General features: G+C 41.8%; 6 protein-coding genes across 6 annotated transcripts in view; 5 read left to right on the top strand and 1 right to left on the bottom strand.

Moving 5' to 3' along the window:
• Positions 1-45422: 45422 nt before the first annotated feature.
• Positions 45423-136808, top strand: fat2 (FAT atypical cadherin 2). Its single transcript, XM_069669604.1, has 28 exons — positions 45423-48672; positions 49787-50098; positions 61170-61228; positions 62141-62452; positions 64069-64276; positions 73385-73524; positions 73705-73767; positions 74395-74607; positions 74815-75025; positions 76086-79753; positions 79898-80294; positions 82097-82296; positions 83643-83796; positions 85511-85744; positions 89773-90162; positions 99775-99986; positions 102825-102962; positions 103099-103242; positions 107626-107823; positions 108728-109328; positions 109852-110052; positions 111624-111781; positions 117603-118044; positions 122096-122249; positions 125115-125214; positions 125358-125506; positions 126409-126689; positions 132534-136808. The coding sequence occupies exons 1-28, from the start codon at positions 45423-45425 to the stop codon at positions 133031-133033; spliced, it is 13089 nt and encodes a 4362-aa protein (XP_069525705.1). The 3' UTR covers positions 133034-136808.
• Positions 136809-155754: 18946 nt separating this feature from the next.
• mtnr1al (melatonin receptor type 1A like) lies at positions 155755-180851 on the top strand. The gene is made up of 2 exons (XM_069669635.1): positions 155755-156049; positions 179794-180851. The coding sequence occupies exons 1-2, from the start codon at positions 155755-155757 to the stop codon at positions 180561-180563; spliced, it is 1065 nt and encodes a 354-aa protein (XP_069525736.1). The 3' UTR covers positions 180564-180851.
• Positions 180852-198268: 17417 nt separating this feature from the next.
• slc36a1 (solute carrier family 36 member 1) lies at positions 198269-244405 on the bottom strand. Its single transcript, XM_069670392.1, has 12 exons — positions 244236-244405; positions 241521-241658; positions 240294-240408; positions 240079-240169; positions 238653-238741; positions 235493-235582; positions 234783-234867; positions 231765-231992; positions 227278-227376; positions 225559-225725; positions 222734-222903; positions 198269-200011 (listed from the first exon to the last, which is right to left on the bottom strand). The coding sequence occupies exons 2-12, from the start codon at positions 241555-241557 to the stop codon at positions 199734-199736; spliced, it is 1449 nt and encodes a 482-aa protein (XP_069526493.1). The 5' UTR covers positions 241558-241658; positions 244236-244405; the 3' UTR covers positions 198269-199733.
• A 1849-nt stretch (positions 244406-246254) lies between these two features.
• atox1 (antioxidant 1 copper chaperone) lies at positions 246255-249740 on the top strand. Its single transcript, XM_069669898.1, has 4 exons — positions 246255-246398; positions 246875-246950; positions 247600-247747; positions 248932-249740. The coding sequence occupies exons 1-3, from the start codon at positions 246393-246395 to the stop codon at positions 247722-247724; spliced, it is 207 nt and encodes a 68-aa protein (XP_069525999.1). The 5' UTR covers positions 246255-246392; the 3' UTR covers positions 247725-247747; positions 248932-249740.
• A 15130-nt stretch (positions 249741-264870) lies between these two features.
• Positions 264871-284690, top strand: sparc (secreted protein, acidic, cysteine-rich (osteonectin)). The gene is made up of 10 exons (XM_069669815.1): positions 264871-264967; positions 274750-274815; positions 275373-275465; positions 277276-277363; positions 278962-279083; positions 279333-279453; positions 281493-281626; positions 282459-282607; positions 283219-283367; positions 284261-284690. Exons 2-10 carry the CDS (start codon positions 274759-274761, stop codon positions 284287-284289), a joined length of 942 nt encoding a protein of 313 aa, XP_069525916.1. The 5' UTR covers positions 264871-264967; positions 274750-274758; the 3' UTR covers positions 284290-284690.
• A 3403-nt stretch (positions 284691-288093) lies between these two features.
• g3bp1 (GTPase activating protein (SH3 domain) binding protein 1) overlaps positions 288094-288358 on the top strand; it is a 9787-nt gene continuing 9522 nt past the window's right edge. Inside the window, exon 1 of the mRNA XM_069670465.1 lies at positions 288094-288184. The gene's annotated coding sequence lies outside the window, so the exon portion shown is untranslated. The remainder of the gene's footprint in view (positions 288185-288358) is intronic.

The following is a 288358-nucleotide window of genomic DNA, read 5'->3' as shown; positions in this document are numbered from 1 at the left end:
GGACTTGTAGACATGCCTGCTATCAGAAGGAAACTCTCCTGAGTCCTATTAGAGGGTAGGAACAGACCATCTTTGTGCTCATATGGGTCAGAGGACTTGTTGGAAAGTGATCCACAAACTTTGCGTGCTTTAATTAAATTAATTGGTTGTATATTTATTTCAAAAACTATACAAAAGAATTTACTGCAAAGAAAGAAAGTAAGAAAGTGTTTCTGAGGTACTTTGGGTATCTAGTTTAACTCCTGGACACCAGAGCCAACAAATGAGGCTGTAGGTGTAAAGGGTGGATTCTTGTGGGGAAACTAATCACCAGGCTTCAGGTTTTTTTTTTAAAGGGTAACACAACAAAATACATCATTTTCTTTTCAAACTGATAATGTAGTTTTAATGGTGTGATGAATGTGAGAGTCCACCCCTGCTGCTCCGAGTGATAAACAACGAGCTGAAGCTTAATGAGTCGGCCCTGGTTCTGCATTTAGTCAGTGTGACAGGAGCCGTCTAGGAGTGAAGGTTGGGTCGTGATCTGCATTTAAACTGTCACCGCAAAGGATTAACTTTTTTATTACTACTCGGCTCGCACTAATGGGAACCAGCTGAGGAGGCCGCATGGATGGATACCTGTGTGTTCAAGTTTAACTGGAAGACGCAGACGATGCTGAAAACCTGGAGTTAGTTTGATTAAATTAATCGTGTGAAAACGCAAAGTTTTTAAAGTTTCGGACCTCCTTTAATATTTACTTTGAATGAAATCAAACCGTGTTTTGCTTTAAGTAAATGTATTCAGGTAAGTGTGCAGATAGTTTTTTTTTATTCTACACAGAATGTTTTCCACTTTCCTTAAACCTGCCTCATCATGTCTTTAACCAAGTCCCATCTTAATGAAAAATATCTCAGGTTTTTTTTAATCCCACAAGGCCTTAATCAGTGTTTGCTTTGTTGCAGATCTGATAAAATACAACATGTTTTCACGGCTGCTTTTAGTAGTACAAACAACCTGATCTGATCAGTCAAACATGAAGTCACGAATCTGCAAATGTGCTGACTATCTGTATGAGTGTACTTCCACTGGCTGGGCTTCATTTAGCCCTTTTAGCTTGCTTCATGTCTTGTCACCACAGGTTTAAGAGTAAAACACGCCAGCAGGTTGTGTGGCTAAATCTGTCAGAACTTGCCAGGTTGCTAATTACGTTAAGCAACATGTACATGAACACTAAACACCGTAAAGCACACGTTAATCCACTGGTTTACATGCCGTTCATATCTCATGCCCAGCTTTAAATTGATCTTTTAGAGCGCTCTCGCGTGTTGGCAGATATAAAGATGAACATTTCCATCTTGACTCAGCAAAACCAAACCATTCGTCTTTTCAGATCCTGATCATGAGGGTAAACATTTTCAATTGACAAAGCAACCCTTACTCAAGGTCTTATCTACTCTACTACTTCTTTAGTTTATTCTAGCACAGTTTCTCAGCTGTAAAACACATTGATTTAAGTGCAGACAAGAGGCAACTTACATTTTCTTAGCCCAATTTAAAGTGTGGAAACTCCATCCATCTCACACCGGCACTGGACAATCAGCTTTAAGAACAGAAAGAAAATGGTTGTACCTCCGCCAAGGTGTTTGTGTCTTTGGTGCCGTTTATTTATCGGCAAGATTACAGACAAACACCTGGCTTTTTGGTATAAAACACAAGATTTGATTTGATTCAATTCAGTGGCTTTGGTGAAAGGTTGTAGTATGGGCCAAGGAAAAATCCATTCAGACACGGAAACGGTAATCAAGAGCGGTAGCTACATCCAGGCATATGAAGTTGTTTGCCGATTTGCATGGCCTATCATAAGAGTCTAGACTTTTGGCCTTGTCCGAGGTCTGGCCGTCTGAGTGCCCTTTTAGTCTCTCAGTGTCACAGACACACAAGTAACAAAGTTCAACAGGTAACACCTTGATGTCTGTTATCTTTGGAACATTTTGACTCTGTTTTCCCAGCAGTGAGTTGAGTTGTAAGAATTCATCCTGCTGGGCGTGATCAAGTTTTAATTTCTTGTTGAGAGATCAGTGGCATCTGTTTCACTGCTACATCTTTCACAATGAAGACAAATACTGAGCACTGAGTTGTTCTGCATTTTGCTCTGCTTTTTTAAAGGCATGAAGACGATTTCAACTATCCATGAAGTTCACCTGATTCGTTTTGTTTGGTCTTGTAAGTTTTCACTTTGGATCATTTTATATCAGTGACTCACGCGAAAAGCGTGTTTTTCTGTGGGTAACATTAATAATCATGTGTGAGTCGAAACATGTCGGGGCCTGTCAGGACGATCAAAGCGTCAATCTTCTCCAAAAAGTTTAATTTAACCCGCTGAGAGATTGTTGATGACTTGGCAACAAGTATGACATATATGTATATATATATTTTTTCATGATTCTGTGATGTGACTGAAGTGTGTTTACTGTTCTGTGAAAGCCTGCAGGTAAAAAAGTGTCAGATAAAATCCTTACACCACACAAGTTGGCGTGAGTTTCCTTTTATCCTTAAATTAAACTGTCTGAGGGAATTGTACTTTTTCCACTGCCACCATTTCCAAGGGCCTATAGATAAACACCTGTCTACAGGACTGGTTAAACTGTGCAGCTCCCAGAGTGAATGTGTTTGGGTAAGTCTTATTATACAGGGAAGAACCTCCCAGGCTAAATAACACAATGCTGATGAAGATTAAAGAGTGTTTGAGAAGAAGATTAAGGATGATTATGATGGAAGGAGCTAGACATGTTCATTCTTTATTCCTGTTCAGAGGCCTTACTCTTCTTTTATTGAAGGTTTGTGTTTTTAACTTTGAGCTAAGCTGCCTCTAATGTGAGTTCAGCTTGTTTTTAGGGTTAGGATTCCTTCAGTGGGGCAGCACAGTGGTACAGTGGTTAGTGCTGTTACCTCACAACTAGACTGTTCCTGGTTCAGACACTCTCCCCGTGCATGCGTGGGTTCTCTCCGGGTACTCTGGCTTCCTCCCACAGTCCAAAGACATGCTCATTAGCTTCACTGGTGACTCTACAATTGCCCGTAGGTGTGAATGTGAGCGTGAAAGGTTGTCTGTCTCTATATGTCAGTCCTGTGATTAACTGGCGACCTGTCCACTTGTAACCCTCTCGTACAATGACAGCCGAGATAGGATACAGCCCCCGTGACCCTGAACAGGATCCGGATAATGGATGGATGGATGGATTCCTTCAGTGGTCATTTATCACTAGGATTTAACCACCCGACGCCAAAGATTCTAAGTGGTCTCCTCCTTTCCAAAACAAATGGAACCAGAGATCAAATTTGTTAAAAACACCAATTTGATATGAGTCCAATTTGACAAGTTTGACATTACATTTGTGTTTATCTAACGGTCTCTAAAGGGGCTTTTGCTTTAGCTTTAGAATACACAGCATAAATATCGAGGAAGACGAATAGGCCTGCCACAAAGTTTTAAAAAGTAGAAGCATCTTTTGAAATTGTCATCTTGTTGATTTTGGCCAATCAGTGTGACTTCTCAAGCGCAGAAACATGTTGAGAGGAAGAATCATCCTGCGAGGGTCGGTCTGATTTCACCCCGCAGAGACAAAGCGCTTTGGTGCAGGGAAAGTGAGAGGTGTGGCAGTAAAAGAGGGGCTGCTGAAGGATTTAGTGTTAACATAATCCTCCAACTACACCCCAAAGTGAGAGTGTGTGGGAGGGAAAATGTTTGTTCACACAGGTGCAGAAGAAAGCGTAGATTGGAAGGTGACAGACAGATGAAGCGGCTGAATGTTGAGTGAAGAGTCATTAAAAAGTTAAAGCTGGTATTGTCCGTATAGTCTGCTGCAGTTGAAGCTGAATAACATAGCAATCATGAATTTGTACAAACATGACATTTACACATTTTCACAATAGTTTTTAAAGAGAAACCATTAAAAAAATCTGCATTTTAACCTTGTGACCTTTTATGCAGATTTTCTCCTCTTCCTCCTGTTTGACGGCCGAAGCCTGAAAAGATTGCTCACCTGAGACATTTCTCAAGTCTGTCTTCTCTGAAAGCTTCTGTCTGAAGTGAAAGAAAAAAATGATCGTGCACACATTTTCATGTCATATCTCTTAAGTGCTCCTCCAAAGGATAAAACATGATTGTTGTTCCCATTTTGTAAAATGGAGAAAGACGGGAGGGAAAAAAAGAGCCATTTTCCATTTTCGCCAAACAAAACCCGTCTGAAAACACGGGCGAGGGGGAAAATTGGTTTTCTGTGAAGAGAAAAAAATTCATTTTCAGACTACAGAGCGGGGGCCACGTGTGTTGGGAGCACACAAGGAGCTGACGGACACTGCTGGAGACATCACTCGACCTGCAGAGCGTCTGACGTCAGAAATAATGACGTTTTTAAAGTGTGAAACACGGACAACAACATGCTGTGTTTGTTAAGTACACCACAAGTTCCCTACATTTTTAGCATCGCTGTCCGTTTGTATATTCAGTCCTTTTCTCTTCCTTTCTAGAAAAAGAGACTGTAATTAAAACCTGAATAAAGCACTAAATAGCAGTGTCACCTTGAAACAGTGTCTCTGCATCGCTCTTCATCAGGGCTTCAGGGGCTGCAAACCGGGCTTAATTACTCAGCTTGTTTGTTAGATCAAGATGATGACTAAAATCCTTCATCTGTTTTAATGACAAGTTTTCGACGGGCTGTATTACCTGCAGAGGTCTGATTATCCAACGCTTTTTTTTTTTTGCTTAACACAGAACATCAATCGGGGCTGTGACCTGAGCTGCTGCTAGCTTGTTGTTGGTTGTCTTCTGGTTAGGATACTTTCAGCTTTGGTGTTCTCAAAGTTTTTACTAGAGGCTGAATTATCTAGAGGTCTCCTCCTTTCTAAAACAAAGAGACTCCATAATTAAACCTGTGAAGAACACTAAGTTAAGCAGTTTCACCTTAAAAATAGTGTCTCTGCATGGCTCTGTAGCAGGGCTTTGGGGGCTGCAAAACGAGCTGCCAGTCACTTAAGCGTGGCTTGTTTCTTTGATCAAGACGTTGATGACTAAAATCTTTTATCTGGTTTAATGACATAATTAAAAACGTAAAAAAACACTAGGAAATTATTGAGAGGGAGATGCCGGAAATGTTTTCATGTCCAGGCTACAGCCAGCGACAAACTGTGTGCGACAATCACGAGACTGGAAAGCTGATAAAGAACTTTGTTAGGCGTGGATCACAACATTTAACAAATATTCTTTTTCCCAAATGTTTCGGCTCTAAAATTATTTCAAGACATTATGAAATAATTCCAGAGTGTTTAGCTACAGTCATATATCTCCAAAGGTTTGCTAAGAGACTGAACAGAGAAAATGACTGAATGAAGAACTTGCAGCTGCATAAACATGGACGTATAAAACACATTATCAGCTTTCACAAGAAGTTACAAGCATTAACCTGATGTCAGTCACAATAATTAATGTTCTGACACTGTAACAACAGCAAACACTTTTTACGATCCAAAATCTGTCTCAACCTAGTTTCACTGGTAATCAAGCTGTGCAAGTTTATTCTCGTCTTTCGTGTTGAGAACTGGATTTCCATCAATTATTTAATTGTAATTTAATTCAGTTACATTCTGAAGTTGTATTAAGAGAGGGACTTTCCAGATCTCTGCACCATATTTCTTTGTAGTAAGTAGTTCTAATAAAACCTGCTGACTGATGTTAAATAGATTGTCAGTGTCTGGAAACTGATGTGTTTATAATGAAACAATCCCATTAATTCAACTGTTTTCAGGTTGAAGCATAAATAATTCTAGATATATAGATGTTACTCAAAACCTGTACTTACAATTACCTCTATAGTATCCAGCCGCACACGTGGTTTAAGCTTTGTCCACGTTTTTGTAATCTGGGCCTTTTACTGAATGTGTAAAGGGGATCTGATAGAGAACAAAGGGACTATTCTGAATGAGTGCTGGGAAAGATTAGAAAGAGCCCTCGGAAAACAGAAAAATGGGACATTTGTGTGGATACGGACACATGGAAACATGAGGAAGTAGATGGGGAGAAGATCAAGGGAACACGTGCAGAATCTCCTCCTTTCATCATGTCAAACAGACAGCTCCCTCACCGTACAGGTTTGTACAAACCCGTCGCGGCCTGCAGAAGCTGCGCTGCCAAAATACTTACTGTCGATATTGTCTCCGAGCTCTGGGGATCGGAACCAACTCGTCGACATGTAATCTTTTCTCCGCGGAACATCAACAAAGAACAATGGGGCTCATTTCACTGAGAAACGCTGATTATTCATGTTTGAGAAAAGGCTGTAATTAGGGACTGCTTGTTGCAATTCTGAATTATTGTTTTCTAATGTGAAAAATTCCACCCAAAATAAAAATTTAAATCGTTCTGACAAGCAGCAATGTCACGTTTAAAGCTCGATATTTGTGTGTTAAAGATTGAGAAACTAGAAACTTTTTTTCCTTCTTTGCATTTTTGTTTCATACCAGTCATGCAATTGAAGGAAATTTAAAATCCAATGTTTAATATTTGCTGGCATTACAGAGTTAAGTTCTCAGTGCATGCACCACCATGTTGTCTTTATATATTTTGCACCTTTGGCTGCTGTACAACTATTGGCTAGATTATTACAGGGATAACGAGCACTGAAAATGACTATAGACAGGATGAAGATATGAGAGCATGTTTGTACTTGAAGAAGAGGATGAAGAGAATAGTATCTCTGTTAGATCCACTAGATTTGTGCTCGCAATGTTTGGTTTTCACAACTACTTTTAATGAAAAATGTTAGAAAATGACTGTGACTACGTGTCTCTCGTCAGGATGTGGAAATGAAAACTCACCACTTTGCAACCTCTCCTCCTGCTGACTGTGCTATGGTTGAGGGCCTGCAAATGTAACATCAAGGAGTAAGTGAAGAGTGTAAACTTCTGCTACGATCCCTTAAAGAGAAGCAAAACCATCTCTGCTTCCATCCCTTCATCCAGCTCTGAAAAGAAAAGCACGGAGGTAAACGTGGAATGAAACCGCAGCTTCATCTCTGGCCATTTGGATCATCTTTGCCAAACATCTTTGTATGCTAATACGCTAGCTTACAGGTTTTGGAGGATGGAAGGGATGGCCTCCGTGCTCGCATTGCTTTCCAGCTGCTTGTCGTAATCTTTGAAATCTGGACCTTTACTTGGCTTGGCTGCATCCTGGGGTACAGCTGTCCGGCCCCTTTCAACCAAGTGTTTGATTTGCTGTATACCAATCTGATCAAACGGAGGAGGAGAACTCTGGATGGCCCTGCAAAGACTTGAGTTGCCTAAACCATTATCTTGATCTGTGGTTTGATGTTGGAGCAGAAACTGAAGGAACTGCAGGGCGACTTTTCAGTGTTATACATGTGCCTGATAAAGTGATCGAGTTAAATCCACACAGAGATAGCATATCTGCAAAGTAAGCAAAGTTTTTACTGAATCAAAAGAACAATTTAAGAATGGATGACGATTAGGGATGGGTGTCGAGAAACAGTATTTTTTGGTACCGGAAGGTCTACGTGATTGGTCAGTACCAAAAGTAGTGATAAGCTCATTGACAATCGGTGCTCCTGTTGGTGTTTAACGTTAATATTCCTTCTCATTTAATGTTGTTTTTATTAAATTGGATCACTATAACGTAGCTGGCATCCGTCCCTTACCCCTCGATCCCACAGGATCCGTCTCCGGCGCGTTCCGTCTGCGCCACGTTTCTGGTCCGTCAAACGGCGCGAGCCCTCGCCCACAGGAAGCGTGTCTGGTCCGCAGCGCAGCGCAGAGGAGCGCTGGCCCAAGCAGCTGGATTCACAAGAATTGAGAAATCACGCGATAACATCAACGTTAAACAGAGCAACACACAAACTACAGTTCAGTTTGCACATCCGAGGTTGATTATCTGCTCATTTGAAAATCATTCCGTGATTTTTGTGCTTCTACCATGGCTAAGTACACTACTTAATTAAAAGTGTTCTTTTTTCAAGATTTCAGTGTGTTGATCTTAAAATAAACAGAAAAAAACTGGAGGCTGTACCGGTCTGAACATGGTGTTTTATTTTGAAATTACCGGATGCTGTATGCTGTTTTCGTGTGTCACTTCCTGTTTGGAACGATCTGCTCTGTTGAGCTTGATGCGTGTTGGAAGGTCACGGCGAATCAAGGGGTTAGTGATGACGGAGCCGCCGGCGTGAGGCAGGCAGTGACGTTGCATTCTTTTGGTCTCATGCTTGAGATGGTCTGGTAGGTATATATAGCAGACAGGGCAAAGGGTTCGATTGCTTGGGCTCACTTTGCACACGCGTGCATCTTTGTGAAATGTATGTAAAAAGGTAGTTGCGTCTAAAGGGAGTAACACCAGCAACCTCATGAAACACATACAAGTTCAACATTCTATAAATCTGAAGCAGTGCAGCGTGTTTGACTGATCGAGTAATGCGGCTAATGCTGATGCTGTTGCTAGCGATACTAGTACATCCTCAGTGCAGCCTCAAAATCCTGGTGGCTCCGATGGCAGTGCTGCAGATGACGCAAGCCAAACTGAAAATGCAGTTAAATGGCATGCTTCTTAAGCCTGTAGTTATTCAACCACTGTTGTTAGCTAGCCTCGGTTATTAGCTCCTCTTAGTTATGTTCCAACTGAATCCATAGACAGCGGCAGTTGAGCAGCAGCCCAGGCTTCATCTGCAGTGGGCAACATTAGCTGAAGTCAGACACCAAGTCCTCTGTCGCTAAACGAGGATAAATGACACGGGAACAATCCGCAGAATGTCACAGAGCTGTCGCCAAGTTTATTGTAAAAGATTTACTTCACTGCTGTGGAGTCCAGTTGGTTTAGATACGCTAGTAAGTGTTAGCTCACCTAAGTGTGAATTTTGAGTTGCCATGACAGCCAGAAAACTATTTTGTTCACGTTTCTTTTACTACATTTACTGTTAATGTTCAGTGATGTTACTGTAGGACCCCAGTCACAACCCCCTTTCCAGAGGCACATTAACAGACACCCTAATAAAGACATGTCTTTATTTTTTGCACCAAATAATGGAGAGTAGTATTGATAGGAGTATTGATAAATATCTGTATTGATAAGCAGTATTGGTATTGATACCGGTCTCCATCCTTAATGACGATGACGTGGCCTGAAATGTTACCAGAGTTGAATCATCATTCACTCGGGGTGCAGGAAAGTGTCCCAAAACATGACCTGAAAAACTCGCAGTACATAAGAATCCAGTTCAAGTCATTATGGTAAATACTTAATCCCACCTTTTAAAGGCGGAATAATTTTTTCTCCTATTCATGACCCCCTTACAGGAGCAGGCTGGAGAAAAGAAAAATGTGGGCCAGGTAGACGTTATTCATAAGAGGTGAAATATTTCCTCTAAGAAATAAGCGTTGTGTTTCCATCAGAAGTTTTTTTGCATTGTGAAAAGGACATAAGAAAAAATAGGCTTTTAAAAATGTATTTCACAAAAAACATATAGTGCACTAACTTTGTGAAAGATGTTTAAACCTCATACATTCTGTACTTTACTGATCCTACGCGAGGAGGTATTATCTTTTCAAACAGGGAAAACATCATACAATATGTATGTCGTAAGGGAGGAAACTCTGTTTAGACTTCAACAGAAATCAATGATCTGTGTAGCGGCACAGGCGGAACAATAGGACTGCTTTGTGTACGTAGGGACACATGCTTTTCGGTTCTTTCTTGGTATTTACTCTTTCATGCACCATGTTGAGTAAATTATTCACATTTTCATGAATCTTCTTTTTTTCCACCGTGTATTTTTGAGCCCACAAAGAACACAACAGTCATTCGGTCTGACAGGTTGGTGAATAAGCCAACAGTTCAGCCAGAATGAAAGTGAAACTGAGCAATTCTGTCTGAAGAAATGACTCATTGCAGAAGAGAGCGGGAGAGATGACTGCAATAACTACAGTAGGTCAAAGTTGATAAAGGGAGTCGGCCTGTGAACTGTGATTGATGCTTAAAGCTAGTGATGCACATATCTTACTTCTCCAGTCTTGATGCTGAAAGTTAGCCTTTGGGTATCACTTGGTATCAAGTGCCGGTCCGTGTTTAATTTCCTGTGTACCTCACTATATGGGGGTTAATCCTTTTATGTTCATCAAGCTAGCAAAGCAAACTTTTTTTTAAACAAATGGCAGATATTGCAAGGCGGCGAGGAACTTCAAGGAGGAGAGCTCCAAACAGCTGAAATGTGTTGCTGGATGTGCAGCATGAAGTAGTATGCACACATAGGTATAAACATCTAATGAACAGATTGGCCAAAGCCGCCCCATTGGCACAACACCCAATTCAGCTACTGAGTCATTATCAGATGGATACTCGTTGTTAGTTTTGGTTTATCCCCATTTATAGCTGGAGCCACATCCACGTATCTGCCTGCCGATACAGAGCAGACAGGCCTCTGAAATATAGTGATTCTACCAAATGTTACAATGCTACAATTTCATTTAGCAGACGCTTTTGTCCAAAGCGACGTACATCTGAGAGTTAATACAACACAAGCAACGATCAACAATGTCCTCATCATCAATAGCATCAATAAAAAATACAATCTAACAATGCTTAGGGTGATTTAGAGATGGTGTCACCACGTAGTTTGTCCAGCAGAGGGAGCTTGGACTCCATTATTTGCAACAGTCTCAGCACTGTCTGCAGCACATGTAGAATCACGTAATTAAAATAGTCTTTAATAAAATAATTTGTTTGTACCTCTGAAAAGTCTTATTGTTAAAGAATTGTAATCAAATCCAGGCTATTTTCATTGGCTGAAGTATTGGGGCACGGTGGTACAGTGGTTAGCTCTGTCTCCTCACAGCTAGGAGGTTCCTGGTTTGAATCCCAGTTTGGAGGTAGTGGGTCTTCCTGTCTTCCTCCCACAGTCCAAGAACATGCTCGTTAGGTTGGTTCTAAATTGCTGGTAGCTGTGAATGTGAGTGTGAAAGGTTGTCTGTCTCTATCAATGACTGTATATTTAGATGGACAACACGTCTCCATCTGCTCCCATTGTACGAAATTGATGCCAAAATAGCCCCTGTGATAGGCGCTGCCATCTTGCGATGGCGACGTCATATGGAGCCAGAGTCTGCGCAGTAGAGATTGGCGAGTGAAGCGGCCGTAGCCACTTCCGCTAACCCAAACACACATTTAACTTACCGAAAAAACAGCAAGGATCCCGCACGCCGGCGTGTTTAACAGCAGAACAGCTTCTTGTGTTGGTCTGAGGTTAACGTTCACAGGTATGGAAACTTCAATGACTGTAGTGATTGTTTTAGTTACGTTTCCACTCGCGGATCGTCCTCCGCTCTGCTCACCCGGAACTGATTGGCTGCAGGAGCCGAATTTGTCAACAGAGCTGTCAATCATCATTTTGACAGCATCAAATAACTAATTACTTGTCAGAAAATGAAAACTTGGACATAAATCAGCATGATAAGAACTAGCTATAATGACAGAAACCATGTTTGAGAAAAATGTATTTGACATGTATTTAGATTTTATAGTTTGACCCATGTCCCATCTGTTAACATGGAGGAGGCGGGCTTTATGAGCTATACTGCAGCCAGTCAGCAGGCGGCGCCCCAAATGCTTTGGCTTCACTTTTAGGGAGCTGTCATGTCGTCCATCTTTTTATACAGTCTATGGTCTCTATGTGTCCGCCCTGTGATTGACTGGCGATCAGTCCAGGGTGTACCCCGCCTCTTGCTCATTGACAGTTGGGATAGGCTCCGCCCCCCGTGGCCCTGAGCAGGATAAGCGGTATAGATAATGGATATTTGTGTAGTTACACATTCTTTGGTATCGGTATCCGTCCCTCTACTTAAACAGACATTAGCTAATAATACCATTTATCTTTTGTTTTCTCTTACGCAGGATTAACCACCATGTTTTTTTTTTTTGTTACAATCAGTGCAAGCTGCAAACATCCCATCACACCAAATCAGTGTTGAACGAAGACAGACAGGTTCAAATTTAGATGCTGTGAAACTGTCAAAACACGTCAGTTACAAATTTAAACTCTTTACATAATAGCAGCCTCCTGTTTTGTAGAAGGATATTTTTAAACTTTAAATGAATACAATTAATTCCTGAATGTAATAATGTCAATTGTTGACATGGTGAGTGTGACAAGCTGCCAATCAGTGTCGACAGATGTCAGAGAGCTGGGAGGGCCTGCAAAAGATTGAGCCTCGCTGCAAAGTGATATATACGACATTTTATATGTCAAAAAGGGACACGCTTCAAAGACGTATCATCCCCGAGGGGAAACGGAGCCGTTCCAGAAGTTTGATCTTCTTTAGAAAAACAAATGACAAAAAAGCCTGTTATAGTAGGCACGTTTGATGTGGTCCTCCTGGATATCCTGTATGAGCCCCCCTAAAATCACATGTCAATCACCTCAGTGATATTGTAACATGTCCTCAAGAGAAACAACGTCTGTTTATGGCCTCCAGCAGCGAAGAGCTTTAAAGAACCAGCCAAATCCTGTGAGTGAGAGGGAGTTTAAGGTGTTTTTATGATTCTCAATCCTCTTTGTTTCTAATATACTGCGATATAAACTTGAGGTTAGGTCTTTAAATTGTAGTAGAAGATTTATATAGTTCAATAATGCAAAGATATTGAGTTTATAACGTTGCAAAGCAGAGATGCAGACTCAAAATCCTCCAAAAAATAACCCTTGTGGAATTATAGATCAAAATTATGGTCCGTTATTTCCTTCGTTTACATAAAAAAACACAAAGAACTGTACATTTGTATCTTTTTCTAGTGTTGAGAAGAAAAAGTTCAGGAGTTCAGAAGTCTCATAAAAAGCTCATTTGCATGGAGGAACCTGTTTCTGCTCTGGCAGGTATTTAAGCTTCAACGTGACGGGACCAAAAAAAACGGAACCAATATCCTCATTGCAAAGACAAAGCTCCCAATAAAACTGTCAGAAGCTGTTTTTGTGTCAGGTGTGTGTGCGTTTCAGCCAGGTGTGAGTGTGTAGATGGAAGTGTTGGGATGTGTGTGTGTTGTACATGAGGTGCATGTGTGTGTGGTCAGGAGGGACAGTCACGCTTCACCGACATTGCGTCACCGCTAAATCCCCTGATCATCCTCGGACCAGCTGATGCATGGTCAGCGCTCAGTGGCATGCTGTGTGTGTGTGTGTGTGTGTGTGTGTGTGTGTGTGTGTGTGTGTGTGTGTGTGTGTGTGTGTGTGTGTGTGTGTGTGTGTGTGTGTGTGTGTGTGTGTGTGTGTGTGTGTGTGTGTGTGTGTGTGTGTGTGTGTGTGTGTGTGTGTGTGAGAAGAGAGAGAGAGAGACGGGTATATAAAAACAAGAGAAAGGAATGGTTGTAACATGATATAATAATGATAAGGAGAGAAAAAATTATTTCCCATCTGACTGCCAGTTTAATCCGCATCAGATTTTTCAGATGTTGCCAGAAACAGAAGAATGATGCGGGCAGCTCTTCAGCCGAGTAGTAAAGAGACGCGTCTCTGGGCACTGTTTCAATCAGACATGGTGGCATCAGATATAACACTGTTTAGAGTTTGGCCGAACAGCTCAGTGGTGTCGGGGTTTGACTTTTCATGCTTGTACTTTTGTGTCTTCAGAATGTGGCAATAACTCACCTGAATGTCTCCTGGTTGCAAACACTGATGCATGTCACAATACAGCAGGTTGACGAATTGTGCCTTTAATACTTATTTAGCAGAGAGAAATTGTTGCATACAAGTCTTCAGTTCTTTCAGGTTGTGGTTAAACTCACAGGGAATCTACACACGTAACGTATTTCTGACACGCGTGTGTCGTGACAGAACCGCTCCAGTGTTGTTCAATGCTGCTATCTCCATCAGCCGCCTATGCTGCGCGGGAGGCGGGCGTAATACATGACTAATTTTCTGCTGCTCAGTTCGTTTTACGCGTCATGCCTATTTTGCCCCATCAGTGAAGCGCAGAAAGCCGTTGACTGCTGTGTAAATACATGCCGACAAACAAGGAGTCCATGTTAAACGATGTGATCTCTTCATGTTGGCCAACTTCGATTTCAGTTCCCTGTTGAAGTTCACAATTCTTGTGAAGTTTACTACCCTAATTCGGTGTTCATGAGTCAAATTTACTCATGATTCATCAGTGAAGTTTACTCTGGCTGGACCTAGTTTTTGAGTAATATGTACTTTTACAAAAGCTAGCTAACAAGTTCCAGTAAACTACTTAGACAGTCAAACTTTTAACTAGGTCCAGCCAGTGAAAAGCTTGGAAAATACCAAATATTGAATGCAATCATTAAGTAAATGCAGTGGGATTTACTTACAAAGAATGAGTCAAATCTACTGATGAAAATCAAATTTTGCTTGTAAACTTCACAGAATTTCTTGGTTAAACTAAATGCTTATTATATTTAGACTTTACTGAGAATATCCTCTGTTAAATTCACTAGGAATTTCTGTGTGGAAATTATCACCTAGGTTTTTCTCAGTAAATCGCACTGCCAATTTTCTTCAGTGCATTAGAATTAAACCAAGAGCTCTTTTTAGGGCTTATACATTTTGTTATCCAATCGGTGCATCAACAGTCGTACTTACAGATACACCATACTGCATTTTAGGCTGTATCAGCTCAGTCTTTTCTTTCTTAATTGGTCTGTTAGGATGGTGTTATTTGTTTATTTGCACCAGACACAAAGTACAGCTGCAGTTGATGGGGATGTGGGGTAAAGCAATCCATCCAATAGATGTTGAGATGATAAAAGTGTTAAACTCATGGCGATACTGGAAAGAAGGGCGGCGATTAATGAACGTCTGCAGAGAATTTGGATCAAGGAAAAACAAGCAATACACCAAACCATCAAACAGACCCAGAATCATCACTAAGACCCTTTTTAAACAGTGTGTCTGTGCTGTAGGAACGATTTATGAGCCGCATTTAAGGTTTAAGAATAGAAATAGGGTCCTCTTAAAGTAAAGACTAAGGGGATTATCATGGTTAATGATGGTCTACACAGGAACATGAGTAAAAGTGTGTGTATGTGTGAGAGAGAGAGGGGAGGGGGTGTTGGTATGCTCATATATCAGGGAGGCAGATGGTGCTGAAGCAGGAGGTACAAGGCCGCCCAAAACTCCTGTATGTATGTCCATATGCACGTGCGAGTGTATGCTTTATGTTTGTACTGTGTGTGTGCGTGTGTGTGTGTGTGTGTGTGTGCGTGTGTGTGTGTGTGTGTGTGTAAACCCAGCAGGTCCCAGGAAACAGGATCATATTCCCAGCTGATCTGCTGGTTCAGAAACAGTTCTGCTCCACTAATATGTAACACACTGTCTCTGTCAGCCTGTCCATCTGTCTCTCTGTCCTCCACGTCGCTGAATTCAAGGGAACATATTAACACAAGCAGAAGAGACAGAAAAACAATGTCGGATATCTTTGTGCCTCACCGTCTGATGCACTTTATCTTAAGAAGCCCATCCATCCATCCATTATCTATCTTGCTTATCCTGTTGCAGAGGGCTGGAGCCAATCGCAGCTGTACACCCTGGTCTGATCAGCAGTCAATCACAGGGCTGACACATAGAGGCAGACAACCTTTCACGCTCACAGTCACACCAACGGGCCATTTAGAGTCACCAATGAACCTAACGAGCATGTCTTTGGACTGTGGGAGGAAGCCGGAGTACCCGGAGGGAACCCACGCATGCACGGGGAGAACATGCAAACGCCACACAGAAAGGCCCACTACGTCTGAACTGGGTTTCAAACCAGGAACCCTTTAGCTGTTTTTTTGAAGTATTTTTGAGATTCAAGAAACACTACAACAAAAAGAAATGTATGCCGAATGCTTGAAGCAGGTTCAGGAGAGTCTGTCTTACTTGGACACCAGAAAAGGACCTGCTATGAAGCATCAGAGTTTATTATTTACTCTCATGGCTAAAAAAATGTCAGTTTTTGTTTGTTTGACGGTTTAGTCTTTATTAAATATTAGCTCCAAGTTGTTGAGCTCCTGCATCTTTCGTTCTCTGAGTTTGACTTCTTGTTGGACTAATAAAACCACACATGGCTGGAGGGTAAAAACTTTCCTGTTCTCTGTTTTGGTTTTAAAGCCAACATATAGATGTACTGTTCCTGAGAAACCACAATGGTGCTGAAAGAATCTGAAACTTGCAGATTTATGCGTATACATACACAAAGGGGAATGAGAAGCTTAACTAAAGGAAGAATAATGGTGATGTTTGAACTATTTAAACTGCGTGCACGGCTCATGTTATCAGTCTGCACTGTGACAGTAAAGCCAAAGCAGGGAGCAGAAGATCAAAAAACATGCACTTTGTTTTATTTTGCTGCGCTGAGTTCTTATCGTGAGGGGAAATGTGGAGCGCTCTGCTATCTCGGGCCTCAGTGGATGTGTTGTTCTGGAGCAACAATGCTTTTGTTGCTATCACAGACTGTCAGAGTTCGGCCTGGAAGCTTTGAAGCTGTTCTGCAGAGTTTCACTCCAGCAGTCCTCACTGTCAGCAGCATAAATGTAGGAGCTTAAATCAGATGTTAACACCTGCAGAGCAAAAACCATCAGTGTGACAGCACCACACACTGAGAGTATGTGTTACCTGCAATATTAAAATAAGTTTATTTACCATAAAAGCTGCGTGATGCCCGACATTAAGGCTCGAACTCCTGCAGGGACCAACCTCTTCTTTAATACATTATGATTGAAGTTGTTTATGAGCAGCGATCCAAATGATGTATATTCATACATGCTGGTTAGACTTTGATGAAACTTGTTTCAGGGCCTTTTTCCACCCTGGAAATGTTTGAAAACACAGTCAGGCGTCCACGGTATGTGAGCATTAAGTTACATTAGAAGATAAACTGGGTATCAGTTAGACTTGGGCAGCTATTTCCTCATAGCGTCACACCTTCTTAGCAATCCACTGGGGTATATGACACGCAGTGGTATTTGAGTGATAAAATAAACTTCATCAAGAGAAAATAAGTGCTGTTCTGCCTTTATTAAGGGCCTAATGAAACTTTTTGCTGCAATGATGAGCACACGTTGGTGGCAGACTGGAAGTTAAATAAAGCTGCTAATAAACTGCTTTCATAGTAGGAAGAAGTCGTTCAAGATAAGGTTATTTGTGTTGATTCCCAGAGGAGTAGTGTTGTTTGTTTTATGCAAATGAAGGCACTTTCACACATCCGTTCTGAGGAAGTTTCATGACATGTGGAGATTGTTTTGTTGTCTTTTCACCTTTACTAGTTATAGCCAGGGTAGGCAACTTTTTGTTTCCGTTAGCTCTAAAGATGTCAAAGCTAAAGCATGCTTTGACTTTGGGTGTAGGATGAGTCCATGAGGTAGCTTTCTAGCTTTCTAGCTTTCTCTACTATACTTGTACATCCATCCTCACTAGTTTTAATCTGTGAAAGACAGACATCTGACGAGCATATAGCCTCTGGGAGTGGCTTCCGGTGTCCCTGGTAATTAGCCACAAAGGACTTCCGGCCAAGACTTTCTTCTCCGTGTGGTTCATTGTCTACAGTCTGAATAGCAACTTGAGAAGTGAGGATGGAGTTAGAGTTGAGATATGATGTCTAAGAGCAGATAGTAAGCTGCACTTGAATACAGATATCTGTTTATAGAGATAATAAAAAGATAAATCCTCATCAGATGGTCGCCGATGGAAACCAGGATGGCATTGTGTTTTTTCCTGCATGCAACCAGAGCAGGGATGCACCAATACCACTTTTTTTCAGACCAAGTACAAGCACTTACATTTGGGTACTTGCCGATACTGAGTACAAATATGAGTACTTAATAATATCATTACAGTTCTCATAATGACTTTAAAAGCATGTTTCATTTTCATCAGACGTTCCTCACTTTCTGACTGTAACAAAGTAAATTGACAGAATGATGCAGCTGACATTTCAACACTCAACATTGTTTTACTTAACAAACAAGACACTGCCACACATTTTACTTTTGTGTAACCTACAACACATCCAGTGGATTTCAGTATAACACAACATACCACATATAGTCATGTGATGAACACTCACATTTTTGAGCGCACCTGAACGCAGCACTACACAGCGCATCAGCACGGCAGTGAGGGAGACATGCCCTGACTTGTTTACTGCACCTACTACGGAGACATCAGTGATCGCCGACGGACTCTTTTTATCGTGTCCGTCCATGATTATGTGAGTTAGTTTGCCTTAATGTTTCTGTTACACTCTGCGAGCTTCAGTTTGGCCGTGAGTGGACATGTTAGTGTTGTCTGTGAGGGCTAAGCCTTTATCTGAAAAGTGCTCCTTCTCCGTCTTCCTGCTTAGCTAACGGGAGGCTAACGTCAAGCCATAAAGTGGTCATCGGCCACGGTACTCGCAGTAGTTTTACGAGTACTGAGCACGAGTACTTGAGCTCCGATAGCGCCCGATACCCGATACTGGTATCGGTATCGTTGCATCCCTAAACCAGAGCCTGCTGATACCTGATTGGTCAACTCTAGCCAGACTACAAATGGAAATCAGAACACTTCTGATTACAAAGTCCTACAGATTCAGATCAATATAAAACGGAGTGTTGTTTTTTGGAGAGCAAATCATTCCGTTGGCATTCCTAATTACCCTGGTATATGGTGATTCCTTGATCACTCCCAAGTCTTGTAGCAGTCATTTTACTTCAGAAATGTTATCAGCGTTCTAACCTTACCCTTTAAGAGCGTGAAGCAAAAGTTGCAGACTTTGCACACCAATGTATCAACCAAAGAACTGATGAATCTTCTCTGTGGAATTCCCGCCTGAAACGTTAACAGTGTATGTCCAGGTGGCTGAAGTGTGGGTTGGTGATAATAAGTAGAAAAGGAAAACACACATCTCTTGTCTTGTGCCGGAGCACAAGGCCGCAACGAGGACATGATAAGAACTGAAAGAGCGTCTTTGTCTGAAACTGCAGCAGACAGCAGGGAGGAAAAAGATGAACCTGCAGAAGACTTCTGTCTGCTGAAGGCAACCATGGCCTTGAGCTGTGAGGAACGAACAGTGTGTTTAAAACGTCCTGAGTCCAGGAATTATATGCACACATGGTTCTTACTTGATGTAGGCATTTCAACCTGACTGACAAAGTTTAGCTCGTTTAAAGAACCTTTAAGTCACCATTATCAACTTTTCTTTATTAAATAACCCTGAAAAACCATCATGTCTTATTTCCCTGAGCATACACTCACAGATCCCACAGATGGGGACGTATAAATGCACATGTAGACCACATCATAAATATTTATATCTATGATTGTGTACCTTGCTGGAAGTTATCATCAGACAACACCCATCCAGTTTGTACAGTTTGATTACAGCTTTATTTCACGCTGACATGAGGCACTGCTGCTTTCCTGCGTGATACAAAAGAGGGTTGAACATATGAGGGCTCACCTGCATTTACATACAAATATAGTACAAATCAACACTTCATGAAAGAAACATGGAGAAAATATGTATGCAGATGTTAGCCGTAAGAAAGTCCTCCTGAATGTTCTTGTACTTTATATGTACATGTAAACGTCTTTGCGCAGGTGAATGAATGAATGATTGTTCCCTCTGTTCCCGCTCTGTAACCTTTCCCCTACTGTAGCCAGAACAGTGACTGTGTTTCTGTTTGGAGCACCAGCACACGGATCTGTCCCAGCATGCCTCTTTCTGTCTGTCCTCCATTCACCTCCTTTTTCCCTGACTCACTCCCTCTGTCTCTCAGCATACAGTACTTTAAGTTTCAGGTGGATAAAAGACTGGATGACAGGTGGACATTCAGGACGTTCTGTGGAAGAAGAGCTCACACTTGATGTTGAAACGCTCCGAGTCGGCACACACACAGACGCTTTTAGCCAATAACTGCTTTGAATTAATCAGAAACATAAAAAATCTTTGCATCACAATCCAGTGTCTTCTAACTGAATCTGTCTTATCAGGTAGAAGCTGAATGCAGGGAACCAGCAGCCTCAGAGAAACAAACACATACATCTGTGTACAGGTACTGTGTCTGAGATTAACCTGAGGTGTTAGGTCATAAACCGACATGCTTTAAGCCTCCTCTGTCTAAAGCTCTATGAGTGCATGGAGCATGGTGGGCCTCGTGCTGATAGACAGTAGTCTTTGGCACTGCAGGTGTCGGGGGGGCACCTACAGTTCTGTCCATCTTACTTAAACCGTTTTTTCATTGTGCTATGCTTTGTCAGGACTCGCCCTTTTACACATGTACCACTCAGAGGAGATTGAGTGTCAGAGATGTCCTCAGCTACCACAAATATGTTGTTTGTTTTAGGTGAAGGGGGGGGCTCCTGGGTAGAGCCTACAAAAAAGTTGAGTGTGAAAATCAACAGATTAAGTAAAAATGATGTCTTCTGATATTCAGAGTGATTGACTTACTTCTGTTATTTTTATATTATTCAGGCTGAAAGCGCCTTTTCATGTTTTTAATGTTGGAAAGTTGAGGTAGGGCTGCACGGTGGTGCAGTGGTGAGCGCTGTTGCCTCACAGCTAGAAGGACACTGGTTCAAACCCCCGGTTTGGAAGTCTTCTGCTTCCTCCCACATTCCAAAGACATGCTTGTAAGGTTAACTGGTGACTCTAAATTGCCCATAGGTGTGGGTGTGAGTGCGACAGGTTGTCTGTCTCTGTGTGTCCGCCCTGTGATTGACTGGCGATCGGTCCAGGGTGTACCCCGCCTTCTGCCCAATGACAGCTGAGATAGGCTCCAGCCCCCCCACGACCCTGAACAGGATAAGCGGTATAGATAATGGATGGATGGAAAATTGAGGTATTGGGATGATCTTATTAATATCAATCAATCATTTTTTATTAGTACAGCGCCAAATCATAACCAATGTTATCTGAAGACATTTTACAAAAAGGGCACGTCTAGTCCGTACTCTTTTTTTTTAATATTATTTAGAGAGAGACCCGATGAATGAATGAATTCATAACACGAACACTTGGCAAGAAAAACTTTTAACAGGCAGAACCAGACACATGGTGAACAGCCATCTGTCGTGACTATATAGTCCTCGCGCTGTGTCAGCCAGCAGAAGTCGGCTTCAGTTTAAGAGAAATGGAGTTCAGAATATCTCTATCCAAAGACAGTGTACAGGTTAAATACCTGTTGGCATACAATTAGATGCCCACATAGGAATAAATACACACAAAGCACAAAGAATTAGGCGAATATAAATATATATATTTTTTACCTTTTCTGGCTTTACAAAAGCACATTTAGTTCACCAAAGGAATGAAAACTGGATGCAGAGTTTTCCTCTTGCTCTGGTGAATGGCATACACCTTGGTTTGAGTCAACATGATTAATTTATCTCTTGCAAGCTAGTTTGCAAAGTTAGCCAACTTTTTAGCCACTGTTTGAAGCCCTTTCCAACCCTGAGTTAGCTAATTATTTTGATGTCTTTATTTTTCTCACAATCAGAAGGAATTTAACTTACAAGTAGGTCAAATGTCATAGGATGGAGGATTTAAGAAAAGTTAGCTAGTATATCTAGCTAGCAAAGAAAAGAACAAATTAATTCAAACTTATACATCAGCGTCAAATTAAAAAAGTTCTCCAACATGAAGAGGAAGCTGAGAGACACCAAACATTCATGGAACAAGAAGTTTCCAGCCTGCTGCTGCCTGTTTGATGGTTATCAGCCAGCCGGGGCAGGCGCTAAGTGAGGTGGGGGCAAACACTGTAAATCAAAGCTTCCCCAAACCTGCAGGGAGAGGGGGAGGTTACAGAAGTATTCAGAGGCAAACCCTGCAGAAAGAATTCATTCGCTGCATTAAGTGTTGCTTTTACGAAACTGTGTGGCAGCTTTTTGTTGCTTTATTTATTTGTTTTTTATGTATGGTGAGGCGTCTTTGGAGAGTTTTAAATTTACTTCACGTAGAAAAACCTGCAGTTTTTTTTATCGCTGCATTTTATCTTAGTTTATTTTCACAGCCAAATAATGTTCTAAAGACAAAGCTCACCTACTATGACGACCATGATATGCTTTTGTTTGCAGGAATTCAGGTCTGATTGTATCAGTCTGTATCTCATGGGAGTTTAGGAGCTAGAATATACCGTGCAGGAATCTGTGCATCGTTTGCCAACAAGCTATCAACATCCAGTTAAGACTTTTTGCCAACACTTTTTACCATAAAGAATACATTTCACAGTTCTGATTGTTGACTGATTTTCTCCCCTGACCCATGTCCTCCTCCCGACCCCAAATTCCTCGTCACCTCTGTCAGGAGAGTCACAGCGAAGAAGTGAAGATGTTGACAGAAACATCGACACGTTTTGAAAAAGGTCAGCCGAGGACCGTTTAAGACCCTGCAGCCGCGGCCCATTACTGCACCTGCAAACTGCTCTTGTCGACATGTGGCGACAGTCTTCCTTTCACTATCCGTCGATCTGCAGGCGACAGGGTGGAACATGAACAGGACGTAGATGAACCGATGAACTCAGAGCTGACCCCGATGATGGGTCGCTCCACTCTCATTGCTTTTGGCTCCACTTGCAGTTTTTAAAAGGGTCTGTCATTCCAGTCTTTGTGAAGAAGAGCATTTTGCTGCTCTTAGGTCGTCATCTTTCATCATTACTATGGTTAGTTATCAAGTACCAATAACTTTGCCTTAGGTGAAACAATAAATCACAGAAAGTTAGCCTCCACTACACGACAAGAATTTGAAAGAGAATTTAAAAGTCTGACACCATTTCCTAATACGTTTGTAAGATTTAGCAAAGACTGGCAATCTTCAGGATTTACAGATTTACGATCATGCACCTGGTGGAAATTTACAAGGAGAAGGACGAACAATGGAGCGGAAGCAGCAGCAGGTTATGGCCACAGCTGCTCTTTTAGCCGAGTTAGCATTAAGAGCTAGCAGGCTGCTAGCGAGGCACATCCTTCCTCCCTACTTCGATCTTTCAGCGGTGCTCTGGAGCTAGCCGCCACTGTGCTAACATTAAGTTTATTTACCTGTATTAAAGTTCATGATCAGAGATATGGGACTAATGAGCTAAGCCTTGTCTGATCAGTCTGTTTTAAGATCAGTGCTAACGTACCATCTTTACACCAAACACACCTTAACAGATTTAAAGTTTAACATGCATTTTAACGGGGTCACTGTGGCAAAAGTAGAGGGTAGTATTTCCTCTGATGGCAGCTGTTTTAAATTAAATATTATAGTGTGATTCTTAAAGATTCAGGGTATAAGCTTAAACTACACTGTACTGAAAAACCTTCGTTAATTAAAGTAAATTCAACATCTTTTTTAAAAACACCCAAACCAATCAAACTACATTTATAGATGTAATTAGTAACTTTTCTCCTTTGCATATCTTCTCTCGTGAGACAATTTCTCACGTTTTTTTTCTGACTTTGGGAACTACATTTTGTAAATGCATATATTTAGATAAAGATGTGACTGTTTCCTTTAATATACCTGCAGTGGTTTCAATCCTTCAACGGACTCTAAATGAGTAGATTTAATCTGTAAGAAGGCTTTGAATCAGCCCACCTTGTGGTACGTGTTCTAAGAGAATGATTCATAGGACAAAATTAAAACAAATTAATTTCCAAATCTTCAGACACAAAGCTCTATATTTTTAACAAAGTGAATGATAGATTTAAGGTAAGGGTTACTTTCATTAAAGTAGAGCCGAGACAATCAGAAAATTTACTGACATGCAAATCCAACAGTCAAGCCTGGACCAGAATGTGATTTAGTCTCATTTTGTTTAACCCCATTGTGGTTTGGATGCCTCCCATATTTGGGAGTGAGAACATAAACACAAACTTCCACCTCACAACTGTTCACTTGGACGGTATCAGTGCAATTTTTTTACAAACTGAACTTTCTAAGGCAAGGTTGGTTTTTGCAAGTTGGTTTGCAAACCCTACATGGATCCACCGAAAGACTTACAGAATGGTACATGTTAATATTTGACACGGGTCGTGAATTTCGAATATTCAAATAGTCATTAATTTATAAAAAAGCTTTTATCTCATCTTAACAATATATGTTTTCCATTGTTTTTACTGGTGCTTGGTGGTAATGTGGTGCTCAAGCCAGACGGTGGTTGTAGCTAGGGATGCACGATATTGGATTTTTTGGCGATATCCGATATGCCGATATTATCCAACCCTTTTTGCGGATTGATTTCCATACCGATACATTAGGCACATGTTTTTTAGGAGGAGGAGGAACTGATAACTGGAACTGGGCGAAGAAAACTACTTAAACTTAGTTGGTTAGTTATGTACAAAATGCCATATTTATTTGTATGTTACAAAGTTACATTTCATTTAGCAGACACTTTTGTCCAAAGCGACGTACATCTGAGAGTTAATGATCTATGCATTCATACCCGATGGCTATGCCACTGGGAGCAAATTGGGGTTCAGGGTCTCACCCAAGGACACTTCGACATGTGACTGTAGCAGTCAGGGATCGAACCACAACCTTCTGATGGAGAGACGACGACTCTACCACTGAGCCACAGCCGCCCACATTTTCTTTTCCTTTTTAGGGAATCATCGAGCATTTAGGCAGAATTAAAGCGTTTTATCGGCGGAAAATATCGGCAGAAAAATGACATATCTGCCGATGCCGATACTTCATTTTCAAGCCAATATCTTCAGATACCGATAACATGCTGATTATATCATGCATCCCTCGTTGTAGCACATCTGAAGCTGTTTGCTAACCGCCATAAAATAACAAAAAAAGAAGGTGACGGTAAAACGGGTGAGGCGCTGTGAAATTCAGAATCGGAAAAAAAAAGAAAATAAATCTACAACAACTAAACACGCTGGAGGATTTTCGAATAATAGTCGAACAGTTCACAGTGAATATTGAGTAGTATTTATGCCTGAAATGCCCATCCCTAGTTTCCTTAACCCCAAATTTCCCCCCGTGATAAGTATAGTGTTTCTGATTTAGGTAACACAATTTGTCCCATCAGGTCAGAGTTCACTTGTTATTTACTGCACTTACTCCATGGTACAGTTAAAATCATGGAGACGAAGGAAACGGCTGTCTGATGACAAGATAAAGCGGTGAGAATATTTCAAGATACTTCACACACTTAAAAAGTCCATGTAAGAAACAATTCAGTTTGAGCATGTACTTGTTTCTCCTGACCCTGTGTGCAGCGCTACATAGCTTAGCCTCCGTGTCGGTGCTCCGTCTGGTTTCTCCAAACAGGAGCCGTGCTCACCGTCATCTACTGTATGTATACACTCACTAAGTACCTCATACCTCTTCATAAAACCTCAACTATCCCTTGAAAGCTTTTCTGAACAGGTAAAGGCGGCTCTGACAGTAAGATTATGCTTGGACTAAATGCAGCTATGAAACCTTTGGGCCCGTAAGGACCAATTTCCTCTGGCGCGCTCAATAAGTCGTCTTTATTTCCTTTTCCTGCGTTTGTATACAAACGTGTTTTGTTTCCTCTTCGCTGGTTTGACCTTGTGTGACTGTTCAACATTAAAAAACACAACTAATCGTAACCGTGTGATTCTGAAGGACGAACACTCATTACCTGACACTTACATGTTGATGTTGTGGAGACATTGTGTTCCTCTGTGAGTCGGTCGGAGCAGAAACATGTGCACGATGACCCCCGGTGTAGATGTAAATGTTGAGCAGTATGGATCAAACAGCATGAGACGGCAGCAGCGGGTTACATAAGGTGGATTTGAGCTTTCATTTCCTCCAGGCTCTCCTGCTCTTTGCTCAGGTTCACCTGCTGCTGGTGGCTCCATGCCCACCTTCTGTTGGTGTTTATTTCTAGAACCAGACCTCCTCCCTCCTTTTCTCCTCTCTCTGTTCATCTGTTAAGCCCCCTCCACCTCTCTGTCCATCATTTTCTATCTTACCAAGCCATGTTCTGATTAATAACTTCTTGCTTTCCTCTCTCTTTCTCTTTCTCTCTTGTCACCCACCCTTTCCTCTACAGTCCTCCACCTCCTATCCTTTATCTTTTCCTCCATTGATCTCTTTCCTCCATTCACCCCATCATGCCTATTTATTCCCTCTATCCTCCTCCACCCACCCCTCCTCTCTCTCTCTCTCTCCACAGGTCCATGTGTTCTCTCTCTCTCCTCTGCATCATCAGGTCTCTCTCTACCTTGGCCTGGAAACGCTGGACATGGAGCCTCAGGGAAGCTTCTGCTGTCCTTCTGTTCCAGATTTAAAGGGACAGTACACCGTTCAACACAGACATTGTTAAGGTACATTTGTGTTTATTTCCCAGAGACATGTCCATGCATCCTTAGACACAGGTAAACTGTTACAGAAGCTACAGAAGCTGATGATGTTCAGCACCAACTAATCCATTTTATATCTATCCAGGTCAGTGCAGACGGCAAGAAGTGGTTGTAGTAGCTTTAGGCACCAGTGTTCATTTCGTTAACGAAAATGATGACTATAAATGTTCATCAATGATCTTTTTTCCATGACGAAGACGAGACGTTGACGAGCTCAGAATAGATCGATGAAAATAAAAACTGTGACGACAGGTATGTTTTGTTTTCGTCAACGAGACGAGACAGGACTAAACTGTTAGTGGTGGCTGTTGGACATTTAAAATCCATCATATTTTCCTCCACTCGTTCCTGTAACTCTTAAAATGGTTAAGGGGCATGTGCAGATCCCTTAAATCTGACCCATGCATACAGGTGAGGATGTCCCAAAGCGGCAGCTTGACAACAACGCATGCAGGGGCGCTGGTTTAGCTCAGTTAGTAGAGCAGGCGGCCCGTCCTCGACGCACTGATCGCAGGTTCAACTCCCGGTCTGCCGATCATTTGGCGCATGTCTTCCCCCACTCTCTCCTCCCCACATTTCCTGTCTCACCTCAGCTGTCCTGACAAAAAAGCCAAAAAACAATGCATGCAAAACTCAAAGGTATCACGAAGGTGGTTATGAACTCTGTCTGTTCACTCAGGCTTTCGGCTTCAGACTCTGTGCACGCTCACAACACAAGGGGCACTTTACGAGTCATTTGACGCTTCTTCGGCACAGAAAGGAGCGATCATCGGCTGTCTGCTTCAGTCACACTGTTTAAAAGAGAAGCGAGTTAACCAGCTTAGTGATCTCGAGATAACAAGATAAATAAGTGGAGATCTCGAGCAAGCGATACTCGTTCTTTAGGGGCAACAGAGTAAATAATATGTATGGATGCATGTCTGCTAAGGGCTTCCTTACTTTACAGCAGATTGAACTAGGCTAATTTAATTATATACAAAGAGAGAAAATGTTTAGAAGTACTGACTTTTTATTGACTGAAACTATAACATGTAAAAATGACTAAAATGTGTAACACTGTTTAACACTTGTATGATGTCGGGTGTTTTCAGGATGGGCACAGATCACCTGTTTCTCCACCTTTTAGCCTGTAAAAATGTGCTGGGTTGTGATCATTTGAGCTGCTATTTGTATCAGTTCGGCTGTTTCCTTCAGTGAACACTGAGTTATATTCAAAATAAATTGGCCACCTGTTATCTACCAAATCTCATTTCAATTTATGACAGCTAAGTTGAATCTTTTTCCCTTTTCTAATCACATTTTCTTACAGCTCGGTGCTGAAAAAAAACTGTTAAAATGTTCATAATTAGAAAACTTGTTTACTATTCTATTTATGACTTCTGTTATAATTTTTATTTATATAACAATGACTTTGAGTTTCCATAATTAAACCTCTGTCATGCTGTCATTAAAATGCTGTATATATTAAACTTAAAGTTCACTTAAAGTTGCTGTCCAAACTTTTTGCATTGAACATACATTATAGGAAACCCAGCCCGAGCCGAACAGTCTGTGAGGTCTCTCTAGAATGACGTAATCTCCTCTTCTGTTTGAGGACATCTGGCATTAACATAAAAGTGGTATTAAACAAGCTTTTTCTTTCCCCGCTGCACAAATGAGTCTAACACTCAGCATCTGCAGCAGGTTTATTCGACTGTTGATCAGACTCGCACAACAAAACCCCCTTTGTGCTTTCTCTTTGCTCGATGACGCCACCGAACAGAAACTGGTTTAATTCTCAGGCACAAAACGAACATGACAAATCCTTTATTCCATTTCTACCTCTTTATTTCTTTGCACTTAAATCTCACGTCTTTGTTACCAACAGACGTGCTGATTTATGTTGCTTACAGGCTTCTGTAGGCCTTGCCTCGGGTGTGTCGGTGGTTTTGCAGCTCTTTGCTCTTTAATCTTGATAAGACAGAAATGTCTTAATGCCTCTTAATTCACTCACAGTATAGATTACGTACAGCCAACACCCACTTTATCCCCACTCCTGCTCCTCGCAGCATTCATGGCCCCGGGCCAGGAGTTAGAGAGCCATGAGCACGCATTTTATCTGTTGTGTTTACACAACAAAGTGTGTGTGTGAGTGAGTTACTGCTGCGGCTGCAACACAGCTAATGACCCCTCTCTATTAAGCTGAGATGGTTTGAAGTATCCTACTATTAAATACTGATGAGGCCCATGGGTACACCCAGTCTGGTCAGCACAACAACAAGCAAGAGGTAAAGGATCATTATCACCCTATCCTGAAGATAATTAACTCATTAAGAGCCACAACATAATTGGTTGATTAGCTTGTAATAAAGTAAAATCAAACAGAGCTTGCAATGTTTCTTAAGTTGGAAGAATTAGCTGCTTTTCTTCCTTTATGTGACTGAAGATGTGATAGCTTAAAGTTTACACTAGGCTGTTGGACCAAGCAAGCGATTTAAAGATGTCATTTTGGGGTCTGCAACAAGTTATGGCCGTTTTTTACACTACATATACACTACAAAATCTATGATTAGAGTCACGATCCAGAACCCAAAGACTAAATACCATAATACCACTAAATACTAATTACCATCAAAACAACGTGTGAAAGACAGATAACAGAAAAGCTGCAAATCCTTGATTTCATCAGGCTGACACTATAAAGTGTTTGTCAGTTATGCTTAAAAAGTCTGAAGTAAATTTAACTAATGGAAGTTAACTTTCTTGCGTTTGACTAATTGTTTAATCGACCAATCTTTGCAGCTCTTGCTGACTGAGAACCTGTGGATTATCTGGAGTAACTGGGACATTACCTCGGGCGGTGGAAGAGCATCAATCAGAGCCTTTAATGTTACAGAAGTAGCCCTTATATCTTATATACCTTTTTTCAGGGGTTCAACTTCAATAGGAAATATAAATCTTATGAAAAGAGTGACGATGGTTGTTTTTCACTCAGATTGGTCTTGCAAAAAGCTCAAGAGAAAATTAAAGGTTCCCCCAACAGGAAATGAAGATTTTCACAATAAAACTCCACTTCATGTGTTTCATGTTCAGCACATTCGAGGAGTTACATTTTGTGTTTAAAAATGTTACCCTTTTTGATGCCTCATCCACTTGTTTTACTACATGTCCCAGCATGCTTTTCAGGAAAAGCACAGAATGAAGAAGCTTTAAAAATAAAATCTGGTTTCTTCGGTAGATTTAAGTCCGTCTGGTGAACAAAACATGGTGAAACGGTCGCAGTTTGCTTTTGTTTAGGCATCTAAACTACTTGGTTAGGATCAGGAAAAGATCGTGGTTTGTGTTTGAAAAAGTCCTAAAGGTTTAAAAGTTCCAAACAAAAAAGGAGTAACATAAAAGCATACACAAGACCTAAAAGGAAGTCAGAACCTCGTCCCATTCATCAGCCGGGACCGCCACCCCTTTCAATCTTCTCAAACTATGAACCTAACCGACGGCATGTAAACATCAAGCTAGAGAACAGTCCCCAGAAATAACAGAGTGCTAACAGTGTCAAATTCTGAAGCATTGGGCCGCCATTGTTTCTTCCATCAAACAGCTCCGTGAGGGATGAATAAACAGCGGTGAGATACCACGAGGTTAAAGTGGGACTTTTCTGCCTGTAATTTGGTTGAAGTGACTCTTAAAGTGTGTCTGTTGCAGCTGTTCTCAGCGTGCGGTTGTCCTCAGAGGTCACAGATGGCCTTTAAAGTTTGTTTTTGTGTCTGAAGATATGGATGTGGCTTTTATGGCTGTAGTGCCAAGAGGGTTTCCTACATTATGAGATTTTATCTTTATTTATTATGTGTTTGAATGTGAAGCCTGGTTTAAAGTTGCTGCTTTGAGACCTTTGCGACACATTTAAGAGATTTTTTATTCACAAATGTGCTGTTAGAAACAAAAGCCATTACATTTTACTTTTCCTACTCTACATATATTATTATAATCCATTATTACTTTAATCTACTGATGTGCTTTAAGGAATAAGCTCAGAATAAATCAGACTAAATGTAAAGTTCCCATGAAGCGTTTCACAGAGCGCTATTTTATTCCATATATTTATGTGTTGCAACAATCGAACACTGGGGAGGACTTGCTGCTTATTAATGGGTGTTTACAGTAGCCAACAAGGCTGAAGGCGACTGCATGCTTGTTTAATTGTGCACAATTGCACCGGTCAACAAGCGAGTCTGCCCTTCTGCTCTAAACAAACAGAGCTGATCCTCATCTCTGTCTCTGTCTGCGTGTCGTATGTCTCTGCGTCTCTGCTCCACTCTGTTGCTCCCTCTGAAGACATAACTGACTAAATAAGTTATAAATGTATTTTTTTCATTTATAAACAAGTTGATAATATGTCTAATTAATGCAATGAAAGGATATATTTTGACATTTTTATCATCTGGGAGGAAAATCGGGAGAACAGCGAGGAGATGTGCAGGAAGTCAGAAAGGGAGGTGCATGGGATGCTAACATGCTAGCTAGCTAAAAGGGCCCGCACGCTTGACTGTAACTGGCAGTTTATATTTTACAGTTTAATTTATAGTCATGGGAAGGGATGCAAAAATTCAAGAAAGCATTTATTCTTACACAAAATCTATAAATGCAGGACGAGTCGTCAACATTTTTTAAGGTTTTCCAGGAAATGACAAACTCTAAAATATCACTTGCATATCTATTTTGATTCATGGGAACTTTGACTTTACATATTGCAGAGAGATGTACTGTATCAACGGACACTAAAAACACACACATATACAAACACACACACACATACCGTATGCAACACGCCCTACAAGCACAGTCCTGGCCGAGGCCCGAGCCCACAGGCAAGAGAGGGGGGAGCTCAGCCCACAATCTGGGCAAATGGAAGGTGTGTGTGTGTGTGTGTGTGTGTGTGTCAGAGAGAGGAGGGACAGTGTGAGAAGTGGGTGGAGATGGGACTCCTGAGGGAGTGTTGAGGTGTCTCAGCAGCACTTTGGTTCAGAGCCTTTGAAGGCGCTGAAGTTGAAGTTAGCTGCAGTTGAAACTCACTCAGAGAACTCTGCATGTTTGCCTTTAACTGCTTCTTTTCTCTTCTTCTTCTTGGACTTTACACCAAACCGCGATGGGAGTACTCTGGTTGTTGCCGTCCTGTCAAAGGATTTTAAAAGTTCCTGAAGCGTAGAGGAGGAGAAAAAAAGAGACAGATATTCCTGGAAGAGTGGCCTAACTGGACCTGAGGTAAGTTTTCCCTGTCGTTCACCATGCATGTGGCTTCACTCCACTTCACACTGCTGTTTATTGTGGAGAATAACACCACTATTTAGTATTACAATATTACTAAACACTGCCAAGGAGAACATATAAACAGAGTGGACGTGTCCTGGAAGATTTAAACTCTTCATGCAGCACATAACCAAAATAAATTCAGGTATCAAAACTACATTTTTGTTATCTCGTGTTCTACTTATAATCATGCTGTTTTAATGTACATAGTTTTTATGGTGGTTTAAATCAGGTCTTTTGAGCACCAACTGTTGCCAAAGAGATTTTAATTCGAGAGAATTCATCAATCAAGCATATTCCTATATTTTTTAGAGAAAACAAAAAGTGTATGTGCAAGTTTTATGAAGGGTTTTGTGAGCTTTCATTTGTGACAGTTTGAGCTTTAAGCGTTAGCATGGTAGGTGAGGAGTAAGGAGCAGCAGGAGGCACATGTCAACACATGCAGCTGTGCTCCTGACGTTTGTAGGTACGGCCGAAGCGTCCCTCCCTGATTTCCTCTGTGTGTGAAATTGCTCAATCATACCTTTGCAGCGATGATGATGCATGTACCAGAGATGTTTTGCAAGGCAATGACAGGAAAAGAAATGACTCCCAGGTCAGGAGCAGGTTTTACCTTCCTCCTGTCACTTCCCAATGAGGACTCTGAAATGGAGGATGACATTGTGATGGACGAGGCGCAAAGTTAACCTTAGAGCACTGACCAATTCATTTCTTTAGACTTGCCAAAATGGAAAGTGACATGCAGGTAGTTGTTTCAGAAATGGCTTGAAAAGACAACTACTCAGTCAATTTCCTGAACCTCGTTTGACCTTAAAGTTTCCTCAGGCTGTGTTGTGTTTGGATTTTAACTTTATGCTCTTCATTATAAGACACATAATTGGTTTTTATCACCCTGGAGAAACGCCACATCTCTGATAAGACAGTATAATGTGTTTAAGTTGCATTAAGTCCGTTTAATTTCCCCATCAAGTCAAGCTTCTGGAGACAATTTTCCCGTCGAGCACGTGCAGTCTGCACGGAGAGCTGTTCAAACGATCCGATGGGCAATTCAGTAGAAGCTTATTAATGACAACGCAGATAACACGGCTGTTTGGAGCAGCTGAGATAAAGTCTAGACTCCAGCAGGAAGGATGAATGGGACTGCCCGCCATAAAGAAGAGATGGATATTACCCTGATGCAATTAGGCTGCTGGCCTCTTCAACTGTTTTATTGTTTGAACTAAAGTCTGCGTGTGTTTAGCTTCAAGGGAAGACTGAAAATACTGTGTGTGAAATCCAACCTAAACCAAACAAACACACCTACACACCCTCCTAAACGACATGCACACTTATCCAGCCACTCCACTGACTTCTCATGCCACACAGTCTGCTTCCAACGAACCCTCAGACCGCCTGGGTGACTGACAGGCTGAGGTTGCTAACAGGGACGGCTGCTGAGGCATCTCTGACCCTCCCTGTAATTATGGGATTTACAGCGAGGCCTGAGTGACCCTGAAGGTGTGGGTGTCTGTGATTGTGAATGTGTGTGTGTGTGGAGGGACAGTTTAACTTGAAAGGACCCCCTGCCCCTCCTCAACCTTCCACCCTTCTCATGACACGACCTGACCCTACAGGGAGAGGAGGAGGCCCAGAACTCACTGTACTTTTCTGTAATACAGTATATTATGGAGAGGAATCCTGCTATAAATAACATAAGGTTTAGTTGTGTTATGTGGCTTAATATGTTATTGCACTCTACTTTTATAGCTCCAATTTGACAAACAAATAAAGCCCAAATGCACTTTTATCCTCCCGATGTTTCCCACACTGTCTTTATGAACATTTCCATGACTTCACACTTTAAAGTGAATTTTTATGACTGCCTGAAGTGGTGCACCACCACCACAACTTTAACAGCTGCTTTCTGTAGTAAAATGTTATGTTACACTTTAGGAAAAGAGCTTGAAGAATTATCAGGAGTCTTTGCTTAAAAGCAACCCTTAAAATCGTGGGTAACTTTACTCAAAATAAAAGCTTGCAGAGAAAATCGTAAGCTTGTTACCATCTGTTTTCATCTTTAGTCCCATATTGTCACTTTATTCTAACAAGTCACTAACGTATCTAAAATAATTATATTGATGCATAGCAACACCAACATACTGGGGTTTTAAGGGGCTGTTCTGGTGCTGTTTAAACCGTGGCCCTATTTTTACACATTTTCTCTGGGTGTTTTTTTTTCCACTGACAGGCTCAGATTGTTATTCTAAGTGTCTGACAACATGACAGAGAAGATCTCTTTAGAGAGAGAGCTTTTTATTAAAGCGTGACTTCCTGTTTTTTTAACCCAGAAACAGCCGATACGTCGCTCTTTTCAAAGCCACCAGACTCCATTGACAAAACCGCTAATTTTACGTTGCAGGACTTGTGTGTCGCTGGTTTACTTCTGGCATGATTGTTTGTCTCATTTTGTGACTTTTGTGCTTTAAATGGAAAGTTCGGCTCCAACACAGTACTTGTGTGACACAAAATGGTACCGTATAAATCTAATACAGTTTGAAGATTTACCCCCCAAATTTCCTGCAAAATCAGTTTGCAATTTCTTTGGTTATTGCTCCTATATTTATTACATAGTATTGTAAAGCAGAGTTCATCACATCAGAATTAAAAAGAACAAAGTGAAATCAGCCACGTGGAGCATCTAAAGGTTTCGCTGTTCACTGGTTTTTATTTGTGTTTGTTTGAGTCAAACTCTCTCACACTCTTCTCAGTTTCATCCGAGCGCTCTGCAGTCCCGACAGGGTTAAGTACCTCCGGAGCAGAGCAGCTCAGAGCTGTTAGCTCGACCCAATATAACCACTCAGCTCCAGTTAAAGGCTCCCTGTGCCGGCTTCATGCTGTGGGTGTGAGAGAGGTTAGGTTGGAGGCCGCGCCCTGCCCAACCCCTGAACTCTCCCAGAGAGGGGTTAACATCGTAAACTCACCCTCACAGAGTCCAGGAGGTCTGAGCTGAAAATACACGCCTGCTGAGAGTTTCTGCAGACGCATTCTGAAGATAAAAACTGTTTCGTTTTAAGTTAATTAGTGTGACTTTGAATTTAGTTGCCATAAAAGTCAAACCTATGATTCTGATTGTAATCTCGCCTGAAATGTTGGAATAACGTTCCATGAATAATGAAGTCAGACTCTAATGTATGAATCCAAAGAGGACAATGGATTTCACTGCTGGCTGCAGACTGTTGTGCTGGAGGTCAAGTGTCAGAGTCATTGAGCGCTGATAACAGTCATGCAGGAAGTGGTAATAAAGTGAGAGCAGGGCAAAGCGCTGGGAGGCAGTTTCAGTAAATGAGAACAAGTCAGAGCGAGGAGAGGAGAATGATGGAGGCCGGGCTCATCCTACCTACGACCCTCAACGACTGTGTGGCTGCAGAAGTGAATGTTTTCTGTTCCTGTGTGAGCGTTAGCACCACCAGCCCACAGTGTTCATGTCTCTCACGGTGGTCTGTCGAGGCTCAGTAGGCATCAGCTCTTACGAGTAGGCTGTATAAAGGATGATTGACAGTTGCCCCCTTAAATACATCAACACAGGGTTTCTCACCTGCAGGGTTTTATAGCGGAGGCACCCCGCCTCCTTAAACATAAAAAGCAACCCCAGGTAGCCTCACAAGAAATGGTTCTTCTGTTCTGTGAAATAAAATGAGTCTAAAGCTTCAGGAAAAAGAAGGCGAGAGAAGGCCTTACCACCTCTGCTACCCAGCTTACTGGAGGTAACCCACCCCTCCCTTGCTCAAACTGAGGCTGCATGAAAACTGCAGAATTAGTGAAAGAGGGGCACTACTTCCAGGCTCTTTCTTCACTTCAATTCAACATGAAACATGAGTGGTAGTTAGGCTAAAAGGTCGTTTTGAATATCATCAATTTGGAAGCATCTTGTGATTGTCTTCCCACATGATAACCACGAAATGAACGATTTATTCACGGACATACTTCACTGGTTAACTGGTGTTTAGTCAAAACAGAAGTTGTGTTTGCTCTGGTGTAAAGGGGAGTGCTTCACTCTGCTGTTATTAAAGTTGTGTAACCAGTAATGACAGGAGCCTCTCTATTGAACTGTTGCAAATGGAATGTAATGTGAACAAGGTTATTTTCTTTGTTAGCTGTTTTATACCAGAGAAAATGGTGAGTTGGATTCCCTCCTTCACTAACATTAGTGTCTTGGTGAGTAGATGGTAGAAAAACAAGATAATAGCCTGAAAGAAAAAAAACTTTTCACACATCGCCGTTTTTGTCTTGTCTTCTTTTCACAGGTTGTCTTTTAATTTGTTTCTTTGGCGATAAACGGTAACACCAGGAGCACACTTCCCAGATATCCAGACAGTGCTGCATGTGTGACATCCACGGTTGGCTCCGGTTGTAACTCCTGATTTTCCTGGCTGACGGTCGCTTTCCTTTTCAGACTGTTTGCTTCATCTGAGCGTTGAGTTTGTTTCTTCTTCTTTGGATTTTCACTTCTTTTTGAAGTTGTATCTGTAGTCATCCATCTTTTCGTTGTTTGTTCAGCCATAGTAGATTACAGATCGGAAGAGCAGCCGCTTAGCTCCGCCTACCCTCTCTGGCAGACCAACCACTGCTGGCTGATGGAAAACGCGTCACTAACTAAGCGCCGCTTGTGATTTTTTCTGAGAAAGTCGCACCAGACATCCAGCCTGTAATACTGCAAATGCAAAGGCTTTCATCAGTGGGCCGTCGGCTCAGTCACCATTGTGTTGCCTCATTCGCCGACAGATAGAGACTTAACAGACATTTATTTACATGCAAATCTTTGAGATTATCACAAAGCTATTTACATCACAAAGTATCTCTATTTACATAGAAACTCTAAGACCTAACCCCTACAACTTGTATCACTACATGCACAAGTGGCCATAGCTGTCTCCGTTAATGAAAAGAAACCGTAAGAACACAGATCATGACACATGCCAAGAGCCCTTCAGAAGGTATTACATATATAGAGTTGGCATTTAAAAAGTTAACAGTGCCTTTGCAACAAAAACAGTATCAATAGCTGTTCTTTTAGTTTCAGAGTCACTTTACTGTGCAAGAGTTTTTAAATGATCCAACACGAAACAAAAAGCTTTTGTGCATTCTCAGTGGATGTTTTATCTGACTTCATTCTCGTCACGTTTTGTGAATCAACAAAGTTAAAATTCATCCACATCCCCTAAAAGTAAAGGACATAAATGCCTGAGAGATAAAAGTTATCTGTTTAGTGGTATAATACAAAATGGACTTTAATCCCACAAGGGATTTGAATGGGACACCGAGATATGAGGACGTCACATTGTGCAGAGGATAACACAAAATACTCCACAGACTGCAGGCAACTCAAATAACTGCTGACTATTTACAGAAACCTGCAGCTACAGAGGGATTATCAGGGATTGTAATGTATCATTCTCAAGGATGGTGTGGAGGACAGAGCCCCTAAACTCACTTTTTACCCACCTTGATGGATTCACAGAGACCTTGTGGCTCGTTCATAAAAAGTTTGTCGTTTTAAACTTATTAAAGTTTAAAGTCACGACGTTCTTAAACTGACAAAAGCCTCAAAGCCCCCGAAAACTCCCCCCAGACAACTTTTATCAGGACTTTAAATGCTAAAGACCTGCTCGTCTCAGCGACTGTCTTTGGCAACAACCTTTCATCTGAATGGGACCAGCTGCTGTACCACCCTGTTGTAGCACTTAACCGGAAAATGTCAAGTTTGACGATAAGTTCACTTCGTAAATCTTAAAAGGAGAAGTGAAACGTCGACACAGCTTTGTAGGCAACTGTTTTTTCCACATAATACAAGAGTGAGCACTTAATAGAGTGACATGGAGTAAAGCCTCCCCATCCATCACTGCTCGATACTGCAGCACAGCCTCATTACCGTGTTAGATTGTACCCAGGTACAGACTATGATAGTGATGTTTTTTTATGGGGAGAAAATGAGCTGAGCAATTATGCAAATAAGAGTCTGAAAGAAAGTTTGGTTTCACGTGAAGGTAAAGGTGTTTGCAGCATCATGACAGAGGTTAAAGGTTAACTTTAAAACCCCAAATGAAGCATTTACCTGCTCTATATCTAAACTTTTTTTATTGTTTCTAACATGATATATTCGAGTTGTAAGCATATGTAAGGACATTTTAAATATTTTTATAAAAGTGATTGATGGACTGATAACACCGATAACATGGCTGTAATAGTATTTAATAATATCTAATTAACATGAACAGAACTTATAGAGATGTGATGAGCTTGAACTTTCATTCTTGACTCTGGAATTGGCAGTTTGAGGGAAAAATACTCATAAAAAAAGCAGGACCATCCATTATCTATACTGCTTATCCTGTTGAAGGCCTGGAGCCAATCTCTGCTGTCATTGGGTGAGAGGCGGGGCTACACTTGGACTGCAGTCAATCACAGGGCTGTCACATAAACCCCTTTCCCACCAAAATTAGCGCGTTGACGCAGGTTTTTCAGACCCTGGAAGACCCGATTACAGATGCTGATTGTCTCTTTTCCCATTGCCAGTGAAGTATCCTCCTGTCGGTCTCTTTTCAACTTCGTCACCATTCTGACGTCACAAACGTGTCGGAGACAGGGTTAGTAAAAAGTGAAGATGTTACGGTGGTTAGGTCTTTATTGTATCTATTACTCGTTCAGTCTGTGTATCAAACTCGGCGCAGACAAATTTGAAATGATGTTCGAGCGCTGCTCGAATGAGACGGGCGGAATTTGTAGCTGAGATGACGAGGAGTCGCAGAAGTTACCGACGGAGCATAGGATCGTGCTGGAAAGGGGGCGGAGGTTAGCGTGTTGACCCGGGTTTTATGTTCCCATCAATGCTGATTGAAGCCGAGGCGATAATTACCCGGGTCTACTGCAGAGTCATTTGATCCGGGTCTGAATGCTTATTGTAGCCTTTCGCACTAAGCAAAATAGCCGGGTGTTAGTTGGTTTTTTGACCAGTGGGAAAGCGGCTGTAGAGACAGACAACCTTTCCGATCACACTGTCACTTTAGAGTCACCAATGAGCCTAACGAGCATGTCTTTGGACTGTGGCAGGAAGCCGGAGCACCTGAAGGGAACCCACACATGCACAGAGAGAACATGCAAACTCCACACAGAAAGGCCCTGACCACTGCACCACCGTGCAGTCTAATTAATTTTATATTTAGTAAATATTAATAAAACTTGTGTAAACATTTCCCAAAGTTGCCCAAGCTTTTAAGAAATTCTTATCATTAAATTTTGATATAAACAAGAAGACATATTTAATATAGTTTCAACTGTGTTTTATTATCAATAATGAACTGCTAATGTTCCAGTTATTGATACGATACAGGTGGAGTTATAGATGTTATAGATAACCATTAACTTACATTTCAACATCCTTAAATCTACCTGCCACTCAATCAATTAATCAATGAATAAATCTTTTTTTATATTCACAACTAACAGTTATTTCATGACACTTTACGTAACAGGCCCAACATTACAGGGAATTTGTAACGGGCAGAAATCAGAGCAGAACCAGGTTCTAGGTTGGCGGCCATCTTCCTCGACCTGCTCGGTTTATACTGCACTAAACTATTTGTTACAGACTGCTGGGATAAATAAAGTTTTATCTGTTTGATACGCTGCAGGTATAGGGAGGCAAACAGGACACATCTAATGTCTTTGGCTTTCTGCAAAGACGTATGAAGTTGCAAAACGACCTGTAAATCAATCTGTATTTTAATTAACAGAAAGGTACATCTAGTTTTTATGGCTTCCTTTGAACCGCCTACACACAGAACAGCACCTTGATGTGATTATTAGGATATTACATTTCAGCTGATTCCCAGAAGCGTCCCCTTCTTTCCTTTCTGCAGAATAATGGGGGCGTAATCGCTGCACAAAAACCAGGAAACAGGTTGACGGGATGAATGCTGCCGGTGATGCAGCAGGGGGGGAGGAATAATACCGTACAGTTTTCAGAGGAAAAAGGGAAAGCCTGAAATCTTTTAATTCCTTTATAACACCACTTTCTTCCATTAGCATATCACCAGTGTTAACTGGTGAACACCTTTGTACAGACATATGGAGATAATTACCTGTATGCCAGCGGGCCTGATCGGGCCTGCTGTGTGCTGCTGGCTCTCTCAGATCAAACCACATTCCCTGCCCTCCCATTATAAAACGCTCCTGGGGTAACAAAGCCAGATTGGCAGCTATATGGATCCATGATTCAACTTGTCTGTGTTGCAAGAGTCATCACACAGGAAACAGGTGACGACCTTTGCATCAAGAAACGAGATTCATGTGGTTAAATAAGTAATAGGCCAAAAAGAGACGCAGCGAGACCTGAAGCTAACGGCTGTTTTCTTTATTTTCTTTACTGTCACGACACTTACTGTCTAACAGATGTTTTAGATTGGCTTTAGTTTGTTGTAAACCTCTGAGTGTTAATATTTCCGTTAGTAAAAGGGTCTTACAGTATCTTTTAAATTACAAATTACAGCTGCATCAGAGGTTAGGTTTATTCTTCTTTATTAAGAGTGAGTCACTGTCCATACAAACAATGTTTTTATTAGCAAGTAAAGTGATCTTTATTAAAAGACATTAATCACTTTAGCAGTTTTGTCTATGTCTTGAACACAGGTAGCAAACTTCCTCCTCACCCCACCCCCTCCCTCTAACACTGTGAATGAATGCAAACAGTACTGTCCCATTCCGTAATGAGACGAGGCAAAATAGGAGTAACCTGAATGTAACCCCGGGTCTCAAAGTCTGCGCATAGCCCGTGTTACACTAAATCTAAAAGTAAATGAGAGAATTTAAATGACTGTGGATGAATTACAATTTATAGCAGACGTGTTATCAATGGCTAAAATCTGAATCAAACATAGATACCCATGGCAGTACTCCCGTTAACCTCCCACCTCCATCACCGCCGCTAAATTAATCTTACCAGCAAAGATTGGATGAAGACTGAATCATTATAAAAAGTCATTTTAGACCTTTGTAAGACAGAAAATACCGACATATTCTGAAATAAACTGCAGGATAAAATTCCAGTATTTTTGACGACAGGGCTCAAATCATTTTGGAATTGCTCCAGCAGATCTCCTCTGCCTCAACTTTTTAGGTTCGAATTGGTGTTTGAATTTGGGGTTTTAAAGGGTTAATTTGGGACCAACAAAACACGAGCAAACTGACTGATCAAGGCAGCAATTAGACCAGCGACTCCCACGTTCTGCGAGGTAAAACTACAGTTTTTGTCAATGGAGTCTGGTGGCCTCGAAGACAGAGATATCACTGCTGTTTGTGGTTACAAAAAGGATCTAAAAGGTCGACACTTCGAACAACAATCTGGGCCTGGCAGTGGTAAAAACAAGCATACTTTGATCTGGAGCATTTGTCCACAGGGATTATGATGCAGACGTTACAGCCTGTTTTGCAGCTGCCGGCTGAAGCAATCTTCTGGAGCAATTCCAAAACTTTTTGTACCTATTAGTAATTTATACCCCCATATGTGTAAAAAACTAAATATTAACTCAGTGGTTAAAGCGTGTGTCCAATGCACAGAGGTTACAGTCCTTGACTCAACTCTGATCCTCCGTCCTTTGCTGCGCGGCATTCCCACTCTCTCTCCACTCATTTCCGACTCTATCCACTGTCCAATAAAATAAAGGAAACGATCAAAAAAATAATCTAAAACGCAGAAATTCCTTTAAGTTAATAATATTTGGCAGCTGATATATTTTCGTCAGCTAGAAAGACTCGAAAAGTGTTAAGCAACCGTGATCACCTGGTCTCAGCCTGCAGCTAACAGTTGATTTTAAAGCTGTGTGTTCCTGCAGTAGATTTCAACACTTCTGTTCGGTTCCAGCAGAAAGTGATTCCTCCGTCAGACTCCCACTGACAGACGGAGGTGCTGCAGATGAGCAATGAGTGAAAGCTGCAGATTCTGTTCTCCGTCTGTACTGGGAGCCATACGAGTGATGGCGAAATGTGATCCAGGAACCTGCAGCTGAACATGTGGCTACAGGTTGCTGTACCTGGAACACACACGGGGGAGGGATGTGTGAGAGTGTGTATTTGCATGTGTCAGCTGACCTCAGCAGCAGCAGTAATGGCCTGAAGTATCTGCCCTGCAGCGCTGAATGTTTGGATTAAAACATGAACGTTTCCTTTCAGGCTCAATTTCAGGTTCAGTTGAGTTTAGAGACTCCGGAGAAGCTGTGACTGACATGTCGGTTAGCAGCAGAATCATAGAAATGTTTCCCACAAGCGGCAACAATTCACAGCGCTGTTAGATTTAACACGTACATGTCGGCTGGAGCAGTGACTGACCTGGTAAAGAAAGTCGACTTTTCAGTTCAGTAAAGGAAAATCACTGGATTATCAGCTCCGTTTTCCATCTTAAAAGGTGCACATCCACTCTAACTACCTCTGCATGCTGTGTATGAGCCGAGTATGACTATTAACAAGAATGTGATAATGATGCACGTAATGCTGATTTGTGGGATTCATTAATGCCAGGCACAGCGTTCATTACATTCAAATGGGATTCATTATATTTCTGTGTTTTCAATCAGAGTGTAATCCATCCTCATCGCCCACTTAAATCACCCTCCTGTGGTCGCTCTCTGGCCTTATTTCAGCGACACTACACGAGCACACATTAGTTTAAGTATTTCACCGATGAGTTATGATGTTGGCAAAGTGTTCGATGTTTTATATCCTCACCCAGCGCACATTACAAAGAGAACTGGGTCATCTGTGATTTGTTTCAATAAGTAACCTCTCTTGGCGGGAAATTGGTGATTTGTTTTGGGTGTAGTTAATGTCTTGGACTGTGCTTGCTTTGGTTTATCAGAGTACATGGGAACATTAAACATGTGGATGAGGAATAATATCAACATCAAATCAGACGTCCCTCTCCCCAGCCATATTTTCCAACCTCTCCTGAGGAATTCTAAGGTGTTCCCAGATGGGATGTATAATCCCTCCAGCGAGCTCTGGGTCTGCTCCTGGGACTCCTCCCAGTTGGACGTGCCCAAAGGGAGGCATCCTAATGAGATACCTAAACCACCTCAGCTGGCTCCTTTCGATGCGAAGGAGTTGCGGCTCTACTCCGAGCCTCCTCCGAATGTCCAAGCTTACCCTCTCTCTAAGGCTGAGCCCAGCCATCCTGCGGGGGAACTCGTTTCGGCTGCTTGTATCTGCGACCTCATTCTTTCGGTCACTACCCAAAGCTCATTACCACAGGTGAGGGTTGGAACATAGATCGACTGGCAAATCGAAAAGCTTCCGTGTGGGCCCACCACCTGCAGGGACAGACATAGGGGTCGGGTGCCTTGCATCCCGGGTAGCAGGCAAAGGCAGAGGCCTTGGCGTGCTGATCTCTGACAGCGTAGACTGGTTCTAGAGGAAGACTGTGAATATCAAAGATCATTACACCCTGACTATGCAGAGATTGTGTTTGCATACTAGTGTGCAGTAAAAGTATATATACATTTTTCCAATTTGGGTGAACTATCACGAAAAGAACAACCTGGATTTTATATCTTAATCCCCGCTTGAGACGTTTGAATTCTAACCGATTTGTTCTGTCCACATGGTTATGCATATTGAAGTGTTTTTCAAAGACAAAATCCATCAAAGTCCTGTAATTATGACACTGAGGATTACTTTCCACCTCATTATGCCGAGCCTGTCGATCCATATCTGTGAGACGGCTCAATGTGAAATTTGATGTATATGCACGTATTCTAATCCAGCAATCAGACACACTGTGTGGCACAAAATAAACAGTCCTTTTCTGTATGCATGCATGCCGAGAGACCTGCAAAGAAAAAGCACCCTGTGTGAAGTGTCCCTGCCTTTAAATAGGAGCCAGCCTCTAGCCTAAATTATGCTAAGACCTATTTTTAATCCGGCCTCACAGATGCAGAAGATAGATAAAATGACACTGCAGCAAATCTGGCAAGATGACAAGATGCCTTAAATCTCCTGAAACCCAAATAGTGACCCTGAGTGTTGTAATCTGATTATCTGTCATCAAGTTCCCAGACTGGAGATAAAACCTCACATACCTGTCACCCTCCACTGAAACCTCCAGCGCCAGTCTACCTGGAGACCTGAACATTCAGTGCATTGAATAAGCCGAGAGGGCTGTTTTCATAAAGCCAAATAAATTGTGAGATAGTGTAAGACGCTGGTTTTCATAACCTTGTTGCTCAATATGTTTTTTTCATCTGTGCTCTAATGGGTTCAAATAGTTCAGGTATTCTTTCATCATGCTGTGTAAACAAGCTCACTTTGCAGAGGAGTGAAAGGGGAAAAGAGCATGACAAAGATCTTTTCATCTCTGATCTCGGGGACCGGCATCTCTGCCCTCGAGATTGTTCTGTGCGGATTGCTTTTAGCTGCGGATGAGCTGTCGGAGTGGCAGTGAAGGGCAAAGCGTTCTGCCCTCCAGTTCTCTCCGCTGTCAGTTCTGAGTGTTGTGAAATTCAAGCTGGCATGGTGCTGCTGTGCTTTAACCGGGCTCAAGTTAATTCATGTATTCAACATGTTTCCTGTCTCAATTTTGGCTTTTTGATTTCATTAAGAAGAATAGGAACTCCTTTCACCCCCTCTTTTCATTTTGGGCTTTGTGTACTTGCATCCACTTTTCCCACAGCACTTCCATTCTTGTTTTTTTTTTACTGTCAGCTTGAGGATCAATAAGCTTTACCTGCACATAGGTAAACAGCGTAGCCAGGGAATGCCAAATTATGAGTTAAACCGTAAGTATAGTAACCACAGTTACAACACTAGAATATGAATAACATGGATTAAGATATAGATTAAGTTAAAAGGCACATTCTAGATACATGAGACAATTTTGTTCATGTTAAATTCTCTCTGAAGGAAACTGTAGGTATTAAAATGCCACTTTGTTGTTATTGTAGTAGCCGGAAACATTCAAGTAGATTCATTTAATGAGTCTTGCATGCACAAGTTGTGTGCCCGAAACCCTAAACATCCAACTTATTCTCTGCACTCGTTGTATGCATCAAAACGGTCATCTAAATACGGCCACGTCTCCCTCTTAAAAGAGATACTGTAATTCAGACTGATTGCATCAGTGTGGGTTCCTGATCCCTTATTTATAATGACGGCAGCAATTTGGTGGCTCATGCCTCCAGGGACATTTAATGCATATACAGCAATCATGAGCTAAGACCTACAGTACACATGCAGCCGTTTGCACAGGGATCAGGACTGAACCACCCACTGTCATCTGCTTGTACCGAGTCATCAAACTACAAATCCCTCCTCATACCTCGTGATAACAAAGGCTTACAAGTAATAATTTCGGTGAGATGCATTTCGCTTGTATTAGGCCACCGAAGGAATAATTATGGGGAAGAGTTCGGGTTGCCACCTGCCTGAAAAGGCTTGGAGGCAACTTTCTGGCACTGAAACAATGTGTTGTTTTACGTTGCCTCCTTTCTTTGGTCAAGGCAAGTTGGAACAGGAGTCGGATACCTCGCCAAAGGCCTCACCTCTGCTTTTGTGTTTGTGTGTATTCTGTGTCCATGTCTATGACATTTATAAAACTTGGGGTAAAAGATTGATTGATTTACAAAAAAGCTTGAGATACACATTTCTGTACTTGTATGTGTTACTTGATTTTCTGCAGGCCAATACAGACATGATTCATTCTCAGGGAAACTTTTTTTTTTTACATAAAGGCTTCTTCTACAAAGATTTATTGTCTATCTTTTCCTTTCGCAGGTGTGAGGATCTTTATGGAGGCACCAAAGATGGCGACTCTTGGAGCTACCCTCCTTACTTTAGCAGCAGTCCTCCTGCACACGGTGAGATGTCAGGGGAGTATGGTAAAAGGAAAAGACAGCTCACCGCTAAAGTTCACACACCATCTCTACAACGCCACCATCAATGAGAACTCTGCCCCACGGACATACATTGAGACGCCAGTAAAGATGGGCATTGAGGTGTCAGATGTGTTCTGGGAAATCAACTATAATGTCGTCTCAGGTGATGATGACGGCATTTTCCAAGCAGAGGCAGTCAAAGTTGGGGATTTCTGCTTCCTCAGGATCAAAACTCGCAGCAGTAACTCAGCACTTCTCAACAGAGAAGTTAGAGACTCTTACACTCTCACTGTTGAGGCATCTGAAAACACTTTTGACCTCCAGGCGAAGACAAAGGTGTTCATCCAGGTGCTTGATACAAACGACCTAAAGCCTCTTTTCTATCCTGCCTCGTACAACGTGGCCATCAGGGAGGACACTCCTCTGAAGTCGAGTGTGGTCAGGGTCAGTGCTACAGACGCCGACATTGGGAGCAATGCTGAGTTTTATTACTCCTTCACCAGCAGAGCTCATCCATTTGTTGTCGACCCTTTCACAGGCACCGTCAGTCTTGTCAAAAGGCTCAATCACACCCGCAATGAGAGGTACGATCTTACGGTTTTGGCTGAGGACAGGACAAAGAAGATATCTGGGGTTCAGAAATTTGGTAATGTTGCAAGGGTAACAGTAAATGTACAAAAGTCTTCAATGCCCTTCCCAGATATCACACCGCCCCCAAAGCCCACTTTCTCTACAGACGGCAAAATAACTATCAATGTCCATGTGGAGGCAGGAGTTAAGCCTGTGGAATCCCTTAATATTGTTGGAGGGGATCCCCACAAGTGTTTTGAGATAATCCCCTTAGGTGTTCAGGGAAGTGACTTCCAAGTGATCTCCACAAAGAGGATTATCTGGTCTCAAACTCCTTTTGGACTGAATCTGTCCCTTCAAGCTAAAGACAGGAGTATACCAAGTTTACTCTCTCCAATTACACAAATCCATATTCCGGCATATCATTACAGCCCCTTGGCATTTCTTGAAGACACCTACATTGTCACACTGAGTGAGTTTTCACCCCCTAAAACTCATGTAGTTAAGGTTTCAGTCAACCCAGTACCTCAAAATGTTTCCTTTAGTATCAAAAATAATCCAGACAGCACCAAATTCAAGATAAATCCCAAAACAGGAATTATCATAACCACAGATAAATTTGACTACGAGAGAAAGAATCGTTATGAGTTTGATGTTGTGGCCAATCACGGTGAAGCTGAGACCCACATAGTGGTTGAGGTAACAGATGAAAATGACAATAGCCCAGACTTCACACAAACCTCCTATCAGGCCACATTGGATGAAAACAGCCCTGTTGGCAGCAGTGTTTTAAAAGTATCAGCCACAGACAAAGATAAAGGCAAAAACGGCTTTGTGACTTACTCTATCGCCAACTCAGGACCCTTACCTTTCACAATAGACCCATTCACAGGGTTAATTTCAACCTCTGAACACTTAGACTACGAGTTAATGAAACGCAGGTACCACCTTAGAGTTTGGGCCTCAGACAGTGGCAGCCCCTTCAGTCAGGTCAGCGAATGCCCTGTGACAATCACCCTGAACAACGTCAATGACAACATCCCTCTGTTTGAGAGGGTGGGCTGTAATGCCACCGTGCCTCTAGATTTACCTGTGGGTCAAACAATTGCCGAGCTGTCAGCCATTGATTTAGATGAGCTGCAGCAGCTGAGGTATGTCATCGAGTCTGGAAATGAGCACCAAGTATTTGGTATTGACTCGGTGTCAGGCGCCATCACCCTCAAGCAACCGATTCCCCTAGGAGCTGGTTCGTTTACTTTTAGAGTTGTAGCCACAGATGGCAAGCATCGTTCTGAAGTTTCAGTTGTCAGGATAACTGTGACTAACAGAGGTGACGAGGCCACGCTTCACTGCCGGGAAACGGGCATTTTCAAACAGCTGACCGATAAGCTCATCGAGTCCATCAAACCCATTTTAACCACTCAAGACGAAGATGCATTCTCCGATCTTCACATCACCAACCGACATTCTCCAAAGTTTGACTTGAGCATCCCGGGTTCAATTGACCTTGTTGAAGACCATCCACTGAATTCCACCATTGTTCAGTTCAAGGCAACAGACTCTGACACTGGGTTTAATAGTAAACTTGTGTACGCCATCTCAAGTGGGAATGAGGATGGCTGTTTCTCCATTGACACTTTCTCCGGTGACCTTCAGTTAGTTTGTCCTTTAGACAGAGAGAGTAAAGAGTTCTACATTTTGAACATCACTGTTTATGATCTGGGAACACCACAGACTTCTGCATGGAAGTTCGTCGCTGTGAATGTCATGGACATCAACGACAATCCTCCTGTTTTTGATCAGCCCAGATATGTGATACGTGTGCCAGAGAACGCAGAGGCAGACTCTATTGTTTTTACGGCTCGGGCAATAGACCCGGATGAAGATACGAGCGGTAGTGTCCAATACTCTCTCCTGACCTCTACTGACATGTTCAGAATAGATGAAGTGAGTGGTGAGGTGACGGTGACAGGTCGTCTGGATCGAGAAACCTCACCTAGGCATGACCTCTGGATTAAAGCCGAAGACCAAGCAAATCTTGGGCCTCAGTTGTTCTCCATGATCGACCTCGTAGTAGTTTTGCAAGACATAAATGACAACTCACCCAAGTTTTCCCCCAAAATTTACAAAGTAAAGGTTCCAGAGGATGTACCTGTGGGAACCGTCCTTGTCTGGGTTGAGAGTGTCGACTTGGATCTGGGCACCGGAGGCCTCGTCACCTACAACCTAAAGAACACAGAAAGCGGGATCTTTCATCTCGACTCCACAGGTGCCTTGACCCTCGAGAGGGAACTTGACTTTGAGAGGAGGCCACTTTACAACCTCACAGTCCGGGCCGTCGATCACGGCCTCCCTCGCTCCCTCTCATCCTCCTGCTTTGTGGAGATTCAGGTTCTGGACGTGAATGAAAACCTCCACAGGCCTGTGTTCTCAGAGTTTGTGTATGAAGCAGGAGTGATGGAGGACGCAGCAGTGGGGACGTCAGTGGTCACACTTACAGCTACGGACAAGGATCTGGGCAATGATGGAGTCGTCAGGTACCACATCAATGAGGGCACAGGTCTGGGAGTGTTCACCATTGATGAGGAAACAGGTAATAAACACTTTTATGTTATATTGGTGGTTGTATTTTTTGGTTATGAAGGGAAAATGGGAGAATTATTATTTTTTCCTTTGCGCACACCAAGGATGTAAAAAATAAATAAAGCTTAAGCACATTAATGATCAGAACTCATTCAAATTATCCTGCTTCAAAATGACATTATATAATAGACTCAGATTGACTCGTTGTGGTGCCCATGTTAGCCTGACACTGGTGACTAATCGGGCTGATGGAATTAGATATTGCAACAGCAAATTACAAAATGAAAACATGACCGCACGCACACACCTCTAGGTCAAATTCATATATAGTCTGCATTAACGGCTTGATTTCAAATATACTGCAAATGTTGCCTAGTAAAGCTTTTGCACGCCTGCACACAGACATGCCCACATCTCATTGTCTTTAAAGATATTTACAGCAATACATTTCCTCATGCAGTTTCTCTTAAACTATGATAAGATTGGACACGGCCATGGTTGTAAAACAATATTTCCTCTGGGGTCTGTTAAGGTGGTTTGACTATTTCCCATCAGCATATATTCCTCTGCAGAGGATACCCTGCGACCTCTCAATACACCGTAGTGCATTCCATTAGCCTTCTGCTGCACTTAAGACTCAGATAAAATCAGGGCAAATAGAGTTCGCTGTCATAATGGAACCATGCCGAAATACATCTCTTATTTTGTGTTGCTGGTTTTTAGCTCCCCCTCCGGGTGTCCAAATTTACACTGCTTTTCAAAGCTACTGTTTCCATAAAAGTTTCTAACCCCCCTGCATGCCAAAACTAACCTGTGGGATCCAGTATCTTGTGTACCAAAAGAATTTGAGTAGGTTTTGGCAACACAGACATGTCATCCTTGTTGCTGAGCCTGTGGGCACCAATCCAGACTTGTGAAAATGCAAACAGGCACCTTAAGCAAGATGAAAGCCAGTGATTGATATTCCCTCCAGGGCGGTTACGGGTTTAAGTATAAAATTGATTATACTGATAAGTGATTAATTCTTTCGGTGCAGCAGCAGGTTTGAAACAAGTTAATACCAGCGTGCTGATCACGAGTGAAAACAGTTTCAACCTAATTCCCCACCCTTTCATGTGCCTCAGGTGTGATTCGTACAACAGAGACGTTGGACCGCGAGATGAGGCCGCACTACTGGCTCTCTGTCTACGCCACAGACCTGGGGACAGAGCCTCTTATCTCCTGGACTCACGTCTTCCTGGAGGTCCTGGATGTTAACGATAATGCACCAGAACTGTCCCAGCCAGTTTATTTTGCATCCGTCCAGGAGAACGTGGACAATGTGAAGTCGGTTGTCCAGGTGTCGGCCACAGACGTGGACACCTCCTCTGAGGGGAAACTTTCCTTCCAGATGCTGGAATCTCATCGGACGTACTTCAACGTGGATCCCAAAACAGGTAAATAGGAGTTAAGTAGCAGAAACGCTGTCAACTTAAAAACACATTTAAAAGAGTTGATAGCATAGTAGAAACAAATACAACTCTCATTTCATTAATATATTTTTATTTAACTGAAAAACAGAATTTAATATGTTGGTATTGTAGCTTAATGTTTTTATTTTAACAAGAGTTACTGCTCATTTGAAAATATGATATCAGTCCTACAGAGGCCCCAATGACTCTTTGTAAAAATAACACTTTCTGCTATGATCGAAATAGCACACACATACAGGGACATAAAGGTAATGGGCATCTCATTGCCTTGGCGCTGTGGGTTTTTATAGCTAAAGTAGGGAAAATAGTCCCTGTTGGAATGGAAGCAGCAACATCCTGTGAAATGTTTCTTCACCCTGCGGTAGCTTAACAAAGCCGTGCACATTGTTGACATTTCACTTTTGGTGACTAAAAGAATGCCTGCTGCAGGAAAATGTCTTCCCCGCTGTGTTTCTGATTTTGTTGAATCTTGCCCAGAGGGTGTTCTGTTTTCCGAAGAGGCCTGTAAAATCAGTCGAGCTCCATTTGGATGTTGAAGCAGCAGCAACCCGAGCCAGTAACAACATAATTATAGAATCATTATCATCATTCAAAATCAATTTATGACTTTTTATGACTATAGCTACGCATCAAATGGAAATTCTACATAATTTTCACATTATATTTTATGCTACATTGCCTGGTATGCTGTGGAAAATGAACAGGTTGATATTACCTCAGATACTTTTCTGCAGAATAATAATTCTTTCATTCTTTTCTGTTTTTTTCATCCTCAAGAGGTTCCAGGAAATGCACATTCCCTGCACCAACTTTATAATTTAGTTCCCAGTCTCACCTTCCAGCTTCCAGCGACCGTAGATATAGACATTTGAAAGTTCAGCGTGGCCCCGGACATGTAATTGATGCATTTAGGGACTTAACATACGGGCAGGCAGATATACAGGAACTCTGGGACATGGGATGTAATTGGATCAGCCTGCACATCGCCATCCTCCCATTTCACAAGCAGTTTGGACAGAAATATAGGCTGCTCGCTCCTTTGTGATTGATTTACATTTTGATACAGACCCCACTGTGAACATAAGACATCTGGTAGACCTCTGTGCTTTCCCAGTCGCAAATTGTTCCGACACATCCGTCACCGTGTCCCTGTGGCAGATTTACATTTGGATTCAGGGGTATTACTGCAGCTATAAAACCTAACCGTGAGTTATTGCCCACAAGTGGAGAGGGGGGTTGAAAAATGGTTGATATCTCCTAATGGACTGTTGCGAGTCTGAGCAGGGCGAGCCATGCAGGACCCGGGCGTGTCGCAGAGAGTGCAGAGCTGAAAATGAAACTTCATAATGTGAAACCGCGTCAAAGGTCACTCACACACTCATCCATCCGTGTCTAAAAGGATGTGCAGTTGTGTAGAAAACTAAAATATCAGAGGGGGGGAAAGCGGCCTGTTACCCTCTCAGGTATGTCAGTGTTCATGTTTGACAGTTGCACATGAGTCACCTGGTGCAAACTTTGATGTTCAGGCAAATTAGCGCTGCATTTAGCCCTGGCTCTACAAGCCGCTACAAGCCCTGTCCTCCTCATATAATCTCCAGTTAGCTGCAGTGTTTGTCCACACCCTAAGGCCAGTATACCAGAGGATTACAGACAGGGAGGGCGAGTTGTGTTAATAGAGAGACGTCACACAAAGGCAGGGAGGACAGGAGGTGGTGAAACAGCCGGAGAGTGTCGCATTAAAGCAAGTTTTTTTTCTGCAAGGTGTCTTCAGGTGTATTTGATATTCATTACTCATGCATCCACGCACAAGATGAGATGTGTTTGGATGAAAAGGATTATTGTATCTGTGTGTGCCCTCGACACTCTGAGGACTGGCTTTAGACTGAGGTGTTTTGAATGTAGATGACCTAAATTCATGTAGGAAAGCTACTGAACTTTATCCTTTGTTCTAATATTTGATCTCTGGGAGCTTCCCAAAGCATTTCATAGGGCCACATAAGATCATAAAAGAAAGAATAAACATCAATTTTAAATAATAAAGAAGCAGGAAGGAATGACATAACTTACCACGAATAAATGTAGATGAACTTGTAGAAATTCTATAAAATGTTAAGCTGTAAAAGAAGCTCCAGAAGTGTTTGGACCACCCTGTAAACATTATAGAGGTTTGGCTCTGTTGACTAATGAGAAGGAGCCGCATAGGGGGACTATAGTGGACAAAATAGTTCTTTAAACTTTGTAGCAATACTTCGAGCACATAAAGATGTAGGCATAGAGACTGAGGTACAAAAAACACCGTCAAATACATGGATATAGCACGTTGTGTTTTTCCATCGCTAAAGCCGCCATCATCCGCAACCAGAGGGTTAAAAGAGAAACGAACGATCAGCAGAATCGTAATGAGAATTTAAGAGTTTGGTGACTTTTTAGTGTTGGCCTTTGGTCGTCTAAATGTCCCTCTGGAGGGTCGAAACACTGTGAAAGACATAGAAGTTGCTCTTTTATGGTCGACATTAGAAGGATGAGGCAGTTTAACACCACTGACCTCACTGGCGCCATTAACTTTGTGTTGAAACTTATTATTGTTACCTATTACCTTATTACCTTACCGTTATTGTGACCTAATTTATGTCCCTTTCCTGTTGCAACACGACATTTCCCACTTGCACAAATCCAGCACGATTTAAAGACGTCTTTCCCAATTTGGTGTGGATTAAATGGACTGGTTCTGCACAAAGCCGTAACCTCAACCTCATCCAACACCTTTGTAATGACCTGGAACGAGCAGGACCTTATCACTCAAACATCAGTGCTTGACTTCACTAATGCTCCTGTGGCTGAGTGGGAGCAAATCCCAGCAGCCAGTCGTCTAGTTTGAAACCAGCAGAGTGGAGGGAACTAAAGCGGCTCATGGTTTTGGAACAACGACATAATTGCAATGTTGAGTGTCCACTTGCTTTAGGCCATGTATTTCAAATCAAAGCACGTGAGGTAGAAAAAGCATTAAGAGGATTTATTCACACAGATTACTTGAGCTTTCGTTAGAAGGCAGCGACACTCCAACTAGATAACAAGAAAAATGTGATATCAGACTTAACTGATGACATAAATCCGAGTAAATGAGGGAGATTATGTTACCCTGAACAGCGTTAACACGCTGCTGAAACCTGACCTTTAAAACATGATCCTCTTTATCTTATTTTCACACATTCACCCCCTATTACTAACCGGCTGGTGTAGAAACCGCTCATGCCTGGACAGGATGAAAATGACTCACGGCTGTGCGCAGGTTTCTGACTAAGCTTTTACGCTCCTTGTAAGCTTTATGCTGCAGAACTGTCTGTCTGATTCAGCCTTAAAGAATGAGTTCAGAAAGTTTCAGCTGGAAAGGAAGAAAACATAAGTTAAATCCGGTCCAATCTGTTCCTGTTGAGCTCTCATTTGCTTTGAAGACGTTTTTGTTTGACTTCCACAACATGTTGGAGCAGGGAACGAGGTGTGCCAAATTGCCAAATTGACTGAAAATTGGCGTCTCTCTGTTGTGTAAGTTCAACGTAGGTTCCATTTTGAGTTTCACAGAAAAATTGTTTGTTTGTCAAGGCCAGGCAAGTCAGGAATGTTACCAATTCATTTGCATTTTTCACCAGCAAATTCCTTGAAGATCCTCAAACTGATATATTGTGGAGCAATCTGTTGTCTTGCTTTGTTTTAGACTTCATGTTGAAAGGCTGCAAACTGATGACTGATACAGTAAAAGCATATAGTGCAGATATTCTATCCAATTGATCTACTAACATTAATTATTTGGCCATTACAGCTCCGGTGTTTTCCAACAACAATGAAAAACACAATTTTGAGTTGACCCACTCAATAGAGCTGGAAAGAGTCCCTAACAAATGCGTGTCCTCCTGTTGAGACAGCTGCTAAAACAACAGTCAGCTGGTGAAAGAACTTACTGGGCCTTTTTAAAAGAAATGAATTCATATTTTCATGCAGTTTTTAAACATTGACATTTTCAGTACAAACCAATTGGCTTGGAGTTGGAGATAAAGACAGGGGTAGGAAGTCAGAAAGTTTTGACACATGGATGTATACACATTATTACCTTTCATGGGATAGTTGAAAATATGAAAACATAGAAAAATGGCAGCTTTATTCTGATCCTTTCCTCACTTTTTTCCCTCTTTGGAAACATGTTTAACTAACACACCGCTGCCCTCGCATTACTTTGTGCCACACAAAGCTCATCTGTTGGTTCCACCCATTTTCCAAAACATCTGCAGAGCCTTTATCTTTCACATTTTCTTTATCTGAGCTCACCTTGAGAAAGTTTGTCTACACATAATGGTTGTAGTGATCAGATATCAGTGATAGTAATTCACACAAACGAGGCTGGGACTTTTCCATCGCAGATCGGATCAGATAGCGATCTGATAACGAGGGGCACTCTCAGACCCAGAGGTGCCAGCCAGCTCGGTGGATTTTCTCCTGCAATTAGTGATGAATTGTTTGCTTCTCCTTTCAGAGGCTTGTTTACGCATGCAACTTAATTTGCATTCATTTGTAATTGAAGAGGTCATTTTGTATTCTTAGTTGAAGAAACAAATTCCCCCTCTAAGGCAACCCGAGTGATTTTGGAGCCCTGCCTTGCAATCTTGACATGTTTCACCGACTTTCTTACTTCATTCCCTTTCCTCATTGATATTGCCGAAATGTTGCTCTGAAATCCAACATAATTTAAGACGTTCCCATTGAAAACGTTTTTGACAAGGATCACTGGGTAAAATACTAAATTAAAAATCAGAGTAGGCAGCATTGAAGAGCAGTGCAGTGGCGATGAGTCCAGAGAGAACGGCAAGGAAACAAACAAACCGGGCCCTGACATGCCAGACAACACTGTTTGTCTTCACCAGGTTTTGACAGCCGTCCAACACGGCTGAGTGAAAACAGGCGACGAGGGAGAGACGAGGCTTTACCCCTGATTCCCATGTCTGCGCTAATGACAAAAGCACACTTTCTAATGTGCCCCACCTGTCCTAATGATGCCCTCCCAGCAGGGCTTGTTTGCACTCGTCGTAAAAAGGACTGAACGACCCCCAGCTCTGTCCACAGAGAAGCTCCCACACCTCCTCTGGTCTGCCTCCTTCACCCGGTCCCATCAATGAACTCATGAACCTAAATTCCTCAAAACTTGTGACCCCATTGGAAAACGTAGATCTTATGTAAGCAGCCTTTTTTGATTTATTCAGACTTCTTCAGTTCCATCAGCAGTAGAAACATTTTTCTTTGAGGCTTTGATTGATGATGGTTTTCTTACTGATGTAACTACATGGACCACATGAGCTTTTATCTGCCCACATAACCATTAGGGTCCATGTTACATGAATATTGCCATCTGCCAATAGAGTCCGTACTAACTACACATGTATGAACGTGTCGAATGCCATTCATACGTGAGTAAAATGTCCCTGAATCTGAAGGTTCTTGCCCTGCTTTAGGCGAGCATAAGAACAAACACTAACCTTCCTAAATGTGGATATCTTCTGGTTTCTTTTCTCCTCTTTGACGGTAAACTGAATAATCCTTTAGTTGTGGACAAAACAAAACATTTGAAGATGCCATCTTGGCCTTTAGGAAACACTGATTGACAGTCTTCCCAAAGTTAGACAGATCTTCTAACTTTGTACCAAACTGCTTTTTAATTTATTGAGAAAATAACCAACAATGACAACAATCATGAGCTGCAGCCGTGGATCAGATAGTTTATCAGTCAATCTGTGAGCAGACAAGGACATACTCAGGGGTCCAGGTTCCCTTATGAGAAGTCACCAAACATCATTTAAGATTTCACATTACATGAAGTTGAGTTAAGTCCAGTTCAGATCAGTGATTCACAACGCAACAAAGCAGTTATAGAATGTTGCAGCGGTGTGAGCCGGTTAGGATCCGGATCCTCTCTTCCCCACCTCTGTCTTCAGCGTATATGAATCAGTCTTACAGCTAACATTGTGAGCATGTCATTGTCACTGTCATCCACTTCTTTTTATAATGACAACAGAAATCCAGCTGGTTCATTCACGTAACCTGGGCCTAATACTAATGGTATAGTAATAACTAACGTTATAGTATTACCGCAGAAGTAGTGGGGTATGTCAGTGCGCCGTTGCTATGGAGACGGTCAGCTGCGTCTGTGTGCGTTGCGTTCCGTTGCTTTGATGTGAACGGCCCAGTTTTAGAATGTTTACGATCACAAGTCAGGGGATTCTTTTGGCAGTTGCATCCGGTCTCGATGGGAATCATTGATCTGAACTGGCCTTTACATGTTACATGTTTCTGTACACTGCCAGGTGACTCTAATGGAATACACAAACTTCCTTTTATTAGTTATTTTAGAGGCTTTTGTTTGTTTAAACAGTTGAATTCAAAGATAACTAATCATGAGAATCAGCATTAAAATAAAGCCAACACGTGCAATATGTTTGCACAACAGATGTAGATCCATGCTTCCACGTTTTAACACTGAATTTATGATTTAGAAACAAAATCTTAATCTGCAAAGTAACTGTAACTATGAATGTAGTGAGTACAAAGTGAACTATATCTTTCTTAAATAGACGAGCAGACGTATGAAGTTGCATCAACTTGAAATACTTAACTAACCTATACGTACCTCAAAGATCTACTTAAGTACAAACAGTGCTAGAGTGAATGAACAAAGTTACTTCCCATTGTTGTCAGGCCGTAAGCCTAGAACATACATATGCAAAAACAAGGAGAATTAATTGTACTGTGTCCAAAAAAAAATCAAGAAAGAGATGAGAGCTAGGGGGCGAGTATAGTCCAGTAAGTGCTCTACACATAAAACATAAGCTGATGAGTCATTGAGGATCAGTGCTCACCTCTTGCTGCTTTCTCCTTCATTCTTATCAAAGCCTCTTTGATCAACCTCTCTGTGTTGTACATAGTTTGTTAGACCTGCTGTCTTTTATGGGAGGGGTCATGAGTAGTTGGCTGTTATTACGAAGGAAGCAGTTACTAAATTACAAACTATTTATTTGGCACAAGAGACAAAGAGAATATCTTAACGGGCGATAAACAGGAAGAACACATTTCCTGCAGCGCTGAATATCATCAGGAACAGTTAAACAAACATGCAGCTGCTGTTTATCCAGATTTTTGTAGTTCTGTTTTTTGTGTGTTTGAGAGCTCTTTACCTCCTTCCCTGCTGACACAGAGGAGATCTGTGTAGTTTAGCGTTTAGAATAAACAGTGACGGGAAGAATCGTCATTGTACTTGGAGTTCTGCCCATTTCCTCACCTGTGCAGGTCTGGCCTTCAGCCCAACAAAACTCTACCTGCTGAAACAGTGACACATGTATCACTGTTAAGGTTGTCCTCAACTTCTTTCACTTTAAATCAATCAATCTAATTTTCACGTCTCTACCGATTGATCAGTCGAAGCTTCTAGAGTCCTGCAGCCCTTCAGCCTAAAGGTTTTGAATATCTTTGCTGTCTCTTTCCAGCTGATGATTTATGGATGGGAGTACCTGCATATTTGTAGACGATCTCTCCCGTAAGACATTCACATTATTGCTCTGGGTCGTTCACATAAAAAGTGACAGAAATTGCTGTGTGAAAATTCACACAACAAGTTTAAATACAGAGTTCTCTCTCAATTCTGAGCTGTCCGACAACTGTTGAAGTGCAAAGTCTTAAATCCTGCTCCCACGGCACCATTCCACTGTTGGGATTGGGGAGGGATGCATCCTGCAATATTTGTAACCGTCCACAACCGTCAATTTGAAAGCCACGCCCACTTTACACAGCGATTAGCCAGGTGTTCAGAGGTAAAACATGGTATAATTATTTGTTTGATTTTCAACGTAACCACCTTCTGTCACTTTTCATGTGATCAATCAACTACAAAACCCTGAATGATTTGTTGAGTAACTTGTGTGCTGTTGTTTTTGTCTGTTTGTCTTTAGGCGTGGTGTGACGACGCTTTGTACTTTTATTTACCTTAAATATCTCAACCTTAAACCCATCCTACCCAGATATCATATACTGTCATTCCTAAATAACCTGAAATCCAAATCTGGAGCCTTTTTTTTAACACCAACAAACTTAATGTATCAGTACAGTTTGTTTTCATTAAGCCTCAGGCAATCAATGAAACATCAAAAAGCCAATTTAGGAGGCAAGGTTTAAGATTACATAGGAAGATAAATTCATTTTATGTCGATGATGTTACCATATACATTTTTAAAAGATCTTCTTTGAATCGATGACCTTTATGATTGATTAAACAGGAGTTTCTGTTGTCTGAGGGACCCAGTTATGGTGCAGATATCTGCTATAAGTGACCCCGTTGTTTCAATGGAAGCAGATGTTCTTCCTTTCAAAGCCGAGGAGTTTCAGATTCTCTTGTCAGGACCAGGATCAATAATCATTTCACACCACCAATTAGCGTGGGGTTTTCCTCGGCCCTTTGCTTTGGTGTGAAAGGGGATAAACACACACACACTCTCCTCTCTCTGTAATCCACACACTCCTCCACCTGACCCCTGTTATTACGCAGCCAGCAGCATTAGCAGCCCTCTCCTGTGTGTCTCTGGTGTCCCTATTAGAGTTAATAACTGCCCCAAAACACTTCACTTCATTTATTTAGATTAGATGAGACGAGGTCAAAAGCTTGATTGGGAAATTGACTCGCAGCTGCAAAAAAAAAAGAGAGATAGTGGAGAACAAAATTAAACTAAATACATCAAAGCTTTGGGATTAAAATAAAAAGCGTCTTAATTTCAAAATGCGATAAGTGAAATATTATGAAACATTAAAGTAACAGAAGTATGGCACAGATGTCCTGATGAAAAGATGCATTTCACTAACGGATTAGTTTAATTAATTAGAAAACGTGTCAAGTTGTTTCTGCAGGAGATTTGAAGATTATCTGTCTGCCGTTTAAAGATCAAGACATGTTTGTGAAATCTATTCTGACGCCAGAGATGTGATAACTTTCTGCTAAATGACTTTTACCTCATTAAAGGACCAACTGAAACATCTATCTGGGTGTTAATCCCCCTAACAAACAAGAGCCTAATGACAGAATTGTAAACTACAAGGATTTTTACCAGGGGAATCTGCGCTCTCTTCAGAGGCACCAGACTCCATTGAGAAAAACACACATTTTACTTTGCAGAACATGTGAGTTGTTGCTCTGTCGCTGCCTCGACCAGATAGTGTGATTGTGTTGTTGTGTGACTTTGGTGTTTTTAATGAGTACTTTGGATCCAACACAATATTTATGTCACACACAATAACACCAAAATGTAGTCCAGAGACTCCCCTGTTCTGCTTGGTAAAACTACCCTTTTGTTTATGGAGTCTGGTGGCTTTGGAGGGAGCGATGTTACAGCTGTTTCTGGTGGAATAAAGGATGTCACTCTAAAACAAACAGGTCTAACTCTGTCGGGATCGTTTTTTATAAAGTCTTAACACACTTAGAATAACAATCTGAGCCTGTATTTTTGTGGCTGCCAGCTGAAGTAATTATTTCAATCTTTAAATCTTTCAGTACCTTTTATTCTACAAGACCCCAAAATTTTGCAAAAACAAATGCCCAGGTGTAAAAATATGAGCTTATGATTGATGTTTCCCACCAGATGTACAAACAGCTGGAAGCAGCCGTATGTGTGTCACTAACCTGTTGAGCCACATAGTTTATAGGTCGTACCAGAAACAGACACACTGTTACAGATTCAGACAGACGCACTGATTCACCAAACCGCCTGTAAGCTGTCTGGTCTGTTTGGTTTTCTTTATCCCAGTGTGTCTGGCAGCCCTGGCTCAACCTGTGTCCAGTTCAGCTGATTTAGCTTGTTCACTTGATGACAGAGAGAGCTTTCTTATTGGCTGTTCAGCCTGGTGAATCTGGAGATTATTCTGAATAATTAATACATATTTTTACCCCTAGACTTGTCTTGTCTGCCTAAACTCACCACGCACGACAGGGTGAAGACGAACGGCAAACTTGAGTTTGTTTTGTCTATATATTGTTTATAGATAGCTAACGTTAGCTAGCTGAGAAGCTAATTATCTTATCTGGGCGAGTCTGCATCATCTACAAGTCCATGCGCAACTCTCAGCAGAGATAGTAAGGATGCGAGATGGCTCACCCCTCAACAAACTCGGCCCCAGAAAACAACGTCATGTTTACACACAGCATGAAAAACACGCAATGATATTTCGCTGGCTACTGATTTTGTCATCAGTTTTTGTTGACATTGTCGACTAATCGTTGCACTCCTACAGCACAAAACAAAATCTTGAATCAAAGTGTTTACTAACCATTTTCTTGAACTTTCAACCATTCTTAATTTTAATGACAACAGAGTGAACTCCGTCTGCTGATGGAGACTGTGACATGGTTTCTAAAGCTCCGGTTAAAGCCAATAAATGAACTTTTAATTCGTCTGTGTTGGCCGTTTTGCAGAACAAACATGCTTTTATAATAATCATTATTGTACATTAAAAGTTGTTTATCTTTCTTTGTCATTTTCTGTATTTCAACAACGTCTGGGTTTTGCGAATTTAAACAAAAATTGTTGACGAGAAATTCAGAACGAAATATCCTGTGAAAAGTTTTTGTAATTTGCAGCAGAAAGTTGTTTTACTCCTGTAAACAAACTCTGAAAACACTGATACATACACACTGTACACACACAACAGGATCTACTTTATACACAAACACACAAACATACACTACAACAACAACAGCAGAAACAACATCCATAAACCAGCACGTGTTTGCTTCGGTGCGATCACCTCTGCGAGACACACACACCTAAAACAACAGGAGCAGTAACACTCCGAGCTGCGTGTGTTTGTTTAGGTGTAATTAGCCCTCTCACTTCCCGGGACTGAGACTCTCAGCATTGACTCTTCTCTCTGTGTGTGTGTGTGTGTGTGTGTGTGTGTGTGTGTGTGTGTGTGTGTGTGTGTGTGTGTGTGTGTGTGTGTGTGTGTGTGTGTACAGGTGTTATCAGCACTCACTCAGCCCTGGATCGGGAGGATAAACCGGAACACAGTGTCGAGGTGAGACCCTTCAAAACAACACTTTCATTTCCCTTCAGAAAACAAATCCTGCTGTTTTTGTCGAGCATCAGAGCTTCAGAGTCTCAATAAATCCATAACAATGTGCTCTGCAGGCTGTTAAAGGCAAAGTCATGTCCGCTTGCACACTGCTCTTTATACGTCCTCTATTATAATAACATGGTGTGTGTTAAAAGTAGTCACTTACAGGCACTTAAACCCTGTTCACACCTGATATTAACATGCGTGCTGGGTGATCAGATCACACATGTACAGCCTGCTTTACAGGCAAATTAAAATGTGCATCATTTTTTATTATAAAACCCATATATTGATCACATAGGTGTGAAGAATGTTTCATTTCCTCAGAATATCTACAACCTAAGCTAAAAGGTTATTTAAGTCTATAAATCACAATTATTCATGATATTCCAGATTATACGCTTTTGGACTCTGTATGATTTGAAGTTTAGAAGACGCTTTTAAGGGAACTGGGTTTTAAATAGTTTCATCTGCATCAGTCAATCATTTGTATAGTTGCTGATTCCTCTCACTTCAGCTGTTTGCAGGTGCAGAAGAAGTTTTACTGTAGGATAACTCAAATGTGGATTGGATATGTATTTTTGTGTTACTTGTAGATCACAGGAACAGGAGGCTTCTTCCTCCACAGGTTAAGTTTGAAAAACAGAAAAATATCAGTTAATTGTTCGTGAGTGGAAATCAGGAAGAAGAGAACAGCCAGTTGTTATTTAAGATTTATTCATTTTAATGAAGAAACTTGAAACAAACAACATACAGATGTGACCAAAAACCCCCCAAAAAGAGAATTAAAAGACAACCACTATGAATCACTAGTTTTACAAATAATCTAATTATTAGGTTATGACATTAAGCTTTTATTTTCTTAATTTTCAGGTTATCGTTTCCGACAATGGAACTCCATCTTTACGCTCCACCGCCACCGTCGTGATCCGAGTCCTGGACGCCAACGACAACCGACCAAAGTTCACTGACAAACTTTTCCACGTCACGCTGCCGGAGCAGCGGCAGAAGGCGGGTAAACAGGAAGTCTGCAGGATGGTCGCCCGCGATGACGACGAGGGCTCCAATGCTGTGGTGACGTACAAACTCCAAGACAGCAAGGATGAGCGTTTTGAGATCGACTCTGTGACGGGGGCGGTGACAGCGCGTGGAGATTTCTGGCCTCGTAACTACAGTATTCTCACGGTGAGTGTCCCAAACAGAGCGGTCACTTCAAATGACTTGATTTTCCCACGTTGAACTGTGCAGCTCTGAAGCCAAAACACGCCTCCTGTCTTTCAGCAGGAGTGATTATGAGTTTGTAACAGAACAGACTCCAGGTAAATATTCTCTCTAAAGAGTCCTGCTTCATTTGCGCGTCTCTGTAAGAGGCGTGGACACTTTAAAGTCTCGGCTGAGCCCACCAGCTCTGCTAAAGAGGCTAAATTACCCGTGCTTAACAGCCTGAAAGGCACTTTGCTAACACCTGCTCTGAAACCTGTGCATGTTCTCAGTCCTTGTCATCACTCTGCATTGTGGGAGTCAGAGAGGTTAATCAGCAGCAGAAAGGCTCTGCAGGATTTCAGACACATCTAAAATGTTTTTCTTCCTCTGTTGACGTACAGAGCAGTTATTAAGAGCTTGTTTCTCTGCGTGTTAAGCACTTGTACTGGTACAGGTAACTTGTAACTTGCTTCTGGTGTGAGACACCCATGAATGGACGATATCAAATGATGTTCAGTTTAAATGTGGAGATGAAACACTGGTCATGTTAAAAATACAGCATCTTCTGAGAACTACGTTTAAAGTCAAACATATTTTTAACCTTGAAAACATAGAAATGACAAGTTTTCCAAACTTTTTCAAGACTTTTTATAAAGATAGATGTATAAATGGTGTGGGAACGTTTACTGGGCTAACTCATTATTTTTATTAGATTCTCAGTTTTGTTTTTCCTCCAGAGGTTTCTGGTCATTTCCTGTTTCTAAAACCAGGAGCACAAAACACCATTTTTGGAAATGTATCATAAAAAATGCAAAGAAAAACTATAAATCTATAAAATATGAATCTGTTGTTCTTGGTTTTATTTTCTGATGACATCAGACAAACATTACATTTTGTGTCGTGGGCAATAAGGTAATCACTGATTGATATAAAAAACCCCAAAGCTTGTGGTGGGACAAAATCTCGATACAGCAACATATCGTCGTCCTGACTTGTGCGGTACAATTATCGATAGGCTGGCGCCAAATATCGATATTTAAATGTACAAATATGCGGAGCTCTAATCAGATTTCCCTGAGACTTTGACACACCGCGTCACTACTACATGACTCCTCGCGGTGGTGCTTATGACATGAATGAGGGTAACGTGAACGTTAATGAATTGGCCAAAGACGAAGTTAATCAGATATGGTGATGTATCATTACATGATTGTCTTTCAGTCTATCAGTAATCGTAGATTCAGTGTATCGTGATATTATTGTGGGCCATATATCGCATATCGTGACTTATCCTGCGATTCAGTCAATCAACCTTTATATTTACTCAAGAGATCATTGAAGGGCATCTCTCATTTACAATGATATCGGAGTATTTGTTAATATTCTGACTCTAGGTTTGTTTGATTTTTACTGAAACGGACGTCTACTGAAAAAAGATTTGTGTTTCCTGTATGGCTGAAAGTATTTAGCACCTTTTAGTTTTCAGAGTTTCTTCCACCAGGGTTTTTAAATCTGACACTAAAATGTAAACATGTACAAAGTAAAAGATTGATTTGATTTATTTGATGACGACTTTATATTTTCATGTTCTTTCACAGATTAAAGCGACAGACCAGGGCAGCCCGTCCCGCTCGTCCACGTCGAGACTCGACATCGAGTGGATCGCCCGCCCGCCGCCCTCTGCCGAGCCAATCACGTTCGAAGAGCCTCACTTCACCTTTGCCGTCATGGAAACGGAGCCCGTCACTCACATGGTGGGAATCATCATGACAGAGACACATCAGCAGAAGTGGTTCGATATCACAGGTGAGTGGAAGCAAACACACTCGCGCACACACTCTGGTATTGAGCCGAGTATTGATCGGGAGCTGTTTGCTGTGCAGGTGAGGGGAAGAAAACAGAACAAACTTCAGGCTCTGATGAAAAACAAGCTTCACACAAATGAGGGCAATGATCTCTTAAAGAAGACAAAGGAAGGAGGAGAAAACTATTAATATTTATTTCCTCAAGCGTCAGAAAAAGCAGCTGAATCAGACGCAGTGATCACTGCGTAGCGACTCCTCATGGATCACAGGGAGTTTCTCCCTCTCCGCTTCAGATGCGAAAAGCACAACACATTAGGAAATGATATCTGACATTCACCATATTGCCACTTACTCCAAAGTGCTGACTTGTAGAGCGCCGGCTCGCAGCGGAAAATATGAGCAGGTTAGAGTCGTCATCCATCTGTGTGAGCCTCCACATACACAGGAGACAAGTTATTATCTAAAGGTCAGCAGAGAGTGATACCGGAGCAGAGCCGGGCCGGGACAAACAGTATGAGTGTACATTTACTTTCCAATATTTTTGCGATTACACAGCATCAATCTGTGATTTCCAGACGATTCCTGGGCTTATTTTGTGATGATGTGCTGGGATTTATTTCATTGATCAACTTCACATTTCCTCAATCGGCCTCTGAAACTTCAGTTGTTCCCCAGAATAGTTTTCACAGCCGGCCAAACCTCATGCAACTTTCACCTGTTTTTTGCCACAAAGCAAAGGTAGAAGCAAGAGTTTCCAGGTTAACAAAAGCGAGAACAGCATCCATGACTGCACACACAAAAAAGTAAAAAAGCCAGCAGAACAGCTTAAAGTGGCCACTCAGTGGTGGAAAGCTTAAGTAATCCAGAAATGTATGGAAGCACGAAGCCCTGATACTCTATAAGTAATTAAAATGATCTTAAAATCAATCCTAAAGTTAACTGGCAGACAGGAGCAATGATTCAAATAGGAGTGATGTAGGAGTTCGATGAAGGTAAGTGAGAAGGCCATTGGAGTAGTTAAGACGAGGAAGGATAGAAGTGTGAATAATATCTTAATCCTGCTTCACACTAAAAGATGTTCAAAATCTTATGTGAGAGAGCCCACACACGATGACAGATAAAGACAGATTGAACAGTTTTGTTCCCGTAGTGTGGAGACTTCAGAGTAAACAAACATGGCGGACGACGGGCAGGGTTAGGGTTAGTGTGACATCCCTCACACCAAAGGAACATCTGGAGAGATCATCTTTTGAACCATCATTAAATCAGGACTTTGCTCACTTTTTTTTGTAGGCGGGAATCGGTCCCAAAATCAGCTTGGTTATCTCATAGTGTGTACTGATGTTCTGATATTTGCTATGCTTATTATAGAAGCTGGTGTTTGTGTTTATTTGAGCGTAATTTTTCCCTTAAAGCTCCCGCTCTTTGATCCTGAAGGACTGAACAGACCCTGAAGTTAAGTGTTGTTTAAGATCGATTGAACATTTACCTCCTTACATATTCTACCTCCAGTAGTTCAGGGAATATCTGGGTATGAAAGACAGAACAGCAATGTACAAATCACCCAATTATTGTTTTATTATTCGGTCCAAAAAAGGAGTTGAGAATGAGCTACTCTTTTTTTTAAACAAAGCTTAGTTATTTGTGTGTTAGCTGAATTACAGCTTTATGTTAGAAGCAGCACGGCAGACTTTGGGTCCAAAGGAGGAAAAGGACGTCAGTGATCGCGTAGTTTAACCCCTTTTACTCACCAGGCAATTAAGCTTGTTGAAGCAACTCAGCTGCAGCTGAAGAACTCTGTGACCAGCGTCGAGAGAAAAGGATTGGTGTGGAGACGTACAGAGGGCTTTGAAGTGATGGCGAAGCTGCATGTTTACAGTTTGAAAGGTAACTGAGGTGATCGTTTAATCCATTGAAGTCCTGTCAGAGGTGGGACGCGTCTTTGACATGCCTTGGAGGGGGAATCTAAGGCTTAGCTGAAGTGGGGCGTGACTGTTGGCTCTGACTGACCTTGTTCACCTTGCAGTACACCCTCACTTTCAATATGTACATGAACACACACGAACACAAAGCTGAAATAATGGACCCTAAACAGTTAAGAAATCTTTTTTATGGGGGCCAAATATTTGATCATATTTGACAAAATAAAATTCTGAGTGATTTTCAAGAGATCAAACACATACGGTTAATACAAAGAAAAGAGAGACAGACAATCCAACCTTGCCACCACAGAAGCTTAAGTGTTCCAGCAGTGATGGATGAATAGAGAGAAAAGAGGGAGGATGAGAGGAAAAAAAGGTCTTGGTGTCAGCGGTATCAGCAGGACATTTTCTCTCTGTGAGGATAAATCAGCAGCGTTCCTCCTCTCATCATTCGCCAGATCACCACAGGAAGGCCGGTCGGCCATTCCTCCTCTTCCTCCTCTCCTCGTCTCGTCCTCCTTTCTCCTTTTCTCTCCACTCTGGCTCCTCTCAGCCCCGGACATTATGTGGAGGATGGTCAAAAAGAGGTTTATGAAATATAAAAGACAACATGTTTGGATGAAGTGGTAATCAGGAGGTTTTGGTGTCTCGTTCCCTTCGAGCCTCTTAGGAAAACACATCAGGGTTCTGCCAGGCCGTTTCCTGCCAGCCGGGGCAGCAGCGTGTGCAGAGAAACACCGAGGTTCCTCCTGTTCAGTTTGCCGTGCCAGGCCCGATCTGTGCCAGAACTCAGCAGAACACAACAGACACTCTCTGCACCCCTGAGGGGACTTTCAGTCGTCTCATAGCTGGTAAAGCCGGATGTTGCGTCTTCTGACATTTGAGCGGTATCAGGAAGAAGAGGAGTGCTAAAAATCCTGAGGAGTCTGGCTGCATGTTGTCTCATGGAACAACCTAGAGTCTAAGACCGTCTGACATCTAGAGACATTTGAGTCGGGGACTGTATGATTTTTTTGTAACTATTTACGAGACTACAACTAGATTCCTGTTGTGATTGTTTCCCATCATGCTCCTGGTGGAAATGATGAAGAAGAAGCACAAACAATGGCGCCGAAACAGAAGCGGCTTTTGGCCACAGCTGCTCTTGTGTGTGCAGTGGTTTGAGTTATCTGGGTGACAGAGGCAGATAAGCTGGGTTAGCATTAAGAGCTAGCAGGCCACTAGAAAGGCACATACTTCCTTCATAGTTCTTTACACCTACACTGGTTACCTGGAGCTAACCGCCTTAGCACGTTGTCCAAACTGCAAGGAGCAGTCCAATTGTCACATCTCATTCAGATTTGGCACGGTGAAAGCAGCTCTCCCAGGAGTCTCCTAAATGTTTAGGATACACTCGATGTGCTGCTTCCTGTTTGAACTGAACATATGATTTTAACAGAACATCCAAGCAAGAACAAGAGTGACTTTAGCATAACATTCAAGATGGCAGCAGCACGCCAAAGCTTCACCAAAACTCTCCTGATTTTATTTTGACACAGAAAATTGGTGAATGAGTAAAATCCCTTGAAAAGTCAGATGGAGTAAGGCCGGCATAAAGTGATACCACAATGGAATAATACTACACTGAGTCAAAAGTAGAAAGAAGCAGAAAGAAAAAGTTTGGCATGACAAAAACTTTCTTGAAAGTCGCCACAAGCTGCAGCTGTAATATAAATGACGTGGTGTAAGGTGTGTACAAGTTTCCCTTTGAAAAATAGCAGAGAAGTGTGCAGTAGTTTAGTAAACCCATTAGCTAACTTTCCCCCTCTGCAGTGTGATTCATTCTGTGTTTGCAGAAGCTTTGACAGCTGTGCGCTCAATCAAACAGAGCTGAAGTGTTTGTACTGGTGGATAATTGTGCAGCTTTTTTCTCCCTGTGTGGTCTACGAACTTAACTCAGTAATTATGACTGATGGCCTGTCAAGTGTCAGATCTACCAATCGTCTTTTCTCTTCTAATTATGTTTTAATTGTGAGGGACTGACACTTCACCCCGCAGTCTTATTTCAGTCTTGCTTTGAAGACTCCATGGCTGTATTTCTATTACATTTTATTCTCGTCTTTTCCACTCTGGTCTGCACCCCAGTCGTGTATCGCTGACCCTCATCTCGGCGCTGGCAGATGAGGGAATGTTGTTGTGTCACAGGACTCCTCTCCCATGCAGATATGATCGGATATTCATCGCCCGGCTCTACCTTCCTTCTCTCCAGCAGCAGAACCCAGATGCCTATCGAGGCTCTTGGGCCGTGAGATAACTCAGAGACAAATAAAGACTTCCCTCGCTGTCAAAATAACTCAAACTGCCTTCTGTGAATCCCCACAAAAACAACACGCTGCATTTAGAACCTAGTGGAAACAGAAAATCAGCAACAGGATATCAAAGAGCAAGCGAGGGGCTGCATCTCTGCAGCGTCCGTCTGGCTCCAGTGGCTAATGTGATCTGTGCGCTGGAGCGGGTCCCAGCTGGGGGCGATGTGGTCGGGATGAGGGTCAGCACCTGCAGGTTGGGGGCCATGGCTCTCTGCTGGAGGATGAGGGTTGTCCTCTGCAGGGGGCACTAAGCATCTGCTCTGAATGGACAAGTTTCACGCTTCTCCAGGTCTGAATCCAGCAGCGTTTCCTGATAGGAACACAATGAGGATGTAGAACTACTCGCGTGAAGAGAATTCTATGCCCCTCCAATGAAGGATTTGATCACACATTTAAGGAATAGTTTATTCTGTTAAGTACACATTTGTTTTACATGCCTCTGCACTGGACACAGCCATAGCAATAAGCGTTAGGTGTGCTGTCTGTCCATAGAAATATCCATCCGCCCTTGTCTTGGGAATGGGATATTTCAGGAACGCCTTTTGAGACTACCTTTAAATTTGGCACAAATGTTCACTTGGACTCAAGGATGGACTATGACCTCAAGTCTTCCTTTTCTCATGAACACAATATCTCTGCGACACCTGAAGGGTTTTATGGTGATGTGAGGAATTGCTGTGTAGTTGAAGTCTGGCCTTACTTCTGTAGTTGTTCAGAATTTGTTACCATTCTATAAAGTTTTACCATTTGTCACACTTGGGTGGAAGTTATTCTAACTGTCTTGCACAGCGGGGTAGAAGAGAGGAGGCATCAAAAAGAGAATCAATAGATCTTCATCTTTTGTCATAACCTCTGAGCAGTGACTCAAAAGATACAACAGCAGATCATATCAGAGGAAATGATGTTCTCTCTGCAGGACAGTTGACCTGATCCGCTGTGCACCGGCTGAGGACAGCATGCCACGGTTTGTCCTCCCCTGAGCGGAGCTGTTGAGGCAGGTTGGGTACCTGGAGGAGACCCTGAAGCAGACACAGGACAAGTTGAGAAATTAAACCCGTTTGTGTTACCCCCCGGGGCAATTGCTAGAGGAAGTTGCACATCTGTTTTGTGGTCATTTCACTGTACCCTCCTCATTGTGCCCTGGGGGAAATGTCTGCTGCCATCTTAGCTGCTTAAGTGCTGTGATAAACAACTCGTGTTTGACACTTTGATGATCAAGAGGGTGAGTCCACAGAAGTTAGAAGTTTATCTTGTCCAAAATGCATTGTATTCAATCCTTTGGATCAATTCTCATTCAAGTCTCACAAAGGTTGCTGCCCAGTCTGAGATCTCCAAGAAAACAAAGTTCTTCAAAAAAGCAACAAAGCAATACTTGTTGCCCCAAAGGCATTACGAAGGTGACAGATAAAACAAACGACGTGCCCTTTGTTTTTCCTGGAACGCAAAACCATTACACTTTTCCTGAGGGTAGCACCAGAGGATGGGCTTTCAGTATTCTAACCTAAAAAAAGAAAATATTAATATTTTTTATTATTTGGTGCCTTGTAGATTTTGGGATGTGGTCGGACCTTGGCTCCATGGTGGGCTTGAGGAAAGGTCACTTGAATCGTTAGGATCTATCATCTGAGGACCGTTGAAATCAAAGGTTGTCTGTCTCTATGTGTCAGCCCTGTGATTGACTGGCGACCAGTCCAAGAGGTAACCCCACCTCTCGCCCAATGACAGCTGGGATAGGCACTAGCCCCCCCACGACTCTGAACAGGATAAGCAGTATAGATAATGGATGGATAGATGGATGGATGGATGGATGGATAGACGGACGGATGGATGGTTGGACCGTTCAAATCCAAAGTAAAGAAAAGCTGGCAGTCTGGCCGAAGTTTTTTGAGATGCATGGCTCTGAAGACAAGTTTAAAGTAGCGTTCAGGAGACAAAACAAATTTGTGCCTTGCATCATTTAACCAAATATGACCACTGGAGCGTTTGTTCTGTCCCTGAGCCAAAGGGATCTACTAGACTCTGGTTCTAATCGCCCTCCCATCTTGGTCTACTCTCTTCTCTATGCAAGGTTCAAACCATTTGGGAATCATCCAACAGATTACTTCACAGGAGTTTGTTTTAAGGTCTACCTGACCAAGCTGTGACAATAAGGGCATTTGAATTATTTAACAGAGAGTGCCTTGGAGATTTTCTTGGTTTGTATCACTTCATATATTCCAACCTAAAGAGTAGCTCAAACTGGCTCTTTTTAAGTCCAGGGAGCGCTCCTATCTCTGTACTTTTGGGCAAAGATTTTTGTTCTAAGTGTCTGACAGCATTACTGAAAAGATTGCCACAGACATGGACCTTTTTTTATCAAAGCAAGAGCCAGAGCACCGCGCTGTTAAAAGCCACCAGACTCTGTTGAAAAAGGTAATTCTACCTTGCAGAACAAGAGAGTTGGTGTACTGCTAATGTGCTGTCGGAAACTCTGGAAAGACGTGCAATTTTTAGACCCAGCCTGATAAGTGTAAACTCAACATTCACTCTTCTTTTTAGCTCTGGTTTGGTCTCCACCAACTAATAAGAAGAATTAATATCTCTTTAGATTGTAAAAGATTTGCTTTTCTCCTGCTAGTCTCCAACCGTGTCTGTCTGATGTTGTCATGCACGAGCTTGTTTGCTCAAAACAGCTTCCTGCTGCTGCAAATGAAAATAAATGAGAAAAGAAACAGGCTCTCTCTACCTTGACCTCCCTTTCTGCAGCTCTGCATGTGATTTCCACTCATGTGACATATAAAGCTTCATACGAGCAAGTACTGAAGGAAGTCAAGAATGGCCTGTTAAATGACTGATGGGCTCCGCTGTGGCCCTGACCCAGATAAACATGCAGAAGATGGATGGAAGAACGGATGAATAGATAAAAATGTCACTGAAATTCCTGCATAAACGATCCTTTTTCCTGTGTAACATGACATTTTGGTGTGCGGTTTTTCTCCCAGTACTGTGAGCAAAAGATATTTTTTGCATGGCTGGCCCCACGGGGAATGAAATCTCCAACCTTGTCGGGGGATATTATATCTTCCTGGAGATGATCAGTAAAGTGAAAAATTGATTTTACAGTACATCTTCCTTCCTCTGTGCCGAGACGACAGCCGGCGATGGGCGATGCTGCGTCTGAATCAGCCGTTTTTCCACGAAAGGCTTCCTGGGTGCTGATGTGTGTCTTACAGGAAGTCAATCCAGAGATTTAGAAACTAAATCAGTTAAACAGACCTGTCAATGTGGCTGGTTAGCCCGCAGTGTTTCAGCTCGGTCATTGTGGCGTAACTGACAAAAGACCTTTGAATGACCCAATTATCTATCGATCAAGACCAAACAGCGAGAGTGTGCAGACTGTGTGTTTGTGTTGCACAGAGAGGGAAGAAAATGTGAAAATGAAAAGTGTTGGAAATTAAGATGAAGTGGCTAAAGAGTGCAGAAACCATACACAGTAAAAGAAACATATGTAGAACCGTGTGTGTGCGTGGGTGTGTGTGTGTGTGTTTAGCACTTTGCAAGGTGGATATCTTAATAATAAACACCATCTGGCTGTGCAGGCATGAGGTTTACCTCGCTCACGTACAAACACACAACCTGCTGAGAGAGAGAGAGAGAAAGATGCCATGAAGCAGGAAAAATCAAGGGAGCGCAGGACAAAGAGGGAGGAGAGGAGGAAAGGAGAAAAGGAATGATAGGAAAGGAAAGGAGGAGAGGATGAAGGGAAACAGATGGACAAGGTGAGTCAGTCTTACTGCAGATTTAAAAGGCAGTACGTTTCAAAATCTTCTGGATTTTGGTGAAGAAAAAAAGAAAAACAATAGTCAGTTAACAACCGGATAAAAGAGGATAAATAAAGCTTAGAAGATCAACAGGAAGAAGAAATGCACATTTTAAACACCTGATTATATTGGCAGAAACAAGAGTAGAGAAGCTATAACGTTTGCATTGTGAACTTTTGGATGAATGGTTTTTATCGTTAAAGTTAAATAAACATATTTCCTGCCAAATAGGGCACAATCACAATGACACTGAACCGTATGTTAACTTGACAAGGAGCTGGAGGTCTTTTCTCGCACTGTTGAGAACAGGAATCTTTTCTCCGGCCCCGGAAGTTGGAAGATGTAAACTTTCATAAACATACTTCTTTATTTACCGTCTTCTCCTTACCCTGTCTGCTTCTAGCAAAGCAGGCGAGAGCAAGGCAGACAAAAACTAAGCTCGGCTGCGCTTTTAAAATCAGACAGACTGACTGGCAGGTAATAAGATAGACAGTCTTGTTGCATCACAATGTCCTGCTGTGATGGATGGATCCATATAAAGAAGAGAAACCCTGTGACGCAGTTTTTGTCTTGAAAAGTTGCTACACGACTGTACATGCTGGTCTGTGTCTACCATAACATAAGAAGTTACCTTTAGATCATATAGTTGTTTTAATAACTCAAAAAAGTCCCTCAAAGTTTCTTCTGAATAAGACTCGTGCTGAATGAGTTTGGGCCTTTCAAACTTAGAAGGTGGGGTCATTAATTACAGCGCCCCCCACAGGGAAATCACTGCAATTCTTCACATGTTGGAGGTCGACGCCAAGATGCATCATTCCCGCAAACCGTCAAAATCAGAGCTGCAGAGTCTGACGTATGATCTGAGATATCACATCTGACAGCGAGGCTCAGCCTGATTCATGACCCCATGTACTGTAGCAACAACACCTGATGGAATAAACCTCTATCTCCATCTGTCTGCCATTCCTTCACCTGTCTCTGTCTCTCTCTCTCTCTCTCTCTCTCTCTCTCTCTCTCTCTCTCTCCCTCTCTCTCTCAGGTGGGGATGAGGAAAAGGACTTTGACATTCAGAGAAACTCTGGAACCATCTCCATTGCACGCCGGCTCGATGCGGCTCGGCGCTCAAATTACAACATGACAGTGCGGGTCACTGACGGGCACCACAGCGCAACCACACAGGTGAGAAACATGAAAAGTTTGTCACAAAAAAAGCATCATATTTGGAAAAGTAAAAAAACAAGGCCTAAATTAAGAGAAGTGGTTTATGTGAGCAATGAGAACATTAAAGAATGGTGTGAAGAAGCCTTGAAGTCGTGTCTGCTCATCCTGAACCCTGTGCATTCTGTTTTCAAACTGCAGGCCTACATCCGCGTGCTGGACATGAATGAGCATCGGCCCGTCTTCCTGAAGCCGCTGTACGAGGTAAGACTCAAGTTAATCCAGGAGGTTTTCTTTATTTGACTGCAGGAATCAGAGTAATAAAGCTCACTGGTTTGCTCACCGGTGTGCTATGTAAGGGGTAATGTGCAGCGAGTGGTTGTTATCGAGGAAAGAAACCCTGATAGGGGGATGCAGCCTGCTTAAAGCGTCTATAATTCACTTTCCAGCTTGCTTGGCAAAGCTTTATACAGTACATTTCTATTTTTTGTTTCTGTGGTGACCAGGAAGCTAGTTAGAGATCTGTACAACAAACACTTTAAATTAGACTCATACATATGTTGGGAGATTATTATAAACCTCTGCAGGCATTTTAAACTGCTGTTATCAGGACACCCAGCAGGCAGTGCAAGCCTCACTGTTGTTTTCTTATTCACAGTAATCTCCACCCTCTCTGTTCCCGTCTTTGAAATTATTTCTCTCATAGAACAATTTCTTGTCCTTGAAGTGTTTCTCTCTGTAATCAAACCACCTTTATGAATAGAAATAGTGTTGGAATTGAAAAGAGTTTCCCATCCGTTTGTCAAACTCTGCTGCTTCCTGTTTGTTTTGATTTTTCATTACCTTTAAAAACCTGAACCATTTCCTCCTCTGTTCCTGGGTGTTTTTCAGGTGAGGGTTCCTGAGGATACCTCCCCCTGGAAAGACATCCTGCAGATCAGCGCCGAGGATGCCGACACCAACAGTAAACTGGTTTACTCCATCCACAGCAGCCTCCATCCTGACAGCACCAAGTTCTTCCACCTGGACCCAAAGAGTGGAGTCCTGGTGATGACAGAGGCGCTCGACTATGAGATGATCTCTGTTCACACGCTCATTGTTATGGTAATCACACAGATATTTAGTTCAGTACGGGAGAAGACAATGTTCTGTAGTTATGTGTTGTATATTGATGAGACAACATATTACAGAACAGTTAGAGACAGGATTTGATAGAATAGATTGAAATAACTACTAAACATTCTATAATATCAAAGTATGACAAAAAGGAGTTACCACCACAGAAACAAACACTTCAGTATGTGTCCTCAGGTGCGTGACCAGGAGATTCCAGTGAAGAGGAACTTTGTGAAGGTGGTGGTTCACGTGGAGGACTGCAACGACCACACGCCGGCTTTCCTCAGCCCCCGCTACGAGGCCAGCATCTCCAACCTGGCTCCCACAGGCTCCGAGGTGATCCGGGTCAAGGCCCTGGACAAGGACATGGGCAGCAATGCTGACATCAGCTACTCTCTGCACTCTGGTGAGCAGATTTTATCTTTTATTTAAACTTCCCCCTTTCAGCTTCACTGCTTTTCATTCATTCTGCTACTATTTTCTATTGTTGACCGCCGGGAACTGCCCGTGCAACCACAGCCTTCAAATGTCAACTACTTAGCTCAACTGAAGGGTTCAAGGGCAGGATGATGATACCTGCCAGATGAAAGTGTGTCTCGGTTACCTCACCAGCCATTTGAATTCAAACCGCCTGGTCTCAGTCCTTCTCATGTCATTATAATTTTATCACCTCAGTGTTTGCTCACACATTACGCTGAAAAGCCTTGGCCTTCTGGGAGATTTCTGCTTACAATTTCCATGCTCCCTTGCAATAGTAAAGGCGGTATTGCTGAACATGTATGATAAAAGCAGTGGGACACATTATGCCTGCTCAGTGTATTTTAAACAGCAAAGAGCATCCACCTTAACAACTTCTACTGCTCAGATTCAATTTAAAGACTTTTTCCCCTCCTGAATTTAGAGGAAAAAAATGGCCAATAGGGTAATATAAATATAACTGTTCCAAGGTTTTGCTTGCTTTCCCCCGCAGAAGAATCACAAATGTCAGTAGTTTTATAAAAAATGAGCCAACAGTTATTACTAAAACCCAGAGAAGTAATCTGACACTATTATCAGTGCAATATTTTTTGTAAGGGAAAAACGTTTTCTTTCTCTTTTTGAGAGCAAGATGAGGATATCAATACCACTCTGGTATATCAGTCACCTTTATACAGCCTGGCCCTTTCAAAAGGTTACAAATACTCCCCAAGATCATCTAAAGCTTACTAACTGTAAAGGTTAATTTGTCAAAAAGCAGCGACATTGTTCACTATATGTATTCTAATGAAACCTTGTTAAACGTGTGCAGGATGTGAAATAAAATGAAGGAGTGGACTCCAACATTCAGCACTTAAGAGTAGCATTAGCAGCAAGGTTTCAGTTATAGACTATGACACAGGGTTTATACCTAAAACAAGGAGGGTTAGGGTACATTTGTGAAAAACATTATACAAATTAATATCCCTAACCCTACTTTCTCCCTACAGGAAATATCGACAACATCTTCTCCATTGATCCAGAGCTCGGCTCCATCAGCGTGTCTAAACCTTTGGACATCCAGCCTCAGGACCAGTTCCACTTGACAGTTAAAGCCACAGACCAGGGCTTCCCTCAGCGCAGTGACCTCTGCTCCGTCCACGTCCACATTCGGATCTCCGACCACACACCACCTGCCTTCCCCTCTGATGAATATCTAACAGAGATCAGTGAATTAAGCACCCTTGGAACTCCAGTGGTCACCATCTTGGCCTCCAGCCCTGCTGCAGTGCATTATGGTATAGAAAGTGGCAACCCAAATGGGACATTTCTTATCAACCCCTACACTGGGTTGATTTCAATCCAAAAGCACCTTGATTTTGAGAACTTAGCCTCTTACAAGCTCAAAGTGACAGCTTCCACCAATGCTGGAGCCACGTCCAAGACTGTTGTTCATATCTATGTGATTGACGAGAACGACAATGCCCCTGCTTTTAACCAGATGGAGTACCTTGGGCAAATAAGCGAGTCTGCTCACGTCAACAGCATGGTCATGGGAGAAAGAAACACCCCTCTGGTCATCCAGGCTTTAGATTCAGACAAAGATTCAAATTCTCTACTGGTGTATGAGATCCTTGAACCGGAGGCCCTGAAAGTCTTCAAGATAGACTCAAGTATGGGCACCATCTCTTTAATTGCACCAGTTGACTTTGAAGCCAAAGCCGAGTATCGCTTTAGTGTTCAGGTTAAGGACTCAGGGGAGCCATCACTATATGCAGCAGAGCCTGCCAAGGTCATTGTTCGTGTCCTGGACCTGAATGACTGCCCACCACAATTCATCACCCCAGTGTACGAGCCATCCATCATCTTCCCAGCTGTCAGAGATACAGAGGTTGTGCGTGTTATGGCCCATGACTCCGACTCCGCAGTCTCATACAGCATCGCCGAGGGGAATCTTCACAATGCCTTTTCAATTCACCCCAATACTGGAGTCATCACCGTGAGCAATGTTTCTGAATTTAGGCCACTTTACCAACTGCTTGTCAAAGCCTCTGATGGCCTCTACAAAGACTCGGCTACCGTTACAGTAAACGTGACAAACCTTACAGCCAGCGATCTCGGATTTGAGCAGAATGTGTATTCAGCAAGTGTAACAGAAAACCTAAAGACAGTCAAGACTTTGGCAGCACTCAAAGCCACAGGCTGTTACTTAAATGAGCCACTTATATATTCTGTGCTAAATCCGATTGGGAAGTTTGCAGTTTCCCAAACATCGGGTGTCCTTGAAACAACAGGTATTCCCTTTGACCGAGAGGAACAAGATGTTTATGGCATAGTGGTAAAGGTACAAGACATGAGAACACCACCTAGGACAGCTACAACCCAGGTCAAGGTTTTCGTGGATGATGTCAATGACAACTCTCCACAGTTTCTAAACTTGCCTTTTTCAATGATGATTTCTGAAACCTCTGATCCAGGAGATGTTTTGTATCAAGCAACAGCCATCGACAGAGATCTGGGAGAGAATGGATCCATCATGTACTCATTGGAGGAGGACTATGACCTCTTCAGGATAGACCCTGACGTAGGGGATGTATCCCTTAAAAGACCTCTTGATTTTGAAGCTTTGAGTAAGTATGTGTTGACTGTCTTGGCTTTGGACGAGGGTGAGCCAAGTCACACTACAGCAGCAGAGCTCAGCATTCAAGTGAGGAATCAAACCAATCCAGTATTCCAGACTCTTCTTTATCCCTTGAAAGTCCCTGAAAATGTCCCCCCTTTCACTACCATCTTACACGTCCAGGCAAGAAATCCAGAGGGCTATCGGCTCATCTACAACCTCGAAGAGGAAAATGCTACAAAACACTTTCACATTGATTTCAAAACTGGTGTCTTGACTGTCACAAACCCCCTCGACTACGAGAGCCAAACCATGCATGTGTTGACAGTTAGAGCAACTGACTCTGTAACTGGAGCTTTCTCTGAGGCCTCCATTGAAATTGAGGTAGAGGATGTGAATGACAATGCACCAGTTTTCTCAAAACTAACATACTCTGTGGACATTGCTGAGGGACTCCCAATTGGCACCACTGTGATCCAAGTTACTGCCGCTGATAGGGACTCTGGCAGAAATAAGGATCTTACTTTCCAGGTGGTACGAACAGAGACAAATGAGACAGATTTCTTTGAGATAGATCCTCATAGTGGGTTGATTGTCACTAAACAGGTGCTTGATCATGAAACCACAAAACATTTTAATTTGAAAGTCAGAGTTACAGACAATGGCACTGTCCCTCTAAGCAGTGAAGCTTATGTCTTTATAAACATCACTGATGTCAATGACAACCCGCCAGACTTTGTTAGCTCCCAGTATGAAGCCACCCTGGATGAAACGGCAAAGTGTGGCCACATAGTCATCAAAATCCAAGCTTCAGATCCCGACACCGGAGACCTGAATAACCTCAAGTACAAAATCCTCTCAGGGAATGAAGGCAGGTACTTCAACATCAACGAATCCTCAGGAATCATCTCTTTTTCAAATGTGTGTAAGAGGAATCTGGATCCATACTATAACCTGACGGTGGCGGTATCTGACGGAGTGTTTCAGAAAACAGCACCAGTCAATATTGATATGATAAACAGCAACAGACATAGTCCCTACTTCAAGCAGAACATCTATGAAGCAGAGCTGGCTGAAAATGCTGAGGCAGGAACTCGTGTAATCCGATTGGCGGCCATCGACCCTGATGATGGTCCATACGGCAGTGTTGATTACACCATCATAAACAGACTTGCTGATGAGAAGTTTGCAATCGACAATGATGGGCAGATTATAACGACACAACCACTGGACAGAGAAAGCCCCGCGCAGAGAGTCATAGCTATCAAAGTGATGGCTAAAGATGGCGGTGGAAAAGTGGCCTTTTGCACGGTCAAGATTATTCTCACAGATGAGAACGACAATGTTCCTCAGTTCAAAGCGACAGAATACCAGGTTTCAATTCAGTCGACTGTAAATAAAGGCTCCCCTGTCATTCAAATCATGGCTTATGATGCAGATGATGGCAAAAATGCAGATGTCACCTACATGGTAGATGAAGCTGAAGAGGCAACCGAAGACATCATCGAGATCAACCCTTTCACCGGAGTTGTGAGTGTCAAAGAGAGTCTCGTTGGCATGGAGAACAAGATCTTCAACTTCAAGGTCAAAGCTCGTGATGGCAGCCTTCCTTTCTATAACTCCACAGTCCCGGTTCAGGTCAAAGTGGTTCCCCCTGAGGTTCCTCTCCCGAAGTTCTCAGAGCCTCTCTATACCTTCTCAGCTGCAGAGGATGTCCCCATAGGAACAGAGATAGGCTCTGTGAAGGCGGACTCCAACATGCCCGTTATTTACAGCCTGGTGAACGGGAACACTGTGGAGAGTAACAAAGACAAAGTGTTCAGTTTGGACAAAGAAAGCGGAACGTTGCTGTTGCAGAAGACCATCGACCACGAAAAGACTAAATGGTATCAGATTGATGTAATCGCTCAGGGGAACCACAATGGAACTGATGTTGCATCGCTGGTTTCTGTCAGCATCCAGGTCCAAGATGTGAACGATAACCAGCCGGTGTTTGATGCAAACCCATACAGGGCCTTCCTGGCTGAGAACATGCCTGCTGGAACCACTGTTATTCAGGTGAGATAAATAAATGTATTCAGAGTTGTTCTGATACAGGGTTGGCTGATTTGAAGTTCAGGTGTTGGGAAGGAAATAGCTGGTATCAGAACATCACTATTTAAAATGCTTCAATTTGTAATAAAAATCGAATGTGACCCACAGGTGACCGCTAACGACCCGGACACAGACACCAATGGTCTCGTGACCTACAGCTTGGAGTCTCTACCTGATGACACCACATTAGACATCCCTAAGGTATTCTCCATCGATGGAGAGAGCGGTTGGATCACCACTGAACAGGCGACAGACTGCGAGTCAACCAGAGTTTACAGGTTCAACGTGGTCGCCACAGACCATGGTGGCGACGTCAAGCTGTCGTCTAGCGTCATGGTGGAGGTGACGGTGACAGATGAGAATGACAACCCGCCAAAGTTCTCTGATGAAGTTTACCACGGCTCTGTGGAGGAGAACAGCAGTCCAGGGGAAGTCCTTGTCTCCATGACCACCAGAGATGCTGATGTGTCACTGGAGAACCGCCTGGTGACGTGTTATATCACAGGTGAGTATGTCTTAATGTGTATGTGTCTGTGTTCCCAGATTTTAGCCTCTCTAATGGCTATGTGTTGCTCCCCTTTTGGTGCACATGTCACTCATATACTCACTTGTGGTCATATTTTGTGTGAAAGTGAGTGTTTGTGTGTGTTTTTCGCCTGCATTACTGTGGCATTGACAATTTGCTCTACTGTAGGGTGAACATTAATGAGGTGAAATAAAATCTCTTTTAATCGCCCGCAACTGAGCTGCGATAAAATGTTATTCAGCCACAGATTAATCACAGAGAAGAGACGGGTGACAAGCCGGCAAGAAAGGAATACCAACCGCAATGCCCTGCAGCTACAAACAAAAACAAAGCCTCAAATTTATGCAAATCCTCAATTGTCCTCCAGATAGTTAAGGCTGCAGACCGTTCGAGGAGCTTGCTGTCACAACATTGTGTTTGGAAAGTGTAACAGAGGAAGATTTGCATTGGGATTATTTGTAAACGTTTGGGTTTGGCTGATGCTGACTCGGGCCTGTCAAAAAGAAAACAAACACTGGATATTAAAGTTACCCACCATCAGTATGACTGATGGGAGGATTTTACTTACTCAGGAGTGTCTGTTTACGTCAGAGCTTCCTCAAAAGGCAAAATGATTACTGTCATTTTCAATGGATTTCAACGGGGCTGCAGCTCGGATCTTAGAAATACTGAAGTCTGGACTCCCTTTCACTCGCCACCAAACTCCTCCTCAAGCTATGTAAACAAACAAACTTAAAAGACAGTTTTTAACTCTACGAAACAGGAAACTCTTTGGATTTGTTTTTCCCCTCTTGAATTTGTAATAAATGACCTTTTCCTGTCTTTGACATTTTGCCAAACAAATACCTCTGCAAGTCTGGTAATGTATAAGCTACTGCATAATCATGCAGATTGTAAAAAAACTCATTTTTGTTATTTTCATTTAGAAATACATCCGACATCCTCCTCCATCATTTAAGCTTTCAATAAAATTGGCTTCCATGCATTTAAGTTATGTCACCTTCCTCTCATAGTGCTGCAGGCTGTTTATGTACAGCGCAACTCAATTAGAGTCCCTGCCAAAGAAAACCAACATCTCACCTCAACACTTCAGTCACAAGACCTGTGGGGCAACTTCTGGCAGCTGTTTCTTTTCTCGAGGTTGAAGCGTTTGTTCAGTGAACAGGACAGCCTCCTCTAACGTCTCCATCAGGACGTGTCACCTGTCAGATCGGTGGTTCCCTGACTGTGATGCAATCTGCTGTAACACACAGACTGATGGTGATACTCAGCAGTCAGTGTCAGCTGTCTAGTCAGAGAACGGTTTTCATCTCAAAGATAAAAGTTTGTAAGAAAACATTAAAGTACAGGTACTTCATCCTTATGTTGGAAAATCTTCCCACAACACAAAAATAAGAGAAATTTGAGATGGCAAAAAGAAATTATTGAATTATTCATAAGGAATAACACAACATCAGAACTCAATATCAAAGATGGTGCTGCATTAAATTACAACACTGAAAACCTGAAATTACTGAGAAGGGAAAATAATTTCAGGGAGACCCGGTAATGATAGAAAGAAGCAAACAACAAACATTCAGCACAACCAATGAGAAACTCAGACTTTGTTTATGGTTATGTATTTCCAATACAGGTGTTACATCTGCCGCAAATTCATTTTCTTTTATGTGAACGATAAACAGTGCAGCACAGGAAAACCCATTGTTTACGTAAACTGTAAATGTTGCTGTAAAAGAAACTATGTATTGATTAACAAGTGAAATCCTTCATCACACATGCAGACGGAGACGCCCTGGGCCAGTTTGCCATCATCCAGGAGGACGAGGGTCAGTGGGGTTTGATCCTGAAGGAACCTCTGGACAGAGAGACCAAAGACAGATACACGCTCAGAGTCACGGCCACCGACGGGAAGTTTGAGGCTCCTGTGACTGTGGACGTCCACGTGCTGGACCTCAATGACAACAGTCCTCTATGTGAACAGGTGGGGAAGTTATCTCACCCATTAGATACAGATCATTTTCATCAATGTACTGATCCAACAAAAATGAACTGAACGTCCAACCGTGGAGATGATTTGCAAAGTATCCTTCTTGGCTGCTATGATTTAATTGTACTTGAATTGTTTCTCTGCCTTTATAAGTAATATTGCAACTTACCTGCTTCACAGGTAACTCCTAAACCCTTCACTAATAAAGACTTGCATTACACCGGGAGTGTTAAATAGAGACAAATGAAGGACACACTGGTTTTAGTGTGAAAAATTGAAACATTTAAAGACTGCCATCAAATCTTGCACAACCTCCACAAAACCTGTATTATAAAAACTTTACTATTTCAATTAAATATTTATGTTATTGGGTGTTAACAGAACCATAAACCTTCATGTTCTCACAGCTGCAGTAACAGAGCTGAATATGGAACCACCAAACCTTCCTTTTCCATTCATATCTTATTCTGCAGCCTCCACACCCAACCCAAACACGTCAGTCAGGACAGTCTTGACACTCCACGTAAGGAAAGTAGCACTGTTGTCATTATTTTTAGTGTGAACAGAGTTTGCTTTTTACCGAACCACTACAAACTTGGCTGCACACGCTGTGGTTAATAATTTAAGCCACAGATCGATTGCTGTATTGAAAATCACTTGAGTATCAATAATTGAATATGATTACATTCTGTCAGTAAGCATTAGTTTGTTGGATTTGTTTTACCTTTATAGACTGTCAAAGCTTTTTTTGACAGGCATGGGCCTTTCTCACACTTCACCATCACACATTCATTCATTCAAGATTCAGTGTCATGCAGACAGACGTGCGCCTTGTTCAGACTTCCAACCCAAATCTGTTTTCTAGCATATAGAGGTGTTCAGATTCCAACACCAGTATCTGTACAGGCCTCTGATCCTCTGATACTGCCTAAAATGTGGTATCAGGAAGTATTCCTGTCAATGCACCAATCCGATCCCATCCGACACCACAATTAGCCCCCAAAAAATTAGCTGGTTTCAGGTAAAATCAAGTGGGATAATAAAAAACAGCAGAGTTGATTTTCCTCCAATAATATGTATCTGTTTTAGCCACTCGAATTGATATCGGTCAATACTAAAATCAAGCTCTCTTAAAAACTTGAAAGTAACCCTAGATGTAAAGACAAAATACTTCCAATAATACATTCTGACAAGTGTTCAAAATGCTTAAATCACCGTTTTCTCCTCATTACTGGAGCCAAGTCGCTGTGTCATTTTATTTATCCAGCACTCAGCAGATTGACTGGGATGAGTGCTATGCAAATGGAGGCCTGATTATTATTATTATCCTCCTGTTGCAGCTGGTGTACACAGAGGCGGTGATGGAAAACTCGCCCTCCAGCATGTTTGTGCTGAAGGTGTCGGCTTCAGATCCAGACGTGGGAGCTAATGGCCAGATCTCCTACACCCTCCACGGTCCAGACTCAGACAAGTTCCATCTCGACCAGAGGACAGGTATGATGGTGTCTGTTTTGGGTCAAAACATGAGTGATCCTTTTAAGTGTGAGTGTTGGAGTTTGTGATACCATCAGGTGCTCAGAGGGCTCTCTGCTGCTAGAGACAAAAACATCTCTATTGTCAGTCCCTTTTTCCCATTTCCAGGGGCACCAATGGCATCCATCACACTTAATTTCTGTCATAACATCTTTCTCTTGTGTCTTCAGTGCCACCAGATTGCCCTTAAGATATCAGACAGAGAGGTTGTGAGAATTTTAATCACGTGGCAAGCCAGACACATTAGTGCAGATTGAAATTTCTTGACAAGTACTGGATCCCAAAGGACGAATCTCATAGAGTTACAATGTCTAACTTTTCATTAAGAGCCACCAAAAGGTTCCAACGGTGAAACACTTAAAAGCTGGGAACAAAGTAAACGATACATTTATAACCGCTTTAAGCGTAATTCAAGAATATTGACAAGCGTGGAATAGGCACTGCAAAGTTTACCTTCATGCCCTCCTTTTGGTTATGATTCACAAGGCTAGTTGGCACTGTGCCTCTGTAGCTGGTGAGGTAACTGCTCAGATGTTTCAGACAGAATCATGCTAGTGCTAGTCATAGTAATCCTGGTGCTTGGCCTCTAACCAGACTAGAAGTTAAAACAAAGTTTATTCAAGAGACATGTTACTACTCTAGCCTCTTAGCTGTCTACAAATAGTGCCCTTTTTTCCTTAAAGAGCAGTGTCATATTAAAAGGATATGGCAAAGATGGCTAATAGCCTAGCTTCTTCAGAGCTGTCAGGACAGTTTGCTGCTAGTCAATGGTTCACATTTATGTGCTTACTGTCAGGACATAAAGATGGAAATTGTTTTATTTAGACTATTTATGATACGGTAAGATGCTAGCATTATCATTATTAACATGCTAAACCTGCCATCTTAAATGTTGCATTGTAACATGCTAACAAACTACTACACTGCGTGGTTAGGATGAGATGCTAATGTTATCCCAGTTAAACTGCTTAAGCTAACATTCTTACTGTTTGCTTGTAGCATGCTTATAAGCTAATATACCATAGTAAAGATAAGATGCTAATCATATCATGATAAAAATGCTTAATCCAATCTTGGTATGTAGCATGCTTATAAGCTAATACTTGAGTAAAGATAAGATGCTAATGTTCTCATAATTAAGATGCTGAATCTGACATCTTAAATGTTGAAATGTGACATGCTAACAAACGTAATACTATAGCTTACATTGCATGGTTGGCATGAGATGCTAATGTTATCCCATTTAAACTGCTTAAGCTAGCATCCTTACCATTTGCCTCTAGCATGCTTATATGCTAATATAGGCTACTTAAGTAATGATAAGATGCTAAAGATATCATGATAAATGCTTAATCAAAAGTCCTTTATGTTGGCTCGTAGCATGCTAATAAGCTGATATACTAAAGTAAAGATAAGCTGCAAATGTTCTCATGGTTAGCATGCTGAACCTGACATCCTACATGTTGGCCTGTAACAAGCCATTATACTAGAATAAAGGTTAGCTTATGTTATCATGGTAGGGATGCAAAATGCTGTTCAAAACATATCATTAACATCCAGTGGTTAACATGATAACAAGCTAACACATGCATGCTAAGCTCATTAGAGGGATAAAATAAATCACAACCCAGGTGACAAACTTCTCCTAACTTGAGTATTGTCCATCTGTCCCCAGGTGAGCTGTTCACTCTGGCTGTGCTGGACCGAGAGAGGGAGGTCGAGTACAACCTGGTTGCGAAGGCGACGGATGGCGGGGGGCGGTCATGTCAGGCAGACATCCTGCTGATGGTCCAGGACATGAACGACAACCCGCCTCGCTTCTCCTCCAGCCACTATGAGGTCACCGTGTTTGACAATACGACCGTCAGGACACCCGTCGCTGTCGTTTACGCCAAGGACCCAGACACAGGTAAGATGATTTTTTATATATCATTACGTGTGCTGTGAAACATGCAAGGCAGAGTCACAAGACAATAAGACCAGAGAGGGGATTAAACCTTTTCTCTCAGGTCTGGACATGTTGTGACAGCCCTTTAGTCCCTGTATCAGCGATCCATAACACGATTAAACCTGGTGCACAGGCCAGCCTTTGTGTACAGTATGAGTGTGCTACAACTAATTCTAAACATAATAAAAGACTAAGCCATTCCCAGCTGAGATTTGCTCTCTGAAACGCCCACCTGATACCTCTCCACTGTGTCATTCCAGCTGTGTTGGTAATTATTTGCTGCACAGAGATTTTAACCCTTAACCCTGGCAGCATTAGCATCTTGCTCCACTCATTAGGTCACAGTAATAATACATTTTATAGCTTCTGTTGGCCGTGTGCATAATGACTGTCAGCTGCAGATTATAATGATGTTATCAGCTGTGTCTTTTGTTTTGTTTTTTATCCATGCTGAAGGAGTGACTTCAATCCTGCATCTCTGCAACTATGAATGAAATTTTGTTCGGTCTAAGGCTGCAACTAACAATTATTTTCATTATCAATTAATCTGCTGATTATTTTCACGATTATTCGGTTGTCATTTAGTGGGGAAATCTTAATTTGAATATCCAAGGGACCAAAGTGACTCTGCAAATAACTTATTTTGTCCATTCAACCGTCCAAAACTCAAGACTCTCTACTTACTATCTAGATAACAAAGAATCAAAGAACAAAACCAATCTTAGCAGGCTAACATGGTAAGCTAGCAAAGGGAAGCATTTATATAGACTGTTAGTATTGTTGTTATTTGTCAAACATTTATCAAGTGCTGCTGCAGCTGAGAACAGCCTCAGAGAGACGCTAGCACGGCTGCAAACCGTAAGTCCCTTTTTAACCTTACCGCTAACAGGACCAAAAATGTAACATTAGTTGTAATAGTGGCCTGAGAGAAAAGGCGATATAATAGAAAAATAAATCCATCCATTCATTACCTACACCGCTTGTTCTGCTCTGGGTAGCGGGGGGCTGATGCCAGCTGTCATTGGGCGAGAGGTGACGTATGCCCTGGACTGATCCCCAGTCAATCACACGGCTATTAAAAGTGTTGATGTGTTGACATCTCGACTTAAAGGTCACGTTTCTTGTCGTGTTTAAGCCACCAACTGTCGATTGGTGTAAATCCATTATAATGTAATTGTCAGGCTTATGTTTCATAGCCTCGAGTGCTGCCTCACCCCTCCACATGATATGACACGCCTCCTCTTTAGTGACATACATGTGCTACACGTTTGGATAACCATCCTCATCTGTCTGCAGGAATGTGAATCACATCAGCTATAGCGTCATTATTGCTGCAAAACCCTGCAGGGAACATATACGTGTTGTTTTCCATCATCTTGGAGCCTGAATAAGAAAACAAGCTTCTACCGTGATTTATTTGTTGAGTAAAAGTTTTTGTGTGATAATGGACCAAAGAAACACGTTGTTTTTGTCATGCGATACAATTAACTAAAAATCTATAATCTAATCTAATCTATAAAGTTAAGCATAAAATGTATGCTTCGTATTTATTGACCCGTACCAAATAAAGATATTATTGTGGTTTATTCATAAGTGACTACGGGCTCCTGTGACTTAATGTGTGTCATACGTTCCCAGACGTCACTTTGGAGAATTCTTTCTAGGATTCAGATACTTTGAAATCAGGTGCCAAAAAGCAGAATGAGGGATCAAACAACATCAGCACCACTGCGTACCCATGCGGGTACTTCAAGGACAGAAAACACCACCAGTTTAGGATTACAGAACATAATGTCCTCGGCCTGCATACAGTTTACTCAAGTGTAACATAAACATTAAGACTTACAGGCTTCAGATTCTCATCTGACATGACAACTGGAACAACTACACAAAAGCTCGTTAAGTTATGTAGCAGTGAAACTATTAACTAGCATCGCTCTTTACCTCTCCCTTTGATCTATACAAGCGTTGTGTTATTTAACCTCACTCTCACAGATTTGTCATCCTGTCTAAACACACACTTTAATCTCACTGTTTTTTGTTTTCGAATCACTTCAGTGTTTTACCACCGAACAAATCTACACCAGTCTGTTCTTGCTGAATTTTGCTGACACACTTTGCTTCAGATTTCACGGCCGTGTTTTTATGTTTTATTCATCAGTCGCATTTTGATGGTTGGTTGGGTCTTAAGGGTCGGAACAGTCAAGTCAGTTAACAGTGAAGTAAAACAGTTTACTCATCTGAAACCATCCGGAGAGCTCTGCTACTGAAGATGTGTGCGTCAAATTCAAAGTTGAATGCTCAGCTCACACAATTCAAAAATAATCAAAAATATGCACAAAGACACCAGAAATTACAAATAATCGGCCTGTATGAAGACTTCTACACACATATGCTTCAGTATGTACACACACAAACACACACACACACACACACACACACACACACACACACACACACACACAGACAGGTGGTTAGCAAACGGCAGCAGACAGAACAGGTCCGGCACTCCTTCAGATGTGCAGCAGCTTGTTCTCTTTCTCTACACAACAAACTTTCTCACACAACGATGACTAATGAACTTTGTTTTCTAAGATGTTTTTTTCCCCCCAAAATAATTTGATCCAAAACACGTGAAAAAAAAAAAGACACAAACTGCAGCTATCAGGGAAATCTGACCAGAGACATAGATCTGTTCTGAAGCCCTGAGGGACAAAAACAAAATCTGGTATCCCAGAAAAAGTGACTTTTTGCACGTCAACTTTTCAGGCTCATTTTTCTAAATGTTGATACTCTCTTTAACCACAAGAGGCTAAAGTGCACCAACAGTGTTAAAGAGCTGAAAGGATTGATAGTTTCTTCCAGGTGAGTTTTGAGTTCTCGATGCACTGAAATGCAGTTACATGGAAAAGAAGCACTAGCTAACCTTCTAACACACAACATTTAGCACGTTGCTACTTTGTGTTTAAACTTACATTGAACAAAACAGGCACTTGGTGTGCTCAATGGGAATAGAAAAGGCGGCACTCTCCCTATTACAATTCAGCATATCATTAAAATGATTCTGAAGCTCTTAGTTTAACGGTAAATAGTTGCATATTGTTGCTTAACAAGGCTCTAAGTAATCAATGACCCAGGCAGATGATCCTCACGCATTTTGGTTCCCCTTCCGACTTTTCCTCGACCATCACAACAGCCAACATTTTCACAATATCAAAATATGTGCAGATTGCAAAGAAAACGCATTCATGCTCCTAAAGAGATAAACAACTATGACTGAAGTGACCTCAATGTACTTTCTCATAGCACCACCCCGTATCAAACTTTATGACTTCCATGATAAGAAAAGACAACTGTGTCATTCACACGTTTGTTTTCGGTAATGTAGGAAAGAGTGCAGCCTTTCAGAGCCACTTTTTCAAAACTGAAAGCTTTTTTACTGTAAAACATCTGAATGATAAAAGTACAGCAGAGCACAGTGCCAAAAAAGATAATTCCTTCATGTTTATGTCAAAATAATATCAGTCATAAACCCTCCGGTAGTGCTCAAAGTGGACGAGTACAGGCAGAGTATAAATTAGCACTGCTTTGTATCTTTGGCACATGTATAAAAGTTTCTATATCTTCTGAATCCCAACAGTTTTCTGTCTCTTAAACCCACCGTTGAAAGTTTTCTGATGTTTTTTTTGTATTTCCCTCTCTGTGCTTTGACATGATGTCTTCACTGTTAATCACAGACACACCTTGTGGAACTCTAGATGTGGTTTTGATAACAGTAGCATTTTCTTAGCTAATTTGTTTTGCTTCTCAGAGAAAGGAATCCAGGTTTCATGTAGCAGCGTGTCTGTCGGGGCTGTTATGCAACTTTAACTTGCTTAATGCATGACTGAAAAACAAAGTAAATGACATATCAGACGTTTTATTGGTCAAACTGAATGTTTGTCTGTGTGTTTGTATAGTTTATATTCCTCTTTGTTTACCTCCTGCAGGTATAAACTCGGAGGTGAAGTACTCCCTCCTGGCGGGCGACAGCGGCTACTTCTCTCTGGATGAGTTTTCAGGGATCCTGCGGCTCGAGCAACCTCTGAACCCCGACACCCCGCCCACCTTCGAGCTGAAGGTGAAGGCCACAGATCGCGGCCTGCCTCGTCACCTCTACTCCGTCGCCACCGTGACGGTGGATGTGGTCTCCTTGGACGACTACCAACCCGTCTTCCTGAGCTCGGAGTACACCGCTCAGCTCCCAGAGTCCTTAGCGGTCGGGTCGGAGGTGCTGAGCGTCTCCGCCCTGACGAGAGACGGAGGAGGGCCGGATCCGGTCGTGTACCGCATCGTGTCGGGGAATGAGGACGGACGCTTCCTGCTGGACTCACGGACAGGTTAGAAACGCTTGCTTCCAATATTATAACACTTTGTTTAGACACTTAGTCCTGTTTTTTGCTGTTCAAATATTTAAAAAGGATAATTTTGTTTAACAACACAACCTTTTCTTGTGCCTGGCATTAATTAATTACCCTCAGAAAGTGGACATTTTTTAAGTCAAGTGAAACATTTTTGCCACATTTCAGATTTGCTGGATAATGTGAAAAGCTTTGTCTGCGTTTGATCTCCAACAGAAGCCCGTCTTTTTCTTTTGTGCCTTAAAATACATGAGTAACATTACAGCACAAAAATTGAGGCAATAATAATAATACTTTAATTTCCCTCCGAGGTGCCTGAAGGCAGCCAGTGTCCTCAGCACATGTCACGGGTTTACATGACTTAGTAATGACTTTCTATTAATTATAGTAGTAATATTCTGTGTATTAATATGCAAAATTCCAGATGAAGGCCATTTATAATTAGCCACATAATTTATGATGAGGACTAAAATACCAGATGTTCCCAAACTCATAAATCAGTATTATGACTTGTTTCTGTTAAATCTGCTGACACAGAAACTGATCCATCACCACCCCTCCTCTTTTTAATAAAAGTTGCATCATCGATGCGAGAAGTCGTTTAGAGAGTTTTGTCCTGAAGTTCAGTCGTGAGCTCCCAAAACTCAAAAGCAAGTTTTTAAATCCGACAGGGGACGGAGAGCAGTCTGCCCTTTGTGTGGGGCTGTCTCACGGCTTACTGCCAATAAATCATTAAAGGGCAGCTGGTCAGAAGAACCGCACTCATTGATCACTGTCCGCTGCATTAGGTTTCATTATTCAGAGAGTTTTTTAAAGTTTGAAAAGCACAGATGTGGCGATCAGAATCCAAAGTACAGTCAAGTTTCTATTTAGCCCAGAATCAAAGGGTTTTCACTTCAGTCTGTACAGCATGAAACATAGGCTTAGGCTTTCTTCGGATAAAGAAAACACCCTGAAAATATCCTTTTTAATGTGGGGAAAAATAAAGAAACCTCAGGAAGAGAAAGAGGAGGGATCCTTCTCCCAGAAGGCAGAGAAAAAATGATAAGAATTAGAAATTATGAGGCATAAATAAAAGATAAACATGCAGAAGAAGGTTGATACCACCTCCTCTCCAACATGAGACCAGGGAAGAAGACAGGCCTCACTAACACAGAAGAGAGGGAGAAAATGGAGAGACTGGATCTCTAAGGGGATGAACATCCAGATCAACGTCGGGATGAGACTCCAGCAGGCTGAAGAAAGACAGAGAGAGAGAGAGAGAGGTCCCAGAACAGCTGAGTGAAGCCCGAGCGAAAAGAGAGAACAGGAAAGAGAAACTTGGAAAAAGACAGAGGTGCGCACTGCAGGTGGTGTAGAGGACGTCAGTGGTTATAAGCTGTTTTACAGTTTAATCTTGTCGGCAGGACACGCGTGGATTAAATACTCTGGTTCAGAGATTTATCGAAACATAGACGACCTGCTGGAAGGATAATAGCAACAAGTGTGAGGTCTGAGTTATCACGAATGAGCATGAGTGCTGTCAGCACGTTGGTTATTCTGGAGGAAAGAGGCATAATAGGAGAAAGAACTGCAACTTCTTTTTAACTCGGACAGGAGCCCTGCGCGCTGAGAGCAAAGTGTACGAGATGTGGCGTCAGGTTTGAAGAGATCAGACAGATGTAAAGGAGCGAGCACATTTACTGTTGCGTAAGTCATTACATACACCTTAGAGTCTGATCAGACGTGAGTAGGGAACATGTGAAGGGATGCCAGCATTGGTGTAATACAAAGACATTTTTGCAGCATTCAGAACTATTTAAAGACTTTCAGTACGAGCAGACAAGACGACAAGATTGAACATAAATCAAGTCTGGATGAAACAGAGGAGTGAATTAGGGTTTCTGCATCAGTCGAGGACAGAAAGGACGTGTTTTTAGTGATATTGCAGTGCGTAGGAAGGCGATCTCGTGGTATTTCTTTAATGTGCTGATCGAAGGTTTTAAATCCTAGTTTAATTCTTGCAGCATAAGAAAAACTAAGTTGGATTAATAACAATATCTATCTAACAGCAAATTTATATGTCATCAATCAAGGAACAGAAACAAAAGTTATCTAGGTCTTCCGTGAATCAAGCCCAAACTAAAGGTTGTCCCAGCTGGCTCTTTGTAAGAGGGTTTAGTTCTGGTGTTGAGTCAGCGAGATGTGTAAAAAGTGAGACTTTATTTATTTGCTTTAGAAAGCTGCTCTGATCCCTTTGGTCTGAATCCTGTCTTCTGTGTCTGTAGAGTTGTACCGATCGATAAATCCCCTGTAATTACTCGTGTGCCGCCTGTAAAACCTCTTCTTATTTACACGTACAGTCTCAAGTGTCACGGCTAAAATAACCCAATTTACTTCACAGTCAACTTGCAATACTCTTTGTTGAGGTGCAGAGTCAGCATTTGTGTCAAGAGAGAGTAATGAAAATTCATAACCAGTATAACCAGCACACCCACTCTGCTGCCTGAGAGATTGATTCATGGCCCCGGCTGTAAAACTTGCTCCAGATCTGAACAGTCTCACTTCTGTCGTTTTTAATCCTCTGTTTTTACCTGAGAAGCTTCAGAAACATTTCAGAAACTTTACACAGATCCGTTCTTTAGAAATGCACCGTAAATATCTACGACCACGGTGGCCAAAATGATTCAAATGGAAGCAATATTCTGGAGAAATGTGATGCAGTTTTACCGTTTATTATACCTACATTTAGATTAATAAGCAAATAAAGCAAATACAGTTTTGTATTGGATGGTAAATCAGAAGTTTCAGCACTTTCCTGCAATACAAAAATATTTTTTATTACAGCGGCAAATCGCTTGCATCATGAACCTTTACATATATAGAGCATGTTTAGACCGTACCCTTTACACAAGCTTTGTGTAAGAAGCCCAACAAATTCCACCATGGCTAAGCTAGCTTAGCATCAAGAAAAAACTGCATTTTAACAGACAGAAACCTCGAACAGAACCAGACTCTAGTCAAAGACGTAGTTTAACTCTTTCAGGAAATAATTCCTATTCACTTTTTTCCTGATTACTAGATAAGAAGATTAGTACCACTCTCCTAATATAGGATAGGGCCCAGTTAGCTTAGCTTAGCATAAACACTGGAAACACTGGTAAAAAGCTTGCCTGGCTCTGTCCAAGTTAAAAAAAAGAAAAAGAAAAAAAGGGCCTTTATTTTGATAGAGCCAGGCTAGCCGTTTCCCCCGTCTTCTAGTTTGTATGCTAAGCTAAGCTAACAATGTCATGGCTCTAGTTTTATATTTCGCATACATGCATGATAATAGCATCAATCTTTTCCTCTCACTCTCGGTTAAACAGCAAATAAGCTAATTTACCAAAACTTCCAACAACCTTCACACATAAAAAAAAGTAACTTTTTAGATGTAGAAGCTGAATTTGACATTGGAGACGGTTTGCTGGGATTTAAATATGTTGAGCTTGTTGGCGTAAAATATGTAACATGGAGTTATTTATCTATGATCAGGGAAGCTGGTACGTTGAATTGAAACAGAACAGGAAGCTCTCAGAAACACTGTTGAGATGAGTTACATTTGTGTTACTGCTCCTGACTATCAATGAAGTGTAAAAGCCTGAAGGATCTCCATGAAGTAGAAGCTGCATGAAGCGCTGAATTAACTTCTAAACAGCGGTTTTCTCTCTCTCTTTAATCCATCCTGCATGACGTCAAGAGAATGACTCACTGCCTTGTTGAGACCACTGTTGAATTTATGAGTTTATTTTCTTTGATGTCCGCAGAATGATTAAAAATTAGTAACTAAATTATGGATGATCTGCGTCATCAGTTAGCCTCTCCGCGGATGCAGTGAAGGATCGTGCTGTACAAATCTCACACATTCAGACCCTTGTTTAACACTCGGCAGTAAATCATGTCTCAGTGCAGGTGCTAGATTGACGGGGGTTTACCCAACACGACAGCGTACAGTGTCTTGATTAAGTGTTTAACAGCTCGCATATCTCTGGTTGAAAGCCAAGTGTTGTCAACCAGCATACGTTACTTAAACATCAAACATCTGACACACAATAAATAAAAGCAGAGGAAGATCTTTTACCACTAATGAGTGTTAAAGGGTTATTCCACTATGTTTAAACTGTTGTCTAAAGGACTAATAGGTTCAAAAGATTTGGAATTGTACTAGTAGATTGCTTAAGCACGTAGCCATGAATGCAGCGCAACCTTTGGGGGCAAATGTGAAAAGTTGCATGTAAACATGATTATTATTTTAAGTGTGTGTCAACATTACAGAAAGGATCCCTGCAGAGAGAGACCTTTTTGTTACAGAGGACGATACACAAAACATCTCAATCAGTTTGCTCTTTTGTGTTATTGTGCGTTGCAGAAATATTGCTGTCAATCCAAACTAACCATTGAACACACCAAAGTCTGTCTGAGGCCTAAACCCAGATCACACTTTCTGCATTTACTAAACTGTAAATGGACTGAACTTAAATCGCGCTTTTCCAGTTCACTTACTTTACACACACTAATGGCAATTCCATTTCAACTCCATTTAGATCTATGCCCATTCATACGGGATGGCCACCAGGAGTAATGTGGTGTTCAGTGTCTTACCCAAGGAAATTTCGACATGTGGCTGTAGCAGTCAGGGATCGGACCGCCAACCTTCCGATTGAGGGACAGCCGACTCTACCGCTGAGCCACAGCCACATCCTGTCAGCAAAACTCTATGTGGAGACAGAATGTAGGAGGTATATCTGGGCTTTAAAGGGCAATTCAGGGTTTTTTTAACCAGGTGCCTATTCTAATATATTTCCGGGTCTAAATGGCTTTTAGATGCAATAACCTAATTAATCTAGGCAGCGGTTGAACTACAACTCCCATGCTCTGCAAGGTAAAATCCCCGTTTTTGCCAGTGGAGTGTGGTAGCTTTGAAAAGAGCAAACCTTACCTTAGGTTTGTTGTCAGATGTTGTCAGACACTTTAAATAACAATCTGAGCCTGTTAGGAGCATAAACAAGAACTTTCGGTGGATGCACTTCGATCATGCACATTAGCGATGAGAGATAATGTTGCAGACTCCAGATATTGCAGATCCAGACATTTTGGGCTGCTTTTGTCGTGTCTGCATGGTACTTTGTTGACAGAACTGATCTGTGCTAAATCCCAAAACAGTATCTTTTCCCAGTCGTTTATTTGTTATTGTATTGTAAACCCCCGTGCAGTGTTTTGTCCTCTAATAAGCCTTTAAACTTCTGCAGCTTTTACTTTAAACTTGACTCTCTGGATTTCACTTTATCGTCCCAGCAACATCTGAAAGGACACAGCTGTTTTCAGCCTCAGCACATCCTTATTAAAGTGTCTACTCCTGTGCTACTTTATGACGATTTATTAGGCGTTAAACCTCCAGAGCAAGCACAATTTTGTAAAGTAAGGTACATTAGTGTCAGTCATTATTTCTACAAAAGGTTTTTTGAATATCAGGATTGGTTTTAAGGTAAGGTGGGGCTCAGGTATGCTGTCCTGATGGTTAAATTGAGTCAAAATTATACGTTCCGTCAGCTGCTCATAACAGCAGAGACTCCGAACACCAAATGTAGTATATTGCAACAGTATGTGAGGCAGTTTTGAAGTAAATCAGGGACTTCAGGTGGAGGAGTTTGGGGGGAAATGTGTCAAAAGGTTCGTCATGAGTAGAAATGAAAAGAAAAGCCTCCTCTGTCTTTTAATTTTAACTTTATGTCAATCTCAATTACTCATAGCTTTTAAGACGTCTTTCTGAAGCCTCACTTTGATTGTTTTAGTGTGTGTGTGTGTGTGTGTGTGTGTGTGTGTGTGTGTGTGTGTCACACTGACACATGTGGGAAACAGATTCATTTATGCTGACAATGACAAATGGCCTTCACCCACTTTCTTCCTTCTGAGAAGTCGCATCACGCTGTGCAGAATGAGCTCAGACTGCTTTGAGAACAACACACACACACACGAGCCCGTATTGACAGAAACCTGGCAGCGGGGAGCCCGAGCGGCTGTGTAGCTGTACGTAAACCATATCTCCATTTATATTAAAGACACAATGTGCAGGATTTTAACAGCTATAAGTCACTGCCACGATAAATCTCTGAGTCATTAGCATAATTACCTGCTCAAACATGACTGTCTGCCTCTGGCGGTTTCTGCTCTGAGATTTCTTTGTGTGAATGTTGAGGGAAATCTGCCGGATTGTGAGAATTGTTTGTACTAATAACACAAAAAGGTTGACTTTTATAAGGAGCTAAAGCTTTTTAAGCTGTTTGAGCTAGTGGCAGAGGCAGGTGGTGGAAGTTAAAATCGGTGCCAAGACTTTTATTCAGTTAAAAGGAAGCGCGGAAGTTTCACGAGTTTGTTCAAAGATATTTCTACAGAAGAACCATTTAGTTCTGAGAGAAGTTGGCATTTTGCCCTTTAACAAGAAAGAGCTTTGTTTCAACTGCTAGAAGTATAAAGAAAACAAAAGGGATTACTTGGTGCAGACATTACAAAACCCCGACCACCAAGTCACTTCACAAATACAAAAAAGTACAAGTTCGCAACAAGATGTACTCCTTAATCATCCATCCCTGATCTATACCGCTTATCCTGTTCCGGGTTGCAGGGGGGCTGGAGCCTATCACAGTGGCATTGGGTAAGAGGCGGGGTTACACCCTGGACTGATCGCCAGTCAATCACAGGGCTAGAGGTTCTCGTTTCAGAGGTGGATGTAGCCACCATGATGCCCCCGTTAGTTTGTGGACTATTGTTTTCACGCCTCACGCTGTCGCCATCTTGTCTTTTCCGGAGCCACTTCCGAGTCGATTTCTTTTCTACAGGTTTTGTGTGTTACGATGTGGATAAGTAAAGCCAGCTGACGTTGCATCCCTACATCAGAAGAGCAGCTCCAGTGATCAAACTCACGTGATCTCACAGAGTGAGCACAGACAGGAGTAATCCTGTAAAACCAGGAGGAACTGCGAACAGAGACATGAAATGAGAAAATGTGAAAAACATCCATTAGTGCCATAAAGTGGTCCTCTTTGTTAATTTGCAAAACAGCCCACACTGGGCTAATACAGCCGGAGATGATAACAGGATCACAGCCTCGTACATGTGACTCAGATCTGATTGTAGAAACAGCCGTTTCTGTTCTCGTCAGCCTCCGTCCAGATTCCCCTGAGCATGGTGTAAATCGTATAAATGATGAAAAGTACAGACTGTGGACGGACAGGCGGAATAATGATGTACAGAAAAGTATGAATGAGACTACAGGCATTGAGAGAAAGAAGAAGCTTGAGCTCGGCCAACTTTCTCACAGTATAAATAAATAAATAAACATCTGTATAAATAAAGAAGCTTGGATCAGTCGGCCGCACAAACCTCCTTGATCTCAGAAAGATCAGTAAAGTGAGATCTGTGCTGCGCGTTTGATGCACCAATAACTCACTTGTTGAAACCTGGAGGTGTTTAGTTTGAGGGGAATGTGACTTGGTTGTTTTTGTTGGATCCCTTTTAGTTTTATCTTAATGAAGAGTGTTTCAGCAGACTGGCTGGCAGCCCACACACTCTGCTGGATGTGAAGCTGCACCAGCAGCGCTCCACAGATGCACTCCGCCTTTCTGTGGTTTAATGAGCTCACTAACAGAGGTGTCCTGTCTCCTCAGACTTGTTCAGAGCAATAAGTTAAAGCAATTTACAGTCTGTCTGCGTTCTCCAAACAATCATGTCTATAAAAGTTGCCTGTGGCTGGCTCACCAGAACACAAATTACATGTTTAGATTTGGTTTTGCTGGCAACTGAGGGAGATGTGATTTGGTTAATTTATGAGGGAGTCAGGCGTTTGCTGCAAAGGCCCAGGATGACTGGAAGAAGGCTGCTGATAATGCCATGATTTGTACATCCATTGCAATCGCTATCTGCCCCAAATCAGGCACAGACTTACAACAGGTATTGCACAACATAATTTTCCCCTCGTTATGAGACTAACAGCAATTATCTCCGTAACACAATATAACTGGCACAGAAGGGTAAACGATGGAAGGTCTTTCCATCTCGATTACAAAATTGCGTCCATATTTTCTTTGCCACTCCATCAGACGAAGGCATGTCTTTCATGTCCCTTAGAAACCTCACAGCAAACATTCAATATGGAGGCTCTGCTGAGGAGGAGGAGGAGCAGGAGGTGAAGAGGTCTATCAGTTTAGCAGGCTTACAGCAGGTCAGATAAACGAGCACCTCAACCCATCACAACCTAAAGGAGTGACTCAATAACAGACAAAAGAGTGGACATGACAGTATATCCTCTTAAAGACTCTGACGCCTCTTTTATCGCCGCCATAAATTGAGGTTAGAGTTGTCGTGTGGATGACAGATATCACATGAGGACAGCAGCCAGCTGCAGGGAGAGATTTATAGATCCTGAAAGGTTAAACTCACAGCTTCACCGAGCCGACAGGAGTGAGAGTTCACTACATGTGTCACATGATGCCACACACGTGAACAGTGTGTGCTTATGGGGGGCATTATCATCCAAAGCACCCTGCTTGTACCATAAGAACATCCATTTTAAGCTGTATATTATGTGTATCGCTCTCTGCAGCACACTGTCTGCATTTCAATATGATGTGTGTTCATGCAGAGCGGCATCCCGGTCGTTTACACGGAGAGCTGTGGTGGTGCTCAGGTTTATAATGTGTAAAAGACGGGCTGAATAAAAATACAGGTCCTTGTGAGTTACTGATCTGATATCTCCAAGTTAGTCTATTTTTTTTTGTTCATTTTCTGGTCATTGTATTCACCTTTATTTAATGACAGGACACCTGAAAAGACTGAATGCATTCCCATCAGTCTCAGCCTTACATGGGCCATAATGCCTACATTGTATTAGCACATAATTCTGTAACCCCAAGAGTCTCACCTGCATGCACTAAACTGCTATGCCATTAACTTAACATTTTTAGCATCAGCATGCTAAAAGGTAGCATTTTAAATACATTATGCACCTTAAAAGGCTGATAGTAGCGATGCACTCTGCTCACTGTCTTATGCTAAATGTTAGCATGTGTAGAACATGGTAACTACTGCTCTGTTAAAGGGAATACTTTGCAGTTAGCTTCAGTTTGAAAAGTGATTAGTTGTTGTCCCTCGGGTGAAGCTGCAACATCTGTAGATCTTGTTAGATCTTGTCAGTTCAAGTCCCGACCTACATGTTTTTAATGCATCATTTTATGCATATTTCCCCACACTAAGATCTTGACTTGGATCTAAAACAAAGTTCTTCAACTTTAAAGAGTGTCCAGCCATCCAATATGCATTTGTAACGACTGATCCACCAGTGACTCTGCCGGGGGTGAAAAGGTTGTAGAACTACGCAGAAAGAAACGTACACTCTGTTAACGTTTTATGAAGGTTTAAGGTGTTTTGCTCCGAAGCTCCGAAGGAAAAGATCCGACATTCAGTCCAGACTCTCGCTCTTGTTCTCGTTAGCCTGTTATGTACAAAGAAATCAGTTCTACACTGCATCTTCCCACATTTTAACAGTAGGAATAATTCAGTGTTTACCATGTTCTCTTGCAGGCCTGCTGACCCTCATCACTCCGCTGGACTTTGAAGTTTCCCGGGAGCACTACCTGTCTGTGGAGGGAAGTCGCGGCAAGTCGTCCCTCAGTGACATCACCACGGTTATCATCAACGTGACGGACGTGAACGACAACGCGCCGGTGTTCGGGCGAGGCGACTACAGCGCCGAGATCTCGGAGGATCTGACGCCTGGAGGCCTGGTCATGAAGGTTAGAATGTTTTCATACAGGAGGACGTTGAGAGATGCTTTAAGTGCGTCTTCAAGTTTGTTATAAATAGGTGTAAAAGCTCACCTTTTGGCCTCAGAAGTTTCATCACCCTGACTTCCACCAGAGAAACAAAGAATGTGGCTGACATTTTATGACTTTAGAGCACTCAAGCAGGCCAGGCTGAAAAGAAATATTGAAGGTTGCCATAAATAAATCACTTTAGGAGGAATTCTTCAACACACAGAACATGGGGCATGGGGCACATTCATGCATTATAGACACAAAACATCAGTAATCTTTAATTGAATCACTGAATTGACTTCAAATAAAATATATATTTCAAGGTTCATTTTAACCTAAGGACATTTCTCTGTTATCTGTTGCTTCAGAGCACACTTTTATGAGCCTCAACACACACACACACACACATGAATGACTCACCCATATCAAAGGTGTAACATATAAATATTTGTTGCTCATGCAAGCACATGCGCGCAGATTATCTCCTGTCACTGAAAACACACGTGTGAGTAATATGGCAGCATCTGACAGCTTGCTGATGATTCAAGTAATGAAAAAAAAAGATTACACGCTAACAAGTTTTAGACCAAAGACACAGAAATCAAATGAAATATATCGATGATTCCAAACGCACGATAACAACATGACGGTGTGAGATGATCTGTCCACCTTTCGATGATGTACATGTGTTTAAAAAACACTCTCACGTGTACACACACACACACACACACACACACACACACATTATCCGACATGCCAGCCGTCATCTGTCAGGCTAGCAGCAGAGATAACACAGCAATAACACAGCTCAGTGGCTCGCTGATGGTTGCAGCGCGGCTCCATGATGAGTCTGTAATCACATGGTTTCATATTTGACATTTTTCTTCACCCCCCTCCCCCACACACACACACACACACACATCTCTCCATTTACACCATTTAACTGCTCCATAAAATGTTTTGACTGTTCTCACATAATTGAGGGAGAGTGTCCTCTGTCACCGTTACATTGAGCTAAAACGGTGGCAATTAAGAGGAAAACAAGGACGTGATGAGCTCGGAGCATGGTTTTAGTGAAAGAGAGCTCCATCATAATGAGTCATCACGCTCTTCTATGAGCCCAGATGTCTTTAAAAAATGTGACAATCTGCCTTTGAAGATAATTATTTCCTCTTTCGATATGACTACTAAGGACTAGTAAGAAAATAATGTTTGATCAGAAATAGATATGGAAAGAAGATTAAGGGATTAAAACAAGCTGTTAAAAGTTATACTTAAAGTTGTAATCTCAGTTTCGTTCTCTTTGGCGGCACCTGTGGCGATAAACGGTAATTGCAGGAGCACACTTCCCAGACATCCAGACAGTGTTGCACGTGTGACGTCCACGGTCGGCTCCGGCTTTCCTTTTCCGACTGTTTGCTTCATCTGAGCGTCGAGTTTGTTTCTTCTTCTTTGGATTTTCACTTCTTGTTGAAGTTGTATCTGTAGTCATCCATCTTTTCTTTGTTTGTTCAGCCATAGTAGATTACTGTTTACTCGCAACACTTGCAGAGACAGGAAAAGCAGCCGCTTAGCTCCGCCTACCCTCTCTGGCAGACCAACCACTGCTGGCTGATGGAAAACGCGTCACTAACTGGGCGCTGCTTGTGATTTATTCCATGAAAGTTGCCACAGACACCCAGTCTGTAATACTGCAAATGCAAAGGCTTTCATCAGTGGGCCACAGGCTCAGTCATTGTGTTACCTCATTCGGCGACAGATAGAGACTTATCAGACATCTATTTACAGGAAAATTATTTACAAGAGATTATCACTTTAAAACTAAAAATAGCTAGTTTCAGTGACATTAAAAACACTACAACTATCATCAAGCTGAGGCTAAAAGAAGCTAATGTTGCTGTCTTCCTGAAACCACAATGGTAACTAGCTTGAATTCAAAGCTAAACTAAAGCTATAACACGCTAACATAATGTTAAAGCAAAGGTGGGTGTAGTTAGCTTATGAATAATGCCAAAGCAGTTGGCTTGTTCTAATGTTAAGTTAGGCTAATTAAGTTTAGCTTAAACATGCTATTTTGTTTAAAAATGAGAAACAAGGCTGAACCAGCTGCTGAGGTCAGGCTTATAGTATGCTTATGTTTAAGCTAAAGACGGAGCTCAAACAAGCTACTGTCTTCTTCGTTTTCAAGGTAAAGAAAATGCTCGAACAAGCTGGAACTGTAGCAGAAGAAACAAGAGTCTTTCTCCAGTTGTTCAGTAATAAATAAAAAAACACGACTCAACTGAAAACATATTAGTGTCCTTATTTACAACAAATCAAAGCTAATTAGCATGTAGCTCTCATCCCAACAAGCTAATCTTTTCATTTTTAGAGAAAGTAAATCAAGAACCATGAACTAAAAGCTGCAGAAAACCTGCTGTTGAGAGAAATCGGGTGACAGCAGTGCAGATAAACACCTCTTTCCCTTTGCTAACCTTTTCTCTTTTGTGGATGAAAATTTCGTCAGCCGAGAGAATGTCCTTCGACACAAGGATCACCATTCAAACCTTTGAACGAGCAAAGATCCACTCATTCAAACCTTTGAAAGGCAAAGATCCGCTCTGCTGACGTGTCTTTAACCAGCGTCAGAGGTGCTGTATTGTATCTTACCCTGACTTCTGACCTTACTTCATCACCACAAAGCTTTGTTGTTGCTTTTTTGGATTTAATTTCTTCAGTGCTTTCATTTAAGTGTGTACAAGCTCTCATCTGACTTCCTGACATTTCACAGGAAGAGTTTCTTTGCATGGAAGTAACTTTAACTTTCTTTACCTCCAGGTCACAGCCACCGATCAGGACGGGCCCATCAACAATCTGCTGCGTTACTCCATCGTGAGCGGAGACCCTCTGCAGCAGCTCTCCATCCACCCTCGCAGTGGGGAAATCACTGTCCGCACTTCACTGGACAGAGAGGAGGTCAGTGTGTTTCTGTGTGAGGAAAAAACTACATGAATATGTCACACACAGGAAATCAGTCATATGCAAAAGCTTTACAAAAAGGGTTTAATAAAAGAAAACTGCTGAACGAATTCCACCTGTTTCTGCTCTCCAGATCCCTCATTACTCTCTGACGGTGCAGGCGGCAGACGAAGGCAGTCCTCCTCTATCTTCTGCGGTTCACATCACCATCACTGTCACAGACGTCAACGACAACCCACCTGTCTTCTCCCAGGTCAACCACAGTCTGCTGCTGCAGGTACGACAAACAGAACATCTCAGCATTTTAAATTTATAGTTTACGTGCAAATATTTATAGCAGTGCTTAATTTCACCCCCAACAGCTAAATAACAGTGTTGTAATCCATCTTTTCTTTAACACAACAACGTAAACTGAGACAGGAAGAAGAAACACATGTTGCTAGCAGGAGCATAAAGAACACAGGCCTGAACACATGCAATATTTGTAGAGATTAGAGAAGGAGGATAGTGGGTAGTGTCAGAAACAGGGGGAAGAGAGAGTGGGGATGACACGCAGCAAAGGGCTGAGGGTGGGAGTCAAACCCGGTGCCGTCTCCGGACTGTAGCCTCTGTATAGGGGACACCAATTTAACCGCTGAGCTAGACCGGTGACCGTCACAGACTGTTTTGTTTGCTAAAGTACCCTGGCTACTGCTTCTTCCAGTATGATGTTTCCAGTGTGGTGCTACAAGACAGTCTGCACATCATAGCAAAGCACAAACAAAAAGCAACTGATATCCTGGATTTTAATTTAACATTTTATTTCATATGCCATGTGGGCCATCCTGTAATAAGGAGTTTGCTTCTTTACCTTGAACCCAATTCCATTCTTTAATTTGACCCCTGTGGGTAGCCATAGGCCAGTCTGAGAGTTTCTTTCCACTGTGTTCTAGTTGTGAGAAACCGCTCTGGTTTTGCGTCCAGTAAACAACCATGTCTGCAGCCATGAGCCGTTGACAACATGTTGAAAACACAACCCTGACTCAGACCGCTGCTTCAACAAACACTAATATGGAAACCAAAAAGTCCTCCTGAGCACTCCACAAAGAATCACCTGCTCATTAGCTCCCACAGACAGTCACTGGTGTCCCGAGGGGAGAAGCTGCAGTCGCAACTCAGTGGGAAAATATACATGAATACGAGCAGAACATGCAGCTCCTCATTAAAGCCAGTTTAGCTCATCTGTTCGTGATGCATTAGTCATCTGGAAAAGCTTGTCAGTTAGAAGGTATTCCCCCAAAAACAGACGTCAGAAGTGCCAAACATTCCTCGAGCAAACGTCTACCTGCTCTGCTCCTGCCTGCCTAATGAGGTGATAATGAAGACAGATGAACTAATGACTGAACGTAATTAAGTAGAAATCACTACAGATCACTCACTCTCTATCAATCCATCTGTTTCTGAATCATTATAACTCGCTCCCTCTACTCCTCCAACACACTCCAGTGAAATATGCTGACCTGTAAGTGCTGCTCCATCATAACTGCGGCGCCGAGAGCTCATTAAAACTGTGAGAGTTCAAGAGTGAAACTCTTCAGAGAGGCAGAACCAGAGCGAGGTTTCTGAATGTTGTTGGGATCAAAGAGGCAGGAGGATCAGCCGTCAGGATTTGTTGGACATTGGTGACATTCTTTCACCTAAAACCTGTGAATACAGGGCACAGTCTGAACGGTGGAAACTTTTAAAGTGCAGTTTATCTGCATTTTTCTGTCTGTTAAAGCTTGTATCGCTGTGAGCGTCAGTGCTGCATAGTTTCCACGTAACATAGACTGTAATAAAGGAAGTGGATGTTGCCTTTCTGAGGTTTGAAGCCTTGAGTTTGTCATTTCTGCTTTAAGCCAGAAAGGACCACACTGGGATGAGTGGGTGGCTAGCATTGCTACATCTTTATCCTGATTGACAGCCTGCTGGGGCAGCTCATTTTCTATCACAGGTAGCCATGCCCTAAAGCACGACCTGCTTTAAAATCTATTTTGCACTAAATAGGACCATGATTTCCAAATGAACATCGTGCTGTGTTGGGAAAAGACTTGAAACTTGCCATTGAGACCATAAACTCGTCGGGAAAATGTTTACTGAGGTCATAAATTAACTGAGAATTAGGCTCATTTGCCTCCAGTGATGTTGCCCCCTGCTGGTCATAATAAGTCCACTTCTGATATACAGTGTCATGGTATCTACGTGTGTTCATGCCTCTTTCTGGGCTGTCACTGCAATGATTCAGCCACCCTGGCTGTTCCTCGCTGACAATTAAAGCTTTCCCTGCCAGCTCTCCATCACTCCACCTGCTGCAGCTCTGCCAGCTCAGAAACTCCCATCCAGTCACAGAATAGCTGCTTCACGAGCCAAAACGTCTGCGCTGTGTGGTGATGAATCCAAACTCTGTGATATCGTCCCATCTGCTGATGATGCCACAGCCGGGCTCAGCCTGATGAAGAAAGCTTTGAGTGCGCTGAACAGATGGAAGCTGCTGAAACTGTTGAAAGGTGTTGTCATTAGTTTCAGACAGGTGTTGCAGCGACGGCGTCCTTTCTCTTGTAGCTATTGTTTGACTACTTGTCACTATTTGAAACACACTTTTTATGACTGGCACATCTGTTTCAGAGAAGTGTCAGCATCATGTTAGGGTGCAATAGAGTTTGAGTGTTCTCTTAAAGCAGCAGATGGACAGGTACTTCAGTCAGACAGTCCTCAGTGGAGGCAGGACTGCTACATATATCCTTTAGCTTCCTTTTGGATTTTCTGCTCGTCCTGGAAATGCTGACTGAAGTTTGTCTTCTCTCCAGCCTGCTTAACACATGAATAATCCATGTTTACAAGTTTCACTCTTAAATGAAGTCATCTGTTCGGCTCAAGTGTTTCTCTCGAGTACGGCGACTTACAACGAGATGATTTTTGATCATGTGTGTTTTGCAGATCGAAGGATTTCTAGGTTAAAAGGGAGCATAAACATAAAGGGTGCATTTAACCTTTGTTTTAACAGCATTTTAATTGTATTTCAACATATTCAGTGATTAATACCCCCTTCAGATTTAAGTCATGTAATTTAAACCCCCATTATGTAGAATACCAGTCCAGGGTTTCCCACACATAGACTTTACTTGGGTGGGCCGCCAAAGTACATTAACAGCTGCCAAAGTATATTTGGCCCATTTTAGCATTTTTTCTTCATCCAGCCGAGAGAACGACGCCATCTGCAATCGATTAACTAGTGGCACTGGGTAATCTCCCCTCGCTCTAGCCCCGCCCCTACCTGTTCGCTCTGATAGCACAGGGAGGTTTCACCTACTGAAAGGCGATCACGCTCTGCAAAGAAACAGAGAGAGAGAGAGAGATGTACATTCTTTTTGTTCATTCTTTTCTGCAAAATACATGGCTACTTACTTTAGGAAATGATTAGACCCAAAACAATCTTTAAAATGGTTGTTAAGTTTACGAGTCAATTAATAAATAAAAAAACACAGAAAGCCAAACTTCGAAACGACTGTGACCAGGACATCTAAGAAAAACCATGATGTCAACCATTATAGGTCTTCTTTTCCACAGAAGTGTTTACCCAGGTCTCTCAGTTTCTTGCTCGACTCCTTGTGTTTGTGTAAAGCGGATCGCCTCGGGGCAGGTTAACAAGCTGAAACAAAATGAGGAGCTGTACTGTACCGTACGAAACCACAGAGTAAAATGATGGTAATGCATTTCATTGGAATCTCAATGCACTGCACGTTGCCCAACTTGTATCGTTCGATTAGGTGCTCACAATTAACCCCTTACACCGACTGTATCAGAGGCTTTACAGCTGCAAAAGACGAGCTCACCCCTAACTGGGAGCTCTGGTATTGTGATGGGACGAAGGTGAAGGGAAGAAAGGCGATCTGTTGGTTCCTGCTTCAGACCCACTCTGGATCCACCTGGAAAATGTGTGCAGTGAAGGAGAACCAAACTCTTTACCCTGCCACAGTTTTCATGAATAACTTTGTGCGTTCGTCACTCTGATGAAGCCATTCTTTGCAAAAACAGGGTTGTGTTTTATGATGCGTGCTCTAATTGAAATTTGAAAGACCACACTGGAGGGGTTTTATGTTTTACCCCATTAACTCCAAATTGTTTGTATTTCACTGCTGCCCATCTCCCAAAGCATGCTGGAAGTTTTCAGATTGATAACCCAGCTTCGAGGGAACCAGAGAGTTTCTATTAACTTCAGTAGGCTGTAAATAATCAACGAGACAGAGCCTTTTAAGATGGCTTTGGATAGCTAATCCGTCATGGTGAACAATTTAAGGACTTTATTTCCTCGGTGGTACAGTACTTTTAATACAGCTGCCATAAAGTATTGATGAGCTACTTTGTTGAACTGTCAAATCCGAAAGATAAAACAATAACAAATGAGTATGTTGTGTGTAGTTCAGCTTCAGCAGACAACTCTGGAACGTATGAGCGTCCTTGAATGCACCACAAATGAGGGCTTTAAATACAGACACAATCACATTAACATAAACTAACAGCTATTGAAAAAAGTAAATTTGTATAGCAAATGTAAAGGAAGGATGTATTGCAGAACTGCTGCAATAAACTAGGAATAAAATGAAAAGATAAAAGGTGAATCAATGAACCTTGTGTCCTGCAGGAGGGCGAGGCAGTCGGCAGCAGCATCCTCCAGCTCGTGGTGACGGACAAAGACACGCCCAGGAACGGCCCGCCCTTCTCCTTCCACATCGTCAGCGGCAATGAGGACCGGCGCTTTCACGTTGACCAGGGCGGCCTGCTGTCGCTCTCTGCTCCTTTAAAAAGGAAGGTCAAACCCAGTCATCAGCTCAAGATACAGGTAAGAGAGTAAAGTATTTATACAGACATGAGTTTGACTGATAAACAAGCTCTCTGAATCCCTGCTTGCTCACCCGTTTTCACTCTTTCTTGACATTTTAAACTTTTCTTTGTCATTTTTCTTTCTCCATTGTTTTCACCCAGTGGGGAGGAAGAAAAATCTATCTGTCAAATTACACATTTTCCCTTTGAGAGTCACCGTTTTGCTGATGTATCACTCCAATAAGATGAAAATCTGACAAATTTCTACACTAAACAAAGAAACAACAAAGTGCTTATAGTCCTGGTTCAATGATAAAATGCTGATGCACTGAGTCCCTCGTGGCCTTGGTTGCCGTGTTGCTGACGGTGCTGTAAGGAGAGGTGGCAATCCCGCACTAGCAAACAGATGTAAAAGTGGGAACAGAGTCATTGTCACTGTCAGGAAAAGTTTAAAAGTTCCAGTTTTGACTAAAGATTGTGTATTTATTTATTTATGTATTTTCTATAGCCTTGGTCGAATGTGGGGTCACGCCTTCTCCATAATACAATCAAAGTTTAAATACATCTCACAGAACTCAGGAGTGGCAGGTCTGCAGCTGTCTGGATCCGTGACTTTATCTCTGAAATTAAGTAACTTTGGTGTCTTAAATATTCAAACATTATTTGTGTAACACAGCGCAGGGATTATGTTGTGTTCAGACCACAAAATATGTGAATCTAGGGACCTGGTTTGGAAATACCAGATTTCCAATCTTTACACTCAGAATATGATGCTGGAGCCAGCAGCCGGCTGGCTGACATCAAACTGGTTTTGATCTCTCAGCTACAAACCGCTGTTTTAGAGTTACAGATCTAACAGTGATTGTAAAAAGGAAATAGTGAAGTCTGATCTTTGTGTTGTGTTCTATCAATGAACCATCTAGGTTACAGACAGCGGCCACCCTCCCCTCTCCTCCATCTGTGTGGTCAACATCAATGTCACCGAGCAGAGCAAGTACCCTCCCTCTGTGGTGCCTTTGGAGGTCTTCATCACCACCTCCGGCGGGCTTTTTGCCAACCGGGTCATCGGCAGGCTCCACGCCTCAGACCAGGACCTGCAGGACGTCCTGACCTACAAGCTGGTGTCAGAACACCCAGACAAGGGCAGGTTCTCCGTCGACCTGTCTGATGGGAAAATCTGGGCTGATGAAAACCTGGAGGAGGGCTCCTACTCCCTCAACGTCAGTGTGAATGATGGGAAATTTAGCGTCTGGACCGGGGTCAAAGTTCACGTGTGGGCCGCCGACCAGAGGGCGCTGGACTCTGGGCTGACGCTGCAGCTGGTGGGACTGACTCCGGAGGAGTTTCTGGGTGACCACTGGAGAGGCCTCCAGCGCAGCTTGGGACAAGCTCTGGGGTTACCCAGACAGGAGCTTCACCTGGCCAGCCTGCAGCAGCTACCTGAGGCCCAGGTCCTGGAGGCCCTGCTGATCTGGAGGCCTCAGAGTGGACCCGTCCAGTCCCTGCCAACCAACAAACTCGCAGGTGAGATTGATAAAACACTGATTTTGATAATTATATATCTGCACTACTCGATCTGCATAATGATAGATTGATAGATATAGATTACTATTGGTTTTTAGGAAGCAAACATTTCATAAATGTCGTCTGCAGCTCAATCAGTCAGCCTTTAGGTCTGATGAGTGAAGCAAAGGCCGGAATTGTTTTGCTCTCATAGATTTCCAAAAGAGTTGTCATAGAGAGTTGGTGAGTTTTAATGTTGAAGGTCTGGAGGGAATTTAAATAAAGTTCCAGATGATGATGGAGTTTGACATCAATTCAAACCACGTCACTAATGAGCTTTTAATGTAAGAATAATTGCATTTTATTGGAAAGGTATGAACGAGTGGAAGCAATGACTAGCAGGTGCACGTCTTCAATAGAATAAGTCTGTTTGAAAAAGGAAAGTTGGCAGCCATTACATTGGACACAAAGTGAGTCAGGTAATCCCTGTGAGATGAAGAGTCTCTTTGAATGAGCCGTCTAAAAGTTGCACTCTTTGATGCAGGTATTATATCAGACATGGAGGACTCTCTGGGCCTCAGCATCCTCAGGGTGAGCCACAACGGGTGTCTGGGCACCGGCTGCCCGCCTCGAGGCTGCAGGAACGCTGTCCGACTGAAAGGAGAAAGACTGAGCCATTTCACCACCGCCCGAGCCGGTTACATCACCCCGCAACACACCTGGGAGAGCATCTGCCCCTGTAACGGTACGTCTCTATGTCTGTGTGTGTCTGCATGAAATCTGCTTTGGAGACGTATTAATGAGGGAGTGTGTGTGTGTGCGTATTGACTGTGTGTGTAAACCAGGGAGGAAGCGGAGGCCTTTTTTCAGCATGAAGACGATTTAGCGAGACACGCTAACACAGAGCTCATCAGCCTCCTCTGTTCTAAAGAGCAGGACGAGTCTGCAGCCGCACACGCAGCAGTGGCGTCTTCCTGCTGCTCTGACAATTGATCTTGTTCTGAACGGCAGCGTTGAATTAGCAAACGAGCCGTACATACGCTGCGGCAGAGTCAACTCGCTCAACTTGCTTTAGAACCGCACAGAGCAGAGAGTGCACGCTGTCCTCCACTGACATCTCATCCCACCGTGGGCGTAGATGTGCAACATGAAACCAATCACGGGTTTAACTGAGGTGAACGCAGGTTTACTTCCGCCTACATCTGCACCTTTCTTTCTTCTGTCATAATAAACACGCTCACATTTTCAGTTCTTTAAAATGTATTTTTGCATTTCTTCATATTAAAGGACAGGAGGTTTAAAAGAAAGTAAACAGAAAATAAAAAAGCAGTCAGGAGAGGTGGGTCACTTAAATGCTCGAAGCGAGATAAACTGATTATATTTATTATTGTACTGAAATGAAACAGAGGATCGGTACAGTAGAAATTATTATTTGAGACGCACAAAATCCGGATCTTTTTCTTTAAACCTGCCACCACTTCCTAACATACACCTAGAGCACAAACTATAATGGATATCCAGTATCTAATATATAATTTATATCATAATATACTACTGTTGCCATTGGTAGCTGCTATGATCGTACTCTCTGGTGAGTAAATTACAGTCTCTACCTGTTCGGGTCAATAGAAGAGAAACCTGAAAGGGTACATTAGCCTTGTCTGTGGTTTCCTCTCCTCATCCTCCATCACTTGGTTCAGATTATGTTCTCGCTTTTTTGGAGAGAACAGATCCTTTTGTTTCCCGGCAACTTGATGGAGATGTGTGTTGGTGCCAGAGATCAAAGACCCTGTTCCCTTTTCTTACCTGTGAATGAGGGGAGTCATACAACTCACTCAGAACACGTGTAGAGTGAATGTGGCCTCTCTGTGAGCTTCTATTACAGCCGACAGAGCATCTAAAGCATAGAGCAGCGGCGCCACCTCGTCGGATCGTCCTCGCTGATTTCTGTTGGCATTCCTGTGAGGATTAGTGGTGTGAGGACTGAAAAAGACAGCTAGCTAGGGGCTCTCTGGTATATAACCTCATTATCAGCTTGTTAAGATTCCTCTTCCCTCTGGAACGTCTTCTGAATGTCTTATCGCCACCATATTTTGACTATATCAGATACCTCTTTGGACTTAACAGACTCTGGGGTTCGGCGATAAGGAGATGCCGTGTGCAGACGGAGGACAGGCAAGAAAAACACTAGTATGAAGCACAGTGGTCCCGACTGTGATAGACACCAGTTTACCAGTTGACTTTATCTACAACTTCCCTATGATTCATCGTCACGCCGTTGCGTTTGCTCACCCTTGGTTGGTTTCTGTGTTTCAGAGTCGGCTGTGAGGTTCGATGGTAAGTCCTACCTGAAGTACCTTCACAGGATGGATGAGGACAACCAGGAATTCAAACTGTCGCTGAGGTTCAAGACGTCCAAGGAGCGAGGCCTCATCGTGTCCACCAACAGCACCAAGGACTGGGGCGCTCTACAGGTATTCATCTCCCTGAGGCTGCATTAAAGACTAACAGATAACAGGACGCTTCTTACAATCAATCCAACACTGACTTTTGTCGGCCATGTTTCTGCTAAATATGGCGTCTGAGTAAACCTACACAGAGCCGGGCTGCCACCCTGTCACACTTTAAAAAAGCTTTGCTGTAAACCAAACTCTCAAAAAGTCCATTAAATTGTTAAAACTTTCTCCATCTCAAGCAGCTAAAACATTAAAACGCTGCTTTTACTTCATTGCATCAGTAATAATAATCCAATCCACACACACAGACACTTTGCTGGAGGATAACAAGGTGGCAGTGAAGCATAAAAACCCCAAATCAGATTGAATTATACTTTTTGGCTCCTCTGTTTTCAGCTCATTAATTCGTGCTGTTACTGTCGGTTTATTTGCATCAGTGTGTCGGCTTTCAGCAACATTGCAGCATTCATTTAAAACTGGTTCAAGGACAAACCAGGAAAAGAAAAGCCGTGTTTGTCAGCGTTTGTTCTGATCACATGAGAGGAAGCTCTCTTCTTTGTCTGCTGGATGGAAATGTCACAACAGCTCGGGATGATAAAACACAAAGCAGCGACACAATAACAACTAAACGAACAAGAAAATAATTTCCATTCATTTGAAGGAAGTGTAAATATTTGTTCTTTTCTCCCCGGAGCCTGCAGGTAATTTATTCTGCTTCTCGAGCACCTCTGCAGCGGAGCGATTAAATCTCGACCTAATTTTTAGGTGCCGTTAAGGTAATGTTGTCGTTTGATACTAATTTAAAATCAGAATGCTAAAATCTGCGAGCGGCTGATTTAATCTACGGATGTTCTCACAGGGGAACGCCAACGAAGAGCGACGCTTTTCATTCCAAACAGTTTCCTGCTCTGAATCACAAACACTGCTGGGTGTTCGCTCCAGCCGTGCTGACTGATATCATCTCAAATGTCAATATTTTATTAGCTACTTGGTGCCAGCAGTCATGTTATCAGCACAGGTGTCACAGTTTTTGAAATATGTGATATCTGGTGAGCTGCTCGTCTTACATTTAGTGTCTAATCTGTTTCTGTGTTTACTGCAAACACTGATCCCATAATGTGAATCTGGGCCGACACTGTCAGAAACACACATCTCACAGTCTCATGATTTTCTTTTTCAAAGATTTTTTTGACTTTATTTGAAAGGACAGAGAGACAGGAAATGTGGGGAGTAGAGAGAATGGGATGACATGCACCAAAAGATCGTCAGACTGGGAGTCGAACCTGCGATCAGTGTGTCGATGACTCTAGCCTCCGTACACGGGACGCCTGCTCCACCAACCGAGCCAAACCAGCGCCCCATGATTTCTTCTGAAGCACTTGAAACTATGCAGCCCGTCTCTGAGAACACAAGCGTCTACTGTAATCAATGAAACTGGCTACACCAGGCATGAAGGCCGCGTTGCATGTACCACAGAGATCCACTCTTAAAATGTAACAATACGCCAGTCTCTGAATTTTAGAGGAAGATCGTCAGCTCTAATCATCTTGATTTAAATGTATAATTATTTTAACAACAGAAACATATACTCAACATGTCTATCTTTACCATGAAACACCGACAGTGTCGTGTCCTGAGCCTTTTCATAGTCTTTTTTCTGACATGAAACACCAGCATCGCAGCACTACAGCTTGTTGTCGAGTTACTGTTTGTTTTTTAAACCCGCTGTTTCTCTCTTGCCAAATCCTGCAGATGATCACATGTTAGAGCGCGTCATGCATGCCTGTCCTTTATCTCAGTGTGGCAGATTGTTTCATGTGTTTATGTGCTAAATGCCTGATTGAATATCAGACGCGGCGGTACATTCCCAACCCGCACACATTTAAAGTTCCACTTCGGATTATTTATCCAGGTCTGGTTTATTATTCCCTGCTTTTCCAGCGTAATCAGCTCATCAGTGCCCTTTTAACTCGAGTTATGACGACAGCTGGCTCTGAACGCAGCACGAGCCACACGTTGCCCTTTTCCCTCAAAAAGCACGCCAAGGGAGACTTCAGCAGGAGGCCTGATGTAAAACGTGCCGTCTTCAGGATGTATTGACATCCTTTTTTTTGGGACTGCCCAGGGAAAGTAAGAGTCATCCAGGTGCTACAATACAAGGCCAACTGTACCAGATTAAAGCAGGTTGAAAGAGAATAATTAATTGTTGTATTCTTTGAGAGACATTAATAATTCTCTAAACAGATAACAAAAAGGAACGGCTTGATATGGACTTGAAACACGTTGTGATACTTCCCCTTGTGGGCGCTTCTCATTTGTCTGACATTCGTGTGCACTCGTGAGGAATATTCAATCAATTTGATTCTCGGAAAACTTCAAAAGCAGCATTCAGTCTTTCCCAAGGTTCTACCTCCTGGGTTTCGGTTCTCATGCAAGAATGGTCCCTGCCTGATTCATTGTGAGCAGAAATGGTTTCAAAAGGAATTCCTGAACGTGGTCATCTGAGCAGTCCCTCGCCTGGGTTTTTGCGATGACTTCAGAGAAACTTCCTGGAGATAAAAGACACTATTTATGCGCTTCATTCCTCTCGGGACATGAGCTTCCGAGCATCCCAGCGGCTTCTTTTAAACCACCAAATCTCATCAGTATGCTCCGTCAAGAGTCTTTGAGGAAAAAAAGAAAAAGTAAATAAGTTCAGACCTATTTGCTGCTGCTAATTCTCTTTTATGTCTGCACACATCGTGCTCCGAGTCTTCACCTTTGAAATGGAAATTGCAGCTCCTTGACTGAAAAGCCATCGTGGCAAGCCGTGCAGAAGAAGTAAAGGTGACTTGTCAGTGGAAGAAAACAGCGTCCCTGATGAGGAGTGACAGCTCAGACCTGACAGCAGAGCAGTTTGCGACTCGGCGGCGAACAAAGACGTTGAAGCACGCTGGTGTGGAATCAGTGGACCATCCCTCGTGCTCGTGTAGTTACACACACTGATTGACTTTCATGTCAGGCTTTTATCTTGCCAGCAGGAGGAAGATGTTCAGGGGAGGCTGTTCAGTGTTTTGCTCAAGGACACAGTTGATGGGAGTTAAGAGAATTAAACGTGACCTTTCAATTACTGGACTGTCTGTATTGATGAGCCCCCCTGCTGAGGGAACCCTATGAGGTTTGATTTAAAGCTATAGCTACACTGCTCTCGAGCCTGACCAATTTATCAGTTGACGGTATTATCGACCCAATATGGACGTATCACAGACATATGCGTGTTGGAGAATATGTTTCCCAATATGTGCCGTTATGACTCTTTGTTGAAGTAAATATAATGCAGAAAATAATGCTTGGGAAGGTGTCGAAATGGTGTCATCACACGGTTTGTCCGGCAGAGTGCGCTCCCATTTTTAGTTGATGATTTGTTAATGATGTATACCACAACAGGTAGACTAATAAGCTACCTGTTTTCTAGCGATTTCTCACATTGGAAGACACCGTTGCATATTAATGATGGTGATTGCTTTACTGCAACATTGGATGATAGGATCAGTGTAAGAAAGCAGATTGATACGTCAGGTTTACTGAACAGATAAACAGGAAACCCAGGAAATCAATTACTCAAGTAAAAACAGTTATACGGACTGTTTCCTGGAATGATATAAATCACTTACATTTATAAGACTGGTCCGAACGCATATTAAACTTTTAAGTGTGAAGAATACATCCTCCTGCGCGCTGCGTATCTGTGCAAGTGTGCACATACATCATAGGAGCAGAACACGAGTGCAGCAGGCGTTGTTAAATATCGAGCTTTGCCCAGTTGTATTAAAACTCCCCGCAGGAAGCTTGCAGCGTTCGCGCTGAGGATCTGTGATTTATGGAGTCATGAAGCACTGATGCTGTAGCGCCTCGGTCCCTGTGGAGTGTGACTTGACACGGTGCCCGCGTTACATCGGCTGTGCTGATACCGTAAAACCCTTAGTGCGTCAAGCTGTGCTATCTCTGTTCAAATATCCGCCATAAATCACACCACAAGTCACACCAACTCATGTAAAATAGATTAAAAGACAAGCGACAGGCGCCTCGTGTCTCGAGGTTTTCACTTGTTCCTCTGCCAGCGCTTCAGCATCTTCCCATGATAAGCCAAAGCCCTCATCTCCCTCCCCTCCTTGTGTGCTTTCATTGATCCATGTGAAGAATTTCGCAGGTCTGTCCTTCCAAAATGAATCATTCCTGTTCAGTCGTTCATTCTCAGTGTTTTTCATCATCCCAGCTACAGGGGATTAAACTGAATCCTCTGGCAGGGACAGAAAACAAACTGCAGCCGAAACCCTGCAGAGCCTGAACGCTGAGCAACCTGCTCACGCTAAACTTAAGAGTCTTATAGAAGCAAAACATAAAGACTCTAAGGAAGAAGATAAACAAGCAAACTATGGGGGTCATCATCCTGTAGCGATTAAAGACGCATATTGGTATCAATAATGTATCAAGGCCTTGCAATTTGCAAAACACACACTCCATCTTCATATTTAATAAAGACGATATGAGGAGTCTCCTGTTACATAAAGAAAACATGAAGAGATAAAAAGCTGCTGGCTTGTTAGTTGTGGGTTCGCTGAGCGAGCAGAAATGCTGAGAGGCTCCCGCTGATGTTGATGAAATGCTGAATAAATGTGCGCTGCGTTGCGTTGTGCGCGGTGGAACAGCAGCGACGCGGCGCTGACAGCGAAAGCAGACTTCATCTGTGACACAAAAGACATGTCAACAAAAACAGCTTGTTGTTCTTTGATGCTTGAAGTCTCCAAAGGCTGGAAGTAAAACAAAACTAAGTTATTTAACTTTTATCTGGTGAGCATTTGAAACTAAATTTTACACTAAGGCTTTAATCTGTAACACCGAGCTAACAGAAAATCATTGGTAGTTGAGTTTGTGATTTTTGGTTAAAACATGATTTTATCACACAATGTCTCAGCAGCATTTTAAATAACTATACTAAAAGGTTCTGACTTCATGATGAAATACAGTCGTTTAAAAGCTGTTATATCAACGATGATATGTCGTCTAATAACCTTAACAACCTTCTCCCAGCCCAGATTTAACCAAGAAGCTGTGACGTCATTTGACCTTCAAAAAAAAAACAAATCACTTCTACCGGGGGACAAATTACACCAGCGGAACATCGCTGTGATTGAGCACAGAAATCAATTCAACAAGCTCCAAAACATGACGACAATCATAAAAGAACAAAGTCTAAAGTTGTCGTTAATGCAAACTAAGTGCAAACGGATGAAGAAGTAAAGTAAAAGTCAGTTGAACACATTGAAACTTTGTGGTTTTGGTCTTTAATAGGAAACATGTTGGACTTTATTTCTTATTAAAAAGGTGTTGCCTTAATTCAACTTTTAAGAGACGGAGAAACTAAATTGCATCAGTACCTCCCTGAAGGCAAACATCCAAACACAAACGCAACATTTATTACTTGAAGTGAATAAAGTGCCTCTGTGAATGTAATTTAAAAAACTGTATCAGTGGTAACATATGTTCACCATCATGACCTGTTCAAAACAAACCTACCTGAGAGATTCCTCTGAGTTTATTAAACAATCTGATGAAGTATCTTTAATAAAAGGACAGTCATAGTTTTCTAACAATCAGGACAAACTTAAATTCGGTGTCCTTACTTTCCCTCACTCTGACGCTTGCAGACAAAACAGTTTACGCAATGCGTTATCTTGAGCCTCTACAAAGCTGATAAGAGGTCAGCTAATCTTATCTAACTTACTGAGCTTCTTTTCACGCATAGCAGAGCATAACATTATTAGCATGTTGCTAACTGAGCCTCATTTTCCCTCTTCAGCTGGCTGATGGAGAGCTGCAGTTCAGGTTTAGCTGTGGAAACACCTCCCCTGGTTCCTTACTGATCAGATCTGCTCCGGTGGCAGACAGCCGGTGGCACAGTGTCCTGCTGGAGGTCAACTCATCCGCCCTGAGACTGACCCTGGACCAACAGCATCCAGCCTTCACCCCGCTGACCGAGCCATGCAGGATGATGGGCTCCCATGGCGCATTGCTTTTTGCTTCTCTCCCTCAGGCTCCTGACGGCCACCAGCGTCCGTTCATCGGCTGCCTCGAGGGCCTGGAGCTCAACAGGGAGTCGATCAGAGTTGGAGACACAACGGAGTGGACCGGGCCGGGGAACAGGAGGGTGTTTGGGGTGTACCAGTGCTGCAGCAGGGCCGGTCCCTGTGACAACAACCCCTGTGAGAACGGAGGGGTCTGTGAGGAGGACGCAAGCGGAGGTGAGTGCACTGATGATGTCATTTGATTCCCACTTAAAGCCTAAAACCTTTTTCCTTTCCCAAACCCAGTAGGAAACCTAATTTGTGACTTAGCTGATACTGATAACGATCTGATACCAACACCATAAAAAAAGAAAAATTATAACATGGCCCTTTTAAAAACCTGAACAGTAAAAACTGAAGGAACCTAAACTAAGCTGAGCTCCGAAAACAAGCTAAGCTAACATAAGTGGAAGCTTGCAGCCCCTTCAGGCGAGCTGCATCCACCACAGAAGCAGAGAAACAAGGTTTTTAACATGAGCAGCTCTATTCAATGTAGTTCTGACTAATCATATATTCTCTGCTAGCATAGCATTGTTTCAGTTTGCTATTGTAACACGATAAATGGCCAGAAAAGTTACCTTTGGCGGCCATACTACATCCATGGTGGCAGCAATGGGTTCCATGGGTTCTAAGAATTGGTGATAATTTTGGGGGGTTGATAAATTACAAATAGATCAAAAATAAATGTATGACTGTAAAAGCACAATGTTTCTAGTAAGAAGCTGATTGTAAAAAAGGGTTGGGATGTAGCCTAGAAGGAAAATAGGACCCAATAAGACAATAAGAAATCCTCACACACACACATCCTCTTGAGTCTGCCGGGAGTAAAGGGGCAAAAGAAAATAGTGTTTTAGTGTTTCATGCGTACACTTTACAAAGAGGGAGGAACAGACACACATGGCTTGTCCTTGTCATCTTAAACATGTGCAATGTAATCAGAATGTCCCTCCTAGGACTCGGCACGGGACCTTTGTTGCATTTCATCCCCCTCATGTTTTTTGCAATCTCTCAGTCATCTATCAGAATAAAGGAAAAAGCTGTTGTCTCCCCAAAAAACCTCTCAAGATCCCAAGATTTAGAAAACCCCAGCTCACGTCTTAACTGATGCCATCCATCTTCTTTCCACTAAACCTTCTATGTCCTCATTTTCTCCTCAGAGGCCACACAAACACACCAAGGCTCAATTAATGCGTCTCTGAAAACTTTTTTTAAAGGTCACATGAAGGTGTAAAACTACCACAAAATAAATTACGGATCGATTAAACGTGCAGAAACATAATTAAAAAAAGACAATCATGCTTAATTAAAAATCCAATAAGCTGAACACCTGAATTTTAATCGTAGAACGGCGTAACGGACAGGTTTAAATATCAGATTTTTCCCCCATGGTTTCTGCTACACCGTGGTTCTGTACAAATCAGCGCTGATGTCTCTAATGACACAAAAAAACTAATCCGACGATGAAAACTGTCTCCACATTACTGAGCCTTGATTTAAAAACTAAATGAATCCCATCTGTGAGCCTTTTCTGAAGCATACATGTTCAGTCGGAGCCAACTGGCTTGGAAAAGAAGGCCCAACACAGGTGGGGGAGTCAGAAAGTATTCACCGCCTAACTAAGGACATTTTGTAGGATGTCTCTGCGACAGATAAACCCAGAATGACACCATAACTGCATTCTTTAAAGAGGCCAGAGTTGTTTTCTTTCCACACACTGATAATGTGAGCGTGCAAGTTCAACCTCTCTGTCAGGTCACAACTCCAGCAAGCAAGATTTGTGTAGCCTGTTGTCCTTATCAGACTCTCGGCCCTTTATGTGACTGCATGCTTATTACCGTTTTAGGTTATCACTAATTGGCCCAATGCATCAGTTCTCGTCAAAACACAAAAGATAAGAAATTGGCGTCGGAGGGGCTTCCAATGTCTTGCCTTTTGAGTTTTTTATGCATCACAAAGGAGGACGTCTGCCAGCTTGCCTTATTCTTTACTTAGAATAGCAGCTGATAAGCACACCTGCAATTTTACAGATAAAAGCCCAGAGCTTTAAAATAATATTATTCTCATGGGGCTCTGTGAGACTGTGGCACAGACTGCAGGCAATATGTTCTAGTCAGGTGGATATGAAACCGAACATAAAGCTGGAGATCATACAGATCTCTGTGCTGTAAACAAACCAACCCTATAGCTGTTATCGAACCCTGCCGCATGTTGCTTTTCCTGTTAGGTCACTGAACTGCATAATGTTGTACAAGAAAGAAAAAGTCTGCTGTGCCCCGTGGACACAGGTCAGAAGGTTACAGCGGGGTATTACTTTCCTCGGGACCTTATTCATCATCACGTCAAACCACATTTCAGTCCTACTTCAGGCACAGCTGTGGAGTGTGATGCCAAACAACAAGTAAATATTATTTCCCAAAAGATCCTCCCAGGTCGAGCAAATGTAATCAGACAGGCAGCAAAACAATGAAGGCTGTGGATGCTTCTTTATTTATACTGCACAATATGAAGTCCTTCCCCTGCTGTTTTACTGAAGCTTCAATTTTGTTCGCTTCCTGAGGTAGTAAAACGGGAAGGGAAGTAAAAGGGCATGTGAAGACAGGAACTTGTTTTCTTTGTCTTTCTACCAGTTTGAACAGGCCGTTTTAGGTCTTAGTTCGTCATTATAAATAAACACCACAGAAGATATGACAAGGAATAAAGTTAAAAAGGTTAAGCTCATGAGCATGAGGCTTTGGTAACGTGATAAGTAAAGACAAGAAGGACATCCGCGTCCAACGCCATTGATCGTCTTCCCCCTATATGCAAGCCCAATCTCTGAACCCAACAGTTCTCATCTGATGATGGTTCAACCGATGTTTCAGGAGTATTCAACTGTGATTTGTCGATACTACTCGGACTACAAATGGAAAACAGAACACCTCTGATACGAAGACATTGTCCACTAGACAGCATTCGACACTGTTTCTTGATCACTTCAAACATATTTTAACATTCTGTGCAACAATTTCTGTGTACTTATCAGCCTACATTTACACCAATCCCAATATATCTGCAATAACCAGGTACAGGCTGACATTGTAACCCATCAGTTTTAAAATCCAATTAGTGAACCTTGGAGCTTCCTGTATTTTGTTAGGTTCTGTCCCTGAAAGGCCACGAGTGAACTTCCACACTCTAATGAAAAAGTTGACCTTGATACTTAAAACATTCGTTGTAAACCAAAGCAGTTTATAATTAAATTCATGAAGGAGATCTGCATACAGTTTGGTTGTAGTTGTAGTTAATCACAGGGTTGGTGGTTTCATCCCAGAATCCGTGGGCGAGTCACTGAACACCAATCAAAGTTTGTATGTGGTAGTAAAAGTACTCTTTGGAGAAAAGTGTCTGCCAATTCATAAATAGGCAAATAAGCAGGAGGATCCCACAGGCATTGCAATATCCCTGATGAAACTGTTAATTCTGCACAAATGTCTCCAAATGGGGACATTTGGGTGGTTTGGTATGAAAGCTCATTAAAGTTATTAAGGTAAGCAAAATTATGAGCTTACAATTATGGGTGTTTATGCAAAAGTTGTGAGGGTGACTCATACCTGCAGTAAAATAAGGGTGAAAATAATTTGGCAAATCATGTATAATTGATCAAATGTGTAATTTCAAAATCTCTGCTTCACATGAACTTTCAAACTTCAAGGAAAAAGAAATCCATCAGAGAGTTACTGCGAGGTGAAATCTGCTTCACAAACATGGCCATCACTGTCTGCTTAGAAAAGGGAGAATAATAAGAGTCATGTTCCTTAACCAGGAAACAGCTTTCAGCACTGCATCCCGGTCTATTTGGAGTTTGGGCGGGTGTAAATAGGTTTGTTTCTTCCTCTCAGGTTGTAGCTTTTTACTCTTGGATTCTGGGCGACTGACAGGACGTGATGTTTACTGTTGATGTTTCTGATCAGTAGAAGTGTTTCTAGGAACCGACTCTTTCCTAGCAGCTGGACGTGATGACTAGCCGTCTGTTTTTGACTGCAGGAAGAAGAAAAACAAGACTGCAGTTAAATAGTATTGAAGTTTCTGTAGGGTGATTTTTCCCTTTAAATACCAAACACACTCTGGTGTTCTCTGGCTGGATCAGGTTGACCTTTGTTTTGTTTATTTACAGCCTGTAGGGAGAACTTGCTGTGATGATCAGTCGCTCTTGTCTCAGACGTCTGGATGTGTTTTATTTACTGTGCAGAGCCGCGATGCAGGTGTGCAGGACTCTTCCACGGCGCCCGCTGCGAGTTCACCGACAACCCGTGCGCCTCTCAGCCATGTGCCCACGGCAGGGTGTGTGTACCCAAAGCTCAAGGTTACATGTGCAACTGCTCGCTGGACGACACTGACGCAAGGTAAACACACACACACACACATTTCATTTATTTCTTTTTCATTGTATTACTTTTCTAATAAGCAATGCATTATTAATATATTTTTTGCAGTGGATTCTTTACTGTTGTGTTTGCTACGTTCTTCAAGAGCTAATGATGTTTTATTAGTCTGGTTTCACTGGAGAGTTTAAGTGCCCTGTATACATTAAAATCCTATTTTAAAGCTTTTACAGATGATTAAAATGAGGTTACGTATGACTTGTAAGTCCCCTTTAATGTAAATGTTAAATGTTCAAACTCTCTTGACAGCTTCCAACACAAACAAGCACAGGCACGTGGAGTGCAACCATGGTGTTCACAAACAACACAACAAACAGTGTATCTACACAGGGGGCACATCGTGAGAGGCATGTTAGCAGAGAAGCCTCAGTGGTGTACACAGGATGCGTTCAGGGACAGTATTGAGTGTAGGACACCTGTGGATTGACAGCAATTAGACGTCAAAACACAATCATAGGAGTGGGCGATAAAATCTTTTAATGTAAATGGTAAATAACATAAAACAATAATTGTTCTGTAAATTCCATACTCTGTTACATTTGACTATTTCCTTCTTCAGCACAGACATGAACACATGAAAGGGGACAAACACAAACACAATGAACCCAAAATAGTTAAAAATGGAAGCTGGAAGGTTCCAGGTTTGAGGTAAATTACAGCTTCGCTCTTGTCCTCCACGTCTGGCTTATTTCCACTGGCAGACGCATTTTATCGCTGCAGGGTATTCACCGTATTATCGCCCAGCCCGACACAATCACTGTGGTTACAGTCATGAAACAAAAAAAACATTGAGGCATATCGATAGTCCATAGTGAGGCTAAAATGCAAGTTGTTACCCCACCTGTGTAGACAGAAGGATTGATTAAAACAGAGCGTGGTATAGAAACATTAGAAGGTGTCAAACAGAGCAAAAAACAAGAGCCGTCAGAGGACACGTAAGAACCAAACACCGAAGTGAAAAAAGACTTAAGTGGAGGTCAGTCCGGATCAATGTTTGGCTTGTCAACAACCCGTCTGATTGTCTGACTGCTTCTGGTTTTTTTAGCGATTTTGCACCTTCCGGGAAATCAGCGATTCCTTGCAGCTACAAACCATAAAATCCGAGTTGTAATATACTGGATTTCCCATTACCATTTTGTACACTTAATGATTAATCAAATAAAAAAAAAAAGCATCAGTGAGGAAAATTATGCAGCAGTAAAAACTCCCAAATGGATTGTAAACACACAGATCACGTACACACGCCAAATCCTAATCAGACACACAAAGGTATTACCAAGACAAGGCCAACTGAATACAAAGGCCGAGCAGCACAACGCTCATTATACGCAACATCACTAGCACTGGAGTACATGCATGCATTCTGAAAAACTGTGCATGGCCTTGAATTTGCATGTATAAGCTATCACACACACATATACACACACACACACACATACACACACACACACACACACACACACACATACACACACACACACACACACACACACACACACACACACACACACACACACACACACACACACGTTTGTTCATCACTCTACAACCAGCTCATTGGATTCCACTCACACCACCAGCGGCTGACAAAGAGAACAGTCACGTTCAAATGAAATTACAGCAGCATTTGCATATCCCTGCTTTCATTAGTCCCGCCTGTGGAATTGCGTCGCTCCTCGTGGGTATTAACAGCCGTCCGTGGTCCAGGTGGAGTTTTGATTAACTTGCTGAATGAAAAATGACCACCAGTGGATCGTAATTGCAGGAAGTGGGAGTTCGCTGCGTGATTTGTTAAACACGTATAGATGTTTTATCATGCTGTGACGGTGTTTTGATGCGGTTGGATAATTGTCTTAACATGTGCGCACATGATAATCAGTCCGTGTAGCGGAGAGCAGAACATACAAAGTGTGAATTTTGATTTAAGACCATCAACATAAAGTAACATCCTTCAGAACTACATAGAATACAAAGACAAATACAAAACTTTACAACTCAGTTCATCTAAGAACTTTTCTCTCAAACAATCAAAACTCCTTGTCCAAGAAAAAATGCACAACAAATGCTGTATTTTTCTCTCTAACTGCCGGGATATTCTTTCGGTGCTCCACGGCGAGGGAATTCAACACCTGGGAAATGAGCGGGTGAAGCTGAACACCATGCAGTTTTATGTAAAACAAAATGATAGGTTTTGTCAGTATCGCAGCAGCGGCACTTAGCAATCAGAGCTCTGCCAGAAGGTCCTCAGGGTCGTGTTTCGTGCCTGGGCCTGGAAGATGGAGGGCCGCAGTGAAGCTCTCAGTATCATCAGCCAAACTTAACCTTAACTCCAGAGCCAAGGTGGCAGCCTTTGTGCTGCTCTTCACTCCAGCACTCTTGTTCACTCGCTCCATATTCAGAGACACAGCTGTCCACAGAAGTTTGGTCAGAAACAATATCTGCCTGATTTTTGGCCACAATCAGGATGATTTCATGAGTCACAACACCAAGTGAAGAAAAGTCGCACATAAACTTTCCCCATGACAGAAGCAGCATTTATAACTTTAAATTGTGAATTTAGTTTTATATTTTTTACAGAAGGACGACTTGAATTCTTCTCGTCTGAGAGGAAAGATCCTTATTTAAAACTTTCTAAACTCTAACCCCTCGCCCCATAAAGCACAGAGCTTGAGCTAACTTTAGCCCATACTTTTAATCTTTAGGTAACTAAACATTTAGAGGAGAGCACCAACACTGGCGGGGGTTACGGTGCATTGTAACAACAAACCTAAGGTGTATCGATCATTCTTGTCATCACACTTCATGGAACTTCCTTCCTTCCTACAGGTGCCATAATCAGATAGAAGTCTGTACGCCTAATCCGTGTCCTGGAGGCTTTGATTGTCTCGTCACCGACGGCTCCATCCACTGCAACCCGCTGCCTCTGGTCAGAGAGAACAATAATGAATGAATTGACTGTTTTTTAATGGCCTGCTTGAAAGTATATCATAATTCTTAGTTCTTAAGAGAACTTTTGAGGTACATGCCACTTAACATCCACTGGTTTTGTCCTGTCTGTATGTCCACCAGGTTTCCCCAATGATTGGTTACATGGAAATCATTGAGATCAGCCTCAGCGTGCTCGCGTTACTCTTCTTGGTCGGCATCTTCGTTTGCATCAGGAAACGTTACGTTCAGCAGAAGAAGAAGAAGCCGGTCTGTGTCCAAGACTCCAATGGGTAAGAGCTAGCCTGATATTTATTTCATAATTAACGGTCAAAAGCTCTTACAATATTTAGGGTTTTTTTAAACGAATAAACTGAAATATCTCTGTTATATCAACAATCACAATATAGAACCATATCTGTAAAAAACAAACATCACAAATTGCCCTGCAGCTTTGTCTTTCTGCCATTTGTTGTAAAGTGTCGTGGTCATTTCTAGAACAAACAGCAAAGATCAGAAATCAGAAGACTGACTACAGGAAAAGCAACTCTCATGGTTTTATTACACTTGCAAGTGAACACATTAACCCAGCAACAATTGTTTCTGGCTGAATGCGCACAGTAACTTCAGTCTGCCTCTTATACATGCAAGTACACCTGTAGGTTGTACATCACTTCTTCTCTGACACAAATCCTTCTTGACTACAGCCAGTGCACCCAGTAAAAAGGGGGAAACAGCTGAACAGGAAGAGAAAGAAACTGGAGGAGAAGCAGAGTTTCTTAAATTATGCATCTTGAAAGTTGAACAGGGATGTTGGAAGAAACTTGGTCTTGGAAAACTGTTTTACCTGCAACACAGCAGGACAAAAATTGATCTACTCCACAGTTTTCTTTGTTTTTTCAATCTCCTCAACATCCCAAACATCTCAAGAAAGCTGGAACAATCAATTGTCAGACACAATAGAAAACAGGATACACATAACCAGCTGAAAATGGCCCCGACATACTATACATGTAAACAAGCAAGTGTGCATCCAGCAGCCACCAAGCATTATCATGATACGACACAATATGACAAAGCTTCAGTGAACACTTTGAGTTACAGATAATTGTGAAACAGAAGACGGAAAGAATGTGGCTATCTGTAATTACCCCCTAAAGATTTAACACCTGAACATTTCCTTTCACACCTGCAGCTACTTCCAGCACAGTCTGGCCAAAAGCCTCAAAGGAGAAAACCAGGAAATGCACCCTATAGAGATGAGCTCAATGGTCGGTCCAACCAACGACCTTGACCACACGCCGTTCAGGTCGCTTCGCCCACACAGCCAAATTGGTCCGTCAGGAGGCGGGGTTTCGTGTCCAAAGTCACATGGGCCAGTCGTGTGCAGTGTTGCCCCAAACCTCCCTGCCAGGCCACCGTCCAGCTCTGACAATGACTCCATCAGGAAGAACCACTGGGACATGGACTACGAAGGTGTGTATTTATATACGTTTGATTTAAGGACAATGCGCACAGTGATTCTTTATTTATCTGAAAGAGTGATGCAAACAAATGTGCTTAATTTACTTTTGCATTGAACGTATTCACACCATTCACATCTACAAGAGAATTTAACTTGCTTTTGGGCCGATCTATAGTTCTTTGACTGTTTAACACAGATAATAATAGTAACATACTGCCACAAAAACGCATTACGATACTTATTACTTTAAGTATATAAGTCTAAGTTTATTTTTACATATTATTAACAACACTGTTTACAATTTGTTTCACTCTGTTCCACCGATAAAACTTGGTATCAAGGTTTCATATTGGCCATTCACTGAAAATACACATTGTTTTCATTGAGGGCATCTTTGTTTGCAGTCAGTATTGCAGCTGATTTCAAGTTAATGGTAAAAATAATCTATTTGCAACACTTTGCAAAATCACTTGGGGAAAATGTCAACTGCACTGAAGGAAAAAATGTCAATGAGCTGTAGACTAATTCACTCTGGCACAAAGCCACAGAGTAACACAAAAGGTCAGAGCAGGCTGAGCGATTCAGTCATTCAAGGTCATTGTAAACAAGCACTTAATTGTCATGCGGAGTGGTGCATCATGGGAAACACGGGACCGCCCGTAGAGTGGTCCGTCAACACACCATGCTGATTAAACTGTGGGAGATGAAACATTCATAGACGAGGCCGATTGGACGCGATAACATCGGGAAATAACAAAGTGATTTCTCCGTTTCATCTCTGTGTGGCTTTATTTTCCACTCTCTCTTCCTGCGATTGCTTCCCCCCCTCCCCCTCCTCCTCACTCTCTCCCTCCTCTTTTCTCCTGTATGACTTTATATTCTATATTACTCTCATTCTTTATACTGTAACAACCTCCCTTCCGCACAGTCAGCTGTAGCTGTATTCCCCTGTGTCTCTCTCTAAATGTTCCCTTTTCTGTCTCTCTTTTTTATTCCCTATTTTTTTTCTTTAGTTTCTTTTTCTTTTTTTTGACCATTTCTATGACCCTCCTATAAGGCCGCATGCAAAAGATACCCGAGGAAATAACATCAAATAATAATTTAGGCACTGCATTGCAGATGAAACCATGAAAACACTTTTGTAATCTCTTCATAAAAATGAGCATCTCTCAAATTCTTAAAAAATAACTTTTGGAGGGTTAAGAAATGTTTGTTCATGTTCCTTTACTTAGAACGTTTGGATTACTATGTTTTGTGTGCTTACTGAGAAAAATGTGTCAGATTTATGTAGTTAGTTTTTTTATTTTTGACAAAATGTTAATACTTGTTTTCATTTATTATGATTTATTGACTTCCGAAACGTTTGAGCTTCGTTGTACAGATTCTAGAGATACGAAGCGTTTGAAAATACTCCATAAAGCAATAATACAAATGTCGGCACTGGCAGACCATTGCTATTGCAGAGTTCAAAGGGTTACCAGTGTGTACCCAGGACTTCAGCCTCCTTGAGAGTGGAGTCTCTCTTTTTACACTTGGGTGACATTTCTGCAACACGCGGCACACGAAGCATTTACAGAAAATTAGGGGGGCTAATTCTAACGACTTAATCTCTTGAATGAACACCTGTGAACACGTGACATTCATCACATTCAAACCGTATATTTACAGGTTAATGTGCGATTAGATTAGGTTTGCTGAATCAGTAGAGGATTGTTTTTACAGACGAGGGTTAACGATGGGAAATACTTTTTCACATTCCTCTCCTTACACCGCTGCCTGTCTTTCTTTTCTTCTCTCTCATTCTCTCCCGTCTCTTTCACTTTCTTCTCTGTTGCTCTCTCTCTGCCTCCTTCTCTAGCTTTCTCTCTTCATTTATCCCTCTCTCTATCCCTCGCTGGTCATTTGTCATGTTCTCCTTCCTTCCTTCCATCACACTCACTTTATTTTTTCTCCTCTTTTGTTCCTCTGTCACACTCTCTCTCTCTCTCTCTCTTTTCTTTCCTGCTCTCTCACGTTCCGTCTCTCTCTCCTTTTGCGTGCAGCATTTTTCTTTCATGTTACAGATCAATATCCTATACTGCTCTGTTCTCAAGACAGATGAACAGAGGCAGATCAGGCGTTCGTCATTTCATTGCTCCCCAGGCAACGCCCGCCTGGCAGGTCATCCATCTGCTTGACCTTATCACGGAGGATAAAGGACACGTTCCCGTAGTTCTTCACTTGTTATCCGGCTCGTTGTTAAAGGGGACAGCAGCTGGATCCTTTACACTTTGCTTCTTGTTCGCCATGTGATCGTGGTAGTAAACCTGACATTTTCTGGGGCCAGATACGTTGACCTTCTGGGTCTAAGGTGCCTGGAGTAGGTTAAAAACTCTCAGATAAAGATAGAATCTCAGTATAAAAGCTTGCTGAAAAAAACAGACTTAATACGGCCTTCGTATTCTATTTACATTACACTTTTATTGAACTGTTGAAGAAGCATCTAATCATTGAGCCCCATCAAAATGTCAGCCATAGTGAGGTAATTTATGGCGATCAAATGCCAAGATGGTAAAATGATATGGTGCTGGAGAGAGAGAGAGAGAGAGGCATCGGGAGAAACATTTGGTTTAGTCCGTCTGTGGCAGCCAAGTCCACCGATTCCAACTGAAGACACAAAGACTGAAAGCTGAAAGGTGCAGCCACGCTGATCTGTCGTGACAACAGGCACAAAGTGGCAGATGGAAGCCTCACAATCAGATCTTTTCTGCCCTTGGTCAGCTATTTGCAAACCCCAGCAGCAAGCCTTCATGTTTGGAAGAGGGAAATTCCATTAACAAATCCATTCAACCATTTTCTCCCACTTTCATTAACAAATCCTGATTTTAATTGTCCCCTTTCCAGGCTGTTTGAATAGAATCTTCTTTGGGAAAGGAAAGGACTGGAGGCTCCGCCTGTCACAGGGAGATGTGAATTTAAATGCATGTTCACTAAACTGCATGTCGCCAGTTTTCAAATGTTTCTGGCTCAGCAGCCAAGCAAAACCAAAGTGAACCCCCATGCTGCCGGCATAAATACGTACTGTGATGAAGTTTGACACTAATGATTTTTATTTGCCTTTTACGCACTGTTTCACTGATTAATTGAAGGGAGAGGCCCAGAGGCTGAAAACATTCATCACTTTGCAGGTAAAATGCAAAGACCTAAACAAATACAAACAATATATTTGCATATCACACTGTTTCATCCACATGTCAGGCCTTGAATTAATTTTCAGGGCATTAAATTCCACTTAAACTTAAGGAGCTCCAGGTAAAAGTCCCCTCTAAGTAAAGCTTCAGTTACAGTAAAAGCTCTCTACAAAGTAATTCTGACTTTAATGGCAAAGTTGGAGCCTGCGGCAGGGATCCAACACTTACTCCTTTGTTCTCTGCAGCTTTAGAAAAGGAGCAGCTCTCAGTCTTGACTCTGTTGAGCCGTGCGTTGTGTGGAAATTAAGTGTGAATCTGAGCTAAAAGCCCCCCTGAGTTACATGGATTTAAAGGATAGCTTTAGACTTCTTCAAGACTATTTTACTACAATAAATGTCACATTAACGTCACATTCCTCATGTCTATATTGCCCCTGAAGTAATCTTTCCTAAAGTGACGGTCGGCATAGGAAATGAGGGACACAATGGATTCTAAACTGCAGACAGACCTAACCTCTTTGTCGTGTGTGTTTATTTTCAGCTGAACGTGTAGGTTTTGTCCCTCATCTCTTACAGTGGAGCCACATAAGATCCGACACCGTATGCTAAATAGATTTCAAAAATGATTTCTTTATGACGTTCATTAACAATGTTTATCCAACTCAGGAAGTGACACTGCTTCACCAAAAAGCACATAAAAGGAGATGCTTAGGGTGGATCATGTAAATTGTAAGACTGCAACACTGGAGGACTAAAAGCTCAGATTCACAGCGGACATTTTTACATCCAACAGGAGGAAAAGCACACGTGTCAATAATAACTTTCACAATGGTTCTGTTCTACTCAGGTGTCTGAGAAAGCCATGACAGGCAGGCAGCATGCACACACCCAGGGCCATGAAACTGAAGCAGCTAAATGGAATACAGCCATCATTAATGCTACTATAAACACCTGTGCTTTTCCTCCTGTTGGATGTAAAAATGTCCGCTGTGAAAAAGGCCGATACTGAACCAAGTTGATGAGCTTTGAGTACAAACACACACCACAATATAAAAAGGATAAATAAAGACTGCATGTATTTATTGTGCACTACGACTCAGTATGAACATTTTGCGACTTGGCAGGTGCATTCATTAAAAACATTTTCTCATTAGGTTGATAAAATGTTATCCAGGCGTCTCAGTCACGACTCTTACCGGAATCGTTACAGCAGCAACCAACTCTCTAAATAGACATGAACATGCAGAACAGAAAAGATGCACACCGGTCCTTAAAGATTAAGCGTTGTGTATCTTTTTCATCATTTTCCGTCTATTTATTCTGTCTCTCTTTGACCTCTATCTCTCTTTCGCAAACTCTTAATCTCTCGCTCTACCTTTCACTTTCTTCCTCTCCACTCTTGAATTCCTTCCCTGCTTCTTTCTCTCCCAAATCTTCTGCCTGTTGTCATTTTCACCGGTTCTCCCTCACCTCCTTTCATTTTGTCTCCCTCAATCTTTTCCTCCATCTGTCTCTCAGCTTTATTTTCACTCCCTTACTCTAAGTAGCTCTCCCTTTCTTGTTTTTCATCTCGTTTCCAGTCTCTTCTTGTAACTTCCTCTGCCACTTTATCTCATTCTCTCTCCGTGTCACGGTACGAGCAGCTGGGAGTCTGCTTGGTATTCGCAGTAACTCCGCGACAGCAGGAGGCTTTTTTAATGTCGTTTTGTTTGAACAAACTGTATAATGCGTCTGCCTTGTTAGTTGGAGATTTGGGGGGATGAAGGGCGGGACTTTAAAGTGGTAATCCTCGAGAATCCTCATTTTGTTTTCAGATTTTTTTGCCTCCCATCTTTTCTGCTAAGCGCTCATCACTGCGGGGACTTCCCTGCCAGTCAAACAGCTGGAGCTGAGCTGCACCGCCTTCCTCTTAATGTTCAATATTAGGACTACTTTGTTGTTATAACTGGTAGTTATTAGTATCGTTTCAGGATTGTATTCTTCCCACAAAAGGATGAACAAAGAAGACAGAGGAGTTTAACATTAAGATTTTCCTTGAATAGTCTGACTGTTAGTTTAATGTTGTCGATCCAAAGAGAGGATTGTTCTACTTTTGCAGTCATTAAAGCTGGCTCTGGATCAGTGCTGTCTTGAATACAGAGACTACAGGACATTGAGTTTTCCCCTCAGACATCTCCCCCTCCTCCTGTTCCACTAATCAAACCCACAACACTTCAAATCTACAGTGAAGGATTTAATATGCAAATAGTCGAGGCTTGTTTAAAATCCCCGACTTGCACAAATCCGTCCTGCACACCATCAGCATCAACTGTCCCACTGTTTATTAATATTTATCTTTCAGTGATGATAAGCGTCGAGTTTGTTCAGTCTAAGAGCCGATCTGATTCTGTGCCAGCCTTTCAAAACTCAGTGGTAATCTTACTGATCAATAAAACTTTACATTGCATTTATGAAAGAACTAGTTTTTGACTACTTGACCCTTTGTTCATTCATAAGAGCCGGCTTCAAGACATATTTGAAAACAATTCCAGCACACTCTTACTTTTAATTTCTTGTAGTTTCTTCCCCGATAGCTCAGTGTCACTAAATAGTCAGCACTTCATTATAATATCCTATAACGAGATTACAATGCACTTCACATCCTTCCTTGATTCTAAATGTCTTCATGTCTGTACTCCCTCCTCAGTCTATCCTGCAGACCCTGACTACTACGGCCGTCCTGTGGTCCAGGAATTCCCCCAGTTTGACATCGTAGAGGACACCTACTCCACTTCCACCATGGATTCGCGGAGGAACTCCCGATTCGGTGGCTTCCCGTTCCCACTGGAACGCTGTGACCGCCGCGCTCCTCTACCACCCTGCTACAGCAACCAGAACCTGGACGACTTCCTGGGTCCTGACGGACTTCCTCTTCCCAGCCCCCAGTGCCCCAATGAGTACACCGCCATCAGCTACTACCCCACCAAACACGCCCGCAGCCTGGACAACGTCTCAGGAGGCTACAAGAGACTCAGCATGCGTCTGAGCGTGGCTATGCCTTCGTATGCAGAGCAGCCCAGCACGCCGCCACCAGCGCCAAACCCCGCCCAACCTCAAACGAGACCGGCGGGGCAGAACCCGCGCAGCTACGACGGGTCGAGTATGGTGGAGAGCGATTACGGGAGCTGTGAGGAGGTGATGTTTTAAGACCAGCGGCCTTTTGTGGCATTTTGCGTCCTGTCTGGTGATTATTCACTTTTTGTTTCACATGAGAACGTACTCGTACTCCACTCAAAGGCAGCTTTTTGTACACTTCTTAGATGGGACTCTTTGAAACTAACGAAACAGCAGCTCAGCAGTCTCTCACTGAGGGAGCAGAGTCTTCTTTTACACTCAAGCAATAGTTCAAAAGTCTTTCATTTGTTTGACTTTTAAAGTAGTGTAATGTTTCTGTGCCACACTACACGGGGGTAAAGCTCACCGGGTTACCTCTGTGGAAGAAGTTCAACAGAAGTTCATCCCTTTGTCTGAGAGACGCAGCCGAGAGCACTTGTTAACTTGTTTTAGAAATCGTGAGCAGTATTACTGACTTGACTGTGACCTGTTTCAAAGTAAAAAAAAATGAAATTCAAAGACTTCTTTGAAAGCTTCGACACGGGAGAATCTGACTCACAAAAGGATCTGCTTTATGAAACATGTCCGACAGCTGTGTAGCAAACTACATCTCCTGCGTTTCGCTTCTCAAACATACAGTATGTCTAACAAGCCGAACACTCTAACAACATCAGTTACAGCTCTGCCAAACAGTGATAATGGTTTGTTTACTATGCACCGTATGATCTCATTGAACGTGAGACTGCCAGCACGCGGAAACACAGTTTCCATGTCCGCTGTCGGCGTGACATTCAGACGCTTATTCAGAAATGTCTTTGTGATGAAATCCTGATAAAGAGCTTTGATGACGACCGTTGCATTGTTAAAAGGTAAATCCCCACCAGGGTTATTATCACATCCACATTCTGCTGTGTGTTTTTATTCTCTCATAAAAGAGCTGAGAGAAAAACATACAGGAAAATATAAAAGTGTCAAATGTTGGCCCACTATTTCAAATCGGAAACGTATTAAAAGTGACACATTTCATGCAGGATAAACATTTCACTGAACTCTTTAATCTGCTTACTGTTGCTGTTGTTTATTGTTGCTGTCTGTTACAATGAAGGGGGCTGGATCCTCGTAAAAAAAAAAAGATGAAAGCCATAAATAAGAGGGGCAAGGTGATGTTAGATGTATTTTAACTTTAAGTGTTACTAATATGAACACTGTTGCCATTACTGTAAATTCTGTATATTTTGAATTTGTAAGCATCTTCTTGTGAATCTTAATTAGTGTGAACTAGATTACAGTATTTCCCTGGTTAGTGTTTGTGATCAGGATCAGCTCTGCGGGGTTGCCGACCTTGATGATAAAGGGAACGCTTAATGTGGAGGAGTTGTTGCAGCAGGAAAGAAATGTCTATGCAGCCATTTTAAATGGTGTAAATATGCGAGCCTCAGATGAAAGCGTGTGTTGGTCAAGAGCTTGTTGTGCAGAACGCAGCATTTTAAAAAGTGAATGTGTTTTAGTGAGTCCTTGTTTAACCTGAACAGAATTTTTTATATAAACTGTTTGACAGTTAAGAGCCATGATAAGAACAACTATATATCAGTTTAGACAAAATCACTTAACTAGCATGTCTCTAAGCTGGAAAAAGCTATATTTTAGCTACATTTTGCCGATGCTAATTTCATTTTAAAAGGGGAGAAATTAACTGATAACCGAAACGACGGCCAATGTAGTTTTTTTTTTTTTCTCGGAATAAAACTAGATATTTTGTACATGTATTTTGCACATATGACTATGCAAAGGTCCTCAAAGGCCTGCTTCCTTTAACAAAATGCTTTGAAAATGAATATTTAACATTATAAAAATTGTCAACCAATTCTTGTGCAGAAAAAAACATGTAACGACACCATTTACCCATATATCTGGGGCCCATACCAGCTGTCTGTGGGGCTTTAATCAGTTATATTTTAACTAACTAATTGTTTTGTATATAAAAAGGTTATTTTGGTCCATTAATTCAATCTAACATTAATCGAAACGTCATTTCAGTTCTATAATAATTCAATGATATCTCAGTTTAACTCTCTAACAGAAACCTACAGTGAAAGCCATGAGTTGTCCTTTATATAAATGTAACATGCACAATGCCAGCCAGTGTACGATGTTGATTTGGACTGCCACATGCATAATGTATAAGTTGAAACAGCGAGAGATATCAAAACAGATGTTTCAGCAGATGTTTCAATTCTGCCACTCAGCAGTCTATTCTTCAGTCCATATTCACACATGCAGCTTAAATCCTTCTGTTGCTGTAAAGCACATCATTATACTGTTCAAACAGCACAAAAACCTCGATCAGGTCGTTCGTGGATTCCAGCACAGAAAGACGTCCCCGCAAATCAGATCTAAAAAAGACAAATCGGATTTTGCTGCTGTTTGGACAGTTCGTGTTTTGGCAAAGCGCAGGGTGAATGTGTACTCAGTGTTTACTGCTGCTGCCTCCATGTAAACGTGTTGGGGATGCAGATGATGCTTGTAATTTCAAAGCATGCATCGACTGAATTTTTACACAGCTCTGCAAGGCTGGAGGGATAAACAGAACATGAGGATACTGTTTGTACAAGCAAAAGGCATTAGTGGTAAAATGAAGGTGTTAACGGACTTCATGGGGATTCAAGCGGGGCTGGATCGGTTGTAAAAATGTTTCTGTGTAGCTTGTTCGTAATGTCCTAACCACCAAATCTCTCCCATCTGGCACCATAATGAGCTACATCAACGCGCACACGCTGCAAATATTAATACATATTTAGTCACTGCTGTTTCTACTGCAGTCTTGTTAGGCTACTGCTGAGCTCTGGCACCATTTCTGTAAAGGGCAGACAAAGAGATTGGGCTTGTGAAAGTACATTCAAGATGCATTACAAGAGACTTTAATGGCTTCCACTGTATGTGCACTATCATGCAGTTAAACACTGTTTTTCAGAGCACACAGGCCAAAACGCTCATGCCTGAAATGAGAAATTTAACGTAGCATAAATCATAGTTTGCAAAAGTGAGTTAAGTTCAAAAGCATCCTTAAAATGTACGATACCTTTTCCCAAAGTTAGAAGATTACACAGATGTTTGCTTAGTCAGAGACGACTTTTTAGAAAAAGGTTCAAAGCAATCAACTTTAATAACTAGCAATCAGTCTCACAGATGACATCAGCCATTTACGTCATATAAAGCAGTTTGATGTTAATCTCTGGATGAGTAATATGGGTCTTGATTAGAGTTGTTGCAGTTTTCCATCATAAGTTTGACAGTGTGTTTCTGCTGCTTTTGTTCTTTCAGTCCAAACACTGTAAGGCTGTTTTTGTAAGAAAGAACTGAGAATGGTGAAAGACCAGGGAAAGTATTTTATGTATGATAACTGATTGAGACAGTGTTTGGTTAGGACAATTCCGATTTTGAGCTTATTTTGCAAATGATGTGTCACTGAATCCACAATTTAACTGCAATTGTTGTATGCTGTGGGTAAATGTACGTGTGTCTGTCTGTCACTGGTGACTTAAATGTGACTGTTGTTTTGGAAAGAACATGTTTTTAAGTCCTCTGTATAAAAAAAAGACTTTATAATGTACATTTATTGTGTTGTACAAAATATCCGTATCTGTGTGTTACAGTTGTAAGTTGTCGTTTGTGTAGAATGTGACTTCCTTTGAATGTAAGTTTGTTTTGTTTTCATTCATAAAGTTTATTTTTGTATCAATGTGGGCCGCCCCATGTTTTGCTCTGTTGTTTCTCTGTGAGAGATTTTATTAAGATGCCGTCTTTCCGTTTTCGTTTTCAATATTGTAAAGAGAATATGAATAAAGATATTATCTTCTATGAACACTGATTTAGGATATCAGGCTTCTTGCTTCATATGTTCTCAGCAGAGTCAAAACAGACGAGGTTAAAAAAAAAAGTGGCTTGCGTCACTGTCTGGAAAAAAGTAAAAAAAAGTTTAAGCTTTCTCCAGACAGGATTAGTGTTATCAGAGGAAATCATGGCTAAATTGAATCTGCTCATGCACGTCAGTGACGTAAGGCACCCAGACAGTAAAATTACTCCTGGGGTTAGTTTTGAACACATCAACTGAGCCAGGGTCTACAGGGTCAAAACAGTTAAGCCTGATCAGTCAGCATTTCACAGGAAGTAGTTCAGATAATGATTTCAGCAAGCAGCACTTTAAGGCACGATAATACATTACAATTCTGCATGAAAACGTCTAATAATGACGAGATCTGTGTTATATACGTAATACTGCAAAATCATTTAAACAATGTAGAAATCTTCTATTTAAGATAACATTAAGTTATTTAGTCTCCTGCCCCCATTTCTGCTGTCCAGTTGGAAGGGAAAGATTTTATCATTTTGAAGAACATGAACTTGAAGAAACCAGCTTTAACTACTTTACTTAATCGCTATTCAAAGCTATGATCAGAATCAATTACTGTAAGTCATTGTAAAAGTGACTAATCCTCAATTTGGTTTTGTTCAGCTTGAGAGAGTTAATGGCCAATTCTGAAAGTCTTAAAAATGATGCTCTTTATTATTATAATTATTGAACTAAAAGATGATCACCGTTGAGTTGTTCTGCTTATGTTATGTTCTGCTTTGTCACCATCATCAATTAAATCTGATTAAACCACACCCGTACAGTCCTGATAGAGCAGAGCTAAGAGCTTTAAGTGAAACTAAACTAAACAAATTCAAGTAGTCCAAGGATAGATCCTTGAGGAACCCCTTTATAAGTCGCCCAAATTCACTGTAAAGGCAAGTCCGGATTTAACATTAATACCAACAACATCATAAAGGTTGAATGTACTGCATCAAAGCCAACATCCAAGAAAACTAAGATAGCAGTCACATGAATCCAGCCCCAAAACAAGGTCATTTAAGGTAAGGTAATTCAGTGCTGTACAAAAGCCTGAAGCCAGACTGAAATTAGCTAAAGAAAAATAGGCTACAGCAAATAGAAAACTATTTTCTCGAGGGCTTTGAAGTTAAAATGAGCTTGAAGTTAAAACCTTTAAAGGTTAAATGCTGATCCAATTGCCTAAAACTTATTTTCATCTACATCCATTGATGATGATAAAGCTAATTCCTTAACGAGTGTTACGAGTTTCTTGCTGATATCTCATTTTCTAATTTTCTTTCGCCAAGTATCTCATAATGCACTTAAGTGATTACAATGACATTAAACAGTGAGGGGATGCAGGATATGAGCGTGAAGCGGCAATAATCATCTTACTCCTCAAACAGGGACGCATTTATGAACATACTAGAAGACTGACATGGGTTTGCGTGCGAGACAGAGAAACAAAGGGAGGATGACAAAATGCTCGTGTCTGGCTGTCTGAGATTTCGTGAATACTTTAGTGTGACAGGATAAAATAATGTGTGTGAAATAGAGAAACAGAAAGTGAAAGATGGCACTGAGATAAAGCTGCATGTTTAGTGTCCGTGACTTTCAGAGTCTCATAACAACAGAAGCAGCTCTTATCTGACCCAGTCAGCAACTTGACCTGACGCTACCTGATTTTGTGTGCGTGTGTGCGTGTGTGCGTGTGTGTGCGCGTGTGTGCATGTTTGTGTGTGTTTGTTTGTTTGTTTGAAAGTAGCATAGCACACTGTATATCAAAAGCTAAAGAGCTCTAATGTTTGTTGCCTGGAGGCCTGAACTATATCATCATAACAAGATGAATCCTTGATTTCCTTACTACCATCATTATTAATACTATCAATATCATAATTAATACTATTATTATTATTATTATTATTATCATCATCATTCCATTTTCTTATGTTTACCCTTCTCCACCTGGCTTTGATTCTCATTGTTTTATAATGACACAGCAATGTATTGTCTTTATGTTCTTGTCTCATTGTATCAGTGTCTTGTCTTGTAGTCGGTGTAAATGTCACACTTGTCTTGCGTTGTTGTTGTACACTGTTTGTAGCGGTTGCAACTACCTGGTTTTGACATCAACATTTGCAGTGATCTTCCTAAGAATGTAACCTTAATACTACTAGCATTATGACAGGTACTAAGTAACCCAAGAGCACGTTTTTTAACACTATCTCAGGGTTGGAAAATCTAAAACATCAAATCCTGAAAAAGAACAGCCCTGCAGGTATTTACTTAAAAACAGCTTTTTTAATTTAAAACCTCATTTCAGAGCTTAAACTGACACCAAGCTTCAAAAATCACTCAAGTTAAGATATGAGTAAATATCTAGTGTAATCAAACAGAAGGAATTATAAGACAACACTGGGGAACTGTCATAATGAGTTGTGCCTGCAGCCTTTAAACACATCAGTAAACGACATTAATCTGCAAACCGGTGGTGATTTTTCTCACCCTGCAGCTGAAAATGACTGATCAGGCTGTTTGTCTCTGTACATGTAAAACTCGTGATCTTCTTGATTAGAAAACATATGACGTTATTACCCAGTTAACCACCTGCTGAGCAGAACCAGGCTGTTCCTGATGCATCTAATGTTGTTATCACTGTAATCACTGCATGACGGTTTAAACAGCCTCCTCACTCATTCAACACTTGGCCTTTGCTGTGTGATGCAGCTTTACTGTTATTGTAGCATAATAAGAATAATATATTTTACAAAAATAAGACTTCTCCCGCTTACTTTAGCTGAGGAGCTCGATGTTTGTCTTCATGTTTGTTTATTTCAGATATAGGACGCTGTCCCATTAGCCCCAACATTTCAAAGCATATTTAATTCTAAAGTGAAAATTCAACTTTGTAACCACACAGTAAGTTACACCCTCATGCTTGTGCCTCATACTGTATACACTCTCTCTATCTCCCTCCGTCCCGGCACTGTGCCTGAGCCACTCAGGTTTGCAATCAAAAATGATTTTAAAACTACCTTTATTTTGCATTTGAACAACATACGATTAAGTGATAAGGTGCCTGCTAATTCTCTCATTCTGTTTTAGCCTGTGCTAACGCTAGGGCAGAAGAAATATCTGGTGTCTACAGCGTAACTTTTCAAGGTTACAAGCCACCTCTTCGACTCTATAAAGACGGCAAAAGTTCAAAAGACTTTTAACGAAACAGGCCAACGAATGAGAAGCAGGGTTTCATTTGGCTGCAACTAACAATTATTTTTGTTATTAACAAATCTGCCAATTATTTTCCGGATTTATCCATTTTAAACATTAGTAAATAGTGAAAAACATCTCTTATAAATTCACCAAACCCAAAGTAACATCTTCAAATCACTTGTGTTGTGTGAAGAGTGCAACTTTCCACTGTTTAAAATTCATGACTTAGTTTGCATATCTTCCCTTCACACAATATACTTTTCTATTCATTGGAAAAACATGATCCATCTCTCATTCACACTTCCTCTTCACGCTCTTTTTTCCCCTCTTACACACTCTCACACACACATACGTAGCAAGTGTGTAGTGCCAGTTCTTGTCTTTAGACCCCAGCTGTGGAGCTGCCTGTCCTCTCCAACCCGCTGTCAATCACTCTCACCATTGCTGTCATTCACACACACACGCACACACAAACACATGAAATCACTGGTGTCAGAGAGCAGGGTGTTAACATGTCAGGTAATATTGTATTGTATTGGTGCTCTGACATGCATGTAGTCTGCAGCGGGATGCCTTTGATTTTCATTATGGACTTAATGACAATAATAAGAATCCAACATGCTGCAGTAAGTTGGTACAGATCTGTGATTGTGGCCACAGGTAGCAGCTCAAGTATTTATTTTACATTACCTTAAAAAGGACACAACGGCCTACAATGAAGGCATGTGTATAAATGATACATAACACAGCATAAAAAATAAGGTTGTAAAAAGATTCATGGTGTTACATCCTCTGTTCATCCGGCAGAATACATTAGAGCCTATTCAAATGTGTTATTTTTTAATCCCCAAAATGGATTAAACCCCGACTTGGGTCTTGGCAGGTGGAAATGAGGATTAGAGAAGAAAAATAAAAGGTGTCACATTTGTCATAAAACTGAGGCGCCTCCATTTGATTTGCTACAATATTCATATTTAATACATCCGCTTGCGTTTTCACAAGTTTATGCATTGTTTCTAGGGTCTAGGGGAGCTGAGTAGTCATGACGAATGGACGGAAATGATTTTGTGATTAACCTATTCAGGAAAACAAATAATAAATTGCTATATAACTGTACAAGCAAATGTAGGCATCAGATGTCCTTCATGAATCAAACTGCTATCCAGGAACTGCAGTACTGTACAGTTTGAATGCTTAGAAGGTATTACATCTGTCTATTTAGTCTATCTTATTCATCTCTTTATCTATCTGCATAGCAAGGGAGAAGCACTTTTCATTTCACTGTTGGTGGTCACAACGGAGCACTAGGAAACTATTCATTAAGACTTCAAGGACCACGGATGGACCACAAGCCCCAGGTCACAGACCACTAAACAACTGGTCAACACCTCAAAGACACAATGGTACATGTTAGGGACCATGGTAAGTGCACATAATATGCTGCAACCCCTCTCCATAAACACCACTGTAGTAGGTAAAAACTCAGGATATACTGGTGCTAAATTTGTCTTTCAGGAGCAGTGACCAGTGAGCAGCGCCAAGCATAGACAGGAAGCAATGCCTCAGGCCTTTTTGTAAGAAGTTATGATGGTCTACTTATAGTTCAACTGCTTTCAAATACATCAGGATATAACCGGCTCACACTTTCATGACTGGTTATAAATATCAAACATTTCCCCAAACATGGGGAATCTTTTAATGAGGGGAGAAGGTGGATTAGTGCTCCCCCACAGACACAAATATCGACTACTTGTTTGCTCATGCTTCAATGGCCCCATCTCTTCTGGCACTCTCAGCATGTTTGCAATAATTGACACAACAACAAACACATAACATGCTCCTCCGATAATGAAGATGACAAGAGAGCTATGGCACGACAAATGTGTTTTACTTTTAATCGCTCATGACATACTTCACTGTTAGATCTTTTTTGCACAATAGAAACATCTATACTTTTGGCAAGCTAAGTATTTTAATATATGATATTTATTCAGGATTATAAACAGATGATCAGAGTCTGAGAGATGTAAGAGTCACTTTGGGAACATATTAGTATCTTGAGAAGACTTTACTACTGCCACTGACCTCATTGTGTGTGAGAGTGGTAGAGGACAGCTGGCGGCTGATGCCCTGGAGGCAGAGGCGAACACCTGCGTCGTGATACCCTCATGAAGAATAAGATGCCTTCAGGCACTTTGTTTTCACCTGCTTAGGGGGAAAAAACAGAACTGCTGAGGGTTTGGGGTATTTCCGGTAAGATTTGTTATGATTACTGCGGCTGTAATCGCATCACAATTAGCCTGCTAAATGACTAAATTCTTTGGGTGGAAGTTTATAAATATTCCTGCTGATCACCATGTTCGTTAAACAAATTTCAATCAAACACATTATTCATAAATGCGTCCTGTTTTATCAGTACACTGTACCTAGACCTACTGTATTATTCATAGTCTCAGCCTAATTATACTACAACCAGGCACACTGTGAAAATGTAAATGCCCAAAAATAAAATTGCTAAAATAGGGTGCCTATTAGGGATGGGCATTTCAAGCATACTATTCGATATTCACTAGGAACTATTCGACCATTACAACCTGCAAATGTCCAAGCAGATAATTACAAAAGCACATAACTGGGCCTGCTCCAAGCAAGCAATGAAGTCAGCAAAACGTCTGACACTGAGAATGACACCAAGTACCTCAATGTTACACGGGACATTGACGACCTTCCCATTGAACTTGAGAAGGAAGTCAAGTCTCATACAGACATGGTGTTGGACGACCAGCAAGTTTTCAGGAATATGACAGTTGAATATCAAGCCTTCAGTGATAAGATGGCAGATATCACGTGAAGCATCCATACCTCACCCAGCCTTGAGCTTTCATCTGAGCTCATGGCTGAGGCAGTTGGACTCCAGGAGGTGACTGACAACTCTGCAGAGCACACCGCCGACCAGGAGGGGTCACCCCCAACTGATAACGAATATGAGGAAACAAAATACGCACAGAAAATTATCCAGGAGAGGGGTCCAGTTGAGCTCCAGCAGATGCAAGAGAAAAGCTTGCCCTGGTTTCCCCACACATTTTTTAAACTTAAAAAAAACAAACATTTTTTTAATTTAAATTTTTTTTTAAATTTGGGTGGTCTAAATTGTCAACTTTATTTTTTTTTTTTTAAATCAAATAAATAAATAAAAATATAAACATAACATTTGAGCATAGATGGTTTAATTTGGTTGGTAGTATTAATACAGTCAAAGTTATTAAATAAACCTGTTGTCAGATGTAGGAACTTGCTTTATTGTCATACATGAAGTATATTGTATATTAATTTTTGGTGAAGAATAACATAATGTCATGCAAAGCATTCAATCAATCATGTTTACTGTTTGGTTCCAGCTAGTTTTCAGGGTTTGGGTCAAACTTAGAAATCAAACAAGTTTTGGTGGTATTATCTACACATGCTCATTCATGTAACATTATACATTAAAATGTGCATAACTTCCTGTGACATATGAGCATCTTTGTTTGTTTAAAAGAACAAAAAAAGAACCAATAAAATGTTCATTTTAAGTGTTGATTAAACAAGAAAATGTGAGATACTAAAAGGTTTTCTGACACAAAAAAGAAAAGGAACAATTCTAACATTTGAAACGGGTCACGTCTCGTCTCTCGTTTTTTACTTTGCTTCTCCTTCCACATTTTTCAATGATTCAAACCATTCAAACATCCAAACATTCAGCTCATTCAGGACATTATTGCTTCGACTTTTCTCATTCATCTTTTCCAAGTTATTCCTGTTTTTCCCGGAAAAATTCCCGTCTGAATTAATGGGGGAAAAATTCACTCTAAATTCAACCCTTCATAACTTATTCATACATTCACTTAGAAACTCCATTCCACACATCTTTCAGCAACATTAGCAGTTTAGCGTCAGCTCTTCAACAACATATTGCCCATCTTTCATACTTACATTCATTCAATATTCAAGCACAGCATTAGCAGCTCAGCATCAGCTATTCAGCAGTCAGCATTCACAACGAAATGTTTGCAGAAAATGCATTTTCTATTTTTCTATTTATTTTGTTGTTGACTTTTATTTTGTTGAGAGTCGGAAGTGTGTAAATTCAATTAGGTTTATTACTGAGGCCATAGTTATAGGTGGTGTTGTGCTGAACTAAATTATATATGAGATGAGATATATTGAGATCCTCCCTATATACATACAGGAGGGGGCCAGAGTATTAGAAACACCTCTGAATACAATGCAGCTTAGCTCAGTAAAGCCCAACCACCAATCGTGACCTTGACGCTGAAATATCATTAACACCTCTATGACAGCTTAGAAAAAAGCCTGTATATTACAGGCAACATAACATAAAAGCAAATTGTATGGCTGAGCTTGTGTATTTGATTACATTCGATTTTTCAGGTGTACCTAATGGAGTGGCCGGAGAGTGTATAGTCTTATTAGCTAAAACTTATGCGACAGACAAAAAGCAAGAAGACTATGTTATGTGTAGCTTGAGGTGTATGAGCATTTTACTGTGAATAAATGAACAGTGTTTGTAGTATTTTTAGGGGATGTTCAAGACTGCCTAAGTTTTAGCAAAGTATAATGAAATTTAATCTCAGTTCAATTAATTGTAATTGTTTGACTCCATTAAGTCTTGTCCCTACTTCATACGGAAGAATGTAGCTCAACAATTAACATTATATTATTTCCTCTTACCTTGAAGAAGAAACACGCAGTGGTTCCCCTGTTAGCTTAGCCCTTGACATTCAGCCACACACACAGGACAGTCAGATGGCGTTGATCCTGTGTGGCTCCGTCCTGTTCACCCTGCCTGAGCAGCTTCTTGAATCATCAGTTCTTAGATCCGGCCAGACAAACTCCCCGTCCTTCCACTAACGCAGCGAGCGTTAGGGTAGTTAGGCTAGCTTTCCACAGTGCTAACGGCTTAACGGCGACAAACAAAGGCCGAAAAAAAAGTTTTTCCTGTCACTTCATATACTTTAAGTAGAAAGTAAAACTAATTAATATAAAATAAGGCATTCAATCTTCATTAATGAGCCGATAAATCCACATAACCACTGTGTACTACAACTTTTCTCTGTCCTGTCAAGCATTTTAATTTCAAACCGTCGTATTTCCCGGAACTTACCACCAGAGGGCGCATGCTCAAACCAATAAAGACCGTGATGGGCTGACCTCTGAACTGCCCGGAAACAAATAAACACACTTTTTTTGCAGGATTAATCAGTTTTTATTCATTGATAATGTAAATCCCACTTTTTTTTTATAAAAAGGAAATTAATATGATGACAAAAAATATATTATGTTATATTATAGGGTTCAGATGCTATTTGTTTGGGAACAAAGGGGCTAATTATATTTTTAAATTAATATTTTACCTAAAAATGTACATTTATTCAATAGGCTATGCATCAATTATACATTAAGATGTAGTTTCCTCACCTGTTGTTGTTGATTTATCTAATTAATAACACAAAAATGAATCTGCTTTATTAGCCAGTGAGACTATTAATACACATAAAAAAAGCTTTAGATTTTAAGATGCTCTGAGTTTACTTACACACATTTCCAAGAACAATATACACAATAATAGCAATAGACATACAGCTAAAAACATGGACGCAAAGCTGAACAAAGATAAGTCAAACTAAACATCTAAAACTACTATCTATATACAAGGAGGTGAACAATAATGTGCATACAGATAAATGTAAAAAGCACCACTGACAACCACATACAAGGTCTACAAAGTTCCTCTATTAATTTTAAATGTATTTTGCTGCATTGTCTGAATAACTGGTAAGAATAATGAAGCTAAATATTGTGAACTTTTTATCCTATTGCAATTTAAGAAAGTGTAAAAGCCATGATTGTCCAGTGAAAAGTTGCAGCGATGAGGTGGACGAGGGGATGTCTGAGCATACAAAGCATTTAATCTACATGGTTATCTATGCATGCCGAGCGGTGACATAATAACTTTTGTGAGTCATTTCCTTTGTATTGTCACTGTTGGTCTCTGCTGTTACCATGGCTGGATTAATTTGTTAAAGACCCGGAGCAGACATGAGCTGTGACCTCTGTCCTGCGCTCTGTCTGTACTCTGTGCGACAGCTTCAAGTACCCATCAATGACAGACTACACGTGGCAGCTTCATTATATTCCACTGACAGCATCAAAAACATCCAGTACTCTTGACACCACTATGCCTCATCTTTAATCTATGTCAATTAGTTTGAAGGACTTTAATTAATAAAAAAATTAAGGAAAATGCAAAATGTAAGCACATGAAGGTCTTTAAAGTTGATATGGTGCATCACACATGCATTTTCCCAAATTTTAAGGGCCTCTGGGGGGCTACACAGTAGTTGGCCACTCAATTGACTGTTGGCTAAAGCCCTCTCCAGAGCATTTTTGATCAATCACAACTTAAAAACTCTTCATAGGGCATGACATGTTTTGGATATCTTAAAGTTTTTAATATGTTGTGCAAGGGGCCATTGCAGGAGCAACACTTGGAATCTAGAGTTTTGTGTTGTGTGGCTCTTCTTAGACCGAAAGCACAAGAGCAAAGGTGTAAATGTATTACACATAGTGTTATTATGTGCTTAATGTGAGCAACAAAATGTTTAAGTATGATTAAAGCCACGCTAGTTGATAGATCAGTGCATGACAGGTCCACCAACTGTGTCCACGTGGAAACGTCTCAACAACTTTGGATGGCATGAAATTTTGCACTTCTATTAACCAGAAGATGAACCCTAATGTCTCTGCAGGGTCTCTGACTTTTCCTGTTACACAATACCTGCAAACTGAAGAGCTTCTCTCAGCTGAAGCCTTCTTAAACAAATGTTAACATTTTGCTCTCAAACTAAATGAAGATGAGGATCCTCAATAGCATTACAGCCTCCTAATTGTTATTGTGAGCATGTCTGTGTACTGATGTTGGCTTTTAGGTCAAAGGACCTACAACCATAAAGCCTCATAGTGTTTTTGTGGCTCTTAAAATGTGTCTGCATGTATGGTCTTGCGCACCTACACAAGCTATTTTGAGTGCATTTGTGGGTTCACTGACAATTATGATTAAATTAAGTGCATGTGAGTGCCCGTTTGTTGTACTTATAGCACCTTAAAAGTTTTTAGAAAGATTAATGATATGCTAGACGATGATGATGGCATCATTTCCACCTCGCAGGAAACAGGGCGAACACATGCAAATAAAAATAAAAGCACATTTATTTTCATTAAAATTGAATTGAAGCCAAGTGAACAAAAACAAGCTGGAAGATATTTTTGCAGACAACAATTGTGGTTAAATATTTACGATATTGTTCGACCCATGTTGCAGGGGGCCGTTAAAAAGAAGAAAAAGTGGTCAAATGTTGCAACTGTTGTTTCCGTTAAGTGCATAAAAGCCATGCTGGATTTCAGACACCACGACCTCGACGGAAATCACATATTAAGCAATCAAGTAGACTGCTTAATGTAGCTACACATCGTGCTAAAATCCAGGCTACTGATAGAAGTACCTTGATTCAGGCACAGCGAGAGTCCAGTTTTTCACACTTTTGAAATACAGTGTGATATACATCACTTGGAGCAAAGTTGTACCGTAAATATCTAGAATAAAGTAACACAGTAATAATATATGTGTCTTTTGTCTTCATCCAAAGGACTCCTACCACTGCTCACACACACACAAACACACACACACTCCTTTCAGGCCTTATTAGATTCTCATCTATTGAGCTTCCCTGAACAACATCAAGGATTAGACATCTATCGGGCATGGTTAAGGTGTGTGTGAGTCTGCTTCTGTGGTCCGGCAAGTATGTGTGTATTTTACTGTTCATCATACTAATGAGAAAAACCAGAGCGAGAGAGAGAGAGAGAGAGAGAGAGAGAGAGAGTGTGTGTTAAAGGTGTGTGAGTAATATTTGACAAGACATCAAACAGCTTCAATTATTTCAGCACCCCGGGTGTTGTCCTCATTATCCACTTAGAACAACCAGTGTGTCTGTGTGTGAGTGTGTATGTGTGAGTTTCATGTGAGATGAGTTAACAATCCCTTTGGTGTAACACAAGGTGAGAGAGAGAGAGACGTCCAGCCCGTAGAGTTCTTTTTTTGATTGATCTCTGTGATAAATCAAGTAATAGGGAGGCAAAGTCCAAACACTGGAGTGTTAGTGTTAGTTATGTCTCCTCTCACCTCTACTCTGCTACTCGGAAACAGAACGCTGCAGGAGCCACATTTGTCAACAGAGCTGTCAATCATCCTTTTTATAGCGTCAAATAACTAATTAAAAGTAAACTTGTCAGAAAAATGAACACTTGGACATAAATCAGCACGATAACAACTAACTATCATGACAGAAACCATGTTTGAGAAAAAATGTCTTTGACGTCTATTTTGATTCCCATCTGTTAACATGGAGGAGGCGGGCTTTATGACCTATTCTGCAGCCAGTCAGCAGGGGGCGATAGAGAGGGTTTGGCTTCTCTTTTAAGTAGCTGTCGTGTTGTCCATCTTTTTATACAGTCCCGATCTGTCCCGGCTACCCTTTCCATTCTGCACATGCGCAAAAAAGTCAGTGCATGTGCAGAATCGCGTCGCTCGACTCGAGAGAGTTGTGTCGGTGTGTTGGCGGTCAAATTGATTAGACAGTAAGTACTCTCTGTTTTATACGTTAGTAAATCGTAAATCTGGCAAAATGAGTCTTGATTGCTTCGATTAAATGTGCACCACATACCATACACTGAAAATACACCAGGAAATGTCGCTTGGTTGTCAAGAAAGTATAATTTCATGCTGTGTTTTCAGATCTAAATACACACACAACTCTAGAGCTGTTTCAGATATATATATATAGTATATCAGATGACAGCTTACTTATATATGATCTATGGGTGACAGGGCTCCAGAACAGTGAAGTCCATCACAAATGTCTGTTTTGATCACCACGTAATATTAGTAAAACATCTTTTAACAATCAATGTCAATAAAACGAGCAGTTCTGCAACCTTTATGTGCTTTTATGTTGGCTAATAATGGCCACGGACTGTTATTTGTTTAAAGTTTTTTAAAAAACGCCGCCGTCAAATGTTCACACGGATCGGGCAGCCGGGACGAATTGGGTTCTGACAGGATGAATTTATTAGACCAAGGTGTCCAAAGGTCATAGGTCAAGAATTCATATGTAAATATGAAACACTTCAACAGAATTGTCTAAGGATAAAAAAATATGAAGGTCAAAGGTTAAGTCACTGTGACCTCATGATGTCCTGGGGACATACCATTCTTTTTATCATGATATCTCAAGAAGGCCTGGAGGGAATATCTTCAAATGTATTTTTCAATATTCAATTCATGGATTATGGACAGTTCAAAGGTCAAGGATTGTACAGATTTTGCAGATATGGTCATGAACATTAATATCTACTTCTAAGAATGAAAAGGTGAAGGTGTTCCTTTTTGTGTGCGTATCATAGATGATCCTTTGCCGTCTCCTATTCATGCTTTCCTGGAATCCAACTAAATCAAACAGCCTTAATGTGACCCAACAGACGATAATGTGGTCCACATGGCTCTGCAGTGGCATGTACAGTATATTTGTGTGTGTGTGTGTGTGTGCTTTGTGTGTGTGTGTCTCGACATGTCTGGTCCTCCCGGAGGCCGGCTGCAGCTCTGTGTACTTCAGTAAATCAGTTTTGTGGAAACAGCAGAGCAATTCACACAATTCTGTTGTGACAGTGGGCAGTAATGAGCCGAGAGGACAGAGGGAGGGTCAAATGTGAGGAAAAATCTATTTCACAGCCCCAGACCTCTTATGGCGGGCTGCATGGATTTCTGGGAAATACGGCCTAATATTGCTCCTCGTTGTTCTGCATGTATAGGATCTCCAGGAACCAACGGCAGTAAAATGGTCCTGATCACAGGAAATAGATAGAATAAACAGAGCACATTAAATATTTATTCATGAGATGTATTGTTTGTTCTGAGAAACCTGTATAACGGCAAACATAATGGCTACATCTGTGTGTGCATTTATATTTATTCTTTGTCTTTTTGTGTCAAGCATGTCATGAATAAATTGTGCTGAATAAAGTTAACTGATGTTGTATATCATTATGTCTAAGTTAGATATTAGAAGAACACAGAAGAAGACAGAGGCTACTTTATAAATCCCAGACGGGAAATTTCAAGTGTTTCAATCTGTTATTACAAACATAGGCCCGAAATACACACATGCACAAACAAGAACCTAAGGACATGCACTATTGGAGGGATGTCAGAGTGAGGGGGCTGCACATGGACATGTACCCCGAGCAGTTGGGGATTCGGCGCCTTGCTTAACAGCATCTCGACAGTGCCCAGGAAAGGAACTAGCACCTCTCCAGCTACCAGCCCCGATTCCATTCTCAGTCCACATGTAAAGAAAGATGTAACTGTTTGAAGTATCATAATGTGTCTGTTTCCTGCATTGTGTGCCAATAAATCCATTTTATTGATTCCACAATCTGATAGTTCATTATTGTGAATGCATTTGTATAAATGGAAGTGCTTTTTCCATTACTGAGGGATAATGAGTACGAATCCCTGCAACTTCATCAACAGAACAAAGACTAAGATGCAACATGAGAGAGAAGACCCTCCATGTCTGTTACACATGGACAGCATCCAAAATTACTTCAGTAAATTTGTGTTCACATTCTCAATGGAGAAATGTAACGAATAAATGTTTCCGCTTCCCGTGGTTGTGTTTTTGAAGAGTGTTCAATCCTGTTAGCAACCAATTTTCAATAGCCGTTTTTAATTGACTCCTTTTTTAATGCCCCTTTAGAATTATTGCAGCAGAAAACAGCAAAATACAAAGACATTTTTTTCACTTGCCCCAAAAAGCTCTTACGAGGGCGCTGGTTTAGCTCCGTTGGTATAGCAGGAGCCCCAAGAATGGAGGCTACAGTCCTTGGGGCACAGATCGCAGGTTTGACTGAAAGTCTGCAGATCGTTTGGTGCGTGTCATCCCCCACTCTCTGCTCCTCACATTTCCTGTCTCTCTTCATCTACCCCATACAGTAAAGGCAAAAGCCAAAAAAAAAAACTCGCTATCTCTTTGTCTTTGTTGAAAGCAGTTACTGCATGCATTAGAATTATTGCATTCATTTGTTTTGGTCTCCACATAGCATGAAGAGGCAAATACTAACCGACATGAAAGAACAATTAAAGTTTGCCACTAGTGTCGTATCGTGTGTCAGAGTCACAAGGTAAGACTAAAGAAGCTTCTATAGAGAGAAAGAAAACTTTTTACCACAATATGAGAGTGAACTTTTAATCGGTCCTAACTTTTCTGCATAATTTAGTTGTTCTAATTTTTCCAATTTGGCCTTCTGCTGATCATCACACATACAGTTGACTTATTCAGGTGTGTCTCTGAGCTGTTTTTTGACTGAACTCGGAGAGTAAATGCCTCAGGGTCTAAATAAATCTCACTGAACATGCCGAGTGTGAACGTGCCCTGAAATTGAGTTATTGATGCATGATTCATGAGAGAAAGAGTATATATTTCTTTGGTTAACTTTGATGTTACACAAGTCGTTTCTGTGTCTCTGTGCATGAGTGTGTGTGTGTGCGCACGTGTCTGTGTTTTCAACATCAAAAATCATATACGAGGCACCGTGCTTCACAGAGTTAGGTAAAACATTGATAAGGAAGCACAGGTGTATTTGAGTGTACTGTGCAACACACACACTCTAAGTCACGTTATCACAGTGTCGGGTGTTTTAAGCACCAACAAAGTGCATGTGAGATGAGGGAGAGCAGAGAGTATTTGCCCTGTTTGGATGAAAATCCAAAGACTTGGCGAGCGGTGCATTTGATGTAGAAATAAATGATTCAAATTCTCCTGACACCATCTTGTCTTTTTATACCCCAGCCTCCACCTCCCTCCTCATCTTCTTCTTCTCTTGTTTTGGACCGGTGCCGATGGTCCAGATCCATCTCCTCGTTCACTCCACCATGCACGCTCCGGTGTTGAGTTGTTTTAATCTGAGCTGCTGTGAGGTTATTTATAGTTCTGCCATACTGCTGTGATATTTGTGGTTCAGTTTCGGGCAAAAAGTAGGTGATGTTATTTTTGTTGTTTTTTTCGGTGTTGCATATTTAAAGCTGCACCAGGGAAAAGTTTAATGCCAAACAACGGCACTGGCATCCTTTGAGTCAGTCAGTGACAGCATGTGTTATCCAAGCTTTTCACTGTCAAATTGAATGATACAGTGCATGTTTGTGAAGTGCCTGTCATGGCCCTTTAACTTGTAAGATTTTGATCCTTTATTATATTGCAATAATTAGACAGTCGCTGTAAACTTTCACAGGAAGTTTCCTGAATGCATCAGCTGATAACTGGAGTGGCTAAAGTCCTGCAGTGATGTAGGGTGTGTTCAGTGCACCCTGACGCCACTGTAGGTGTGGTTACAGGTGCAAAACCTCCAACCAGAACACGTCATGTGCATTTCAGGGGATTTTATTGATTCTGACCTAAACCCTGAGCCTGGACTGCTAGTGTCGTATTTCTTAATACAAAGTTTTGTTGTCAGGTTTGTCTGGGCTTACATCTCAGCCACAGGTATAGCAGGTTTCTGTTTCCTTTTTTTTCCCTTTTTACAATACACACCTAAACACAAAGCTGAAGCCAAATTAGGCACTAAATTAATATGTTTAACTACATTTTTTAACCAAGGGAAATTCTCTATTGTTAACTTTATGGGTTTATGTTTTGTGTTGTTGTTTTCATGTCAGGTTTAGTTGTTAAAAGTTTAGTTTAATACTTTTTACGTTGGATGATACAACAAACCGTTTTGATGTGGATTTTAAAATACATCACGAGAATCTTTTCATCAGTCGTAGAATTTCCCAAAGCAAATCAAACCGATTCCTCATGACTTCCCACAGTATATTAAACTCATGGAAGCGTGAAGCATTTGTTATTCCAAATTTCTGCAGACCTCCAAGACAGGAAATGATGCTGTGGGTTTTGTGCGTTGACGGACAACATTAAAAGATGTCCCAAGGAAAACCAGGGAAAGTACGGAAGCCCTTAGCAGACATGCATCAATACATTTCATTTATTCTGTTTTCCGGTGATACCGAGCTATTTCTGGTCGTTTTCTCGAGATCTCCACTTATTTACCTCGTTATCTCGAGATAACGGAAACATTTTCCAGCGATCTAGAAATCAGAACAACAGGCTGGTCTCTGTGATATTACAGAGCAGCACATGCCATGCTGCAATCGCCCACACTAATGAGGTAAGTTAAGCCTGTTTCTATGTTTGTTTTGTGCTTTTATAACTCGGGGATACGAGTTATGATCATCTGACATTACGGTGGTGCCGCGTCGTTATCTCGTGATAAATAAGTCGAGATCTCGAGAAAGCCAACTGATGTCCTTGGAGGACCATGAGCCCACCATGGCGGAGGGGACACCGGATCCCCGCAACTCCACGCCTGCTTGCCGGTGTGCTGATCACAACCATCGTGGTGGATGTTGATCTCGAGAAACCCACCAGAAATAACTCGAAATGGAGTAAATATTATGTATGGTTGCATGTCCGCTTAGGAAAGGGAACAAGGACACAGGAAAAAAAGAGGACTCAAACTCACGATTAAAGAGAGCAAACTTCAATCAATAAAAAACGTTTTGGTCACAATTTGGGGGACAGGTGAAACATCAGGTAACAAGCAAACAATACCAGCAGGAGGAAGAGGAAGGAGAGATCAGAAGTTTTATCAGCAAAAGTGACGTCAGATTAAAAAAAGCACATTTGTATGTTTTCCTTTCTTGTTTCTGAGAAATGAACAACAATAGTGAAGGATATTTCTATACCGCTTTTAATCTGCCATTTACGGACTGGCTGACACCCAGCAGCCAAATAGCCTTCCTCTTAGTGTCAGCTGTACAGCTGCATAATGTGTCTGAGGCACTCAACAGTCTCTACTTGCTGCTGCCTTGTACTAATTTATGATGTTTTAATTCTGATCTGATATCACAGCCACTTAACTCAAGAGAGAGGTCAGCGCAAGTTCACTGCTGAGAATCAAAGATGGGCTCTGAGTTCTTCCACACGATGGAGGGATGTGAAGCGTCAAGCGATGCCTTCAGGATGAATCGTGCAGGAGCGCGCACACGTTGAAGCGATGGCACGTGCAACATCTTCTGGAAGAGGCGATAAGAAGCTGAGCGTGAGGGAAAGCATCAGTGTGGATCAAATGAAACCATTTTTGGACGCAGGTGAAATCCAGGAAGGATGAACAGATGAGGGATATGAAGAGAAAAAAGGGAGAAAAATGAAACAAAAACACCGGAAACGAGGAAAGGGAAGGAAGGAAAGCGAAAAAAGAAGTAAAGAACGTGAAGAGAGAGTATCACTAGGAAATGATTTGGACAGCATGTGAGGCAAAAACACGCACACGCTCACAAAACTACAGTGACAAAAGAGAGAGAGACCGGAAAGGAGAAAAAGAGGAGAGGGGGAGAGAGCGCGCGCATCATTGTTGGATGCTATAAGGCGCGTAAACCGCCTCACAGACGCTCAGAGCTGAAGTTGCTTTCCGCACGTGAGAATCTGAATGAACGTGAAGCCGGCAGACCGAGAGACAGAGCCGCAAATGAAACTGAATGAAGCTGGAATCACGCGGAACGGAGCGGATTTGTGAATGAAGCCTCAGAGCAGAAACAGCTCTCCAGCAGCGCGGAAGGACTCGATTCACAAAAAAAGATGAAACGTGTGACCCGAGGAGCTTCAGTTCAGCATTTTTGTAATGTTTCTTCAAATTTTAAATAGCAACTGGATGTCAGGCTGAAGACCGAGTGTCACCTGCTTCAATTTTAAAGACTTTTGCTGCATTTTCTTCCCTTTCGTGTTGCTCCCGGAGGAATCCTGGAGCGTAAATTCTCAGATTAATCCTCTGTCAGTTTTGTTTTCTCGTTCACACCGGTGACAAGTGAGCCTTGATGTGGAGACAGCGGGACTAATTAAAGCTAAAACGGCTATAGTTTCAAAGAAATGCTCTATGATGCGCTTTGTGGAAACTCGGGCGTTTAAAGGAGGCTTCGCTCCGGTGCCATTGCGCGCAGCGAAGCGCACAGTTCCCCGGTGCTCCTGGCTGCATGGATGCGGGAAGTAGGGTTCCTATGGAGGCTCCAGCATGTCTTAAAAGCCAGCATCTTAAAAACTAAAAGCTTAAATGTGGAACGTTTTCCCTCTCTTACATGGGAATAGTATATATGTGTAGTTTGTGTTGGGAGAGACGAGCTATTTTGTTTTCTATCCGTTTATTATCACAGATATAAATCTACATCAGACTCTTTGTGATATGAACTCGCAGCAGCTCGGTGCTTCAGGTGTCTAAGAGGAAGTTTTTCCCAGTTTGTTCACTGACTCCTCTGGTTACCTGGTCATGGGTCACATATCTCGCACGTGTCCGTGCGCACTCACACCCCCTCTTCCTGTCCGTGCAGCCCCTTTTTGCCTCTGAGGTTGCTGCTTTGAACACATAAAAAGTGTTGTAATAACTATCAGATTTAAAGCAAAAAAACATGCATGTCATCCAACATTAAGTATGACGTCATTATCTGGACTGAGTTCCCATCAGCGCCAAAACTCTGACTGACACTTCCTGTGGTCAGCTGTGCGTTATTATGCTGATTGGACCCACCTTCCGCCGCCACGACCCAATGCGACTCGTCGACCCGAGGCACCTCCCGCAACTGATGTCCCTGGAGGACCATGAGCCCACTATGGTGGAGGGGACGCTGGATCCCCGCAACTCCACGCCGGCAGGGGAGGAGGGGGCTCCGGGTCAACATCACCAGTCCTTCCCCTGGGTGGTGACCCTGCTGGCCGGCGTGCTGATCACGACCATCGTGGTGGATGTTATCGGGAACATGCTGGTCATCGTGTCCGTGTTCAGGAACCGGAAACTCAGGAAAGCAGGTACACGTGTTGTTCCAGGAGACAGTTGAAATAATGACAGATAAAGTGTGTCAAATTATTTCAACTTTACTTTGTAGTTTCATCTGCGTTACTTTCTCTGTACAACCCGGTAAAGTCTATTAAGTTACTCAACTATAATGATTATAGATGGGCAGTTTTTTAAGCAACTTTATTACATTTTTTTGGAGGTTATGTCAACTTGGGTCGCAGTAAATATGGACTTTAATAGTCTGTGTCATATTTTTTTAATAGATTACACTTAAATAAAAAATCATAAATTCTATGTGGATAGGAAATTCTATTTCCTACAGGAATATTACAAAGATATGAGATCTGAAATCAAAAAGACACGTGGTCCTGGCAGAAGAGATCGTTATTTGATCATATATTCATTTATGGCACTGAGCTCAAACTTAACTTGCTATATTAACTAAACGATAAGCACACGGCGTGGCTGATTAGAATAAAAGTTACTTAAACAAAAGAAGGACTTTCCACAGAGAGGGACAAGGTTCACAAACGTTTTGCCTCTCTGACTGTCATGACAAAATCACTTTAAACCTACGTGGGTGGACTTTAACAATAAATTGGCAAATACATTTCTTTATACATTCAGAAATCTGTTGAACGATTGTCATTACAAACGATGCTGATTTGTATCCTGCTCTTTTAATCTCCCACTGACCTCAGGAACTCTGATTTTCACTCACTCAAGATTACGAACAGCCCTGCTTGTGTTTTTTGCTTTTGTGCAACATGTTCTTCGGGCTGCACGTTGGTGCAGTGGTTAGCGCTGGAGTGTGCATGTTCTCCCTGTGCTTGCGTGGGCTCTCTCCGGGTACTCTGGCTTCCTCCCACAGTCCAAAGACATGCTCGTTAGGTTCATTTGGGGACTAAAATTAGCCACAGGTGTGAATGTGAGCGTGAAAGGTTATCTGTCTCTATGTGTCAGCCCTGTGACTGACTGGTGATCAGTCCAGGGTGTACCCCTCCTCTCGCTCCAGTTCTGTTAATTATCAGATTGTTATCAGGACAGATCCTGTTCAAGAAGTTCTTTCAGCTCAGTTCTCTGTAACTTTCTCAATCATCCCTCCTGTCGCTGCTACGTTGAACAGATCTGTGCTTGATGTGTTACTGAAGCACTCTTTGACAGAGTGTTTGGCTGCTGCAGACGATCAGACTCAGATCGCTGTATGACATGTTGTAGTTTTATAAAAACGCAGCAGCGACAGCATATTTGCCGTTGCAGAGAGTAAAAGGAGTGAATATCCAAACAGACTTTGGAAACAGCTGCGGGCTGGGACTTATTTGAATCTCTGTCAAGGACTTTTGGAAGAGAAAAGTAGTGGTGAGTCACTGTAATCGATGTGTAAATCTGATAGTAGCCACAGACGGATGAGGACTACGAGCCTTGAAGAGCACCGCTGTGCATAAATAACCCGGCCACTTAGGACCCTTCAAACCTAAAGACAGAGAAAAAAAAAATCAATCAGGCTCCTAATTGTTATCTCTCACTCAGCAGCATGCTTGGGCAGAGCCATCTGAAGATGCAGATATCACATTAAAAGCACTTAGTGAAGACAGGAACCTCCTTTGCACTCATACAACAATTTATGAATATTGATGAGTTGTTTTGCCATTTACGATATCCATATTTCTTGCGTGGCAGCTTCCTGTGAAGCTTCAGGTAGGAAAAAATCGATTCCTAGCATCCCCCACACTCTCTCACACTTTACCCTTCAAAACAACCTGTTGACTTTAGGGAAGCTGGTTTGATCAGAAGGTCAAAAGGTCACTAGGTCAAAATTCAGATCAGCTGCAGCAGAACACAAAGAAGGAAGGCTAATTTCTCCCTCTGTGAAAGCCTGAATTAGCAGCCGTTTAGTGGAAGCACTTAGCCCGGTTTCAGCGTTAATGGACTCAGAGATCAACAGGAGGTTGTACTGGGAAGATGCAGCGCTGGGAAATTAACTCTGTTCTCCAGATGCTGGTAAATTGTTTCCCATTCAGCAGCTCACTTTACACGTTTGTGGTGCAGAGTCTAAATACAGCAACACTTTTTATGTTTTAGTGTGAACAGTGAAAGCGAAGCAGTCATCATGCCCAGTGTTTGACAGGTGTACCTCCGGGGTGCGTTCGCATGCTGCTGAGAAACTCTGACATCTGAGTGTTGAGTGTACTGGTTTCCAAAACAATGACAGCAGCAGGAATCGATCCCAATTGATTAAACAAAGCTGGATGTTTTGAAAAGAGTAATGTTTTATCGCATCAGTGTGATTAATGATGTAATTACAAGCGTTCAAACGTGTTTAGGTCTGTTCTGAGCGGCCACGCTGGAAGCTGGAGTGAGAGCCGGCTGGCACAGAAAGAGGAGGAATGCAAGATGGTTTGAGTGAGGAGATATGGTTCACATTTTCAGTGTTGCTCTTTGTTTTTCACATGAAAAGTTGTGTTATGATTGAAAAAAGGCGGCTGAGAGATATGATCAAACTCCTTCTGCACAGATTGTCAGTTTGTGCCACTTACGTAAATTCTATCAGAGGCGCCTCATTAAAAGTGATGAAAAATATACGACATCTAAAAATAAGAAATGCAAAGAGACACCAAAGTTACGACGTCTTATTTTAAGGGCGACGCAAAGCTGTGAGGAGTGTAGAAGGCACCTACTGGAGCCCAGACACAGGTGCCGTTGCAGCCAAGCTTTTTTACGGCCCTCAGCGTCACATAAAGACACGCATGTTATCCATTTGCATCCATTCAAGACACACTGGTCTTTTAATGAACTCCAATATAAACCAAACAGTGACAGAATATAAGACATGCAGAGAAACTGTTTGTAGTGATAAAGTATAAAGACCGATAAAGTCTGTTTTGGCCAAACGTCACAAGACTCTCAACTTAGCGAGAAGGGTTTGAGATTGGTATAAAACAATCAAAAATTTAAATACGAGTTATTATTATAACCCACACAATTATGCCTTCATTTGAGAGAGAGGACAGTGGGTAATGTTGGAAGCAGGGGAGTCGAACCCGGGGCACCAGCATCAAAGCTATAGCCTCTGTACATGTGACGCACGATTAAGCTGCTGAGCTAAACCGGCGCCCTACCATGTAGATTTTATTTACCTAAGCCTAACCACACAAACTGTGTCGTGTTGACCGTGGATTAGAGAAAGTAAACAGACACCAAAGGGGTGTAACAAAGCGTCAGTGTTTGCTGACGAGAACACACGAGGTGGTGGAGAAGGGATGCAGAGAACGGCATTAGAGACCTGGATGGATGTGAGGAGGAGTGGGCGTCTGATGAGCTCAGAGAATCGGGCAGGGAAGAGGTTTCAAAGCAGTGTTGTGATTGGCTGATGGAGATTGTGACAAATTGTGGTTGGTTTCAGGAAATGACAAAGACAGGGCGAGCTGAGAGAGAGAAAAGTGAATGAAAGAAAGTCTCACTGATTTAACTTGATGCTGAGCTTCAGTTGTTGGACACAGCCTCCCCCCGTTATCCAACATGTGACGGAAAGGTGAGGGGGAAAACATCTGAAGCTTTTCATCCACATAAGGTTTACTGACATCTTGAGAATGGAAAGATGTAGAAAAACGTGTTACTGTTTGCCTGGTAAACATTAGTTTGCTTCTTTAGTAATTCCATCAATCTCAAGTTGCTCTGGTCTTTGTTTCAGTGTTTGACAGGAAACTTAACTCCTATTCTTGGGAGGGAGTAAGGGATTGTAACTTATTCCCTGTTAAGGAAAAAACTTTCCTTTAAGCAAGCTGAAAAATGGGAAAGAAATAAGGGAAGATGGAGCAGACGGACACCCCACGGAGGCTGTCGAGCAGGTTTACAGTTTGTTCTGGTCAACAGGACAGCCATAGATTAGGCCTGAGTTAGCCAGAATACGCACTTAATGAAAGTAAAGTTGTTAAACTGGTTTTTAGTTTAGAGTTAAAGACCTCAACAGTCTGAATGTGTGATGTCAGCAGGGAGGTGATTCAGGAGGACAGAGGCACCAAGAGAGAAAGAGCTGCAGCCTGTTGACGTCTTTTAACTCCAGAAGGAGATCAGACGGGTTTAAAGGAGCGAGCGAGAGTTTGTGAGTCACCGGGAGCATCTTAGAGTCTGATCTGACATGAATACAGAGCCAGTGAAGGGGAGCTGAAGTGGGTGTGCTGTGATACTGTGACTTTTCTTTATGATTCATAGACGGACAGAACGTGTGTTGGTTCGTGTTCGGTTTGAGCGACATGTAAGAAAACTTGTGCAGATGTTGCCCCATCTCTAATTTTACACACCGACTTCTCCTAACACTTGTGTTTACAACGCATCTGGCTGAATCTGTGCTTGAGAAAGTGAGAACGTACTGTGTTAACTTCAGTTTACAGCTTTGGCCTGCTTCACTTTAAATACAGGAGTTATAATGCTGATGGGTAAACACTAATGTGTAACCAAGATGTCTGAAACGTCTGCATTTAGTCCTGTAATAACTTCATTTAGATGTTTAAAAATCTTAACAGATGTGTAAAATGTGAGAGAGCCTGCGAGAGAGCCTGCACATGTAATGACAAATAATGACCGATTGAACCGTTTTGTTCCTGTAGTGTGTGGAGAGCAACGATATGACCCAAACAGCCGTCTCCGTCCGAGCAGCTTCGTCCGAACAGACACAATAAAGAAACTAACCTCCGTAACATCTTCACTAATCAATAATCTTTTTCTCCGGCGCGTTTGTGACGTCTGACGGTGTTGCAGCAGAAAAGAGACTGACAGCACTATACTCCACTGGCAATGGGAAAAGAGACAATCGGTATATAAGCGTGTTTTCCCGGGTCTGAAAAACCTGCGTCTACGTGCTAATTTTGATAGGAAAGGGGTATACGCTTCATGTTTCCTTTTGTCGCCATGGCTGTGGTTGTTGTGCTTCCTTCCTCAGTCAGCTTGCTTCCTAGTTGTCTCGCGTTTGGTTCCACGTGATGATCCACAGAGAGCATGCTCGACTGTCCTCTGGGTTCCTCCCACACATGATATCAGATCGTAAATGTTCAACATGTTTAATATTTGAAATCGGTCGTTCGTCTGAGCAGATCAGGGGAAGTAAAATCACTGTCAACATCCCTCACACCACAGGAACATCTGGAAGATCATCTTTTGAACCATCCAAACGTCAGGACTTTGTCTCTACAGGTGCTTTTCGACAGCAGGAACCAGGGTCCAAATTTAGTTCCAAGGTCATTGATTAACCCCCTGTATAGTCCCTGCTCGGGGGGTAGTACCTTTCAGGGCTGTGCCTGCAGTGCTGATCTTTTCTGATTGGTCGAGTAGTCACGCTTGTCTCCTTTTCGGTGTTGAGTCAAAGAATCCGTTTACAATGCAAGAAAGCACGATCAAAAACAGCACAAGTTGAATCGCCTTCATGCTAACAGGCTAACTGTAGTGTTGCACAAATGATGATACCGGCCTGTTTGTCGTGTTTTATGGCCTTTATCTTCTGCTTACTGCCACCTAGTGGACTGGCGATGTAGTGCAGTTTATTGCTTCTCCACACCTCATTGGCCTGAATTGCATAATCTTCCCGGGACTTTAGGCAACAATCGGCCAGAAGAAGTTCCTGGCACTAATAGTTCCTGGTAATTTCAGTCGAAAAGCACCTTTTATGTCTCTATATCTAAACTTGCAAAATGACAGCTTTACTAGCGTATATTCGCCAGTTTAAGAACAACAACACAACATGGTGTTGACTTTGGAGTGATTCAATTGTAAAGAAAATGTACACTAGAAAATCTGAAATAAATCTAATAATTTAAACAAGTAATAAACGAGTAGGGGAGGGTGTCATTGGCAGGTTCGCAACTTAATTATCTTTATCTCTCTTTAAGATAACTTTCTGTCAGCTGAGCGCTCACAGTCGCGCTCCTCAGCCCCTCACTTGTCACCATGACAAATTAGCGTGGGCATGAATCAATACATAAACACCCGCATCCTGTCACTGCCTTCAGCTCGTCACAGCTGTCCTATACGCATCACAACAGACAGGTCATTTGTTTCCTGCTTTTTTCCATCAAGACGGAGGTTTCCAGGATCCCCGGAGTCTCTGAGTGAAAATGTAACGATTGAAGGTGGAAAACTGGATGAATTGTTCCCCGCTCTCATTTATTCTTCATGCCGCCTCCTCATTCATCTGATCTCCCTTCCTGTCCTTTCTTATCTCTTTTTTTACCCTCCCTCCTCCCTTTTCTTCGGTTTCAGCATCTTCTCAATTCATCTCCTGCCTTTCCAATTCTCCTTCCCTCTCCCATCCCGCCTTTCTTTTCCTTTCCATTTGATTCATTCCTTTACAATCCTCTCCTCACCTTTCCTCTACTTTCCTCAGCATTTCTACCTTTTCAATCACTCCCCTCTCTCCTCTTAATTACTTTTCTCTTCCCTCCTCTCCTGCCCTGCTGGCTCTCTCAGATCTTCTCCTCTAGATTCTCCTTTCCTTTTCACCTACTACTTGTTTATTTTCCTGTCCTTCCCCACATCCATCTCCCCTCTCCATCTGCCCTGTCAGAGACACGTTACCTGATCATCAGCTGAGTCCTGTCTCAGTTTATTATGTCAGTGTCACCAGATCTGCACAAAACAGATTACCTTCATTCATAATCTCCCCTCAATATACCTGCATGGGCTGCAAAAAAACACCTTTACGTTGACATATTTGTCAACACATCCTGGGAGACCACTTCTATGGACACAGCCATGAGTGTTTACATTTAAAGCCTTTGGAAATTTGACCTTAAAAAGTAAAAATGACTTCCCATAAACTGTTTCCATAAAGCGTGAGACCCACTGCGGTCCAAACTCAACACCTGTGGGCGCCATAATTTGGCCCGCAGATGGCGCTAACGCTGGATGTAAACCACAGACTGTATAAAAAGATGGACGACGCATTTCCACCACCTCTCGTTGTACTTATTTGAAGGCAAATACCCCCGAGACTGGCGACAGGTGACATCTTTTGGAGCCAGAGAATGAGCAGCAGAGATCGGCAGGTGGAGCTGCGGTAATAATGTCCTGCTTCTTCCGCTAACTATAACACACGTTTAACTTACTGAAAAAACAACAAAGATCCCGCACGTCCGCGTATTTAACAGCAGAACAGCTTCTTGTGTCGGTCTGAAGCAGATATTCACGCTTATGGAAAGTTCACTGACTCTAGTGTTAGTTACGTCTCCTCTCACCGTTCCTCCTCTACTCTGCTACTCGGGAACAGAACGCTGCAGGAGCCGGGTTTGTCCACAGAGCTGTCAATCATGAGGCCACACCCCAGTCAGAAAACCCTTGTCAGAAAAATGAACACTTGGAGGTAAATCAGCATGATAAGAACGAACTATAATGACAGAAACCATGTTTGAGAAAAATGTATTTGACGTGTATTTTGATTTTATAGTTTGACTCATGTCCCATCTGTTAACATGGAGGAGGCGGGCTTTATGAGCTATACTGCAGCCAGTCAGCAGGGGGCGACAGAGAGGGTTTGGCTTCACTTTTAGGGAGGTTTCATGTCGGCCATCTTTTTATACAGTCTATGGTGTAAACAGCCAAACAGCTGCTAAGGCGCAGAATTAACTACGTATTAAATTACGACATTTTACAGAAACTAGTTCGTAACACTTTCCAGACATTAAATATTATGAGTATAAGACCATAAATTACATCGTGAGAAAGCTATTGTGGATTTGGGTTTCCAGTGTCTATAAGCCAATTATCACATCAGTTCAGAGGCATGTTTTCACCTGTCTGACTGCTCCGCTCAGCCCTCGGTGGAGCTGCTTCTTTGTGTTTTGCGTCGACACTTGGCTGGCTGATTGCCCAAATTAACAGAATTCGAGTCACTTGTTGCCCCTGAAACTGCAAAAAAAAAAAACCTGCTGCTGTGTGGAAGCTGGAAATCAATTTGCCGAGGCGTGAATGAGTCAGACAGTTTTGTATTGATCTAGAGGCGGGTAGATCAGCGGTTCTCAACCTTTTCAGAGCCGGCCGACAGTCCCACCTGGACAGAGTAATCCACAGCAGAGCAGGCTGGTGATGAACTCTAAATGTCACCCGGATCCATTCATGAACCTGCATTTTTTAACTCATCTGAACCTCATTAGCACTGCTGATCATTCTGCCTTAATCGTTAGTTTAGAAGTGTTCAGACTCCTGTAGGAAAATGTCACTGCTGCTACACAAGGTGCTCAAACTGTGTGTAGCATCTGTGAGGTCACTCAGGTCAGACTTTTTTTTTAAACTAATGGACAAGTTCACTAAAGGACTGCACAGATTCTAAAGCTTCTAAAGCTTCTAATCCTGTTAATAAAGGACAAAAAGAAACCATTTATTTCATAAAGCACCTGCAGAGGTTGAAATGCACGCCTACAGCCTGCCAAGCAATCTGCGTGTCAGAGCCTTCTCTTAAGGATTTTTTTTTTTTTTTACATACGACTGGACAGTGGATAGAGTCAGAAAAACTGGGAATAGAGAGCGGGGGATGACATGCAGGAAAGGGCCGAGGGTCAAGGTTAAACCCGGGGCCGCTGGGTCAAGGACTGAGCCTCTGTACATGGGGCGCACGCCTTAACCGCGGAGCCAAACAGGCGCCCCAATATGCATACATTTAAGATGCAGTGAACATGTGTGCTGCGTGTGCGGCACAGACAAACTGCTTTAGAAAACTTACCTGGACCTCCAAATGAGTCAGTGAGTTCCTCTGGATTCTTCTCGTTCTTTCTGTAAACACAGAAAAAGATAAGTCAAACATTAGAGAACTGCAACAGCTTAACTGGACTGTGCAACATGGAGCAAATCTGCTGCGGTTCCTTCTTAGAAATGAAAAAATAACCCTGTGGAGTATGTCGAACACACTTGTGCACCTTTAAGACCAGATTTCCTGCATTTTCGTCCTCAGAAAAACACCTCAAAAACTGATGTATGTTTGCAAGCTTCTTCTTCTCGTTTACTGGCAGGCAGCAACCAGTGTTTAAGGTGCACTATTGCCCCCTATCATGCTGGAGAGTGGACCAAAACTTCCCTATTTCCATTAGGACTGGAAGTTCTCTTCGTTAAACTTGCGTCTTTTAAAAAGTCAAACAAGGCTTCTCATTTTCCCCCCAAATGCCAGATTATTTTTGCTTTGCAAGTTACCATTTACCGTTAGTAAAACGTTCCTCCGAAGAGCTGGAAGTTCCACACAGGACCATAAATGACAACAGAAAACAGCTGAGTAAATCCGCTCTAAAAAGAACAGGATGATACATAATCTTAAAGTCTGTTATGTCAAGTCTCTATATGTGATGTGATTAATATCAGCAGTCCCACAGATGGAGTTTGGCCACTTTTAAGCGCTGGGATGGTGGGTGGTTTCACTCTCTGCATCACGAAAAGTAAAGCTGAGCAGATGGTTGTTCTCCGGGTGTTTCTCTGAATCCTGCACCAACCGGTCTGACAGCTGGAAACCAGCAGGAAGGGGGGGTCTGACTCTGAAATACCACACACTGGGGGGATTTACTGGTAAGACGGAGCTCAGGATGCTTCTTTGACCTTCATTTTCCTCACCACATCTCAAGACGCAGCAGAGCTCGCTCTGAGGAGCTCTGATGGATCTCAACGAGCCCTTAAGCTCCCGACTAATGAAACTTATTATGTAAATGAGTAAACTCTCAGCAGAAGGTGACACAGTTTGAAACGCTCTGCGTGACCACATTATGAACATACATGAACAAATATACATCAGAATTCATAATTAGGTCTGCAGGTTTATCGTGCTGTAGCATCTAGAGAACAACAAGTGAAACGATCAAGTTTAAGAAATCTCTCATCAAATGTGTGGAGCTTTTAAACTATTCTAAAGATCTAAAGATGCACAGTGAAGTGCATAGAACAAATCAGGTTAAGTTTAGACCCGTAATCCTGTTTTTGTCCCTTTGAAAGGGAGGAAAGTTTGAGTGGTAGCATTCAAAGGTTCATGAATAAATCAGGGGCTGCACGTGGTGGTGCAGTGGTTAGCGCTGCAACCTCACAGCTAGAAGGTTCCTGGTATGAATCCCAGTTGGGACGTAGGGGGCCTTCCTGTGTGGAGTTTGCATGTTCTCCACGTGCATGTGTGGGTTCCCTGAGGGTACTCCGGCTTCCTCCCACAGTCCAAAGACATGCTCGTTAGGTTGATTGGTGACTATCTATCGATCTATCCATCCATCCATCCATACTTTAAGTCTCTTGAGAGACATTTGTAGCTTCCTCCTTCAGATGAGAGAAGCTGTGAGCTTGGATTCAAAACAGACTATTTGAAAGGTGAATCAGACTCACGGCTACAATCAACATGTCCACAGACTTCTTACACCAAAAACCATGTCTCCTGGTCCTGGGATACATGCCCAGGATTACCTTTGTAGTGTTTTGCACAATGAAGTCGTATCAGAATTAAGGACAGAAAGAAATGGCATAACAACATCTCTATTGACATTTGTTTGTAGGAAATAGGAACCAGCCGTCAGAGCCCGACCCTTCTGTATCTGTGTGTATCTGTTCCAGCTGTTAACGCACTGCAGAGTGTGCTGGTAACACTGACAAAGTTAGAGGAGACAGCAGCATTTTCACCGTAGCAGGTCTTCCCTCACAGAATGATTCCCTCTTCTGATCGTAAGGGAATGTGTGCGAGGTGCAGTGTGATGCCCACACATCATTAAACTGCGACAGCTTCAGTGTTGGGTGACTGCGCTGTCCGAGGAAGGTCACAGCTGGCCAGCAGGGGAAACATATTTATAGAAACTGCCCTCTGGGTTTTCAGATAGCACACCTTTAAAAACGCTGCGTAGGACCTGTGCTACAGGCTCCAGCAAAACAACTGTCAACAGCTTTTAAAGCAGGGATGGACAATCAGGTGTCATGGAGGGCAATGATGACAGTGTTGCCAACCAATCACTGCACAGCAGGATTTTACTGATTAGCTCCTCCATCTTTAAAGAGGAGCAACTCATCTGTCAGGCTTCATTCGCAAATACTGTGAACATGAACATACAGAAACTAATGCACAATATTTGCTGTAGATTTTTGCTGAATCTGATCAGATTCGAACGTGTTAAAAAATTCACAACCATTCTGGTGTGGTTGGGTTTTGGTGTAAAAACAAAAAAACCATAAAAGATTAACACCGTTAGGTATTAGTCCAGGTACATTTGGAAACAATGATGTCGGCACGTGCAGTTCCAGCAAAAAAACTGCTGTTTCTGTTCACAGTACTGCCAAACAAACTTTGTTCATAATAATCACTGCAATCCATTTTTAAGCAGCACACAAAGAAAGTCTTGTAACTCATTTCTGCCTTAAATCTCTGCAATCTTTACCTCCAGGCGGATGAATTAACCATCCGTATCATATCATATGGTGCCATATCGTTAACAAACCCACTGACTAAACAAACTGCTGAAAATTACTATTGTGCCAATCTTTTAAAGACCAGCTCCAGTCATGTTTCAAGACATATAAAATGCTCTGCTTGAAATAATAAATTGTTTTTTTCTGCAAAATACGTTTTATCACCTTGTAAAAATCCTCCCAAAGCATCTCCTACTTCTCCCTCATTAAAAATTCCCCAATCTGCATAGGCCCCGCCCACTATGCACATTTCCGATAACAGTTACAGCTGGCTCGCACATCGCCGAAGTGGTTGCCATAGGTTACACATAATGAGCGTCACCCCGTCCATTAACGGGATTGGCTCCTTAGGTTTGTGACGTTTCAAACCTGCCAAACCAAAGAGAAGTCCTGATCAAATTAAACTGGATGACACGCTGCATCATTTTCCTAAATCTCCTGTGTTTACGAATGCGTCCAGTAATCTCTTATAAGTGGACGTGTGCGTCTGTGTTCATCTCTTTCTGCAGTTTTTGATATTATTTTTTACGGATGTAGCTAACTGGTTATTTTAGGAGGTAGAGATCCGATTCATAGTCCTGCATACAAAGCTCCGTGATGAGGCTGGGCCAGAACGGTTTAGCTGTCATGCAGTGACTGTTGTATGCCAAGCCAAACTGCAAAACAGTGACATCATAGAGCCTGTGTTCATCCTCACTTTGACGTCCATTTGTTGTCTGTTGAAAGAGATAAAAATGATGCAAGGCTGCAGGTTGTTAGCAGGTGGATTTTCCCTCTCTCATGAATGTTGAATGCAGTGTGTAACTTGTAAAGTAAGTGGTTGGCCCTATCAATGCTGTTTTGAATTTTATTGATTAGACGAGCATTATAAAACGGGCTGGGGCATAATGGCTGGTTTGGCACGGTTTGAGGGTTATGTCATGGAGGGGATTAAAGAGAGCCATCCATCAAGATGTCTTCCTGAGAGGCTGCTTTATAATTCTGACCAGTCATTGTGTGTGTCGAGTCCGGATTCACAGAGGACAACAAGTGGGAATCTAATTATCCAGAGCAGGTCTGAGTGCAGGTCCTGGTCACTGGTGGTTGCCAGTAAAGCAGCTGCTCTGAAGGGGGGCTGGTCACAGGTCAGATCAGGTCTCTGCTGAACCTGGGAGAAGCTTTTTCATATTGTACCAACCTGACATGACATTCTTCATTTGGAAACGCTGTCGTTGCACCAGGCTCGACTTGAGGAGTGAAACTGTTTTTCTTTCTTGTTCTTTCATGTCCTATTTGATCAAAATTAGATCTCAATCACAACTAGTCAAATACAGCAGCTTGGACATTGGCCCTATGCCCCAAAATATGACGATCGAGCCGCCCTTCTAGAATCGAGTTTGCATGTGCACGGCAACACGGCCGAGTTAGCAATAATAAACGCAGCGTCTGGTAAGACTCAGAATAAAGCAGTCTAGATGGCAACAATACAATAAGAAAAAGAATAAGGTGTTAAACAGCAAAGAGAAAACAACAAAGACAAACAAATATAATCTGTTACAAAAACAACCCAAACAACAACTTGTTGCATATATAACATGTTGTATTTTACATTTAACAGAAAAAGTACAGCGCCCACAGTGCACAAAAATGGTCAACGTGTACCAAGTACATTGAAAGTACTTCTATTATTGTGCTCATATTTTCTACTGGGAGCGGGCTTGATTGACAGTCTGACTGCAGCAGGAAGGAAGGATTCTCTCACACCACAGGTGAGGCAGCCTGTCGCTGAAGGAGCTCCCCACTGCTGTTACTGTGCCATGCAGGGGGTGAGAACTGTTCCCCATGAAGGATGAGCTTTGCCATCATCCTCCTGTCACCCACCACCTCTACAGGGTCGCGGGGGCACCCCGGAACAGAGTCTGGCTTTCTTCACCAGTCTGTTAAGTCTCTTCCTGTCTGCAGCCGTGGCGCTGTGCAACATCCTATTAGACTTTCAAAATAAAGCTAAGAAAACCCAAGTATTAACACCTTGTTAACAATGCCAATAAGTCTCAGTTTGACTAAGTTCATGCACAGAAATGACTTGGTTAAATTCAGGAAAAGATCACTGTTGGAGTTTAAATGAGTACTGACGTATGTATGTTATTTATATAGCTAACTCTGTAACTTTGCTAAAACTAGAATTGAGTCCGTGTCTGCTGGATAATAGTCCTGTTTGGTGACCCGTCCAAGGCCCCTCATGATGCTCTGGATACAGTGTACCTGACTTCAACTGCACATGAAAACAAATCAAGGGAACAGTATCTAGAAAGGATGCTCCTGGGGTACCTGCAGCGCCATATTTTGAAGCCTTGGGCCATTGACTAAGCTGCCATATTTGATACGTTGGGACTTCAAGAAATGATGCTACAGCAATTTTCACAACCTAAAAACATGTGATATTAAAGTCTAACTCCACAGAGAGCAAAAAAAAAGATCGCAGCAACAGGTGGCAGCAGGCTTAACCACCCAGCCAACGTGGGCTGTGATGTGCAACCATGCGCTCTGCTGCAGCGTATGACCTGAGCCTGACCTGATCCCCACCAGCTGCACCACCTCGTCCTGCAGCAGCACACCTGCCCCTGGATCCAGACAGTCTGGTGAGCTGCTGCAGCACCGTGATTTATTTCATCTCATTCCCTTTAACTGCTCCAATACTTTATCATTTTATATAATTTCCATCTGTTTGTATTTTCAGGATTGGTGAGGACTCGGCTGCTGCCCGAGGCATTCGAGACGCAACAGCCCGACTCATCTTTAACCTCAAACCTTCAGATGCAGTCTCTGGAAATTTGTTTTAAAGTTTTCCTGCTGTTTGTTTCTGAAATGTAAAACGTGCAGCGTCACGGCCTTTAAAAGGAAGCTGTATAAGTTCCCATATCTGTGTTTGGAGTATCAAACACTTACCTCCTGTGGGCTTGGAAAGCGGCTGCACAAAGTTTGTAGTTCTGTCTTTTGTAGATCATGGAGGCTTTGGCATCCTGCTGGTGCAATGTATTCCAATAGTTAGAAGATTTCTTGGTTGTTTTCACTTATATTTCCACTTAAATGTGTCTAAAAGGGAAAGTGCATTAAACTTTGTAAGGAAACCTGGAGTCTACTGTTTTTTCTCTTTGAGGAAGTAACTGTTTGACTGACACTTGCAGGAGCCAATCAGCGACCTGCAATACAAAAAAAAGACTCCTCATGGTTCATCAGGCCAGCCTATGATGTAGCGTCAACAGAACAGTTCTGACCAATGACAGAGCAGGGGGGCAGGTGCTTTAAAGGTCAGGAGGATGTTTAATCTAAAAAATGGTTTGCACCTTTCTGGTCCAGTTTCCAGGTTGAGCTTCTTGTTTTCCTGACGTTCTGAGCTTCTTCTTCTCTTGTTTGGTGGCTGTGTCAGAGGTTTTATCTGACAGGAGAAACTCTGATATACATCACACAGCATTGAAAGGACATTTGGCTTTGATAACATAACTTACACAACAGGGTGTTCAGTAGACTGGAGGTTGAATGCAGAGGTCATATTTCTTCTGTCTAATGCCACCCTGATGTCATGTGGGATGAATAGTAGAGATGGGAAGATTGAATTCTGCAACATTATCAGACAGTTAAAACACTTAGCATAATATTTATCTGAGTTTCCCACTTATTATCTGATTGTATTGTCAGTTTTTGAGGGTATTAACAGGTCCAGGAGGACTCTATGAGACCAATGCTGCAAAACAGGACGTTAAACAAACATCTAGAACAGGGGTGGGCAACCCTACTCCTGGAGGGCCACCTTCCTGCATGTTTTAGGTTTCTCCGCACTCTAACACACCTGATTTGAATGAACTGCTCGTTATCAACCAGCTGAAGCATCTCAGGGGATTGGTAACGAGCGAAACATTCGAATCAGGTGTGTTAGAGTGCGAAGAACCCTAAAACATGCAGGAAGGTAGCCCTCCACCCCTGATCTAGAATGAGGTCTTCTCTGCTGGACAAAGGTGAAATAGTTTGGAGGAAGAGCTGCTCACTTGGTTTTAATTGGCTGAGATTAAGGTTGTAATCATATTTTGGCACATGCAAATGTATGAGCATTAAGAAGTGGACTTTACTGATCTTTTTTAATGGACGTTTTGGTATGAAAACTTGTCATAAAACAAAATACTAAACTTCAGTCCAAGCTCTCTGATCATCATCATTGAGTTCTCAGTTCTCAAATTACAGATTATTGGGTTGAATATCTCTTGAAACACCAATAAAGTACAAAGACTCATTAGCCTTCCTGGTTTACCTGCAGCTCTCTCATTAGCCTCAATGTTCTGCACCAACACTAACGGTCGTTTCACTAATTACTGAGGACGTCCATTGATCAAAGGCTGAGAGGAATCAGTGTCCGCTCGCTCCCAGCAGCAGCGCAAATGTTCTGCTGAGAGCAAAGACCTGCAACTGGTCAAATATTCAACATTTACACAAGTTGTTTAAAATTGTCATTTTCACTGCCAGTTAGTGGCAGCGTGCAATTCATGTGGAGAGCAACGATATGACCCAAACAGCACACCGCACACTAACAGACTCATCAGTCCGACTCTCACAGCTGGAAATCTCACTAAATCTCTGCCTGTCAAACGAGACTTCAGAGTCAACAAACATGGCGGGCGGCGGGCAGGAAGAATTGGTGATGAAAGAGAACAAACTGTGGATGAAGTGGTGGAGACGGAGTGAACACAAGCTGTACATGTTGCATGCTTCACGTTTGCTTTTGTCGCCATGGCTGCGGTTGTTGTGCTTCCTTCTTCAGTCAGCTTGCTTCCCCTTTGGCCATCGTTTGGTTCCGCGTGACAATTAGACAGACTGTGTGCTCGGCTGTCCTCGGGGTTCCCCCCACACAACAGGATATCAGATCGTAAATATTCAACATGCTTAATATTTATGATTTTAAATCGTTGAGGCAGCGATGTTCTTCCGAGCAGATCGGGGGAAGTTAAATCATTCTAAACATCCCTCACACCACAGGAACATCTGGAGAGATCCTCTTTAGAAGCATCAGAACATCACGACTTTGCTTACTTTCGTCTGAAGGCGGGAATCAGGCCCAAAATCAGCTTGATTATCTTGTAGTGTGTTCCCCGCCTTAGAATAAAATTGACTATAGAGAAGGGTATGTTTTAAGGCGTGGCTACCTGTGATTGACAAGATGCTCCTACTGCAACCTGTCAATCAGGATACAGGCATAGCAATGCATTTCCACCCTCTCGTCCAAATATGGTCGATTCTGGCTCCACAAAACCAAGATGGCAACGGCAAAAATGCCAAATTCAAGCCTTAAATGTAGGCTGGTATGTATCTGCTGATCGCAATATTAACTTAAAAGATGTCAATGTTGTGTTCAGAAGTTCCTACCTCCAAGAGGCCAAAAAACTCAACAAACTGTCTGAAAGTTTACAGCAGGTATCAAATAACTTTACTTTAAGCATAATGCAGGGTAATAAAGTTAACAGAAAATGTAGCTGATTTCGGTTAATCAATCGAACATTTCTTCTGAGCTCTCGTTGACTCTCAGATCTGAGCTACAGCTCTGAATATGACCCTCCAAATACTCCCAACCTCAGTTTTATAACCTGCGTCACAACAATATTCCAGTGTGATCCAGAAATGTCAGCTGAAGGGTGAGTCAGACAGACAAAGGGTCTATTTTTTCCTACAAAATGCAACTCGATATCTGCCTGTCTGTGGGTGCCGGCAGTGTTTGCTGTTGTACTTGAACAAGATACAAGCGGCAGCAGTCGGAGCTGCTGTCAGGATCACACACCGGCGGCGATGACTGCAGTGTTGAACACACTCACACTGCTGAGAGAAACAAGCGAAACACACAAACAAAGAGGAGAATCTCTCTTCAGAAGAGACTGTGTGTCTACGAGAAGCTCGTTCACGCTGACGTCTGTCTGTGTGAGACTCGCTGCTACAGTAACTCAAGAAACGCCCGACTGGAGGAACTTTAAAAGTTCACCGCGCTGCTCCGTCTTCAGAACAGATGATCCGATTAGATATCGGAGCGTCTCGCTGCATACATTAGCATTAGAATGTGGATTAACCCGACGTCTTTGAAACTACTGTGAGTTCTCAGTGCATTCAAGAGGCAGAGATCACATCACACTGATAGAGATCTCTGCTCGTCATTTGTCTTAATGAACAGGCTACTTAGCATAGCCGGCTGGGTTTCATTTATCACCATGGAGCTTCAGTGCCTCTGGCTGTCCGACTTTGTTAGTAAGAACTAAGAAGTCATATTGTGTGTCTGAAAACATCGAGAGCCCTCTAAATAAGGCGAGCTAAAGTTCTGTTTGCATTCAGTCTCTCTGACATGATTGTGATGTTTTTTTAGCCAATGAAATCAGGCATTGCTTACATTCTCGGTTACTTTCCAGCCGTCGTCTTTTTTCCATGACTTAGTTGATGCATACCTGACGTAGCCTTTTTGTTTAAAGAATGAAGCCAATTTCAGAAGTGCCTTGAACGTGCAGTATGTGTAATGACCAGCAGGGGGAAACTTCACTGGTGGCGAAGAGAAGTCAGGTCGTTTTAAGTCAGAAATTTGGCCACTTCTCAAATGATTTAATAACTCAGACAACATTTTCCTCGTGTGTTTATGGTCGCAGTCACTAGTTTCAAGTCTTCTTAAATGCAGCATAAATGCAATAAAAACGGCAGTGCGTTGCGCCTCACATTTTGCCGGCTGTAAAACGCGAGGCGCACTGTCTGATCGGGCCCTTAGCTAGGCCATAACTTCTGCCTCAGTGGTGAAATTGAAACAGCCACATTAGAAGTAATGGTTGAAACAAACGAGGTATTGTTATTAAGCTTTAAATGTGCATATTTTTAACCTTGGACAAAATCAAGCTGTGGCTACTTTCCCTCATACTTTAAGCCTTAATGCTAATCACGTCCTGACTCCAGATCTGTACTTAACCGCAGACATGAGATTGATTGATATCAAATTTCTTATCCCCCCAACCTTAAAGAGACTGTCCTCTAAAAGACAGACAACATCAGTCATTTTAACAAGTGCCCCAAAACAACATCTGTTTACATGCAAGTGAGGAAGCCCTCCAGCTGCAGTTTCTGTTTCCTGTTGACAGGCTGTGTTTCTGACATGACAACAAACTCTTCAAACCGCAGCGTTTCCACAGACCTAACCTCGTGCTTTCACTGCCCAAACCTCCCCAGATCGTCACCATGGCACTGTTACATTAAACTGTGATGGAGTTTTGAAAGAAAGCGCTTTAACTTCGGGGGACATGGCGGGACATGGCAGGACATGGCAGGACATGGCGTAAAAGTACGCAGTGGCACTCGCGACTGGCAAACAATTTCATCGTCAGCCCTCACAGCCAGCAGCTCCTGAATCTCTTCATCTCTCCAGTTTCCTGTTGTCTGCCGTTGTAAACGATCCTTCTTCTTCAACCTCGGATGTTTTTAATCATCCCGTTATGTGCTGCTCTTCCGGTCTCACACCGCTCACACAACGTCATCATCACGCCCACTCGCTCGCCGTGAATGTTCCTGATTATTGCCGGCTGCGTTCACACATCGGCTCAACCCGACTTCTTACGAACATTTTACTCGGAGGCTGGCAGGAAAAAGTCTGCAGAAAGTCGGGGTTGAAAAATTCGAGCCCTGCAGGCCACGGGGACACGTCTGTACATTTTTAAGAGCGCAGTGCATGTGTGAAAGAGGCTCAAGAAACCACAGGACCACAAATCAATACGTGTGAATGGCCCTAATGACCCTTACTCTCCCAATGTAATGTCCTCCTGTAACCTGGCAGTTTTTCTCCTCACTTTCTAACATATGTCTCCAGCTCACATGAGAGGAGGTATATTGCTGAGAATAGTTGCAAAGGGCAAACACAGGTAATAAAGACAGAACCGGGGGCTAATACGTATTGGCTGGCGGTTAACAAGTCCCCTGCCTCCGTGCTCCGGGCCACAGCTCTTCCCTAAGTATCCTTCTGTGACAAAGAGTTGTCGTCCAGAATAATAACGATGCCGGTTCCTCATAATGAAGATGGAGTGGGGGGGCGATAAACACTGAATGGCGGCGCATTGCTTGGCAGGTAGAGTGAAGTGTTATTAACGCTGCCGGAGTTAATGACCACACTCCCCTCTGGGTGAATGAAGATGTATGCAATTTGATAAAAGCTTCCACCTATCAAACACAGCAGCTGCATCTCAGCCTCTGGAGGGTTCAACTCAGCAGCAGCTTCAGTCACAGTTTTGACTGGAACATGCTGACGGCCCTGTATTTGGATGGAAACACTTCAGAGTTAATGTAAAGCTCTGATTGAGAAGACGTGTAACAGAGGAACGAGAAACTGAGAGGATTTGTTGTTGTTGTTGTTGCAAGAGGCTGCAGAGGCGTTAAACTCCAACCCTGCAGGTTTCTAGATTTGTGTTTCTAGATCGAATCACAATGTTTGCCTACAATAACTTTCAGGTAGCAAACCCCAGCAGCTCATACATAAAGTGACATAGGGCAGAGCAAACAATAAAGAGTGGAGTAAACAAAAAGGTGGAGGCCCCAGATGCAGACTGATATGAGATGATCTTTATTTAAACAAAAGGGCAGAGGGCAAAACAAAAGGCTTACTGATCAAGGGGGGCCGGCAAACAAAATCCAATGGCAAAAAGGTCCAACAAAACCCAGCAATAAATAATCCAAATACATCAGAGGGTGAAAATCCACACAGGAAACACTGAGATCACCGAGAACAAGCTAGCACTCCGATGGTGCGGTCAGACAACAACAAACTAGCACAGGGACATGGGAAGACAAAGACTAAATACACTGGGGAGGTGAGACTGATCAGGCACAGGTGAGACAATCAAGGGAGCATGTGGAAACAATAAGGGCAGGGCACATAATCCAACAGGCGGGAAAAAGCACAAAGACAGGACATACATGTGGCAAGATAAAACAGGAAACACTAAAAACCAAACTCAGGACTGTGACAGCAGAGCTCCAGGAGAGAATCTCTAAACAATGAAACACAAATGAATTACATAACTAAATCAAGAACACAGAATACATTAAATACAGAACTAAACAAGAGAACTCACGACATGGAGAAGGGTTCCGGTTTTCACATTTGTGGAGCCCAAACATGCTTTGGCTTCAGCGTCTGAAGAGCGGGGTTATGCTAGGCTCACGTTTCTTACTGTCAGTCGTGTAGGCTGTCGAGGATCATGAACGGCACTGAGTCATTTCCATAATATTGTTTGTACTTTTCTTTGCTGTCTCTTATACAAACCGCTGACCTAACAGCTGCTGTGATCCGGTGCGCTGCATGTGTAAGAGCTGTCTGACGGCAAAGTGAAGTGGTGACAAAAATAAAAAATACAGCGTACACTCAAAGTGAAATGTTTGTTTATATGTAGGACTCTTTTCAGTGGAACTCTGGCCACCTTCTCCTAACAGGGGCTGTGCTGACTGTTATCTAATCTTACTAAGTAGTAAGTAGTACCTCATACAACCCCACTTCAAAAAACCCGAACTATCCCTTTAAAGAGAGACATTTTGATTGTGTAATCAGTGTCTGTGGCTGATAACAACATGTCAGTAAGTTAGTTTAGTTGTTGTTAATTCTTACAGGCTGAAGATTGTATTGAAGTTAGTCCTACTGGCGATGAGATGCCAGTAGGATGCTAGCAAAGCAACAGCATGCAGAAAAGTCAGCTAGGTTGGACCACCATGTTTAACTGCATATTTAATAAGACTAATAACTAATGGGACATCGATTAAGCACAGCAGTTACAATGAATTTCACCCAATGAGATGTGAAATTCAGCAGCTGAAGCGGAGTCCGTTTTCTCTGGGCGGTTCACTTATTTCAGCTGTTTCATTTTATTGACTCTGGGAATATTTTCACAGAGAGTCGCGCTGCTCTGGAGCAGTTAGCGGGGATTGCCCGAGGGCAATTTAGAGGTGGTAATGAAGGGAGTGCAAGTGCTGCTTTTTCACTTTCCCTAGTCAAATTTATCCTCACCCTGGTTTTCTGAATGTATCCCGATATATAGCAAACCATTGGCCTGACAATCACAAGGCAAACACATGGCGCTTACATATAATTTACTGTGAGTGTAAATGCAACACAATGGCTTTTACACAAGAGACCAATGGTGCCTTTGACAATATCCTTTATTCAACTAATCAATTGTGGTCAAGGGAGCAAGAAAGAAAAAGACTAAAGAAAGAATAAACCTCATCTGAAGTTTGATGTTTATTCTAGCACAAACTTTCTCTCTAAAAGACGTCAACATGGACGTAAGAGAAGATAATTGTGGTCAGAATGGAAATTAGCCACAAAAGCCGCTCAGTTAGAGGCGTGTCTTGAACTCTAGTAAAAGGAAAATGTCTGAAGTGGAGCCTGAACTGATTTCATGTGGGATAAATATGTCTGCGATAGAAACCTGCCTGGTATACTAATGCAGCACTGACACAAGACAGTTTTGTAAAGCGAGCTTTGTGCGATGGCACTGAGGAAGTATAATTGAAATGCAGCGCAGTTCACTCGGGGTGACAGGTAAATGTTAAACTCCTAAATCAGGCCCTCAAACTTCATTTCCCGATGTGGGAGACCTTTACAGCACATCAGCAGGGTGGGAACTTTCTTCTTTCTCAAAGCACACAGCGTTTTCTGAGCAGAGAGCCCAAACACTGGAATCAACTTGGATCCGCCTCCTGCTGTTGATGGCATACAAACCAGTGTTTACCCCCGTCCTCGGGAACAATAGTTCATCATTATTATTATTTTTTCAGTTGAGTGTTTGTTTGAGTGTGTGGGCTGTGTAAAGAGAGCAGAGCGTACAGGACAGTCGTGATCATTAGCATGCAATGATGGTGGAGTCATTTAAGCTGCAACAACAAGGTTTGGAGAGCTTAATGATCCAGATGCTATTAGAGTAAAGTCGGGGAATGCGCCTGGGAGTTTTACTTTATGGTTTTTGTCTGCCTCCTCCTCTTCTGTTTGTTAGAAACTATTTTTGTTTCCTTCTTTGCTTCAGTAACGTCCTGTTCCACTTGTACCGAGCTCGATGTTCCCTGTCCCCGTTTCTGCTTTTGTTTGTGTTCTCCGCTGTTTTCCTGACAGCCCTCGCTTCTCTTTTTTTTTGTCATGTTGTTTTCAAATTTGTCGGCTACAAATCTTCTGTCTTTCACAAAATCTTTAACAGAATGCCAGAAAATATCCCACTCTGTTCTGCTCTAAACGTGCCCTGTTTTTCCCCCTAACTGCCGACAATATAGCTCCTGGGAAAAGAGTGTGTTTACTGCAACTAACAATTTGTTTCCTGATTAATCCATCTGTTGGCTATCTTTATCACCAAATGATTCATCATTTCATCTACTTAATGACCAAAAAAGGGAAAAATGTCCGTTCACAAGTTCCCACGGCCCACGATTAAGTCTTTTACTGTTGTGTGTTGGCTGATCAAAAGGCCAAAACCAAATATCTACCATTTACCAAAAGTTAAACATTTAGAAACTGCAACCAAAGAAAGTTGGTGTTTGCTCAAAAATATGTCAAATGACCACTGTCTTGATCGTTGCTTGTGTTGTATTAACTCTCAGATGTACGTCGCTTTGGACAAAAGCGTCTGCTAAATGAAATTGTAACATTGTAACATATTTCAGGCTACTCCCGATAACAGTTCAAAGGACATAATAATCTGAAGTATTTTCCTATACACCACTATTTAAGGATGAAACAGATTCGTTATTTCCCACAGGAAGGGAACAAAGTTTAAAAACAGGAGATGTGACGTGATGATGATTGAGTTCTTCCCAGCATTCGAGTTGTGAACACCAACTGTTAGAGACAAAGGCAAAAACTCTCACATTCAGAAACCACCAAGAAGCAACAACAACCACCTTCTGAATGTTGTTAGAAAATCAAACCCTGAACTAAAAACAAGCCGGCACAGATGATTCAAAAAGGATCCTGTAAAACTGGTTGTTTCTTGTTGTACAATCGGTGATGACAGCACACACAGGTTTTTCCAAACGACACATTTGAGGTCCATTTTTTTCAAATCCACATATCCTGCAATTAAATCCTCAAGTGTTTCAAATAAATGTGAGCAAATTAAGCTCTAACGAGACAGAAAACAAGAGATACTGTTTCTATAAGTGTATAAACTTTCTTCTTTAATCCACGTCACAGCTACAGCTCTTTCTGATGCTCTGAGTCTCAGTCCATACACGACTTATGACACTTAAAGAATGATTCAAGCTTACTCCCCTTTCTTATAGTCTGTCCTGTTGATGTTCTACCTGCTCATTACTCTTCTCTCTCCTCTTGTGTCTGCAGGAAATGCCTTTGTGGTGAGCCTGGCTCTTGCTGACCTGGTAGTCGCCCTCTATCCCTACCCACTGGTGCTGACCGCCATCTTCCACGACGGCTGGATCGCAGGCTACATCCACTGTCAGATCAGCGGCTTCCTCATGGGCCTCAGCGTCATCGGCTCCATCTTCAACATCACGGGCATCGCCATCAACCGCTACTGCTACATCTGCCACAGCCTTAAGTACGACAAACTCTTCTCCAACAGCAACACCATGTGCTACGTCGTGCTCGTCTGGGCGCTCACCATCCTCGCCATCGTGCCCAACTGGTTTGTGGAGTCGCTGCAGTACGACCCGCGAGTGTACTCCTGTACCTTCGCCCAGTCGGTGAGCTCGCTGTACACCATCACAGTGGTGGTGGTGCACTTCATCCTGCCAATCGGCATCGTCACTTACTGCTACCTGCGCATCTGGATCCTCGTCATCCAGGTGAGGCGGAGGGTCAAGCCGGACTCGCGGCCAAAAATCAAGCCGCACGACCTCCGCAACTTCCTCACCATGTTTGTGGTTTTCGTGCTCTTTGCCGTCTGCTGGGCACCGCTAAACCTCATTGGTCTGGCGGTGGCGCTGGACTCCAGGCTGAGCCGGGCGATACCGGAGTGGCTGTTCACGGCCAGCTACTTCATGGCGTACTTCAACAGCTGCCTCAACGCGGTCGTCTACGGCGTCCTGAACCACAACTTCAGGAAGGAGTACAAGAGGATCGTCCTGATCATCTTCAAGTTTCACTGCTGAGACGAGACGTTGAAGGGAAGGTGGAGGCATTACAAAGCCATGGAAGAAAGAACTTGAACATTAGAAGAAAAACAGTATAATGAAAGGGGAAAAAAAGAAGGAGAAATACTTTGTATGCAAGAGAAGATAGGAGAACATTAATAGCTGGAGGTGAGGAGAAGATGTGAATGGTGGAGATGATGGGAAATAAATGATGCCACACTGAGAGTTATCAGTGATGCCTTCAGGGAACCAGAGAGACTTTGAAAGTTCAGTGAGGGCCTTTGAGGATTCTGGGTATAACTCTTAACTTAGTAATGTGTGTTATTTTGACCTTCTTTGGTCAAGTCATGACTTACTGTCCAAATTAAAAGTTGTTATTTATGTTTTTACCAACTTAATTTATTGTTGAACTATTGACACATTAAAATGAGACGTGATCGAGGTTCACAGTCTTCTTGGCCAGGTCCCGTTTGTTTTTACAGTTATTATTTTAGGTATTTTAAATTTGACGTTTTTCGCAGCAACAAGCCAAACTCTCACATGGACAAGAAAGAGAAAGATAAAAGGACGGATGGAGGCGCAAGACAGACGTTGACAGAGTTGTGGACCTGAATCAAAAATGGTGACGACGTGTGACTCGACTTTGACTTCAGCCCTTTTGACATGAATCGACTTGATAGCCGTCCAAGCCCAAACTTAAGACATACCTGATAAATAAAGATGTGATTTATAGTAATTATAGTTTAACGTTTTACATGTGGGGAGGAGCCATCATGACTTGTTCGGGACTTAAAAGTTTCGGACTAAGACTTGACTTTACCCACATTTGGGTCTGACACTCCAAAACAAAAGACCTTGCCCCACCTCTGGGGTTTCTCCTCTCTCATGAAAGCTGCTGTTTGTGCTGCTGAGGCGTTGAGTCTTCTTTCCTCTGGGACTGTCTCACCTCTTCACTTTAATCGATTTCTTCTACCTGGGACAGGACCAGCACAGGTGGGATGGGCTCTCCACTGCTGCCAGATCCTGCGTTTAATCCTCTCAGACGATATGAGGACGTTTCCTCGCGTGGACCGGACAAATCTGTGTATAAGACACTTAAACGAACAAAACCAGAGTGAAAACAAAGACGAAACACGGTGTCTCAGCCATCCAGAAGCAATACTGTGTGCACTTTCATTTCTAACTTATCCTTACACGTCAAAGCTGCTCATTTCAGTTCCCAGAGTCCAAATATTGGGCTCAATCCATATCGCACACCTTCCCTGCTGTGAGCATATTTACTTTACACTTCACAAAAAAGAGACGAGTGATTAAGTTATGTTTGTTCTGAACACTATTCTGACTACATCACTGTGTTTCACTCTCCTGGAAAGTGGAAGATGAATGATGCATATGTATGAACAAGAGGGGTGTTGCTGCTGTGATAATCTGCCTGTGCTTCAGTCCCATTATAATGAGCATACTCCATGAGTGTGTGTGTGTGTGTGCGTGTGTGAGGATCAGGCTGTTCTGGGACCAGTTCTTCTGCAACAGGGCCAGCTGTGGGAGCGAGTGTGTGTGTGTGTGTGTGTGTGTGTGTGTGTGTGTGTGTGTGTGTGTGTGTGTGTGTGTGTGTTTGTTGTTTGTATGTCTTTGTTTCATTTTTGTGCCAAAATGTTGCCGGTTCGAAACCCAGGGAAGATTTGAAGTGAAATACTCTTTACTTCAGTTCATTACCCAGCAGACAATGCAAACAAACATCTACTCATCCAAACAGAATTTTTGGGGAGCTTAAAGGTGGCGATTGGTTGATATTTTAAGCTAGGCTAGGTGTTAACTCGTTACTACAGATTTGATGCTAAGCTAGGCTAACTAATGTCTGGTTATATCCCGACAGACACGATTTTGAACAGCTAAGTCTTGGCAAGAAAGTGAACAAGCAAACCAAAAACTATTCCTATAACTGATGGACTGAATCAAATTAACTACAAAATGCATCTAAATGAGCAGGTTGATAACAAATTATACTTAATAATTTACTTTCCTGAAGAGAGTTAGATGAGAAGACTAACACCATTCTTATTTCTGCCCGTTAGTCATAAAGCTGACGTCGGGAGGTTGTTACCGTAGCTTAGCATAAAGTTGAAAGCCAAGTGATATAGCTAGCCTTGCCCAGTCCAGAGTTAAAAAAAACAACACCTTTAAAACAACTCTAAAGGCCAGTTCAGATCAAGGACTCGCAACAAGACTGGATGCAACTGAATCCCCTGACATGTGATCGTAAACGTTCTAAAACTGGGCCGTTCACAACAAAGCAACGCAACACGCACAGATGCAGCTAACCGTATCCATAGCAACAACGCACTGACATAGACCACTTCTTCTGTGTCAGTACTATAACGTTAGTTAATACTATAATCTTAGTATTAGGCCTAGGCTACATGAATTAACTAGCTGTATTTCTGTTAGCGTTTTAAAAAGAAGTGGATGACAGTGACAGTGACATGCTCACAATGTTAGCTGTAACACTGATTAATAAATGGCGAAGACTTTGGCTACTGCAGCACCAGAGACAGGGTGCCTACGCCAGTTTATGCTGTTTCCTGATTGGCTGAAGTGAAACAGTGACATCATTCTGTTCTAAAACTGCATTTGGAGATTTGACAAGTGAAATCTTTCGGAACTCCACGTAACGGCTTCAGACGCTCTGCAACTAACCAGCTCACACCGCTGCCGTTTTCTCTGCTACATTCTAAAACTGTTTTGCTGCGTAAACGTGTAAGGGGCAAGGCTAAGCTCTATTCTAACTGTATTGTAAGAGATCTTTTCTTTGACTCAAAAAAAGCAAATGTATGAACTTCCCAAGGTGTCTTTTTCTTTCTATTTCATGAACAAATCTGGAACAATAATAATAAGAATACAAATGATAGACAAGTATAAGCAATTGGGAACATTTTTCCCTGACACATTAGACATTTTTGCTAAATCAGTTAGAAAAATAAAGTTTTTAAAACAAATAACTTTTGTTTCAGCTACAAAAAATGACAACATTTCGGTGTGTAATTACATATAGCAACATTATCATTGACATTATGTTGAAGCTGGATGTTGGGAGGGTTTTATTTCTCCAAAACATCCAAAGTCGTGTCCTGGTTTGACCTAGAAGTAGACTTTCTTAACACCTGCAAGTTTACACCATGTCTACTGGGTAATGAGAGTGTGATTTCTCACAAACTGATTCTCACTTAGTGGAAATATAGAATATAAGTGAATGAAAAAGGCAACCTTCCCGCTCAGTTTTCCATCCTTTAAAGTTGAAATGGTATATATTAAATGAATAAGTTAAAAGCTCACTTTCCCAGTGCAGATCTGAATTAACATCCACAGGAGCAGGAGCGAGTAAAACAACCCCAGGTGTGGCCTGGATGGAAAAGCACGATGTAATTGGCCCACTGAGGGATTAAAAGATATGTAACCGGCCTTTTATCCGAGTGATGCAGATGGAAAGTTTCCTTCTCTTCTCCTCTTCTGAGCGCTAAGAATCAATGCAATGACCTGAGCTTGTTGGTGTCTGTGTGTCTGGAACAATTTAAAAAGAGAAAATATATAAAAACAAAGTGTCTGTGTCTCTGGCTGAAGGCCAACAGTAAATGAGAATGTACCTGTTTTCCTTTCATAAGCTTTTTTGCACATCACCGTGGAGAATGTGTCCTCTGAATGTCTGTATTAATGATAAGACAAAAGAACCAACCAAGCCCTGGAAAACATGTCTTAATTAAAGAACGTTCACTGTGAGACGCTGCGTCTGTCTGTCACTTATTTTGCACATTCAGACGTTTCTAACTCTCGATCTCTGTTACAGTTTTTCTCAGTCGCTTTGGTGCATTTCTCACATCACTTTTTACATCTGCACAACAGTTAATGCATTTCTCAAAACAATTAGTAAAAACTGCAAAACCTAGTTGATAACCTGCAAAAGCGTGTCACTTGCTCAAAATGGATAGTTCATTCCTCAAAAGCAAGTATTCATGTCAATGACAGTGTCAGTGTCATCAAGATGAAACGTCCTGACGCCATTGTTTATGAACGATAGTCAAATGGCTTTGTCATGTTTTCATTCTGACAGTTTACTCTGTACGTGTTTTCCAAAGCAAAAAGGTCAGATCTTTGTGACACTACCTGAAAATGCTCAAGACAGCACGATATACTATTTACACAGCCATTTGAATACAACAGTAAAGTTACACATGACTGTATTTAGGGAGGTAACTGAGTACAAGACACTGAATCTGTATGATTCATGTTTTTACTGCATATGCTCTTTGCAATTCTAATTTGTTCAGAGCATTGTGCAAAAGAAAAAAATACACCCTGATTTACAACAAACATAAACTCCCTTTGGGTAGAGCTGTGCACAACTGTAAACAGTATTGCAGTACATATTGGAACTGAACAACATACACAGTACTGTAAGTCATTCATGCACATCAGACGTTCCTGTCTGTCTGGCCACATATTTTCATCTACATCACAGCGAATATCATCTCTTGCAATGCAGCGAGGAAAGTATCTCCTCGAGTGGGGAATCCACCCTCTGCAGGACTCTGCCCTCCACCTCCAGGAAGAGAAAAACGGCTCTATTGGATTTAGGAATGGTGAGTAGGGAGGGAGATATTCCACCAGCATCCTGTCATGTGCTGCAAACCACTGTGTGACCACATCTCAGTGGTGAACATTATCCCAAACAACAACATACATGTTCAGATGGTCTCCAGTTAGACACCTCTCATTCTCAGGGATTATGTCCCTGTAAAGAGTGTCTAAAAAAGTCAGCAGACGTTGTGTGTTGTATGGACCAAGACGGATCTCCTTCACTCTGTGGCTGTTCCGTTCAAATGGCACATTATGCACATTTCATTTCTCCAGAGCACTCTGTCAACTGTAGCGATTGAACCGGATTCAATATTCCCAAAGATGTTGTCATCCTCTATAACAGCACTTTGTTTCTCTCTCAACCTTATGGCATTGTTTGCAATCACCATTGCACAAATGGCTTCCTCTTGTTGCGGAGTAAAAAGGGGCCCTCTTCCACCTCTGCAAGGTTGTCGTGCAATCCTATGTGGTGCAGAGTAAAATGACAGTAAATATGGTGAATCTTTACTGTAACACTACTGTACACTACAATACACTAAATCTGTGCTGCAGTAAAGCTGTAAGTCTAAATGTAAAATGTAAAAACTGACAAGTTCTTGTCCCACTGCGAGCTTCATGAATGACACAATGTTGATACAGTGTACAGAGATGTTAATGTGCAAATATACTGATGACACTAAATGTACAAGATCAATCATGTTCGAGATGAACCAATTCACTTACAGGAAGTGAATTTGAATCGCTTACCAGAGCTGGAGTCAGAAGGGGAAGTTTATAAGAGTTTTTACTTATGTTTACGTACAGCTTAACTTTACAGGATAAATTGGGATAAAATAATTAGATGTGCTGCCATATTCTTAAAGTTTAGCCTTTTGCCCCTGCTTTAAGTCTTTGTGCTAAGCTAGGCTAATAACCTCCTAGCTTTAGCTTTGTTTTAAACAAGAAGACTTGAAAAATGCTATGGACCTTCTCTTCTACCACTAAAAGAATGAAAATATGTAACCCACATATAGACTGTATAAAAAGATGGCCGACATGACAGCTCCCCAAAAAGTGAGTCCAAACCCTCTCTATCGCCCCCTGCTGACTGGCTGCAGTATAGGTCATAAAGCCCGCCTCCTCCATGTTAACAGATGGGACATGAGTCAACTATAAAATACACGATACATTTTTCTCAAACATGGTTTCTGTCATTATAGTTAGTTCTTATCATGCTGATTTATGTCCAAGTGTTCTTTTTTCTAACAAGTTTATTTTTGATTAGTTATTTGATGCTATAAAAAGGGGGTGTGGCCTCATGATTGACAGCTCTGTTGACAAATGAAGCGTTCTGTTCCCGAGTAGCAGAGTAGAGGAGGAACAGTGAGAGGAGACGTAACTAACACTAACACTACAGTCATTGAACTTTCCATAAGTGTGAATACCAACCGAGAAGCTGTTCTGCTGCAGACTGAGCTCCACCTGAGGGCTCCAACACGGCAAGGACACAAGGTAAAGATGTGTTTGGATAGAGGAAGGGGCTACACCAGCCGATCTCTACTGCACACACTATTTTAAGCTCTCTGCTCTGTTTTGCTCCATTTCAAACACATAATTCACCTTTCTTTGTGTCTTTTTATAGCAACAGCTGTCTGGTTTCTCTCTGTGAACACACACAAACACACAATCCATCTCTGTGAGTCTGTTGCTGCTGGAGATCTGACAGGTGTCCTGTCAGTTAAAAGGACCTGTCGCCCCGAGCGATGCCGCCGGTCAACACAGTCTCTCCACACTGTTTACACCATGAGAGGAGGAGAGGAGAGGCGGTGAAAAAGCAAGAGAGGAGACAGGAGAGAAATTGGGAGACCAGAGAAGAGAAGAGGAGGAAAAGGAAAGGAGAGATGTCACAGGAAAGAAGGGATGATGGGCAATAAGATACGAAGGCAAAGGAGGTGACAGGAGATTCCTTCCTTCTTTGAAAACATGGTGACTTAGTGACTTAATATGGATAAGTTGGCGAGAAGCAGTGTTTGGTGAAACCAGAAAATGACTTTGGTAGAAGTGAAAGTCAGCTATTCTAATATTACTCAGGTGAAAGTCTTTTTAGTCTTTTTAAACAACCTTAAAAAAGTCACGTGAATAAAAACAAGTCTTCACAACTTAAAGACGTGTTCATCGACCCGCTCGTCTTCGTCACCACCATCGTCTTTCACCGGAGTAGCTGGTGCCGATGCCGTTGCTGTCTCTGCCTCCATCATGCATCCAGTATCAGTCTTCTTCTCTTTTCATTCTTCTTCTTCCGTTCCTCTTCTTCTCCTTCCATTCTTGTCCTCCTTGTCCTCCTCCTCCTTCTTCTACTCCTTACATTCTTCTTCTCCTTCTTCTCCTTGTCCTCCTCCTCCTTCTTCTTCTCCTTACATTCTTCTTCTTCTTCAAGGTTTTTTATGCCAGTTGGCAACCACAATGTTGCATTACTGCCACCCTCAGCTTTTAACCCCTCAGCTTCTCTTCATTTATGTTTTCAGTTAAATCCGAAATCATTGAGCACTACATTTTTCTCCAGATTTCATTTTGAGTAATGCAGATTCTCAGGGGAAATGTATCGGAGTAAAAGTAAAACTAGCGCAAGAAACTATACGCCAGCCAAGCTTGCTACATGCTAATCAGTTAGCCAGCTAGCTTAGTTGCAAGCTAACAAGAACAATACACATTTAATCAAATCACAACTCAACTCTTTCATCAACTCTTTTAACCTTTTCCGTTACTGTAATATGCATCTTTTATATAATGTATAAATACTGTTTAACTTAAATCTGTAAACTCTGAGTTTTAACAAGTTTGTGATCCTTCCCGATAGCCTACTTTTATACATTCATATAGACTGGTTCAACTTCTGAAATACAAGAATGTATATATGTGTCATTCTCTTTGTTTCCTGGGAATTCCCTTTTATTTCTTAGGCAGCTACATCTCTGAGATATGAAAGCATCTATGTGCAGGGCTGAAGTCGTCTTATGAAATATTAACAAGACAAAAAACAATTAAATTCCAGTCTGAGCTTCATTAAAGTGATGGATCTACAGCTTCATCTGTCATTAACATTTTAGCTTTCTAGACACACATGAATCAAAAAAGGTGTCAGGACTTTCTTTTCTCTCTTTCGGTGCAGTTATCTTGAAAATTGTAAACTGGTGGATAAATTTGAAGAATATATTTCTACTTTTTTCCACATCAGAAAAGCCGAAGGATGCAGCAACAGATCAAACACGCTTCCCTCACGTCTCCAGTGCCGAGCAGAATCCCACCGCAGGACAGGGAAAATCCTCGCTGGATTTCCAACGATATTTGATGTGATGCTGCACAGATCAGCAGAGTGAGATGAAGCAAACAGCAGAGAATAAAACCAAGAGGAAGGAAGAGGAGGAGGGAGAGGGGAGGTGAGAGAGATGAGAGGAGATGCAGGTACAACCTGAAGTGGAACAGGATGCGGGAGTGATGAAGAGAGAGGGAAAAGAAAGGGGCGACTCAAGCAGGAATGAGGAGGAGGAGGGGAGGAGGAGGGGAGGAGGAGGGAAGGAGGCAGCAGCTGTAGGATGAGGAGAGGTTAGCGGAACAGAGGTATAAGGAGTCAGTGTAAGAGTTAGAAGGAGGTCAATGAGTAATGAGGAAGTAAGTTGTCTAATGGTACTATTAAATGAGCAGGCTGTGCTGAAAAGAATCAAAATGTTTGCAGCTTTATAACAGCTTATGTCATCTTGCAATGTTTATGTTTTGATTTAAAGAGGGGAGAAACTTTCCATATAGAGTTTAGAGAATGAATGATAAAATGGAAAGTCAGAAAGAAAATCAGGAAAAGGATCAGACCAGGGATCAGGCAGGAACAGGGCCAGGAGTCGGTACAGGTACACAACACTTACAGATGGACGACGCGTCTCCATCTGCGCTCATTGTATGAAATTGATGCCAACATAGCCCTGTGATAGGCGCTGCCATCTTGCGATGGTGACGTCATTTGGAGCCAGAATCTGCGCAGTAAAGATCGGCGGGTGGCGCCGCCGTAGCCACTTCTGCTAACCCAAACACACACACTTAACTTACCGAAAAAACAGCAAGGATCTCGCTCGCCGGCGTGTTTAACAGCAGAACAGCTTCTCTGTGTTGGTCTGAGGGTAATGTTCACTAATATGGAGACTTCAATGACTGTAGTGTTACGTCTTCTCTCGCCATTCGTCCTCTACTCTGCTAATCTGGAACAGATCGGCCACAGGAGCCTGAAGAAAATTGAGCCTTCAACTTTGGCTGTCTTGCTTATAAATCTGTGCAGTCCATGTGGTATCTGTCTGTGCTTTCAGGGGGGCTCAGTTGTTGGGACCGCTGCAGAAGACTATGGGTCAGCATGATCAAAAAGCAAGCCATGACATGCTGCATTTAACATATAAATATTGGTATGGCCCAAATTAAAGTGGTTTTTCTTGGGCTTCTTGTTTGGCCACACTACACGCAGTCTTACTGTTAACCAAAGAGAACAAATGAGCCTCCAAACCCTGCAGAGCACCGAGTCCACCGTCTGATTCTGGTGCAAAGCGGAATCTGGTGAGCCGTGGAGGTTGCACTGCTTCTATTTCAACCTCATGCATGCAAGTTACATCTTCATCTACAAAAACCCTGCTCCTATTATAATTATATAGCCAGCTGTGAGCTTGAATTTCAATGTAGTCACAGCCAATCAAGAGGAATCAGGTGGAGAGATGACCCCTGGAAGCAGAAAGCGCAGCTGAGGTCTGAAAGGTCACATCATTAATGGACTCCTGGGAGACGTCCATTGATTGTCCCCCACACATGCAGCTGGAGAACCCTCCACGACGGGGGCTGAAGGGCCCTCACATGTCAGCAAGGAGAACACAGCACTCCTAAATCGCTCGCTTCAGCCTGATGAATGCCACCTGTTCATGAGGAGGTGCGTGCTCGAGATTGGATCGTTAATATTATTAACAGCATTAGATATCCTGTTCGGCTTCATTTGTGGGGAGGATTAATTTGTGAAACAGTTCATGTTAGGGGTGGAAAGACGTTGACATTTCTCGTCCTGCTTTTGGAAATCAGATAAAAAGTTGGGCAGCGTCGGTAGCGGTGTGTAGCGGGAAACAAAAATGTATTATTAGTACAGCAGTCATCAGAGCGGTGCCGTACTGTGAAGGTCACAGATATAAAGACTCTTTATTAAAGAGAGAAAAGTTTGAAATGCTAAATTAGTTTCTTCTTCTTTGGATTTTCACTTCTTGTTGAAGTTGTATCTGTAGTCATCCATCTTTTCTTTGTTTGTTCAGCCATAGTAGATTACTGTTTACTCTCAACACTTGCAGAGAGCGGAAAAGCAGCCGCTTAGCTCCGCCTACCCTCTCTGACAGAACAACCACTGCTGGCTGATGGAAAACGCGTCACTAACTGGGCGCCGCTTGTGATTTTGTCCGCGAATGTCGCCACAAAGGTCTATAAGAATCCGACGTACTGCAAATGCAAAGGCTTTCATCCGGCCGTAGGCTCAATCACCATTGTGTTACCTCATTCGGTGATAGATAACTTAACAGACATTTATTGACATAAGTTTGAGATTATTACTTTAAAGTCCAAATGTATTCAGATGAAGGCACTTTGAAAGAATACATCAGAACCAGGCATCCAAATGCTGATGATCATATTCTTTTAGTTTCCAAACAGTGATTCATATTCTTGAAGTGAAGTTGAGAGATTCATCTGATGATAAACTGCAAACAGAAACAAGTGAAGAATATCTGAATGAAAGTGTTTTGGGCAAGTGTGAGAGCAGCTTAGTCATAGTTCAGAGTCAGACGCTGAGAGGTCACGGAGACAAAGCTCTGCTCGCGGTGCTGACAGGTGAGATCTCTGCAAACAGCAAAAAGAAGAGAAAAGGATGACGTCGTTGGTGAGGGGTTCCTGACGCATTCCCAGCCGGCTGCGATGACGCACTTGGAGAAGTCGGCGTCGACGTCAGAGTTTAGGAGCGGAGTAAGAGGCGGGAGGGCGTTTCTGGGTTGATGGTACGGCTGACAGGACGTCTAAAGTACAGATGAGCTTCATTTTAGAAAAGAAGGATTTCTTAAACTAATTTGCTCGTTAGCAAACTTTTTATCCGCTTTGACCTTCTTCTAGTTAAACTGCCACTGCTCTACTTTATGAATACTATCACAAATAGCACTGATTTCAAGCTTTGCTGCTGGATCATCGTGATAAAAATGTTACCTGATTGTCGTGTACACAATTTTGTTTGTCCATCACAGTTTACACAAAGAGACAAACTGATCCTTACGCTGTCTCTCACAGGGGCTGAGCTGCCTCAGACACAGACACGATATTGTGAGAGTGAATAGAGCTTGGTTTACAGCCAATTAGGAGCTGCTGAATTGGTGTCATCAAAGTGTTTTTTCCAACTCTTCACGCAGACGGTAATGAGTGAGAGAGAGGGGTCATTTCAGAAGGAAAAGGATGAGGCAACTGTTTGTCCTTTGAAAAGTGGGCAACAGATGACTAATGTGATCCTGAGAGTCATAACAGTCTGTCGCAGTGCATCGTGTACATCGGTTTCTGTGGTGAAATAGATGAAAAAGCCTCCTTGACCCTGTGCCAGCTTAACTTTTTTAAGCTCTCTGGGACCCAAAAGGTTGGATACTGTAAATATGATCACATACGACAACCATAGTCCATCCTAAGTTTCAGTACAGTAAAACCTGCACTTAAGAAAACATATATTGACCCAGGGTCTCTTAATAACCACGGACCAGTCTCTAACCCGCCATTCTCCCCCAAAGTACTAGAAAGAATGATGCCATTGATCATGATCCAAAACTGATTGGAAAAGCACTTATGTCTCTCTAGCCTGGCTGTCCTGAACAAACTCAGCGTGCTTATCTGATGTGAAATATGGAGTGCCTCAGGGCCCCGTACTTGGTCCTCTATGTTTCTCTTCATATATATTGTCTTCATATATAAGTTATGGATGGAATGTCCACCTCCAAGCTGATGGTACATAGCTTTATGTAGGCTACCTGTTATTAAGGAGGTCTCTTTTCCACCGAGAAAACCTACATTTCATTTTTTAACTCCTAAATTCCAACAAAACTGAGATGTAGGTCATTGGCCCTGCTAAACGTAGACAAGAGCTCGGTCATGTAAGAGTTAATCTTGACAGCCTAATTTCTGACACACCCTCTCCTCTGGACAGCGAGACAGTGCTTATGTCAGCAAACATTGCATAAAATCATGTCCTCTCTGTCATTGGCTGATTGGCTGTAATTCCGACAGCCCTCCTCTGTGTCATCCATACTTGATTACTGAAGAGTCTTTTCTATTCTTGTTTACTGCGTGATAGTTATCTTATGGTTCCGAATGCTACAGGTACAAGGTGCTTCTGATGACTCACAAATATAATGGCCTCGCTCCTTGTCTGATCTCTTATATCCCATGTGTTGCACTTTGCTCTGAAGTCAACAGGCTGCCGGGCGTTCTCTTATGGTTCCAATCTCCTCGAGAATAAGCTCCCTGCTGACATCAGACTCCGTATATATCTGAACTACAAAGTAATCTTTTCACTTTTAATTAGTGTATATTCTTAAAATCCCAGGCCACACACTTCGCCGTCGCCGTTATCCTTTGGGCAGGTGGTCTCAGTCTCAATAATCTCAGACCCCGAATACATCTAAATCATGCCTGTCCCTGTAACGTTGTTGGTGTAGGTAGAGGGAGCTGGCAGCGGGGCTAGTTAGCCGGGGCTCCGGAATAGCCAGTTAGCTTAAAGACTGGACAGACGAGGGAATGGAGATTTCCACAGTTCCACTTTATTTTATAATCATCGACCACACAATGCCAGGTCTCATCGGCGCTATGTTCTATTATCATACACGAGCAGAACATGGACTGCATAACCTGCACCAACTTGTTACTGATGAGAGTTCTCTCTTGTGGAAGTCGGTCGCAGTAACATATCAGGACTGAACACAACTTAGCTCTAGCACATCACAGCAAAGCAGGAGGGAGACACCCCCTGTGGTACTGCTTGGTACTGCAGCAACATCACAACTCCGACTGTTCCATCCCGCTGACCACAACCACAGCAACACTCTAACTCTGTGTTTGTTTTTCACAAGCCTCCAAGCTTTGTGCATCCTCTCCTCAGCCTCTCCCCAACTTTCTCCTCCCTGTCTTTTTCACTCAGGCTTTCCTGTGCTGAGAGAAGTCCTGGGACCTCTCTCTGTCTCTCTCCTGCCTGCCGGTGTCTCATCCTGATGTTGATCTAGCTCATCAGCTCATCCACCTCCCTCAGGAGATCCAGCCTCTCTTCTTTCTCCCTCCATCCTAGTTTGCCTCTGCTGTGTTTGTGCGGCCGGTCTTCTTCTAAGGTCAAAGAGTAAAAAGGAGATTGTGTTTTAGGTCCTTCTGGATCTTTAATCTTCACACGTTTTAAATGTACATGTATTTGTAATTTCTGCTTCGAAATGTGTACATTTTGTAATTTTCTATGGCCTTTCTTTCTATCCTGGGAGAGGGATGCTCGTCTGTTTACTCTTCCTAAAGTTTCTTCAATTTCTTGGGAGTTTTTCCTGATCCAAATAAATGGTCCAAGGATAGAGGCTGGAGCATACTGTAAAAGCAACAAATTCCTCGGAGGCGTATTCAGATTTTGGGTTAAACACAAAAATGACCTTGACTTAAGCTGTAAAATAAACAGCCAAACCTTCCAGTAGGAATTCAGAGGGTAACTCACACAGATAAAACAACTCCATATCGATTCCTTACACTTTGTATATGACATTTTTTAACAATTTAAAGCTAAAAGCAGGCACGAGCACAGTCTATAAAGACCGGCTCATCTAATATTCATGGTGCTGTTGTCGGAATACATCGGTCTACATTAGAGACTCCCCTGCTCCCACTCGGGTTAATGAAATTCCATCTCTGGCTGACCGTAAGTGCAGCGTGGAGCTTTGCAGAGGAAAATTAACCCCAACGGACCCTTTTTCTCTCCTTCCCGAACCAATCGGCCTCCCTCTCGTTTGTATCAATTAGGCAGCCAACAGGATTACTTGGCCTGCTTGTGCAACAAATGTTGAAAAGCGTTTGCACTTCAGGGAAGCTGAGAGGAGAAAACACGAACCAGGCAGAGGTGTTCATGAAAGCAGCTGGGCCTCAGGGCTCCAAGGTGCTTTATTCGGTTTGGATTTACATTCTGCAGCGCGCCAACAAAATTAAAGGCGTAAACGCTGACAGGAAGATTCGATAATAGTTTGTCCTTTTTATGGTTAGCTACTATTAGGATTGGCAGCAATAAACCGGGTATACATTTGTCAAATGTACACCAACTAAAACCAGGAAAGTTATATGTCCAGATTTATACATATTTTATCAAAGCTATAATGATATTCAAACATACATCTCTATGCATTTTCCATGCAAAAGTCCAAAAAGGCAATTTTCAGAGAGGAAATCAATTACAGGTCTGTGACTGCTTAAAATAATTGGAAAAAACTGAAGTCAGCAACAAGTTGGAGCAGCCAATTAATTCACAGAAACCTTCCAACAGTCTATTAACCACTGTGTTAACCTCTGGGATGTAATTGTGCGGCCACAGCCACGCGAGCCTCCTCATGCATTAATCCTGCTGCATTAGGACTAGTAGCAATGTGTCGACCGCAAGTGAGAGGGAGTTACCTCGAACAACTTCCTGCTGAAAGTCTTCAGCTGGGAGCAGGACAACATTTCATTTGTCTGGTCAGTTTTAGCTTTAATTTGTACATGATGTGAATAAAACGTGAGTCTCAGGATTAGAGTTGAAACCATATTTCAAGGTCTAAGAACATTGTATGACAATTTATAAGCTTCCATGTCACATCGGCTATTGTAGCAGTTATCCTTGCTAACATTACCTTTGTGATAGGTGGCCTACATTCCTTGCTAACGTGTGTTATGCTAGCTAGGAAGTGGTAAAATGATAACATTAGCTGTTGTGTAGCGGTGCAATCTCCCTCCGGATTTGGACTATCCATTTTGGATTGATACACTACATCACAGAAAGTTGGTCAGAGCTGCTGCAGCTGGCTGCCTGACACAGCGCCATCTTGGATTTTCTCTTCACTTGCTGATCAGTCAGGAAGTGGTGAAATGACATAGCAGCAGGACGTTATAACAGCATTTGAGCTTCCTGTCTTGAGTGTGATGTCAAAGGAAAATGGCTGCCGTATCAATGTGATGAATTTATAGGAAAACAGACAATAAAGCTATTTTAGCAGCCAAAACTATTACAGAAGAATTTGAATTAACGATACACCTTGCTAACTATGCTAGCTGATAACCTGAGAACCCTGCAGCTTTCTAACTCATTCCTCTCAAATGTGGCCACTTGTGACTCCTAAAACAAAGATGGCGACGGCCATGCCCAACTCAAGGTTTCTTAATGGTAGTCCACAAACCAATGGCTGATGTGAAGTTGTCCATTTCTTATATATCTATAAAATATATTGGTTTCATTTATGGTTTCCCAATTCAAGTTTAACTTCACACATATCTACTGCGGATATTGTCTATGGATTTTCTTTTACGTTGTAATTATACAGTTTTGTTTTACACAAATTGACTGAGGATCTTTTATCTATCTGACTGTGATATAAATCACTTTCAAGTTTCAGATAAACTATATTAGGATTTAGCTACCTGTGTCTGTGTCTCTTCTAAATGGACACGTCATACGTTAAACTGCTGATTAAAGGACAGTGAGACCTTTGGTGCATGTGAGAAGCTTCAGGCTGATCTTCTTGAAATAAGCTCGTTGGAAGCAGATTTGGTAAAAGACAAGATAGCTAAGGTGAACCATTAACACGGATTTAATGACCAGTACTGTGGATAGACGTGTCACTTCTCACAGAAGGGGGGCTATCAAACAGACCCTATGCAGCATATATGATGTCTTGCTGGCGCCAGTGCGATAATAAAGTCAGTAATGAAGTGATCATGAAGTGTAACCCCTAAGGCTGGACATCTGCTCATCAGGGCGAGTGCAGAGTGAGACCTCGTCTTTTATGAAGCAGCTCGTGACATTTCAACATTTTGCCCTCACATGATGTACATGTTGCCGTCCGTTATCTTTGAGCTACACAGAACACTTCTTCGGGCGATTCAATTACCTTGAGATAAAGCCCAACTTGTATCTTGCTTATTCAGTAAGAATTTGTCAAATGGAAATTCTTTTATTACTAAATGTTCTGATAGTTTAACTGCACTGCCTACTTCTATGCATCTTTATCTGGTAATATTAGGGTCGATATAACCGATGATTTTTAAAAAGGAAGTAAAGCAACTGCAGGCGAGAAATCCTAAATGCCTGACCCCCACAGTGAGGGGAGCCAGTGGCTTTGTCATGCAGTGGGGGGACTTTGGATTAAATTGTCATTTTACAGGGAAGGTTCACAAATAATACAAAGCTGAGCTGAGTGTTCACATTTATTCTCAGATGAAATATTTCTATCCTAATGGGAATGGTGTCTCAATGATGATAATGCCCCTGTCCACAGAGCTACTGAATGCTATAAAATGACTTAAATCTTAAGTTATCTCAGCCTTGAACACCTATTAGAGATTTTGGACCGACAGCGCTCTGCACCGCCATCATCTAACCACCAAATGAGGGAATATCTTTTGTAAGAATATTGGTCATCGCTTCAGAAATATTCAGAGACTCACAGAATCAATGGCAAGCCTAATTAAAGCAGACAGTATAAGTCGTCCAATATCTTTCAGGCGCTTTGCGCTACCTAAAGAAGACAGCGAAGCACATGTGGATACTTTAATGCATTTATTCAGAGCAAGAAATAAAGAAATAAAAGACTGCTAAAAAGATGTTTGTAGTTAGTTTTCCAATTAAAGTCTGTCGTATCTGAGTTTTTTAACTGTTAATAAAACAGCAGTTAAGCTGGAGGATGATGTTTCGAGCTCTGAGAACCTGAATTATTCTCACTTTCTGGTGAACTTGACAAAAATAATTGATTAATAAAGAGTTAAAATTGAATCAGTTGCAGCCTTAAAAGAAAGACGACAAAGTGAAACTGGTCTTCTTTGGGTCGCTGCACGTCATCATCCTCCTCTTAAAGTGTCCAGTGGGAAATTTGGAGAAAATCTCATCCAAACAGTTTCAGCACATTATCAAATTATTTAAACATTTTTATATGTGTGTGCAGACATTTACATGTGCAACAATTGTGTATATTTTTACACACACAAGAACAACTTCAACAAATCCTTTACACATAAGGCTCAAAGGTTTCGGACTTCAGCCAATCTCCACTGATGAACCAGCATTTGATAGATAAGAACCAAGAATAACTTCATACTGCCACACAAACACTGAAGACACACAACAGTACAGAAGCTTTAGGGTGAACTTACAGTACGTGTTGCCCTTTAGCAGATGGATGAGTTTACTTAATGAATATAGTACCTACAGTCTGTAATTAATACTTAAGGTTTATATTACATACATAATACATTATATTACATGCAGAGCCTCTCTGAAATTAAACTGAAACAAAGTTAGGTTTAAGTCTACTTAAAATGCATGCTGTTATAATAAAAAAAAACACCCAACCTTAAATTTAGTAAATATATTAAAACATAAAAACACATAAAAAAAGATTCAGATCAAAAAAATAAAAGTTTTAAAGACAAGAAAAAAGGTGCTCCTAAATAAAGGCAGAACTACCAACTTTTAAAGGATGATTTTTTTTCTGGGGTTGAGCATCAGTTCGATGTCACTGATTCTCATTGTGCTTATCAATCCTGGTCGAACCGAACGGAAGATGCAAACAGTAAAAAACATCTTAAAACCTAAGAGACTTCCAAATATACGTTTTCATCATCCTGTCACGAACCAACTAAATGTTTACTTTAGTTTTGAACTTCCTACAGTTTTACTTTTTGGCTGCTCACTCGCTTTTTTGTAAAAAATTGAAACAATTTCTTTAGTTTCTCATTAAGTATTTCATAATTACAAGATCCAGAGCTCCTAGTTGGACTTCAGTGATGAAACAGAGATCCTGTCCAGCGAACATGATCTGTGTGTAAGGATCTAAATAATGAAGTAAAAATAAGATGGTGACGAGACTCAAAATAATAACATCTTAATATTCATAATTATTAGATCTCAATGTAATGACTCTATTTTTACCTTAGGTCAAAGCAACTTACGTCGTAACATGATGTTGTACGCTCTTATTATACACTACACTTGTCCTTCTCCCCCACCGTAGTTTTGCTTTTTTTAAACAGAAATAAAACCAATTTTGTTCTTAAGATATTTTTGGGGCCTTTGCTTTGTTGATAGGACAGTGAAGAGTGGGGGAGACAGAGAGGAGATGAGGACTTTGCCTCTGTATATGATACGCATGCTCTACCGATTGGGCTAAACCAGCGCCTCAAATATAACCACTTTAGTTCTTGTATTAACGTCCATGTTCAACAATAGAAAACTCAGACCTGTAGAGTATTAAGTATGTGATCTTTGATGGAGTGTCTTCTCTGTGCAGCAGCAGTCCGACTTTGCTATGAGACAATGGCGAGTCAATTTGGTGCCGTTGAACCGACCTTTAAGCATTTGTTTTTTTCGGATCCTAATACTAATACTAAGTATGGGGGGATTCTAAGTAAGTTGTCCACAATTATTGAGCATCAGTGGTGGATGTTTTTTTGTTCCAGTAAAAGGTCTGGTTTATTAGGTTTTGTTGCTGTCAAAAGGTTTATTAACCAGTAGGAGAATTTCCTCAGTGTGCCGGCTGATCTCAGACGGATGAGCAGCAGAATTCAATGAGCAGAATCAAAAAGCACAATTTCTCAAAAATCCATCGTTCGTATTAATTAGGAACTGAAATTCAGAACCGTTTGATACCCAACCCCTTTCTTGTTCTAGGCTCAGTTATAAAAAACACTTGTGCCTTCTGCAACTGTATATCTGAAGCTACAGGTACATGATTTAAAGTTTGTGTGATGTGTTGTCTATGTCGAAGTAGTGCGCCATCTCAGTGAATAAGGCATAAATCAAAGTGCAACAAAAAGAGTGGTGGGTGATAGAACTCTAAGAACTCTACATGAGAAGCTGTTGGTGTTAAAGGCAACAGGCCAACACTACTTCTGCGATGGCGTCCAATCGAGACGTTCAAAAAGACCAAATCAATCACCATTACGTGAGGTAGTTTGATTTTTTTGACTGAAATATTAAACACGTCAATATACTCAGGCTGTCAAACGATAAATTACCTCTAAAATTCTCTAAAAATCTTCTAAAGTCACCTCCAATCTTAAGGAATGATTTGCTTGTATCATATATATATCATCAGAACATTGCACTAAACAACTGGACTTTGAAACTCTTTGAGACATGTGCTAGATCAATCCTAAAATGGCCACCACATCCAACAGCAGCAAATCAAAGAAGACAAAAATAAAAAAATGTGCCCTAGAAATGGTTTCTAAATGGCGTGGGTGAGTTAACGTCCACCTGCCAACAGTCACTTCACTTCATCACTGCACCAGGTAGGGAGAGAACGTCTCCTCTGTGAGTTTGAGTCCGTTCCGTTGGATGATTTGCTCGATGGCGATGTAGGTTCCTGTGAGGAACCCGACCAAACCAAACAGGCTGATGATGGTGTTCTTGATGGTCACCAGCGGCGACAGGCCCTCGTTGTGAAACGCTAGAATCTGAAGCAGGGGGGGAAAGATCAGCGCCAGGAAACTGCTGCTGACCGAGCCCACCAACGAGATGACGAGGTCCAGCTCTGGTATCAGGACGGCCAGAGCACCTGGAGGAAGACAGAGAGAGAGGTTTGAATTAACAGACCGACTGTACAGGCTTTAAACCACCTGACATCTAAAAACACATTTTGGCTCCAACATTGACTTTTATACACCGGTTTCATTAATTTGGTCCATTAGTTTTGGATTGTAGACGTCATGACCATTGATCACTGAAGGGTTAAATTGGCTCATTTGTAAAGTTCACAGGCTGCCGTGTGTTGTTGGTCGTGCAGCGCTCTGTGTACAAGAGTGCAGCAACAAAACACATAATATGCGAGTCTACCTGCCGTCTTCTCAACTGATGATTTGAACTGTCAACTTTTAGGGGGCAGCCCAAACAGGTCAACCAATATCGGATCAGGATACATGTAGACATAAAAAGTCCAACAAAAATCCAAAAGGTCCTTTTAGGCTTGATGCCAAAACGTGTCAGAGTTCTAAGGTCTAACAAAACGATGACATCACGACAAAAGGAGTTTTAATTGTTTTAAATGAAAGCTCCTCGGGCGTTTTGTGATTCTTAATTAGAACATAGTTCCTGAATTGATTCTGACGCCCTCCTGCTCTTCACAGTTCTATTATAAGGAGTAGCAGAATTAGCATTTTAAAAGAGCATCAGACTCGGCGCGCAGGGTTTCTTTGTGTGCTGAGGTTTCTGGGTAATGCATTGAAAAAAACGTGTACAAATGTTAACTTTGTGTTTTGTGTGGCAAATTTAATAACACCATCTCTCTGGCAAAGAAAGTCTTTTCTGATTCTACCCGTGCATACTCCTGTCACACAAGAATGATCACGTGTAATAAGAGCTAGATGAGGAAATGACTTCCACGTAGACGAGATAAAAGCAACGGTTTCTTCATTTCCATCTACTCTGCTGCACAAATCTGGAAGGAAAATCACAACTACAGTTGACAATGGGGCGGGGGAGGTTATGAAGACGAGAGAGGAAAAGAGGGACGGATGAGAAATGAGGTGAAACGTAGGAGGTAATAAAGGATGAGAGACGGGGAGTAAAAGAGATGGATGAGGTCAGAAAGATGAAAAGGTGGGAGAAAAAGATGAATTGAGAAGGAGAAGAAAGGGCCTACAGTGACAAAATAAAGCTGCGATTGCGGGGTTTGTTTTTCAGGTGTGGGCAGGAGCGGTCACCACGCTGATATGGCCACCGGGAACCTGAGTCACCTTTATCCGTTGCCTTGGGAACAGGTATAAACAGCGATGTGCAGCAGTGCTCGGACAAAACAAGCGCCTGCTCTGCCGCCGCGCTGCATTGTCACGACCGAGGTGTGTTTTTCTGTTCCTGCTGACAAACTCCACGGTGAAGCTTAATCCTTGAAGCGGGCACATGGGCAATTGTTACACGCATGGACACACTTGAAAAGAGAACTGCTTGCTCTGCTACACACACAAACACACATGAAAAAACACACACACAAAGCTCTGTCCGTTAGCATCTTCTCCAAAGTGAGTGGAGAGGACAAGTCGGGTGTTCTTGTTCTCTCCGCGCGATTACCAGCAGCTGATAAAAGACCCTTTGAACCATAATCAATTGCACACTGCTGCGTCTTCACAAAGTCTGTCAAATTAACCTATGGGGGCGACGGCAAGGTCGAGCTTTCATGTGACAAGTAACGGCGAGAGCACCTCGCCGCCACTCGCTCCCGGGGAGTAAACCTGTCACTTCTGAGAACAGGCCCAGCCGTTGAAGGGTGCTCTTCAGACTACATGAGAAGCTTTTCGAGCCATCAAACAAGGCGAGTGCGTCCGTGAAGGAGGACGGCGAGGGAGGGGGGCAGTCGGGGAAGGTGAAGGGAATACCTTATGAATACTCTGAGACTTCATAGCAAACAAACCGCAAGGCTGTAGCTAAGAAGGCTGCCTGCAGTCCCCGGAGAGACAGGCAGAACGTGGATCATCAGCAGGCTTCAAAGGGCTAAGGAGGGAACACTGCAAGCACACTAATTTAGCTGTCCAACCTCCGATCTCACAAGAAACAAAGAGGAAATACGACTTTCTTCCCCCTCTGCCTGCTGGGGCTTTGGTATGCTGGAGAGCACTCCACACAGTGAGAGACACCCCTTCAGAGAACGACAAAGACAGAAGAGAAGGAGAAAATGTGATGATGGTGATTTTGTGATGTTGGGTAAAGTAAAGAGGCAAGGTGAATGAGTGAGCTTATCAACAGTGCACCTTTAAGGCTGGGCATCGAATCTGCAGAGACTGGAGTCTTTGAGAAGACGAGGAAAAGAAACTTAAAGTTTTGAAAATGCTCCAACTGAGTGCTTTAGCCAGCTCTGCCAGCGCTGCCTCCATCGCTCGCTTTGTTTGAGTTATGGTTTGGCTTTGTTGTGTTAAATGGACTGTTTGGCTCCGACACAATATCTGTCTAATAACACAAAAAATGACTGTTTCAGAAATATTACATTTTATGAACAAACTTTGCTCTTGGATACTAAAAACCAAATTGAACCATCAGAACCAATAGTCTAGAAATAAAGGATAGAAGTGTTATGAGTTATTTCAGATGTCTAGTTTACATATAACCATCGTTTGAACAGCCTTATAGTGGCCATTTTTCACTGAAGCAGGTCATAACTACACATTGCAGTATAGTATCTAAAAAACTGTTGAAACAGCAATTATCCCTAGCCATTTATAAAGCTTACACTTTTCAACCAGACGTTGAGAGAGAGAGACAGAGGCTCAACCAGCCGTAAGGCAGTTACTCAGAGCTAACTCTGATTCAATACAGCTGGAGGCCAAGATGAAATTTAGGGCTTAAGACAACAACAAAACAATCGGATAACAATAGCCAGAAAAGTCTCAAAGCCTTTATGTCGTTTATCTGCTGCCATTGGCTGAAGGTTAATTGGTGGTGAAATGTGCTGAGATCCAGCTTTTACACTCTACATGCAGAGCATTATAAAACTACAAAACTGAGCTTTTATCTTCACACCCAGCAGCATCAGCAGACACACTGGGCAGGCCGAGCCACTTCAAATAGGCAGAAAATAAAGGAGAGACTCAGAGGGGAGGAGGGAGGTGGGGGTCTGGCAACCTTTAGACTGTCAGCTGGCTGTTTCTGCTCTTCAGCAAGGTGGAGTCAGTTACCTCCAGAGGCACAAAGATACAGGCAGCAGAAGGGGTTAATCTGAGATTGGATCAAAGATTGGTCTGGAGGGTCTTGGTTTCCTTTTCTCCACAGTCAACTTGGATGTAGGAGACGGCGTCCTACTGTCTCATTTCTTCACCTCGCCACCAGCAGGACGGAGCCACAGGACCCAACTGCCTCCAGCTCGAGACTTTCATCCGGTAAGACCCAGAGCCAGCTGATCTGCTGCTCAGTGGACTGGAGCTCATTAAAGGAAGGGAGCTCAGTCTCCTCGACAGACTCCCAGGGTATTTTCACTGGGACCAACAGCAAGCGAACAGTCAAGGTCTGCATATGCTAATGTTAATTAGCCAGGAGTCGCTCTACTCAACATGGAGCCAGCAGCAGCAGCAGCAGCAGCAGCAGCAGCGAGATTAAACTTTCCTGACACTCCAGTGAAAAAAGCTCTTATAGTGTAAGTGTTGAAACTATTGTAAGCGCTGCCTGTTTCTGTGGCGCCTGTATCTAAAATGAACAAGAACAACTTCCTTGAAGTTCATTCACACGAAACGCTTGAATAGATATCAATAATCATTCTGCATCATTCAGCAGGATCCGGATACAGGGAAATAGCTATCCTGTTCTTGTGAAGATGAATGTATTATTTCACAAAAGAGTTCATCTTTCATAATAGCAATGGAGAGAGTTGTTATTTCAAACACAGTGACCCACCTCTGCTTCACAGCAGTCGAGGAAACCCTGTAGATATCGAAGAAGTATCTAATTTACATGTAGCACAGAACAGAGAACAGTGTGTGTAATTCACTTCAGTAAAAACAAGAGAACAAGAGACAGATCTCCTAATGTTGGTCCCAAACCATTACCAAGACTGAAAGGTGAGGTTGACTTAACATACATTTCTACATGAGGCTCTCACATATATTTATTAGCACCAGGGCATCTCCTGTAAGCAAAGCTGGTTGTTCCGATATGTTAGCTACCACGATCCTGTGAAAAGCTCCCTCAGCTGCAATTTCAACCAGTAATCTCACAATCAACTACTGCTGATAATGGTCTGGTGGACGTGTAAACGGCATTAACTGTAGTAAAACTGTAACGGCTACTAACTCACCCAGATAAGAAACAATGTTCATCTATATTATCATCCTCTGACGGAATAAATACATAGTGTACAGAATACAGAATGACTTCGCCTTAAGATCAGCTTTTGCAGTTTTGCTGAGTCATTCTTCCATCTTATACAAATTCTGTAATACTTCAGTGAACTTGCTGTTGGCTGCTGTTAAACACGCTGCAGCTGTCCCTTATAAATGACCTGCGTTATTACACTGCAAAAGGCGTTGACTGATGATGGCAGCATGTTGTTGTCCAACATACAGTATTAGTAATAACATGGTGGGACATTGGAGAGAATTAGAGAGTCTGTCTTTGAACTTGCAATGGTTCGATGCCTTGTTCATGGACACCATCTTTCTTTCCCACCACCGGACAGTACTTGTCAGTCAACCCTGTCAGTGACGAATCTATAAACCATGATGTTGCAAAGACGAAGGCAAAGTCATAAAACTCTGACATCAGCAATTTCCAATTTGTCTGATGTGTTCCCGTCACTGCCTGCAGAGTTTATGACTTAACTAAACAGCCATGATCCCTAACGATCATTACCTTGGCATCAAACACACCTCCTCTGCCATTTTCCCTCCTTCTTGCCCTCCACTTCTCTATCAACCTGACCTTTGGCTGACCCCTTCTCTCCCACTACTTCATTACTTCATCAGCTTTTCTCCTCGCCCCGATGAGCCTGCAGACGGCGTTCTCGATTACTCACTTTACACTGTTGCTTTAAGGACTGGTGTTTCAGATGCACCGATCATTTAAAGACATAAAGGAATGTCAAAGCTGTAACAGTGTCAGTGTGAGGTCAACGACATGGACAACAAGGGACATCCATCCCACTACAGGAGCGACGGTGAAAGCTGGTAATTAATTTTCTTTCAAATGTACAATCGAATAATCAACTATGCATTGCAGATTTACTTTCATACACAAGTGTGTTTAAAACTTCGCAAGGGCTTTGACGAGTGTTCTTTTTACTTTGCCGTCACGGAGGAAAGTGAAGTTTTGTGGCATGTAACTGAATTTTAAAAGCACGCCTTTATACCTCATGCCAATGTGAGTCATCACGGCTCCAGGACAAAATAAAAATAATTTTCACTTGACTAAGAAACCTTGTATGTGGGCCTGAGGAGCAGCTGCTTCACGCTGGTTCGTAGAAAAGTAGAAACATTTCGTAGCTTTTCAATTACTAACTCTTGTTGGGGGGGGTTGGCTCTCCACATGAAACTATTCTGTCTAGATCTTCTACGCATGCCGAGCATTTCCCTGGAAATTAAATACATTACTCCGGTCCTCGGGATACCTTACAAGAGCAGTTTTACCAAGTGGAAACTGGATGTACACTAATCAAAGTTACCAATTCAATTTACTGTGGCTCATGGTTGTTTGAAATTACGAAACTATCAGGCAAGAGAAGCTGTTATTGCAACTCTTCCCTGTGAGTGTGTGGATACATATAATGAGGAGGTGACAGTCTGCTGGAGGGAGTGACAGCAATCTGACTGCGATGATTATTGAACCTTTATCTAACAGGGGAAGCCTCGGAGAGATATTTATTTATGGAAAAACACTGAGTAATAAACAGGACATATAACACAAAACATGAATGATTCATCAAGCGATGTGAGAGTTTTGATTGGAACAAAGAGGCTGAGGCCGCTGTCGAATGAAAGACGTTTCTTGCACTAAAGTGATTAGATGATGATATCGGAGTTATAGACCAAGCGGCTATTACGGTGTTTACCATAACTTCAGGCATCTTCTAGTGACTAGGGATTCATTTCATCTGCAGAGCTGGGGCTTTTACCATCTTGCTCACACTTTACATGACTTGCAAAAGGTATCTGGGCCTTCTTCTTAATGACTTTCAGTCACATTCCTGAATAGTCCTTATGTGACTATAATAAAACACATCTCAGGGGTTTCAAAACGTTTACCTTCAGCCTACAATTAAAGTCAAGCACAGATTTGTCTGCATTCTGCCCTTCACCAGGAGGAGAAGAACATCTTAGGGAAATGATAAACAAAAACATCTGCTCAGAATACTTTTGGAAATTGCCCATTTCATGCTCAAGCAGTGGTACATTTTTGCAATCAAACCCCTTTGCTCTGTGCATTTGAGGTCCTTTCTTGTTTCTCGACTCAAGTTTAAGGCTTCTCATGCTCAATTTATATTTTGTGCCCTTTAAGATCAAATGGCCTTTTTTTCACCAGGCCAAAGCAAACGAACGCGAGTGTCTGTGGCAACGACATGGCAATAAAGTGGGCTAAAGAATGAGGAAAGGACGACGGATCAAACTAACTGGTCAGAGGTCCAAGGCAATCTTACCTCCTCCATGAAACTGGTCATCTCTTTAAAATATTACACGGATGAACAACAGAATGCTTTTCTTAAGAGACGCACGGATTTGAACTTGAAGAGCACAGATTCATTTGCACAAGCCCACGTTCAAAAGCCCTTCAGCAATAAATGATCAAGCAACAACCGCACCATACAAGCAAGCTGTGTAAAGCAAGTCTTTACTGCTGCACTTCACCATAGAAACTCTGTAAAAATGAAGACATACACATATATTTATATATATATATGTATATATATATACATATATATATATATATATATATATATATATATATATATATATATATATATATTCACACATGTGGAACAAAAAGTCATATTAAATGTCAGTATAAACAAGGACACACTACTTTATTACAGCCTTTTACCAGGCTATGAAGACGGTGAAGTACCAAGGCGTAGAAAAACACACGTCTGAGTGTTGATCTTAAATAAGAGAGATTTAGCCTTGAAAAGCCGCCTGGATTTTATATGTGAGGAGGGTAATAAGCACCAACCACGAGAGTGCGGTGTGCCGTGCGTGTGAGTATGTCTGTTTATGAGAAAAGACGCAGCATGGCTTCAAGGTGGAATTACGACAAATGCAGACGACTGTTTACCTTCTGTAGCAAAGACGACAATTGTGGAGAATGATTGCTCTAAATTGTATGGCTGCGAGGGGCTGTATGATAAATAAGTATGTTCGCTGCTTGTTTAGAGCCCCGATTCATGAATAAATCCATATCAATCTCTCCTGAAACTGTAATTTTGAAATAATTGACGTACATCTTGAGCAAAATGGAAAGCGGGACACCGAGTGAGCAATCATGTTTGGCGGATGAGATGGGAAAAGTTCACATCAGATTATGAGGAGGAAGTAGTCACATTCATGGCCGAGCAGTGGTGGCTTACACGTAGAGGACAGGGGAGTATATTGAGTTTGCAAACAGGAAATCTGAGCAAGAGAAGGGAAGGGTATGTTTTCCTGTCCATCAACAGCTATGGGTGTCCATTACACATAGTTACATACATCACAAAAATTGTTCTTCTGGCTCGCCTAGACAGAGCCCTGTCGTAAACATCAAGGGCACAACCACAAACAGAGATACAATGATGGTTAGAAAAAGACAGACACCATGATGAGATGCCATTCTTTCTACGTCAAGCTAAATGTCATCAAAAGACCTTTTGTTAAAAATGTAACATTTCAGTGTGTGATACCTGCAGGATGCCGGAAAACAAACAAACCAACAAAAGACAATCTGGACTTATCCACTGGATAACAAAAGTAAAGTGTCCAGCCCCTCGTGTGTCCCCTGAGGGCTGAAATGTTCAAAACAGCCGACATAACTTTGACTAGAAAAGAGGAGACAGAGCAATGTGGTCACTAATAACCAGAAGGGTTTATCCTCTAGGAAGCCTGATACATATCTGCAGGTTTCATGCAAATTCAGTCACTTAATGTTGAGTTTACCACCAAAGTGTTGTTTGAAAGGAACAGTTGGCGTTAGGCACACGGTCAGAAGGTCAATTAAATCATAAAGAGTCATCCTCTGGGGACGATCGATATCCCCACAACATGTCATGGCTGTTGTTCACTTATTGTTACCCAAGTGTTGTTAGATAGACCAACCAATGGACGACTATCCTGTTATTGCCACCCAAATCACTCTTGAATAGTTCCGAACAAAAACAAAAGGCTATTCTCTTTTGTATAATTTAATTGGTGTGATAAAAGTCTTCTTAATATTGCTTAAAAGTGAAGTATTGTTTGATGCTTTCAAGCATAATATCATACAAACAACTCATCCTCTCCAGTACAATTCTGATATCAAGACAAACTTTTTATATTAAAGCATTTTGTCTCCTCGAGCGAGGTTAGTGAAGTCCTGATGCCCTGAAATCAATATCAGCGACTGAAGGTTGTGCCAACAAAGCGGACGCTTTGTCAAAAGGCCTTCAACATTCTTTTACTTTAAGAAGTTGAAGAAAAACCTAAACTGATAAAAAGTCAAAAGCCTCTTTGTTTGAACAACAAACAAATGCTGGGAGCCCCGTTTGGGAATACTACAATGAAAATAATGACAAAAGGAGTCCAGCACTGCTGGCAAAGAAGCTCCCAGCGGACACCTTTCTTTATCTCCTCACCAAACAAGGCTGAGGATAAACGAGCAGAAGGATCAGAGAGAGGGACTGTTGTCCTTCCCTGGCTTGACATTACATTGACCTGTCTGTACTTAAGAGCCCTCGGGTGCTACTCCAAGTTTTTCAGGTGGCCTGAAAGTGCAAGATAGGCTTTATGCAGGCTCTTTCACAGAGTGTCGACCTGAATGACCCGCTCTAAGACACAACTTTTTGGTCCTGTTATGAGTAAAAAGGACACTTCAGGACGTACAGGCTGCAGAAAGGAGTTTGATGCCTCTTGATACCTGGTTGTCATCACTTAATAAGGATGTAGGAACTCTGTTAGGGTCACGTTGGGACAGTTGTCCTGTTTGACATTCTGCTGACTCTCCTGTGCATAAAAGCTGCACTGCAGAGTCGAAACAGTTACCTTCCTGCTGCAAAAGTGCAAACTCTGAAAACTTAAAATTCCAAAGTGTCGTTTTGTCAGGACACTAAGCTACAGCCAGCATGCTCATATTTCCCAACTCAGCCACTCTGTGATGCTTTTTTACCACAGGATACCAAACAGATAAGAGAGGCAAAGATCAAATGTTGATGACTTCACTTTCCTTCCTCGGGACAGAAAACTTTCTGATGTACGGGAGTTGTTATATTTCTCCCTTAAGCTTCAATTACTTGATTCCTGAGTACAGACAGGATTCTGTCTCTTGTTCTGTAGTGCTGAAAAAGAACAAGAGTTCTTCATTGAAATATACATTCATGAAGTTGGAGGTCCTTTAGCAGCATCCCTTGCTCTGGCAGCATGTTAAACCTACCTCAGCTTATGCGACAACAAGCATCAAATGCGACGTCAAATCAAACATATGCAAAAGCTGAAGCTAAATGTCACATTTTTACTAAGTAACTTGATTAATAAGTTCCCACAGTTCCTCTGTCACTGTATAATAACCTCTGTAGGGAGTTTTCTTGGCTGATAAGCCTTCAAACTCATGGATCTGTAACTTAAACCATCTTTTTTGAATGTATTTAAGAAATGCTGAATCAGCGCAGTCCCTTGGTTTTTTCTATCTGACATCCTGCTACAGTGTCAACGCCTGGCTTGTCTGTGGCTCAGCCCTGCAGCAGAGGGATATTTTAAAATAAGAGTACGGACAGGGAACAGTAGAGGGGCCTTAGGGATGGCCTATGAAAGAAGTAAAACAACTGAGACTCCTCATGGGGTTCCTTGACATACAGACTGGACCACACACAGATTTTAAAGACTGATTTAGATATAAGAAAGGGATATGGACCTCCTTCTGGTGTCAACACAATTCTTCTAAAAAATTAGGTCACATAGAATATGGAAATCTATGGGGGAGAGAGAAGGCTGACGGGAGAAGAAAAGCAGAGGAGGAATGGAGTGAGGGAAGATGGAGTTGGAGGGCGAGGTTGACCTTCCCCGCCCAGCGGGAGGTACGTGCTAAAGACACACATCCTCAGGCTGACCTGTCTTTTAACAGTCCTGCTACTCTGGCTGTGCTTGTTTAAGCTCAGCTGACAAGAAAAGCCTTAAAACACGCACCTGTCACATTCAGACTCTTTAATCCAATTAGATCCAACCCTGTTTTTACTGACTCTTGGCAAGTGATCACGTCTATTACATATCAAAAGAGGTATTTAATGTGTTGTTTTTTGCATTACAGCAGTTTTGAGTCACAGTAGTCAGATGCTGTGGTAACCCAGAGAAAGATACACTAAGAGGTTAATACAGCAGTGATTTATTCCAGTGACGTTGAGGTACTTTAGTTTATATCCTACATGTGGGCTAAGGTACCATGTTTTCATGATTTTGCCTGGGCCCTTTAACTCCAATCTAGGGACACTGATTGATTGATGAAACATACAATGATATTTTGGACCAGTGGTCCCAAACCCCTAATGCAAAGAGATGTCTACTTCCAACTGTTCTCAGCAGCTCATACAAAGATATCATTTCTTAAACTGTTTCATTTTGATTATATTTAGAGGCAAAATAGAATGTTCTTAGTGACTTAACAGTTGGGAAACACTGATTAAAACAATAGTGAGCTTCAACTTTGTATCAACAATGCCAAAGTGCGCAAAGCCAGCATCTTGAAGAAAATACTTTTCCACGTCTGCTGTGGAAGAACTTAACTGTCCCTGGTCTGGACCCCAACCAACACCTTTGGGAAGAACTGGAACAAGTCAGACCTTATTGGCCAACACCACTGTTGGACAACACTAATGCTCTTGTGGCTGAGTGAGAGCAAATCCCTGCAGCAAGCTTCCACATCTGGTGGAAAGCCTGAAACCAGTAATAAGCAAGCATATTAATGCCATGTGTTTGGAGTGACAATATGTGTTGTGGTCAGGCCCTCGTACTTTAGGCCACTTTTGTACCTATTTTTAAATGTATTTAAATTGAATCAAGCTTATAAAAAACAGTTTGTTTTGATTTCTTAGAAGACATAAAGAACACGCTCAGATGAAGATACCTTTGTAGTACATAGTGGTCCAACTGCTTTCCTCATTAATATAATTGTTGCTTTTACTTGTTATTGCAGTGTCTCTCTTAAACTGCTTTTTAAAAACAGACCTTTAGATCTACAGTAGGGTCATCACAACACACATCTGATCTTTGAGTTTCACTTCTTCTAACAGACACAAGGTAATTCAGATGAGCTGAAACAGCAGCAGAAAGCAAAGGCCAAACAACAGAGGTGAAGCAGCTCCGCAAGACTTAAAGGTGAATGTGTGCGAACATCATGTTTCTGAAAGGGTAAAATAATGACAGGGCCACAGTCCAGCAACATGCAGCATGCATTCCCGGTGGCACGCCACCTTTGTGCCACAGTGCTCCAGGATGGAGTTGAAAAAAACAAGAGAGGAAGAGGAGGCTCACGCGACATCCTCACGTCCTCTCTCGTTCACGTCAGCAGCCTAACACACGCTAGCTGCTCTGCTCAAGCCTGTGGCAAAGTGACTCAGACAAAGGGAGCACTTTGAAAGCGAAAATGAAATGACCAGGGAAGACAAGATGAGCAGGAAAATGGTTTGGTTTCATGGCTTGCTTCTCAGGAAGTATGGGGAAACGTGACTTGTGTATTTAAACCTCCATAAAGATAAGGTATTATGGAGAGCAAGGATAGTCTAGACTTTTATCTAGAGGTGGATTTCCCATTAGCGGTGTTACTATGTGGGGATCTTTGTGTAATTACATTCATCTGTGTCCTCAGCTCCGACCCCAGGGTGCTGCAGTGTCAATTCTGATCTAATAGTGAATTCTTTAAAGTTTTAAATGGTTCGCAGACGGGAAAGAACGGTGATTGAATTTTGATTCATAAGTGTAGCTTTTACTGGAATCCAACAGAGACTACAGTTGGGTAAAGTGGGCCTGCTATGTTCATATGAGTTTGCTTAAAGTTGCATCAATCAATATTTCTATACAAACGAATGGAGGACAAATGAGTCCATGAAATGTTCAAATCATCGCAGTGTCAAAACAACAGGGAATTATTATGGAACTCAGCAGCCCCCCCCCCACAGCTGTTTTAACTCTTTTTTGTCAATTGAGGCAGCAGTTTCACTCCAACCCCGATATCTTGAAAATCACGCATTATTTAACCCCCCCAACAGCTACCCTAAGCCATGTTAATGGGTCCGATATCAACGCCCTTTTTCCTCAGAGAGTAAGACCTCCATTTGGCTGGTGAACACCATTATTCACAACTTTATGGATTGATTGATATCAATCATCAAGGCTTGTTTCTTTGGGTTTTTTTAAAGAAATCTCTAAAGTATTATCAAGTATCTCTTGCAGAAAAGACATAAGAATCAAATTAATTTCATATGTGCAAAAGCACATAATGAAATGTGTAGAAAACGGTGCAGACGGTGCAGAAATGTGTTGTTTTAGAATATGTTTGGGGTGTCATGTGAAGCCTATGTAAATTAAAGTTTTCCACATGTTCCACATGTGATCAAAAACATGGGACTTCAAACTTTTCTGTAAGGGAGGGTATGTCAGGTCTCTTCTATTATTATTATTATACAGAGGTGTCCAGGCTCACTTGATGCAGCTCTGCTATATGGTTCAGCATTAAGAATTTAAGTGCCCATTTAAGATTTATAGGCTGATCAAACGGCAATCAAAGGACTCAACCTTTGGGCAGCCCTCGTTGAACCCTGTACAAAGCAGTATCAATGCACATACACCTAAAAGAAACATGTAGTGTTCCTACAGCTGCCAATCAGAGGCTCTCTGATCCAAAGCAACAGTAACAGCAACAGTAAGCAACAGTAATCTCTGGTAAATTAGAAAAGAGTGCTCACTTCAAAAGAAATCTCCCTGCACTAAAATGAACTGACCTTTCCAGCTGGAGCTCGAGTCAAAGCTAAACAGAGAGAGAGAGAGTCTATTTTAACTCTTATCTGCAGCTTTAGCTCAAACAGAAACCCATGACGGGAAAAAGGCTTTTGTTGTTGAAGCAATTAGACACCCTGAGTAATATCGAGCTACGTTTTACATCGCTGCCACTTTAAAGCCCTCCTCAGTAAAATCATGGCAACAACGTTTCAGACAGCTGTTAATACATCACGTACGGTGACATTTTCCACCATTTGACATCCTTGATTGCCACCAAGATGATTTGTCGGCTGATTGATCTCATGTAAAGCAAAGACATTTTCTAAATGTTAAACAAAACACTAAGTAAACAAAGAAAACAAAAGGGGCTGTTTTATTTTACACTGAAGATTGAGAAATGTATGTCTTAACCACCTATTTGCTTGAATGTTTCCATTCTTGGAAACTTTTAAGATGAAACATCGTTCAGTCATGTCTCTGCTGCTCTTCAAAAAACTCTCAAAAGTCTTTCTGGATGTCACTGACGAAGCTTTAGTTTCTATGTGACCCTGTTTTATCTTACTTTGAACAGTACATGTAAAGTTTGTCTACACAAATTTGGTCTGTGGAAACCACCACAACTACAGCAACTAAACAACTCCCATCTTTTGTTTATTTTTCTCTTTTATGAATACTTATACTATATATTCTTCATCTTTTTCCATACCCTGTTTGTTGTATTGTCGTAAACGTGTTGTCCTATATGCCTGTCCAAATAACTTCCCAGTACAGTCGTTGTATAAATGTTGGCTGTGCTGAAAATCCAACAAACAAAGTTTAAGAGAAGTACTGCTGGTACATTTCTTTGCCACATTTGGATGAAGATTTAAAACAATCGGTTGTAGACATGCACCTGCTTTGTGTAAAGCCGTTCAGGGCTTTTGTTCTTTGTACACTGTGAGCCTGTCTCTTTGCTGCACACTCAGATAACCCTGCAATACAGAGAGAAGCACATCACTAAAATACAACAGCAGTAGTGAAGACAAAAGCTTCTCCCTCCGGACAGCCAAGAACTGACATCTGTTCTCTACTCAAAGACTCTCTGAGGCATTCTCTTCAAGATTTACTCTACACATACGCCAACGACAATGCACTGCTTCAATCTCATCTTATATTCCGATTCAAAAATAAAAGCAATCTCCTACTTGCAGACGTGCAAGTAGGAGCAACAACCTCCTCCGGTCCCCTGTCCCTCGCCTCCTTCATTCAAGCATGCATCAGTGGGATCCCACTGGAAGCTAGTCTTTTCTTGTTGCTGCACCATCTCCACATTCACAACACACACTCCGCTCAGTGCCGATGAAACCCTGCACCGCCTTGCAAATGACCCGCAGTCATGAAGTGGCACATGTATGCATTTATTCCCTTTTATTAGCTTATCCACATGCATGTGCAGAAACCTATATAGTGTGGCAAATGTCATCTGCATAATTCTCTACAGGCTCCAATCACAGCTAATACAGAAAATGAAGATCCCGGGGCGCTGCTTCTCTAACTGAATAAGTCCGCCGTGACTTGAAGTTTCATTCCATGTAGATGCAGAGAGGAGGGAATGGTAATGAACTGAGGCTGGACATTTCTTGTTAGGAAAAAGACTTTCTTTTTTTTTTTTTAAAGTATAAGTGTTAATCTGTCAAAGTCTGATTACTGCAAAGCCATAAACCTGGTATTGAATAGCATCAGGGACATCTCTGTAGAACAGTTAAATAAGCTGCATAAGATATTCATCCCTGCTTCTACAGAACATCTTATTCTCCGCTCGGTTTCCCTCATGTGCTGCATCTTCTGCATAATATGAATACCTTAAGCACCCCTTTGTGCTGAGAAACCAGCACCTATATCAAACTCAACTTGAGTTCGCCACATTAATCTGCGATATTATGAACCCTTCACTTCTCCCTGCAGAGTGGTGTGATTCAAATTGCAGTCTTAACATTCATCATTTAATTGAGGCTTTTATGCAAAGCACTTAACATCACTGCAAGTAGGAAAGGATACAAAACACCTATTCAGACAGTGAAACCTGTCTTAAATTGTTGACTTGAGGTGTTACATATTAAACTATGCTCGTGAGGCTGCACATGACCCCAGCACAAATTACAGGGTTTTGAAATAGACATAATTGAAGGAGGAGGAAATTATAATTATTATTTTAATACTATATTTTACAAATGTGCCTCTGAAGCAGCTTATCCAAGTTTTATGAGAAAACTTTTACAGGCTAATTTGACGTGCCTTAGAGAGAACACTGCACAGTTATCAGGGTTGTAATGAGACTTACAACAGACAATTACAGTAGAAGTAAAAGTATCGCTGCCATGACTCTCCTATCACAGCTGGATGTGGTCATTTATCTACAAGTATTCTTAGAGTCACAAGTATGCAGTATTTCCACTGTTTTCCCAGACCAAGACTTCATTTTGGTGGGCTGCCAGGTATATTAATCATTGCCAAAGTATATTTGGCGACCTGTTTTAGCAGTTTGAACTTTTTTATCTTTTCGGGAGAATAAAGCCATCCACGAGTGATTAAGGAGTGTATGTGTACTTTTGCTCTACAATAGTTTGTTTGGCTGTCGCTGGAAGAGAATCTCATTTTTATTTATTTTTGAATTAATTGAGATAAAGTCATATTGTTATTTCCTATGAATGTTGTGCACATGTCTGCATTCTGGAGCCTACTCCAGCTGTCATTGGACGAGAGGCGGGGTACACTTTGGACTGATCGCCAGTCAATCACAGGGCTGACACATAGAGGCAGACAACCTTTCACACTCACATCACAACCTAACATGTCTTTGGACTGTGGGAGGAAGCCTGAGTACCCGGAGGGAACCCACGCATGCACGGGGAGAACATGCAGACTCCACACACAAAGGCCCACTTCGTACGAACCGGGATTCAAACCAGGCACTGCAAGCTATGGTGCAACAGCGCTAACCACTGCACCACTGTGCAGCCCCCATTCTGTTCAATAAAGTTGAAAAAACTGATTTAGTTAAACACACAAGACAATAAAATGGAAAAACAAATAAAAATAGGAACACACACGCAGACTGTAGGGAGACAGAGAGAGACGTCCCTCCTGAGAATGCAGCAGATGTGGTGTCACCACTTCTTTGAAATGTAGGCCTACATATGCCTCTCTTTTGTAATAGATTTTAAGGGCATCTTAATGTGCTTATGTCATTTAGTAACATTACCACATTGGTTTCCATATCATATGTCATTAACAACAATGCGAGCAGAAACACGGAAGGAAAGAGAAACAGAGAAAGGCAGGGCAAGCTGGTGTGTGTGCTGTATGAGGCCAGAGGTGTAGGTGTGTGTATGTGTGTGTGTGTGTGTGTGTGTGTGTGTGTGTGTGTGTGTGTGTGAACTGTAGCAAAGTCAGCAGATTAAAGAAGTCTGTGAGTAAAATAAGTTGGAGAAGAAAGTAGAATTTAATGGTGAAAAAAGTAATGAGCTACTACATACAGTACAGGCTAATGCATGGGGTATGTATTGATTTCTACAAATTACCTAATTAAAGATACAGAAAAGAACATGATAATTAATCTCAAAACACCACAGATCAATGCTACAGAAGGCAAAAAACTCTTTGACTTCTACGTAAGTAGTATTCGACATGGAAATACATGCATCATTTTTCAGATTCCTGCAGATCCATGTTTATAAATTGACGACATTTCTTTGGGAGTATAAATCCTGGTACATCTTACCAAACAAATTTAAACTACCTGTTTCTTGTAAATGATGAAAACTGCATTTCAAAGAAAGTGATAAAAAGGATCTGAATGCTTCTGATTTGATACCTCAGTCTGCACACGCCTTCTTTGTAAACGTGCTGACATGTGGACGCGAGCTTCCATCCTCCTCATTACTCGTAGATTGCTCATCGATTTCAGTGTGCCTGCTGCAAACTCAATTACTTCTTCAGTTCCTTGTTTTTGACAAAGTAAGCTGTTCAGAAGGCCTCATTTAGCATCCCTTTTTTATCACAGCAGCGAGGACAATAGAGAAGCCTCACTCCTTTCAGAACAAGACACGGGTTAGAATCATGTCAGTTTGTTATCCAGAATCCATCCATCCAAAATTAAATTAATGCCATCAATCACATTTTGCTACATTGTGTAATCAAAGCAATATTCAGACTTACTGGAAGAATCAATTGAGCAACTGGTTTTTAAGAACACGCTGGACAGGCAGAGTTGATTAAACCATTTAGTGGCTGCTCTTATTGGAAGCACTTGAGATATTCATTGGTTTTCCACCACTTCTCCATGCCTGGGTTCTCATGTTATTCCCCTTAGCCAAGACCTCCAGCTTTTTCTGAGGGATCCTGAGGTGGTTTCCAGGCAAAGTGGGATGCAAAATCTCTTTAGTGTCTTTTGGGTCTGGCCTTGGGTCTCCCACTAATTCACATATCCAGAAAACCTCCTATGAATGACTAACAGGTACAGACCAGAGGTTACAGAATCGCTCCAAAAAGAGATATTTTTGTTGACGTCAGATCCCACTTTCGCCACACTCAGTTAGCTACACATCTCTCTTCAAAGCCATCAAACTTCTTTGACAAAAACAATATTAATATCCAAACAAACTTTTTGAAACAACAGTCACACAACAAGAAAAACAAACTAACAGGCGGCAGTACGCCAGCAACTACTGTGCTCTTGGACGTAAAACAATTTAGCTTTGAGAAGAGCTATTTAATGCGTGCTTCCGCTTAAAATCCGATCTTTCTATTAGTGGCAAAAACAAGCAATTTGATTAGACCGACTATGATTAGGTGCACTTGTTGTGAAATATTACATTGCAGCCACCAACTGAAGCAATGTACTGAAGCAATGCCAAAGTTTTTTGAGCTTTTTTGTCATTCGGAGCCCAAAATGTGTAAAAATAGGGGTCAGGTTAGAAAATACAGCCAGAACCCTTTAACTAAAGAATCAGCAGCTCTACTCTGAGCTCCTTTCAGGTGTTTGAGTCTCCCATCCTGTCTCTAAAGAAGATAACTCAGACACCCTGTAAGAGAAACTCATCTCAGCCACTTACATCCATTATCTCATTCTTTCGATTGTACCCTCTCAAAGGTTGGTGAGGGTTAAAAGGGAGTTTAAGTGGTAAATTGAATGCTTCTCCTTTGTGCTCAGCTCTCTCTTCACTATGGCAGTCCTTCAGACCGATATAACTGCAACACTGCATTAGTTTGTTGATCTAACACTGCAGGGTTCAACATGAACTGATAGACCATGGCCACAAGAAGTTAGTTGTGGCCACCATGTGTCCACTAAGTTTTAACCCTTCACCAGCTCAACGTTACTGTTCAACTAACATAACTAGCTTTAGCAAATGTTGATGATCTAGCTGTAGAACTTGGTAGCTTCAAAATGTTAGCGTCTATCCCTGCGCTCTCTCCGACCCTTAAAACCACAGGCTTAAAAAGACTAAGAAACTTAACTTGGGATAGAAACTCACTCCAACACTGAATGGCGCAAGCCAGTTTCCCATGTGTCATGGCGTCCGATTTGTTTAGGTGTCAACCACTAATACTTAGCTGCAAATTGCCCCAGTCTGTGCTAATGGACATGGGCTGATGAAGCCAACAGAATTAAAGCAACAGCAAACAACAGACAGGCAATCGTGTTGCCACCAAACTAAACACACTCCACTCCTCAGCTGTTCTTACAATCCAGTCTCCATAGACTGGATCAGCAACAATACCTCCAGTAAATTTAGACGAGTAAAGAGCTGCTCTGGTGTGTTTCCTTGTGAGCTGAGAAGTGCGATCATTGACTGCAGCTTTCTTTTTAATATACGGTAACAACCACTTATATTAGCCAGTTTATAGAGATGGTACCTGGCCTCTTTTTGTAGGTGTCTTTTACCTCAAATGTATTTATGACCCTAAAATTAAAGTTGAAATGAACCTCTATATGTCTGAAAAAGTTTATCTTTGAAATCGGTGCATATTTTGTGAGGTTAAAGGAGAGATCTACTGGACACACATATTCTTTAAGTAGAGGGTAAAACCTGAGTTTGTATAATATAACATTGCCAGAGGACAGAATTTAGCTGCGTTCAGTTTTACTTGAATTGGAAATCTCAACACTGGCAGCATAAATGTTAACATCATGATCTTTGGTTGGGAAGAAGTCTGCCCCCTACTGACCTCAACGTGTCCCAGTACCTCCTCACTGAATCACAGCAATCTGAGCGGGAGGACACGTGACAACAACAGAGTTTAAAGATCAGCAGTCCTCGCTGAATGGGAATCAATAGCAATTGGAGGACTGTTTCTGCTATAAATAGCCTGGCAGAGCTATTACAGGGAAGTGTGTGCTGCTGCCTGAAACTGTGCGAGGAAGGAGAACGGATGGGGGAATGTGAGTGTGTCTCAGAGTGTGTGCCGACACGACACGTGGCTGGTAAGTTGCTGGGTTTCATTTCACATGAGACCAACAAGGGACGCACACACTAACACACACAGCTGGATGGACACACACCTGAGTCCAGCTGCACATAAACACACGTTTAGATGCACATGTGTTTAGACACAAAGGTAATCAACCTATTGAAACACACACCTGAAGAGGTGCTGACCCAGCACACTCACATCCATGAACATTAGACACATACTGTATACACACTTAACTGCTGATGTTCATGCAAACATGCAAACTGCACACACACAGAAACACATACAAACACCAGGAGCATGTTAATGTAATGCAAAAAAGCAGTCTTGATGTCATCAGCACGCACACACACATTAAACACACATACAGACACACACGTGAATGCTGGCTGAATGTCACAGTGAGGTTTAAATATAATTTTAAAGCGCAGCGTTTCCTGCCATCCAATTACTGCTTCTATGAGAGCAGCCGGCCACTCCGCTGGTCTAACTTTCTAATTGCACACTGGCGGTTGCGACAGACCTGCAGGATCTCTATTCCATCCTATCGACAACAAAACGTAATTCATCAACCAAATTTAACCGCTTTTAAAATGTTAGTATAAAAAAGAAAATGCAGAGAAATTTCAAAAAATGTTTGTTTCCGTTGTAATTACTACTCAAGTAGTTGTGATAGAAGTAAAACAGAGATTTCCCACAACAAGCACTAAAGACCCCAGAGGGCGGGTAAAAAAAGATCCTGAAACACACACACACACACACACACACACACACACACACACACACACACACACACACACACACACACACACACACACACACACACACACACACACACACACACACACACACACACACACACTAGAAGTAGAGAATTAGTGTGAATAATATATTCAGCTGCTGCACAGCTCCATTGATACTGATAGCTGCCTTGTGTTTCCATTGCAGGAACTGTCCCTGTGGAGTACGAACCATTTTTGACCAGAGGAACCAAGATTATTTACTGACTGTTTCGTCATGCTGTTGTTGTAAAGGACAAATAAACAACAATAAAACACTGATTGTTTATCTTTGAGACAGGCCCTCTGGAGTCTAATTCTTCTTTTCTTTCATTAATTACATCCTCAGTCAAATGCAGTGTTTTTTAACTATGTGATCGGACTGATTGGCCAAATCCTCACACCTCTTCAGACGAGGTGAAAACGTAAAAGGAAAGAGGACTTTGAGTTCCTGTGGCTCTGTAGTACCTGGAGCTAAATGATTGCAAAGGGTCTAATCGCTCAGTGGTGCTTTAGAGACTGGTTTATAAATCAGAGACACTTTGTATGAGACTTTCTTGCTAATTTTAAGTCAGACACAGATTTGAAGTTTCTACGTTCTGAGCATATTTATTCGCCTCTCTGATCTCTGGTTTCAGCTTTCCATGAAGACCTGTCCACATATAAAAAAGTCCATGACTGAGGGATACTATTATTCTATTTTCACTACTTAATTACTCTTCCATCCACTTATACCTCCCTATAAGTCATATCTGAACAAAGATAGAGCTGTTAAAAGAAACACAGATCTAGATGCTGTTTGCACATGTTGAGCTGCTTGTCATTTTGTGACTCATTAAAAAAAATTATTTGTTGGCTGGGACCTTTAAAGTTCCAGCTGGTGTGCTGATTGTCACTGCTCTATTTTTTGTATAAATTAACCTAATAAAAAATACAATAAAAGAAAGTCAGCGCTCTACAGAAGTAAGTTCAAAAGCTTTCAGCACCCAGCCAGGAAGCACAAAACAGACGCTGATCTATTGTTCCTGCTCGGGACTGAAACAAAGGCTCTCTACTGAACTTCACTGTATGGGACTGCATCAGGATATACAACCAAAGGAAGGAGGAGATAATCAGGAAGCTGGTTTGAAGCTGGGGAACAGAGAATGCTGCCTATGACGCAAGACTCATTGAGTGTTAATGCACAGCAACTAAACTTACTTCGGTCATTACATCACTCTCTTCAAAGTCACATAACCAATGACAGAGTGAGGAATTTTACCTCAAACATGGGAGTTGTTTATCTACTGCTGCCTTGATCAGATAGTTTGTTTATGTTATTGCATGTCATCAGTGTTTTAAATGGTTAGTCCGGGTCAGATACAATAAAAATAAAACTAATCGAACAGAGTAGAAGTACACAAGCAACTTCTATGTTCTGCAAGGTAAAGTAACTGTTTTCACCTATGGAGTCTGCTGGCTTTAAAAAGGGAGACTTAACAGCTGATTCTGGTTGACTTACTCTAACATAAAGTTGTACCTCTTTAGGGATCCTTTCCAGAATGTTGTTTTACACTTAGAATAACTACCTGAGCCCCTCAGTGGCAGAAACAAGCACTCATAGTAGGCTAACTTTACACAAAGGGATTACCTTTCAGCCATTTCAGCTGTGCTGCGGCTGCCAGCTGATGCATCTACTGGACTTAAAGGACCAGTTTGCCGATTTTCAACCTCAGTCCTACCATGCTATTATATGGGGAGCTAATGCCATTATGGTAGAAAAAAATGCAATTCCGCTCAGTGCCTTTGGAGGAAGCTATCCGCTTCTCCAACGGGCCCTGGAAATCCTCCACCACACTACATAAAACGCGTCATTAGGTGGAGGCCAGGGAGCTCGCTAAACTACACTTCCTCAATCTAGGACGTGCGTCTCTGATGCCTGAAGTGTTTAGCTGAAAAAGCTACATACCAAAAAATGTATTCATTGCATGAGGTGCCTTGAAATGCTGCCTGCTCTCCTGTCTTCCCTCCCAGACATTCCACATTTATAACCGAGTCAGGTATCGTTCAAAATCGTCAGGTTTGAAATGTAGACTGCAGACCTGAAGATTTTTTAGACTATCCACAGGGTATATTATCGTCGTATTTCAGATTCTGTACCGCTCTGAGCCGTTACCTGCAGCAATCAATGTCTCTGACTGGAGAACAGTAGTATTTTACTCGAGTCTCTCGCTGAGCCGTTTCTTTCAGAAGGAGGGGCGCAATGCACGCTGGGTGTTGTAGGAATGTAGAGTGGGCGAAACCACGAGCTGTTTGTACATCTTTCTTCACAGCTATGGCGCCAATTTCAAATATCATTGCTTCTATCGATTACAGAGAACAGCTTTGACTGACAGTGGCTTCTTCCAGGCTTTTTCTTATAAAACATGGAAAACTAGTAACACTTACATGTGAAGATGACCAACAAGGTGCGGAGCAGATAGTCGACGGGCCTCTCCCACCTCTCCGACACGCGAGCAACAACTGGTGGAATGAGAATCTCTGCTGGTACATAGAACTGCAGGGCGAATGTGATGAAAATACCAAAGCAGTAGAGCAGCTTCACAGCCTGGTACATCCTGAAACAAGAGAGGAGGAAGACAGAGAGACAGAAATTAAACAAAATAAATGAAAAGTGGTGTGTTGAAAAGTCAGGGCTAAACAACCAATAATCATTGTTTTTAAAACTGCAGCGAATGAAAAACCTTTCATAAAATACAAAACAAGCATAAACACAAGGCCTTCATTTTCCTGTTTGAGATCCATCAGAAAACATTTTACAAGATGAATCATTTTGTAGTCCTTGTAAAACAAACTCACTTTTTTGTAAAAACCAAGATGCTGGTAATTATAGTGTTTGAGTTTTCAACCTCACTGAACAGCCAATCTATTCTGCTAATTAGCTGCGTCAGTCCAACCATTTCACAAGTCGAATCTGTCTCCTGCCTCTGTGAAGATACTAACAAGTAATGAGCAAACAAATCCAATCCGAGTATTTGGTTTTACTACCTTTATTATCCCTCAAACACAAAATGAGCTTAAGGAGGGAATAAAATGAGTTCACAATGTGCCTGAGCTTTTCCCTCAGACAGAAGATGAATGGTGTTAATCAAAACTGTAGAGAAGTAGACCAAAGGACACGCACCACAGATTCTCCAGTAAAGTTAGTTTGCTTTGTGAAGTGAAGATTAATTTCCTAACCTACATTATATGTAACGTCTGGATTTCAGATTCATGATTAGCTCTCCGTCTGTGTGTGCTGAGCTCTGAAGTGAGGACACTTCCTTTCAACAGAAAGTAATAATCTGACACGTTTGAATAGCCTCGGCACAATTATACTATAAGATATACACTTTTCTAACTTGGCCCCGATAATGATGAAAACCTGTCTGGGTTTGTGCGTTCCTGGAAAACATTCTCAGGTGCACAGGAAGTGTCGTTCTCTGCACAAAAGCAGCAAAGTTAGTTTTCTGAGAACTGAGGAGTTAACTTTTTATACAGAACCACCGAGTCTGAACAAACAAAGAAATCATTCACCCATACAAACTCATATTTCATCTGTTAGCATGCTAAAGCAGCAAAAGTATAAAAATGCAAACTCTTGGGCTCTTGTTATTTTCACATTTTCTCAATGCACACAGACGTTTGATGTGTAATAAGTTGATTGACCCTTCGCTAAGTCCCTCCCTTGAACGGCCACTGTCCAATCCAACGTTAGCAACCGTAACTAGGCGCGGGAGGCCTGTCAAGCTTTCAGAACAAGAAGAAATGCCGGGTGCAGATGGAATCTGCAAGGACGACAGCAGATATCAAAGTTTAGAGGGGGTGTCATATTTTTTGCTTTTCTGAAGCCAAAAACTCGGAGGAGAGATGTCAGACATGGATAAAAAATTGTGAAAGAGTCAACTGGTCTCCGATTGCAATCCTGTCTGTCCCTCGCTACCACCAGTGGTGATATGGGCACAACCTTTATTTTACCACCCCTTGGTCTGTGCCATTGGTGTGGCAAACTTGTACAGGGTTTTGTTGGGCTTTCCTGTTGTGCCTGTATGAGATCCAGTGAATGGATCAAACCCATGATATGTGAGCAATATCCTGACGTGCTTTAAACAAAATGAAAAAGTGGGATATTTCAGTTTTGCTAGCAATGGGCTAAAACATGTTAGACAAAGTTACAGGGAGTCATAAAATAACAATATATTGATATTTAACATTGTTGTTCCTGTATATGATTGTACTGAACATGAATTGTCAAGACGTGCCTGACACTTGCATTGAGCTTTTGCCTCGATTTTTATATCCTCTTCATTCTCAACACTCAGACAGATTATATTCTGGATGTAGCATTCAAATGCATATTGTCGTCCTTTCTGTCTACTTCTCTCTGATATTTGGGAACTATTTTTCCAGAAACGTGCTATTATTTCACTTAGAACACCTCTCAATTATATATTTGAAAACAGCGTACTATTTACATGCTGGTGCGAAAGCTTCACAGGCGCAGCAGCAGTAAACAAGGGGGGTGGGACTTAGCGAAGGGTCAATTGAGCTTAACTAATTTAGGAAAATAAAATGTATTAAAGCAAAACTAAAATAGCTAAAGTGTTAAAAGAGGCTTCGAATAATAGTCGAATAGTTCCAAGTGAATATCAAATAGTATTTTTGCTTGAAATGTCCATCCCTAACAGGCAGTTTGCAGTTCTTCTGATCCTGGCCACTAGATGGCATCGTAGGAACACTCACCTAAAAATTCAGGTACACTGTTGTGTTTTGTTGGTGTAACGTATACGTTTTCATATTTTTGTGTTGGTATTGACATGAAAGGAATCTAGAGATTATTAAAAATACTGTCATGCACTTTGAAAAACAAGCTGAGCCTGCCAGGGGCAAAACAGGCACTTTTAATAGACATAACTTGATCAGAATAACTTTGCAAACAATACAGTCTGTTTCGCTGTCGCTGGCTGAACCACTCTACTCGGAGCAATTAAAACCTTTTTTCAAACTTTAGTCATTTAAATCTACAATATGACCCAGGTTTAAAAATACTGGATACACCCTTTTAAAGTCACAGGCCAGGACGGTAAGAAGTCGTTTGTCATGCATGTTGCAAAACACATAAATCGAGCCAGAACCGAACAGCATGCTGTCCAAAGTCTAGCTGAGCAGACTCCAACGCTACAAATCAGGTACAAACATCTATTTGTAATTCAGGGATATTAATGTTATCTCACCAGCAGTTTGGCAGGTTGAGAGTGATGCTCCCTCCTATGTGCTCTCCAAAGCACATGTATCCTATGGTGCCCAGGCTGATGTAGAGGAAGGTGACGATGCCCATCCCCAGATACAGAACAGGGATGAATTTATGAGGTTGCTGCATCTTGTTCTCCAGGGGAAGAACCTGCAGGCCCACAGAAAAATAGACAGAACCACACTGTTAACTGCACAATGAACCGAAATGAATGAATGATTTGTGGGTCACTGTCTCCTTTGACATTTGAACAACAGAACAAAGACCTTAAAAAAGAAATGTCTTTAAAGGGTTCCTGTGAGTTTTTCATTTTAAAATGTCACTTCCTCTCACGCTGCCATGTCTTGATTTAGGACGTTATAATGAAGGCTAAATTTGTGTTGACATTTCAGCAAAAGACCGGGACTCTCCAGCACTGCACTCAACATATTGGAAAGTTCACTGTTCTCTCAGCACTCTGGATTGTGTTAATTGAATACAAATGAGGAATTCTCTGCAGACTACAACTTGTGCAGAAATATCTGATCAGTGCCTCTTAGCACTTTGAAAAACAATTCATGGGTAAGGCCATTTTCCACAAAGACAATAAAGGCCTTAACTATCTATCTTTGCTAGAGTCCAACGGTTTTGTTAAGCAGCTTTTGAACTTGTGAACACAAAGTTTAGCCAGTTATTAACCAGCCCGCTGTGCATTGAAACGTATGCTTGAAATGTAATTTATGTGAGGCTTGACTACAGTGTGATGCATGCTAATGGCCACTTTGGACTGTCTGCACATGATTATGAAAAATATGTTTATTTGTCTCCAGCAGTCAGGGGTCATGATGAAAAATCTTTCCTGCAACAAACTGTCAACACATTTTAATAATGGCTGAACAATATGACAGATGACAAGGCGGCCTCACATTAGAGTCAAGGATGTGAACCATAATTAAATAGGTGGAGTTTACTCTCTTCTCTGGTTTGAATTCATAATTAACATCCAGGCATCAAGGTCCACAAATATATTAAACGCTATCAAGCTAATATAGATTTCTGCTTGTTAATTTCAGCAAATATCCGTCCTATACAGCAAAGAGAACCACATCATGTAAAAGATAAGAGCAATAACCCATTTACAACTGGTATTTGCATCACGTCTGTATCTGAATATCTGATCTGGATAAGGAGTAAGGCATGTTAATGTAAGATGTAATTATGATTTTAGTCGGGCTTATATTGATTCCAGATCAAAGCTGGGCGTAAATGACATATCTTTAAGAAATCCCCTCAGTTCAAAGTTAAAGGTCACCTGACTCTTAGTCTTGCTGCTGTCTTAAAGCTGCTCTGCTTCCTCAGCGAAAGAAATGCTACATACCAAATTTGCGTATCAAAATCAGATAATAATAATAATAAGGAGTAAAAGAGGTAAAAGAAGAAGAGGTGGAAGAAGAAGATGAAGAAGAGGTGGAAGAAATAAAAGAAGAGGTAGAAGAAGTAGAAGAGGACGAGGAGGAAGAAGAAGAGGTTAAACACGTAGAAGAAGAGGAAGAAGAAAAAGTACAAGAAGAGGAAGACGAGGTAGAAGAAATAGAAGAAGAAGAAAGCCCAACAGAACAGAACAAGCACAGTACCAGTCTCGTGTGTTCTGGAATCAAGTGAATGAATCAAACTTCCTCAGCACATAAGTGTGCAATCAAAAAAAGGTTCACAGGTTACATACCACTCCGATCCCTTCGAAGGCAAAGATGGCCGTCCCAAAGAACAGAGGGTAGTCTTTAGCTCTGCCAACTTTTGGTAGGTTGATGGGGTTGGGGATGTTCTGGAGGGAGAAAAGAGGAAAACTTCAACATTTAGTTTACATTCTGCAAAAAACTGCATCAGCTTATGTGATTTTACGCTCCACAGCTTTGTTCACTGCTCATTTCTGACTGGCTGATTTGTTATTTCTGAATACCAGACTACAAGTCTACATCTAATTACGCATTATATTTGCAGTCAAGAGGTCCATTTGGATAATTGTAATCAGATTAAGTGAGAGCACCTTGTGCCGAGAGGACGCTGCTCCTTGGGCTCATTTAAATGTCAAAGCTTGTAAATTACATTTGCTTGTAATAAAGTTGTTTAATAAGATTAAGGTCTTGATATGTAGCTGTAGAATAAGCAAGAGAATACAAAAGGGCTTGTAAAACAGCAGCTCTGCCTGCAGCCCATACACTGAAGTCCTGTGTTTACTGGATCTGCTATATTCAGTGTATTTACCAGTTTTAATCACTATGTCTGAGAGGAGAACATCCATCCATCCATCTATTATCTATACCGCTTATCCTGTTCAGGGTTGCCCAGCTGTCATTGGGTGAGAGGCGGGGTTACACCTGGTGATCGCCAGTCAATCACAGAGCTGACACTTTAATGCTCACATTCACACCTACAGGCAAATTTAGAGTCATCAATGAACCTAACGAGCATGTCTTTGGACTGTGGGAGGGAGCCGGAGTACCCGGAGGGAACCCGAACATGCACGGGGCAGAACATGCAAACAGAAAGGCCCCCTTCGTCCGGGATTCGAACTGGGAACCTTCTATTTGTGAGGCGACGGCGCTAGCCACTGCACCGTGCAGCCCGAGAGGAGGATATCTCTGCACGTAATTTTGCTCCCGTTAAAAACACTTCAGGTGTCCCAACCTAAAAAGCAAACTGAGCTATTGACTACTTGAGCAAAGTTAGCAGCAGCTCAGCTTGCAGCCCTCTGGACATGCTGTCTTTGCCAAAGAGCGTCATGGAAACACAGATTTTTTACGTGAAATTGCTTCATTCAGTGTTTATTTACCAGTTTTTGATGATCTTATCTTGAAAAAAAGACTTGAAAACTTAAGTGCATGTTAAACTATTTTCTAAAGTTTAACTGATGAATTGCCTGGTTTCTTCAGGTTACCTTTTTAATCAGGATACTTTTCAAAGTGGCAGCTTTGTCACAATATATTCTGATAAATATCAATATTAATCAGTATAGAAAACTTATGATGAGCACATTTTCTGCTAGATCTCCCAGTCCTGCTCCAAACCAAGAGAATCTGCTGGGGGAGGATCAGTAAAGTCAGTTGGCCTTACAGCTGCTGACAATGTCTTTACTACAAAGGGGAACCTCTTTATGATTCACTCTGGATGACCATATTTAATATTCCTCTTAAATTGAAGGTCACTAGCATGAGTCAAAACCTTAAAACCATGATGTGGAGTCATTAAAAATGAAATTGGAGCAGGCTTATAAGAACCACATTAAAATTTGGGGTTAACAGCGGAGCTTAAACACAGACAGGGGCATCAAATCAAACAGAGCGAGCTAAAGAGAGCGACTCCAGAAGTTTTTAGCCATGCTTGTAGCCTTTACGCTCCAGCTTTCCCAAAGATTTCTTGCTCAGGTGATTCATCAGCCCCAGAAACACCACACAGGCCACATATATCACTTAGTGCTGAATCTTTGTACGCTTTCTGATGCAAGAAATTGCTTTTTTTCCAAGGCAAGGCCGTTTCTCCGGGAACACGGCGGCTATATATCTGAAAAGGGCAGAAGCTGCATGATGAAATACTCCATAACAGGAAACCAGGTAATCTGCAGACTCTGTCACTATCAGTTGTCCTGTTATCCATAACAACCCCAGGACCCAATCAGCAGAGTGGAAACAGGGTGACGGATTATAACCCATGGAGAGGAGAGTCGTGCTTTAAGGGGGCTACTTGTAAAATAAAATGAGGAAAAGGTCACATTAGATTACTGCTGCGATTACTTATTCACAGATTACAGTCATGCACACAATGAATCTCTACCTTACATACCACAGAAAGGTCTTGTTTGTATTGTTGCGCGAGTGCATTACCAAAGCACACTTATAACAAGATAATGGTATGCACCTCTGTCAGCATGGCATTAAGTCGGTCATGGTGGCCGGCTAGCCAGATTTCTTTTTTCAGATTTGTGCAGCAAGTTGATTTCTGATTTTTTTCTGATCACGCTTCAGCTGAAGAGACAAAACTCTTTGTTTCTACGGGGTGTGCTTTCTAACTGGGCATGTCAATGACAAAAACACAGAACAGCAAAGGTATCAGTCAGTGTGGCTCCTCATCAGTACTCTGTGCAGTGATGGATGCAATTCAGATCAATTAAAAACTTTGTTTAAAAATGAACTTTAACTGATGTTGGTTTCTGTGGCTAAAAAGTTGCATATTTGGAACACAAAGCATTTTCTATTCATGAATAGAAAAAATTGTGCTCTGTAAAGATTTTCCAACCTTACCTATACTATCTGAAATAGGTAGGTGTGGCACAAGATCTGCAAAAAGTCATTAATGCTTTTACTTTCTCACGCTTGGACTACTGTAATGCACTTTATACTAGTATCAGTCAGAGCTCCCTCCAATGACTCCAAATGGTTCAGAACGCCGCCACTCGATTTTTTGCAGGCACCCATAAATACCAGCACATCACCCCAGTACTTGCCAGCCTTCACTGGCTGCCTGTTTTTTATCACATTGATTTTAAGATTTTATTGATTACTTTTAAAGCTCTAAATGGCCTTGCCCCAAATTATATTACAGATCTTTTAACCCCTTATGTACCTGGGCGTCGTCTGGTAACAAAAGGTGACAAGGCTTTTGCAGTCGGAGCCCCCAGACTGTGGAACTCTCTGCCCATCACAATAAGACAGGCCACCACTTAAATCCTCTCTCAAGACCTTCCTTTACAGAAAGGCTTAATGAATCTTTAATTTATCTCCTGTCTCCAACCGTCTTTTTAATGTACTTTTATCAAATCTTTTGTCTTTTTTCTGTGTTGTTTTTATCTGCTTTCCTTTTTATCTTCTGTCAAGCACTTTGTAACCTTGTTGCTCTATAAATAAAGTTTATTATAAAATATTGATACAGCAATATATCGTCGTCCTGACTCGTGCAAAACAATTATCGATAGGTTGGCGCCAAATATTGCTATTTTAATATACACATATACGGCGCTCCTAAATGATTTCCCTGCGATACTGACTCACTGCGTCACTACTACATGACTCCTCACGGTGGAGCTTACGACACGAATGAGGGTAACATGAATGGAAATTAATTGGCCAAAGAAGAAGTTGACAGCAGGATAAAAGAAGACGAAGACAGCGGGATAATGTCGGGCAGCTGTTAAAGGAGGTAAGAGATGCGCAAGGCACTTTCAAATCCAAAGTCCTAATTAGTTTATACAGTTGTTCTATAGTTTTTAAATTCAATTTACAGACTGAAAACACGAACATTGTTTCATTAAACTGACACCAAATTGCAGTGAATAGATACACTAATCCTGCACCTTCTTAGTGGCATTTTGTATTCTTCAGTTAATCAGATATCGTGATGCATCATTCTATGATTGCCTTGCAATGTATCAATTATCACAGAATTGCTACATCGTGATATTATCGTTATCAGGGGCCACGTATCGTATCGTGAGTTACCCTGCAATTCCCACCCCTCGTATATAGTGTTTAAAATGCCTGCAGTTGTTGCCGCTGTTCTTCTAGGGTGTGAAAACACTTTAAAATCTGTTGTTCTTCTAACCACCAGTTCAGTCATTTGACCTGGTTGGTGGCCCCTTTAAACTACAGGCTATTTCAGCTTGGATTTGTAGTCTTTGCCTTCACTTTTGTTGCAAACCAGCAACTAAACTACACGACAAATAGCGAAAATGTCATCTCAACATCTGAGTGCAGCCAGAGTATACTGATGAAGAAATGCAGCGGAACGAGGCAGAGGCCGCTCACGTGCCATAAATCCTGGGACACGTAGGCCCTGCCGGCACCCTGAGGACTCCTCTTTTATAATAACTGTGTGCAAAACAAATTTTCCTTTCTTATGTTGAGGTGCCAAAGCCAAAAAACAAAAGTATTTATGGATTCCCTCAACAAAAAAGATGCTTGGTGGTGGTAAAATAAACACATTTTCATGAACAGATTTGATACAGAAGAAACTCTAATGACTGCCTGACTATAAACTGTGGCAAAGGAGTACTGAGACTTCTGCATCGCAAGTAGAGAAGATAAGTTACTTGGTTTCCTTCCCAAAGTGGTTCATAGTGTGGATGAGAAAACGCAGAGCAGGGAATCTGCTCTAAAGTCAGTAAGTCTGATTAATTAAGGTTAAGCTCAGAAAAAGAGACGAGACAAATCTGGTGTTTACCGTCAGAGAGTAGAAGTAGATGAGGATCAGGCTGGCGGTCATCACCAGGTTGGCCATCAGAGAGAGGGGGGCCAGGTACTTCAGGTTGGGGGTGAAGACCAGCAGGATGAAGAAGGGCAGGAAGCAGAGCATGTAGAGACGGGAGTCGAAGCTTGGCACAAGGACCTGCGTCTGATTGGTTAAGTTCATGTGGCAGCTGAAGGTGGTGGCGTTAGCTGCTTCGACCACCTGGTGAAGACACGGGCAGAGGGGAGAACAGAGGAAAGAGTTTGTCAATAAATGAGAGAAAGAAGGGAACATTTTATGATTCTTTTTACCGGGACTGAAGTATTCTTCACCCGGGACGGTTGCTTTTTCCAAATTGTTTGTATATGTTTTCATGTTCAAACAGTCACTTTCTTTAAACTCTAAAACAAATCTTAATCACAATCTATTGCTGATGTTCCTGCACTTCTTATTCGCTCCGAGTCAAACAGCCAAAAGAAACAAAGTATTTGCTTTAACTCAAAATGATACAAACATAGAAAAGTGGATAAATTAGAATCACAAAGTGTTTAGTTTTGTAACAAACACGATAAACTCATAATCAAGATTGACATCAGTTATACTGGAACTTGAAATGATGAAGTTGATATTATAGCAAGAACATGTTTGGTAAATATATTTGACTGAAAATCGAGATTGATTATCTATCAATCATTCAGCCATGTATTTAAAAAGATTAAAAACAGGTTTGGAAGAAGGATGATTTCTTGAAGAAATGTTCTCAGTATTTAATTTTGACTGGTGAAGTTGACGTGGTAGCTTAAGAAAGAAGACCAACATAGTAGACAGACACCACCATCTAGTGGTCAAAAACTGTATCACTGAGAACGAGTCTATCCTGGAAGAACAGTTTGATCTACAGTCAGAATTTATGGACCAGATTAAATTCAATGACATCGTTCCTTTTGTCTTATTTCAGAGGTAAGAAGTTTAGATTTAGGGTGTTTAGTCAGTGTGACTTTAAGTGACATAAACAGTTAAATTCCCAGACGTTAAACGTGGGGTCGATAGGAGGTGATGAGGTCACCACCCAAAGGTCACGCAGCAATCACAGATAAAAAAAGAAATGCATGGGCAGAAGTAAAAACTTCCAAGGGATTTTTATCCAAACTTCCATCGAAGATTAGATACTGACGTCCACATTCTTTACATTTTAAACTCTCTAGAAGCCTCCTTTTAATTGTTGTGTCTTCTGAATGTCAAGTAGCAGATACGTGACAGTTTTAATTATGTATTTATTTCTTATGCGCCTTACAAATTTTCTAATCATATTATCTAATAACAAAGAGAAGTAAAGTCCCCCAGACTCTGCTAAAAGGTGTATTTGGGTTGTTTCTCTTTCCATCTCTTGCAGTAGAAATGTATACGTGGCTTCATCACTGCATGCTGTCACACATACAACAGATGTTGGATGCTGTTTGGGTTCATTAGAATCTGTTAAAGCTGGTGAGTGTAAATTCCTCTCCCCACGCTGTGATGGAAATCACTGTTATCACTCTTCTGCTACTGACCTATTTCTTTGTATCTAGTGTGGAATGTGTAAACTTTGAGCACACTGAAACCTACTCACTCTCTCACCGAGTATATGTACATACACAGGCAGTACTCTTATATAACTATGGGACCTTGTTTATATTATTTAACCCTTATTTAACCAGAAGGAAAAACTTACTGAGAGTAAAAATCTAGATGCACAACATATAAATATTTAAAAACAAAGAACAAATTAAAGACTAAGATATCATAAAACAAACACCTACAGCTAGAAGTCCTAAAGGAAAACTTTATATCCCTTCAGTGAAACCAGCTTCCTTGGATTCCAACAAGAGGGAGATGTGTACTTGAACGCCCCCTTTTCCCCCACTTCCACTGCCATATTAACTAAAACAACCCTCATGTGACCATCCGTACTGAGATAATTCCACACATCCATAATCAGTAAATACAACTTCACACGCATGTCTTTGGGGCATGTTCAGAGCATAGATTTGCTCTGATTTTTTAAGCTGTGCAGGTCAAAGGTCAGAAGACGCGGTGACCTGCATGTTATGTTGAAACAGCAAACAAGCTTGCTGACAAGCTGTAGAGAACTATAAGACAACTTTTGAACCAGAAAATGGCATTGGGGGTGCTTTTAGGCGTTTGTGTTTGAATACAAGTTTAATATAATCAAGTGAAATTGTGTCAATTGAAGAGGAATTACGGTATTTTTAAACGTATTTCTAATCCTGTCTAAATGATTAAAAAGTAAACAAAAAAAGTTGTAGTATTGCTCCATGCAGATTTCTTATCTTGCAGCTGTGAAATGGGCTGTAATGTCGCGTAATACATGCAGTAAAATGTAAAGTATATACACCAAAAATGCTTGTTTTTGCCAGGTTAAGATTGTTATGCTTAGTGTCTGACAAGATGCTCTTATTAAACCAGATACAGATGTTACATCGCTCTCTTCAAAGCCACCAGACTCCATTTACAAAAACATTTTACCTTGCAGAACACAGGATTTGCTGCTGTACCGCTACCTTCATTGCTAAGCTTGTTTGTGTTATTGTGTGACTTTGGTGTTTCGAGTTGTAATTTAAGATTGAACACAACCTAAGCATGGTAATCGAATGAGGCAGTAGACCAGCAACACCAGAGTTCTGCACGATAAAATAAGCCTTTTCTTGTCCATGGAGTCTCGGGGCTTCAAAAAAAGCAAAGTAACGGCTGCTTCTGGTTTCAGAAAAAGCATCTTACTCTTTAACAAACGATCAGCGCATATGCCTTCAAGGATTAAGTTGCAGCCATTACAGCCACTTACACATCTGCTGGCTGAAGCTAATCTAAAACATTCAAAACTTTTTGTAACTTAAAGTAGTAAAGACCCCAAAATACATTAACAGAGGAGGGGTATTTAAATGGTTTCATTACCCTTTAATACTTTTAAAATTATAAGTAGAGCCTGTGTGTGAGTGTGTCAGTGATCATGACCTGCTTGATATTGTCGCTGAGGAAGACAAAGTAGACGCAGCAGAAGCCGAGCTGTGTGATGATCAGAAACAAGTTCACCGTCTGCCTGAGTGAGACACAAAGAGAGAGAGGGGAGGTCAGACGAAGGGAAGGAAGGTTTTCTGCAGCTTTATCCCGTGCAGCACTTTGTAACTTTGATTTTAAAAGTGCAATATAAATATTATTTTACTCACTTACTGATTTAGTATTCAGTCGTATAGTTGGTTCATGAATTAACATGAAAACCGTTTGAAAGTGCTAAATAAATAAGTTGTGTTGTTGTATGTATTATTTTTATAAATTCATCGAAAGTGTACCAATTTCACACTTTCTCCCTAAATAAGTACTAAATGGAACTTTATCATTTGTTCTTCTTGTTGATAATTAATGTTTAAATATTACAGAATTCAGTGTTTCTTTCATAATAGTATTTTGTGGAGGGAGAGCCTCTGAACTGTATTTGAAAGCTCATGAGACACTAAAACTCCTCACTGAAATGAGGTACTGGGATAAATTAGGCCAGAAGAATGAGATTACTAAAATATTCACGTTTATAGTCATTTGTAGAAAAGAAACAAACAAACACCATCACACATCTGTATGGGGGTGAAGTGAATAAAAGATGAGAGCAATTTTAACTGGTATTATCTAATGGGAACCTCTAAACCACGCAGTTGGAACATTTGTCTTACTTTCCCAGCTGTGAGTGTCTCCTCAGCCATGAAACATTTTCCATCCCATACTGCACCGCCTCACCGTAGGTCAGAAACGGCCTGTTCACCCTGAAAGGAGATACAAAGTCACATCTTTTAATTGCCACTGTTACAATCAAAGAACAACCTCCTGGGCTTCATGAACAAAGTCAATGCCAAAAGCTGCAGTTCCTCTAGTGTCCACTTGGTGAGTCTATCCACCTTGAGCCCCAGATTAAAATGCTTACCTTTACAGCAGAAATAAACATTATTACAGCCTGGTACAAAAAAACATTTCTGCTAGGCGACAGCTAGTTGGAGTCCCTGAACCTGAAACGAGGCCCTGTTTTTCTTGTTGGTGCCTTTTGTAAAGTTTTGTCATGCAAATATCACACAAACAACATGGCTGTCTGTGCTGTTAATTGTACCAACAGGCCACCCAATATGTCTTTGCTCTCGTTTTACCAACGAGTAAAATTCTAGTATTATTCTATTGATACATTTGCAATAATAAGCAGGTATCGTTACCTGTGCTAACCATACAATGCTTGTTAGCTCGTTTAGTGTTTCTCATACATACATTTATGCCACATTTGTGGCAGCCAGTGCAGGAGGCTGGCAGTTGTGATGATTAAACCAATTATACCAATAACTTTTCTTTTCCTTTTAGTCTAATGCTTCATTAAAATCTATGTCTTTTTCTGAAATGCTTGTGTTACAGAATCTCAAGTTAGAAGCTCCTTGAAGAACAGGAGGAGCGAGGAGGAGCGTACATGCTTTGTGTATGCTAGGTGTGGTCAGTGCAATTCCCTTCGTCTGTCACCATGCTGTCATTGCACCAGTAAATTTGTTTGAGTTATAATCCTAACTTAAGTTATGTAGTCACACATACAACATGCATTTATTTACTTTTTGCTGTTTGCCTTTCCAACGCTTTGTTGAGAGCTGGCTTACATCCTAAAGAAGTGGCTTAATGTAGATTACTAAATTGGACAAAGGGCACTCACTAAGTAAATCCACTATTTAAATTTAGATAAGGTCACGGTTGTTTATTTTGTTACATTGTACCATATGTATAATAGCACCCTAAGGGAAGCCAAAGATTCCATGTTTAACAAAGTGGATGCACAAATATTGTACAAATCCATGCACTGTGTTTGGTTTTCTTTGTTTGAATACGTGTAGCAATATACTGATTATTCATTGTATAATAAAAACCTTCCTACATCCACCCTTCATCCATCATCTGCTGATTTATTGTTTTAGAAGTGGAGTAGAAGTACAGTAGAGTCTATTTCTGAAAGCCCGTTGTACATGCTCGTCATTCATGCTCTCTATCGGCTTAATCCTCTTTAGCGTGGCAGGGCAGTGCTGGCGTATGTCCTTGCATGAACAGGGCAAAGGGCGGGACGGAGACAGCGTGGACAGGCGGGTGACTGTTAAAGAGGCAGCACAAACTGCCAAACACACTAGTGGAGATCTGATAACAAGTTAAAGTACACATGAGTGTGATAATCACCTCAGTTGTCACACACTAACGGCTGTAAAACAGATCATTTCAGGAGTTTTATTGGATCGGTTATATAATTTGATAACATTTACTGCAGCACTCCTTGCTGGAGCTGATCACAGGACAGTTACTTCTGCTTTGTTGACTGACAACACTCCAAAACTCATTACCCATATGCTGTTTGTCACAGAGTAGGAGGGTGGAGAGGCACGCCTAAGTAGAGTTTAATCCGTTGGCTAGTGTCAACAGACAAGCTCCTGTTTGGGCCAGCACACAGCTCAGTACACAAATGACAACCAACGCAGAAGCTGATGTTTTACAGTGCACACAACGTTAGGTTATATGGCAGCAACAGGCCACAGCGGACCTGCTGTGAGGGAATGGAGACAGTGACAAGAAATTATCTTCAGGCTGTGATGTGGAAACAAACAATTGCAGCTGCATCTACAGAGAAAAAACGGAATAATGTAAAACCCTATGACTTTGGATTGAACCCCATTTATCTCCACCTGCCTTATCTCTCTCTAGTTTAGTACATTGTACATTGTAAAACAGTTCAAACAAGGGACAGTGCAGTCTCTAACACATAGGAAGGGACTTTGGCATTAAGCAGTGTGTTTTAAGTTATACCCTTTTCCCACAAAAATGAGCGAGTTGACGCAGGTTTTTCAGACCTGGGAAGACCCGCGTATAGATGGTGATTGTCTCTTTTCCCATTGCCAGTGGAGTATCCTGCTTTCGGTCTCTTTTCTGCTGCGTCACTGTCTGACGTCACAAACACGCCCTAACAGCGTTAGTAAACAGCGAAGATGTTACGGTGTTTAGGTCTTCATTGTATCTATTAAACATTCAGTCTGTGTCAATTTGGAACAATGTTCAAGCGCTGCTTGGACAAAGACATGTTATATTTGTAGCTGAGATGACAAGGAGTCACAGAAGTTACCCACGGAGCATAGCATTGGGCTGGAATATAAATACAAGCAGAGCGAAACCTAAAAATGCAACATTTTCATTGTTATCCCAGAGCAAACCCCAGGAGAAAATCAAATATAGCTTGTTTCATTTAAAATATGAAAAGACTTTTTGGTTTCGGTGAGCATTTGTTTAAACAAAACAGCAGGTTATTAAAAATAAAGCATTTTTCAAGAAAAATATTTGGCTGATGGAAGATGTTTCCTGACCTTTAGAATGCAGCTTTTAAAATACGCCTCTTTCCAAACTTTCAAGCCTTTGTATAGTCTGAATTTATAGACCGTTTTTGTTGAATTATAAGCAACTTGGTGTGAAGTATTTTGCTCAAGGACACTTTGAAATTGAGCAATCAATCCTGTGATTAATGGACGACCAGCCATCGCTGTCTATAGTGATGTTTATCTATAAGACACTCCTCAATTGAATTTCTAGATAATATTAACTATTTCATTCCTGTATATCATGATACAAAGGGATAGCATGAAAAAAAGTATCACTTATAATCCCATCTCAGTGGGTTGTAGATTAGAGCGGACGTTGTGAAAAAGTCTTCACATGGAAGGGAAACAAGACTGAGTGTTTGCTATTTACTCCTCTGCAACTGAAAGTCAGTTAGCATGACAGAAATACATGTGTGTGTTAATTAGGTGTTAAGACTTTCACAGTGTCTCTACTTACTTTGCACTTAGGTGGTGAGAACATTTGACTAGCAGCCTCATACAGTGGACTGCTACAACCCCCATACACAGCAGGCTGACAGGCCCCAGCTGGAAGACGAGACAAAGACAGAGAGAGGAAGAAGTTAAAGCAGGAAGAAAGTAGTCAGCTGATTAACTCATGATGCTGCAAAGTTAAGACATAACACAGAAGCAGGCTGTAAAACAAGACGCTGATGTCTAAAGCTGCAACAAGACAACCCTAACCCTAACAATTACTTCATTTAATGATACTACATGTTTTATACACCAATTCAATGCTTAAAGGTAATTTTTGGCACGTTTTATCTGGATGTCCAATACGTGTTGGTGGTAAATGTCAACTGAAGCAATAAATTCTTCAGTGCGTGCAATACAGACAATAAAAGCAGAGTTCCCCTGCTCATGGAGCCATGCCTAAATGTACCAGGATGCATTGCGCTCGAGCAGCCACAGCCTCAGCCTCGCTCTGCTGCATTTCTTTGACTGTTAACTCTGGCTGGACAAATCCGGCTGAATATCCAAGTCAGCAAAGGTCCATAACATCCTCTGAAATCATATTTTGGGATACAAATGTTGTTGTTTGTTTGCAATACATGAGCAGGAGGGAGACTAGAAATCCAACCTGTAGTTCTTTCAGGCCACTGACCACATCAAATGACCACAATGGTACCAGAAGAGCAACTCATTTTGCAGCTATGGTGAGCTGCACCCAGAAGCAGATTAGTTGATGAGAGAAATACTTGCTACTTGCAGCCCTACTGCTGTCTGTGTCTGTCTTTGCTGTACATTACACAGACATTCATTCAGACATTTGTTAAGGAAATGAGATGTAAAGAAGGGGGGAAGACACGTGACAGAAGATAAACTGGATTACTGGATACTTTCTACTTTTTCCCCATCATTGAAAATCAACATAATGGGTAAAGTGCAATTTAAACTTGTATTTTCTGCCTGACACTAACTTCATCAGTCAGCACAATGGCTTTTGTTGTTATATTTTAGCGCACCGTGGGAATAGATTATATCTTATCATGCAGCACTGGAAGCCTGTCTCTCTGCTTTGACCATAATCTGTCACTTTGGTGCAACATGTAAATGTTCTCACACCTGAACCACAGCTCTCTACATGATTCTGTGAACCAGGGTCACAGCTCAGGGAAGTAAAGCTCCTGGAACATCTGAACTACATGTGAGAAATACAATTAAGAAGGAAATAACCACCACTGATATTTCAACTACTTGCTGAGATGTCACAAACAAAAGGCTACACCAGGATGCAACACCAGCCAGGACACATCTGTTTTATACCATGAACATCTGACAGGAGTGGGAGCAGAATCTAATTTTGCATCTCCAGACCGGCAATGTGACCTGGTGTAATCAGATAATAAACTCTGTGTACTCACCACCAGGCCTGCGTTCTTGACAGCCAGGGGCAGACCCAGCAGCCCCGTACCGATGTTCCCTTTCAACAGGTGGATAAGAGTCTGACAAAAACTAGAGAAGAGACAGGTTGTATCTGAATAAGAACCAAATAAACTTCACTTTTAGTAGATTTAGACGGATACTGTCGCTACGGACTGTTGCCTGTTGAATGTGTTATACATTTTATAGTACTTACGAGGTCCCCGTCCGTTCTCCGATCCTCTCATAGTGGCGTTGGGGTCTGGAAGGTCCAGGAGGAGAGGGACAAAGAGCATCCATTTCTGATGGATTTTGGTCAGAGAATAAAGAACCTGAGGTGAAGAAAAGAGGGGAGATCAGGGGGGGAAACAGGAGAAGACGAGAGGACAAAACACTGGGTTGCATTGTAGCAGTGCTTTTGGTCTGAACACAGCTTAAGGACAAAAGATGTTTTAGTTATTTTATTTCATTGAGAGGATAAATCATGGATACTATGGATACTAGGGCTGGGCGATATGACAATATATATTGTCAAAACGATATGAAAATGTCTACTGTATGTATTTTTCTATTTCATCTCTATCGTGATGTTGCAAAAGCAGCTTTACAGCAACTGAGTGTGACGGCTGGGTGCATGTAGACTGCGCGTCGGCTGCGGATTCAGCTGGCTGATCCTGCAGCCCTGTCTTTCTACATGAGCTTTACCTTAATAAAGGCCATAAACAATTTGAATATGTTCACTTTAGAAATGTCATTTAGATTTATTATATACAGGAAAGAATGAAGAGGCATCTGCTCAACTGTAAACAATAATCAATGCACTGAAATAAAATATATACATTCATCACTCTTCACTTTACCTGGTTGTTTGCCAGGGGTATTTTCGGGTCTTTGTTTTGCAGATTTCGGGGTTTGGTCTTAACAGAAAACAATCTTATTTACATTAGAAACGGGACCCTAATTAACACACAGTGAAAACAACCGTATGAGCAGAGACGGAGAGAGAGAGAGAGCAAGGGGGGAGAGAGAGTAGGGCTTTTTACACTGCCAGTTCAAGGCGGGATTATTACGCCTGTTACTTTCCGTCTTCTATGTAAAACGCAGAGGCGGAATGGTGAGGCAAAGTCGTTCCGCCTCTGAGCCGGCATTGGAGGTATTAACTGAGGCGTAACTCCTATATCGTGATATAGGATTTGTCCGTATCTCCCAGCCCTAATGGATACTGTAAATCTATTTACTCTTTTTTTGTGACTTCCTGCCGAATAAGTCGCCAGCCACGCCAAAAACAGTAAAGCTGCTTTGATGATTGAATGTCATCCTGCCAACTGGGATTACAAATTCACATTATGCTGTAGGCACTGTATAGTATGTACCGTGTCTTTCCTTCCTGGTCCACAAAGTGAATACAATATATTGACATAAACAGTGCACTTGATTCCCATACCTTCACCTCGGGTGTCTACATCACTGGAGGCCATCATGTTGGTTTCGAGTGGTTTGATGGTCAGCTGGGTGTCGTCTCTCCCAGCCTCGCAGATCCTAATGCTGGGAGATCAGGGAGTCCAGCATTGACAGGTCCTTACTACCAAAACAGACAAAGTAGTTTCAGCATCATCAATAAGGCCGTAATAAAAACAGGAATTTCAGTGGAGGGTAGTTAAAGTTGCAGATCATCATGCTCTCTTTGTATGATGTTGTTTCTTTTTCTGACAAGTAAAAGGTCTTCTTGTTGCTGCTTTTCTCCCTGTTATATTGCATGCTAACACTCTTCTAAATCCATTCATAAAAAAGGTTTGTCAGGTATCAAAGAACACTAAATGTGTGTTTTACAGGATTTTTTGGAATTTACCATAAGCTCCTTGAACTTTAAGATTTGGTGGGTTTTTCTCTGTATTATATCAGAGTTAACTGAACTTTCTTAGGCATATGGATAAAATAGTGTTGTAAGACACCAGATTGGTCTTCGGGAACTGTTTAAAGCATTTTCTCCCCCAGTTTTTGTAATCACAATCATTTTCTGTAGCATCAAAAGGAAACACTCTCCACTCAAAATGTTATCCTTTATTTGAAAAGGTTTATGTAGGTGTGATTTAACTGGGCTTGAAATCTTTGTACTTTGGTGAGAAGCAACACTTAAATGAATGTGTAGTGAACTCGCTGTCAGATTAACGGCTGACAGACGGAGTTGTTGGACGCTCTCTGGGTGAGGCACAGCCTGCTTAACGATGGTGTTACATAAGAGAAGCAACAGTGTGTGTTAGAACATCTTTCTGACCTGCTGTGTATTTGTGCTGCTTCTTCTAATCACTCAAGGATTTGAATGGAGGCTTTGCTGCACCTTTCACTGCCCTGAGAACAACAGAAAGTTTGGACTACGGTGCAGTTTTTAAGAACCAAAATTGTTTGCATTTCATGGAGGTCAAAGGGAACACACTTCATCAATCTTGATGTCACAGAATTACTGTTATTTAGTGTGTAAGGGTTCAGGACAACCTGGGAAACTGGATTCTCTGTATTTAGGCGTTTAACCTGAATCAACCCTACCTTAGCACTGTGAACTAATGTTTCTTTACACTACAAAGCCTCTCAGGTGTTCAAAAGGAGCAGAAAAGGAATTTGACTCCCAGATTAAATACAATGCTAAAGAAAACAGGCCAAAGTGTTCAAATTACAAGCTACTCAGCACTTTTCACCAACGTGACATGAGAAGAACAAACTGACCTAACCACAATGAAAATGCAAATAGAATGGTTTGCAACTTTTGACAAGCAGGAACTAAAAGGCATGTGTGTATGTTTAGCATGTTGGCATATGCTGTTTAGACAAGGCTTAAATCTGGTTCATGATCTGCTAATGATAATACTACTTTGATTGTTGCTATAGGCTACCTTTATATAGGGTGCATACTTATGAGAGCTGCAGATAAGGATTATGATGAAATAGTATCATTTCTTCAAACTGACTCCAATCCAAAACTCCAATATTCTATCTATATTATCAAAACTGAAAAATATGCAGCAAATCCTCACACCTTAGAGCTGAAAACAGTAACTGATTTGATGTTTGCTTAAAACAGAAAACTATTCAATACTGAATTTGAAATATAGGCTACTACTTTAAATAACTAAAGCAAAAAATGTTACAATGGCAAACCTGGTCCACAATAAAAGTTACACTCTGTGAAGTTAGATGGTGTTTTCTTTACGTGTTTGATTGCTGGATGTCTTACAATGAACATATAAAATAATGCAATCTTAAGTTATCAAAAACATTTACATTTTATAAGTTCAATTTAGTTTGATTTGTGAAGTTACAGATTAGTTCTCTGTCACTGACTATTTGGTTAAATGACAAAATTTACCAATCTTTCACGTTTTAAAGAGCTTTGAGTGCTTTCTGGTGTGCCAGAAGCAAAAGTGCATTAAAGTTTCAAAGGGTTACATCTCAGGGATCATGAACTACAAAAAGTGAAAATGGTGACCCTTTCATACAAAGGTCTGAATAGTTAAATTAAATTTGACATTATAAAGGATGCAGGATATTTACAGATAATAAGCTAGCACAGGATATTCAATGGTCGTCCAAACTCTTCCCGTGTTTCAATTAAAAAAGAGAAGTGTTGTCTTTTCACGAAAGCACAAACACAGACACACACACCTACACACAGGAGACCAACCGGATAAACCCAATAATCTCATCATTTTTAACTAATCTTTGGCCGGGAGACGTGTGAGGGTCTCAATCGCCTCAATGACCAACCAGAGATAAGGCAGACAACCGAGACAAATATCATTGATGGGATCTGGCCAGGAAACTATATCATCAAATGAGCTTATGATTAATTGCGCTGTGCTAAGAAAGCAGTTAAAAAGAGCTGCGCACAAGCGGTTTAGTTGAAATTAAGTCTCCGAAAAGGCTCACACACACAGAAGGGACTGATATAGCACGACAATAAGGAAGCGTCAAGTAAGACATGCTAGCAAGCTAGCTATACGCTAGTAATAACTGTTACTTGCGTGGAAACGGTCGTTTATTTAGCTAGACGCAGCAGTTTAGCTAACGTTTTGTCATCAGTCTAGGGTGGTCAACGGTAGCTAGCTATATGTTCCGATTCCATCTTTGTGTCCGTAAACACTTAGCGACGACAACCAACACCAACCTGCCAAGGAGAAAGCTCGAGTTCGCCCTCCTCTTCTGGTCTCGGGCTGGTTATACAAGAGGCTCACCTCGCCGCAGACCTCTTATTTTCATATCGGAACCATGACAGGTTGGATTCAGAGCGGCTACACTGCACCGATTAAAGGCAAAACAGGAGTCGGCTGGAGAGTCAGTGGTGTGGTCACGTGACCTCTTCGGGGCCGAGTAACTCTGCATTCACGTGGTGACGGAATAATCGGAAAACTTAGATTCCTCTTGAGGAAACACTTCACGAAAAGGCTCCTTCAAGTCAGCTATAGCTGACAGCTATATTGTTGTAAACGTTGGTAGTTTAACTCTGAACAGTAACATATAATACATCGGTTCTATTGCGTCCATGTTTTTCCACACATTAAAGCTCGTGAGCACACTGGAGTTGATTCAACCGATTTCTCATCTTGGGAAGTCCGAGTATCCGAGGAGCACTTGAATGCACTTCGTGTATTAACGTCCGACGTGCTGTTGCCATAGATACAGATTATAACTTTAAAACGGGTGTACCTGTCTGTAATTGCTATCCATTTTTTAGGCTAAAGCTAACATATTCAAGCATTAGTTCCGTATTAAACTGTATCTATGGAAGACGGAAACACATCAGACGATGTTGGCGTGGGTAATGAAAACTGTAAATTAACAAAGGAATAAAGTGGTATCAAACTGATTGAAATTGAACTAAATTTAGATTTTGTCACCCCTGATGTGACGTTAAGGTAAAAAGGTTGTTTCTATGGTTTATCTGAGAAAGTCGGTCTAACTACTGACAGAGCTTTTATTTTGGAAAACGGTTGCGGAATGCAGATCGGAGGCGCTTGGTTTGTGTCTCGGGGCAGCCAGACTACATTGAGACTATGTTAAGATATCTACGCAGTTTCTCTCTCTCTCTTTTTTTTTGGAGGGGGGTGTCTGACGTGATGTATGCCTTGTCTAAATTGTAATATGAAGTCACAATATGCTGACAATGCTTTCATGTTGTTTTTTTTTGTCGATTTGGCAAATTTCACATCCGTAAAACCAGACTGCTTTAAACCACACCTAGTATCTATCTCTGCTAAACTGAAAGTAGACTTCTTTGGAATATCTATCTGAAATATCCATCCATCCATTAGCTATACCGCTTATCCTGTTCAGGGTCGCGGGGGGCTGGATCCTATCCCAGTTGTCATTGTGCGAAGGGCTGACAGGTAGAGACAGACAACCTTTCGCACTCACACCCACACCTATGGGCAATTTAGAGTCACCAATCAACCTTACAAGCATGTCTTTGGACTGGGGGAGCAAGCCGGAGACCCCTGAGGGAACCCACGCATGCACGAGGAGAACATGCAAACTCCTAGCTGTGAGGCAACAGCACTAATCACTGCACCATCATGCAGCTGCTATCTGAAATATAAACATCTTAAATACTCTAAATAATACTTAATACTAATAATATAAAATAATTTGTGTAATATGGGCCTAGAGTTTCACCTCACTTGTACAATATCTCTATGCGTTGTTTTATTTATTTCATTCTTTATTATGTTCTACTTTCTACTTTTTTCTTGAATTCAAGATGTTAATGTTTATTTCAATGTGACCAAATGAAGTATTTTGATATAGAACGTTTTGTACATTTTGAAATATCGTCAATAAAGACAAAGACAAGCTTTTATTGTATTGATTTTCTCCTCTTCTAATTCGTAAGTGGAAAGGAAGTGCATATAACAAGGGGGTTTTAAATAAGACAAAAACAGAAAGACACAGACCCACAGTCAAGTCCCCCAAAATGTTTCAAAATAAAAGCACAAGTGAAGCGGGGTTTAGTTTATAATAAAACAAAGCAAATTCTTCACGTCTTCGTAAGTTTTTATTTAGTATTCAAAACAATACACGAGTTGTTACTTTATCAACTGATCAACTTGACTAAAAACCGTCGCATAAAACAATAGTATGTCTATCTACAAACAATTAATTTGTCTTTTTTCATACCGGATATCCGGTTGTTACGTTGATCATCAGAGTTAGCTCCACACCGACAAGCTAACCAGGTAGTGGACGTTTCTGGAGGTTTTCACAATACTTTAGTCTGTCAGAGGCAGAATTTCACAGCTGACCTTGTTTGCTCCACATCTCTTCAAACATGACCGTAAGTAACAACTGATAATTTAGCTTTAATTTAGATAAGACAAAATAGCTAGCATTTCCTCTGCGCAGTGCTTATTAGCAAGCAAGCTAGCTTTGAAACTTACTTAAGTCGGCTCATACAGTTATAAGTTAACAAACGCATGGAGAGAGAACAGGTATGAGCAAAATCGATTATTTATCTTTACTCGATTGAGCAGTACCGTGGGTTAAACAGCACATAGAGTCAGTAGTTCAAATTCTTTCTTTAATCCCTGGAACTGGTAAAGCGTTAACTAGTTCTAACGTCACAGTAAGATCAATACTGGTAATGCGGATTTTTACATACGACACTGTTTCCAACTTTTTGTCAGACGTGCAGTATATGATATCCGATCTCAAAAAATGCAATGTTAAGATATTCTTTATCTATGCTATAACTTCAGTGTAGCTTACAGTGAGATTTTTGTTACACAACATTATTTAATGTGTCTCTAACAGAAGCACGAGTTTGAGGTGGCGATGACGTGTGAGGGATGTTCAGGAGCTGTCACCAGAATCCTCAACAAGGTGGAAGGTGAGACTTACAGGCCTTTTCCATCTTCATATCTGCTCTCCTTTGTGTGCTATAAGAAGATGAAAGACACCCAGATGATAGCATAACCCTAGCATTTTTACTTACATCTTCATACACGTTGAAGTGCCGTATATTGGCCAGTCATGCTATAGCTATATTTATACTGTGGTGCGTGGTTCCCTGAACCCCACGTATGTGACAGCAGCCATTAACAACTGCAGTAAAATAATCTGTCATTTCATATTTTGTAGATTCTTCTCTTAGGAGACAAATGTACTACAAAGTTTAATGGTCATTATGTTTGAGATGAGTCACCTTCTAAGTAGTTTAGATACTTTTGACAATTATTCCTGCACTTACAACCATCAATGCCTTCAAACAACTCTTATTTAATTAACTTTCTTGCTGTTAAATGCCATATTTAAAGATGTAACTGCTGAGTGTTTGTGCAAATTATCAGCTATCAACATGCATTGGTTTACAACTTTTGCTTAAAGTAAATTCCTTCTTTCAGATCCTCTTTCACAGTCAGATCTCACTGACTAGAGCAAAAAAACAACACCCTGTCCTCACACAATTCCTTACACTGTGAGTGTCATTGTTTTCCTTGGAAGGAAACACAGTCCTGACTTGTTCCCTCTTCTCTCAGGTGTGAAGTTTGAGATCGACCTGCCGAAGAAACTGGTTTGGATCGAGTCCGACAAAGATGTGGAATTCCTTAAGGAGAAACTGGAGAAATGTGGGAAGGAGGTCAAGTACAATGGCACTAAATGAAGGAATCCTCTTCGCTGAATCAGGTGACATAATGCTGATAAAGTGCTAGAGTCCACATAGATTCACGTTGATGGTTATGATCTTGATGACCTGACTGTAAACCTGCAAGTGTTTTCTGACCAGAAGAAGGAGAATTGCAAGTGTGAAAGGAGCAGTTGATAGTGTTTAGTGGCATCTAGCTGTGAGGTTGCAGATTGCAACCAATTGAAAAACTGCTCCCCTCCTCCGTCCTTCCAAGCATTTAGCAGAACATACAGTTGCCCCAAAACGCATGAAAAACATGAAAAACCACTCTAGAGCCAGTTTTTGGTTTGTCCCCTCTGGGCTACTGTAAATACATTGTGGGCCCTGTGGAATAGATCCTGCTCCCTCTGTAGATATGAAGTGTGCAGCTCACACACAGTGCCCCACATCTAGACAATAAGTGTTTTCAACAAGCCACTCCAGTTTTTGACACAAATAGCCTGTCAAAAGGATCTGTAGGTTTTCATACTGACATAATACATGCAACTTTACACCTTTCCCAACAATTTTAGTGTCTTTATCAGTAAAATATGTCATGGATATAAAAAAAAATCTTTAGTTTTTAACTCAAAACTGCCACTGTGTTTCTAAGATTTCTGTCTAGACTACATGCAATTGAAACATAGGGGGAAAAAAGCATTCATTATTAAAAGCAAACTCATTGTAAAGAGACTGGGCTTGCATTTGACACACTGGGAAATGGAGATGTGTGGGTCAAAAAACACAGGAAACAAAAAATCAGTTGATTTCTTATTCAAACCTATTCCATGATGTGTTAAATACTTATAACCAAGTACTCTTTGTGCTGAAGCCATACAAAAAAGACGTTATCATGTTTACCACTTGTAAGAAAAGAAGATGCTAGCACCGAACAGATGCTATATTTTGCGTCTGTATCAGGTCATTATACACATATGAAAACATACATTGAAAATTATATCCTATTTCTGCCAATATATGCCCCAAATTTTCTATAATGGTCTTGTAACTATCTTTAACTTTTATTAGTCCTTTAAGAAAAAGTGTTCTAAATCAGAAGGCAACAGAAATAGGGGAAATTAAGTGTTATTGATCTCTCTCTGCATCTGTACATTCAATCTAAATCCACATGGAGCATATAAGTCCTACAACTCATTGTCACAGCACTGGTTGGCTTACTTCTATCTGTGTGTATTTTCTTTAGGAAATCATTGCTGCTTATGTAAAGTGAAGAATCATGCTGGAATTCAAGTTCTTTACCTGAAAGGAAGAGTTGGGACGGGCCAACACCACAACCCCCTACCCCCCACCCCACTAACCCATGCTTAAACGCACAAAAATCGCCTTGTATGCAGATCTTTTCTTGCTTAGTGTTGTGATTTAATAAGTCAATATAGTGAAAAAATGTAGTGGAAAAGGAAAAGTGATGAAGATTGATGTTTCTCCTCCAACACGGTGCTTGGGCCTTAAAATCTACACACGTATACTCCAACATGACCCTACTCAGTATACTGATTGAAATACCAGTCATTTAACTTTGTTTTTTGGAAATCCCAGCCTCCCTTTATCTTATTTTGACATTTCCTTCGACACAACTAAAGTACATTCCCTGGATTGTGAAACATGCTGCAGACTACTGGCCATGTTTGCTTGAATCTTCACTCAATATTACTGCATTTCACATGACTATAAGTCGTCATCAAAGCTCCCTGTATGAAGTGTAGATCTGCACCATCTCCGTCCCTCTGCCTGCCCTTCAGGGTCCATCTGCTGAACCTGAACTTGAGAAACAGCTTCCTCATAGTTAACACTAAGAAAATCCGATAGCACCACAGGTCAAATACATCATGTTTATTTAGATTTACTAACAAATTTCTTTATTTTCTCTTAACAATGTGATCCACAGTCTTTTGTTACTTCATGAAGCAGATAACCTTCTCCTGTACTTTTCTAATTGTCTGTCCTGATATGTCGTGTACGCACAGGGGAAATAAAATCAGTTTTGATTCGGTATGACACATTTTATTGTTTTTTATTGCTTTACGAGTAGTAATATAAATTCTATTGAGAATTCAGGAATTCTATTGCAATGACTAAAAATCTCAAAGCAATAACAGCAACTTCTTGTTAAACTAACTGGTCTTCTCTGTATGCTGGAACATCTGCACATTTATCTTCATACAAATGAGACATAATGACTACTTTTATGTATCATATCTAGACAAAATGATTACAGATAACTCTTTGCTTGCTGAGGTTTGTCAATATGTAATGTTTGACTCTTGATAATTACATTTAATTAATTGCTTTTAGATTCAATTCCCTCACCTTGAATAGATAAGTGATTAGTTCACACTTACAAGATCATAAGTCAAGGGATGTCATTTCACACTTTTATTGATATACAAACAAGTAAATTGAGTATCAGTTGGAAAACATTTTATTTCAGGTGTAGTTCCTCAGTCTTTCCGTCATCCATCCATCTTCCATCATCATTATCTATACCACTTATCCTGTTAAGGATCATGGGGGTCTGGAGCGGATCACAGCTCTCACTGGGCGAGAGGCGGGGTAGAAGCTGGTCGCTATCACAGGGCTGAGACACAGAGACAGACAGCCTTTCACACTCACATTCACACCTACGGGCAATTCAGAGTCACCAATGAACCTAACGAGCATGTCTTTGGACTGTGGAAGGAATAGTACCCGGAGGGAACCCACGCATGCACTGAGAGAACATGCAAACTCTACACAGAAAGGCCCTCTACATCCCAACCAAGTTTCAAACCAGAGACCTTCTAGCTGTGAGGCGACAGTGCAGCCGCCTTCCATCAAGTGTTACTAATTATTTAGATTATTAACTTTTCTAGAAAAATATGACCAGCAATAATAGTATTAGGCTATATTTCAGCTAGGGCTAAACATAATAATCTCTTCCAAATTGTAATAAGATAATCACACTTGCTGATGTTGCACACTATTGATTTTTTTGTTAGTAAATCTTTCTGTAGAAGGCAAAGCTCTCTAATTTACCAGTCGATCTACGTTCCAACCCTCACCTGTGGTCATGAGCTTTGGGTAGTGACCAAAAGAACGAGGTCGTAGATACAAGCGGCCGAAATGAGTTTCCTTCAGAGGGTGACTGAGCTCAGCCTTAGAGATAGGGTAAGGAGCTCGGAAATCCGGGGTGAGCTTGGAGTAGAGCCGCTACTTCCTCGCATCGAAAGGAGCCAGTTGGGGTGGTTCAGGCATCTGATTAGGATGCCTCCTGGGCACCTCCCTTTAGAGGTTTTCCGGACACATCCAACTGGGAGGAGACCCAGGGGCAGACCCAGAGCTCGCTGGAGGGATTATATATCACCTTGCTTAGCCTGCTGCGACCCGGCCCCGGATAAGCGGGAGATAATGGATGGATAGATGGATCTTTCTGTAAATAATCACATTGAATCTCTTTGAATCTCTCTCTAAAGTATCATTGTACAAATAAAAGACCCAAATTTATGAGCTTCTTTTTTGTTTAAAACCTTCCAAAATGACCCTTTTGATCCTTGAACAGACCAGATACATGACCGACCGATAAGCTGTTTATATAACTCACAGATTCAGAAAGCATATACACTATTGGTTTAACATTTGTCTATAAAAACACTGTTATATGTAGGGATTTGTGCCCACATATCCAGCTCCAGGCACAGCTCCTGACTCACTCTCTTACAACTGTCAAAAATGTTCATGTTGCATAATAACCAGGTCCTTCAACCACCAGGAGGCGATGGAGAGCTTTTAATTGTTCCAAAATTGCCCTGGTCCCTCAGCTGTAACTTCCCGGAGAACTCAAGGACTCAAGTAAAAAGAGAAAAATGTTTACGTTTTTATTCAGTGTTCTTTATCACACAGTTGGTTAGTGATAAGTATTTAGTCGTGCAGTTTTTTTACACTTCAGTTCCTCATGTTGCAGAACATCATAAATCAAAACTGTGATGTAACTCGTGGGTTCCACTGCTGGTTTGTTTGTCAGGAAAAATACAGTTTTGGTCTATTCAGACGAGTTGGAGTGGGACATGAAAACACTCCTTGAGTTTCAAACTTAAAAACAATAATCATCATGTCAGACACGTCATCAGCTTTTAGGATTTAGTTATGCAATCGAAAAACTGAACTGCACTGTGAAATCAGGCAGGTTTCACTTCTGTGCCAGGTGGGTAACACATGGCCGGAGTATTTCCGGAAAGGGGTGTTTTCATGTGTATTTTAAGATATGCAATCACAAATTTAAGGATAACACTTAATTTAATTAAAGGGGAAGATTTGGTGTTACAGAAGCACAACAAACCGACCAGAGAGGGAAGTGAGTGCAGCATATAGAGTAGTTAATAAAACAGATTGAGAGCTGTGCATTGTCGTTTTCTCATATTTTTGAGCAAAGTGACGAACAGAAATATGCATGAAATATACTGTATATTACAGTTATGTATTAATGTGAATATTAAGCTGCACAGTCTAACCCTTTGACAATAAAACCATGTTTGTATTTGCTAGGGATGTACCTGAATGTGAATCTGTTACTCGGGGAAGCACAAATAAGGCGATGACAACAAAATAGGCCATTTTTTCTATCTGAATTAGTTTTTTTATGATCAGCAACAAATGGACAGATGAAAAGTATGCTATTAATTAAATGGTAAAGCCATCTAAGACTAGGCAAGACATTTATCTTAACCATTTATCAATGGTCGTGGCTGTGGTTAGCATTTAACATGTTCATGTTTATCCTACAAGATGTCAGGAGCTTGGTAGCATGTTTAGAGTTCTTGATGCCACTTTGAAATTAGGCACTCTTTATGTTGGGTTGATACATCATAACCATTTATTATTAATTCTTTGTTAAGGTTTTATGTATCACTGCCCATTACTAAAAGGTTGTCAGGGTCATGAGGTTACAACTTATAAAGCCTGAATAAACTGTGTCCTATTAGAAAGTGCTGATGAATTATCTGGACCAATATGAAAATGTGGGGAAATTGCAAAATGTTACTGTGACGTAAGTTTCTGCTTTGGTCGAGGCACTTTAGATTAATCTCATAATAATCCAATCTGATTGAACAACCCCTCCTTTGCTGATAGAGTTGTATCTGTCTTTTAAAAAATGACAAAAACTTGATGAATTATAATTTTGCATAATCAAAAGATGACATCATGGTCCAAGTAGGCGCTGCAGAGGGTAAAGAGTCCCTCTCAGACTGAACCAGCCACTGAGGCAAACAGAGACTCTTTGTGTACAGCACAAACTGCACAGATAACAGGGCTGTGAGCACAGTCACTGGATTCCTCTTATTATCCTCCCACACACATAAACATTCCCTCTCTTCTGTGCATCTTATAGTTCTGCATAACAGTGGTTTATTTCTTCTGTGCTGGAAGAAGCTGCAATCGGTTGAGTTTGCTGCTTAGGGAGATTGAACACACTTCCTCTGCCTCCACTGCCTTTGAGCAAGGCAAAATAAATCAACAGAAAGCTGATCTACTTTTCACAAGCAGACTGACTGTGTCTGACACTACAATGAGAGACAAAGTGAAGGTGAAGAACAGGGAAAACATAAGAAAAAAAAAAGTTCTTACTACAGCATACATTAATGGTGGCAGAAGCTCTGTCTTCAGGGACTTAGCTTTGGAACCGGTTCAAGTTCAGCACTGACCACGATACAGAGTGTTGACTGGCCAGGGTGCCCTACAGCAAGGCACCACCAAACCCCTAACTGCTCCTAGCGCCAAATATTTGGTAGACATCTCTCCAACTAATGCATGTCTATAAGTTCTTATTCTACTTTTGTTTCCATTCAATGTTAAAGGCAAATTTTAGCAAACTTTTCAGAATGTTACAACAAAAAATTCAATTTAATTTTACTTTTCTCATGGCTGTAATCTGCTGGAAGTTGTAGGTAGTCTTGATGCCCGTCTATCAGAATATACAGTGTGATAGCAATGCCGTCTCACGCCCTCGCAAACCTGACGTGATGATGGCGAACACGTCATATCATGTAAGACCGAAGTCTGGAAGTTGTGTGGAAAAACTTGACTAGCCTACAGAATAATACAGACTTAAACGGCATCAAACACCTTTGGGACCAGTGTTGGACCTTAATAAGGCTCTTGCGTTTGAATGCAAACAAATTCCTGCTGCCAGATATAAAAAATATGGTCAAAAGCCTGAATCAGAGGAGTAAAGCAGAATAATGGCCACCTGTGGGTGTATGTTTCGGTGTCATACGTTTGGCCATGTGTTGTAGGCCATGATTGGCTGCAGTCATTGTCAGACATGTCAGACTTAGCCAGGTCAGATTTCCCTCAACTTTCCTCGGCTGCATTAGCCTTGGCTGTGCTAATGCTAGCTTATTAACACGCTAAAAACTCTCTCTCGCACCGACACACATTCACACACTCTGTCCTCAGCTGACCAGGTAATATCTGTGTGTATGTGTGTGTGTGTCCCATGGGTTGGGGTTAGGGTGGGGTGGGGGTGCAGTTGTCAGATCCTGTCCAGTGTGCCAACACAAACACAGCCATCACCAGGAGGTTACAGGCAGTCAGGGAAAAAGTGCAGTTTGACTGACGAGAGCAAACAGTCAGCCGACCCTGCGGCTTCGCGTCTCTCTGGGAGTCTCCGCCGTATATTTCCTCTCTGTTTGGTGAAACTTTATCGTCCTGTTCTGGGTGGAAATTTATGTAGACCTGCGCCAATAATTCACATCTTAGGAAATGTATCATGTAAATGCTTAATGTCTACGGTTATACATCCTCCGTTTGTGTCACAGCAAAGAGGAAAATGAATCAGACAGGTTCAGGTTGAATTTATTCTCATAAGAGCTCAGTAGTGGAAGCAGAGTTGTGTTGGACTAAAAGACTTTAGAGAGATTTAAGGAGGATCGAAAGATACCAACATATAAAGCTGCAGACCAGAAAAGAACAACACATTGCATGGATGAAAAATGGAAATTCTTTGCACCCCGATCTGAATCATCAGCCGGGTGCCACCCTTCACTGATGTTTTGCTCCTTTAAGCCCAGAACATCTCGAGGTGGTGGAGCCCCCTGCAGTCTCTTGCCATTGTACCCTTGCGTTCCCCACGCTTTGTCCTTTCTGCAGAGCCACAGCCAGAAGCTCCCCTGTTCTGCCCCCTCAGCCAGGTCTTTGACAGCCTTCTTCAGCCTCTGATCCCCAGAGACTTTTGGAGCTGCTGGGTGGACATTCCAGTGTAACCACTGCAGCCAACTTTGACTGGAACGGTGAATGCCCTCCACCCAGTGTGTGAGCATGCCAGCTCTGTGTACTTCTTCTTTCTCTCAAAGGCAGCCTCCATTCCTTCTTCCCATTGGATGGTCAACTCAGCCAGTATTTGCAGGGATGGACCAGAGCACGTTGTCAGGCCGTAGGAAGGTTGTAGTTGTTCAACCAATGAACCAATGTTCTGGTCACGTCAGGGTGTTTGTGACGCTCAGAAAAAGCTGTTCATCCTGTTGCAGTTGTTGTTTTCTTTGAAATATTGTCACATGATCCTGCAATCCCCTCTGTGTCAACTACAACAAACACTCTTCACAGGTCAGAGCTGATTCCACCAAACTTCATGACCTGATGGGAATGATAAGTGTAAATTGTCCCGTCACAACAGGTGCAATTAAACTAACAAACATGCTGAGATGTGCATCAAACAACAGGCTCACACAAGCCCCGATAAGGCAAACCTGGCTTCAGATCGCCTGCATGGTTGTACCACGGTTGTGCAGAGACTTGAGGGCGCTGCTGCTATTTTTGCCTGTAGCAGCACCTGGCGAGGACAACGCTGAGACATGTTGAAGAAAAACAACAACACAAAGCCATGTGGTATTTGTTGCTCCCCGTTCAGCTGCCTGAGACGATTCCAGTTTTGATTTGCATTCCAAAACTGAAAGAATCACTGGATCTGGATCAGATAGTTCAGACGGAATAACAAGACGGAGCAGATTGGAATGTGATATGGATTATCTGGATTTTCTGCATGATATTGTCTTTATTCAACATGCACCTGCAAAGAGATGCATGTAATGTACACACACATGAAATGACGGCACAGGAAGGAGCCTGAAAAAAAAGATCTAATTAGATGGAAAACAGAACATGTACAGACTTGCACATGGACATTAAACGTACGTGTGCTGTACATGATTTGAAAAGTGGAACTTGTGTTGGTAGATTGTTGCAGCAACCAAGGAGACACTGATTCAAGGCTGTAATGGCCAACGATACCCGTATGGAAAGATTAGATTAATAAGTAAGGTCAGGCTCTCCCAGAGCTCTAAGGTCATGATCAATGAATAATTTGTCTGCTAAATGGTTTGAATGTGATTCCCTTTCTTTGGAAGTTTAAAGTTAATTTCTGTTCTCTGCACACATTTTATATTCTGTTGGCATTCAGCAGAAGTCCTCCAGCTAAAGGGAGTTTCCCATTATCCTTGTGTGCTTCTGCTGAGGATAGCTTTTCATGCCGAACACAGAGAGAAGCATGTATGAGCCTGCAAAGAACACGGTCAAAGTTACAAGTTTCATATCCGCTGAGGTTTAAAAAAGATCCACACAGGAGCCAAACAAGAACCCATTCATAAATCTTTAAAAAGGATTATATTTAAGGCAGGTTCATGCATTTATACAGGTAAAATGATAGCATTTTTTTTTTTGCTGCTTCTATTCAGGATACTTGTAGCAACAAAAGCTAAGGTATCAGCATATTTTATGTCTGTTTCCGATGCACGTGGATGCAAAGTTAAAGCCTTTCTAAACCACTGTTGTACAGTGCCAAGCTGTGAGAGCAGCTTCTTGTATCTAATACTAAATAAATATATCAATAATAAATATGTCACTTCCTATGTCGTTTGTGTCCTTTGCTACCTTTGAATCAAAACTTATGTCATGAACTTCAAATGAACAGGAGAGCCTTTTTCATGGTGCAGAGTTAGCAAAAACTTTCTCTCTCAGAACTTTTCAGTCCTTCTAAAAAAATATACATTTTAGGGTTGAAAGTACAAAACTTTATCTTGCTGTAAAACTAAACTAGAAGGAGAAAAAAAATCTTTAAAATTAATTTAATCCTTAAATTGTACACACGGCTTAACCTCAACTCAGGGTCTCTTAAATCTCAAAGTATAAAGTCAGTATTTTCCCTAAAATGTGTAATAACAGCCTTTTACTTTACCTGAACGTTAAAGTAGGATGTTATAGCAATTACCGTTAGATTAAGAGCCTTACTTTGTTCACTTCTTTTTATATAAAGTATATTTAACATAATGCCGTCTTTATAACGTTTAATTTGAATAATCAAATTAAGGAGTGGTGTTTTTTAGTTAATTTGAAGTGAAGTTTCTTCTGCCACCTCCTCGTCTCTTGTGAGAGGGTTTTCTGTCTGGCAGGAAGTGAATGTGTTCTCAGTGTAATGAAGCAGAAATAAAGATCTGCCCTCCGTCCGTCCACACATCAGCTCAGAAATACCATTTTATGTGCCGAGAGCTGAAAGCACTTGAACTTTTTACTGCAGCGCCTGCAGTCACAGCCTGTGTGTGTGTGTGTGTGTGTGTGTGTGTGTGTGTGTGTGTGTGTGTGTGTGTGTGTGTGTGTGTGTGTGTGTGTGTGTGTGTGTGTGTGTGTGTGTGTGTGTGTGTGTGTGTGGTGAGACGATGAAAGCCAGATACAGTAGAAAACCTGTTGTGTGTGTGTGTGTGTGTGTGTGTGTGTGTCTGATGTCTGTACACAGTGTCCAAGCTGCAGTTGAGCGCCCTGGTTTACACGTCACCAAACTGTGCAGCTGCTGACGTCTGCTGTTTGACTCAGAGCAGAAGGATGATCTTATTCCACACCGTCTAACAGAATAATTTGTCGTCTTTATCAGACTTTTCCAGCTCTTCATTTAAGCTAAATCGTATTTCCAGTGACTGGAATATTCAAAGCTTTTTTATGGCTACGGTCAATTTAAGAGTCACGAATGAACCTAACGAGCATGTCTTTGAACTGAGGGAGGAAGCCGGAGTACCCGGAGGGAACCCACTCATGAGAACATGCAAACTCCACACAGAAAGGCCCCCTACGTCAGAACAGTACACATCATCCTCAGATGGCCATCAGTCCAGCAAGAACATGTTCAGTCATCACATGGATAGGTTTCGTTGAGCCACAGGTTTTTGTGTCTTTACATTTCTCTTATGGATAATTACGTTTGTGCTCACTGTGGCTGCTTCGGGACACCTGCAGTGGGCGTTAGTGTGTCCTTTACAAATCCCTACAAACCTTTGACTTGAATCCCGGCGGTCAGGCGCTGAGCTCATCCTCTGTCCTGTGTGTCGGTGTAATTACAGCCTGTAAACCCTCCATCAGGGTTTGTCTCTGTGTGGCGGCTCAGCCAGACTGTTTTCAGGAAACACTAAATCACAGACTTCCCTTGAACACGCAAACACTTTGCTCTGTCACGTTTGAGGCTTTCAGCTGCAGAACAAACTGTCCAACAGTTTGATGAAACTCCTGGTTTAACAGTTTAACAAGCAAACAGTTTCAGTACCATACAAATACATACCCATATATACTGATTATTTGCATGTGCATTATGTGTACTTAATCCAATATGCTTGCTTATATTTTTCAAACACCTATATCCTTTTTGCATACTGTGCAGGTATGTTTATTTATCTAGTCTGTTTATATCAGATTCACAAATGTTCCCTGCAAGGCAAGCGTTACATGATGGACAGGAGCCCTTTTGCTCTGTACTAATCTCCCGACATTGTCCGGGTGGGCTGCGTGTGTGAATGCAAACAGCCCGAATTTTCACTCCGACTTCATGCAGACTTTTTTCTTCCAGTCTCCTGGTAAAATGTCAGGAAGAAGTTGGGATGAGCCGATGTTTGAGAGTCAGGAACATTCACTGTGAGCGAGTGAGCGGGGTTATGGCGTTTATATAATGCGACCGGTGTGAAACCAAAAGAACGACACATAGAAGGATGATTAAAATCATCCGATGTTGAAGAAGAAGGATCATTTGCAAGACGACAGCAAAGATGTCTGCAGACTGAAGAGATTCAGGCTTCTGGCTGTGAGGGCTGACGCTGAAATTGTTCGCCAGTTACGGGGAATGCAGCGTACTTATGTCTGCCTCATGAGACAATATATTATCTTCTAGTGGTCTATAAACTCACCAAGTAGTGGTCAGAAACCAGCAAACATATTAGCTCATGATATTGCTAGTTCTACCCCATGTTGATTCTATGACCCTTGACCTTTCAGGTGGTGGCAGCCCCTCGAGATCTCAGGCATTAAAGCAACATGATGTAACTATTTTATAACAACAGCATTACAATCTTTTGATGGAAACTGAGTTTTAATAGAGAGAACAGTGCCTCTTTAATTCTCAGTCCGTGCACTCTTACATGATGTATCTTGTGATGAGCAGGTACAGTCTCACCAGGGAGGAATGGCACAGTTTTCTGGAAGAAAACCACGAATCCAAACTTCTCCCGTTACCGCTCTCAGCTCGGTGTTCTCAGTACCGACATCATGACGGAGGCAAAGAGAGACTGAAGAGGACGTAAGCAGGGAAGAGAAAAAGAGAGTAAATATCTGACTGGATTTTACATGTTTGCAACAGACTGAACGCCCATGAAAACTGTTGAGGCAGTGAATCCTAAAAACACACCAGTTCTTGCATAATGCTCCATTAAAAGACAAACAAAGTAATTAAGTTCTGTTTCAAAGAGGCTGACAGGGAATCATGCAGCAAAAATATCTTTAATTTGGATCTTATGATGTTTCTTCTTTAGTTTCATTCTTGAGGGCGTTGGCAAGTTTTCTATTTCTGACTTTATATCACTTCTTTCTGGTCGACCGATGAGAGACGCTGCACAACAGGCATGCTATTAACACCTAGAAGTATGTGCATATAAGCAAAAAAAAGAAAAGACTCCATTTTTAGTGTGTGTTTATAGTTTGTGCTCCTTGTGTGTCGAGCAGTAGCAGCAGCAGGAGGAGGAGGAGAAGAAGAGGAGGCCCAGTTTGACTGAAGGCGAAACATCTATCAGAATGAAAAGGCCCGCTGTGCCTCGGCGTACAGTAGTAATCACTTAAAGAGCCGGTGTGACTTTATAGAGGAAATAAGGGTTTAAAAAAGCAGCTTTGATGTTTGTTATTAGGTTTAAATGTTCTGAGTCGTCTACTGCCTTCAGCTCCTCCCTCTGCCTACCTGTACACCTCGTTCTCTCATTTAGACTGAGAGACTCACACTGTGGGAGTTTACTGCACTTTCAGGTCAGTCTGGCGCTCAAGGAGGAAGAAAACAATTAAAAATGTGCTGGAAAATTAGAGGGAAAAAAACATAAATTATCCTTCTAAATATTTAGCTCGTGTGTGAGGTTTCCTCGGGTTCAGTCTTTAATACGTTTACACATGAGCACATTTATCTTGTAGTCTATCATCATCTTTACAAATGGAAAACAAACTGTAGACTCAGATTAAAAGAGATGTCTCAGTGAACGTGCTGTAGATACTGTGCAGCTGTGACCAATTAATATTAAAGCATCCAGGTAAACTAAAGAAATCAGGGAAGTTACTGAGAATTTTACAATCATACATGAAGGCAGGTTATCTCAACAACAATTTGACATATTTCTGTAAAATTACCAAGAGGAAAATAAGCCTATAGACCAAGCAACATGTGATTACATTGGCAACTTTCAGGACTTGGAGTCAGCACCTCCAAGTCTGAGGCCATGGCTCTCTGCGGGGAAATGGTGGATTGTTCCCTTTGGGTGGGAAGAGAGGTACGGCCCCAAGCGAAGGACTTCAGGTATATGAGTGAGGATGAAATATATCATGAGATTGACAGACGGGTTGGTGCAGCGTCAGCTGTATTGTTGTACCGGACCGTCATGGTGAAGAAGGAGCTGACCCGTAAGGCGAAGCTCTCAATTTACCAGTCCATCTAGTTCCAACCCTCACAAGGTCAAGAGCTTTGGGTAGTGTCCAAAGGAATGAGATTGCAGATATAAGCAGCTTCCTCTGCAGGGTGTCTGGGCTTAGCCTTAGAGATAGGGTAAGGAGCTCAGACATCCGGAGTAGCTACTCCTTCACATCAAAAGGAGCCAGTTGAGGTGGTTCGGGCATCTGATTAGGATGCCTCCAGGCCGCCTCCCTTTAGAGGTTTTCCGGGCACGTCCAACATTCATACACTGATGGCAGAGGCTGCCATGTAAAGTGCCCAACTGTCAATCAGTTATCACATTCATACCCTATGCCACCGGGAGCAATTTGGGGTTCAGTGTCTTGCCCAAGGACACTTTGACATGTAGCCTGAGGGAGCTGGAGATCGAACCTCCGACCTCCGACCGACTCTACCGACTCTACCAACGTCTGGCTCAATCCCCTTGTCTAAACTCCTCTGTGCAGAAGTAGCAACCATTGCTCCATAAAAAACAATCATTACAAACGTGGACCTCTCTCCCCTCGTCTTTCATCGCATCGGCTCACAATTTTGCTGGCTTCCAACTTATAAACAAAACCCTAAACATGGACTTTGTGTTCACTCCTGCGCAAGAGCATGCTGTTTTTTTTGTTCTTGCAGAACAGTAACATTTTTTATTTTTGATCAGTGTTTTTCTCCCTTTTCTTTTTTGATTTTAAGACATGGAAAAGAGAACTTTGTGTGTCTGCAATGCCTTAAATCAAATATTTAATAATGTTGCTACTTAGCTTAAATTACAGTAAGCTGTAACAGTGGTGTTCTGGTCTTTCAGATCTCAACGTGTTTTAACCTGCTGATGGATAATTAAGCAGCTCTTCACCTCATCATCTCTGTCAGACACCCAAATACAGAGAGACAACTGCCACGTATGCAGAGAGAGAGAGAGAGAGGGGTGAGTCAGTGAGGAGGGCAGAGGGGTGAGGGAAAAAGAAAGAACAGGGTGTGAGAGGAGGGGGGGAGAAATAAAAGAAGACAAACTGAGGAGAGGAAGGGTGAGAGGATAAGTGATGTGGGAGGAGGAAAGGGAGAGTCTCACAGTGTAACGACACCTCCTCCCCCTCTTCTCCTCCCCCTCTTCTCTCCATCATCAGCTGGACTGTGGCTTCCAGGCAGAATGGAAAACGCCACGTTGCAGCGCAGACTTTCCCTCCCTCCCTCCCATCCAGCTGTTCTCCACATCAGCTCTGTTCTGCTCTGTGGGAACAGACAGAAGCAATCGACCAGACCAAATAAGACAAAAATACAGCGGATCAAACCGAGAGCGAGTGATTGGATGAAAGAGCGTAAGGACTGGATTCGGAGCTCGATTGCTTCTGCCTGTCAGTGGTCGGCAGGTGTTTGCAAAGTGAATCATGAATCCTGGCTGTGATGAGGAAAACGTTCCACAGGCTCAAAGTTTGCTCAGGACTCTCCAGAGGACGAAATGTTTTCTCTGAGCTGCGGACAGGAAGCTCCAGAGATTTCACGTTCATGAGTCGTTTAATAAAAATGCAAAACTTCATTCATCATCCAGGGGGAATGTGCCAACGCAGTCTCACTGAAGTCTGTAAAATGCTCGAAATATGACACACAGAGTACATGCAGGCGTGTTTAACACTTTGTGCCAGAAGCTCTCACACCAGTATTTTAGTCTTCCTTTTAACTGTCTTATCTTTGTGTCCAAATCCCCCCGCTCAGTGATTTAAGTGGCCTTTTATTCTTCTGTCTTCTGGTTCTTTTAACACGTTCTTGTCTGTCTTTTATAATGGACCCGATGTCATTGTAAGTGAGGGTCGTCCCTCAATGATCTCTCGAGTATAAATAAAGGTTAATTGATTGATTTATTGATTTACCAGGAGGTCGCTGCCCGTCACTTAGGAAACCAGTAGTCAGCATTAGAATGATTTAAGTCCAAAGTGTGATCTTTTCCTCAACCTCATCAAGCTGTTTGCTCCCCAAACCTAACAAAGAACAGGTTACAGTTTGGTTTTGTTCAGGCTCCAAAACTAAACACAAACATAGTTTGGTTCAGCAAAACGATCATTTTTAGAGCATGATGACTTCAGACATTAAAATGATGACAGGTTTTTGTCTCAGGGCCAAGGCAGCTGGCTGCTCTTCTGATATTCCCCTTCATAATAACAAATAAGCTAACATCAACCTAAGATTACGACTTTATTCTCATAAATTTACAAATTTATTGTTGTAATGTGATATTTTCTTTCCTTAATGTGGCCCTACTACATCGTACATTTTAAGATAATTAAGAGAACATTAACTTGATTATTTGAGCGCCACCTTGAGTTCAGTGAGCGTCATTGTATACACCTGAGTGGTGGTTGGACTTTGAAGCCCATCTGCACATTCTGGTGAGTTATTCTCAGTTTTTGCTGCCGTAGAAAAAAACTTTTAAAACAATTAAAACCTTAAGGAAAAAAAAGCATAAAAGTATGGGATTGTTAGTGCCTATGTAGACATATAGTGTGTTCAGAAGACACTGAGACACTGAATCTCTACTGCTGTCCTGTATGTAAGCTTGACCTTTGACCTCTAACCTCTCTGAGGAGGGCAGGGCAGAAAATAAAGAAGTAACAGAGGGTGTGTTGGTCAAGAAGGTGAACTTCAAAGACAAGCTGAAATCTTCCAAAATTAGACCCATGCAGAGCTCTGTGCTGCAAGTAATGTTTATATTCCACTCACTCACAAACTGTGCTCACTGGCAGCTCAAATGATTCTGATTACAAAGAGTTAACAGAGTTAAAGAGTTACAAAGAGACATCAAAGCTGACTGTGGTCCTGTCCTACACCTCAGCTCAGTGTTGATCTTCTCTCAGATTTAGACTGCGTATATTTTGCAGATATGTCTCATATCAGTCGAGTACACACATGTATCCAACGTGACAATGTTACAGTAGTTGTGAGGGCTCTCATGAAGCTATCTTTCAGTATTAAGACTGCATGAAGGGTCTGCAAAGGAGCATGTGATGTATATCCAGCTTCTGTCTGCAGGGTTCTGTGCAGTCGTCCGTGTGCGGCTCAAAATTTACATGCACCTGGACTATGGGAATCCACTGTCTGCACTGCTGTCCATGTAATTCAGCCTGTATGCACTAAACACAGACAGCAGCATAGCCAACATTACACAGTTCTACATGGTGTTTGCATATTTGTTCCATATAAAGGCGCTGGTGTGCACGTAGGCCCAAATAATCTGAGTTTACATCTGGGAAGCATTTGTAAAACATTTTCACATGAGCAAATAATTATATTTATGCTGTTTGAATTATTACCAACCCTTGGATCTGTGCAGGAGCTGACGTTCATGTTTGGAGTCCTGAACCTGATGTTCCTCTGAAGGGCCAACATCTGTTTTCTCAGTGGCTTTAGACCGAGGTGGCATACATCCCAATGAATAAGCAGTAACTCATTTTGAGTGATAGTAATTTTTGGAGCACTTGAAGTTGCAGTAATTGATTACAGTTATTTATTAACTAGCTAGCAGTAGCTGGCAGCCTGCAGTAACGTTGATTGTTGTAAGGGTGGCGGCTGCAAAGGCGATCATGACGGTGCATGAAAAGAAAATTTTAAAACTTTTTTTTTTTTTTTACATAAAAATATGAATATAAAATATTAGCAGCAATTAAATCCAATGTAATGAGGTGTGTCTTATTTGTCCAAGTGAGTGTTAACATCTGACATTGATTTGAGGACACTGGGTCACATGAATTTACAGTGTAGTAGTTAATACTTAAAGCAAAGTCTTCTTGTTGCATTTACATAGTTATACTTTAACTTTTACATTCGTTGCAACACTCTTAAAGGGGCTAATAATCCTTTTACTGCAATAAAGGAAGTAAACGTCCTTAGATTACCAACACAGAACCTGCAGCATGTTGTCACAAAAATCCCTGGCATCTCTGTTTCTGTGTTGCTTTACTTTAAAATGTCCAGTTTTTTGTGTAAACATTTAGAAAAGTGAGCTGCATTTTTAAGGCTATGACAGGCTTATCTTCTGTCTACGAATCAAACCTACTACATTTTTGTTTCCCCAGTCTTTCCCAGTGTTAACATTATAAGCTCCTCCTACCAGGGCAGGGAGGGAGCGGGGGTCTGTGTCCAAACTGGGACGTCCCACTGGAAATGTCTTCTGTGTGAACTGGCGAGGCTGTTAGATCGTCCCGGCCCCGCACACTGCTGACTTCTCCTCTGCTGTCCCTGCTCTGCAAAGCTGAAGGTAAGAGCGCTCACTCTGCACAACGTCTCTGGACTCTGTCATTTATCATGTGACAGAGGGACTTGAGTAAAGTGTAACTGCTCTGTCAAAGAGCTACAAGTCTTATTTTTTTTAGTCTGCAGGACTTATAGGGTGAAAGAAGAATCAAAGTTAGCAGCGACTCTCCTGAAGTTGTACCTTTACGACAGATTTCTCCTCTTTAAAACGGATCCACATTTCTTTGTCAGCTGCAGTTAATCAAGCAAACATGCAGTTTCCTTTTCTGCAAGTCAGACCAATGCGAAGAAAGCTGCAAAATCTTTTCTCCTTAGTGTTTACCACTCATAGATTACCTGCTACCACCTGCAATTCAATCCAGTTTTAAAACTTAGACGCTTAATAACCTGCAACAGATTCTCCAGCAACTGCCTGCAGTGTTGTCTGAGGTAATCTCTTGTTCTCCCACAATTTAAAGTGACTTTAAAATGACTGACACCTGGTTTAGAAAGCAGCCTCCGTGGCCTCAAACCTCAGAGAACACTCTCCTCTGTTATTACTGCCCAAACAGCTGCGAGGAAAAATCACTCCCTGCAGGTAAACAAGCTGTGATTATGAGGACTCATTCTCTGTGGAGGTATTGTGTGCCACATCGGCAACAGGAGGAGAGGGAGGGGGGAGGAGGAGGGGGAGGGGGAGTAGGGGGCTCTGTGGGTTAAAGCCTGGGGGAGGAGGAGGGAGATGCAGACTCCGACTGTTGGTGAAAGTTTTGTTTTGTCTCAGGGTTTATTTTCTTCTGTTGAACAATGAATATTTGGTTAAATTCACGGTAGAAGTTATGTTTGACGCTGAAACTGCAGCTGTCTCTTTGTTTCTGGAGAATTCCCAGTTTTCTAAATGGACTTCTGCAGAGTTTATCTGAGTAGAAAGTTGTGGAAAAAAAGAAAATAAATAAGAGACAAAGAAAGAAAGGCAGAGGAGGAGGAGTGTGATAGAAAAATGGGAGCGTTTCTGCAACAAATATCTCTCCTTCTCTCCCCCCGTCATCCCCCTCTCTGATTACTCCCATGTAAAGGAATGCAGGTTGCCATGGTAAGCGGTTACCAGCTGTTCGAAACGCTCTGTTGGTTAGTTCAGATGCCTTCAAGTGCCGGGACGTCACAGATTTGCAGAAAGAGGCTGAAACTCTTGCATACTTTGGTTTGTTGTTGGTCCGCAGCTGTTAATGGTAACCCTACAGTGTGTCAACAGCTTGTGTTTGGCCTTTGCCTGTTTCAACATGACAATCCCCTCGTGCACAAAGACGGCTCCAGGAAAAAATGCTTTTCCCAGTTTGCTTTGGAAAAACTCTACAGGCCTGCTCATAGCCCTGAATTCTATGTCCATCCAACACCTCTGGGACATACTTAAAGAGACAGAAACCGAGTGTGAAAGCATGAAAACAGAAGCATGGAGGCTGTCAGAGCAGCAGTGCTCGCTGTGGTACTTTTGGATACAGAGATGTAGAGGGTTTGGGTGTGCCAGTGGTTGAAAAAAACTCCCCATCCATTTAAAAAATGCGTCCTGCCTGTTGTTCGGTCACGTGGATATTTGAGCTTCAGTGTGCAGAATCCTACGTGCAGTTTGACACTCGAAGAACAAAGAAAATACTTTATTGTTTATGTTTAGAGTGCAAAAGGAAGGAGTTTTTCTTCGGCTTACATGCGCATGCAGAAATCTGCTATTTGCCTGGAACATTTTAACACATTTGAAGGCTGCTTCGATATTCATCTGCTAAAGGAGGAAAGGTTTTCTGTGCTGACCTGAAATATGAGTTTAAACACATGTATGTGACATCACAGCTCTCTTGGAAGCCGTTCGAGGTCCGATATGTAACTAACACAAGTTTAATGTGATGAGCTTGAAGCCCCCACGTACAGATGTATGATGTATGATCTTGATTTAAAAGAAGTTGGGACTGCAAGAGTGCAAATTTACAAACACAAGAAAATATATCAGTTTGGACGATAGGATCTCGTATTTGTACTGTTTTATTCACATTTTAAACTTTTTTTTTGGATCACAGTTGTAGGAGACATCATGTGGCAAGCAGTTACACTTTAGAAATGTTGCATTTTCACAAATTCTGACGAGATTTAAAGATATTTTAACCTGTCTGGATGTCTGGAGAAAATCTTTAACCGCATGAATCCGGTTTTCACCTTTAATTTTCCCCCAGAGACGCTTTTAAGTGCTTTAAAATTGTGACATGATGCTATTATGGTAAATATTCAAATCCCAGACACCATGTTTATTAAAGGTTGCTCAAAAGCACCCTTAAAAACTATAAGTTGTAATTCTGCCTTCTGGCACGTTGTTTCAGTCTGACTCGATGTACTCTCTCCTCACCTCTCACTCTGAATTACTCGTAAAAGAACAGTTAAAGAGAAACAAACGCTCTCACTGTCTTTTGTTTCTTCATGAAGTTCTGGTTTTCTCTTTTCGTCACAGCTGTCGAGGATATTTCCGAGCTTTCTTTGGGGAGACTGAAGGATAATGTGTCTGCATAAGTATGAGGGAGGTAGAAACAGAGCGTCTCTGGCTGCCTAATTGTTGAGGTGGCAGGTTTGGACCGAGGTAGGAGGAGAGAGGAGGGAGGGGAGGGGGTGGTGGCGTTTAAGCAGAGGATGCTGGGAAATACCAGGCCAGCTTGGCATTATGTAGAAAAACTCTAATCCCCCCGCAGGAAGGAAGGATTGTGCAGCTGTCTGGGCTCGACGTGGAGAGGAGAAAGCAAAGACAGGCAGAAAGATAGAGACAGGAAGACAAAGAGATGAGGAGAGGACGATGACTAAGGAATAAAAACAGGAGAGGAGAGTTGAAATGGAGAAAAGAAGAGACAAATACAGCAAGAAGATAATTAACTGGTGCAGACAGGAGAATTAGACAACATAAATTGTCTCCATCTTTGGTGCCCAGTCACGCCGTGTCGCTGCACCAGGAGACCATGAGGCTGCTTCGTCTTAGGTATCTAATCCGCTCTTTTCTGTGTCTATTCAGCCACGAAAACTGAGCCTAACACCACAGACCTCTTCTTATTTCAAGCCCAAATTATACAACACATCACTTCCTTTGTGGCAGGCTGTGAGTGCTCAGGACAGCAAATGGAAAATAATTCTTGAGCTGGTAGAAGTTCTGTTATTAGGGCAGCAAAAGCTACGTTTATGTGTCAGCGTTTGGTTTATTATTGCATTTTCCTCTTAACCTTTAATTTAATCCGAATTTTCAAACATCAAATTGATTGAGTTTTTAGCACACCACTGAGCTGGCTGGCTGCCACACTGACCACACAGAGCTGACGTCTTCTGGCCTCTTGCAGTGTACAGACAACAAGAAGACTGAGACGGGTCACTGGAGATGACTCAAGTAATTTCAGACACAGATTTTCAGCCAAGAAGACGTCGACTGCAAGTGCTGCACTTTTGTGTTTCAGGAGAGGCAGAAGAGATCAGATGAAAGCAGCATCTGTACTGCTAAGAGTAACAATAATGTAAAATTGCACAAAGTAAAGAGAGAGCAAGGATGAAAGAGAAGTGCAATCAAAGCCAAATCAAAGAGAGAGTAATGCATTTTGTACTGTTGTTTAAAAAGTGCAATTCTGTTGAAAGGATGTGATCTTTTTGAGGAAAAGGGGGGAAGGGACAAACTTCGGTCGGTGACCAGAAACTCAGGTTACATATCCTTTCCCCCTTAGTGCTCCTCCACCCCTCTCTCCCTGTTTGTGCTCTTTGTGCTCGCAGAGTGATGGTGGTCTCTGAAGCTGCTCTTTGTCCACGCAACCTGAAGGGATTTCCCCCCTACGTGCTCTCTAATGAGATACTGAATGTGGGTGTCTTATTGCCAGTTGAGGGACCAGCTCGGCTGCTGCAGGTCGCAGAGACCAACCTTATAATTGCAAAGTTTCTTGTGTGTAAACAATCATTGTCTTTGTTCTGACTGCTTGTGTGCCGGGGCAGAGGTTCTAACATGCTCTGCAGTCAATTCAAAGCACATCACTGAATTACAAAATGACATGTTGGGATTTGTTTCTGGACAGAGTTTGTTGGGGCATTCAAAGCTAAGCTTATCTCCTGCTGCAGGACAGCATTATTGTGCAAATAACATCCTCTGTTCAAGATACATTAGCAGATTCTCATACAACAGTGTGTAAGATATCTTGCGACAAATACACATTTTTATGCACAGAAGTACAAGGTAGTCTCTTTAGCATGTCAAGGTACCATTTAGCATCAGTTTTAGGTTTCCCTTAAGCCTCTGCCTCAGATACTCTTAAGAGAGTGTTTTAAGGTACCCTTAGCCATGTGTTAAGATACCCTTTAGTGCATTTAGCATCCATGTCGAGGGATCCTTTAGCATTTGTTCTGAAGGTTCCTGTTAGTGTCTGTTAATAATCTGTTTCAGGGTACCCTTTAACATCCTTTTCAAGGTACCCTTAAGAGCCTGTTATGAGGTACCCATTAAATGTCTGTTTCAAGGTACAGTTTAGCGTCTTGTTCTGGGTACCCTAGAGAGTCGACTTTTATGCTACCTTTTAGCATCTGTTTTGACTCCTGAGCGTCTGTTTCAAGGTAAAAACAAGGTAAAAGGTACCCTATACTGTTTAATTCAGGGTAGCATCTGTTTCAAGGTACCCTTTAACATTTTTACATTAAATTACATTTCAGCAGGAAAACTTTTTCTGACAGTTTCCCACCTCAAAGAGCTGAAATAAGGCTTTACTTGCAGACTCAGATCTCCTGACAGATTTTCTAACACCTGTTTGACCTTTTGCCCTCCTGTTTGGTCCTAAAAAAATCAACTGACGGAAGCCACCCGAGGAGAATCTCCTCCCTTGTCTTGCCTTGTCTTAAGAAGCTGAAACTCTACACTGACACCAATCGTTCCATCACATAAAATATGAAGGTAGAAGCGTTGTCAGTGGGAAATGCTTGGGTGCAAACTGCAAGTCAAAGAAACCAATTATTTAGTCTTCATGCCTAATATCTGTAACATAGATCTCTTTCATGCAGTACACCTGAGATTTGGAAGGTATTTCATTAACTACGATTTTCCATATCAAAATAGTCCCGTGTCTACAGAAGTCAACACAGACAGAGGAAATCACTGTCTCCTCCCAGAGCCTTACTGGGTATTTGCCTCCTCACAGTCCTTTGCATGCCAGAGTTGTTTGTCTGTTCTGTTTGCTGGCACACAGTCCGCTACAGGTTGTTTTTCATGGCCTACAAACCCGCCTGTTATGTCACCGAGGAGAAGAAGAAAGAATTCCTCTAAATCTGCTCCGCTTAAAGAGCATCTGAAGAAGAGAGAGAGGACCGAGACAGAAACGAGAGCGATATCAGAGAGAGAGATTTCTGTCTCAGCAGCAGCTCCAGCACAGGTTGTTTTCCTCCATAGTGAGTTTACACTTGCTTACCTAACTAACCTCCCAAATTAAATACATTTGAGGAGAAAAAGGGCCCCTTTATGAGCCTGAAGTTTCCCTTTTAGCCTCGGCCCTGTTTGATTATGAGAGCAGCTTTCCAAATAAAATAATTTGTTTTGCTGTTACGTCAGTCGTCCGGCCTCCTCCTTCCTGCAGAGCGGAGCCGAACGACTCTCTCTGACCAAACAGGAATATGTTAAAGCGGACATACAACGGGAACACCGCGTCCCTCCAAATCAAATACTCACCCCACATGTTTTGGAGATGAGACCGGTTTATATTTCCCCTCTTTGCGCTCACATTTAGCTCTCACTCAGTCAGACACGCTTCTTATACGAGAGTGTCATTACGAAATTTCCCGTCAGCAGAACACCTTGGCTTTTTTTTTAGCTCCGCTTTTGAGAAGTTTCCTTGTGTGCAGGTTATTTGGAGACGTCACCGTCTGCGTCCTCTGCCAGGGTTGCTGTATTTTTCCACGTCCGAGCCTGCTAAAGACTTCTCATCTCTGGACCTTCAGGAACAGTGGTCGCCATTGTAAAAAGTCCTGCTTTGACCCGGAGCTAAGCACTGGAAGATTTCTATTTTCCTTTGGCAGGCAGAACAAAACAATGCCATAATACTTACCTCAAATAAGAAGAACTACCAGTTGTTTTCTTTTTACAGCTTTCTGCCAGTCTGGGACTAAAACTTTCCTCCTTTCGGTCACAATCCTCTGAGCAGATTTGGATAAGATTTATTGTCTAGATTGTTATGAGAACTGGGAAATGGCAAGGAAAAATACAGCTGTAACACCTGATAAAGTTTATTGTATATATCAGTGACATTATATGTTCAAAGTTTAATCCAAAAGGCAACCGGACTTGGTTGAGGTTCTTGAAGACGTTTCTCCAAACAGTGACAAGAATTCAAAGTCTTCATCGAAAAAAACCTCTGTTGAATGTTATAGATAAATGCATCTCTTTAAATGCTACCGTCTACACTGTAAGCATATAAGGTTAATGTAGGTGCAGTTTATGTAATGCATGAAGCGATGGCTCTCGTGCACGTTCTCAGGGTGTATCTGATGTTTAAGCCTGCACAAACTTGCTCTCAGGGAAGATTGCAACATCTTATACAAGATCACAGACGATCTGTCAGTTCTCAACATGCATTTCGACTATTTTGACAACAGAAGAAAAATGCACCTACAGGCGAACAGTCAATACATCTTTTTTTTTGTGATGTCAGGATCTTTTTGTGCCGCTTCAGGGTTCGTCAGTTCTCTCTACTTTTGTTCAACCGTATGCAAACTTCTCTGCATCTGTCCGAACATGTCGCCCTATTCAGACGCTGCGTGTCAAGAGGCCTCAATGTGTTTTTTAGGACGCCTGCTAACCAATGAAGCGAGTTCCCCCTGAAATGTCAAGTTCAGTTTCCCTCACGGCGTCGTCTTTAAGCGCCGTGGCATTTATCTTCAATATCTCTGCATCCAAGTTGATAATTGCTGCACATGAAGATAAAACAGAGAAACGTTGAGATGTTCCAAGAGGAGATTGGAAAGTTTGACTTTATTTATTTGTTGTCGGTTTAAGCCTGCTGCCAATGCAGGAATTTCAGCCATTCTCAGCCCTGTTTTGTAAATCTTATTATCCCCCGCTGATCTCCTGCAGGGTTCAGTTTATTGTGCAGTGTGTCAGCTCACTTCAGTCTGAAGGAATGCCCCTGACAGCTCAAAAACTAAGAAGAGACACAGCCAAAGCCAAAAATGCAAACAACAACATGAAGGAAACCGGGTGATAAAATAACAGTTGATCTTCACAGTTGCCTGCAGAGATACTGACCCTTATATGCCATACGTTCTTTGATGCGAGGAAGAGAGAGATTGTCTTGGATGTCTGGGTGAAACAGCTGACTTCATAGGGGTGGAGAGGGAGATAACTAATAGAGGAAGAGGGAGGAAGACTAAGCAATGTCATGCTCCATTACCCGACAAAGGAACCCTTATTCAGTCCTTCAGATGAGACGCGATGAAGGAAGAGAAGCAATAATGGAGAAAGGGTTCAGAGTTCTAAACAATGGAGGCTCAGATCAGATGGAGAGTAGAGGAAGACAGATAGACAGAGAGGTTGGCGACTCATGGGAACTCTGCTGTGATGGCAGCCAAGTTTCACAGGAAGTGTAGATCTTTGCATGTAAAGTGTCACGTTTTCCACTTTATTCAATACACAATAGCCTGGCACGGTGTGTAAACTTGATAAGGATGTTTTTGTGTTAAATTTGTGGCCAAATTTCACACATTTGTTCTAAAAGCAACAACAACTGATTAGGAAGGAAGTTCGCTTTTGTACATGCACAGGATTATGGGTCTACAGCCATGCTAGCGGCTCTATGAGGCCGGGTGTAATAATGCTAACAGGCTGTTGAGCTAGTATAATGATAAATATTTGAAGTGTTTTAGGTAATCATTTAAGCTTACTAACATCTGTTAACTATCACAAAACATTAAGCACAACTAACGCTTATGGAGATGTTTTTTCAGGGATTTAGTCAGAAACCATAGTGTTGGAAAAAACCTACATTTGTGAACTGGTAGTGGCGCTAGAGTTAAATGCTATGGGATGACTAAAATCATTAGGATTAATCCTTGTAGGATTGTGAAAACCTGTACAAATTTTTGTTCCAAGCCGTCCAATAGTTAGTGAGAAATTTCTGTTTAAAATGTATTTGCTAAGAGTTTCTAAATGGTCGTCTAGGAAAGGGCTTTGCAAATTAGCTTATGCTATAAATGCTGTGGTGTGTGGCATGCTACATACTTGCCCCAACATAAACATATTGGTCACAAATATTTGATAACCAAATATTACGGACATTAACAAAAGGCTCAGAGTTTTCGAAACACCAAACAATTACCTTGGTAGTGGCCTAACAAATATAAATACAGCTCATATTGGTCGTAATGTTATGAAAAGGGGTACTGTCACATTTTGTAGCCAATGATTTAAAACATTTATGCTCCTTTGTCAGTTCTTACATGGCACAGTTACTTTTACAATGTGTTGCTAACATGTCAGGGCACATTTCTTTAGCGCTTTTACACATCATGGGCTGATCAGTGATTTACAGATCTAGTCCAAAAGAACACAACAAAACATGCATAATCCCGGGCAAAGATCAACATAAAATGGCTTATGTAAAAACTAATAACACAGCTAGTTTAAACGCCTTCAGTAATAGCATTGAAGTATGCCCCAAAAAAGAGGACAACGTAGAAAAGAAAAATACATATAGATGCTTTTTTCTTGCAGCATTGGGAGCTGGTATTACAAGCGTGTAGATGTAGGCTTTTACCAAATCACCTCATATTACTCTAAGTATCACACAGATGGCCACAGTGGGAAATGAACCTCGCTCCTTCCTCATTCAACTCCCCAAAATCACACATCAGGGTCTTACATAATCAGTCATGGGTATACAAATGTAAATATGTGTTTAGCAAAGCCATATAAAAAGTCATGTTTCCAAACAGAGGCCTGTGGAAATATGAGGAGTTAAAATATGCTGCCTCAGGTCTTGGAAAAAACGCCGCTGTGAAAGAGTACATAAAGACAGGAGCCGTTTACAGGCCTGTTTCCATCCAAATGGCAGAAAGATAAGTCGACCCAGCCTGTTCCAGACGCATTTCTGAAGCCTAATTTAGCGCAATCACCTACTGCGCTCGCTTTGATTTACGCTCCAGAATGAGAGAAAATCCCTTTCAGTGGGCGAAATGATGTTCTGGGAGAGTCTGCTCAACAAAACCACAAACAGCCACAGACAATTTCAGCCCGAGCTGCCAGCAAACACAGCAGACAGTGAGGGTTTTGTTTGGGAAGCTGGAGAGCTTCCATTAGTCTGCAGAGAGAGAGTCGTGTTACATGTTGTGTCCAGATGCTTTTGTTGTGTTTGGAAAGGCTTCAGAGAGGAGGGAGGTTATTGTTTAGACTTGATCATCTCTAATTCTAAAACTACTTAGAAGACAATGAGTTGCAAAGTGCACTATATCATTTGTCGTTTTAAGCTCATAATAAGACTTGCAAGAGAAGCAATCCATACCTCCAAACTTACAGATAAAGTAAGTTTATATAAGAATCAGAGGTTGTTTGGAATCATTTTGATACTCAAACCGAGCGCTGCCTCATTTAGCATCTTGGTGTTCCTCAAGGAACCGTCTCAGGACCCACTGTGTTTGTTGACTTGTTGTCCGCCTCTTCATTTGCACTCTAACAGGAATATTAATAAAATGACAATGACATTGTGTGTGTGACTTCCCTGTTTAACCGCTTAAAGTAAAATTAATTCACCTGTTGTTGTTTTTTTGTCTCCACAGACTTTGAAGATGAGGGTGTGGATCGTCTTTGTCCTGTGCCTGGCTGGCCACGCCATGGCTGCTCCTGTAAGTGATACTGTGTGTGTGTGTGTGTGTGTGTGTGTGTGTGTGTGTGTGTGTGTGTGTGTGTGTGTGTTTGTGTGTGTGTGTGTGTGTGTGTGTGTGTGTGGTCTGCTTTTATGATCATTTTCCTCTCTTTGTGTGCCTATCCTGAGTTTGTGTCTCCTCCTTTCTCCTTTCCTGTGTTATTATCCATTCACGTGTGAGAGTTTGCCTCTGGGAGTGTCTCTATGTGTGTGTGTGTGTGTGTGTGTGTGTGTGTGTACTTGATAATTGTGTTTTCCTATCAAAGTGAAGTTCCTGTGTGTATCTTCTCGTGGGTTCCTATTGCTGTAGTCTAAATCAATTTCCTCCCTTGCCTTTAGGATGTAGTTGAATGTGCGTGAAGACTCAAAGTGTGTGTATGCGTGTTTCTCCGGTGTGCAATTGTGTAGCTGCACATGTGAATGAGATCATTGTCTGCCTCTGACCTCCTTTACTCAAGTGTTTTTTCTCTGAGCATTCACAAGAGTGTGTTCACATGCAAGAGTTGTAACTGTTTTGTGTGCGTGTGTGTGTCCCAGACTGAGGAGGAGCCCATCCTGGAGGAGGACCCCATCATTGAGGAGGACCCCATCATGGAAGAGGAGCTGGTGACTGAGGAGCCAGTCGCTGAGGTCAGTCCTGATGTTCATCCTGTTTGAGAACAAACCATTGTAATTGACATTACACAAACTAAAGGTGATAAATATTCAATATCTTTAAAGAATTGCAATTCAGCCTATGGAGGCCTGAAACATACAAAAAGCATAATTCCACTGGAAGATATGTCCCGGATTTACTTATTTGTTTAACTGGTGACTAAATCTGACCTGTTTCAGTATTCATGCACATAGTTTTCTTGTGCAATAAGGGATTATTTCTGATGTTTAGGTCAGCAAACTTTCAGTTTTCCTCAAAGTAATCTGGATAAACTGTTGGCTTGTTTTCAATCTGAAGGTCTGCTTTGGTTTGTCGCCCTCCAAACTTCATTATTAAGATTTCCCACAAAAAAGCAGTAACTATTGTGTGGACAAGATCATCCATAAAGGTTTGCGAAGCTGGTTTGTTTTTAAAGGTCGTGGACTGTTTTGCTTGGGAAACCTGACCCAGATACTCATTGCTCTCATGTGAGTTTGATTTGGCGTCTGTGATGTTTTCCCGAGCCACGCAGCTGCTCAGAGAGATTATCTGATCTGTGGTGGAGCTTTGGGGTTTCCATTCTTCAGCCAAAGAAGTTCAGTGGTATTTGTTAATGTTTCACGCCCACAGCTGTATTACTCTTTCAATTCATTCCCACTAAATGGAACGGCTCGATTCGATCAACTCGACTTAGTTGAAAGAGAGCTGAGCAGGGGCGACATTGTTGACTTAGAACACTGACCCCCTGCACACCCCTCCCATTACTCTCAAAGGGGTGAGAGATCAGAACAGATTCACGGCATGCATTTTAATACCAAAGTGAATTTACAAGAACCTACATTCATTGTGTCCATTATGTTACACAAATTTCAGTCAGTCTTTGTGTCACATGAAGGCCACAAACATGAGCAAAACACAACCAACGCCAAGCTAAGAACCCTGCCTACAGTGAGCAGGTACTATCTGCAGTGAAAAACAAAGTAGAGGAAGTACAAGTACCTCTTCCAAGCGAGTAAAGTCAAGTGGAGCCAGTACTGTGCTGTGTGACAAGCAGGCAAATCTGCTAATGTTGAAACCTTAGATCTGGACATTTACCAAACACTTACCAATCTGTCAGATCTTTCCAACAAACAGGGTTGAAGACTCGCTGTCCTTCCAGCTCCCTCCACGTTATCGCCTTATTAGGAGAGGCAGAGATCCCTTTATTTTAATAGAGGCTCACATTTACTTTTCTAACAGAGAACATTGTAATCACTAAAATACCTCAGTGCAAAACCAAAGCAGCGAGACTTCATGTGAACGTTTTATCGTTTCCTGCTCCAGAGGTCCAGCGGGACCAGAGATCCCACAGCTGTTAATTTTAGCCGGCCGATCAGCCTGCCAGCCGGTCAGGAAGCCATTACGTGTTTCATGGCTTCACCACATGTGGACCCAGCTGCTTGTTATTGTTGGATATTATGGTCTCGCTGCTCCCAGACTCTGTTTGGCCTTCAGGGAGGAACCTCCTTTAGTGGTGACGTTTAAAGATTTTTCAGGAAACCAGGGATATTTAAGCGGTTTGGTTTAAGTGGAAGTCGTGCAGAAATAGACCCTGAAGACTTCTGCACAGAAATCATCTGCAAGACGAAACTCAGAGAGTGCATGAAGTAAAAACGCATCAAGAAAACTGAGAGAGGGACTCTTATTTTCCCCGTCAGTCACACCCTCTGATCGCTTTGCACCCCTGGTGACACTACATTCCTTTGCGTGAAGTTCATTAAGCTTTAGCTGCTTACAGTCTGACCTTTGACCTCTCATGTTCCCCAGGAGGCCGAGGTTGGGGCCAACCCAGTGCAGATCGAGATCGGAGAGTTTGATGAGGCCATTGAGGTTGTTGAAGACGTTGTTGCCGAGAGTAAGTTGACAAACACACTCACTAAATCTTGTTTTTCTAACTTTGGAGGACATTGCATTGACTTACATCAATTTCCAGCTGATTAACCAAACTGAAAGTTGTAATGTGTGAAATGTACAAACTAAAATGTTGTTATTGCTTTGATTGTGAGACCCCATAAGAGCAGACATGACACACTCTGCCTTACACCAAAACCACTTATATGACTAATCCCGTCCCTAACCTCACCTTTAACCATAAATCAGGTCTTACTGGTTTACCTTGTGGGTTTCAGGGTGACGTCCCCACATTGTTTGAAGGTCCCACATGTGTGGGTGTGTAAACATCTGCAGGATGAGTAAATAAGAAACTGTTCACACAAGTTCAACAAATCAACTTAAAAGGTGATTTATTTATCTTCACAGCTGCCTCAAGTGGCAAACGAAGGCACTGAAGGGTTGCAGTAAAAATAATACAGTGACTCTAGAAGATGGTAAAGTCACCCATGACACCAGTTGTCTAATATGAAGTGTCTTTAAGGCTGAAATGTAAATGAATACACAAATCGTACTCAGATGTGTTAAATAAAAAAGGAGCTTGCTTCTGTAGAGATGATAAAACTTAAATGAGAAATTTGTCGAACACCTTAAAACTTCAACAGAACTTTCTGAGCAATGGCGGTCCGTTACATTCCTTCTCTGTAGATGTGTGCACATACAAACACAGTACTGGCACACATTTCTATACACAGAACATCGACAGTCACCTGACCTAAAATAAAAAACTCAAACTTCCATAAATCCTTTAGATTGAGACGTGTGAGCAGCTCCAGGTATGAAATGTGTCGACATGCTTTGACAACATGTGATTTAGAACGCCTCTCGCTCCTCGGCCCTCCGGCTACAGTATTTGAGCTTGCAGGATTTAGTGAAGCCTCAGACTGGCAAATTGAACAGCCATAATAACAGACTGCCTCATTCTGAGAGGAGACGGCTGTAATTTCATGTTCCACCCTGCTTTAAGTGGCAGTGACTGAACCACAGGCAACACCGGCAGCACGAAAACAGTCCGACTGTACAAAGTGTTCAGGGTGAGGTATTCAGTTCTACCCGAGCAGCGCTGAAAGATTGACTGAACTCCGTACTTCTGTTTGCATGGCGGATATTGACTTCAACTGGAGAGGATCGAATCCTTTAGCCCGAAGAAGGCAGCTTCATACTCAAGAGAAAAACGCACATAGTTTGGATTTCTCACACAAAAAACTGTTAGTTTAAGTTGAATATGAAGCACAGTCTCTTTCCAGCTCACTTTAGCTCTGCTTCTGTCCAGGTTTATTTTTCCATGACTTATTCTGCTTTTCATGAAGCGGCATTTCCTAGACTGTAATTTTCTTTTTGACCAAAAGCTGCTAAAGTCTTTGTGCAGTCATTTTGCTTATTAATCCTGTCATCTTTGAATGATGTTCTTTCAGTCTTCTTTTGGCAAAAACAGCAGCAAAGGACTGGAAAGTATTTGTGTCTGGACGGGGTCAGGGTGTCTGTTTAGCTTCTGTTGAATCTGTGTTTGCTTACTAAGAAAGAGACTGTAACTCTGCTTTTATACCTGAACTTTTCCAACAGATCCCTGCCTGAACCACCACTGCAAGAAGGGCAAAGTGTGTGAGGTCGATGAGAGCAACACCCCCATGTGTGTGTGCCAGGACCCCTCCTCCTGCCTCGCTGCTGAGGGAGAGTTCGAGCATGTGAGTCTGAAAATAATCGATCCTCACCTTGTCTTTAATTGACTTTATTCGTGTTTAATCTCACCCAGGAGTTGCAACCATGCAGGTTAGTTAAGGTTAGTTAGGCCATGGATGCAGGAATTAATTTTTGTGGATGTAGAGACTTTATTGACAGCTTAAATTTCTTGTATTAACATGTATTTATGTATTAATGAAATATCGTCAGACAGACACCTTTGAGAACTCACCTGTTGACGTCTTCTGTTCCAGGTTTGCGGCACCGACAACAAGACCTACGACACCTCTTGCCACTTCTTTGCCACCAAGTGCACCCTGGAGGGAACCAAGAAGGGCCACAAGCTGCACCTGGACTACATCGGACCCTGCAAATGTGAGCTCTCACACTCTCTGTTTCCTCGGACTCTCAGTCCAAACTTTAAGTGAGGCAGAGTTTTCCAAAGACCTACAGAAAACGATCCTTTAACCTGTTACTGCTCCATTTCTGACCACGATTGTCAGCATGTGTCAGCATACCAAGTCCAGGCTTCGCCTACTTTAAGGTTCTGGTTTAAGCTAAACGTGTCAGGAAAGAGGAGGATCTTTTTCCAACACAGAACTCTCAATGAGGACATTTTAGTGTGTAAACCAAACCACCAACTTCTCCAGTGTTTGGTAGTTTTTGTTCAAACTGTACAGCAGAATCAAACATATAACTCGACCCATCAACTGTTAAAAGTCAGTGAAACAACAGGATCAAAGCCAAGACCATGGATTTAATCTTTTGTCTGAAATATCATCAGACATGATGAACATCTTAATAAAGACTGAACTCTACTTTAGGGATTATTTAGACTGTTCCGAGTCATTGAATGTCTCGTTGGAGAGTATTTAACTCCGCCCTGGACACACCCGTCTCTCAGGGGCCAGATGGTAATGTTGGCAAATAAGGCGGAAAGATAATGCACCTCAGATTTAAAAAGGCCATCGCTTGTATTTGAACCTGTTTGCATTTTTACACTTGGGATAAAAATATGTTCAGGTGTGTAGGTAGATCATGAGACTGTGACTTGTCAGTCTTTTAGGGAGAGAAAAATGAGTCAACTCGAAACCACCACAGAATCCAAAAAGGCAGACCACCATAAGCGCCAAAAAGCACCGATAGATAAATCTTATAAAAGAAGTGTCGATCCACCAATATGCATACATTGTGCACCACTACAGAGCTCATTAGAACCAGAAGGGAGCTCAGAGACCGTAGACGTCAGACAGGGCCGACAGTCGAGCAACATCTGGAAGCATAATTCTTATACAAGGATCTGCTTTTATCGTGAGTCTGATTCAGATCACTCCAAATTGAATGGGTTCCTCCTTCTTCTTTCTGTCCCATGCTGCACCCTTCCACCAAGTTTCAGTCAAATCAGGCCAGGAGTTTTTCTGGAAACTTACTGACGAACAGCATTGAAAGAAAAACCGTGTTGGCCCAGGTAAAAATCAACGGGCTAAACTCAGAAAATCTTTTTAGAAAATCACAAGAACACCAGAGACTCTTTTTATTGATATCTAGCATTCATTAAAATAAATAAAAACAAATCCAACACACGAGGGGGCACAACAGATGCTTAATGGGAAAAAGAGTTTGTTTGGAGACTTCTGTTGTTTGGAAAACTTTGGATTTCAGGCTCTTTGTTTTAATGTTCGTGGAAATGCTCTTAAAGATAATTTAACCACATTAGCTTCTTGTTATCTTTAGTGATCTTTAGATTTTTGTTGTTTTGACATCCTGTGGTTCCTGTTTCTGTTTGCTCACTTGAGGGATCAGTTGTATCCAGAGTTTTTTGTCCTTGTTTATTTCCTCGTCATCTGTGTGATAAGCTACGCAGCCGAAGCTTTTCTCAGGAGTGTTCCTTTCAGCGTTTGGAAGCTTGACTCTGTGACTGATGGGCGGCTCACAGAGTCGTGTCTGGCCTCCAGGCTGCAGCTCAGCTCTGGGAGGATCTGTCCAAACACGCAGGCTGCATTTCTTCCACTGTTCAAACTGAACATGACGCACACACACACACACACAAACACACACACACACACACACACACACACACACACACACACACACTGTGAGATTAGTCAGGGCTGAAGGGTGCAAATGGAGATCAAGGTGGTGTTGAGCACAACAGAATCAAACAGGGTGTGCATCTGAGATATTTTAGGATGAAATGACATCAATATTTGTTTCATTTTCTGCCTTTATTTTTCACGGCACATTAAAAGTTTTTAAAGTTCCATGTTTTTTTATTGTTAGTTGGGAACACTTGACTGACTCCTATGTGACCCCTCTGATGCTTCAGAGGTTTCATTTATTGCCTGATATGTCTGAATTATGATTGAAGATAAAGTCTGTCCTCTTGTGCTGATCCTGATGTTTGATCCCTGCAGTCATTGAGCCCTGCATGGACACCGAGCTGAATGAGTTCCCCCTGCGTATGAGGGACTGGCTGAAGAACGTTCTGGTGACTCTGTACGAGCGCGACGAGGACAACAACCTGCTGACCGAGAAGCAGAAGCTCAGGGTGAGGCGTCATTAGGAAAAGGATGGATGTAAAATATACTTCATGTTGATAATACAGCCCACTCAGATACCCTCTTAATAAGAGAGATATTCCTCCTCATAGTTAAGGGGAACGACTGTATACCACTGCACCACACACAGTGTTATTGTATTTAAACACACAGTTAACAGCCTGAAAGGCTCGTAAAGAACAAAGTGTAATCCAAACAGTTTAAGAACATCATCCAGTCAGACTGTGGAAATGTTTATAAGACTGAAATAAGAAGTGACACATCCACTGTACAAGTGCTTTAGTCCACACCGCTCTCTAAACAGTCTATTTAACGTGTGTACAACATAAAGTTGGAAAAGGAAAACAAGCTTTTATGCTGATTTAATGAGGCTCCATGATTTCTTTGAAGATGCAGAACAAAGTGTTAAAAGCTCTGACATGAATCTAAACACTTAAAATGTCATTAGATGGATTAATAAACTCGCATCACACATTTTAAACAATGTTGTGTCCATCTTTTTGTATCCCTTTTAAAACCTGTGGACAGATTTAAAGAGGTTTTAATGGGAAAATCCAAAGATGTGACACTTATACATGCCCCTGAATGCCTCGCCTCTCTTTAGCCCTCCTACGACGCCAACAGTATGCTACATTACTAGCTTAATTCAAAATGGAGTCTGCCAACGTCAACAAATGACATGCACCCACCTCAGCAAAGAATTCAACACAAAAAGTTTTATCTAACTAAGTATAGAAATGTTTATCTAGTTGGGAAAACTAAAGCCAAGTTGTGTGTTGAAGACTTTTTGGTCATCTTGAGTTCCTCTTTCCGATCTTTCAGGTGAAGAAGATCTTCGAGAACGAGAAGAGGCTGCAGGCCGGTGATCACTCTCTGGACCTGCTGGCTCACGACTTCGAGAAGAACTACAACATGTACATCTTCCCCGTCCACTGGCAGTTCGGCCAGCTCGACCAGCACCCCGTCGACGGGTACGTAGAAGGCCAAAAGGACTCTTTCACATACATTTAGACCAGTTAATTGTCCTTCGTAGCTATCTTTCAGAGGCGGAAAACATTAGGAGCTATTTTGGAAATAAATGTGGTTATCTGACGTGGCGGAGTCAGCACATGTAAGAGCTTCTAAACCAAAATATCTGTGCTGCTCAGGCAGTGGTTGAGTTTGTGGCAGATGGAGAGCTGATTGGTTTCCAGGGTGGATGACGCAGCTGCTGATCTCACACCACATGAGATGCAGACAGAAAGTGATGGATCCAACAGAGAACAGCTGCTGTTCACTTTAAAACTACTTCTAAAAATGATGAAGTGGCTGCTAGGCTCTAAATGCACCAGCAACAACACAAATTGTCGAGCATTCTCTATTCCATTTTCTCTGCTTGGCAGTAATGACTTTTGTTTTCAAGTAAAGAGTTTAACTTTTGGTGCATTTTGTTCCCTTGTGATGAAGATTTTAAACGAGATCATGAGACTCTCTTTATATTTTCTCACAGGGAAACACAGCATACACAACAGAAACATGTGCATTGATAATTCATCTATGAATTAATACTACTTTGCTTGTTGTTGTGCCTGTACACCACCAGATACCTGACCCACACAGAGCTCTCCCCCCTGCGCGCTCCTCTCATTCCCATGGAGCATTGCACCACCCGCTTCTTCGAGCAGTGCGACGCTGACAACGACAAATACATCGCCCTGGAGGAGTGGGCCAGCTGCTTCGGCATCAAGGACCGTGAGTATCACCTGTTTGCTTTAAAAGAATCCCGGAGCAACAAACTCACTATGGTCCAACTAAAAATAAGAACCTGTCTTTGTAGTAATGTGCAGCAGTGGTTAGCGCTGTTGCCTCACAGCTAGAAGGTCACCGGTTCAAACCCCGGTTTGGGAAAAGTGGGCCTTTCTGTGTGGAGTTTGCATGTTCTCCCCGTGCATGCGTAGTTTCTCTCCAGGGTCTCCGTCTTCCTCCCACAGTCCAAAGACATGCTTGTAAGGTTCATTGGTGACTCTAAATTGCCCGTAGGTGTGGGTACGAGTGCGAAAGATTGTCTGTCTCTATGTGTCAGCCCTGTGATTGACTGGCAGTCAGTCCACGTGTAACCCCGCCTTTCGCCCAATGACAGCTGGGATAGGCTCCAGCCCCCCGCAACCCTGAACAGGATAAGCGATATAGAGAATGGATGGATGAACAATAGAGAAAAACAGCCAACTCTTTCATTAAAGGATAGCGGAAATCCAAAATGTTATTTTTCTACATTAAATAATAACTTCATTATACAATCTGGTAAATAAATCTTGTCGTTTTTATCATGTTCGAAGACAGTTGCTAAAAAAAAATTTTTTCACCTAATTGGAAGAATATTGGGACAAATTATGTTTTTATTGGCAACATGCTTAAATACTCCCAAAATATTAAATATTAATAATTTTAAAAAAGTAACAAATTGAATATTTGAGGCCTGTCATCTACACCACCGAGAAGGTGTCAGAACCGCTCAATCTGTATTTTTTGTAGCTCTCTCAGTGGTAAATTATTATTATTACTGTATATAATCATTTGATGTTTTATTAAATCACATAAGGATGTTTCTACGCGCTGACGGATGTTTTGTGTCTTTGTGTTTGCAGAGGACGTCGACAAAGACCTCATCATCTAAGCTCCTCTGAGCAGCAGCAGCAGCAGCAGTATGACAACTCCTAGTCACTACTAACCGGACGAGGTGCTGATCCCTAAGTTAAAATAAATCACAGTAACGGTGCTAATTGCAAATTATTTGTTATTTTGTTTTTGAATAATGACCTTTCCTACCTATACCACTAAAAAAAAGATTACAAAAGAGAAACGTGCACAGTCTGTACTAACCATCACGTGTTCATCGATTCTGTCGTTTGTCGAACAAAATCACCCAGTAAAGAAAACTAAAGACCTCTGATGTAAATGTATGTTGTTGACATTATTCTTTGTGCTATGATTTGTTCAGGGCTTTAATTGGAGATCAGATTGAAACATTATCGAGGAGACAAAACTGTAAAGTGGAAAATAAAGTTTCTAAATAAATGCTCCCTCTGCTTGCTTTCTACAAAACCCAGATTTAGTTTTTGCACTCTTTTGGTGGTGGACTCTTTTTATCACTTGTGTATTTTGGTTTTTAATCTTTTGACTACTGCTTTACGACTTGTTCATTTGAATCGTGTCCCGGACGAGGACACGCGTGTACTGATATTTGACACAATAAAGAGGATATATTGTTTGGACGTTTAACGAGGGGAAAATCTCGCAGGCTGAGAGTTTTTCTCATAATTTACATGTTTCTTTACTGACACTGAGAGCACAAGCAAACTTTCCATGAATAAAAGACTATGAAACGATCTGGAAATCTCTGCATGCATTCATATCTGAGTATCTCTCTCCTCTGCTGAGGAATTTCATGTTGAGATGATCTGACACGTTATCAGCATGGCTCCGAGGAGGACGGTTTGTTTACCACCAAGAGGACACACTCTGAAAAGGATCTAGTGTCAAATTTTCATCAAGTTATGATGCTGAAATATAACAAGTCTCTTTGTGAGACTCCAGCCTCTCATTTAGGAGTCAGTCTTGTGTCTTGTTTTGAGTCTTTGTGCAGCTTTAATGCTTCTAAAAGATTCTCTCATGAGTCCAAGCTGAGACCAAGAAGACTCTCCTGCCTTTTCTCACACAGTTTCTGTCCGAGTGTTTTCTCTCAAACATGGTCACTCTACAGGCATTAGATCTGCTTTTCAGTTTTCTACAATGTTTACGATGAAACTGACTTTATTCTGCGGTTACACTAATTGCTCAGTTTGAGGGAGTCCGCCAGATGACTAAATTACAGATGTTGCAAGCCCGTGGAATCTAGAGGGGAAACTGCACAAATCCTTTTTTCACCTGTCTCAGTTTATGTGGCTGCTTTCTATTAACAGCATTTTGCAACTCATGCAACAATGTTTGGGCTCATTCTTGCATATTCCAAATTAAAAGCTTAAAAACCTTGGTCGCGAGTCGGATCTAGATCTGCTCCAGAAGTTAAGGGGGTCTTATCAGGCAGCAAAAAAGCCTTCTATAATGTTTCATGAAATTGAGCCATTAGTTAATCTGTTATCTTGGTTTAGTTTAGTTTCACAAGAAGCATTACTCCAAATAAGAAAGCTTTGAGATGTGATTGGTAACCTCACGCCTCTTACATAACATGTTCATTTAGTGTTCAAACGTATTCCTCCATGCTGCCTGCAGCCTGTGACCTTTTCATGTTCTTCATTAGAGATCTGTTGCTTCTCAGAAAAGTAACTAGTTGACTAGGCCCTGATTAGGAGTCTAATCAGGCAGTAAGTGGGGACATCTGTAAGAACTTACAGCAGGGCCTTTAATACATAAAAAGGACATGGAGCCAGAAGAACAAGTTTTAAAAGCTCTCTTAAGCTCCATAATGATGATTCAAAGATGCTGAAAGTGTACAGATGTACTTAAATTGCACAATAAACATTGGGAATTTCAATTTGTCTACCTTAGACATAAGAAATTCCTCTTTATGTATTTTTTCTTACATTATCATGGACATAACTAAAGCTTAAACAAATCATGGCACATTTGAAATGTGACTGAAGGAGCAATAAAACAAGGCAAAAGCAAACCACAAGAACATTAAGTAATAAGCAAAGCTCTCCTTTGCAGAATTTACAACACTACTTCCATACATGGATCTGCATGTCTGTGCCTTTGCTGCTCAAAGTGTTAAATCAGATCCCCTGCCTGTGGGTTTGAATTACTGTGTTATACTTGACTGTTTAATTTGAAGAGTCTGGCTGAACGTGAAGCTGCTCGTGGTCCCCCGGGAGACAGGAGAGGCAGAGACGGAGCACCCTGTTACCATCCCCACCCGTTCATCCAGACTCCAGTGTCAAGAATGTGAAACAACAGCCGGGCCTCGTCCACAAAAAAAAAAAAGTCCCTCCTCTGGGCCACAGCAGAAAAAAACGCTCTCAGCTCCCTCCTCACACTGACGCTGTGGCTGAGAGGAGAGAAAGGGAGGGTGTGGTGCTGTGATCTCATGCAGTTTTTTAATAGAAATGTTTCTGGTCCACAAAGTGGGTTCATCTTCTTCCTCCTTTTTGCAGGCCGTTTTAAAGGAAACATCAGTGAGGCTCAAACACACCAGTGCTCTCTTTGTAGATTTCTGCTGCTTCTTACACCTGTTCTGGTTTACAGTGCCAAAAATGATTATTTTAAAAAAAGCAGAAATATATTTCATACATGAAAAACAAGCATTAACCCACTACGTTTCACCTGTTTCATACAGTGTTCACACAACCTTTCTGCTGCAGAGGGCGACAAACATGGACTGATTTCATTTTGATAGTTTGACATAAACATGCAACTAGTATATTGATGCTTTTCTATTTCAATCTCAAGGCAAGCAATTGTCCTAATACTAAGGGGCACCATCAGCCCTATTTTCACGGTGTAACAGATCAATAACGATTCATATGTTTTGGAATATAAGCTATGCGTCATGAAATATGAATATCAGCTAGAGTGATCCGGGCTCTGAGCTAGGTTCTGCATTATTATACTTATTCTTTTAAGGCACTTCTGTCTTTATCTTTAGATTGCACAATATTGCAACCATACCAAATTGCCTGCAAGAAAAGGCTAGATGGGGCACAGTACATTTTCCCCCCACAGCCCTCTTGCAGGTAAATGAATTATAAAGACCATGAGATGCAGTTGAGAGTGTCAAAAAGCTAATGCACCTTAGATTTGTTTTTTGGGCAAAAATATTCTGCTCTATTCTGCAATGTAAGGTCACTAAACAGATTACAACCAAATGACCAGGAAACCAAATAATCTAAGACTTTTGTTATTATTTTTTGTTGTTATTGATGTAAATAGGCTTTATTTTGTTTTGTTTAGTAGCTCACCACCATTTTATTGTCCTTTATATTCTTAATGTTAATGTTGTGGTTTATATTACATTGTGACATTTCAACAATATTTAGGAGGAAGCTTGTCGTGGACTCTTCCTCTCTATGGCACAAACTGTGCGGTGATCTCAGACTCTATGACACATTATTACTGGATAATTTGGTGAGTCATCCCCTCTCGATAAATCATTTTGACCACCAAATAAAGTTTTGTCGACACCATGCGGGGAAAAGGCTCCGGTGCAGGGCTTAGTGCGAGTCAAAAACTAACCGGGAGACGCCAGTAAATGAAACCATCGCAACTTCAACCATTACTGTAACGTCATTGGCCCTGTTGAGAAATCCAGGTAGAGACACAGCCCTTCAGGATTGGCTGAAAGAAAGTGGCTCTTGGGTTAGCGCTAGATAATTGGTGGATGAATTACAGAGCTTCAATTTGATTGGCTGATGTCACATAAGGGGCGGGATGTCAGGTTTGGTTGCGCAGCTGAAACCGGTAACCGAGCACTCCAGCACGTTGTGAAGCCGCTAGTGCTACTGGCTGCCACTGAGGTGATTCAAAGAAATCACTCGTTTCTAATTCAACGATTTTTTTTGATAATTGACCCACTGGTAAGTTGTTCTCTTATATTAACTTAAATGATTTCCAATCAATACATCACTAATTTGTTCTGGTGTGGCGATTCGGTAGATTATCAGGGGCGCTTTTCAGGGCTACGTCTACATCCTGGTGAGGTGATGGTAGCCGTTAGCAACCGTTGGTATTAGCAGCGCTATCATGGCGAA

This window comes from Semicossyphus pulcher, unplaced genomic scaffold (assembly GCF_022749685.1).
Source record: "Semicossyphus pulcher isolate SPU_LCO1_2020_fin unplaced genomic scaffold, fSemPul1.0.p SCAF_2, whole genome shotgun sequence".
Classification (NCBI taxonomy): domain Eukaryota; kingdom Metazoa; phylum Chordata; class Actinopteri; order Labriformes; family Labridae; genus Semicossyphus; species Semicossyphus pulcher.
The sequence above is the reverse complement of the archived record's forward strand: the minus strand, read 5'-3'. Positions and strand labels throughout refer to the sequence as shown.

Bases quoted from the DNA above. Each gene is read 5' to 3' on its own strand.
- fat2 (XM_069669604.1), top strand. From the start codon at position 45,423: ATGGAGGCACCAAAGATGGCGACTCTTGGAGCTACCCTCCTTACTTTA. The intron at 50,099-61,169 runs GTAAATAGGAGT...GTGTGTGTACAG, and splicing joins CAACGTGGATCCCAAAACAG to GTGTTATCAGCACTCACTCA. The intron at 64,277-73,384 runs GTGAGTGGAAGC...TCTCTCTCTCAG, and splicing joins GAAGTGGTTCGATATCACAG to GTGGGGATGAGGAAAAGGAC.
- mtnr1al (XM_069669635.1), top strand. From the start codon at position 155,755: ATGCTGATTGGACCCACCTTCCGCCGCCACGACCCAATGCGACTCGTC. The intron at 156,050-179,793 runs GTACACGTGTTG...TTGTGTCTGCAG, and splicing joins CCGGAAACTCAGGAAAGCAG to GAAATGCCTTTGTGGTGAGC.
- slc36a1 (XM_069670392.1), bottom strand. From the start codon at position 241,557: ATGATGGCCTCCAGTGATGTAGACACCCGAGGTGAAG. The intron at 238,742-240,078 runs GTGAGTACACAG...CTCGTCTTCCAG, and splicing joins TCAAGAACGCAGGCCTGGTG to CTGGGGCCTGTCAGCCTGCT. The intron at 235,583-238,652 runs GTAAGTAGAGAC...ATCTCCTTTCAG, and splicing joins TCTCACCACCTAAGTGCAAA to GGTGAACAGGCCGTTTCTGA.
- atox1 (XM_069669898.1), top strand. The intron at 246,951-247,599 runs GTGAGACTTACA...CTCTTCTCTCAG, and splicing joins AATCCTCAACAAGGTGGAAG to GTGTGAAGTTTGAGATCGAC.
- sparc (XM_069669815.1), top strand. From the start codon at position 274,759: ATGAGGGTGTGGATCGTCTTTGTCCTGTGCCTGGCTGGCCACGCCATG. The intron at 281,627-282,458 runs GTGAGGCGTCAT...CCGATCTTTCAG, and splicing joins CCGAGAAGCAGAAGCTCAGG to GTGAAGAAGATCTTCGAGAA. The intron at 283,368-284,260 runs GTGAGTATCACC...TTGTGTTTGCAG, and splicing joins CTGCTTCGGCATCAAGGACC to AGGACGTCGACAAAGACCTC.